At 39.6% G+C, this 288,358-nt stretch overlaps 1 protein-coding gene across 3 annotated transcripts; it reads right to left on the bottom strand.

Annotated features, from left to right (window-relative positions):
• Positions 1–54,195: 54,195 nt before the first annotated feature.
• On the bottom strand, positions 54,196–168,477 carry NRP1 (neuropilin 1). 3 transcript variants are annotated; one of them, XM_017820204.1, is made up of 18 exons: positions 168,388–168,477; positions 167,745–168,204; positions 164,350–164,524; positions 121,705–121,886; positions 116,895–117,122; positions 109,700–109,855; positions 106,784–106,950; positions 89,452–89,607; positions 86,643–86,787; positions 84,881–85,212; positions 80,258–80,402; positions 77,213–77,317; positions 72,712–72,771; positions 65,504–65,641; positions 61,426–61,697; positions 60,852–60,945; positions 59,201–59,260; positions 54,196–57,964 (listed from the first exon to the last, which is right to left on the bottom strand). In XM_017820204.1, the coding sequence occupies exons 2-18, from the start codon at positions 167,809–167,811 to the stop codon at positions 57,678–57,680; spliced, it is 2,769 nt and encodes a 922-aa protein (XP_017675693.1). In that variant the 5' UTR covers positions 167,812–168,204; positions 168,388–168,477; the 3' UTR covers positions 54,196–57,677. The 3 variants fall into 3 exon arrangements, with proteins under 3 accessions (XP_017675693.1, XP_017675692.1, XP_017675694.1); XM_017820203.1 differs by having other exon boundaries at positions 57,414–57,964; positions 61,426–61,700; XM_017820205.1 differs by having other exon boundaries at positions 57,414–57,964; positions 77,234–77,317.
• Between the last annotated feature and the right edge of the window lie 119,881 nt (positions 168,478–288,358).

Genomic DNA, 288,358 nt, shown 5'->3' with positions numbered 1-288,358 from the left:
CTCCCCACCGGTGTCGAAGGAATGCTCGACATTTTCAGGGCTGCGTCTTCTGCTCCCTGCCTGGTTCCACGGACCGGGACACGCGTGGGGACAGCGGTGGCACTGAGGGAGGAGGGTGGGGGGAATCGCCCACCCCTCTTGCTGGCAACTGTTTCCAAAAGCGATGGAGGTCACTAAGTGATTGATGGATGTGGGGTCAATAGGCGATGGATGAAGCTTGTGATGCTAACACGCGGTCCAAGCTAAAAAGTAGCTCTCCCAAAGTCCCTCGGAGCACGCTTTTGACATTTTAAAGTGCTTCTTAAAGTAGGTTCGTGGAGAATATATTGACTAAAAAAAAATTAAAATGTGCCATTCAACACTTTTTTGGAGGTGAAGTGTTGGGAAACACAAGCTATGCGCTCACAGCACTGTGCTATTATGTGTGGCCACTGAAGCTGGTGTCAGTTCTTGTTTTGGTATGGTTAACTAAACAAGCAGAGCTGCAACTTGTTAATAATTTTAATCACTTTTCCCCTGCTTGCTTTCTAGCTACATTTTGAAATTAAAAAAATGAATGATGTTTCTGCCTTACCCAAGCATGGCTTGTGATTCAACCCCATGTGCAGTGCAGTTGTTTAGGGTGCAGTCTGGTAACATAGCTGTGATAGCAGAAGCTTTTAAGGTGGTACAGCTATAATTGAAAAACTGTTTTAGTGGTGTTGGAAAATGAGACTGAAGTGATAGACTACTGTTCCAAGCAGCTTCATCAAAAGTAAACTCTGGACAAATGAAATGGTAGACAAATAACTTTGACAATCAGAGATAAGGAAACTAGAGACCATATGTTTCAGCTGGTAAATCAGTATATAATATTAATACTGCCAGGGAAAAAGAAAGCTGCCATAAAGCCAACACTTTTAAAATGGTAGGAATTAATACCATGCAAAATAAAAGCAAATGCTGGAGGGGTGTAGTGATCTGCCAAAAATATAAGAAATGTAAGTATTGGAAGAGAAAAATGACGTTTAGCTGACGTATTCTTCTCTGCTTCTTTATTGCAGTGAGAAAAACACATTTGCTGGTAATAATGCCAAGGTTGCAGGTTTGATCACTGTACAGGCCATTCAATTAAGAATTGGACTCAATGATTCTTGTGGGTCCCTTTCAACTCAGAATATTCTGTGAATTTGCCAGAATATGCAAATGGTAAGCTGTAGCAGTCCACTATAGTGTACTGCAAAGGAGCAATGGCAAAAATGTGCCTGAGATTGCTGGGGCTATGACGAGTAAATGAAACTGCTCAACACCCTGGAGCTTCAAGTACTACCCAACGCTCTGCTCAGACATCTGTGTGTCAAGTAACCGGTGGCTGGCTGTGCTATGCAATAGGAAATTGGCAGGAAAAAAATCTCCCAAATGGCTAAAAAAAAATCACTGAATTGTTTGGCTGTTTTCTGGACTCCTTTGGAGAGCACAGATGGGTATGGAAACCATTTGTTATTTTCCAACACTTCTGAAGTACTACAGATGTCAGAAAAAAAGTGCTGGAGGTATCTGAGCCAGCAGACACAATTGCAAATGATGTCAAAATGTTTAATGTAGCATCTCCACACTGCAGTGTACATGACACTGAGAGAGCGAGTTAACAGTTTTGCATGGAAGGGCTCAAGAAAAGACAGGTTTTCATGGATTGAGCGGATAGCTAGGAAGTTTTTGGGTCACTGTTAGCTTGTTTTGCAGATATAGATGTTATTATAACTTTTAAAGGAAGATACTTTGCAACTGGAGCCATGGTGATATCAAACAGAATGAGGAGTAGCATGGTTTGCAAATTAGCCCCCAAATGCAAATGCCTCCCATCATGGCACCCCTAGGCAACTTCATAATCTCACCAGCCACTAACACAAACTTTTTCCACCTTTACTTCTTCATACTGTACTCGATATCTCACCCACCTCTGCCCTGGGGAGTGTTAATTTTTATCTTCACTGCTTCACTTTCCCAACAAACTTTGTTCAATTTAGAGCAGAGTACTTTCTCTTTCAACCCCTCCTCTTTTCCTTCCCTGCCTCTTCAAAATGCTCCTACCCTACCTATTTTTTTCTTTCCAAACTAAAGAAAACCAAATTATAAACCTGAGGTGAAAAATCATAGTCTAAACAAAAAAGACAGATAAAGGGTGGGAGAGAAAACAGAAAGTCAGAGTAATTTTCCCAAGGACAGCAATGGAGCCAGGAAAAGAAGGCCGGTCTCCTGGGACCAGACCAGGCTGCAGCCACCTGGGTTGTGCTGGCTGCAGGAGCACCGAGTTTTTCTGGCCTGACCTTGGAGCAGAGCAGCAGCAGCTGCAGCCACTGTTTTATTCCAGCAGCAGCTGTGCAGTTACCAATGGGCACAGCGAGCACTGAGGCCTCCCTGGCCTGCACTGGGCTCTGCCTTCCAGACTAGAGGATGAAGGAAATGTTAGGCATGGACACAAGATTCATCCAGAAGGCATTATTAGAAGACAGGGTCACTTAGTACAGGAAGTGATGGTGCAAAATGGTTGTGGTAATTGCTTTTGATAGCAGCCTCTACTTGTCTCCTTTTCTCATGAGCAATGAGGACCACTTCTCTGAAGGCAGGCAGTGAGCAAACCCAGCAGCTTGTCAGCCATGTACAATGTGCCCAAGATATATAGCGGTATGTTTACACTGGATCCAGGATCTCCTGTGCCACACAAGGGCTGGAGTGAAGTGAGTCACAGAAATGTTCATCTGGGAGGTTGCAGTAGATTGTATCCTGTGGGCAAAGGTTTGCTCTGCATGATTGTCTACCTGCTAGAGTTGCCTTCTGTTCACAGGAGAAACGTTCAGCACTTAGCTGCAATAAACCTCATATATTAACACCTGGTTTATAATCAACACTTAGATCTCTCCTTAGTTCAATCCACAGTCCTGCGTCTGACATGAGCCTAAAAAGGTCAGAGTCCACCAAGCCCTTACTTCAGCTCACTAGTATTTAAAAAGCAACTTGTTCTCTTTTAGCTGTCAGGGCAGGAGAAAGGAGAGTTCAGCCAGAGCACATTCTGGTGGGACTGCATGGGCACAGAGCAGGCTGTTAGGGTAGAGAGGCTGAAGGGCAGCTTTTGTTAGAGCTGCACTCTGCCTTGTGGTACTTCTGTCTTCCTCTGATTCTTTTTCTGCACTTCACCTAAAAAGCTGCTCTCTCCTCTATTTATGCATATGTTTGAATAGGCTGAGCTGGTGCTGTTACAGTTCCTGCTGCCATTAGCATGCACATTCCTTCTTGTTTGTAACACGGATTTATATCTTCCAAAGGAGTTTTGTGCTACTCCTATGCCATTGTGAAGATCATTTGTTTTATACAGATAGTCTATTAGATATTTTGACTCTCAGTAAGCAAAGCAGGAGTCTTGTTTCATCCTTAGGCATGGAGCACAGGTTCCCTCTGTGTTCCAAAGTAAGGAAGTGAGCAGGAGTTAAGTGAAGAGAATAAAGTCTTCGAGATTTATGTTCAGACACTTATGATAATGGTAATGCAAGGCAGAGAACTTCTGCTCCAGCTCATTATGTTGCTTGAAATGATGCATGTTTTCTAGAGAACTAGATTTAAAAACTTCAGGCTGGAAGATATTTTAGTGTTTAATTACCCACAAAAAGATGCCTAGGGGAGATTAGAAATATCCCTAAGGATGGTAATTCTGAATGCACAATAACTTTCTGAGGTTCAGCAGTTAGTTAATTCTTACCATGTGCTGCTTTTACTCTGTGAGTCTCTGAGATCACGTGCCTACATATTCCATTCCCTCCTTCTCAGGGGATTCCCACTGCTTAGACAAGCAGCCCATCCTCATTCTGGGGCAAAATGAATTCCACTGTCCCCAAAGAAGTGGGCAAGGAGGGTTGTTAGAGGTTTCGTTGCAGAATTCTTCTGCTTTGGTTTTGCCCTGAGGGACATCCTGCAACATTTTAAGCTTAATGCAGTAGTTATTCGTGCATAAAGTTACTGAAATTTATACTTTTGTAGAGGAGAGGAAGGAAGGAATGAGAAAGGAGTATTTTGATATCATCTGCTGCAGAAAATGTAGGAGATGGGAACAGCCTCCTAGCAGGGAGAGTCTGTGTCATGAGAGCAGGACTAAGGAGAAATTTCATGTTCATTGGTATATAGAGGAAAGAGGAGTTATGTGGAAAACAGCATATTTTAAGCAAGACTAATAGGCAAGAAACAGGACAAATACAGTGTGAAGGAAATAAACAGTAATGATACCACTGTGAAAGGAGATTTGGGCAAATAGAATCACTGTGTATAAGGTGATTGGCTGTTCTACTAGAAAACAATGGCAAAAAAGGCAGGACAGAATATTTTTATAATATTGCTTCTGTCAAGTAGAAGAGTCCTATATTGATAGTTTTGAGACCCCCATATATCCTCCCCCTTACTACACACGTGAACTTATTTTTCATGATTGTGTTTCTTCAAATAATTTGTTTCATTCACTCTTTTTTAAATTTTATTTTATTTATTTCTTAGATTCGTATCTAAAATGCTTTGGCAGTAATGATGTTTGGATGAAATTGCCAGAGATTTACAGCCAAAATCTCTCACTGGCACACTCTCAATGATCCCTGCATGTTGTCATCTTTCTAGCACAAGTGTCATCAATTTTCGTAAGAGGTTATGTCTGGACGTTAATAGCAATTTTGTGTGAATATTGATTCATCCCACTGCCTTGTCATCTAATACAAAGCAATTCTGACTTTGTGTTGTCTATTCACCCAGCTTTTCTTCCCTTCTTTATGACTCTGACATCAGTTGCCGTTGTTTTGCCACATTAAACTGTGGAATTCAGAGGACTCATCAAGCAAGGAGTTCAGTTTCTCAGTCTGCAGTTGCAGACTCTTAAATGAAATTCATCATTAAGTAGGAAGTACTGTAGTTTGCTAGTATCCTTGGCAGTAGGATATTCTGGCCACAGCTGACATTAAAATAACAAACACAAAGTTCTGATTTTAGCTGGGTGTAATGAACCAGCAAGAAATGAAAGTGAAAAGATAGTCGTCGATGAACAACTATAATGGAGAGATTCACAAGCAATTTTGAGAAAAGCTCAAAAAGAGCAAGGTGGAACATTGCAAGGAGGTGAATTTATCAGTCTAGTTAATGTTTAAAAAGTATTTTAAAGTCACTATGATTCTAATGCACATGTAGGCCATCCTGGCCACTCAGGTAGTGGAAAGGCATTTGGCTTTCAGCCTCCTGCCTCACAACTTACTCAGCATCTGTGGTACTTTCTGTAACCACATACTTGAATACGTGGCATTGCCTTCCTGCTGTAGCTGAGGTTTAGCTAAAATTAAACTGACTTCAAACTTATAAATATGAATCTTAATTCTCTTTGCTTGGCTAGTACCTGTGTCACAAAAAAACTTGTACTGTATATGATCCATCCTCCCTCTTACCCTGTCCTTCCTTTTTTGTCCTCCCCACTTTCATCTATGATCCTCCAGATTTCCTCATCTGCTTTGAACAGTCCTCTTTTTCTGCTCTGCAGTGTGGACTCTGGGCTCTCCCTTTCACCAATGGCACCTACACCCTCGTGCTTACACGTTCTACCTGCACTGCTCTGTCCCCGATTCCCCTTCAAGAAGGATGAGCTTCAGGGGCTGTTGAGTCACGCAATGTCTCCTGAAGATGGATCTGCAGGTTCCAAGAAACTCTACCAAGCTACTTTCCAAATTGGAGTCTGCAAAGCTTTGGAAAATGTCAAATGCTAGTTTATATCAAGTACATGTGTCCAGTCTCATAAAGTGGCCTGATTTGCTAAGCTATCATAAGAAAGAATACCTCTAGTGGCTCTAAGACCTTTGCCCCAAAGATGGAAGGTTGCAGGAAATATTTTATCTTCATTTCTGTATCTTAGTTTTACACTGTTGGAAATGGCAAATCTGTTTTTGCTTTCCAAGGGGAAACATATAACTGCAGGAAGATGATTTTCTTAGATGCATTCAGCCTGATGTATAAATATAACAAAGCTATATAATAGATAAAAAGGTGTTATAAACAGAAATTTGGCCTTGACTAAATGCAATAATACTTACACATTGGTTTTGTAGGTTTATAAGGATGTTGCTGAAGTAATATTAATAATTTTCCTAGAACTGAGATTTGTAAAACACTGTAAAATGAAAAGAAGATGCTGTTCAATTTAAATATTTCTCTTAGGTGCCATAGCACTGAGATAACATGTAAATTCTAAATTAAAGTTAGTCTTTGCTGTGTCATTTTATTGTCTAAGCAGAGCTGACAGAATAAGTTTAAAAGCCATGATTAAAAGTAAATATTAAACTAGCTTTGAAACATATCCATTTTGATAGTTTAACATCTTTTGACAGCACAGCTCTTAAAAAAAAGGCAGCATTTTTGCCACCCCTCCCTCATTTTAATCTTTTCTTTATGAAAATATTGTAAAAGGCTACCACTTTATTTTAGATTCAATCACTTTCCTTTATTATTTTTTCAAATATCAAAGGAGAAATGTTTTACTGGTGTAAATATTTATTTATGCACTGTAAGACTACTCTGCAAGAAGTCCTCAGGAGCATATCTGCTGTACTCAGGCAGGCGGGTGGTAAATTTGGCAGAAGACCTAGGAACAGATCTTTGCCTCTACTGGGCCTGTAGCTATTGATAGTTTGACAAAGAACATCAGATGATGATCCTGCAAGCAGACAGCACCAAACTTTCTTTGAGATCTATCTCAACCAGAGGCAGATAATTGGTTTCTAGACTGATACTAGTCAGTGGACAAGAGTGATTCATGCTGCCTGAAGATAGGTGCCTGAAAAGTCTTGTGTCTCTCTCTGTGACTGTAATAACCAGTTTGTACTTGGCAGTTACCTGTTCATTGGCAAATTGAACTGTGGAGAACCCTCCCTACCTTTATGTCCCACAGTTCTGAACACTGGATCTCTTCTGAGTACTGGGAGGAGTGTGTGCATGCCCAGTGTAAGCGGTTGCAGGAGGTTGTGAACTCTCTCCTAAGTAGACTAGAGACTGTTGTCCTGAAGTTTTATAAACTTCTTACTCAGTTCTCTTTGGCAGTGCTCTCTGTTAAACATTTCCACTTAGTCACTGGCTATTCAGCACGAATGATTGATCAGAAACATTCCTCTAATATAAATCAGTCTTATCATGTTTAAACACAAATATAACTTCTACTAGCCAGGATGTTATGCATACTGGGAGTGGGAGGGACACAAACAGCTGGAAGCATTCCCTGGTTACTGAATCCGTATTGCCACAGTGCTGCTTTGCTCAGTCAGAGAATTGCTTTGCAGAAGGAATTAAGAGTTTTGAATTGTTTGACCTTAAGAGCACGTGATTTGCCTTTTGTTTTATGCTTTGATTTCAGTCCCCTGTTTGGGCTAAAAATAAAGAGACAGAAATGTTAAATATCCTGCCATTTTATTTATTGCACTAATTTCATAGCATTTTATAGTAGATAATGCCTTTCTACCAAATACTTGTTCCATATTTCAGAAGTTTCTTTCATGCTGCCGGGAGATCATTTTCTGACTTTGAAAGTACCATAAAAGTACAGTGAACTGACTCAAGCTGACTCATGGTTGGGGCAGATGATGTGTACAGCTCAGCTGATTCTGGATAGCATCACAGGTTATTTATACAATGTGTTTAAGGCTTTCAAGTGACCTGTTTATTCTTCCTTATTTAAAATTTAATTTTATACCTCGCAGATCTTGGATAATTCTGTAACTATTTAGTGTGATACACCTTGTCTTTTTTAGAGGATGTAAACTGAATATGAGTGGTGTAATGTTTGTGTGGAGGCTTTTTTATTTTTTGTTGGGAAAGGATGGGACTGAAGTAAAAATTAAGGTCGTCATTCTTGTTATGTGGACATTTTTGTTTCAGTCATACTTTCAACCTCGACTTCCAAGTTCAAACAGGAACTTGAGTCACTTATGGGAAAAGGTGCAGACTTGCTTGTGACACTTTACCTGCAATGGAAGGTTTGTCCTTTGCTCTGATTCAGTTGTTGAAGCAAAACCAAATGACACAGCACTGATAAATCCATATACTGAGCTGCTTGTATCACCTTACTCTCTTCTTCTTACTGGACTTACTACCTTAAGAGCACTGTGGTATTCCTGGAAAAACATTTTTTTCCTATAATACAGAAAAGTGAACTAATTTAAAAGATTTTTTTTTTTCACTAGATCATTTTTATAAGTTCACCTTTTCACAGAAAGTATTGAATCATCTAGTAAAAGAAATGCTCAGTTATGAGATCATTTATGTCCAAAAGGAAATCCCAGGATGGTTATATTAAATATCTTGCTATATGACAGATGAGATCTCATCCAACTACACAATATGCAATTAATTTCATGTAGGAGTCCACTTACTGACTTCTCACATGGTATTCCCGTATGGTATTTAGAGTTTAATATCTTTAAGCTTATATCCAGTGATAGAGTGTCCCCTCAATGGCACAGAGTACTTTCCTGGCGGAGGAAGGAATGGGAATTCCTGTGTCTTGCTCCTTAAATTTTAGATGTCACCCCCGTCATCTTCCTTTCTTTCCAGTACTGGTAAATAAAAGATGAAATTTGATATGATTACATTTCTTTAAGTGAGGGGAAAGAGGTGAATTAATTATCACATGAATGGAATCTGAATCTTGATCTGTTTATGTGTGTACTTATACACACATGCACATAGATACACATACATATGTGTTCATGTGTGTGATTTATAAAGCCTTCCAAGTTTTCTGCTCTCATCCTCTTCCAGGAAGCAATCAATTTCTCCTCTGTGCTAAAAACCTTCTTTTTTAGAACTGTATCAGTGAGGTAACTGTCTACATTACATGGTTTTAATACCGTTTTAGAACATTTAAACAATTCTAAATGTAGTAGCTATTTAATAATTCCTTAAAACTTTGTAGGCTAAACTCTATGGGATAAGTTCAGGACAAAAATAGTTCTGCTTTTAATTTCTTTAGCAGTGTTGTTACAATATTCTCTGAGAAGAGCAACAAGTTCCATATCAGCATTTAAGTTCCCATGTTTCATACACCACTGGTGTTCCTATTTGTTCTACAAATAAGTAAGATTTGTTGCACTGGATTTTGGATAGATAATTGCTCTAAATTGCTCTAACTGATGATACCAGATGACCCTTGGATGCCACTGCTACTCATGATTTTTCAAAGGAAAACATGAACCTTCGTGTGCATGTGAGGTCATGAGAAACTAGTGAAGCCTCTTCTGCTAGGTGTTTGTACCTGTACTGTTACGTTGCTGTTTAAATGAGCTATGGTAATATTTCAGTTTGATATCAAAATTTATTGTGCAGATAAATTGTTCTTCCCTTCTTCTGTGTGGTGTTTGGGCAGCAGTGTGCAGACTGCAGTACTTACGGTTGCTGCACCCTGTTTCTGACAGCATGAAGGATGCTGTGCTGCTGGCATAGCACAGCAGTCCTGTGCTTATGCCATTTTCCCCATATTAGCCCCCTGGTTTGAGTTATCTCAGTGAGGAGATGTCCCATGATAACTGCCAAAGCTTTTTGTTTCACAGCCCTTTTTCTGCTAGTGCCCCGTGTCCCCACTCCAGGTCAGCCTCCCCACAAACCCTTGTCCCAGGCTGCTGCCTTCAGCCTTGGTGCTGCTCTGAGCATTGTGCCTGTGCATGAGAGCTTTCCCAGCTGTTCAGCTGCTGCAGTACTTCTGGTTACTGATGCTGCTGACCAACTCTTGCATCTCCCTGACATGTCCTCTCATTCTCCCCCAGCCTTCGTCCCACCTCTGCCTTCAGACAAGGCTTTCAGAGCGCCTGACAGAAGCAGCCAGAACTAAAGCTCCATCTGAGCAGATCTGAGGGCAGAGAAGAAAGAAAGGCATCCCTTGAAAAGAAAAGAAAAAACCCAACCCATTAATAGTTCAAAATAAATTCTTCTGTTAAAAATATTCCTCAGGCAACCAAAAATATTCATGTCTCATCTCTTTCCGCATTTGCTGGAAATCCACTAATGGGTCCAAATACCATGGGACACACTTAAATGCAACTGTTTCTAGTGATGTGATGAAAGATCTCTCATGTTTCCATATTAAACTGGGCTAAAAAATGAGCAAATAACATAGAAATAAAATTTGGCCATACGAAGTTGAAATATTACATGTATACTACATTCTAATATACTACTGTCAGCTTGAAATTATTATTCAAACATGCAAATTGGGTAACACAAAAGAAAAGCCTAGCTACCTGTTCTCTGTGGTCTGCTTATTCTGTTGTTCCACCATCCTTTGAAAATTATGTCATTGAAAACACTTTTGCAGGCTGGCTGGCTATTTTCCTGGAAAATAACTTCTGAATAAATAATAGGACTTGGTGGAAACTCCATGGAAACTGAGGGGTTGTCAGCTCAGTTTCCAGCTGTTGTCCTCATCCACATCTCTATTGTAACCACTCGATCTATTAAAGTGTAAGTCCAGCTTTTTCCTCCCTGACAGACTTCCAAGTCTTTCCCTTCACATTTCTACTTTGCAGAAAATTTTGATTAGGTCCTTTACAAGTCCATGAACTTAAGGTATGACTATCAGAAATTACCAGTTTGGTTGTAATAGTTTGGTAAACCTGTTTAGTCTGAAGTCAGTTGGCCTCATAGACTGACTTAAATTGCAATACTGAAAAGGGAAATTAGTTAAAATCAAGTATGTTTTTGATTTTTGCACGATATCCTGTGCAGCTGTTTTTGCAAATGCTGGGCTCGTTTTCCTCTGAGCTCCTAAATGTAGAGTTCCCTGCAAGGTTTGGTATCTTAGCCAGAGTATATATGTAATATAATAGCAGTATAAAGAAAAAAAAGAAAATGTAGGGACTATAGTAAAATTACCTTTCACATGAAAAAATGGATTTTTTTCTAATACCTTAAATACACCATTTTGAGTTATATTTTAAGTTTCTGGTTTTCATAAAACAGAACTAGTTTCTTATTTTTTATGTTACTCACTTGTAAAGACAGTGAAAGAAAATAACACCCTGCAGGTCCTGGCAGAGGCTTTTGAAGATAGAAGCTGTACAATAGGTGTGGTGTGCTTTCCTCTGGGTAATAATTCTGCAAGGCAGGGCAGTGTGGGATCGTCTCATTTTAACACTGCTAAATGAGTGGTTACACTATGATTTCCCACTAAATATTGCCAAAATCTTTTTTAAACTGGATTTCATTAGAACAGGTCAGAATTTCTAACACACAAATAATTAAAAAAAAAAGAGGCAGCAACTTTTTAAAGAGAATTAAAAATACCTGCATTTAGTATACAGAGACACTAATCCTCCACTGGAGAGCAGGGAAAGGGCATGGCTGGCAGTGGGCTGTCCTCCTGTCTTTTGAGCAGGAAGAAATGGAAAATGATCCTCCCATAGTTTTCTGAAAAATGAAATAGTGCCAGCAGACCTGGAACTCTAGTATTCTTCTTCATTGCTGCACTAAATTGAGTCCAATTTAGTGGAGAGGTGTACATCAGGACTGACATAGTGTCAACAGAGTTTACTGCAACTTATTAAAAAGAAGACTTTCCCTTTGCAGTGCATTGGTATTAAAAAAAAAAAGAAAAACCAAAAACAAACCTCAAACCGGTTTTTTTTTCCAGCTTAGTCTGAAAACATTTTGGTGAGCCAGAAGTTGCTGGACCTGCCTGTCTCTCAGGTCAGAGCTGTACCTGAGCACAGGGCTGTAAAGCTCTACAGCCCCCTGTGTTTTCCAGCCCACATCCGCTGGGCTTCCTCAGAAACTTCAGCTTTGAAGCAGTGAAGGTCTGCCGAGTAAGAGTTATTCCAAATAGATCATTTTACATTCAACAATGCAGAATTTTTTTGACAAAACTTGGTTGCAGAAGTAATCCTACAAATAGATCTAGCTTAAATTCCTTTGCTTTTGCTATGCCGCCAAACATGGAGATAAAAAATACTGTCTTTTCATGTGACCTTGGACTAATTCAAGCTTAAATATTATTTGTAATAGTGCTTGTAAGCAGAGTTTTGCTTTTCAGTCTCTTCATAAAATTTGTGATGCAGGTATCAGCTTGCTGGAGCTTACCAGCATCCTTTCCCTGTCAGCAGTAGGAACAGGAACTGTGACCCTGTGCCACATGGCTCTGGAGCAAGACTTTGGGAGAAGTGACAGTGCCTCCTTGCTCTGGTTCTTCCCAAGAGTATCGATCACTGCTGGAGACATAAAATAGTTTAAGTAGCTGTGGTATAATCATTCTTACCTTTGTGGTGTACAAGGTCTACAAGCCTTCCTGAAGCCTCTTCTGCTATGGAGCAATAAAATATTTCCTCTTGATTTGCTTCCAAATATGTTTTCTGCTGCTTACCAGGACATCAGCTGATTTTGCAGCCTTTGCCTCTGTGAGGAGAGTTGACAAATTTCTCTCCTCTGAGTGTTTTTGTTTAATTTGTAGGTACTTAATTTTCTAAAGAGATTTCTGTCTCTCTGCTGAGTTTTTGTTACAATCTATGTAAGAAAATGATACAATCTAAATATGCAGAATTTGGCTGGCAAAAGGAGGAAGGAGGATTAATGTCTACAAGAATTCAAAGTGCCTTGACATCAAGGAAGGAGAAGAATTCTCTAGGAGTATCCAAGAGCTTATATTAGACTCAAGAATAACTAAACAGAGCAAAAATGTATTTTTGGACAAGTACAAGGAAAAAGATTCCCAGGTTTACTGCTCTGTGGAAGACACTTCAGAAATAAACCCCTTATGCCACATCATTTACAGAGTTTCCTGGAATTCTGCAGGTGGAAGCATGCAGTAGAAGGATGGAAAAGATAACCCCGGAGTCATGATTGAAGTTGTCTTGGAGGAAATAAATTTGTTATTTGGGTGATTTATGTGATGGCAATCTACAAACAGAAAACAAGACTGTTTTCTGAGGGCACCACCCATGTCCTGATAGAACTTAAGCCTAAAGCTCTGATCTGCAACTGTGTCTGTAGACATGAACCCTGGAGACATGGCATGATGGAATTCCAATGCCTGGAGGGCTCTGCAGAATGGCATTATCTGGCTGCAGAATAAGACCCATGTCAAGAGACCCAGCTCCAGCTTGTATCCAGTGAGTAAATGTGCAGATAGCACAGTCCTGGGTGTTCAGGTATTTTATGTGGAGCTCTGGGAGACTTAATTGCTGACGGAAAATACCCATCTGCTTCAACTCTCCCATTCAATGCCTTTTTCCTGTTCTAAAAAGTGGCAGAGATACTACTCTCCTGAAATACTGCTGAAAGAAAGAGTCCTGGCAGTTTTGAAGAGTGCTCACTGGCCCAGAATCAGGTACACAGGGTGCTGTTGCGTGTTCAGACATCCTTACATGGTACTAGAACGGACTTGTCTGCCTGACTAACCTGATCTGTGAGGAGAGGAGAAACTGCCCTTCCCCTTAATTTTTTAGAGTAACTTGTCTTAAAACGGTCGACTGTTGAAAGTGTTTGTGGCTTGGCCTCCTAGTCCCTTTCCAGGAAAATGAGAAGCCTTTGCAAACCGGATGATTACAGGACAACTCAAAACAAACCCCAAACCTATGCTTGCTGTCTTGTTATGGGACTAACATACAGAAGCTGTACAGAAAACTGCTTGGGGGCACATTATTTTAGTTTTGGACATTTACTTTCTCATGTATGGAAAGTCTAAGTTTTCTATTTTTAAAAACTGTAACCGGAATATCTCCACCCCATAACTTATTCAGGGAATATATTTGGAGTTATACGAAGTCTGCACTGTTGAGATGAAGATGTGAGATCAGTAATGATCTCAGTATTGCTTCTTGAGACAGTCTTACATGAATTTTAGTACAGGCAATCTTTCAGTGTTTTCACTGAAGGATCAGAAATGCACACTGTGTTGGAGATGCAACCATGCCATAAAGTTATCTGGTTTTAAGACATGAAATTGCACAGTATGAGGCTTTCTTAAGACCTGCATTCACAGCTGTCCTCCTTTGTTTCTCCTTAAACCCACCTTAGAAACTCTGCATGCAGAGGGACAGTTCTTTTTCCCTGTTCCCATACCTTCTCATCTCTTTCTCTTTTACTTCCTCTTCTATTTTTCTTCCACATCATCTCCCCCACCATCTGTTCAGTTCAGTGTATTCTATCAGCCTGAGTGGAAAAATATTTTAAAAATCCTGAAGGACGTTTACAGGAAATGAGGGTGCAGAAACAAAGAGGAAGCTCTTACTCATGAAATGGTGTGGCACTATCAGCAAGATGGGAAAAAATATGGTGAAGGGAGAAAGAATGTGCATGTTTAGAATCCAGCCTGCGCTGGAACCATTCCTCTTCTGCTTCTTCCTAGCATTTGCCTTGCTGAACTAAGGACTTTATTCCTGCGATTAATGAACAGGAGAATCATAAACCCCCATGAAGCTAACCTACACCAGAAAGGAAGTATATAATATGCTTATTTTTGAAGGACATCAAGAAGTAACCTTTGAACTGAAGTTTACTCCAGTAAACATGACAGGAACTGGAGTTTTGAGAGTGGATTGTGAGAGTAAATATTTCTGTTTAAAATATTTTTTGCATTCCAGAAATAACTGGTGATTTATATGAGCTGTAGATATGCAACCTATTCTAAATCACTATACTTTCCCTATAAATATGTAGTGTTTATCCTTCTTCTAAATCTTTAACAAATATTTTAAATAAGACTTATAACAAGTTTCCTGTTGGACGTGTACTATTTTTCTCTTCGAGATCACAATTATTTTATTCAGAATTAATTTGTTTTTCATTTCCAGCTACTCTGAGTATGTCTGTCTTTTGCTTACTGCTGTAACTAGTGTTAAATGAAAAATGATCTGAACTGGCTTCCAGTTGAAATTAGCTTGGTTACTGATACCTCTACAGCAATGGCCAAATACACAGAAAGGTTTTCAGTACATGCCTAGGAAGGCTCTGTGGTTAACTGGAGCTGAGCTCTGTGGTGTCATGGTTATGTTCCTTGTAATATCTGAAGTAGATAGGGAAGAGCTAGTTTATGCATATCTGCACATCAACCAAAATTACTGCAGAAGCTACAGCCAAGCCATACCTGGGTTTTCTTCAAGCCATTAAAGAGTTGCTTCTAAGATATCATAGTCACTGTTTCAAATGCTTCCTAAAATCAAGCTGTTGCAGATTACATCTATGGAATTGTTTTAATTTTTTATAATAAGAAACAAAGTATCTTTTTTTGTCAGTTGTGATCTCATTTTATAGTCCAGCTTTTCCATTGTCTAGACACTATTACTGATAGCTTGTATTAGTGGAACAAACTTTCTCTAATTTGGAATTCAGAGTGGACAACCTGTCAGTATTTCTCTTTTACCCTTTAAAAACAAATCACTTTTCAGATTGGTTTTTGAGTCTGAAAGATTCTCTTGAAAACTAACTTCAATTCTGTTCTGAATTCTCCTTTTTTCCTCCAAACAGTAACGATCACATGAAACGGCAACATGGAAGACCTATATACCTCTCACCAATCTTGGAAGACTTCATGTTTGTGCAGCCATAATATCACATTTAATGGTTCTGTGGATATGTTAGTGAAAGAGATTCATAATGTGAGAATAGAACTAAGATACTGTAATTCTTTACTCAGCATGGCTTTGTGCTCAAACAACGGACCTGATGGGGCACTGAAAGGACTTCTTTCACACACTTGTCCCCCATTGTGTTCTGCAGGGGCCTTCACAGCATTAGAAGTATTTGACACAATTCCTGCTTTGTAGCAGTCCCGCTTACACCACGTTGGGTCCAAAGTAGCTGAAATACTGAGTCTGTTACAGTGAAAGAGGCTCTTTATTCATGGAGTGTAAAGCCATAAGGGGATCCTTGAGATCATCTAGTTTATCTCCTACATAACACAAGCCTTGCATAAATGCCTGTTTGAATAAAGCATATATTTCAGAGAGCTTTTCACTCTTTGCATGAAAGCCTCAACTTATGGGGAATCCACCACAGCCAGCCTTCGCATGTTCTTTTAGTGTTTGCAATTTACAGCCTGAAGTCTGTTGCCAGCGTACAGCCTAGATCTCACTGCTCGTGTTTCCAATCTGCTCTTGTTTCCTCTGGACTGGGACCAACTCACATTTTTTATTTTTTTTTTGTACAGTAGATAGAACAAAATATGGAGTAGAATAATATGATATGTTTAGAGAAAATGTTAGTAAAAATATTAACATTTAATTTCTGTATAGTTTTATGAAAATACATGCTACTAAGCTTTTAATATAAATTTTCAAGATTTACCACACAATATTAGTGAGGAGAATTTAGGTGTGCATATACAGGTTACAAATACAGGTAAACCCCAAGGGCATTTTCAGATGGACTTGTAGGAATTTGAGATCTCAATGCCTTTGAAAAGAAATGTCTCTGTCATTTCACTCATTTCCCATCAGTCCAGTACAACTGGAACAGGTCAACATCCTGTGGAGGTACAAGTGGAGCTCTGAAAATGGTAGAGCTGGATCAGCCTTCAACTGGTCCCAGGCATAGGATTCTGGTACCTGAAGTTGATTCTCACTGTCTGTCCTTGTGTAGGAGACAGAGGTGTTCAAGCATTCCCAAGCTGTTGGGAAGTTTGCTATCACTCTTCATTAATTTGATGATGTTTTGTTCCCCTGTGATGCTGTTAAAAATCCATTTCAAGCAACAAATACAAAATTAGCAACTACAGTTCCAAGTAACATAAAAAATTATGACTATTTACAAAAGATGGGAGAATCGTTTATCTGTACTTGCATTAATTATACACAGCTGTTACAGCAAACTGTCAGCACACACAACTTTGTGGCAGTATTTTTGGAAGTGTATTTCCTGTAAGCCAGAATTGTGGATTTACATAGTGCTAAAATTTTTTCATCAGTTTGCTTATCATGGCATCCTTGAAACGGATATTACATAACTCAAATTGACTGGAATGTTTGGTAGGACAGGAATTTAATTTGAAACTGAAAATAAGATATCAGTAATTACTATTACATGTCCCTTAAAAAGCCTGTGAATTTATCTGTGCTTCCTCCCCTATTTTTTACTTAATGCTGAAGAACTTTCTAGGTTAATGATAATTGCAGGCATAAATTCTTTTCCCAAGGCATCTACTTTTCCATCTCAGACTGGCCCCTGCAACTATGTAGAAACATACCTTGTTAAGCAAGGCAAAGAGGAGAAATGGGAGAGATGTCCAAGACTGTTTTTTTAGGATGGCCATCCCAGAGGACTGGAATACCATAAGATTCAGCCAATTACTCAGTCTATTCTTGATACAAACAGGAGTAAATGAAAAACAAATAAAACTACTTATTTATGTAGTTGGAAAAAGGTAGCATGAAATGCAGAACATGTAAAAATACGTGAAAGGAAATGAAAGTTAAAAAAAAACCCCAACACTCATATCTGCCAAGGGGTCTGGTTAGCACTGAATGTCCTTTCTCCCTAGATGAGTCATCTCTCGACCTGGTGGGTGCTTTACACTGGTCTCGATTCTACAGCTTGAGGTTGCTTTCTCAGAAAAGTCACCTCCTATGGGGCCCCTAGGTATCTTCCTAGCCCACTTCAGAGTCAAGCCTCCTTCCACACCCCTATGTCAGCTAGTTTTTAGTAATGCAGGCAAAGAAGGATTTTCACCCTTCTGCCAGTAAACCGACATTTACAGCATCCTGCTTAGGTGGGTTTGGGATTGAACTTCCATTAGGTAATCATGGACATGATTCTCTTTTCCAAGGAAGGTGTGCCAGTTACTAGAAGTAGGCAGGAAATTGAAATTTCACATCTTTTCAGTTAAATCATAACCTCATGCATGCATAGAAGTTAGAGTCATAGTATCATAGAATCATTTAGGTTGGGAAATACCTCTAAGATCATCAAGTTCACCAACCATTAACCCAGCACTGCCAAGTCCACCACAACATCATGTCCCTAAGAGCCACACCTACACATTTTGTAAATACCTCCAGAGATGGTGACTCAACCACTTCCATAGGCAGCCTGTTCCAAGGCTTGACAATTCTTTTGGTGAAGATATTTTTCCTAATATCCAACTTGAACCTCCCCTGGTGCAACTTTTCCTACTGGTTGTTACTTGGCAGAAGAGATCAAACCCCATCTTGCTACAACCTCCTTTCAGGTAATTGGAGAGAGCGATAAGGTTTACCCTGAGGCTCCTCTTCTCCAGACTGAACAACCCCAGCTCCCTTAGCTGCTCCTCATATGACTTATACTCTAGACTCTTCATCACTTTATGCTGTTGTGATGAATCTGTGAAGTGGCACCAGGAACTGATTGCTTCAGTATTTTGGAAATAAAGTCTGAAGAGCTCTCCTGTAAGTGCTTTCCCTTGTTCCTTTCCCCCAGCCCCAAATTAAAACAGATGCATGGTAAGCATAGATACAATACAGCATAAGAAGTTGTAGTAGGAAAATTTCTGTTTCTCTGGACTTCTAGGTCTCTTGGGACAGACAAAAAATATTTATATCTATATAAACAGTGAAAGTGAGGACTTGATTTTACTTACAAAATGAAGCACAGGTCCTTTAACAGAATCCCTGCGATAGGTAATTATATCACTTGAATCTTGTCCCAGCAATTGTCTTTGCTGAGCCAAAGGGGGCTTTGCGTGCCACTCTCTTATTTCACATTGCACCAAAATGACAGTATTCCCTTGCTTCTTGACAAGCCACTAAATAAAATATCTGTTTACTTTTTGAAGCTGCCAAGTTAGACAGAGTTATAAATAGAAAAATAATTCTGATGGAGGAAGCAGGGTGAGGTTTTATGGGAAAGGTTATCTGCCCTGTGGGATTTTATAGCGCACTTAGGCTTGTGTTTTTGCTCGGTCCTTTAGTCACATTCCAGGCTGATGCTTTGAAACCAATTTTTGGCTTCTGAACCAGAAAAGCAGTAATACAGCGGTTGTTGTGTGCCATCTAGTGTTCCCCATATGAAACAGTCTTCCTGAGCAGGCTTGCCTGGGCTCCACGGGACGGATGTCCCACATCTTGCCCGTGTAGGACCATTGTAATCCTGCTTCCCGTGCACAGCGCTGGCGAGGCGGGCGGTCGGAAGCCTCGGTGTCTTTCGTGCTGCTGGCACCAGGGCTGGAAAAGGAAAGGAGGAAAGGGAACGGTGGGAGGGGAGAACACTAAAACAGCTCTTTCAGACTATAGATAGATGCCACAGTTTAAATATCACCTCCAGTTCACACTAGATTATAACAGTCACTAGATCACACCGCAGTCAGAATGCATTAGAATGTAGCACGTCAATGCTGTGACAGTCCCTGAAACAGAAATTTGGCTTAAAGCAAATGAACTGAATGTCCCTGTGCTGCAGCTGGATATAGTGTAAGTCTAATATAGACTCAGATCCTGTTTTGGTACTGTATCAGCCTCATGTCCAGAGTCCCTGCAGGACATACAAACCTCACCATGACAAGAGCAGTCTACACACTTCATCTCTATGAACTATTTTGGTTTGGTCTATTGCTCTTCCAGCACCTCTGTTTTTATTGATCCCAAAATAACCAAATACCTTGGGATGGGTGTCATAGTAAGAGACTAATTTTAAATGGTGTAAACAAAATATGGCTGGAGAGCTGAGAAACTTGCAAGGAATGCAGCAACATCAAGGTGGTTTGAACTTTGCCAAGGTTATAAAGAAAAGTCTGTGAAAATTCAGAAAATTGAACCCACACGGCCCAAGGCTCTGACAACTAAGCCTTGGAGCTTGTCATGTAGCTCTGGCATTGTTTATTTGAGTTTTATGGATGACCACAGGGCAAACATCTGAAACCATACATTGTTCTGTGCATTAATGAGGAAGCGAGGTGTTGAGAAAGGGAACATTAAATGGAATTGAAAACATTTGAGTTAGAGAAGTAAAAATACTACTGGGTGTGGGGAGGGAAGGAAGCAGACCTGAGCAGCAAGTCTAAGTTCAAGCTGGATTTTGACTGGCCATAGTTTTATCAGACCCCTTTGTTTCAGTTTAGGTAAATTTAAGTTATTTTGGAGAGATAATTTCCAAAGGGAGGTCAGTGTAAGCAAATGCAGATAAACCATGTAAAAAGAAAGACTGAACTGGTAACTCATTTTCTGGGTATTCTATGGTTGTAGGAAAAGTTCAGAAGGAAAATGCTTATTAGTAGAATGTTTATTATTAAAATGCTTATTGTTATGAGAAGAAAATTGGTTCAAGAAGAGCAATTGATAGAATCACTAGGAAGAGTTGAACTGCCTGACATTAAGAGTGTATGGTAATCTTAGTTTTGGGATCCTTCAGAAATCTATGTCAGTCCACTGTGTGAATGTAATGGATCCACTTGATAAAAGCAGTAACTGAAAATACTTGTGGTGATGACCACATATGAGACCGTTTCAGATTTAGAAACTGTCCTCACAGGCAGTACAAAGCTCAAAACAGGCAATTTTACACCTCCACAGTGATGAAATCTTTTAATTCAATTGCTTCTGGCCCCTACAACCTCTGCTTATCCTCTTTTTAATATCATAATAAATACCTTCTTTCTCCCAGTACTTACCACTTGCAGTAGTTAACGTAAAAAGTTAAAGAGGCTTTGCAAAAACTGATTAAAAAAAAATAAAAATCAATGCATTTGAACTAGTCCAAGAGATAGCTCCCGTAGACAAAAGAATAAGTATGTGCCTCTTTTTACTAACCACTTGTGCATTCTTTGGATTTAAATCAAAATCCTATTGGAAATTTTTTCTCTTAAACATAGCTTCCCTAAACCATGGACTGTGTCTCTGACTTTTCCAATTAGTTTGTTACTGACCAGAACATCTAGTCAAAGATTTATGTGCAACCCAGGTCCCCTTTGCTGCTTCCAAGATGCATCGGGTGAGTCACTTCTCAGTATAGTTGATCATCATTAAGTCTGTGCAAAGGGAGGAGTTTTTCTTGTCACATCCTGTGGACTTTGATTGGAAAATGGAAGTTAAAGACAGCAGAGGATACCAGCAAACTCCACATCAAGATAGTGTGTGAAGGACACAAATATACATTGACAATGTCACCCAGAGGCTGTCTCCAATATCAAAGGGAATTTGTGAACTGTGTATGCAGCTTTATCCAAACTTTTACACAATGTATTCCTTTTAATTTTTGTCAGTGTGTGTGTGCATGGTATGTACAATGCAACTACCAGCTGATGGGGCAGGGCACTTCCTCCTATACAATGTTAATAATGGGGAAAAAATAAACATTGCACACAGCAGCATAAAATGATAAAGCAGCCAGTTTCCTAAATGAAAGATGAGATAAAGCTTGGGTCTGTTACTCAGGAAACACATCAGCATTTTCATCACACGCAGCCTGGAATGCTGGCTATAAACAATAGGCTGGAAATGTAAGGGGAAGAAAGGAGAGAATTACTTAGTCTAAACAATTTATCTAAGAAAAGTTTAATGAGCTACTTCTGTGTTCCAGTACAAACACAGGGATTTAGCTCAAATGAGCACGTTCTTTAAGGCAGTGCCTACAGGACAGTTAGCAGCCGTGGAAGGGGGAATGGCAAGACCGTTATGCAGAGGAGCTTTGTCATTACTCTGAAGAGAGGGACTGTTCCATCCTGGGACAGGATGGGAAGAGTAAATGTCTATGAGGTTATTTACTCTTTCCTCTGACCTTCCACATTGTTTGATGTCAATGATCCCTCATTTCCTACTTTATTGTGTCCATCTCTGAAGATGCTTCCACAGAAGAGAATGCAACATATTAAAATGTAGAACTTCCAAGGAAAAGAACACTACACTTCTCAGGATTAGTTATTGTGGCCAGTCACATTTGTGTGATGAGTAACTCTTCCTCTTGGACAAACATACATAGAAGAAACCATATGATAAAGATCTTCTGAGCTCTGTAAAGTGAAGTGAGACAAAGACTGCCCAGAGTCTCATTTATGTATTTTGCTCATGGTAGAGCTTAGCAGCCTCCACCTTGGAGCAGGACCCCATCATAGCAGCTCCAGTATGAAATGACAGGCCCTGCTTCACGGTCTGCAAAAGCTGTGCTGGGACATAGCAAAGGAATATACAACCATCTGGTGAGGAGAGTACCTCAGCCAAGCTGACAGCTGGTGGCCTTTGTCCATTATCAGGATTTCATTTGAAGAGATATAACAGGCCTGGAGCAGGCAGGTAGACTATGAAGTGATGGTGAGAAAGATGAATCGGGACTTGAAGGTGAATCTTTCAAGGATTCCACAGCTTCCTGGGTTTCCATTTTCCTTGAGATCGAGCTTTCACGGTGAGGACTAGGAGGCAGAAATCCACAGTAAACACAGTATATCACTATGGCAATCTTGTGGGCATAACAGAGACACACTCTGATGAAGCTCCCTGTTAAAAATGTGCATTTATAAGGCTCCTGACCAACTGATTCCATAGGAACCTGCCTCTTCCAGGAAGCAGAGAGTGAAGGGAGGCATTTATTCCCCAGTGTGAAGTGAGGGCACACACATGACCAAACTGAAGCCAGGTACAGTTCTTTGAAAGTTTTCAGAATATATAAGTGGAGTTGTCTTTATCTGAGTTGTCTTTCCTCCTAGGAAGGCTGGTCTCATTTGTCTTTATTCCAGCTGTCTTTCCTCCTTGGAAGGCTGGTCTCATTTCTGAATGCCTATCAGGGGAGCTGAAAAAAATCAGAACTATGACAATATTTGAATAGCTGGCAAAATTCCCATGCTTTCAAATGGCTTTTGAAACATAATGCTTTTGATGCACACATTGCTAGGTAACACTGAGGTTGAAACTTTAATTTCAAGGTAATTACTGGTTCCTTACCATCAGGATTTCACTGAAAAGGGCTAAGGGCCCCTGAGAACCAGAAATCACAGTAGAACAATGGAATAGCAAGTTTGGAAATTTCTAGATTTCTGTGTGTATTTATATACTTACTATACACCAACTATTTGTTTTAAGGAAATGGAATCTGGAGCTGAAACAATGGGTCTGAAGTCCTCATTAAATTGCCAGAAGGTCAATGGTGAATGCCAATTCACAGGCCCTAGCAAGGTAGTTTTAAAAATATCAGAAAACTGTGAGGAAGCTGAAGGAGTAAGGAGCTTTCCACCCAGCCTTTCACAGACCCCTGTAATGTTGCTTCTAACCCTTCAAGGTCAGCAGCCTCTTGCCTGCAGAAAAACCAAGTGTGTCTGTCCTCATCCCAGCTGGAGACTTTACAAAGACTCTTCTGGCTTCTCTGGGGAGCACACACAGGCTTCATGTACGCTTTTAAACTGACTTACTGGAGGATTCAAGTCTTTTCCTTAGGTATGTTTGGGGGAGACTGGAGAAAAAAAAAGTAGTTCTTTGGAGATGAAGTAATGGCAAACATCCTGGAGATGGAAAAGGGAGGCCAAGATTTAGACCTCAGCAACCTTGGCAGTGGAATAACCTCTACTATGTAGGATTTCAATAAAGGTCCTCTCAATGCATAATGCTATTTTATGATCTCTTTAAAGAGGAAAACAGTCTTGCCAGCACAAGAATTCTCATATCGACAATATTGGATGTTTCAACAGAAAAGCCTTGATGAAGTGAAGGCCAAGAGCATTAAGGATTTTGAGGCCTATTTTCCCCTGCTTTTAGAAGCAGCATGAGTAGGTAAAAAGAGACACTTTGTACCAAAGTTTTTCTGGCTGTAAATATCTTAGGAAATATTTTCTAGCTTGTAAGGAGAATTCATATTTTGGGACAAAAGCTTTGCCAGCAAAACAATCCAAGAAAGTATAGAATTATGTTCTAATTTGTAAGGTTTTGATTGTTCTGCCAGATGGCAGGACTTTTTACTGTGCCATAAGATAAGCTAAACAGCAAATTCAGGAATAGCAGAATATGGCTTACGAATCAAGTATTATGAAAGTTTATTGGATTAAAACTGCTTAAAAGTTTTTTAAAAAATGTGACTATCATCTCAAGAAATAACTAGTGAGGTGATTTAGATTTTAGTGCATGATGAATCTATAATTCTGACCAGATGACATTAAGATAGAAATACTTTTAGCATACGTGGCATGCAGAAATATTTCATCAAGATTCTTCTCCTTAAAGAACCCCCAAAGAACAGTTCTGCCTTCTCCTGCCTCTCCATCAGCCCTTCCCACACCCTCTTCCCACCATATACACTCCCATAGAAGAATTTGTAGCAAGATGTCACAACCACTCTATTACTCTGCTCCAGTGTGAGAATTTTCTATGAAAAAATAATTAAAGCCATATATTGCCAATGTGGTCTAATGGAGTTTGTGATTGTTCTCAGATGAGCTTAATGAGATAGTAAACAATACTTGTGCCTAAATACAAAGGGGGGGAAAGCAATAGAAAGATGTAGAAAAATTAAGATAAAACATTAGAGAAGAAACAAGGAAAATGTATAGCTTACAACCATTTCACTCCACAAAGAGTCAACACCATGAGCAAAGTCACTTTTCCTACCAGAGGATTAAGCTGAATACATTTTTGGGGATGATTCAGCTTCTAGGACTTTTACGTGGTATTAAGCCAGATTCTGATCCCCTACCATGATTATTTAGGCAGTAAAAAACCTTTTGAGTGTTTAGTCTTGGCAGGGGGAATTCAGACCGCTGAAATTAGGTGCATAGGCTTCTGCAATCACTGCTGAGACCAAATACCTCTGCAGATCTGTGTAGAGCATGTGAATGAAATGCTTTTTCCTTTGTTTAAACAGGGAGTATAGTATCTTATGTATGTTGATGTAAGGCTCCTGCATGTGGAACAAAGTGCTCTGAGACTAGCCAGCATCAAATATTACGTTTTTGGATGTATCTGATATGCCTGACACTTGGCTCCATTTGGAGCTGGTGTCTTGATTGTTTGGAATTAACTACATTGATTCTTCTGAGGGTAGGTGCTCACTTGCTGAGAAAGTGATGACATTTGCTTACCTTGAAGCTGCTCAAGACACTGCTCAGAGGCAGGGTGTTTGCTAAGAAACATCTACCACCCCCAGGCCAGTGCTTTTACCAGAAACATCCAGGACAGTCTGAGTGGGGCAGTGCTCTCCCTCTCTCCTATCTCTGCAGAGCCACTGTACAGCAGGAAGCACAAGACATGGGGAGGGGGAAGGAGCAAAAGAAAGGCGCCAGACCTGCCATCAGTCCTGACTGCATGTTGTGCTCAGCAACTCTTGGGAGGTAACACAAGTGGTCTCTGGCTCTGAACACTGTGTGGTCCAAAGAAATTGTTCTACCCCAGGTGTGTTTTGAGCAGAGGGAACTTCTGGGACAGGCAGTTCCAATATGCTGAGAAACACCAGCTCAAGGCTGCCCAAAGTCACACCATGGTGACCCCTTCTCATGGCTGAACCCTGTCATACAGGGTGAGGGCAGGTTTCCACAGACATTGGAGGCACTTGTTTGCCCCATGTGCTCCAAAGGAGAAATGGGGCTCATTTACATGAAACTCAGCAATGAAGAAAATATTTTGGGGCCAAATCCAGGAGTCCCTGAAGTTGATGTAGATGCTTCCTTTGGGGTCAAGAGGTTGCAAAATCGCCCTGTTCTCTTCCATGTGGAAGGAAGGCAAAAACTGAAGGTGTTGAAGAAACACTGCATTGTTTTCTTTTCAAAAAAGGAGAACACAACTGATAGTATTTCCTTTGTAATTGTGTTTCAAGTGGCTTTAAGATTGTATCTTTCTAGTCATCTAACCTCTTATTGCCATAGTGTCTGAATGTCTAATGTGAATTTATTGCAATGGTTGTATATTTGTAGTTGAGTTTATTATTTAACAGCTTGTTTTAAAGGCTATAGACTGTCATTAGATGAGATGTGTGTGAACAAAGCCAGCAGGATTTGTCTAGTAATGGTGTGTGGTACTGTAATGATTTGTTTTCTGTGTGCCAGCTTTAACAGAGAAAAGTTGGAATGATTTGGGAGAAATGACGAAGGAAATGACAATAAGTTAAAGCCAGTTTTCAACAGATTCAATTTACATTGACTGTTATAGAGATTTTTGTAATTTGTATTGTGAGGGGGAGTCTGTTTCTGTGGCAGACTCCTCCTACATCTTCACGATCTCTATTCCTTTCTGTCTGCCTAGTGGATACTTAATTGTATGTGAATATTTTAACAGGAAAACATAGTGTATGGCTAAACCAGGTCAAAGAAGATTTATGCAGGTCTCCCATATAATTTACAGGAAAAGCCTGTGAAAAGAAATCCTTTCTTGCTGCTAAGTGGATGAAATACATGTCTTTATTCAGAATATTTATGGATATGTTTACTTATTAATGAAATTTCTAAGAAGCAGCCATAAGACCTACTTCCATTCTCCAAACCACTTACTGGATCTGTTGCTTGCTTGGAGACTATGAGTTCCAGGAAAAGATGTGTGGGTGTTAACAGGGAGAAGTGTTTCTTCAGTATGTATAAGGCAGTGCTTTTTCCAAAAAACTCTTGGGCTTGAAAGGTGGATACCACAGCTCTCCATATACTCCTGTGCCTCTCTTTCTATAGTATGGGAGGTAGTGGTGTGTCAGACCCTGTGACATGGGACACATGTGGCACATGGAGCAGAGAGGACTGAGGCAACTCTGTTCAGCCAGCAGGGATCCTGGCAGGGTGGGGCTCCCCTTGATCAGTCCATCACGTCCACAGCCATCCACATGTGGCACATGTGGTGACAGGGATAGACAGGGAATATGAGATTGCCCTGAATGAACCATGAAAAAAATACCTACAATGTAATGTTTCTGCTTTGCTGTAGCAGAACAGGTGAGTGTGCTGTGAAACAGGGTGTTGTGAGTGCTGGCTCACAAGCTGCTCCATGTGTGTTGCAGTGCAGTCATACAGAGCCTGTTTTTTGTGAATTAATGCTGAAATTTTCACAATATTCTGGGGAATTTGCATAACTTCTGCCAAAGCACTCATGAGAGAGCTTTCTATGCTTTTCCTCCCAGAACAAATGGAAAATGTTCTTCTTTTCTGTGGTCTGGTTATACACAGGGGTAAACCTCTTTAGAGCTGGTGAGCATGGCAGTGAGCTTTCTTTCCACAGGAGCATAAACTACAGATGAGCTCCTTGGGGGCACTAGATAACTGAAACATATAAACAGTACACAGGCGTATGATGAGTGAAAACCAAACTTTCTAGCTCAAATGATTTCCACGGGAATAAGCATGGGGGCTAGGGCTTTAGTGGGAGAGAAAACATCATGGAAATATGGAGAGGGGAAAAAGCCAGAGAGGAAAACCAGATTACTGTGTAGGGAAAAAAAGCTGAAGGAAAACTTTCCAGGCAGAGAGTTTCTGAAAGGAGATTTGGAGCTGTGACAGAAGAATGTAATTCCTCTTTGACTCTTATTCTGTTCAGGAAGAAAGGCAGTTATAAATTATTTCTAAATGAGGAGGTTTGCGTCATACTTTATCTTCTCCTCAGAAAAGAAAAGGACTCCAGTTTGGCTTAAATAGTTCAAGTCAAATAGATAAAAAATATTTATCAAGACTTTGCTACTTGTGTCTTTACAGTGTGCCCTTGCCAGGGTTTATCAATGCCAAGAACATGTTATAATTCTAAAAGAAGGGAGGCAAGGGAGCCCTAATAAATAAGTTACGGGGAAATTTATGCTTCCAGCCACCTGCTACCCAGTCAACTGTGTTAATGCCTGGCAAAATCGAAGTCCCTGTGAGATTTCCTGTCTCCTGAATATTAGTTTCCCCTGTAGTAGGTTGCTACCTCTCTAATGGGTTTCAGGCCACCTGCAGACCTGTCCAGCTGGGTAAATTGCATTGCATTGTAATGAACCTGCTTAAGCAACCAGGAGAAAAGTTGCTACAAAATTATTTCCATAATGGGAAAACAAACCCCTTAATTAAAATATTATGCTCTTAAGTATTAAATATAACAGTTAGAAACCTGAAAACACTTAATAGTTACTTGCCTTTTTGTCCTATCTTAAATGGTAATGAGTGTAGCTGATGATACCTATTGCAGATCATATTAGCAGCACATACTAAGTTGTGTGATCTGTGTAGTGAGACATATGGGGACATTGCACGCATTATCTGGACATGCTCTTTGGATATTTTATTAAAATATATTTTCTAGACACTTTGTTATGCACCTGGAGCCTAATGTATTCATAGTTAATAAATTCTAATGGATATATAAATATACAAAGAAGGCAAGGTCAGCGAGAAGGTAGTTGTGCCCCATAAATGGCACACTGGAGTTTTTAATCTACGGGATGACAAATTTCACCCTCCTTTCATTTTCACCCTCTCCATACTAAAATTACTCTTAATGGGAAAAGTAGCAGAGAAATCCAATGGATATGTGTCTCATGGAAACACTGAGGAAGAATGGAAAGGATAATAACATAGTTTTTCACACTGCCTTGTGACTTGTCATAGAAAATACTGCCACAGAAAAATACAGATACAAAAGAAGGAAGCTTTTCCAGCATGGCAAAGGTGATAGACAGGGACAGACACCTCTAATCAGAACAGCTGAGAAGGTGATGTCCTTTCTGGAAGACCCCCACCTTGTATTTTTCTATCACAATTTTATTATTGCAGATCTCTGTTTTAATCTGCGTATTACAAAATGAAATGGTCCTCATCTTGTGTAGTAATAAACTCACCTGCTATTACCAGGTAGACACTGAGCACTGTGAGTGTGATCACTAAAGTTTCTGGGCTTCTCCCTGAGTGCCACACCCCATAGGCAGGGTCCCTGCAGAGTCTGTAAGGTGGTGTCCATTTGTCTGCAAATGCTTGCTGCAAACTGGTAAGTTTGATTTTCTAAACTGAAGAGGAGGAGAGTTTTTGAGGGGCTGGATCTGGGCATCACTTCATTTGCATCGTGATGTCTGAGTGGGGCTGGGATGCTCACCTGCTCCTCTGGCTCTCCTAGCAGCCAAGGTTATGGGGTAGCAGAGACGGCTTGTGAGTAGAAAGGGTGTTATATTTGCAAAGAGGAAGCAAAGAGGAAGCTACTTGGCCACTTTTTTCATAAGAAAGTGAGAAGAAAGGTGGAAGTATGAACTCTCCAGACCCTTACATATGGCAAAATCACTTTATGACCATGATAAATACCTGCCTCCTCTATGTGGTATGTCACTGCATCAGACCTTTGCTTTTGAATTTGGCTCTGGTTGAGTAAATATTGTGATTCTGTCTGGGCTCGCCACCCTTTTAGCTTCTCTTGAGCTTCTAAATGAACCTCTGTACTGAGGCATTGCTCCCTGAGCACAGACTCCTGAATGCCAGAATGAAATGGTCAGTAGTTAATGACAGCAATTACAAACAAAATCTGTGCCAATTCTGGCTTTGAAAGTTAAAATATAGGAGCTTTTACTACCATTTCTGAGCCTCTGCTCCTGTTGTGATCTTTCTCCAGTTACATGAAATGTGGTTAATTAACCTGCCATCACCCTCTTTCCTTGAATCCACAGTCACACCATCTACTTGGTATGCTGAAGTTTTTCAGTGCTGTATGTTCCTCCCTGTGCTGACATTTTATTTAATCTCTTTGTAGTCTACTAAGTTAATTCAGTTTCGCATGATTGTTTTTATTTCTTGTATGCTGGTATTCATAGTCTTACTGGTCCTACTGTTAATTTTGAAGCAGAAAAGCCACATTACTCTAAGGTGACCTGGATGGTCGTTCTTTCAGTTTGATTCTTAGTCCTAGTCTGGACTTGTCCACACTTTTGTGGAAGGTAAGGCTTCTCCATCTTTGCAGAACATACCTTACAATGTGAGCTCACTAACCAACGTTTTTTTCTCAGGTAGTTTTTTTTGTCTGTTGTCCTAGGTTTTCAGTGAAAAATGAAAACTATGAAAGGAGAAAATTTGCATTTAATAAAGAGGCTATGAAAAACTGAAGCTTGAAAATGTCCTCCAGTTTGAGGCAGCCTTAGGATAGTGAAATAAATAAGTAAAATTTAGATAAAATGGAGAAAGATAGCTACCACTGCAATGCAGTGAAATGGAATTAAGGAGTCTGAGTGATTCTTCCTTGTAAAGGTCAACATCATCGACTGAATTTTTGTGAACCTAATAAATTCTAAGATATGCTATAAATAGGAGCATCTCAAGGGCAATACTTAAGTCATTCAATTGAAAAATGGGACAAAATAAATAGTAAAATGATAATGAGAAATGGCAAATCAAGTTAAAATGGTACGTTTAGACCTGGCTTTCTGGATAATACAATTTTAAAATGTTACCAAATCAATTCTTATTTATAATGCATTTTGGAAAGAGATTAACTAACTTTGGATACAAATCAGGTTTCTATACAGGATTTCAGTGATGCCAGCACTGTATGTATTTGACTATTTCTAAAGGCTGTCACAACAGTGAAAATCTCTATTTACATATTTGTAATTTGATATGAATTTTAACCTCTATATTCATAAATTTGCAAGAAAAAGAACCGATGTATTACCATGCTACATTCACTGTAGAACTACAATATTTTATCTCAATTTTCACTGATAAAAGTTCAATTTAGTAAGGAGGATAATTAGTCACAGGCTTGCAATAAATCTTGTCAAATTATTTTTTTAGATAAAAAATTCAGGGAATTCAAATAGTTAATATCCTGTTGGCGATAAAATTACATGATCACAGCGGTCCATTTCAGTTTGAAATTATATTCATAACTTTATAGCAAATACTCCCCAATTTTATATTCATGTATAATTTTTATTTTTATTCAATGAATCAGACTTGAGGCTTGTCTTTTCTCATGAAAAAGAATGTCAGTAGTCAATGCTCAGCATCCTGAAATGTTCTCTTCCCAGTCCATCCTGATCATAAAAGCTTCTCTTGTCTGCTTCATCCTGGCTGTAAAAATGTCACTGTCCCAAGAGCACATCATGGTTCAGAGATCAAGTTTGTCTTTGCTCAAGTTGGGGCTTGATCAAGGTATATTATCAGGAGATGAGCAGGAGCTGGAGAAGGGGTTTGAGCTGGTGGCTGGTCTCTGCATCAGTGCAGAAGATGCCAGCTGCCTCCTGTCCTAGCTAGCTCTGCTTCGTGTTCTACCTCCACTGATCATGCTCCAGCTTCACCAGCTTCACCAGCCAGCCAGGTGCCCACTGCCCTCAGCAGAACACAGGCTTTGAGCCAGAGATGGAGAGTAAAAATTCAAAGAGACAGTGGCAGCCCTACGTCTGTAGATGAATATTTTACAAAGTTGTCCCTCATGATAGTTTATGTAATATTTAGCCACTTTCCTGAGCTAATGCTTACTGGTCAATTATGAAGAAGAACAGCACCCAGATCATCTCTGCAAGCTGAACTTTCACATTAAAGTGCATTAAAAAAAAAAGGGGAAACTGTCGACATACTTTCTTATATCTAGTACACTTTTTTGGTTTTGAGGTCCTTTTCATTCCCCTGTCCCTTGAACAGGTATACTATACTTCCAAATTAATGCATTTTGATTACAGCTTCAGCCTTTTTCACTAGCTTGTCTGCTGGGAGCACATGCAGCAGATCAAGGTAAGGCAACAACAGGAAAGCATCTAAGCACAGACGTACAATAACCAGAGGCACTCACACAGAGCAAGTGGTAAGGTCATGGAGAAGTCACAGGGAGGGCAGAACCTAAAGAAAAAGGGACCAAAACAGGATACATACACAGAAATAATGCTGATAGCATCTTTGTCTTGTGTTCAAGGCACTCTGCCCCCAACAAACAGGAGCAGTGTGATTTGATGAAAGAGTAGCAGGTAGCGCAGTGCTGTGGCCTTGGGTATCTGCAACTCCTGTCTAGCAGAAGTCAGGGTGCTGACGGATAGCTGCTTACCCAGGTCAAAAGGATTCAGGAACCCAGCAGATGTGCAAGATGTAGAAAAATGTCAGAGAGCACTGGGGGGAAACAGTTAATAGAGTTGTTAGTGCTGCAGGGGCAGAGGATCAGGTTGAGCACCTGGCAAGCAGCAAGCCAGATGAGAAGTCATCCCTGCAGCAAATCATACCAGTTAAACTGGCCCTTGTTCCTTGAGCTGGAAGCCTTCACTCAAGGAACTATCTTTGGGCTAATGTTATGAGTGAATTACACTTTCTTTCTGTGTATTGAAGGTCTTATGAGGTCAACCAATAATCATTTGGGATCTTAAGTTCTGTGAAATGAAGTGAAGGCTGACTAGGACAGCAAAAAATGTGAAATAAGTTGTTTTAGGTTAACCCTGCTAGACAGCTCAGCCCCACACAGCTTCCCCCTTCCCCCTCCCAGTAGCTGGAGGAGGATATCAGAAGGTCAACAGTGAGAAAACTCGTACATTGCTACACCAGTAGGACAGATCCCAGATATGTCCAGACCCCAATGGAGTTTGCCTGTTGTATATATCTTGTATAACACAAAAAAACCCTAAAAAGGGTCTTTTTTGCTCTCGTAAACCATTAGGAAAATTTGTGGATTTCTTTGAACATCTTTAGGGCAGTTTGCAATGAGATACTCCAAAGGAGAAAATAAATACTCAGACTAGCAGCTTTTAGCATATATCGAGGAATCTAACAGCCAGAGCTGTGGTCTATAATTATGGTATCCAAGATAGATGAACCTAAATAGTTTTTGTATAGATTGCAGAAAGATCAATATTGCTGCTTCTTTTTTAAGCCTCTCCTATGACATAGATAGATACACCGCTAGAAGAGTTGTATATTTGGCTGCTGCAGATGTGAGAGAATTTCTGACAGGTTCCCTGGAGATGCTGAAAGAAACAATTAGAGCTTTCATTATATTCTCCGGCATGAAGAAGTTTAAGATATTACCTATAAATATAGCACGCTGGTTTCTTTTATAAAAGTGGTCTAGTTTTTGGAGGAAAAATGTTCGCCAAATGTAAAGTCTTTAGATACCTAAACTTGGAACTAATAACTCGAAGAGATACTGATAATGGTAGGTGATTTCTTTTCTCTCTCACAAACTCCAGGAACAACAAAAGCGAAAGTCATCATGGCTACTATCAGGATCAGCTCTTGTCTCTGAGTCCTGCTATTACTTACATATTTTCTTGGATTCTGAATTTTATCAACAAACTAAAATGCAGTTTGAATCCCACTGTTCTTTTTCCTTCATAGGGGGAATACAGAAAACCAGAAAACAATGCCAGGAAACCCTTGAATTTATTTTTAGACCTATTCGTTAACGGTTTTCCCTCCTCCCCTCCAGGCAAACTCCTGTTGAAGTCGATGAGTAAAGATTGCAAAACTTGTCTGTTTCTTGTCCTGTGTTTTGCTTTTGTTTGAACTGAAGGCCTGGCAAAGTTCAACAGTTCAGTGAACCAAACAGCAACCCCCTCCCCAAAAGGGTAATGCACTGCCCACATGAAACTGCGATTGTGATTAAAACAGAAAAGTGGTAGCTGGAGAGAATCTAAATGCACATTTCTTCCTGTCACTGTGTGGTTTTTGCATTTACCAGACGACAGTTTCGTACGTGCTGTGAATCCATCCATGTGCCCCGCCACCGGAAGAGGCAGGACTCCTCTGTCTCCTCCTCTCCCTGCTGCCCGCTTTGCACAGGCATTAACGGATCTGGCAGAAAATTTACCCTGCCAAAAAAAGCACAAAGAACTGAAAGAGCAGTTGTGGTCTGGCTGACTGTTTGGTTGCACAAGTGTTAATACCAGCATCCTCAAAGCGGTGGTAACGTGCACCCAGGGATGCTGCGATGGTGAGATAACATTTTGTTGGTGGCTGCGTAGTCTTCAGGTGGCTTAATCATTTGTAAAAGCATATCCTGAAATATAGTCAGGTCGGGAGGCTCAGGAATTGATGTTGTGAATTACTGGGAGGTCTGTAGCCCCACAGGAATTCAGCAGTAGATTCCAATTAAACTATCAAAGAGCAAAGATTCAAGTGCCAAAATCAGGTGATGATATTTGCAACAGAGAATGAACAGTGAGGTGTTAATAAATATGGAAGAGAACTTTAGAGAACTAATAGGTATGGGTGAAGTAAAAATAATTAAAATTATATTTAATGAGAGAAGCAGGAAAGCAGGTTAGCACTGTTTGCTCTCTGAGGAAATGAGAAGGAAGATAAATGAGAATGAAAAGAGAAGATAAAAAAGCAAAAAAGTAGTTAATGGAGGAAAAATGAAAATCAGTAATTTGTTTTCTTTGTCTAATGGTATTATAAAAAGAAATAAGAAAAATATAATTGTGACATTAGGGGAATTTCATATTCCTTGATGATGCACCAGTCTCAGTTCCAGCAGTATTTGATCATCTGGGTAGCTATCAGTAGATAAATCCTTTGTCAAAATTAATCAGCTTTAAAAAAGCAAGATTTAAAAAGCTGTTCTGTAGAGGTTCTTCTGTAGATGAGGTAAAGTTTGCTTTTTCTGGCTGAATAGCACAATATTTCTGCCAATATGTTGTGGAAAAGCATCTGGCTTATTCTTGCTCACAGAAAAGGACATAACAGTGCATTGTATTGTATGGTGAAACTACTGACTTGAGCATCTGTTGCAGTTAGGGAGGAATTTATTGATATATTAATATCAATGCCATATGGCTTATAGAGAGTTCCTTGCTCTTAAAATTCCTGGTATTATATAAGGCTGGTCAAATATAAACAGCAGGTTCCTTCAATTGTGGAAGAGTTGCAATCTTTTGTGTGCATGGTGAGGATGAGTGCCCTGAGACAATGCTGATGGCACGGAGGGAGGCAGTGCCAGAACTGGGAACAGAAAGAAAAGCCCTTGATTTTGGGGCTGCAAGTGTTTTGCATTAACCAACTACCTTTCTTGGGGGAAAAATGACACAAGGATAATTGGGGGATTCAAACAGCAAAATTAGTGTACTCTGATAAATTAAAAATTATTAGCATGAGAAGCCAGTGGTAAAAACGTCGGGGAGGGGAAACACCAAGTGCTCAGCTGTTTGCATGGCATTTCTCAGAGGGGGATAAAGTCCTTTTTCGAACATCCACAAAGGTGGCCAAAAGGCTGAAGACACTTTTCCATAACTCATCTATGTGTTCCCAATAGTGCTTGAAACCTCATCTTTGAATACCATCTGAAGAAGGATTCTTATTCATCAGAGAAGACCATGACTTTTGAGCAGTGTCTGGCAATGCGTTTGGCCACAGACAGTGTAATACAGTTGTTGATGTACGCATGTAATTGCTCAGTATAAATCCTTAGATCGTGCATCTTGTTTTTTTGGCTGGTTCAGTAGCTGTCCTTATCTCCTGAGCACCAGAAGGCTCTGCAGCTCAGACTTCCAGCAACATGGGCTGCCAGTTCTGCCTGCCAGCCTTTCCAAGGACTTTTTTCTGTTTTATTTCACAAGTCTCTTCAGAGGTGGCCTTCTCTGCACTTTTGTGGCAGCTGGCCCTGGTGCAGAGGTCTCTCTCAGGCTATGTCTGATGCCTTTGGAACTTCTGGGCAAATGGCCTACATGTACCTGAAACGTGGTCAGCCACATTGGTCTGTTTGTCTGTTAAGAACCAAAGGGAGGAGAGTGGTTAACATGAAACTCATGAGACACTTTCCTTGAGCTTTGTGTATATATTTACCTGGTGGTTTCCTGTCAGTGAGTTATCTCGTATCTCTTCGGGAGGACAGAGGCCACTGTGACATACTCCTAGCCCTCTTAGTTTCAATGGCATTGTATAGAATTTATGCATTGCATGTTTTAAACACAATTAAAGATGCAGCTTAATGTCTGCCACAGAGTATTCTTATTAATATATAATTACTATTAATTAACATGGGTTGCGAAGAACCAGGAAGGATTTAATGGTGTTTAGGGAATTCTGAAGAAGCAGAGTGCTTGCAAAGAGAAATTTATTGTTGTCTTTCCTGCTAAAGGGATTTGTCAGGTGTTAACACATCTTGTCAGACAGAAATACAAGTCAAAAACAACTATATACACAGGCACATATTTATATTCTGTGGTTTAACCCCAGCCAGCAATTAAGCATCATGCAGCCACTTGCTCACACGCCTCCACCCCCGGTGGGGGAGGAGAACTGGAAAAAAATTAAACCTTGTGGGTTGAGATGAGAACAGTTTAATAATTGAAAAAATTTATTAAAAACATAATAATACTACTCCTACTAAAGACAAAGATCTAGTGGAGAGGGTTCAGCAGAGGGCCACAAAGATGATTAGGGCTCTGGAATATCACTCTTATGAGGAGAGACTGCAGGAGCTGGGTCTGTTTGATCTAGACAAGAGAAAACTGAGAGGGGATCTCATTAATGCATAGAAATATCTCAAAGGTGGGTGTCAAGAGGATGGTGCTGGACTCTTTTCAGTGGTGTCCAGTGACAGGATGAGGAGCAATGGCCATAAACTAAAACACGAGATGTTTCACCTCAATATTGAGGAAGAATTTCTTTACATTGAGAAGGGCAGAGCCCTGGAACAGGCTGCTCACAGAGGGCATGGAGTGTCCCTCTCTGCAGACATTCAAAACCCACCTGGACACATTCCTGTCTCATCTACTTCAGGTGACCCTCCCTTGGCAGGGGGGATTGGACTGGATGATTTCCAGAGGTCCCTTCCAACTCTAACGATTCTGTGATTCTGTAAGATTGATGAAAATAATAGTAACAATAATAATTGTAATGAAAAGGAGGGAGGGAGAGAGAGGAATAAAATTGAAGAGAGATACATGATGCACAGTGCAATTCCTCAACACTCACTGACAAATGCCCATCCCATCCCTGAGCTGCAATTTATGGCTCTTGGCCAACTCCCCCCAGTTTATATACTGATCATGATGTTCTAATACTTGGAACATCCCTGTAGCCAGTTGGGATCATCTCTCCTGGCTCTGCTCCTTCCAGCTTCTTGCACACCTACTCACTGGCAGAGTATAGGAAACTGTATAGAGCAAGAACTAAAATGTCAGTGTGTTATCAACATTATTCTCATACTGAATTCAAAACACAGCACTGTACCAGCTACTAAGGAGCTATTACTATCCCAACCCAAATCTGTACAATATGCATATGTACATGTATTTGTGAACCTTATCAGAGATCTTAGAAGAAAACTCTACAGTGTAATTTCCTGTTCAAAAGTAAGAGAAATGAGTTTTTCAGTCATATATGATATATATGAACACAAATACTTTGAATTAAAAAAAATAAAGCACTCTCAAACTACAATAAAATGTTTGATAATTTCAGACAAAATTTGCAGGAAATATTAAACCATAAGTTGGGCTGTGTACAATTGCATTATGATGTTGACACATTGATGGATTTCTTTCTATAATTTTAGCTGAGATCTTAAATTTGTACCTCCTCAATTTTAACCATACAGGAATATTTCCTATTTCTTATAGCTCACAACTGAATTTTCCTCCCTAGGTTAAATAACCTAACCTTTACTGTATTCAGGAAAAGGTAGTGAGAGAGAGCTGACAGCTTGTGGACAAGATTGTTGTGTCTGTGTACAGTTCTATGGCTGCTAAAAGTTCATGATGTGATAGTGATAAATCAATGGCTTCTTTTTCTTGATTTTTAACACATATGAGCTGTAACTAGTATGCTACTATTGCATATGGGGCATTTGTTACAAAGCTGAACCAGTTTGTCTTTGATAATCAATCTTTTGCTGTTATGGCTCTGGATATTTGAGAGGGTAGACTGTGCCACCTGAGATTTCAGCTCTTGTTTGAAGCTGTTGGTGCTGGTGTCTCTCAGAGACAGGATACCAGACTAGATAGAAACACAGGAACTGCCGGGTCAGATCAGCCTACAAGCTTTGCAAAATACCATAGGAATATTTTTAGCTAAGCCTCAGCACAACTCTCATGACTGTACCCATAATACTCTGTGACAAAAATTAGGCTTGATTGCAGTTTCTGTTTGTCATGATACAGTTTTTCATCTGCAATAGTAATTTTTTTTTCTAATGTGAAGAATGATGAACTCAGAATAATGTTCACTTCTAAATAGGCTTGTCAGAAAGAGAGAGAGAGGTTGTTTCCAGGTCTGAATCCTTATGAAGCACAAATTCTCTCATGCTCCATTCGGAACTGCTAAGCTCATCCCATGAGCCTTCTGCAGTTCTCTGCCTTTTTTATGTCTTTTTCCGTGTTCCCTCTGGTTCCCGTCGATAGCCAGCAGACACTAAACCATCTTCTTACTGAGTCTGGCTTCCATGCACAGCTCTTGCATGATCCTACTGATGTATTTATTGGCTCTTGGAGATTAAATGAGGCACAAGTAGCACATACAGCTTTTGGAGGTGAATTCCTCTATTTTTGCTGTGTCTGGAATAGGGCTGAAAGAGATGACCTCACACTGAATCAACTTATTAGTACTGGTATTTAAAACAGGACCTCTAATGCCATTGTACTGACTTGATTGGTTTAAAAACTTAAGAGGCTTGTTTTTAACTAAGATTTTATTGGTGCTTTTCTGAGTCTTCAGGTGCAAAGGCTTTGACTTTCATAGGGTTTCTTCTCTGCAAAAAGAGCTGCAAGTGCCCCTGTGCAGTGTCCTGAGTCCAGCAGCTCCTGGGAGTAATGCCAAATATCCAGGGCACGGTAAAACCATGACTTGAAAATACTACTAACTAGGCCAATCTAATTAATACCTTCTAAGCCCAAGAATTTACAAAATGAAGCATGTAATTAGAAATAATATGAATCCTTTGAAATCCCAGCCTTGAGAGGCATGGATGTTATGGGGTGTAACTAGAAAACAGGACTGGGATCGTTAACAATATTTCTAAAAGAAAAAGCAAGGCAATGAATGGAAAGGACCAGGCTCAGGGGTCTTTGATGGTGGGGTAGAAGTGCCTAATGGTCAGGACTCCTCGAGTCCTGTGACTGTGTTCAGTGAGTTGTGCAAATTGCGTGTGGGAGCCAGTATGAGACAGCAGTTTCCTTGTGTCTCGTGCCCCTCTTTTACTATTTAAGCGATGACCCTTCAGCTTGAAAAAAATTCATGTCCCAGCTCATAGTGATTCTGGGGGCTTTGAATTTATCACCAAGGAGGTGAAGTAGGTATTGCTGGCAGGAAGCTGTGGCATCGTTTATAGCTTCAGTGTGATTTAATGGAGATAGAGGTTCCTTCTTGGGCTGCAGTGGCTTAGGCTACGAGTGCTTGAGTGGCAGAGAGTTGGGTTGAGACTTTCCTTTTGAGGGATTGTTGGTAGGATAATTCAGAGTGGAAATCACTAGTATGACAGTATTTTCTTTTTGACATAGGCACTTGGGTTCAGTTTCCTTGACAAAGTGATAAACTATGCAGAGGAAGGTCCTGTCTTTGGCAATCTCTATTGCAGCATCCCCCATTTCTAGGATGCATGGAAAATATAAGAAGATCCAAACGACCATGGGCTTTTTCTCTTTTCTTAACCCTTGTCTTTTCCACACCAGATTGCCTCAGTTCAAAGACCTCCTACTTGCCTGGTTCAAAAGGAGAGCTTTGCTATTAACTTTTCCCGTGCAGTTGCTTGGCAACACAAGGTGAAGATCTAAACAAAAGGACAAAGAGAAATTATTTAATTCTCAAGACAGCCTGAACAGCTTTGGAGGTAGCTGCTGGTAGTAGTCTGTCGGCGGTTTGGCTTTTGCTACAAAATTTTCCTCACAAAGCAGCGTGACACCCCCAGTTATCACCGATATGCTGAAAAAATTCCTTGTTGCAGACACACATATGGCTACAGAAGAGAGTGTTTCCTGGCTTGGCTCTTGCTGTCTGGGGAGGAGGTGTAAATAGATCAACAGACAAACCCATACGACATATGTTTCCCCCTGCCCGGGGGCTATGACAGCAGAGTCCTCAGCTCCTCTGGGCAGAGGAGTACCCCAAGCATGTGTCTGCTGTGACCCCTCACGTCCCCACTCCTCTCATCTCTGGCCAGGAGAAAACATTGGGGGCTAATTCATTCACGTCTCTTTGCTGTCCCCAACACCGGGTGACATGTCTCATTATGTACCGCAGAGGCAATTGGCACTTCCACTCAGTGCTGGAATCAGATGCGAGTCCTCGCAAGGCACGTAATGTATGCACTACCCGTGCCAAAGTGGAGCCTATCTCTTGTAAAATGGCTTTGATACATCGATAAATGGAGCTAGCTGACAAAAATTCCTTAACAATGAAGTATCATTTCAAAGCCAATATTTTTTTAGAGTGCTGAAGGTACAAGGAGCCCTAATGACTAACAGAGGATCGTTATGTATGCAGGTGAAAAAGAAAGATGACAAGGATTTTAAATCAATCTATCACATTATGCAGTTACCTGCCAGCAATGAGTTTTTCACCCCTTTCATTTTCTGCTGCCAAATACCACAGATTCAGGCTGGTAAGCAGAGCATTTGGGGGCAGAATTTACATTAAAAATGAACCTTTTACATAAATTATGACCTCTTTTGTTTCCCTGCTGACTGATGCACTTTAGCTGTCACATGCCCATTGTAGAGGGACTATTCTTTCCCTGATGCGTGCATGTAATTCTCATTAACATCAAGGCGACTTACAAGTACTCGCTTGGGAAAGACAGAACCTGAAGTGCCTCTAAATGCTTCTGACAGGGGTGCCTATATTTCCAGGTCCTACAAGACACAATCCATGTACACCCAGCTGAGAGCCTTTCCCTCCCCAGTGACTCCCTCAGCCACATTGTGAGTCCCATTGCCCTAACTCAGATGTCCTCCCATACCCTGACACAATCCCCTTATGCCTCCCCGGAACTCTCTCAACAACTTGAATCCCTCAGTGTCTCTCCCGAGCTCCCACATCTCCAAACAGCCTGGGCCATCACACTTTGCTGTTAGCCCACCATCTCTGCTGTAGGTCCCTGCTGATGCCTGCTTGGTGCAGGCAGCAGCAGCGCCTCCAGCACCTGCAATGACACCTGCTACTTCCTCCAGGCACCACATGGCACAGGCGTGTTCTGCAATCTGCTGGCACCTTGCACGTGTCATGGAGCTTCCCCAGCTGGAGAGGAAAACGTGTGAATCATTCCTCCTGCCTCCAGCAGGCCTCCATGAGCAAATGGGTCTCCCTACCAAGCACAACCATTCCTGTCCTCTTATTTCACCTGCTGTTCTCCCCCAGCTCTGGCACATCTGGTGTAAGAAAATGAGAGCAGGCTGGGTGTGATGGCAAGCTGTGTGTGGATCACAGACTTTGGCCAGTCTGCATTGTGGTCCCGAAGTGCTGGGACTACAAAGTAGAGGTGCCATTGTGGGAGGTTACCTCTGAAAGGGAGGAGGCTATTTGCACTTCGAGAAGTGTTTTTTTTCTTCATGTGCAGCTGACATGATCCCTGTGTTAGGCACAGGCAGGGGATCTGTCCACCTGCAGCTTCTCTCATTCCTAAATCCTCTTGCAGTCTTAGCACTGCCACAGAAGGTGTGGGACCAGACTTGAGTCTGCTGCAGACATGGTGGGATTGGTAGGTAGGGAAGGAGAGGAAAAACTGCATAGTTATTCCAAGAACCAGGGAAAAATGACCTATGAAAGTCTGACAGGACTTGCATTTAGTGCTTGCAACTTGTCCTGTTTGGTGAAAGATCACTTCTTAGGTGCTCATTTGATTAGAGCTATCACCTTCTCTTTTTTGACATAGCCCCTCATCAGTTAAAAATGAAAAATAGCCCAACTAATATTCTAACTAATGTAGGCGAGCTTAGAGAATAAAAACACTTCTATATTGTTTGCCTCTAAGGGCAGTCAGCCCCTAGTCCAGCCTTTGAAGAGGCTGAAGATCAATCACAACAATAAAGTAACTCATAAAATAAGACGGTGTCTACAACATGATAGAGAGAAGGGAACTGCCTCTCTGAGGAAAAGAAAATTCCATGCCAGTGGTACTGGTCTTTCTTAAAAACAGAAGTCATGACAGAGAGAAGCATGGCAAAAGCACAGACATGGATCATGGCTTCACCTTTGGGAACATGTGGCTCTGTGCAGAGGGGAGCAGAGAGCAAACCACTCCTTGGACCACCTATCGGAGTGCTGAGGCCAGGGTGATTCCTAACAGTGTGGGATTTTTGGGCACTTGAGATTTAAATGAGTCTAGAAGGCGCTTTTTAATCTCCAGAATTTGCTCAGTATGAAGCCTTGTGGATCTATCCTAAATTAAAGCAACAAAACAAAACAGTCCTCTGGCTATCTTATAATTTTCTATGAAGATGGATCTGGGCATATGTAAGTTTGAGTTAAATGTTTGGCTGCTGCCTGTTAACTGGCTGAATTTAGTTTCATAATGTGTCAGAGCCAGTAAATTCAACAAGCCTAGCAATGCTCATTGTGATAGTCAATTATGCACTTATTTTCAGTAAGAAATGTCTTTTCCCCCCCTCCTCCCTCCACCCCAATATCTCCTTCTTTGGCACTAATGTTCTTTGTCAAAAAGTCTTCTTTTTAACGGCAAAAAGGGAAGGCAAACCGAGAGTGGCAAAAGGCTCTTTTCAGAGAGTGAAACTGGCAAGTGCCTGACAGGTCGTAATGGTTATTTTGGGCTGGTAAACATGTGCACTTCTTAGTACTTGCTTTCATGTGGGGAGGGGGTGTAGTCTCAGTATTTCACATGTGTCACCTCAGGGGAAACAGAGCCATCGCACTGGTACAGATCGGTGCCTGTGCTGAGACTAGTTTGTTTTTCAGTGCTTCTGAAATATAATGAATCTCATGCTCTGTGCCATATTGTCTCTAAAAGTTCAAATATCTTTCAACAGTTGTTTCCTAAGTCTGAAGGAAAGACTGAAAACATGAGTAGTAACAGTTAAATATGAGAGAGGAGCAAGGCTGTGCGAGTAGTGAGCAATGCATATGTTGACATTTCAGCTCTAATGAACTAAGAAGCCTTGAGTCAGTGGTGGCATGTAATTACGTGGCTGCTGGAACACACCAGCAATTCGTCTTTTACCGAGACAGACACCCAAAAACTGTGAGCTGAATTCCCATATTGCCATCTGGAGGTGTCCATCTCTACTCACAAAAAGAAAGAGAATGGCTGGCTTAAACCTCACTTTTGGATGACTAGAGAGGATGAAGATGAATCCCACTGCTGTGACTCAGTGTTTGACCTCTTTCTTTGGTGTTTTGCAGGATGGTATTAACTCATTCCTTGCAAGTTATCTGCTTCCAAGCCTCTTTCTTTGCTTCTTTCCACCCTTGTCCTCTCCTCTTCCTTATGATCTGCCTGAGCAATTCTTTGGCTATAGACAGCAAATAGAATCGTAGAATAGAATCACAGAATGTCCTGAGTTAGAAGAGACCTGCATTGTCAGGTTTCAAAATTTGTTGTGTGAAGTGGAAAAAAATAAGACTTCCATTTTGGGTTGTTTGTTTTCCTTTTGGTGAAGGACTGATATCCTGGTGACTATACTTATCTACATGATTCAAAGCCCTTTCCACCATAAGATCAACTGAACTGCAACCTTTGGTTGTACTCATTTCCTCTCCACTTCTAGGAGGTTTACCACCTATGGACTACTAACATAGGAGTTTTAATAGCAGAAGTTTTTAAACTTTCTTGTTACAACCCTACCTACAAGAAATCTACTTCTCTGAAAGCCTTTTTGTTTAGCTAGTTTGGATCTTCAAAGATAAGTGAAATGAAGCTGTGCAATACTGCCCACCTTCAAGACATTCAGAATTTTGGCTTCACCCTCTCTGCCACTCTGAGTGGGAAAACTCTGTCCCCTTTGTAATTCATTATGAAGTCACTGCACCTTGTATAAACTTGTCCAGTACAATTCTGAAATGAAAACGTGTCTTTTTCTTGCAGTACAAATGATGCCTTTCCAAACTAATTTTAGTTGTCTGTGTGGAACTCCATGTGTGGCTACACCATCACAGTCAGTATGGGATCAGAGTGTGAACACAACTGCCTGCCTTAGACAATTTGAACATGTAAATTGTGTAACACTTTAGTCTTAAATAGTAGCTTTGATGTTATAGCCCTTTTATGCAAGAGGCTTTCTGTATTTGAGGGCTGCCTTTATATGTGCTCAGACGCAAGGGGAGAATCACTGCAGCAGTTCAATGGGAACAGGCAACGGTAATGTCTGGAGCAAGAAGGAAAGAGAACTATATCCAATTGAATCCAGACAGGTGGACTCGTGCCAAGCCAGAATTTAATTAAAACACTGGGATTAAATTCACTTTTCTAGTAGCACCCTCTTTAATTGTGCTGAAGGCAGTAATATGACTAAGCTGCATATCTTCTTATTAGCCCTTCAGTGCAAAGTCTTCAGAAAACAGACAGCTGAACCTGTACTTTGAACAGTCAGAAAGAATGAACAATTTGTTACAGCCAAATGCTCCATTTCATTGAAAAGATGACAGTGTTGGTGACAACTGTTTCTACTTCACAAGCTAAAGAAAACAGTAGAAACCGTTCCTTGTACAGAGATGAAGACGTATGTTAGGAAACTGCAGTCACACTCTTTGCTTAATGAACTATTTCTCTTCACTTATGTTTAATCATTCTGTCCATGTAAAAACTAGAGTCATATATAAAATATATAGTATTTTAACTACTTTTCAGTAACTCTTTCGATATACTTGAGCTTGTGTTCAAGTAGGTTTCAAAGCAAGCTTCAAAAATGTTTCCACAGTGCCAAATTCATGCTTCAGGGGATCATTTCATCCTTATTGGCTGACAAGATATGTTTTTATTAAGTCTGTAGGGGTAGTTTGTTTTAAAGGTCTAAAAATATCTATGATCTTTGGAATATTAGTTCTCAGAGTTAGACCTGCATTGCTCTTCAGTGTTTGGAAAAGAGTGAAGTCTTTACAATCAAATGATAATGATGTACTGGAAGGTGGAACTTGAGCTTCTAACAGCTGCACCAGAATTCAGTTACTCTAGAGACGAGAGGGAATTTAAAGAGACAAGTCCTGTCACTATCAATGGCCATCAAGCACATTTTACAGTCATATAGTTTTGGTGTGTCTGGAATATTGAGATAATGCCAGATCTTAGAGGTGTATTTTAAAGTATTTTTTGCTAATGCATATGATGGCCACCAGGTTTTTAGGTAAAAATCTTGAACAGATCCTTTGTGCATGTTAACCAACCACCTATGTTTTCATCCTTTCCAGTGAAATAAAGAGCATAAAAGTTTAAAAAAACCTGAAAAACTGCTGAATGACTGCGACATGCTTGCCAATAGCAAACAAGCCAGCAAGTTCTTGAAGCTTTGGCTTACACTGCATAATAATTTACAGCAGGAGTTGAGCATTGGAACTGGTTTGGGAGAGAGGAGAAGAGGAGACTTGTATTCTAATGTTTCTTTTGTATTGAGAGAAGTAAGCTCTCACAAACTGTAATTCAGAGCAGCTAAATTGGATGTTTAATGAGTTCTGTGAGTTATGTGCCTAAAGTGAACCAGTATCTGCTGCAGCTGTGCACCAAACAGCACATCTAGGGAACAGAAATTGTTTCAATTTCTTGAGGAATGAGGAGCTACTAACTTTAGAAAATTGTGTAGAAAGTGGTTTTGTATATTTTTTAGCACCCATAGTTGTTTGAAACTTGCTATCTGGGGGCTTCTTACATTCTAAATGTACATTATGAACTTATTGATCCTGATTTTCTTATAGTAGCATCAACTACTATACTGCATTGAATACAAAAGAGTTTCAGTGTTGGGAGCTATAACTAAGCTGTAATGATAAAAGCTAAAATTGAGATCTGTGCAAACAGTGATAATGATTATTTCGTATTTGAAAGCCTTTGTGAGATGCTAATGACTGGTATTCTCTGCTGCTGCAACTGGTTAACATTTACTTTGCATTTTTCAGGTTTTTCTACAGTCTTCTTTTACTATGGCACTTATTGTTTGTCTGCTAATAGTCCTCTAGGACACTGACACTGTTTTTCAGCTAACAAGAGTGAACAGCAGCCCTGTTTCTGTTCTGTTTTTCTTGAGTAAAAGGCCCAGTGAACTGGGTCTGGCAACTCCATTAACAGGAAGAGTAGGGACATTTTGGTTGCTCAACACTTTTTCTAGTTTCAACATAGCTTAGCAGATTTGGGGTTGTCTGATTACTCCTATTTAAAGGGCTTGGAAATGATGAACCATTTCCTATTCTCTATAATTTGCGCATTTTATTTGCACAATATGTTCCAGACATTTGATAACATATGCACCCAAGGGATCACAGATGTCTCTTGTATGCATTCATATTTTAATGCATGTTTTAGAACATACACTGACCTGAAGCAAGAATCATAAAAGAAAAAAGATGTATTTTTAGAATGATTGAAGAGAGACTCAGAAAATCTTTATCTTCATTCTTCACAGAGAGGATGAAGAAACTGAAAATGTGCTTGGAAGTGATGAAAATCAAAGCACCCGGAACATAGAGGTTTGCAAATATATTGAAGAGTAACATGAAGATAATACAAATAACTCTGTCTTTTTGATGTAGTAAGACACTCAAAAATCAGAACAAACTTCACCGAGATGGTGATTTACATGGCATATTCTGGGACCTGTCCCATTTGCCCACATAAACACAAAAAGAAGGAAGACATGTCATGAACCTTTTGTTAAAATGCATATTCAGGTAAGAAATATGATTTTTCCTAATAAAAGACAATCAGAAAAGACCTCAAGGTTCACTGCAAGCACAGTGGTGTCAATAACAATATTTGTACTAATGCTTACTAACACTTCTGATGATAGTTTCTTCCAGGTAATTTCAAGGTTCTGTCAGGTTTCATTAATATATTCACTAAGTCTCCTTCTGTATTAAAAGCAGATTGTGATTTTGGGTCATCCTTCATGCTGCCTGTCATGGACATAAGTGTGCTTGTTGCTGAGAAAAATACTTAACAAACCATCTAAAGTAATGGTTCGAAATGCATGCGAAGCTATGAAATACAGCTGTAAGTTTCAGAAGTTTGAAACTTCCTGGAGAGAACTGAGCTGCACTTCTGAAGTAGGAGGTTTTTATTCGCAGAGTCATGAGAGAATAAAACTGTAGGTAGATCAAATCTCTAAGAAAAAAACCCCAGCTTTATGTGATGTTACACACGTAGATCAGAACAAAATCAAAACACGAGAAGAAGAAGAAGTGAGAAAATGAATAGATGACTGTGAAGTAGGCAATGATCAGTCTGAACCGCAGCACTGTAGGAAACAGTATAATTAGCTTGTAGCAACCAATTTAAGAAGCAAATTTAATAAGCCTGTAGAAATCCAGGTTGAATTCTTAGTTCTAGGTTTTGAATAAAGACATGACTGGACACAAGTCTACCTAAGTATGAGGGTAGGATAAAACTTCTTCAAGGCCTATCATAATTCTGTAGGTAGCATCGAATGACACAGCGATGAAGGATCCAATGTTCTACCTACCTTCACACTATGAATTTGCCTGCACTACTGAAACTGAACCAGTAGGTTTTGAGAATCCTACTGTAATTTAAGTGGTTAAGTTTTGCTTCTGCTAGCTAGCTAGCAGGTGAACCAATGCTTTCAGATGTCAAAATGAGCTATGATAAAAATCAATCAAAGAAGTTCAGATCTCTGTCCTTGGTAAAATCAACCAAACCCACAACTAGTTTGTACATGATTAGAGATAATTAATTTCATTTTGCCCATCTAAAATGTAGTCCTTTAAATTCAAACAATTAATTTAAGATATTCTATAGACAAGAGAAATTGATACTGTAAAAGGAAAATTCAGGTAGGTGTTAGAAACAGTGAATTTAACTCACACTTTGGAGATGATTCCACCTTAGACAGTGATAGATAAGCTAAATTATACTCTTGAAGATTAATTGTCTAGATTTGTAGTAGCATCCCATGCTACTGATATATTGATCATAAAATCCAGCAACAGCTCTGGAAAATACAAGAGACAGAGCTGGTGATAAAGGTACTTGACAAAGACATTGGATCCAGAACCATCTGTGATTGCACAGCCACATTACAGCTCCTGTCTGGGAGGTTGGAATGTACATTTTCTGTGTCATTTAATGTTGTTTTGCACTATGTGAACACGATTTGTAATCCTGTGGGGACTATCACAATATAAACATTAAATACAAATTCTTTTAACTCAAAGAATATTGTATGCATAAAGTAGTAGAGCACAGTATTTGCTGAATATTAAAGACTTTCTCAAATCTGAGCTAGGAGGTGAGCTAGAAGAGCAACGTGAGAGCAGTCTGAAAATGTTTTTGCCTGCAGAGATGCTCTTTGCATTTCTAAGTGCGTTACTGTCACAAGGAATCCGCAAACTGGACTAAAACATTCAGACGTTTAATAATTGCACACACCTCCACCTTTAGGAAAACCCTCCATTCTACTACTAATGCTTCTTCACCTTCTATTGTAGAATCCAGGTTCCATCTCAGGAGATATGTATATATGTGTGCTTGCCATATTTAATGCACAGCCAGTGTGTCATTGGCTAAAATGTATATATTGTTAATCAGCAGCAGCTCCAAAGAAAGCTGCTAAAAAGGTTGAAAGCTGCATCACCACTGGTGTCTAATGAAGTGCTTTCAGCAAGTGTGTGCCAATATGAAACCACAAAGGTCAGACTTGTGCTGAGCTGTACATTATATTTGAAGCCCAGAAGAAGCGGCAGTCTGTATTAAAGTTCACAACCTGTGTGAAATGAGACTTGATTAAAATAATACAGGTTGTTAGCTTTGAGATGGTTCTTTATTTGAAAAGAACAAATCTCACCACACGTAACTGTGCAGTATAAAAAGCACTGAAATCTTCTCATGTGCATTTAAAGCAGTGCTTAGCATTGTAATGAAACGCATGGTTCAGTTATAATGTGGGGTCAGTAATGCAAGGAGCAAGAAGTATAGCGTTAAATTAAAGAAAATGAGAGATCTGACTGACTATCAGTTTAGCACTATTACTCATGATGAGAAGTAAAATGAAGTTCATGACCCCATCTACTACGCCTCTACCCTCTGCTCCTTCATGTCCTTCATCAGGAATCACTTCCTCAAGGAGATTCATAAATCCATAGTTTTTCTCCAATGAATTGGCACACACTTATTCTAACTCTTCTAACCACCATACTTCTATAAACAGAAAAAGAAAAGCTGCTACTCTGAGGCAAGTTACTACATCCTTGCAGTAACTTGTGAGATGTCTGGTATTTTTCTCTTAAACTAGATGGTGACATCCTTACAGTATTTCTCCATTCTGTCTATATAGTGCTGCACACATTTGCATACAGTACATGAAGAAACAAATAGTGCTCATATTAGGTTATAATGACTATTATAATGCATATAACCTATTTATTACCCAGAGAAATAAGCTGGTAACGGTTTATTTCAACCTAAGAGCAATGTGATCTTTTCCAGAAAGCAGCTACCATTTAACTTTTCATAAGCAAGAGTACTAACGGGATCTTTGGTAAGACACTTACACTATAGAGAAATCCATCTTTTGCAATAATGGCTATTAAGAGCCATAAACTAATTGTAGATAATGGCCCACCATTCAGCAGCAGTAATTCAGCCACTTTATCAAGATATATGGTTTTAAGTTGACCACTTTAAGACCTCAGTATGCATGAAGAAAAGGGAATAGATTGTGAAAAGACTTGTTAAAAGTAGCAAAGATGATCCTTAGTCGCCTACAGATGATGGCACTGAAATAAGAGTCTAGATTTCAAGTGAACTTTCAATGACCTTCTATTGCAAACAAGATAGTGGTGCAAAACAACCAGCAAACCAGGAGAGACTAGGGTAGCAGAGCAGCACCAGCTGAGTGAATGGGAGGTCTGGTCCCACACTGGGCTTTTCTAAGCTGGTAAATGGGAACTGGAGTGCTCTGCACCATGCAAGACAGAGCTTAGGGAAACATGGCTTAATTGGCAGGTGTCGTCTTAAGAAGAAGAAAGGCCTAAGATATGCAAAAGGGAGATAATATGGTCAACAGCAATAAAAATACATTTGAAATATATGCAATGGGTACAAGGTGGTATCACTTCCTGCAGGTAACCGTTTGGAGAACGTGAAAAGGAGTTGGTGTTGAGGGTCAGAGATCTTTCACATGGAAGGTGGTGGCACCCAGCATCTCCTTGCCTCAGTTTCAGAGCTGCATGATAACAGTAGGGCGTGAATTAGTCAACATGAGCCATAGGTGGGACTGATCTGTAGTTCAGTTCATTCCTTGCTTTGCTGCCCATCCTCTGACGACTGATTAAAAGAGAAACTAGTAACTAGAACCTAGAGTAAGAAGGTTCTTTCTGATCTACTCTTAACATGAATTATTTTCCTGCTTTTCTTCCATTTTGTCAGCTGTGATTGGGGTAAACCAATACCTTCACAACCTGCCTACTTTGATAATCCTGTGCTCCCATCACTTTGCAGACTTATTAAGTCTTTCCAGATGTTACAGGGTAGTTTTTATAAGGCTCCAGTGACTGTCTCCTTACTGCTTCACAGACATCTCAGATATCACCTCCAACCAGTCTGGTGACTTTCCTTTACTTCACAAAAACATGTTTCAAAATAAAAAGAAATTTATTTTTCTTTACATGTTCAGTGGACTTTTTTCAGTCATGTAGATAGAAATTGGACAGCTATCTTTTTTGGTTGTTTTTTTTTTTTTTCTTTCTTTTTATTCCTGATAGAGCTGTGGGAAACACAGTCTGATCAGAAGGTTAAAAGGAGAGAAAGATAAAATACTGGAATCTAGTTAGTAGTCTCAAAAGGCAAAATGAGAGTGACCCACTGACCCACTCTGGTATGCTAACAGTTATGAAGCTAGTAAGTAAATATTTAGTAAGAAGATTGATATCAATATTTAATTAATGCAAAGATATCAGGCCTCAAGTAGAAAACATTGAGGCTCCCTGAAAGGTAGATTATCTATTAAAGATGTAGTATCTGTGTGTTTGACATGGAGTACACATCCCTGGCAAGGATGTGGAAGAGGAGATGTGGGACGAAGTGGGCTCTTCTCTCTTTTGACATATGGTATGCGGGGCACTGGCTGGGCTTATTTCATGCTGTGCATGCCTTAGTAATGCATAGAGAGATGTTATAAAAGTATTTGAGCAGTGAGGGAAGCATAAATTACACTACAGAAAAATATATTAACAGTAGAAAATCATAAAAAACACTAGTTTGGCCCAGGCAATTTACTTCTGAAACAAGTGGCATAAAACAACATTACAGAGGGAAGGGAATAAAGGTTTTCAAGATGAAAAGGATTGATGAAGAATGCCAGTCTATAGCTCTGAGATGCTACCTGTGCCTTCGTTTTTTCTATGACTGTGAATTTAGAACTGCATAGGAGCCGCCAGAGACATTTCTGTATTGCAGATAATTTTTGAGAATTGTGAATGGGGTTTTTGTTGCTTGTTTGTTTGTTTGGTTTTTATTTTTAATCAGGGAAAAATGAAGTAATTTAACAAGGGACTTTTCTGATAATTCTCTTTGCAGCTCATGCCACCTGAAGTACTTTTTTCCTCAGGCAAGTCCTTCATCCTCCAGACTCTCATCATTAAATCCCTTAGTCTTTGTTATAGCAGCACCTGACAAACCCTGCCAAACATTCTCCTTACCTTCTACCCTTGAGAGCAACACCTGACCTCTCTCTCGGGTATCAGCAGTGCTCCAGTGAGGTTACACTTCCTTTTTCAATAAGACCCACCTCACCCATTATGGAAACACAACTCTCTGTAATAAAACACAGTGCATGGTGCACAGCGATGCAGTACAATGACAGGGACATGAATCAAATGTCTGAGAGATGAATAAAAACAATGTTAAGTTTAAATAGAAGAATATGATTATTGAAGATGGAATTAGGTTTGGACACATGATAAGGCTCCATCCATCTGTGAAAAATGCCAGAAGACTTTTTAATGAGATTTTCAGTTATAAATGTTGAGACACCATCAGTCCTGAGGTGATAAGATTAGAGCTTGATTGTGTGTAGCTATGAGAATGAAAATGTATATAGAGAACTGACCTACTGTGGAAAAGCAATTAGGGAGTACAGGGGGACTAATCGGAAAATAAAACAGCTATTCAATCTATCCCATGGCAAAAAAAAATCAGATACACTCTGTTATAATTTAACAGACACTTGTAGATAACATTGTGGTTATGGGTGACTTGAGGCACAAAATGATATAAAAGAAGAAATTAACGCTCTAATAAATTAATGTTGCTTGAACCAATATGCTGTGAGGCATAATGTATTGCAAAGGACAGCACAATTAAGGAATGGGAAGGGAATTACTTCTGGGATCTAATGTCCAGATGCTATGATCTGAAAATCAAGCCCAACTTTGACATTTGACTTTGACAAATTGGTTTAGAAGAATTGAACTGGAAATGGACTAATTGTACATAAGAAAAGACTTATGAGGGTCAAAATTAGAGCCATAATAGTACACACCTGTAAGGTCTTCATATGCCTCATAAAAGGAAGGTTATGAGGATGGAGGACCTTCATCTCCACTGGGACTGGCAGCCTTGGTCCCAAGGGTAGGTTTGCACAGATCGGCGCTGCTGCCATTTCCATGGTGCCAGTAGGCCCTACCCACCACCAACCACAGGCCAGTGGTGCTGCCCCCACCCTCTCCTGTGCCCTGCCAAAAGTAAAGGAAATGGGACTGACCATGTGGATGCTGGATCAGGGATGCTACATTTGATTGGTGAAATAATAATGGGGTTTGCTTATCGCTACCTGCCAAAGACCCTTTTTACAGACCATGACCCTAATATCTGTGCCTCAGAGCTATGCACTCCTGGCACTGGTTGTCTGTAGCTGACCCATATGTTATTTCCACCTGCTCTTCTTTTTCTTTCAAGTTTACAAGTTATCTTCTAAAATATAATTCAGATCCCATTGCACTATTTTTGTCTTTCCTTTATGCAGCCTGTTTAGTGTGGAAAACTGAAGATTTAGTGCTAAGTGCTTGTTAGCTTCCAGGCAAATCAATTTCCCCTAAATGAAAGAAAGAGAATTTTCTTAACTTTAAATACTTGTCTCTCTTTCCTGAACTTCATCCTCAATGGATTCACTTTATAGATTTTTTTTTTCCCACTAATTAATTCCATTGCCATTTATTTTCCCTCAAAGAGCCCTGTGGCTGGTTATCACAGAAGCAAACAGAGTGCAATGAAGTACATTTCTAAGGAATTTAGGTTTAGTGATTCTATGGACAACAACCTTCACAACTGCCTTTTGAGAGCAATCCCTACTCCAATCAGAAAGCAAAGTTTTGCTCAGGTGCTTGCTGTAGTTCCATGTCATGTTTTAAACAGGTACCCACAATGCTGCTCTCTTGTCAGGAGACGAGATTCAATATGTTCTTTTCAAGTGTTAATGATGATCAAATATATGGTAATAAGTACAATACTCCCAGGAGTAGTAAAGTAGCTGAGGTAAAATATTTGTACTCAACCTAATGACATCCAGACAGTATGTGCTTATTCATGTGTGCAATGTAAAGAAAAGAAAATCTTTAATGTGCAGAATACTGAGAAACAAGAAACAAGAAACAAATTACGTAAGTATTGCATAAAACAGGAAATGTGCAATCTATAGCTTCTGATCTGGATGCAAACATCTTGAAGATCTCCCTACACACAATCATTTGTTCCTCAGATGAGTTTAGCACCCAGCTGAATGACAAATCAGGCCCAATGGGCTGCCCTGGATGCATTTGCTCCCATCAGCAACTTGTGCTCTGCACTGGAAGATTTAGCCATGGTTGGGTAAATCCCAGTGACTCCAGTGGAAATTTGAAGGGACCTTATCTGTACAAACCTTACCACCAGAGCAGAGACTTAGTGGAACAACACATCAAAACAGACATTACTTGGGAGTAAATCTCACCCCCACCCAAGAACAAGCCACAGGGAGGGTGTAACACCTGCATAGGGTGTTACATTGGGCATCCCATGGTGTAAGAGCAGGGGTGGTAGATTTGTCCTCTTAAATTCCTGTTTGGCTAAAAGTTAGGCGTGTCGTCGGAGTGTACTCCAGCAAGGAAAGAGAAACAGGCAGGCAGAGGTGAATCTCTCTATCCTAAACCACAAATGAACCCACCAAAGTGTCTCTTTGTCGGAGCTGCCTACCAACAAACGTAATTGGGATTAAAACATTGTGCTCGTTGCAAGATGCTAAATAAAACCAGCCATTTAATAATACCAATCCATTTTAGTATAATAAAATACATCAGCTGTGGGATATTTTATGAAAATGTTTAATTCAACTGTTTCTTTGGAATGTAGTAGTCATAGTTTGGAAATTTAAGTTACAGTTCAGTTCTATGTGTTTTTTTTATGCTACTCAGTGTCTGAGAATACAAATGTCATTTAAAGTTAAGGCTTCGCTGTTCATTTTGAAACAACAATTTACAAGTGTCATATTGTCATAGAAAATAAAAATTTCTGTAAAAAAAATTTGCACAAAGTTTTATGATGGTACAAAACATGAAGCAATAATATACCAGTAAAATGAAATCATTTTACTACTGAAGATTTTTATAGTTTTTCAATAAAGAAAAAAATATGTTATTTTACACTTTAAAAATTATGAAACAATCTAAAACAATATAAACTGAACATTTCGTAACACTGCCTTTACAAATTAATAACTTTATAAACATATAATTTTTTAAAATATATTTATCAGTGCAAGATACTTTTCAATGTAAAGTTGCAGTATCATTTTTCCTTTATTGAAGGGCAACTTTCATTCTATTACCTTCAGAGAAATCAAATCTTCAGTGCTAGATCCTCATTATCATAGTAAGGTCTGAAGAACACAAAGGAGATATATTTCTTTTTATGTTCACTGTTATCAGTACGTTAAAAGAAGGAAAAAACCCACCAACTACCAGCTTTTCTGTTCAAATAGATTAAGACCTAGAGCTGGTCCAGAATCCATTGAAATCAGTGGGAATATTTCAAAAGGTTTTGGGTTTGGGCTCCCCAATGGGATTTTCTCTTCAAGGCAATATAAGGGTATAACTCTTAGTCAAGTTAGTTGACTAGAAGTTTTTTCAGCTAAGGAGAGCAGGCCCTTAACTCCTGACTCACACAGTGGTGGTGTGCTGAAAATAGTTTTGAAAAATCCTTTTTTCTTTGGGTTAATTAACTAGCTGCTGCAATACCATTATGGACAAATTACAGTGTTAGAAACCAATGAAAATTCTACCTTTTGTGAGTTTGTCACTTGGGACATCTCATAGACTAATTCTTAGACAAAACTTTCAGGCCCTAGGTGCACTGTCTCACCTGCTGGAGGACCCAAGATTGAGAGGTTGGGGAGGTAACTCTTTCATGAATATAAGGTTTGATGACCTGAAGTGGGTATTTGGATTTTCCTGATAGTCATTGCCTTTAGGACTCCTCTGAAGTAGCAACTGTCCACTTTTTTTTTCTAATGGATTTTCTTTTAAAATATTTTCAACTTCAAACCTCAATTTTTACCTCCTGTCTCCCTCTCTTTTCTTAAGTTTCTGGGTTACTGGTGGATTTTCTACATATTTCTCTTTTTTATAGCTCATATTGGTGAAATTATATGCCTCAAAACATTTAGTTGATAAATAATAAGGGTGGATTCTGTTGCTCCATGTAATTCAAGGCTGAATTAGCCCTTCTTTAATCCTAATCCTGGACAGGATATTTCATTGTTCTTCTACAAAAGCAATTTTGGAAAAGACTAACTCAGAAAGTCCCAATCACTTCCCTGACTCTACTCGGGAAATTCAATGACGAAAAACACGTATCCAGCACTTTGGCAGGATGTTCCTTTACTCATGTTTGCACTGGTTTTATCTGCTGGTTGGTAGATACCCAGGGGAAGGTGGAAGCTGCCTCCCCAGTTATGGCTGTGCTGTGTGCAGGTCACTGCAGAAAACCCAGGGGCTCCCCTTACACCTGTAGGAGGGGAGAGATCCCCCTGCTCCCTTGTCACCTCCTATGGACCCCTGTGGGAAACATGCTCTTGATTCTTTTTACCCTGTTGGACCAGCTGCATAGGCTGCTGAATATTATTTGTCCAATAATATTTGCCCTAAAATATTTAAAAAATTGCCACATAATTGTCAAACACATTTTTTTCTGACAGCTTATAGTACTCAGTTCACTGAATTGGTCACTGTCTGCACTTCTGGTCAAACAGAAACCACCTGGTATGAAATGCCAATTGGATATAACATGATGGTAAGAACATACCTTACATACACTGTGGGATTTCATTCTGCCCTCAGTACCCACAGTAAGCCCAATTAGCATTGATTAGCATGAAAATACACGTACACTGAGAGAACAGAACTCTGAGTTCAGGTAGGGGCAGGAGGAGGAAAGTTTCTCATTTTAAAGGCAATCTTCTCAGTAAGGGAAGCATTTTCCCCAGTGTAATTAACAGGCAAGCTGTTCAGGATAAAAGACATGTTTCATGACATCAGGAAAAAAGATACTGTCACTTTATGCTGTTAAGAAGAAACCCAAAGTTCGACTTTGGAGGATAAAGTTAAGAATTTTCCCTTATTTTTTAACAAAAACTCTAGTAAAATCCTTTGCCATTACCAGCAAGTTAAAGCTGAAGTTTTCTTTCCTTGGCAATGGCAAATGCTTATGCAACCTACTCAGAGAGACAAAGAGAGAGAGAAAGAGAAGAGAAAGGGAGAGAAATTTTACATTTGAAAATACATTCTATATGAAAGAACAATAAAAGGGGATATTGCAGCTTTATACAAAAGGGTCAAGAGACATGAAGTTGAAATACAGAAAGCAGAACAATCGAGCCAGGTTGTCAAATCTGATTAGCCCTTGCCTTGTTGAGGCTATTTTCTTACTCTAAAATATACTTTTCTTTTAGTCAGTGAGCCATCAGAATATGATTAAAGACAAGGGCATAACTGCAGAGAAGCTGTAGTTAATGTTAACACAATGAGAAGCAGTACAAACAAAAAGGCACTTGAGAGGACATACACTAGCCAGTGCCAAGGACTTTTTTTGTTTCATTTTTAGGCAGTACACTTGGTTACCAGTTGTGTCTGATGATGGCACATACTCTTTTATGGAGTTCACAAGCACAAAATTTAGTACAACACTGAAAAACATCAATAAAATTTGACTGTATTGCTTCGTAAACAGAGCTGACACACTATATCGGTACTGATGCAGCAGTACTTTCAAAAACATCCTAACCCTTCTTTGCCTATGCACAACACGAGCAATTATACACAAATACAGGTGCAGAAGTCCACTAAATTGCTGTTACTCCAATATTTTCTGGGCACTGAGCTACAGACAGCATGTCCATCCAAAGGACCCCACTGAATACATTTTGTGACAGCATCTTGGATTTTGCACAGTAAAAACAAAATTATCCATTAACGGAAAACAAAAGAGAGGGAGAGAAAGAAAGACAAAATGAACTATAAGTCAATCATACTTGGTCTCAACACCAGCATTCGATTATTTCAAATAAAACCAACAGAAAAAGCAGACTGTACATGATTCAGGTTGTTAACACATATTGTTGTCCATGTTCATCGGTTACACACTCACTGAAGCTCCTGAGAAAAGCTTGGCTCAGTGTCATCAATGCACTTTTCAGCCTGTACAGTAAAAGATCAACAGTTCCCCAGCACGACCGAGCTATGTCCTTCTATCCCGATTCAGATTCTCTGAAACTTCTCCAGTCGCTTTATACCTTCATGCTTCCGAGTATGAATTCTGTGTGTTTAGTTTATCTTTTTTCAGTTTTACACCATCAACCAGTTCAAAATTATAATTCTCCAGTGCAGACAAGTTCCTCTCTGACATCCCATTGTGCCAACAGGCACAGTACAGAACAACTCCACAGATGGCTCCTAAAAGCACCCCGAGTGCACTCATGGCTATGATAGTAATAAGGATTGGATCTAGGGTCTTCAGGACATTGCCTGGTTTCCTGGAAATGTCATCATAGTCCTCGCCCGTACGGTATGGAGGTGTAAACCCTGAAATGGAGTGAAGAATTGCAAAATTTTCAGAACCAATCCTAGTTAAAACTTTGGAAATTTTGAGAAAGAACATCACTTTTTTTTTTACATAATAAGTTTCTACATAATTTTAAAACCTAGCTTCTTGGAGGTAGTAAAAAATAGCTGAAAACTATAATGTGACCCAAATAGTTGTTGATTTTTTCCAAACTGTTCTCCAGTCTTTGAATCTGCTGCCTATTAGTAGAGGTCTGATTCTGCCTTGGATTAAATGGGAGTCTTAGGAGCAAATAACCCGGCCTTTTGATCATATTTTACCAGGTTGCAGTATTTAGCTCAAAAATGTTAATCAAATCCTATTCAGCTTAGTGTGAAAGTTTATAGTCTAAGACAGTGGTTGGGAATGTCCTTTGCATCCTTTCCACTTCAATGACTTTAGGATTGGATCTTGAAGTAGAAATAGTGGCAGCATGACACAGAAGAGCACTCTGCCCCCTTGTGTAAAATATTCACTGGGTATCATAATGTTTTCCCTCAACCCTTTCAGTTTATGAAAATGATCCAATAGCAGCTGTTGCAAGAAAAGCCCAAAAGTCTTTTTGGACAAACCCTCTTTCACTGAAACCAATTACAGCAATCCCATTGACTGTAACAGAAAAAAATTAAGCTCATTGCCTGAAAAATGCAAATATATTTTATTATTGGGACAATATGACAATTATGATTCATTTAATGATTCATTTAATGATCCATTTACAGCTATCATCATCGAAAATGATAATGCTTTGCTAGACTGGTCATAAAATGACATTTTCAGCCAGGTCTGTGAAACAATTAACCTGAAGAGTTTTGAGCCCAATTACCAAGGCATGGTGTGAGTCATAAATTGTAAGATATAATGACAGTACTTTCTACATCAGTGGACAAGCCTTCTAGATAACCAAATACTGAGGAGCTAAAAAGTGCATGCATATATATGTATATAATGTAACAAATTGTGTATATAAAATGTGAAGTTTTGAAATAGGTAAAAATAATAAAAAGTCCATAAGATTATATGACATAGAAGAATAAAACTATTACTTCCTTTAAATAAATGTAAGCCTTCTTAGTGTCTGATCCAAATAAATCAAAACACCTTAATACAATATGCTTTTAGAGAGCAAGTCTATAAATAAATGAATAGAATGTACGAATTCACACTAAAATACACGTTAAAATTAATTCCCTTTAAAAAAATAACACAATTTTTACCTGTTTGATTAATATCTGGCTCTTCTTCTTCATCTATTTCATTCTCCACATCAGTTGATTCTAATGAAGCAAAAGAATTGACATTGATTATTAGGGTTACAAACACTGATTGACTACCATGCTGGCAATAATGGTATAGCAGATTTTCCTGTGTCAGAGCATCATTATGGCGGCTTGACAGAACTGTTCATTATAATGAGCTCTGAAAATTAATGGAGGAAAAAAGAAAGATTAAAAAACTCCTCTCCGCCCAGTCTTGGCACAGTTTTAGTTATCAGCAGGGGTTTTCCATGCCTGGAAAAGAGAAATCAGTGTGATGAATTAGCATCTCATTCACTGTATTTACAATTTTGGAGTCCAATTCCATAACACTTCATCAGCATATGCATAGTTAATCACAAGAATAGTTTCACTGACTGCAGCGAGACCACTTGTGTTTGGGTTTCAGGCTGAGCTTTTGGATTTAGCTCCCTCAGGCCAGAAATCTTTGCTCAACATTTTGTCTGAAAAACCAAAACATGTGAAGGTAGGAGAGGAGTCAATTTTCTTTCTCATATTGGAGCCAGGTAAGTACAGTCACTGCGGTCCCAGCACCTTCCTTGGCACTGAGGACACTGCAGGAGGACCAAGCAGTGTGTCCTGCCTCTCTTTCCTGCTAACTGTCACTCTGGTGGCATTTGATGAACCCCAGTGTTTGGACTGTGTGACAAAAAGAGATTGTACAGTTTTCTTATCCTGCAGTGAAATTACCAGATAGCTGAAGGCTGTCATGTTATCCTTAAATGTATTTTAGCTACAAAAGGTGAGGAGCACCCTCTATTACTGCTCTCAGTCATGTTGCCAACTCACACGGCATAAGTTTATCTTCCTAAATCTAATAATTTCTATTCCCTCTTTTACATAAAAGTAATTGCTTCATCTCCGCTGTGAAGGACAGCATTCAGTGCTTGTGTTTATCTGGGGCTACTGCTGCCAAATTACGTGCAGTATGCAATGTGCATATGATCAGCAGTGACTGGAATAACCCAAGACTGGCCAGAAATAAAAGGACTCAAAGAGCATCTCAGGAATAGCCTGGCTCAGATGTGGGAAAGGCCATGTCCTAATATTACTTTGTGTCCTGCATGTCTGGGAGCTGACGACTACAGCAAATGAGCCACAGCAAACTCAGAATGACAGGACAGCAGAGGACAGAGCAGGGGCCATTTCACTCTGTCTGCTTATCCTGTAAGGGCTTCATATGCTCCTTTAAAAAAGAATTTAAGTAGGCTTGGTAGTAAGTGACCTACAAAGGGTGAAGAAATTAAATTGGATTTTGAACATTAGTTAAAACAGGGAAGAGCATTAGGAAAAGCAGAGAAATTTAAAGAGGGTATCAATATGAAATACAGGGAGAGATGTGAGAATGTGAACATGCTGTGACCCATGTCAGTAGGATGCCGGTTCTGATCCAAAACACTGCCATTCCGAGGTGACAGCAGTGACACTTACTATGAATAAAGCTATGGGCTGAATCAGAATGTTTTCAATGGAAAACTTCCCATATAGCTAATAATTATCTATCTCTTTCTCAGAGAAAAAAGCAGCTATCAAAACAAAATAAATAATGTTTTGGATGAGAATTCTCTATGTTCTTGTTTTTTACACTTACTTCGGCAATCCTCTTGTGCTACGTGATTGTCAATTTTAATATCATCCACAGCAATTCCTCCAGTTCCTTTTCCAATTTCTCCCTCAATAACCACCTGGCAAAACAAGATAACATTAACATTGTTTTCATGTTAGCACACATTTGCAGCTTTCAGGATTTCTTAATTAGTTGTTAACACACATCTTTACCTGCCATGATGTCACATCTACATGTACTTTGTTTGCGGCCTGAAAACCTGCATTGCCTGCCTTTATGAACTTATACACGCAAATGTAAATTTATATACTGTCATAACTTCATTACAGACTTCTACATCAGCAAAACTGTGGCAAAGAGGCAGCTTTGTGACTGATGATAAACGATTTCCAAAGTATTTATTTGGCCTTTGATAACAAATTGCTTGCATCGCTGTGATCTGAGATACCATGAAATATTTCACTATTATTAGTCACAGCAAGCCACCTCATCTGTAGGTGTAATACTGTCTACACAAATCCTTCAGTGACATCTTTTGCTATGGTGTATAAAACATGACCTCAGCTCTGGCAGTTCAGCGGGGAGCAGCCAAGCTCACCTGGTAGTGTTTCACAGATTTGTGAAGAAGAACACGTCCTTCCTTCCAGTAGTTTGCCTGGTGCCCACTCAGGGTCCACAGCACCTGGTCATATTCATCTGGCTTTTGGTACCGCAGTTTGATCTTCAGGGTGCCCACGTGTGCGCCGGACATGTGGTACCAGAAAGTCATGCAGTGGGCAGAGTTCTGCGAGGAAATCACGGGGCTCAGCAGTCGGGCGACTTTGCCTTTCTGGCTTTCATCAGCTTGTGAGTAAATGAAATTGCCATCTCCTACTGTGACAGAAGGACTGTGTTAGGAATAGCCACCAGTTTTAATTTTCTTTGTTAACACAAGAATTCCCGACCACCCCTGACCATTTTGCTTTCTTTCCGTGCTGACGGGTCAAGCATCACAAATGAGAGTCAGAGTGGGTTGTTTTGGGAGCTCTAGGAAAGCTCATATGCTGTAAGGAGAGTGCCACCAAGATGTTCAGAGAGCTGGAGCACCTGACCTATGAGGACAGGCTGAGAGAGTAGGGGTTGTTCAGCCTGGAGAAGAGAAGGCTCTGGGGATACTTCAGTGCTGCCTTTCAGTAAGTAAAGAGGACTTATAATAAAGATGAGGACAAACTTCTTAATAGGGCCTTTAGTGAAAGGACACAAGGTAATGGACACAAAAGAGGGTAGATTCAGACTAGACACAAGGAAGAAAATTGGTGGGTGGTCAAACACTGGCATGGGCTGTCCAGAGAGGAGTAAATGCACCATTCCTGGAAATGCTCAAGATGAGGTTGGAAGGGGCTCCGATCTAGTTGAAGATGTCCCAGTTCATTGCAGGGGGTTGGGACTACATGCCCTTTAAAGGTCTTGTCCAGGACCCAAACCATTGTTATTCCATGATTTCCTCTCCCTGTCTCCTGTGCTGTTCACTGGGATGCTTTGTGCTGACAGTGAGCTGTAAGAACACGCTCACTACATGACACACGCAAGGCATTTGCTTTTGCTCAGGGAAGGAGGTAAAAGCCTGTTTGGTGTGACAGCATATGCTCCATTACTCAGCGTGCACCTCCTGAAGGCAGCCAACACAAGGCTGGCTAAATAAAAGTCCCTGGGGCCTACTGTATGGTAATTGTGCAGAGAGCTCTTAAAAAACCTCTGTTTAAAGTAATCTGTACTCGAGAAGGCAGGATTAGAATGGGGAAAACACTGAAGGATGAAATGGCTTTGAATAGCCATGGGCAGAGATCAGGAACTGAGATCTAAATAGTGTTCCTAAACAGAGTTGCAGATGGTGTCTGACTTACGCCCTTGATTTTTCTAACAATATACTGGGCACTATGTACTTGTGAGCCGTTTCTTGAAAGAGGAAGATTATGACTGGTACATTCTGAAGAGCATAATGGATTTATACATGTTGAAATCTGAACACCTAATACCCTTAACTTGGAAAATTACTTTCTTAATCATGCTGGGAGAGAAGCATGTGGGAGTGTGATTAGTTTGGTAACAGAAAATTGCTTAGCAGATACTGACTATAGAGAAGTGGTTCTGATTTACACCAGCCAGACATCCATTCCAGTCAGCTTTTGAACAGATTCTTTGCTGGGAATTACAGTGGAAAAACATGAAGTTCATCCTGGTATGTTTAAGAATAGACCGCATGTGCAATGCACTCACACAAAAGGATGGAGATAACATTTATTGACATTGGTATAAAGATATTTTGAGAGTAGGTAGGACAAAAGTAATAATAAGAAATACTATTGCTCAAATGCTGAAATAAGTGTACATTTTTCTGTTTATACCAATGCTTAAACAAAAGGAAATTAAAAAGAGGCAAAAGATGTTTTGGAAGGGTGGTCTTTAATCAGCATTGGTGTTTGTTTATACATGATATTCTTGAATTTCATGTGAAATAGTATATAATTGATACTTGCTGGATAGCAATGGTATAGTCCAATGAAGATGGGAAGATGAGCATTGTTACTCTGGGAAGTATAAGGACAGGGTAGTAAAAGGTGAACCAGAAACAAAGAGGAATGGGATAAACCCAGTGGGTGGAAGAAGTGGGCCTAATAAATGAGAATGGAAAATATTTCTTGTAACATGAGACAAGGATGTTTTGTTTGGATTTTTCTATGGGCAGTTAGAGTATCCTGCCCAATATGCATGTTGAAGTATCTGGTCTTTGAAAGAATTTTACAGGGAAAGATGATATTAAATTGTCAAAAAAAATTATGCCTTCTTTTTTTCCTGTCTTAGTGCAGTAACATCTTGTCCAGCTTCTTAAGCAGGAGTGGTTATATCTATATGCTTTTTCCAACTTTACTTCTGTGGAGAGAGCAGTACAACATGTGCAAATCTCATCAAAGAATGGTAATAGGGAAATCCAGAGGGAAGAAAAAAGGAAAATAATCACAGCATTAGGATGACTGTCTCAGTTGGAAGACCTAACACCGGCCAGATTTAATCACAACATGTATAATTTGAAGTGACATACAGTGTATCCTGCTGTCTTAAAGCAATTGCTGTTGAAGATGACTTCTGTGGATTTTCTTTAGCTTTGTGCATGTGGCTGAGAGAAATATGTGTCTGGGAGTTGCTCACTGTGGTTCTCCCAACACAGACGGTGGCCTTGCTACGTAGTGGTGACACTGAGGGTTTGTTTGGGACATCAGTGCCATCCAGACTGCTCATGGTCTGCATTCATATCCACCCCACTCATTCTGTACCTGCTGGCAGGTGAATGGCAAACCTGGCAGGTGAAGGTGTTCTTTAAGGAAAATTTTGGAAAATATTGAAAGTTAGTGCAGTAGGAGAAAAAAGGGTGGCCTGTAAGACTTACTAAAGCTACAGCTTATGGGACAAATAAGTTTTTTGTGCTAGCAAGGCCCAGGGGAAACAACAAAATCTCATTTGAAGAATATAATTTCTTCATCTCTTGACTGAAGACAGGTTCAGTCTCTCAGTAATCTTTGGTGGCAAAGTGCAGATAGCTCTCATTTTCAGAATATTATTGCAGAGCTAGGTCAGGAACTCTTTCTTCATTGTCTTAATTAGAGCTTTACTTATGCATGCCTTTTAGATTTTGTCAGTCTCTGGCTAACATAGCTTTTAACCTCTTTTCAATGTCAGATCCTACTGAGCCATTTCACTTTACATCAATTTTTCCACCATTACAGCCTTCACTTCAGCTAACTGCATTTAGTTAATTTGATACCATTTATTTGTACAATGCCATTTATAGTCGAAGTATTGCAAGTTTTTTTTTTTTTCCCTGAAACTACTGTACTTGTCTTAAGATTCAATTGAAAGTGTCTCAGGATTTAAAAAGTCCAATTTTGTCTAATTTCCTTGTCATTCTCATTAGGCAAAGGGTAGCAGAAGTGGGAAGGGGGATTCATCTCAACACATTTGATTAATCTGCACGTATGCAAGCGAGAACACTAAAGTGAGAGGCTGTGCAGGTCACACAGTGCCCTCCCTTCTCCACTACCCCGCAGCATATTTATTGCCTAATTATGCAGAGCCATGAGTTAGATACTACAAAACAAACCAATCAATTTCCCAGGGTGATATTTCTGGAAAAACTGAGTGTGAGCAAAGGATGGCTATAATCTTCAACTCCTGCTGGAAAGGAGAAGAGCATGGTAATACATCAATCTGGGAAGTTTCACTTAGAACACCTTGCTGTAGTGGGTAGTCCCTCTAAATACAAACAGGAATAAAGTGAGGTTTGTGCATGACTGTATCGGTTGGTCAGTGATATTTGCAAAATATTTGTTCATTCAAATATTTTTCTACACCAGATGATGGTTATCCAAAGGCAAGTCAAGGGAATATCTTCAGTTCCTAACAATAAATAATCTTTATTCCCCAACAAAAAGTATAATTATAGTCAGCTGTAACTACCTATAATAGATTAGGTTTCCTAGAGAACCATCTTTTTGACTTTACATACTTCAACTTTAGCTATAAGATACCTTATAATATACTTTAGTTATAATTCTCTCTCCTGTCATTTTTGAAGACATGCTGGTATTAAACAGAACAATCTCTTCCAATGTAAAATGGCTAAATCATGAACTCATGATTACCTGTGTGGTCTTGAATTGGCCCGGTTTTGCTGGTCAGGATTGCCCACCTTAAATCCACCTGGTTGTCGTGCTCCCAGTGGCACAAAGTCTTTTGGGATCCCCAGCCAAAGGCACAGTTGAAATTGTATAGTGGTAGTTCTGCAATGAAAGAGGGAAAAGGGGGAACAACATATGATGATTAATTTTCTACTTCAAAACAAATGTATACAATTGACCATTAATGGAACCATTCCTCCTTAAACTGTGAGAAGCCATAGCAAGAGCATCCCTCCTGGGAAACAGATGAAAACCTACTATTTTTTGTAAATGATGTGATTGTTTCCTGTCTCTTTATGACCCATATTTTGGGATTTTTTTGATTGATTCTTGTGATTTGCCCACATTAGCTGATAACCACATTGTAACATATATGACTCACAAAGAAAGATCTGGCTTACTTATCAGATATACTTTCTGGTATTTCTTTGCCCTGTAATGGTGCAACGTTTTGCAACAACTTGCAATGAGATTTGGACAAAAATTAGAAAAGACAGAAACATTAGTGGAATGTCCTTGGCAAGGAAAGAATTTCGGGTGAAATCTGCAGTACGTGGCTTCAATAAGGAACTCATTCAGCATCTTTGAGACGGTTAAGTAGGCCCACAAGATGGCAGCATTGAAATGGACAAATTGAAAGGGAAAAGGGACAAATGTGGCTGATTGCCAAATGAACTCAAAATAAGCTTCAAAACAAGCTCTGCATAAAACAAGGGAAGTCTGGCATTATGGTCAGGATGAGATCATATCTTGTCTTTAGCTCCTTTTCAATTCTGCCCAAAGGTTTAATACATAGTAGCTTATTTTCTTCAATAGAACTTGGAATTTAAATGGAAAGATTATATGAAGATAGCACATAAATCCCTTGCATTTCTCATTTTCAGAAGCAGTTTGAAATCTTTTGAGCTTTTGCTTCCTAACACATTGGTGTGAACTTTTATCTCACCTTGAGCAATGACAATTCCCAGCAGAGCAATACCCTTCCCACAGCAATGTGACCAAATCCTGGAGTCTTTTCTCAGTCATGACTCACGCCTTATTAAAGGAATAATTTAGGTTTACTTTAATGTGATGCTTTGTGCAAGTATAAACTAAGAACAAAGGACTCTGTGCTCCCATCAATATCAGCTCTGGGTGAAGAATTGTGTGTCTTGCCCATTATTAATAAAAAAAGTCATGAAAGATAATGCAACCCCTAGAATGAGTTCGTTTATTGTGGGAAAATAAGGAGAAATATGAGAAGTGTGTTGAGACCTGTGGTTGGCCTGACCTTTGAGGTGGAGCTCTTCCAGTCTGAAGAAGCAAAGACCTCCTCCATGTAGTGAGATGCCAGGGAAGACTGGGAAGGCTTTTGAACTCACAACCCAGATTTTAATGGAAATTAAACTAGAATAATCATTTTATCAAGACAGAGGAAACCTCAGGTGAGTCGGTTGAGACAGAATGGATATAAAAAGGGTTCATCTATCATTCTCTCCTTGCCTGCTGTGTCCTGGTTTGGCAGGTCCTTGCTCCCAGACATAGTTTTAACTCAACTCACTGGATTTCTGCATTGCAGCCACTGTGCCCTCTCTCCTCTGGCCCCTAGAAAACTTCATTCTGCCAGTAGAGAGGTCTGAGCCATGGCAGTTCCTGCCCCTCTCCTCTGCCTGTCAGTGCCTTTGCTGTGCTGGGGCTCTCTCTGCACCAAGTTCTCGTTCCTCACTCCTTCCTTTCATCCTCCCCATCCCTCCTGCCTCCCCCCTCTCTCCCGCTGGCCTCCAGAGGGGTCTACTCCACATTGTCACGAATGCAGCATCCTAGTTGGGAACAAATGAATTAAACAGATAATGTCTGGCACAGGAATTCAATGTGGAGAAAAGATGTTTCCTGGAGCACCCTAGCCCTTTCTAGGAAAGAGGCAGATTGTGGTGAATAATCTCTCTTTGGGCTCAAAACGTTGAAAAAGCAGAGCTCAGCCTAAGCACATGAGTGCAGAAAGGCAATCCATTATGTCTCTTTCTTCAGTATATGGGTTTTTTTTCTAGACAATGGGGCTAAGATCAAAGACATTTGCCCAAAAGGGGACATCTGAAAATCAAGGGGAGTTTTTAAAGAAATAGAATGACATTGCAATGAATTAAACGGTTTTAAGATCATGAAAAATAGCCTTTCATTGTCAAGGAGGCCTAGGGAGAGCTATATTGCATGGCTTTGACATCAGAGCCATGAGAGAGAACTTTAGAAAAGGTTTTAGAAAACGTAAAACAAAATTAATCTTATTAATCCCAGAGGATTATATTATGCAAAGCTAGTGATAGCCTGTGTGGTATTCAAACCACAGCAAAGGAGAACAGTAGTAGATAGATCGCATTCATCTGAAGATATCATACAGCCTAAATGAACACATAGCACAAACAGATTGAAAGGACTAGTATTGTTCAACTCTGAATAAAAATAAATAGCAGAATACACAGGAGAAGTATGTAACTGAGTGAAGAATTCAGACAAAAAAGAATACAATATTCTGTTTTTTCCATTTCATAGCCCAAGAACTGTGAGATACTCATTGAAGTTCAATGTGGATCAAAGGGAAAAAATTCTCACATGATGTGAGCTGTACTTGCTCCCTCAAATGCTGCTAAGGCTGAACACAATTCAAAGAGAACTGGACACTGAAATGAATAAGGAAAATATCCAGAATTTAACTCTTAATTTTAAGTGCAGGAAGTGACCAAAGCCTTTCGCTTTATGCTCTGAGGACAGCTCTGAACACTGAGATTAGAAGGAGAGTTTCAAAATAGAGCTAAATTTCACAGCCCCATCTAATAAATAGTTTCTTACACTTTCATTTGAAATATATAGTCCAGGAAATTGGCAAAGAGCCTAAGTCTGATATGCTTTGGCCATGCCTGTGTTCCTTGGCTTCAGACTCAGAGACAGCATGGTGTAGCATAAAAATGAACTTGTTTTCCATGCAGAAGTTTCCACTGAAACTGAGAAGAATTTGACTGGTAACCTGCTCTCAGTTAGCTATTCCTTGCTAGGTTCCATTTGTTTTCTGAAAAGTGATTGTGTTAATATATTCCTTAGACAATCACAGCAATGGAATTGAAGGTCAAAGACAAGCCATTTCAGAGTGCTCTTATTTTATGGGCTCCTTAAACATGCCATCTCTTATTGCCTACTCTTATGTCTCTTCCAATCCTTCTCCCAGGGACTCATAAAAAGAAAGACAGACCTGCTAGCCAATTAATAAAGGACACTTGTAGCATGAGGATAGGTTCATTAAGGTTCAGTATGGACAATGGATTTGCCCCAGCAAAAGATAGACTAGTTCAACACTTCTATTAAAGGTCTCAGGGGGCTGATACAGTAGCTCACAGCAAGCTACAGGCAATCTGTGCTCTTTGTCCTTGAACTACAGCTTGGCAGCTCTGGTGGAAGGAAGGAAACTAGGGACAAGTAGCATTTGTTGTGCTCCCTCTGCAGCGCTGACCCATTCCCCTGCTAGGATAATTCTCCTGCCAATAGGTGATTGATCTCTTGGTTTGTGTGTATTGAGAGGATGAAGAAAACCAGCTATTATGTAATCAAATAGCAGCTCAGATGAGAATCTAAGAGGGAGGTGTGATGAAATCCCATATGCCTTTTTCAAGATGTAGGGTACGTGATACTGAATTAAAACAGATTTATCCTCTCAAAAAATAACCAACAGCTGTACTTTTTGACCACATCTTGCTCACAGCTGGGACCATTACTGCACATGAACAAGAAAGTAATTTGAAAATCTAGTTGAGTGAGTTTCTTGCAAGTCCATCAATCTTTTGTGGCCCACAGACTTTGATATATTTTTATAAATACTCTAACAAAAGGCAAGAAGGAGCAAGATGGCATTAAAAATGCTATGAAAATTCTCTTATAAGATGCTCTCGCCAAAGGGTAAATCAACATTAAAATAGGAAATTACAAACATAATTTGGACCACTTCAAAGTAGTATATGTGGTTTGATTCATATTTGCATGTCACCTTTTTATACCACTTATGCTGGCAGCACAGAATTACCTTAAATGATAGTAAATGATAACTGCTTTAATACCCCTGTACTGATGCAAAATTGCCCCATCATAAATTAGAATCAGACCTGTTTTACCTTTAAATTATTTCTTAGCATAGATTTTAATTCAAGATTTCTTAGTTATACTAGGTACTTTACTTCTTGGAACAGTCTGCTTTACAAGAGACTTGACTTATACACTGAGAGCACATACTGTAAATGAACAGCTTGCTTTGTATGTAAATAGCTAGGAGACAGGCATTTCAAATAGTCCTTTAGAATTGAAAAAGATGTGTTCAAAAAGACTACATGTTAGCAAGTCTTAAGGCTGAGGCCTGAGAGGTATTTACCTTGACAGACAGATTTGTTAAAGGCATCTTTAAGTTTGAGGAGGAAAGTAGATCCTCTCTTAAAAATAAAAAATAATCCAAATCTTTAAACATTTTTAGCAGTTTGAAATCAAAATAACTTTTTATTTTCTTTCAATTCAGTCTCCTTGAAATGAACTGTAAAAGTCGCCTCGATGGAAAGCTTGTTTGTACATGGAGGCTTTCCAGCTATTTGCTCTTAACAGTTTCCATAGTGTATGAAAGCTGGTTGGAATGGGATAATCTCAGGCTTTGACACACGCAAGCATGTTAGTTTGGGATAACAAGATTAGGGGTATTTGCAGGCTTGAATGCAGGCAGTAGGAGAGCGATATATGGTGTTGGCACCTATTGCAAAGTACCTGTGCCATGGCAGGTGCTGCTACCAAGGGGGCTGGTTAGTCTCTGTCCCTACTCACTGTGGCACGAGCTGCTATGGCCAGCACTGGCACCGTGTAGTTCGTGCAGGGTTACCCACTGGAGCCTGCAAACTGCATCTGATCTGGAATAGCTCTTTGGCTTGGAGTTCATAATTTACCTCATGGTGCATTAGCATCTTAAGGTAAACCACGCCTTAGAGGGAATTAAGGCCAAAACTGAAGGTTCAGTCCTTGGTATGTTAAATTGATACCTTGTTCAGCTTGAGAATAGCTGAATGAGTGCACTTATCCTCAGGCAGCTGAGGGCCAGGGGCCCCCTGAGCAGCCCTGTAACTTCAAGGGCAGTTTAAACTACATTATTTGTAGCTGACACAGCAGACTCTCTCCCAGCTGCGTGGCCCCTCACTCCAATGTGCTCCGTCGTGCCAGTCAGGTCCAGCCATGCCCCTTCAGCAGAGGGAAATGTTTACACCACCCTCAAGCCAGGAGGGGTTTCCCCATGTTGAGGGAAATTTCTGTCTGCCCCTTTTTGGGAGTTTTTTGGCTGCTTTTCAGTGAGGGATTATGAGGCAGCTGGAAACCTTTATGTCTTAAACTGGAGATTCTGGAAACCTTATTCTTATTTATTAGCGTCTGACTGATCTCTATCTATGATCTTTGTAATGTGCTGCCATGTGGGAGCCTGGAGTTTGGGATGTGAACTCGTCCCTTATTCCCGGGAAGGAAATGGTTCCTAGCAGCACAATGCAGGGAAGTAACATTGGCATACTTTGAACAGAGCCCCAGAAACTCCTTTAAAAGAGAAAAATCTTGGCACATCACGGAGTAAGCAAAGGTGGTGCAGGAGGGAAGTAAGGAGAGAAATGAGTTTATCTTAATCTCTGGCAGTAACAGCCAATCTGTTATGGGGAGTCCCGCCTAAGGCAGGGGGATTAAACACAACTTGCAAACTCAGCTGGCACTAGAGAGGAGAGAGCGAAACTGTATTGCACAGAGGCACTTTCTAAATTTACAGTTTGCTTAAATGCTAGAAGATACTTAAAAAAATCCCCTGTAAATAAATTCTTAATTTCATCAAAATAGAAACCTAAAAGATAATTTCAGACATAAAAAACAGAGTGCTTTACTCTAAATCCGTTGCACAGAATCTTTTCTTCCTTAGCATCCCGCATCCCTTTCCAAACTGTGGGATCAGCAGCAGCCCTCCAGCCCTTCAGCAAGGCTGACTGTGGAAGAGCAGGGTGGAGAGGTGTCCCATGAGGCTGGGCTAGTTTGCTGTTGTGCTTCTCATTGCACCACAATCCCCCTCTGCTCATAAAGCAGGGTAGAGCTAGAAATAGTGTATGCTGACTAAGCCAGCTGGATGACACTGGAGACAAATTTTGAGGAGAGTAAAAGCATTGGCCTCTGCAATATCTGAATGCAGAGGCTGAGAGTGGGAACAACACCTTAGCTAAGTCAGCTCTCTCTCTTAATCAGGTCGACACCATCACTGTCCTCTAGGAAACTTTTGCATTATTAGTCCCTTTTTTTCACTTGAAGCAAGAGAGGATTGTTGTCACATGGTCGAGGAAACAATGATAAACATTTACCCACCCTGTTAATAAATCATTTGCAAGACTGTGCCTGACTGTGCTTTAATGGAGGAAATGGGAGTAACTGAAATGTGACCTCTACTGCTTCACAGTTATTGTTGCAAAGGATTTTTAACTGGTGCTCATAGTTTTTCGAGTTTGGCTTTTCTGCCCAAATCTATCCTCTCCCCCAGTTCCAGTAAATTGTACAGAATATTAAAAAAAAATGGTATGCAAGCTGTGGAAGCAGCAAACTAAGGAATTTAAAAGCTGCCAGTTATTGTATTAAGTAAAAAGGACTCGCCGCAAGTGACAACTTGGTTTTCCCTTTTCAAGTTCATGGTAGCAGTTTATTTTGAGAAAACTTGCTAGAAAACAATATTGTAAAACTGCCAGCTCCCTGGTGGAGAAAACTGGCAAACTTTACTTGTCTTAGTTTTGTAAAACCATGGATATAAATAGTGAGTGGGCCTGTGTGGCTCTGTTTTTGTTTTCCCAGAGTTTGCAAACCCACTTTGTGTCACTGACATGCCACATTTAAAGAGTGCACTGTGTGATTAAGTTAGTTTAATTTTGTCAGCATTTGGCATTTGCTGATGCAGAAGGAAATCTTGTTCTCTGCTGTGTCTACATGTGGATGAAAGGAATAAAATATTTACTGTACAGAGCTAAGAGACCAGATGCTTCTTTACTTCAGAGACTTTTAAGGAATGGGAAGTCAGGAAGTGCTGCAATTCATTATTTTGTCTCTGGCATGAAATTTGGGTATGGAATTTATTGCGGTTTTAATAAGAAAAAAGAATTCTTTTTTACCTGGTTGTAATGTATTGTCAATTACTGTTGGCTTTTCTGTATTCAGCACTGTAGTCCCACCTGGAAAAGAAATTATGCGTATCATGATACATGGGACACAACAAAGGACACAGCAATCATTAGGAATATCCTATATATAAACCTGAAATATTGCCATCTTTATTAGACATGTAGGTAACTGAGTATGTGAGCTTAGGCATGAAAATACGACATCAAAGGTCTGGTTTCTTTTATCAAAAAGGAACACAAGGACTCTTCATTAAATAAACCTCTATATCTTCGGAGTTGTTGGAAACACCAACTAAGTAATCCTCACCATGTCCCTGTGGCTGTCCTGGGTTTATAGACACAGATTTGCTCCAAATGACACAGGGAGTCAGTGACTGATGTTTATGGTGCCTCCTAGGAGTCATTACTGTGTGCATTTACTCATTACATGTTGTTTCTCATATCAGGGATGTGAGGTCCTTCAGCCCCTGCCATACTGGTTCCTCCCCAGTTGTTTCATATGTTGTTTCATAGCTGTGTGGTGAGACCAGCTCACAAGAGAAGTACATGGGAATTGCCTGACTTTAGGATCTAACCTAAGGCAGGTCTCAAAGTGAAGGAGGAATTAAAGACCTCCCCTTTGTCCTTTTCTTCAAGCAGATAAACAAGAGGTGAGTGGGGTCATGGACCTCTCCTAAGCTCACTAATTGTTATTTTTAAAATACTTGACTTTTTAAAGCAAGCCTCAAATTATTGATAAAGGAAACAAAAAGGAAATTAGCACAATTATAAATGCACAGTGGGGTGCTGATTACCAGTCAGTGGTTCCTCTTTTCTCCAGCAAGCAAGTGCTTAAAGCATTATAGAAAGGATGACTATGAGGAGTTCCAATGAGAATGAATGCCCAAGCTGTATCAGCCTTATGTTTGTGAGAATAATCTGATGGGAAATGCTATAAGCCACGCAAATAGAGTAGCTCTGTATGGGGTCCAAATAGAGCAGGAAGGAATCTGGCCTCCAGCACAATTACAGTTAATTGCAAGGGAGGCTTCATTGTGATACTCACATATGTGCAAGTGCTGTCACGAAAGCAACTCTAACAGTCATACCCACGAGAACGCGGGTGCCACACTCGCATTGGGAAAGGATAAAAGACGGTAAGGCACTGATGAAATCCCCTCTGCACTGCCCTGATATCCTTAACTGGCCACAAGACTTACATACTTGCCTTCAATGATTTTGGCAGAAGAAAGGCAAGTTTACAATTAATTTATTGGTAAAATCAGTTCTGTGCATTTTAGTGTTTTAAGTAACTTCAAAGGTACAATGAAGTGTTTCTCCAGTGTCCAGAACAACTGGGCACTGCTGCCTGGGGTTTCTAGGTGTTGTAATAATAAATTATACCAAATACCAAATGGTATTTGGTACATGGTATTTGTCCTCAGACAACTGCAAGAGAAGTGTAGGGAACAGAACAAAGGTCTTTATGTAACCTTTGTCGACCTCACCAAGGCTTTCGATACTGTGAGCAGAAAAGGTCTGTGGCAGATTTTGGAACGTTTAGGTTGTCCCCCTAAATTCCTTAAAATGATCATCTCACTCCATGAGGATCAGCACGGCCAAGTCAGATATGGCAATGCACTTTCTGAGCCCTTTCTAATAAAGAATGGTGTGAAACAAGGCTGCGTTCTTGCTCCAACCCTATTTACACTCTTTTTCAGCATAATGCTCCAAAGGGCCATGGCAGACCTTGATGATCAGGACGGTATCTACATTCGATACCGTACTGATGGAAGCCTTTTCAACCTAAGGCGACTGAAGGCTCACACCAAGACCTTAAACCATCTTGTCCAGGAGCTGCTTTATGCTGATGACGCCGCCCTTGTTGCCCACACAGAAGCTGCCCTGCAGCGTTTAACATCCTGCTTTGCAGACGCTGCTGAGCTCTTTGGGCTGGAAGTCAGCTTAAAGAAGATGGAAGTCCTCTACCAACCTGCACCTCAGGAAGTCCCCCATCATCCCCATATCACCATTGGCCAGTCAGAGCTTAAATCAGTCCAGCAGTTTACCTACCTAGGTAGCCTCATCTCCTCAGCTGGTAAGATTGACGGGGAGATAGACAACAGGTTAGCAAAGGCATATAGTGCTTTTGGAAAACTCCATAAAAGAGTATGGCGTAATAAACACTTGAAGAAAAGCACCAAGATCAGTGTTTACAAAGCCATAGTGTTGTCCACTCTCTTATATGGTTCCAAATCATGGGTCATCTACCGCCACCACCTACGTCTCCTAGAACGCTTCCATCAACGCTGCCTCCGTACAATCCTAAACATTCACTGGTCAGATTATGTGACCAATACATCTGTTTTAGAACAAGCAGCTGTCACTAGCATTGAGGCCATGTTGCTGAGAATTCAGCTGTGCTGGGCAGGGTACGTCTCAAGGATGAAGGACCATCGCCTCCCTAAGATCCTGCTCTATGGTGAACTTGCCTCTGGATGCCGCAAGAGAGGAGCCCCGAAGAAAAGATACAAGGACTCCCTGAAACAACATCTCAGCCTTGGCCATATTGATCATCATAACTGGTCTACTCTGGCCTCAAATTGGGAGGCCTGGAGACACACTATCTACAATGCTGCTGTTTCCTTTGAGAACACATGCAGGATCACTCTCAAGGAGAAAAGACAACGCAGAAAGAATCGTATCCTGCTGAATACACCACCTAAGGAGTCTTTCTGCTGTGCCTTTTGCAATCAGATACGTCTATCTCATATTGGCCTCATAAGTCACCAGCGTGCCTGTAACAAACGTGGATAGAGCCTTCCTAAATCTTCGTTCGCGAAGCCCAGCCATGAATAATAAATTACACTAAAGTGTCTGCACCTTTGTAGAAGGGCAATGTAGTAATTTTCAATATTAGTACTGAAACAGGTTCAGTTCCCCAAAAGAACTGGTGCTCAGAAAGGCCAGTGGCTGTTCCTTTGTCTTAGAGATTATAAACTGCTCCATAAGCTCAACCTGCAAAAACTGCCATAAGGTTTTTCTTCTGCTCAGTGAGCTTTCCTTAAGAGACATGTTGGATGCATTCCTGAGCTCCCTGAAGTGCAGAGACTATGAGTGAACATGGAAGGTGCTTGAATAGATCTCTTTTTTTTCCCATCATACAGCCCCCATCTATGTAAAATATGTCTCTAGCTATTGGGCTTTCCCAGACCGTGTAAGGCTTTGCAGGAAAGCTCCAGTGTTTCCTGACCTGGGTCTTTCTTTTCTAAAAGATTAATAAATTACCATGTTTAAACACTGAAAGATTTCTGAGTTACCTTAAACACAATACAGAGTATTTTGTCAGACTCCCCACATGGCTGTTTTCAAAGGGAATAAGATTCATCTGGGGCATGGATTTGAAAAGCAGTGACAGTGACCATGCACTGTCTTTTCCACTCAAGACTTCTTTTTTCAATTTATGATTTGCAACATGCAATTACAGGAGACATTGGCAAAACTCAGAAAGGGTTTGATGCTGAAACTGCACTCTCATTAGTATCTGCTGCCTGATGTTCTACTTGGCTCCGTCCGAAAAGCCAATCTCTTACCTAAGCTTTCCCAATGTCCTCTGGGACAGCTATTGCCAGATTTTAATACTATTTTATATCATTGATATAAGAAGCAATAAACATTTATTAGATAAGCCCATCAGGGAGCAGTGATGAAATAACTCGTGTTGCTGCATCTAAAAATAAACTCAATTAATGTAGATGTACAGATCTCATCAAACAGACCCAGAGATTTGCGGAACAAGTGACCCCCAAGAAGAGATCAAACGCATAGAGGTGCAGTGTCAGCTCTCTAGAAGGACTAGTGGTTCTGTGCAAAACTGTGAGGATATGAAACCTAGCAAGCTTCCTCTGTTCCAGATGCAGACTATGTTATGCCTCCCCCCCTATTTTTCTGCTAGTGATGGCAGCTTGGAGAACATTAGCCCCTCTGTGGCTGTAATGCATTGTTGGTGGAAAAGCTCATGGAAATATTTCTGGCAGTGTGAGTATGTGTAAGTATGCTTTGATGAAACAAATGTGTTTTGTTTCTGTCTGGGAAAGGTTTGGGGATGAGATTCGACTCCTATACTAAATGTTAGGTAGGGAGCAGATATGTAAATCTAAACAATATTTGGAGTTCTTCAATCTCAGGCAATAAACCCCAAAAGGTTTGTCCAGCTTTTCTGTTAATAAGAGAGAGTTTAATTAGGGCATTTCATTAGACACAATTCCTGATACAAAAATTGCCCTCTCTTCCATCTAGTCACTGTTATTTGCTTCAAAAATTACATAGCTGAGAAAACAATCAAAAGAATTGTCATATGTAAAAGGCAGATGCCCATGTTTTGGCAGCACTAACAATATGAACTGCATACCAATATCCATTAATGTTGAGTGATTAAATCAGTGCAAACATTTAGCTGTTGATGGATATGAGCTACAATGAAGCTGCAATGGAATGAGGATGGTTTCTGCACCTGTCAGTTGGTAGTCATCACCTGTGCCACTGTGACAGTTTGCCTGGTCATCATCACACTCATCCACGGGCTTGCCTTCAGAAACGGTTGGGACAGCGGTAGGAGCTGAAACAAAATCCAGTCATTCAGTTAGAACATGTGCTGGAGAACCAGCATGCATTTGGCAGTAACCTCTTGATGAACACCATATGCTGTCTTAGTGTGTTCTATCTGAGGATTGAAGCAACTCTGCCTTGCAGGTTAGTTAGCATTTCTTTGGAACGGGGAGCATCTGTGCTGACTCCTGCACTAAGGTACTCTGATGTATCTGAGATCAAGGGCTGAGCAGAGTTGGGCAGCAAAGCCCCGGACTCTCTATTCACTGGCTAATGAGTGTTTATTGCTCCTACGAAGGAACAGTGAAAGGCTGGCAAGGCAGAATGAGAGTCTTGGGGGATTGTGTGGAGGGTAGAAACCCCATAATTTTATTGCTGGCCAAAGTGCCTGTCAGTGGGCCTGTAGAGAAGAGCAGGAGGGGCTCATGCTCAAGCTGGTAATTCTCCAACACCCACCACATTGCTGAAGAAACCTCTCTGCAGAACATATGTAAGAGAGGAAATGTCTGAGCAGAGTCCTGGTAACAGTGGCAGGAAGGCAGTGTGATTTAGAATCACTTTGTGCTCAATGAGGAGACCTGGAAGGAGTTTCTTTTGTTTTTTGTTGAAGTTATAAATAAATAAGACATCAGTGATGTCAGTCATCCCTCCCGGCCACCTGCCTGCTTCTCGCTGGTGATGACTTTCCGGTAGCTGCTGCCTAACTGACAGAAGTCTGAATTCTGTTAGTGCAGTTAAAGCTTCAGGTTTGTGTAAAATGCCAGAAAACACATCTATAGCCCAGTATCTGCAAAGCATACCACATCTGGAAAATCAGAATACAGATATTTGGTGTTGTGTTTAAGTTTATGTTTTATGCCGCACATATAGTTCCCTGGCTCAAGATAAGCACTCTTGGAATGTGATCTAGGCTTTTGTCTGTTCTCATCTATTGTTATTTTCATTAGCAATCTTTTTCACTCATTATAAGCTATGCAATAATGCATGTCCTTTGCAGATTCATCTTTTCCCTTCTACTGCCCCCAGTTCCTGCTGTCCACACAAGATCACATACACTGACTTTTTGGCCTGAAAATGTCAGGAGAGGTGCTAGTTTTTGAAGCAGCTATATCCTGGGATGAAACATGCCTCTTTAAGACTCAGACCTATGCTTTACAGGTTTAATCTACCCCCAGTTAAAGAAAAAGTTCTGTACTTATTATGAATTATGCAGAGCGTTTGTTCCTCACATTGCTATAAAAAACCCTCTGGGGTGGGTCCCTCTACCTTTCTACATCCAGTTAAGTTTCTTGCCTTGATCTTTGTGTCCCTGTATAGCCTCAAGCTTGCCCACATCTCTGCCATCATTCCATATATGCCCCTCCGGGATGCTTCAAGCACACAAAACTTGCCCTTGGTCATTAGTGCTGGAGAGCTAATTTCTACTGCTTTCTGTGCTAACCTCCATGCTTCTTTTCTCATCTCTTTTCTTGCTCAGTAAATCTCAAGTGACTTCTCTTCATTCAACTCCCTCCTTAAGATACAGTTATACAACAAAGTTTTCTTATTATGCTTCTCCCATGGGTAAGTATGAACTGACCTCACTTGTGAGGTCACAGGGGTGACCTACAGGTGAGCATACATCCAAAGTACACCACAGAAGAAAGACAAATGCAAAAAAGTGTCCCAGGGAAAAAAAAAATTGTACTTGCTTTTGCAGTTTGCCTAAAAGCACTCTTGTCCATATCACTGAGCAATGTGTTCTTGTAGGGTGGTCCATAGACTCACTTCTTGATGTCTAGGTGGCTACAGGAGCCCTGTGGCTGAAGGACTTTGCCCACAGGTTGTTAGTTTACATAAGGCAGGTGCTGGGTTTTCTTTTTTCCTGAGCAAGTAGCACAATAGTCTGCAGGAACTAAGTATTCCCACAGGAAATGAGGACTTCCTGCAGGAACTAAGAAGTATTTCCAACCTCTCCACTTTCCGGGCCAAGTAAAAGCATACTTATTCAATCTGACCTTCACTAAAAAAAACAACACAGAACTCCTCAGTTCTCACAGCAAATGCCTCCCACACTTCCCCCTTGGGGGAGAAATGGTGAGAAAGGAATGGAGGCAGAGCAGTTGCTTCCATTCATCTTGGGAGCCTGTTCCGCTACTTCTATACGAGGTGTCACATGAAACCCCAAATAACATGGTTTGCTATTCAGTGTGTTGTTAAGCTGAGTGGCTTATAAACCTCACCACTATACCATCACTCACCAGAGTGATTGTGAAATTCGCATAGTGTTGCCTGTAGTTATCTATGAAAGCAAATAATCATTGTTTATGTAACAAGAATCAAAGCTGACTTCATGTCACAGTCCAAGGATAAATGTCTAAACTTTGCTTTTCCTGGTCTTTCATCTCCTATATACTCTTGCAAAACTGAAGCTTGGAAAGGGACAAAGAGGTCCCCTTTTACCCCCAAAAAGGAACAGCACAGACACTGTCCAGCCAAGTGATCTTTGCCCACCATAGATTCTGGTGTGACTTTCAGGTTTTTTGAAGGATAGAGGGACATAATTGCTATATTTAGTGCAGAGCTCCCTGTGCACAATCAGAAAACATCTCTTACAGGGTTGTATTGTGGTAACATAAAATTAAAGTTCCTGTCTTTATTCTCTCCTAATAGTTCTATGATTCTCAAAAGTATAATCATAAAGCTGCTTAAGGGAACGGAAAACCATGTGGAGAATATAATCGTGATTCAACAAAGGAATGGGAAAAAAAGAATAATACTCGTGCCTTGGGCATATTCAAATGTCTGCAGAGAAGGAACTGATTAGGCCAAGAAACAGCATTAATGGCAGTCATGGAAGCGAGAGTCCAACGTGCTGCCTGTGCAGACACAGCAGTCTTCTGCAGTAGACCAAGTAGAGAATGTATTTATGAAAATAATAAAGTGCATTCATCTCTATCAGAGCAATTACCTTCGAGTTCACAGCCCAGCAGCTCCATTCGCAGCCCCAGTCCCCCGTGTGTGGCTCTCTCAGGGTAGACACGGATGAATCTTGTCGATACAGGTTCAAAAGTCCTCAGTTCAGGCGTGTCATAGTTGGTGTTGCCTTCAAAAGTCTGCAAAGCATGACAAATACTACTTGTTAAAAAAAAAAAGGCAAAAGCTATTTCCAACACTCATCCTTTTTCCTTCATTCTCCAGTCTTTGAATTAGATGAGCAGTAGACCAGATTCTAACTGATTAATAAGTGGCAGGCATTCCTGTCCTGAATGAGCATGGAAAATACACTGTTAAAGCTTCTCAAAAAAGTAATGCATTTCATTTTTCATAAACTCAGTAGCAACCAATCCATGAGGGTCATAACAAGAGCTGAGTGTTTAATGAGACATGTTTTTAAATGATGCTCTGATCTGCTGTTTAACTGGGTGACATTTCCATCACTTCTCAGGGAAAAAAAATGGCTGAGGTGAAGATCCTGTCACCTTTTAAGTGGTTACAATAATAATCCAACTATTCAAGAGAAAATTTCAATCTGATTTCCCCCAGTGACAGAGTTTCACAAGTTGTAGTTATTTCAAAAGGCATAAATTAAACTTCAGGAGCAGTAGCTGCAAGAGTTCTTCCAGTGAGCCTGCTATTGAAGAAGAATAAAAAGAAAGAAAGAAGAAAGCTGCTTCCTGACAAAACTGCGATATAATCCAACGGGCAAGGCAGGTCAGCAAATGTACATTTCAGACAAAAATTTCTTCTCTGAGTTACAATCTGGGTTCTTCAGACATACTGCAACTCTCAGTGGCATTTGATTGATACCTTCAGCTTCTCTTGTCAGTGATCTTTTGCATATAGAACATGTTATAATTTTTACCTATAGCAACACCTCAGGTGCCTCCAGGAAGATGATCAATCCCTAGAATGAATTAACTGAAAGAAACAGTCCTTGGCATGAACACTTTATAACCAAAGATAGGAAAAAGTAGTTATTTTTACTCTATTTTATGGTAAAAAATGCCTTCAGAATATCAGGTACAGAAGACTCTAAAGTACAAAATATGAAAATGTATATAACTTTGAAGTAAAAGTAAAGCGTTCCCATCCTTTTCTATGAATTAGGAAAATGGTAACACACTAAAAACCATCTTCTTTGAACTGCAGTTCAAATTTGGGATTAGAAGCACTACTATAAGGAACTTCTAACTCATAGCTGTGAAACCTGAAGCCTTCTTCAGGAACAAACTATCAGATGCTCTTCATTTGGGATGAGAACAAAACCCAGCCTGCAATGAACTCCTTCTACTGATCTGGAACAGAGAAAACAGATGCCATGGAAAAAAGCTGGCTGTATTTCCCAAGGCACAAAATCAGCATACATAAACCTGACTGTGACTTGTATGTTCAGTGAAGTCCTAAAAGCCTTGCTTGCTTTTACCTCGGCATTGTGATCCAATGGTCCACAATCCCTTCTGGCCATTGGTTATAGAGTGCACATGGCAAAAGCCAATGGTGATGGTAGACTATGACCAACTAAAATAACTTCAACATAATGCTGCTTCTCCTGCTTCCTAGGGCAATTGCACCTCCAAGGTGCCTTCAAGGGGCACCGGTTGACCCAGTATATTGCCAGTGCTTGGAAGACAGTTGTCAAGAATCCATGTGTAGAGGGCCTGTCAGATCTAATTGACGTGGAATTGCACATTATTATATTTGAATAACAATATAGTGCAAATGATCAGAAAAGCTACCTACCACATGAGAAAGAATGAATGCCATTTTATGTATACAAAGTAGACAGACACATGTATCTGAGGAATCCTTGCTCCCTTTTTAATAGTAGTCTTAATAGCAACATATAATAATGAAAACTGATTTATAAAAGACATCACTACTGGAGTACTGACACATAGACATTAGAATTCAATAGGCATCTAGAATTATATTGAATCATTGTCCTTTGTAGTGCAGAGCTGCCTGTGATTCAATTTTTGACTGTTCATTTAAAACACACCGATATTCTTCGTGGGAGAGGAGAGAGGAGTATATAGCAAAACTTCATTTTGTGAGTGTCTTTTATACAGGCTATGACACAAATTGCTTTCCTTCCCTACAAAAATAAGTTATAATAAATAATAGTTAAACAAAAGAGAAGCTAAACTGGTGAGAGGACAAAAATTCTGCCTAACATATTTTAAAATCAAAATAAACATGGCAGAAAAATTTTAAAAGGATGTTCCAAATGACAGGATGTTCTGAAGTGTCTTGTACCAGAAATGATGAGAGGAAGTGTAAAAAACCGAAAAAACTCCAAAACCAAAAAAATAAACCAAAACCAACCAACCCTGTCCCCAGAAAAAGTGGAAGGAGGAGAGAAGTATGACATGAAAATGGAGTTCTGCATGGTAGTTTGGGGATTTGTGTTTTTCATTCCTTTGAGTGCTTGAGCTAGGCTACAGGGGAAACATTTTGCACACTCAAAAATTGCTGAAATTGGGTCAACCAAAGAGGAAGGAGTTATGGTAGTCCTTGTGAAAGGAGCTACAGGCATGAATGACAAGATCGTGCTGAGAAACAAGGTGATGTTTCACCCGTTGGACATATTCTATTGTTATGTTTAGCCTGTCACTGCTCTTTTTTTCCTAAAATGCAGTTGTTTGTTTATTGGAAGTCATGACTTTAACCAAGTGAAATGACGTGTTTCATTTCATATAACAGGGCTGTTTCTAATCCATGTTCCTGCTGTGACTCATTATATCACGCTGTCCCATCCAGCTCTACTCACATTTAAAAATACTACATTCCAGTATTAACATTTAAAATCCATCAGACTCACAAATCATGGGATTTATCTGATTCTCTTTAAAGAAAACTTGTGCTTTGGAAGAAAGTTTATTAAATATCTTGAATTTTGAGGAATGATTATAATTATGCCACGAGAGATTCGAATTCCAGCCCTTTCCATTCCATTAATCTTGAAAGTTAATTTATGGTAGTGATGAAAGCTGAGGATGGGCTCAGTGCATTAGTTAGCACACTAGTTTTCTTGTCAAACTCTAACTTCTGACAATGATGGCAAGTGCCTGTATTAGAAAACAGAAAGCCATGCAGCAGACGGCGCGCTGCTTTGAAAGCATATGGCATTATTTTTTTCCCTCGTTGAGCCACAGTGTAGAAGTACGTGTCAAAACAACATCTATTTTAGAACGAAAATGGTTAGATCCCATTGTTGATTTACACTCCCTTCACACTTTATGATGAAGTCAAAACTCATGGTAACAAGAGAAAGGAGATGACTGCAAAGGCTGAATCCGTTTAGTTTTAATCCCCCAAACAAATGATAAAAAGTGAGAAAATGCAGACATATTCAGTGCGATTAAAACAGGAGAGAATGAAGTCCAATATTTACCAAATGTGCCTGGAAAAGCTACATCCATGGGCCCACTCAGCTTTTTCTTTAAGGAAACACAGGTTTGTCCAAAGGATGAGTCTGTATAGCAAAACAGCTTTTACATCTAATTTTCAAACTAACATAGATGAGATATGAAGAAACTCTCAGGATTTCCATCTGCCAAGCACCACAATGATTTGCCTTTTGAGGGTACATTTTGGTATGCAATTGCCTGGTCATCCCAGTACTACAGCACCAGCATGCCTACTCATTTCTTCAAGGAACTGCGTAGAAAGACTAAAAACCAAGTTGCGCCTTTTGAGGCAAAAATGCACTTTGTGAGCAATGATAACAAAATGGGATGGAAAATTAAAATGAGATTTGGTATAAACAAGCTCAACACAGTGCAATTTAGATCCTGAAACACATACATGCAAAGACAAACCAAAACAGGTACATTCCCAGAAGCTTTTCTGGGCCACACTCATTTTCCTTGGCATGTAACCCAGCAATTCATTTGGTCCTCCTCTGTAAATGTCTTTCAGTTTCTGCTTGAGCCTATGAACCAGCTGCCCTTTATTCCCAAGCAACTGCCAAGATGCTTTACTTGTGACAATATAATAGTACTTTTCACTTGGGAGGGGATAACTTGTCAAAAACTTCTTCACTTTCTTTTGGAGGGACTTGGATCAGATCATTACAAAGAGCCTATGAAACTCTCAGAGCAATCTATAGGCAGCCCAGAAATACAACAGGTACTCCATTGAGTTAAATAACCCCACTCTTACTCTACAGCTCTGACAAAAATAGATAAAAAGAAAAGTAAATCGGTGTCTCAAATAAATTCGTTCACTTTCAATTTTAGTGTGGAGTTTAGTTTTTTAGAGTATACTTTTAAATCCCATTGCATGGGATTTTGCAGTAACCTGGGGGCCACGGAAGCACCAAGTTGTCAGGAATCAAACCTGAACTACCTGTTGAATAAGCAAAACCTTTGCTGCCAGAGAGGGGCAAATGTCCCAAGGCCAGCTCTTGCCCTCAGGCATGGGATGGCTCTCACAGCACCCCTTCAGGATTGCTGCCCTTGGAGTTCCCCTGCTTGGCTTTGTCCCAGCTGTGTGCCTTTTCTAAGGTCAGAGACAGATGCATAGAAATGTAATGTAAACTTTTTTTTTCTAATGTAACTTTTCTTTAGTGCAGAGTTTTTCTCCTTACCTTTATCTTTTTCTTGCTGGAATCCATAATCATTTTCCAATCTGATCCATTGTTACTGTAGCCAATTTTGAATTTTTTCATGAACACTTTGTTTTCTCGGTGCTTGCCTCCCTGGACAATTATACCCCTCACTATTTTTTCTTCACCAAGATCTATTTGAAGCCATTCATTTGTGTATGGGTGAGTAGTTGGTGGCAGCGCCCAACCTGAACGGCTTGTTATGAGCCGAGCATTTTCTGGGATCCAGTTTCTATCCACTTGAGTAGATGCAGTAATCTGAGAGTCAGGAATGAGCCCAGACACCATACCCAGCATCCCAGAGCAAGGATAATCTACAGAGAAAAAAAAGCCCCAAATAAATTAAATAGTTAATCTGAACAAGCAATAAAACAGAAACAGGACACATCAGTCAAATCAACTATCATAAGTAATTACTTATTTATTTCTTATATCCAAAAGAATCTATTTGGATTTGTGTATAATTTTCATTTGTTCAAACTTGCACATCCTAGTTTTGGCAGGAAGTACCAAAATACTACAAGTATTTTTGGCTTAGTGGGAACCAAAAGGATCAGAAAATCCTATTCTATTCTTGTTTTCTATTCTTCTTGCTAAGGCAAAGAGTGCAGGGTCATCTGAATTTGTGAATCTTTCCCTAGAGAAAACTTCCAAAATCAGCCAAAATCTGGGTGCAGATTGCTTTATTTTGGTGGCATTGGAAATGGAAATCTTCATAGATTCTGTAAAATACAATTTTATTGATGTGTGTGAGATTTTCTTATTGTATTTCCTTGGTCTCTCAGACTTTTTCAGATGAAACAGAAGCTAAATAGTTGCTTCTTTTATGATCCTAGATAAAAGTAAATTAGAAGTATCTGCTAACAAGGAATGAAGATTTCCAATATAGAATGTAACAGCAGTCCTGCTGACATCTAATCTGAAAAGACTTCGTAGAATGACCTGGAATTCTCTAACAAAGTAATTAGTAATCTTATTTTCCTGCTGTAGGAAAACCAGTCCTAAGAAACATTTTCAAGACTAAAGAAACCCTAAAAGGAAAAAAAAAGCCCTAGAAGTATTAAAAATCACTCAAATGAACTATGTTAATTGCTAAAAAATGCACTAGAAAAATTAGCTTTGTAAAATATAATAACTCATTAACATTTTCTTTCATCTATAATTTGTATTTTTACTTTACCTTTAAAAGTACCTCCATTTTGTAGGAAGTATAGGAAATGTAAAACTATAAAAAAAAGATTTCTAAAAAAAAATTTGATAGGAAACTGTGTGATATAAAGGAGTTACTTTCCAATACTTATCATTATTGACTATAAATACCATTGCTTGCATAGGTTCCAGATCTGAGTGTTTGTACCTCGTAATGCTTCTGTATCTAGTTATGTATGTTTGTTCCTTGGGAAAGCTGCTGAGAATGACCTATGAATAGCAAGCATGAGAGAGAGGGACTGGGGCATTAGGAAGGAAAACTAAGATGGGAATTTGCAAAATATCCATGTATCTCAGGTATTTGCATGGACCTGTAAAGTAATTGCAAGGAAAGTAATTAAACCTAAAAGATAATGTCAGAACAACAGTCAGATAACACTAAATGTTTGGGTTGTGGTGTTTTCTTTTTTTTTTTTTAAATTTCTAGATTAAGACCATACTGCAGATTGTGAAAATGCATGTCACTTATAAAAATAAAACTCACGGCATAAGCACAATAAATTCCCTTGATTTTATAATTCCTCCCAAGACCTACCTGTTATTTTGCAGCCATAGACTTCAAATCTCAGTGAAACTCCATTTTCCCAAGACACAGGTCTAATTCGCACAAACCGGGTTAAAACTGGTTTGGCAAAAGGTCTGTAAACAACATCAGTGGGATTGCTATTCCCTTGAAACACCTTTGTGTGGAAACAAAAAGTATATATATGTTAAGCTTTCTCTTAAATGTTGTTTACAATTCTGTGTTTTACACATAGTTATGATATAAAGTCTAACCAGGGTTATTTTGTGGGGGCTGAGACAAAAGACTTGCATGGGAAACTCTCCTTAATCTCCTAAAACAACTTTTGCAGACAGATTAGCTTTCCTTGGGGTGGAAAAATGAAGATGGAAGGTGTTCAGTGATACTAAAAAAGATGTTCCCAATGCCCAGATCTATATGCAGGAACGACATACGCTGGTCTTTGTCACCCAAGGACTTCTGTGTCCTGGAAGAATCCCTCAATGCCCCATTAGGGCAGTTTTATCTCTAGTACACTCATAGAACAATGCAAAAGCTACAGAACCTCAGGCTCAAACTACAGGTTTGGATTTCAATTAGACTACAAAAAAATCCTATATGGAGTTAGGATAAAAACATATTATTTTGCTGTCCTTGGGCTTAAAAGTTTTGCAGAGGATATAATGCAAACCTTGCTTTGTTAACCTCTTGTTTTCAAATCCTTTTCAACAAGTACTCGGAATTTTTTTTCTCCTTGCATACTGAGATAGAAGTCTATTTAAAATCTACATAACAGGCTTTAAGACTTTCCCTGCATCCCCTGAGGCTGGCAGTCAAATTAAATGAACAATGAAACTTCCACAAGAAGGGACAGGATTGGGCTGTGCTTTCATGTTGAGGATCCTGCAGACTTGCTCCTTCCTAGCAGAGCTGAAACCTTGCAATGTTCTAATCCAAAGAAGGTGATTCAGCTTCCTGCTTCTTCCTCACATAGGGAAGACTGATTTCCTGTTGTTTTCCATGGATACAAACCCCTCTCCCGTTTCTTACACACACTGTCTACTTTCCTGTTTGTTACTTACTGTAACTGCACTAATTTGGATCGGTGACCAACAGCACACAGCTGTCAACTCATCAGGCTCAGTTACATCTCAAGTAATTTAACGTCTAGTAAGAGATTTTAAATGGAGCTACATTTCTTTTCAGCAACTTTTTTCTCTGTGAGGACCTCCTGTAGTTTTCTCGAAGTTTGCATCTGACAATGAGTTTTTTCTCAAAAGTACACAGCTTCCTATAAGGTGTTAGTAAAATACGAAGGTGAGGGTGCCTTGAAGAGATCTGTAGCTGTGAACTTTTAATGGGAATTAAAACATTAGAGAGAGAATGGTGCATGGTTTTTTCTTGTCTCTATCAACAGCAAAATATTGCCGTTTTAGAAACGTAATTTTTTTATAAAGCCTTTGGACAAGTGACACAGGTTTAGGAAGTGTTCTCATTAATTAAGGACAGCATGTGCAAGAGAAAATCATGTAAAATACACTCTTGGAGAGTTTACAAATTGAAGTTGGTAATGAAAATCAGGCATGGTCTGATTTTGAAAGAAGCAGTTGTTCAGATTACAGAATCCAGAGCCAGGAAACCATGTGTCTCATACCAGCCACAGTGCTGGCTCCTCTTGTGACTTTGGGCAAGTCAGTTATTTGAGCTTTACATATCATTATACAGTGCCCACATTGTGGCATTTGACCTGAAGTTCCTGTAAAACCAGGATAATACCTATCAAAGAGAAGCTTTCAGTATTTATTTTTTTATTGTTTTACAAAATGCTTCAAAGAAGAAAGGTGTATGTGTTAAATACTACTACCATTTTGATTAGATAAAATTGGACTTGGCAGAGCATTTACAGATGAGTCAGGGACAAACCAGTAACCAAATATTTAAAGCTAGATAGCATTACACTGATAGAGTCTGATATTGTACAGCTCTTCTCTGTCTTCATAGAAGGGTCACAAAAAAGCTGTTCTGAAGGGAGGTACCACCAAACCTTTCCAGTTGCATCAGCCCCTGGCAGCCTCTGGGGATGCTGCTTCCAGGCACATCCTGAGCGAGGTGGGAAGGGAGGCACAGCCTCACTGGGGTTATTCATGTGAGAGCTGGAGTAGAACTGACTTCTCAGTAATAAGCTTTATGCTCACGGTAGCGGATAATGAAGATTTTCTTATAAGTGTCTAAAGCTGTTTCATTGGGAGGTCACAGAGAGCAAATGTGCCGATAAATGGAAAGGTGATAAAAATCTATAAGGATGGAAAGATGTGCCTAATCATCTGCCTGCATGACCCCCATCACTGAGATACTTGGAAGTCTAATAAACCACTAATCACTTGCTAGCACTCCTGCAAGACAGCATGGCCACGCACAGGGAGCTGAGGTGCTGACACGTTGCATATCCAGAACTTCACTGTAGATAACAGAGCAACACATTTTTTGAAAGGTTCTGCATAGTGTTTTTCTCAAGGTCACACAGAAGATCTCTGGCAAGCTGGGAAAGAGCAGAACACTCCAGCAAGAAGAAACAAATCACTCAAATTATGGTGAGTTCAACAGATAAGGCAGCACCCTGTACCACTTTCAGCTGCTCTAGGGTTTGCATAGACAATTTCTGTGGCCCATCACTGTTGAGACAATAGCTGGCTTTGGATTTGGCAAATTGTTAACCCTGATCAACCTGACTAAATCTCTGATACCTTACTCCTCTTTTTTAAACAGCTGATAGTAACTAAACAGTTCAACAGACTATTTCTTCGCTGAAGAGCGATAAAAAAACCAGAAAAAAAATACTTACAACAGGTTTATTTCCCTCCTTCAGTGTAATCCAGTCCTCTCCATTGGAGCTGACATCCACACGATATGTTTTCAGATAATATTCTTTCTTTGTTTCTTTTGAGATGGCTCCTTGGGTCCCAATTCCAGAAACAAAGCGGAGAAGGCCTAGATCTACCTGGGGTAGAGAATAATTCGGGATGTAAAGACAATCAGTTCAGAGGACAACAATACTGCAGAAATGGCACCCCCTCCACCCCACCATGTTTTACAAAGATAATAAGGATTTTGTATGAAGGAAATTGCAAAATATTGTTGGTAATAACATAGACATAATCGCCTGTTTTGTAAACAGTGCCATCACAGAAGATGGGAAAATTTGCCTAATTAGCCAGAAGGGTTATTCACATGCCAGAGAATTCTCTTTTCTCTGTGAGGGAGCAACCAGAGACCCCATCAGTGCAAGTGGGAACCAACAGACTGCAGAGAAGTTACTAGAGAAATTCCCCAAGGACCAGTCTGGTGAAAAACCTTACTTAATATTTTCATTAACTACCTTGCATAGATGCTAATGAAATTTGCTAAGGACACAAGTCTGCAAGGCCTTGTCGATACAGAGGAGACTCATGCAGTGAGAACAGAGTGACCCTAAGGATTGCAGTATTAGAAATCAGATGAAATTTAATAGTACAATGTCAAAGATGTGCACTTAGGGAATGATAACAAGAATTCTGCTAAAACTCAGGAAATTGTTGCTTGCAAATAGAAGAGAAGAAAAGAATCCCATGATGTATTAGTTAGTCACAAGATAATTACAAATCACTGTGTGATTTAGTTAGGAAGAAGGCAAATTAGTTGCTTTTACTGTATGATGTATTTGAAGAAAACAGAAAGAAGCATTAGCAAAAGTGCAATAATTCTGTTCCAACTGTCAAATGTAGTGGACTTCTATCATTAGAAAATAATGTAATTTTGAACTTGGAGAAATGAATGCCGTGGTGTGCACACAAATGCTCATTAGAGGTCTTCACTCTTTTTCCCTCACTATGTCTCTTTCTCCTTTACAAATGGACAAGTGATTTAAGTTAATCTTGCTCTTCCTCCCTGTTATTTGCCATCTAGATCTTTTCCTCATCTAGTTCATCATGTGGCATCAAAGAAATATCAGTATATTTGGGAGCATGATGTGGGGTATAGGAACACAACTACTAAAGTCAGTTCTGCTGGTAAGAGAAATCTTTGTCTCAGTGCACAAGTCCAGTTGCCAAATGGCTGACACTAGACACAAAACTTTCTCATAGTCAGGTTGGTGACCACAGCTTTGAAATGCCTGCCATTTCTGTACAACCCTTTTTTTAGCTGTAACAACAAACCAATTAAAATCAAATTCTTCACCCTATTTCTCTACAGCTAGAACCTTCTCTTTGTTTCCTAAAGCAAGCCATTTAATTTCATGATAAAATGACACTATTTGCAAAATATTAATCAGAGTAATTTATCCCCCTAAACTTCACTTGTCCAGAGTTCAGTAGGATAATAATAGGTTGAATTAACCCTTATTAAGTGAATTGTCCCATGAATGTCTCAGGCTTTTTCATTATTTCCAAAGTACACAGGAGACAGAATATATGTGTCCTGTGTCCAACAGGCATCCTTTTTCCTGGATGTATGTCATATATCCAAAGGCGCTGGAGTAGTTAAATCAACATGCTCTGCATTCTCTCCCAGAAGGCTGAAGGAAGTGGCACTGAGGACAGAGGGTCTGCTCTCTCAATGCCCATGTCATATACAAGGCATTTTGGAGTCCTCCAACACAAGAATAGCAGCCTTGTGTGTGACAGATAGAACTGGCTTTCAGGGCAAAACCCCTGCCCCAGATTTTAAGGCTGGTAAAGTCTATATGTAACATTTTAGCCCTTGTCTTTTGGGGTGAAATACTGCAACATCTTGTTTTTGTGCGATTAAAAAAAAAATCAGTCTTAAAAAAAAAAAACAACCCAGCCTTACAAAAACAATCAAGTGATTTAAAGCAACTGGAGAGTCTCAGATGTTAGACTGTTGCAATCTGAAAGTTAATGGGGGAATCTGGGCATCATTGCGCTGAGCAATCTCAGCTTAACTTCAAATGCTCTCCAAACTGTACTCTGCTGATTGTAAAGTGTGCTGCACTGAGTTATGTCCAATACCTCATTCACTTCCAGGCTGAAGTGCACTTGAAAATCTGGAAGTCTGAGGGAGTGCAGAGCTAAGTTATTTAAATGATCTGCTTCTCTCACAATTTGAAACAGCTCTTCAGTTTTGAAATGATTAGGGTCCCAAGCCTGTACCATTCCAACTGATTTGAAATTATTCTAGTAGGGGCTTTTTAATATACAGCAAGTACTTCATTGTGAATAAAGTCAAGCAATGGCCTATTACAAGAGTTCTAGGTATTTGAAGCTGAGTTAAAATTTAACATTGACGGCTTAGGGAAAGGTTTGATTACTTGATGCCTGAGCTAACAACTGGTACCAGTCACAGACCCTTCAGGTGTCTCAGGCTTGTCCCATTAGAAAACTTCAGGCCCCCAGATTTTGCTTGGTCCCAAATTTTGGGATTCAATACACCTTCTTAACTCCTGGGCACTGAATATCCTGCAGCATCAATCTCACTGCCCAGGGCTCAGTCCTAAACACACAAGGGATATAGACATCTATCTTCACGTTCAAAAGATGGCAGGATTCTCTCACCGGAGGGGAGAGAGAGACTCTGAGAGGACCTTTAATTTATTGCCTACAAGCAAGGAAGGAAAGGCATCATCATTAGCACTCCTGCCTCCAGTAACTGACATAAGACAGAAACTACAGTAAGACAGTACTGGAGGACGGATGTCTCTCTTCTTGTTAGGGAGAACTCCTCTCCACATAGATGTGGTCTCTCTGGATCAGCAAATCTTTATGTGCTTCTTGAAAACTGGAACTGTGTTAGTAGCAGTCCTCTCCTGGAGTGCCTGGAGTCTGACAGCTGTAGTGTTCAGCACAGCTTTAAACCCCTTGCAAAAGGAAGCCGTAACCCCAGACCTGACACATGCCAGGGGCTGTTTGTTCGCAAACTGATAGAGAAAAAAAGAATAATATTTCTCCATCAGTGTTATTTTGTGAGAAAGGAGCAGTGCAAACAAGAAAGCTGAGGCTAAGCAGCAAATAAGCAGAAGGGTCTCTTGGAGTTTTCAGTTCTGTGTCAGTGAAAAGGTCCAGGAGAGAGGTAGGGCTTAAGGCATTTTCCTCCCTTTGATGGTTCTCTGCAGTGGCCTCCAGAGAGGCACCACTCTTCTCCAGGTGCATGCAAACAGAATTGCAACACTGAGCACCCCTCTGTTGTGCCTAAGTATATTTGCAAATCAAGCTCTAAATGTATTACTCTTCTTCTCTAAGTAAGGTGATAGAAATGAATTATGTAGAAGACTACCTTGGAGACTGCATGACACATTTTATTGGGCTGTTAAGCTCACCCTCATTAATCACTTGGTGATGTATTTTGTTTTTTGTTTCAATGTCTTTTAAAACTTTGCTTTCTATAAAATGTAAACATTGTCCATAAAACACATATTCTAAATGTCACAGGAACTGCTCAGAGTAGAAATTCAACCATATCAACTGCTATTAACCCTTGGAACCCGAAGGTAGCAAAGTGTGGCTGTGATAAGACACAGCTCTTCTCCATGTTTTCCAGACGAATCAATGCAGGGGGTAGTAGCTCTGGAATGGCTGTGTCACCAAACACATAGAACTTAGTTTGCATTTTGGAGGCTTATGTTTATAGAGATCAACTCTCTGTGTAAGTTCCAGTCAAAGGGGAACCTCCAAAGAAGGTCCAACTTTTAACATGACCAGAGGCTACTTGTTTTTCTCAGATCCAGGCTCCTCCAACTATAGTAATAGATAGTAATACAAATCTTTAATAACTAGCTTTTTGTTTTGGCCTTCTTGTCCTTTTTGTTTCAAGAACTTGTGTTTCACATTAAAATGACTGTGGAGAGAGGTGGTGATGAAATTCAGTACTTTTGAAGATGAACATCAAATGCATTTCCCTGCAATTATTTGACATTTAAGTTTCTGCACATATGATAAACAAACATCTGGTATTTATTTTAGAGAACACAAGTGATTTTGTACGTTACCACAAGCTGTATGGCTGTGATCTGAGATAGGCAGATGTCTCCAAACCTGAAATACTGACATTTCATTACCATGACCAGAGTTTCATCTTTGACTAACTGCAGTACATTGCTAGTTCTTTTTTCAAATTTTCATCACTTTCATTCTGATTAAAAAGCATATTTCTCTTGGAAAATGATGCCTTAGGGTCTTATCCAAAAACATAGCCTTTGATAATTGCTTGTGTTGCAGTGTGACTGTCTTTATTCATAAGTACAACTGTGGGAGCAGAACTGTCTATAGGAATGGGCCTCTAACTTAAAAGAAAAGAGGAGTATCCCAAGTGTGCAATTTTTTTTTCCAGGAGAGAAATGTTCATGTAGAAAAAAGCCTGTCTTGTTCCTATTTCTGAAATTAATTTCTTTCCTGCAAGAGCATTTTGCAAGGCACTAGCTACATATGAATTACTTCCTCTCTATTTATTCTGCAATATCTTTTAGCATCCAGGAGATATATTTTTATTGCTGTCTTACTGTCTCCAAAAAATGTTAGTAGGTGACACATTTTTAAGACATAGATATGCAAGGGATGGCATATGCATTTTACTAGAGACCAGTTAAAGAGAAGGAAAAAAATAACATTTAGCTCTGTACAATGTATCATGTAGCAAATCTTAGCAAACTGCTGGATAAAGAACAACACATGACATACACGGCTTGAAATTAATATTGCTGCTTCCTGTCATCACACATAACCATGTCGGAGTATGGAAGACCTTATTTTCAGAATGAAAATCTGCCTTGTTAAATAAAATACAGTCATTGAGGGAACTGCAGCAAGGGAGCAGTTTTGCCAGCTTTTAACACGCCTACTGTAGGTCTGTTCAACAGGCTGAGAAAATAAAGGACCGAGTGCTGGAGTTTGATTAACAACAGGAAGCTTTTTGTTGTGGGCATCTCTTGTGGCTTGAAAAGCTGTACAATCCATCACTTGACACAACATACCAAAGTAAATATTTTTAGAGAACCGTGTCATTTCCCTAGATAGCACACAGTGCTCTGAGTCAGATTAACTATTGTGATGCTTCACTGTTCTTCTGTCAAATATTTAATTAAGCAAGAGTTGATTTTTTTTTAAGTATTGCTTTTGATTTGACCAATCATGCTTCCTCAAGATGTATATACAACTAAGACTTAATTCCTTTACTTATTAGATTACAATGCTAAGTAAAAATGGCACAGGCTCTAGTAGAAATTCTGAAAATAGTTTAATTAATTTAGTTGGAAAATTACTTCCAAAAGTCTTCATCCTTGAAATAAGTAGTTACTACAAGAGCACAACTCTTTGATTATTTACAGGGTGTAAATATTCATCCTGGGTTTAAGCGAAAATAGTTAAGCCTGTAAACTATCTCAGATCTTTGTGCAAAATTCTCAGTGATACTTGTGGCAGCTCCCTAAAGAAAGTGGGGAGAAAATATTGCTGTTATTAAAATCTCTCCTGAGTCACTGAAGTCTTTCTCATTGACCTTGACAGCAACATTCTGAGAACCCCAAAAGGGAAAGCAGCTAATCACACGCTTAACTTCTAGTCTGTGCTTAACAACTATCCCCAGTCAGCATGTTTTACTGAAGTGATGCTTATGTGACTTGGCAAAAATGGGGAAGCATGAAAGAAGAGATGAGCAAACATTCATGCCAAAGCAACAGGAATTCTTGGCAGCAAAAGGGAAATGAACTTTCTCTAGCATTTGAAATATATATTCCTCACAATCTTGACCTTCTGCTTAAGTCCTTTTCTGCATCAGAAAAAAACATAAGTGTAAAGATTCTCTCAACTGAAAACAAGGATTAAAGTCTAAGGATGCTATCATGTCGAGCTACTGATGCTGGGATTGCAGTATTGAGTACAATAATTTTTTTTAGAAGCAGATCAACCAGTTTCTATGAGAGAGAATTTAAGATAATGATGAAAAAGTGTGACTGATGAACATAAGATAAACTCAGTCATCATTATGGAGCTGGTTCAAGAAAGAAAAGATGCAGAAAGCATAAGAAAACTGAAATCCAGAAACAAAAAGGAAAAAAGAAAATACAAGAAAATAATGAAAGAAAAAGCCTCTGTGCCTCTGACAGAGAAAAGATAATGCTTGTGTGGGCTGTGTTGCATCTGGATTCATGGCACATTCTCCCACTCTTATGTTAATTTTTTTTGCATAAATCAGAAGCAACTAATTAAAAAAGAAATATTTAATTCTGACATGTTCTTTGAACTGGTGTTCCATCTGGTTCTGTTTGAATAGTAAAATCTGCTGTAGTCGTAAAAATTGGCAAGCAGCACTCTGGTAAAGAGAAACAAAAGAGACTCAGTACAGCAGGTTAATACACTAGCATTTTAACTGGAGACATTTCCAGAATTCAGCAAGCCAAATTGCTCCAGCATGGAAACTATAAAGATCAAATGTGAAAGAGAAATGCTGCAAGTGGGCCGGGAGCAGCACTGACACTGGTACACGAGCTCTGTGTAATACTTGTAGTGTGTGTCTTTGAAGAAGCTTGGTTTACAAGCAAAGGCAATCCAATGCTCCCCTGAAATGGGCTCTCTCTGTTGTGTGAAATGCATCCAGTGCACATGCAGTGATAGGGAATGATCCTTATGTTATTCATTTGCAAGCTCCACCTTTTGCATTCATGTGGTGCTCTGATACAACACAACTGTTATTCAGAAGACTCAGAAAATACCTTTTTCTTAATTTATTTTTCTTACTTGAAAACTACTTAAAACCTGAACACCAAGCTACAATAAACTCTGATAACAAAGGGAGGAAAATGTAATCGTATTGGGTTTTCTATAGGCTCTGGGATCTAAGCAATCAGCATCCTATGCCATTCAAACCCTCTCTGTAGCAGTGAAGAAAGGCTGATTAACTCCCAGTGCTGCAGAAAAAGATTGTTTTACATCTTTCAGGAACATATCTTGCTGTGAAATATTACTTCTTTAAAATGAAAACCTTTGCTTCGGCACTACATTAACTTGCAAATGGATAACCTAAGACATGTACAATGACTTGGTCAAAAAAAAAGGGGGAATTTGAATGGCCCCTTTCTCCAGCTAAGATACTTAGGAACCCTTGCTGAGCAATAAATGAGTCAGGAACGTAATACTTTTAATTAACGTTTTCTGAATACTTATTTGTAATTTACATTTAATTTTAAACTTGAGCTTAATCCTGTGATCTGGAATGAAGACAACTATTTAGTGCAGTTTGAATGTGACCTTCCCCGGTTTGTGTTAGAAACTATAGAAAAGGGAAACTCTATAGCAATACTTGCAGAACTACTCTTTTCTGAGAAAAGGGCATAATTGTAGGACTTTCTTTCCCCTAAGTGTATTGAGCAACTAATGGACAAATGGGAAACAAGTAATCCAAAGCTTCTCTATCAGATGTCTTCACATATGAATAACTAGGGTTTGGGTAGAAAACACTGAATTTTGCCTATTAAGTCCTTTTGTAGAATTTTTTTTTTTTTGCCAGCTGTTGTCCTGTTAAAATCAGAGGTGAAGGCAGAAAATTATTACTGATTTATAATTTTGGTATTTTGAATATAAGTACAATATTACAAGTGTAAACACACAGTAATAACTTCTGCTTCTTCCTGTTTCACAGCATACCTATGCTAATGGCTAGGAAGCTGTTAAGCAAGGGATGATACACTATGCAAAATTAAACCTCTGCTGTCTCACACAGTACACCTTGATGGTGTAGATAGATCTGACAGTGCAATCCCTGTGTTCAGAGCCAGCTCCACTGAAATAACTGGAAATTACTACACTCAGATATTTTTGAAAGTTCAGACTTTAGGTTTTCTATAAAAAATCACAGCAAAATCAGGAAAAAGTGCCAGTGTCTATGATATAATACTTTTTAAGCCTAATTTCACTGGCAATTGGAGTAGGCGTATAACCTGTGTCACATAGAAATGTATGTATTTTCTTGTGATCAGCTTTCTCATCTTGGAAAATCATCACAGTCTCTTTAAATCAGTCATTCATCCACAGCAGTCTGCATTCATTTATTCTCTGTTAAATGGAACTGTCAGTTTTGTTGCACCAAAATTCGATTTTCTATTTCATACATATTGTATATGATGATTTTAACTTACTACTGGGTCACCAAGCAAGCCACTGCTTTTTCAAAATATGAGTTTTTGCTACCTTCTCGAAAAACATCAGGTAGCTGCAGTTAGATGATGTGGTGAGGGTACTGTAAATGTATGGTGAAAAATGAGTGACAGGCTGCACATGCAAAGATTATTCCACTTTTTCTGGTATGTCCCTCATAGCTCTGAGGAAACGCACACAGGTAGATGAAATACTTCTGAAGTTGTGATTTGGAAGTGCTGCTGCTGAGAGTGGTACTCTTGTCCCGTGCTGGTGGAGGAAGGGGGACAGTAGAAGGGATGGCACAGGCCAGTGACTACCAAGACAACTTCCCTCAGGCGCTGAAACAAACCAGGGAGATTGTCTGTCCCCAGCTCTGCCCTTCCCTTAGCAAAACACTCAAACTCAAGCCGCAGGGATTTCATTTTCAGGGTTTCTTTGGCCAGCTAATGATGCCTGGTTTGTGTACCCTCACTAGCCTATCTAGAAGTTACTCTATCTCCAGCTATGTAAAGAACAAAGCGATTGATTTTTAAGTGCTGTGGCTTTTTAAAATAAACACAAGGGTGTATTTTCTTAGTTAAGCATATCATGAAAGGGGGGGAGCACTCCTGTGGACAGGTAATTTTTAAGGCCTGATAAGAGCATTTAAAAATTATTCTGTGCTATGTTAACCCTTCAGCCAATAGCTTGAAGTTGGTAGGATTTGCAATAGAAGAATCTGCTCCTGGGTCTGTTAAAGCTGAAAGACACTTTAGTCTTTAGTACAATAATCTATAACCTAAATTTGACCAGTTAAAATACACCCTGGTTTTATATGTGATAGAGCAAATTGATCCTTTCATCAGCTTCAGGGGATCAACACCAGAAATGAGTTTGGTCTGAAGCGTTCAACACAAAAGCCTGCAATGAAGAGAAAGACCAGACTATACAGTTACAGCTGGTTGGTGGAAGTTATGTGTAAACAATGCTTCTCTGATGAGAAGCCAATTATTCCTGAAAACAGAGGAACCAAACCTCAGCTTAATGTTTGGTCAACTGTATTTTCTCTGCTAGTAAGTTTGTTTGTCAGTCAGCTTTGGAATTTTTTCCAATGCCTTTTTAAAGACTTTTTTTTAATATCCTAAGTGAAAACATTAGAGGTAAAGCCAAAATGAAATGAAGTGTTTCCTTTTTGAAATATACTTTTTTTTTTTTTGAAAGAAGACGAATTGCTTTCTGAAGGGCAGGTATTTACCAGTTGGAAGAAATCTCATTTATCCTTCCACTTTACCTATTTTGCTACTGCTGTGAAAATGTCACCTAATGGGTAGAACAGAATTAAACTGGGACAGAAAGGCAGGATGACAGAAGACAGGGGAGGCAAATAATAGCTCAGCAACAGAAAATCTGGAGCATGGATGCTGGGATGGGGAAAGGCCCATAGGACTCATGAACTCTACAGCTTCATACTACGGTGCAGGTGTGGAAAGAGTGAATAAAAATGCATAATTGTCTCTGCAAAGCACTCAGCAGTTCACCTATCATCTCCAGCCCAGGGTCGGCCCCGTGAGAACAGAGACCTTTAGCTCAGTAATAACTCTGCTTATTATAACACACCTCAGCTGTGTGTTCCTACCCAAGGCAGTGCTTCTCGCCACTGGCCTTAGCCACTTAACTTCTAGCCTTGAGCTTTACCTCACCCTCAGTTTGACACCTGCCTAGTCTTGTAGATTAATTATTTCTGCTAGGCTCAGAAAAATCTCCTTCTGAGACACCTTCCTTGACATCTGCAGAAGGTTCTGGCTGCGGTGGAGCAGATGTGTTGCAGTGCCTGGTAGCTGGGTGGGCAAGGCTGCCTCAGACCCCACGGGGTCTGCAAGCCATCTGGGAGAGAGCTCCCATACCAAGTAGAATGGCACGAACAACTGATTCTTTTGGCACGATGGCAGCTTGAAAACCAACAAAGTATAACAAATATTCTGAGTCAAGCCAAATGTGAACCCAATGAATGGAAAAAATAAAAACAAAAACAAAAGAGGGAGAAGAATAATTTTGTACAGAATTTTTTAAGTGGCTCTAATTTCTGTGAAAGTAAGTAAAAGTACAAGCTGTGATTTAAAAAGCAAACCAAAACAAAACAAGCCTGTGGCGGTTAATTTAAAACTAGTTTTAGTTTCAATTTAAAGATTTTAATTTCTTTATCTCCTGGAACCAACTAGTGAAAGTGAGGTAAATCTACAAAATTATTTTAGTAGTTGCTGAATCACTGTTTTTTCTGGACACATTTTTAATTCACTATCTCAGCTCTAAAGGACCATCTGTCTTGCAGCCATTGAGGGGATGTAGGGCTAGACTGGGAAGTGGATGCATAGGTAATTACAGAGCTATATACAAACTACCCAGATCTCTGCATAATGGATCCTCTGAAAGAACCGAAACTATTATAATGATTAGGCTGGTAGTGGAAGCTCGGAGGGGCTCTACTTCTGCTGCTCCTCCATATGTTGCATGCAGGATTGCTTGAAGCCACACAGGACTCTGCTCTGTATTAGGGCTGATGCTGAAACATGTCAGAGGGAGGTAGAGAGGATTTTACTCTAAACTGCATTTTGCACCTGCACTTCTGGAGCAATAAGGCTGCCAATGGTTTTGCACAGTTCTCTGAGCATCTCTTCAGCCTCCCCAGAGTGCTAAATCTATGGCTGGGAACTTTCTGGTACTAAAATAGCTCTTAAAGCACTTTGAATAATCAAAAAACCTTCATACTTTGTAGGGCCCTTTTATTTCTCCTTCTCCCTCTTGTCTAATTTCAGTACTTGCCTTTGTGAAACTCTACCATTTATTCCCATGTCACAGTAAATAAAGGTACGAATGTATCCTGCTGGGTCAATTAACCTCGGTTCTGTGCTGTGTCACAGTCTGTACTGGCTGTGATTTCCAGAAAGGAATATTCTTTTGTCATTCTTTGCCCATGTGCAAAGCATGTTAAGGCCGTTAAGATAACTGTAACACTTTTCCACACAAAGCCAACTCTGCTTTTTGTGATTTCTGGAGTGCAGTTATGAACTGTAAAATGACATGAACCAAATACTTATATTCTAATGACTTGTATTCTAAAGTGGTAGAGAAGACAAAGGACTGACAGTTTTTGTGCTTTCATGTCAGTGTGCTCCCTAATGATGGGCAAGCCCCACCACAAAGCCTCTGAACTCCAGCTCTCAGGCAGTCCTTCAAAGGCCAGGAGAATTGGGAGACTGAGATTTCCCAGTTTTCATGTTATTCTGTGCAGTAATATGATGCACTTCACTATCAAACTCCAAAAGAAACAGAAATGATAATAAAAATAACAGGCATTGTTGACTTCCACTTCCTTAGCTTTCATGTGAAATATTTAGATAAGCTAGCTTGGTAAAGTCAGCCTAAACGGCGGTCTGATGTAGGAATAAACCTGTTAATTAAACAAACATGCTGTGCAGCAGCATATATAAATGCTGCCTATATTTTTAAGTGAATATCTGATAAGGAAATAAGCTATGACACCGATAAAACGTCAAGACACCAAATGATGAACTGTGATTATTTTCAGAGGTGATATGGGAATAAACCTGTATTAATCTATATATCTGTATATATCAGTGATGTTTGCTCCTGGGTTTCGCTTACAAAGGAGCAAATGATGAAGAATGTAGGTTAAAATGTAAAGGAATGAAGACAAATGTGGAAGGAAAATTCCACCCCAGAGCTCCCTCTCAATTCTGGTGAAGTAGTGTATACATAGAAATGTTTTAAATCCATGGGAGTATATTTTCCTTCCACAGGAGGGAAAGTTAGTGTTAAGTAAACAACTGATATTTCAATCAGTCAAGGCAAGGGGGATCTCCCAGGTTGTTTTTTGAGACCTACTCTTACCTCTCTGGCCTTTCTTCAGACCCCTAAATGCTGCAAGATGCAGAGGGAGAATTTTGCACTAGGGCTTGCTGCTCTAAAGGACTAGAATTACTCTGCAGGAGTTGAAGGTGCCAAAGGGATGGGTGATGAAGTGAAGACTGGCAGACAGAGGCCAGAGGGAGGCAGACAAAACCTGCTGCTCGTGCCAACCTCTGAGTCTGGATGTTTGCATATGATACCAGGTCTGTGCCCCGCTGCAAACTCCAACAGTATAAATTTGGGCTGGATTAGCCGTTTATGTCAAATTAGCCAGAACACACAACAAGGAGTTCACCTTAGTGTACGGCCTTATGTCAGCTGCAGAATGACAGATAGTACCAAATTCAGAGCATAATGTCTATTTATGTTAACCCCCTGTTAACCTTTTCGAACAAATTTGAACCGGCAGAGTGTGTTTATACCAGAGTAGCACTTTTTGTTTTATGGCTGCAAAGTTTTGATCTGATACTGGGATTCTTAAAACTGGATTTATGGTTTTGTCCAACCCCAGACATAATATGAACTGAAGATCTCGTGTTATTAACAAACATGCTTTGCTCTCTGGGCAAGCTGGAAGTCTTGCTCACTGTTACAGGATAAGAGAAAAATTGTGCCACCCAGAAACTATCATCCAGCCTCGTGGGAGTGTAGAGATTTGTGTTATATGCATTAGAAGAAACGTTATGATAGAAAACATACAGATTCTGCAGTAAAAGTACCCAGAAGGTGTTACTCCTTGTGAGTTTGAAAACCCACACCATTATGAGGATTGATGGTAGCAGAGGTTCCCAGTGACCCTGGTAATAGGCAATAAGTCTCCTCTCAAAACCACACACACATGGGTTTCAAGTATCTTTAGCTGAAGACACCTCTCTTGGAGCTCCCCTGACTCCTGTGCTGCCCTGGGGGCTTGCTGGCCACAACCCATCAGGGCATCCCTGAGGGGCAAGGGTTTGCAATGCACAATGGCTTGGAGCTCCTGCTCAAAGGATTCAGAAATAAGACGCAAAGTTCCCTAAATATAGAGGTTTTGCATGTTATTCAGATGAGTGTAAACGTAACTGCTGTTCTTAAATGCGAACATTAAATCTACTCTGTAAAAACACAATTACTGCTGCCATGGCAGACATCAGTTGTCCCTTTTGAAGGAATGCCTTGAAAATGCAATCATAAAATCCCTGCACGTTATGGATTTCATTAACATTGTACTCCCCTAGGATTCCCAATTGCACAATAACAGGAGTTCTTTAAATTTTAAATACCACAGACAGGAACAATTTCACTAAAACCAGATGTCAAACCCTCGCATGGGCCTTCTTACTGGTTCTAAACACTGAAACTGGCTAGTAATTGATACCTATTAACATGTTTGTTGTTCAGATTACATAAATGGAAACACTATACTATTTTTCCTGTGAAAGGATACGTTAATGAGGGACAATGACTTACATTGCAATGGCAGTTCCCTGCTCTTGATTAAATTAAAGGGCTGTTTTAATTTTTTATTTTAGATTACGCTGTTTCAAACTGAAGGGCAGTCAAGTGTGCGAAACATAAGTGCAATAAACAAGTAGGCTGAGCTTAAGGTTGAGATGTTAATAACATCCCATATGACAATAAACTGCCTTCATGCTTATTTTTGGTAGCCTTTGCCTCATGCATATTGTTATTCCATTCATATTGGAAAATCCACAGACTTTATTAATGTGTTTTTAAAGAAGAAATTCAATCTGGAGTGACTCTGTTTCTGATTAAGGAATGACTCCAAATTTCGAGTTAGACCAGTAATTTTAAAAAGTGTGTTTGAGGGCAAAAATAAAATGGAGAAAGTACTGTGCAGACTTATAGTATGACTGTGCTATGAAAATTTTAAATCTAAGCTTTGACATTTATATTCAAACAATTGAGAAATAAATGGAAAGGCAATTTTCGTTTAGCGGAGCCCTGTAAGCAGGTGGCACTCAGATGGACTCGGTAGTTTGTACCTGTCAGCCACAAAGGAGCAATCCAGTTTTTCCACCAAAGAATAGGTTTCAGGTCCACAGATGGAATTCATGGAAATTCATTACTAACAACAAGCCAACACTATTTTCCTAATTATTTTCAGTGAAATGGTCCAAAAGACTTCAACACCTCAAAGGAGACAATCATATCACATGCCCTCTAGACGTCCTCTAAAGATACCAATCTCTTTTGGCTGATACTTAACTGAAGTTTTCTGTTTCTTTTGTCTTAACAAGAACAGTAACCTTCAAGGGAGAGGTAAAAGGAAGGGAAAGGAGAATTATATTATTTCCCTTATACAAAAAAAGATACACTGAAGAAATTAGTTTTTGGAGCTGTTTTTTCAAGCTGTTTTGCCCATGTATGACTGTACATAGCTCATATATATGCCATAGTTGCATATGCAACTATTATCAATTTAAAGGTAGACATCACTGTTTAACCAGCTGCAGTGTGTGTGCAGGTATGGAAACCTGCAATCGTGAAAAAATTAATGATTAACTGATATACACAATCTCTGTCTTTCAGACAAGGACATACAGGCAGAAATTTTCACTTCAAAAGTTCTAAGTTCAGCATTGCTGTATCCTTCACCTTTTTTTCTTTCCGTTGAATATTTTCTAGAGTTCTTGCTCTGTGCAGCAAAAATTCATTTATGCTGTACTGCACAAAAGCAAATAGTTCACATAAATGACTAGTTTACAATAGCACACACAACAAAGCAGAACAAAGTGACCTCAGTCCTTCATATACATGTGCCTTCCTCCTTTTATAAAATGTTACAATATTTTTTCTATGGGTAATTTCAGAGTATTTTATCAGTTACATGTCCTTGGTTGTTTTTCTGTAAGCTCTTATGGAGACGAACATCTGTTCCCGAGGATATTTGTATAGAGGAAACAGGGGATCTCAATATTTTACCCAGACACAAACTTGTAATATGCACTTACTGCCAGTGGCATCAAGACTTCATAGAAGATGGCAGTTCACAGGCACAGGAACCCTGCTACTGAGGTTCCTGATGGTCTGAAGCCCTTAGCACCCATCTCAAGATTGTCAATTAACAGGAAAGCGTTTAGAACACAAGTGGAAGTTCAAATTATCAATGTTAGTATAGAATGAAACCACAATAAATAAGCATCAGAGCCAAAGATAAGTTAAATTGTTGTACTTTGTGAAAAGCCAAGGGATGGTGTACTCAACCTCTGAACTCAGCTTGGTTGCTTCTGCTACAGAAGTTGAGTGGTAGAAACTACTAACAGTAGTCCCTTCACATGGGCCTTGGGCAGTTGAAGGAGATGCCCAAGGGCAGATTGCATGCAAATGATCACCAACTTCTTGGCTGATGTGGTAGCTGGAGGCAGCATAAAGCTGCTAAAAATTCTGCTCAGTGGTTGTTTCAGGCCCTGGGCACTCTGGTTTATGGCAGGAGGCAAAGGAGGCTGAGAAATTCATGGGCAGGAGGCCTGACGAACCCTGAGCTGTTTAAAGCATAAACCCTGGAGTATCCTGCATTCTGTTGTGTCTGTTATTAAACAAGTCAATGGTTAAAAAAAGTCCTTTGAAACTTTTTCTCAGAAAGATCTAGTTCTAAGTGAAAGGATTAAACTATATATATAGGTATGTAGTTATCATAGCTTAATAAAGTTAATAAGCACACAGAACACATGAATGAGATTTGACTAGCTCTCTTGTTTTGATTATCCAGTCATAAATGTGCAAGTGACAGCAGAAAAGAAGGAAACAAAGAAAAAGTGGCAGTCCTTGGACCAGATGAAACACATGGAATTTGATTCTAACGCATTCCACCCTTTTTCCATGTGCATTCCATGGATTGCAAGTGGCAATGATTAATAACAAGCCTTGCACTTAGATAAGGTTGAGAAGATTTTGATGTTTATTCCTCAATAATGAAAAAGGATAAACAGATTTCTTTTTTTGCCACTCTGAAGTCTGATTAGGTCCATTGTACAGGATCACCATGTTGCCAGGAGCTCAGGATGCACAGGGGCCCCCAAGCAGGACACCTGAGAGTCCCGTTGTGTGCCAAGGATCAGAAATGAAAGATTTCCCCTTCTTTCTTCCCTTTACTAACTACTACTCAACATGTTTTTAAGCTTTCTGGCAGACAGCAAACCTCACAGGAAACACCAGTGTGAACATTCGTATGGAAGGCTAATAAGGCATTGTTTTTATATGTCAGTTAGTAATTTCCTACAGAAAACAACAGAAGCAGGAGGAATGTTTAAAATCTATGAACAAGTTTTAAATATTAGTAATATAGATCTAATATAGTCAAGCATTTCTCTTAGCTTTTGCCAACAGAAATAGAATGTAGGTTTCAGCTAAGCAGTGTAAGGCAATGTACAATTGAGGCAAATCAGTGGCTTTTTTCATATAATGATGCTAATACTTGCCCATTAGTATAGGTTTTTTGTATTCAGTAATTCATACAAATAATCTTAAACTGTTCAGGAATCATGTGCCATTAAGCTATGGACCTGATAAAACATACTAGAAAACAAGCCCAAACAGACTGACTGAACTCAAGGAGCCTCTTCATGGCAATAAATGTTTGCAGGATTTCTCCTGTACTAACAGAGCAAAGCCAAGGCAGCTTATCTTGCTAATGAATGTTGTGTTTAAGGATGTGGAAGAATAGCCACTAGGCAGAGACCACTGAACTCATTCTGTGTGTACCATGTTCTAGAAGAGACACAGGTCTTCTGAGGTGAAATCTGAGTGCATGAAAACACTATGTTGTATTAATGCTTAACTGTAATCAGCTAGAGACATAGCACATGCTCAGCTTACTGGGACATTCCACTTTAAGTGCATGTTAAACTAATATTGACTTTTCCACTAAACCAAAATCTCTGTTATTTGTGCCCAGAAGACTGAAAAAACAATAGATGTGGGAAACAAAAGAATTAATCTTCCTGACCTTTTCTTTTTCTATACCTTTGGGAGTAAGTCTTTTTCTGTGTGTCTAATAGGGAATACGAGATATTCACTTGCAATGACTCTTAAATTATGTAGAAGTACTTTACTGTGTTATTTTTTTCCTTTCTTTTTCATCCTCCACATTCAATAAACTCCACAGAGTATTATTAATAATATCTTTAAAATGTTATTTTTTTTTACCTGTATCCATTCTCTGATAGAATCTTCCCCTGGGGTCCATCCATTCTCAGGGTAATTTAGCCGGGACCTTTCCGAAGACCAGATAGCGCTGTACTGGGAGGAGACAGTGATTTGATCAGAGTGAATTTCTCCTGACTCCATACCTAGTGGTTCCATGCACTGGAAATCTGAAGAAAAATAAATTACCATCATTATTATGGTCAGCTTTTTCATTTAGACTTTGAATAATGAGAACATTTTCCTGCTTTGAATATGAATATCTAAAGAATTTATTTTTATGTGACTTTGAATACTTTAGCAACTTTAAGTGAGGCAATATTGGGTTTATAGTGTCATTCTTAATACTGTCATTTGAGTTGCCATGGCAATTCCTGCAGTAATAATGCTATACAAATATTTTTAGCCCAGCATTTTAGCCATTTCAATATAGGACAATAGAATTCTCTATTCTAGGCTAGCACAAACCCTTCTGTGGATTCATAACATAAAACAATGTATGTTCATCTCAAAATTATGCATAAACTCAGGAAAGACAAACTAGATGACTGTATGAAATAATTTGATTTTAAAACTCTTTACTTCCATAGAAAAAGTACAAAATGCTTAAAAAATATTGTTAAAATTTTATCCATCCTCTTTGGATCCTAGACACTGGAGTGAAACACAGCAACAAATTTTGAATCCAGGCCAGAAAATTATTGACCTAAGGGAATTACCACCTCTTCTGTAACGTGGTGTACTTTAAACGAGTTGATCATCTTCATTCAATCTTTTTTTGTTGACACAAAAATTACGTAGATAATTTAGAATTAATTGACATCCTAATCACTATAGTGAGTTCAAAGGCTAGTAGGGCACGGAGATTCAATTCTTCTCTTGGTCTTCAGAAAAGGCTCCAACCTCTACTAAAGCAAGAGAGGCCAATGGCTTTAGACAGATCCTCACACCCAGGTGCTCATGTTCCACTCGTGTCAGAAGTGGGGTAGGAGAAACAAACATGTGCCTACGCTTCTGTTCAGAGACTTCATATTATAGAAATATAATTAATTCCTTCATTAGAAATTTAAGATAAAATACCAGTGTGCGAAATGGAGGCCCTGACAGCTGGATATGCACTCCTTTTTATCACACCTTCTCTGGAGCTGATGTTTGTCTAACAGAGGGGTGGGTGCTGAGTTGAAGGTTTCAACATCTATGAGTTGGAAAAATGAGATTTAAAAAACCAAATGTCCTATTTTTAAGTGAAAATTAAAATATTTTGCAAAAAGTGTTTAAATCTTTTACCAGGGATCCAAAAATTCACATTCAGAAATGTTATAAAGGGTATTTTATAGGAGTTGTAGTTAGACTGACCCATAACTCAATTATCAAACTTGTTGTCAGCTGCGTTTTCCATGGCGTATGACCCTTTCCCCCAAATCTGTGCTGTTTCAGTGTTTTAGGAGCCTTGGGTGAAGTACTGGAGCAGAACTACATTAGGGTAAGTCTCAAAGTAAATTAACCTCTGCTTGAAATCTGAAGGAGAGCCATAAGCCACTGTAAAGAATGCAAAACACGATAGGTGGGAGTCATATTAAAATATCTAAAAAGTGTCTAGGTTGATCTAGACATGTTGGCTTTCCCTGTAGTCTACTGAGAGGGACAAGTACCTCCTAGGGACATCTCACATGTCTGAGATAAGCAGAATGATCTGTCCTCTGGAGGTGACCCTCTCTGTACTGACAACACAAAGAGAAAGGGTGGCTGAAATTGAGAGGATTCACTCTGTCTTAAGTCTACAGCATATGAAATGTTTCCTCTTATCATCCAAAAGGGTTTTCACACACACTGACTTCTGTTCTATTGTCCTGTGCTTAAGAGCTGAAGGCATCCCAGTGTAGCAGATATTATTAATTCTGACTTCAGTGTGATGATGCATCTACATCCCAGAGAGGGTGACTGTGGAGGAGATGGACAGGGGGACCCAAGTGGCCTGTGTTAGCTAATGAAGGGATAGGAGCAGCACCTACATAGGGAGCAACCAAACTAGCTGAAAGTACAGCCTGAGACAGATGGAGAAGGATGCTTCCCATCCACAGAGGCTGGGTGTGTCCCATTCCCTCTTCCTAGCTACGCGTGTATAAGAAAGCTGATAAAGAGGCAAGGAGTGGAGGAGAGGTGGTGAGTTACAGGGATTACTTCAGTTTGCTCATTTTTCTTTTGTTCCTTTTTTGACTAGACAAGTAGATTAAATATGGGTGAATCTGCTTGAAACTCAGTAAGACACAGAAAGAAGAGAGAGTTTGATTTAAAGTGTGTGATTTATCATTGAGGAGAGCAAGAAGATCTGCAAGGATGTGGTGTAACACAGCCTGTTTTTTCATGTGTCTTCCTCACTTTGTTTCATTCTCTGTCCGAAGGGTAAGCGTGAAAATTAGGCAACTGGGGAAAAAATATGAGTTAGGGAACAAAGCTTAGACAGCTTATGAAATGGTTTAACAAGAGCACATATATTAAATGGGTTTTTTTTATTCAAGAAATCGATCCTCAAAGCTTATTCCATGTAATAAAAGGCAGCTTTGGATAGTGCATTCATTGTCCATATTTCATTGTTTTAATGCAAGTGTTCAATTGCTCTGCATTCCTGCGTTCCCGTGGTCAGCACAGTTTTTCACAATAATTATCCCCACTTCCTGGCAATACTGTGGAATAAAACCGTAAGGAGAATTCTGCTTCTTGCACTGCTTTTCAAAGGGCAGCTGTTCTTTTTAAAAATAATAAAAAAAAAAAGATAGAAAAAAAGGAAAACAGAGCCAATCCTTCCCCACCATCTTATTTATTTAAGGTTTCTTTAAAGCTTCAGGCAACACCTGGTGTGCAAGAAGACATAACTGAGAGTAGTTTCCAAGAAGCTCTGTGGGATAGATAAATACTGACCTTCTGATACACTGCTCTGCGACACGCTGTAGTTTGCTGAGAATCCCTCCTTTGCTATTGCACTGTCAGTGTAAAATACCATTGAAAGAATCCCTGTTGAAGACCGGACACGTCCTGGGTTGTTCTGCCCACAATAACGCCCGATGTGTGGGCCAACTGCAAAGAGACAGGATACAATAGTAAACTACCAGTCCTACTATAACAATAGATGCCACTACAATATCCTCCCAAAGAGAGCCTCTCAGCAGGAAACAGTGAACCTCTGCAACAGTTCAAAATGACAATGTCATCAATAACTAAGCGGTGAACAGTAAATTGTTCATCCTACCCTAGCAATCTTACTTCTAAAATGCTCCAGACAGCACTCCATGAACCTCTGAAAATGTAAAGAACCAGGATTTAAAAACCTGTCCTTTAAAGTGTGCAGAGAGGCCAGCGATGCACAAAATTGCATGTACAAAACACCACAAGTATTTTCCAAAGTGTGATTGAAGCACCTATTTATGACAAGAACAACTGAATGGCCCGATTTGCCCACCCAGTATACAAGATACTCTGAGGAGTTCAAATAGTGCCTGCGAGGTTTTATGCTCAATACTGCAGATAATCTATTAATTTTATAGTAAACTTTGAAAAACATTTTTGCACTCATATTGAGGCTACGGTCAATGACTCTTTATCCCCTCTATTTAGGCTTTCAGCACACCCTCATAGGTCTTTTGCCCATATGTTCAATATTAAAGAACAGTGTAAAAGGAATTTAAGAGTAAAATCTTAATCCCTTTAAAAGAGCAAGGATTTCTTAAGTATATCTCCATGTCACAGAATACACACACACACACACATACATATACATGATCTCTTTAAGTGTTAATAATGTATAAACCCAATTCTGATATTTTTAGGGTTTCCTGTGCAGTGAGATAATCTTTTTCCTTAATTAAACTACTCAATTCACAACCAACATATGCGGCCTTCTAGCACTTGAGCATTCCGTACAGATAGGTCCCTAGGCTGTTGAATGGTGGTACATCTGTGCTTACAAACAATAAAAAAAGATAATGCTAAACCTCACCCATGGAGTTCAATCATGAAAATAATCATGAGCCATCATTCTAATGCTTACACCACTGGCTTTCCAGGCTTAAATTAACACCTTGTCATGTCTCTAGGAAGTCCATTACACTTTCAGTTTAAAATATAAAATGTTTATATATCCTAATTATTCACAGTTCAAAGAATATCTACAGCTAACATAATTTTCTACTCATTTATTGGCATTTTACAACAAGTAAAACAGTTCCAGCTTGGAATAACTTTATTATGTAAGCTACACATTTCCGTAAGGCCCTAGAGTTGCCAGAAAGAGGAAGCTCAGATGTTATAGCTCTTGCTGCCAACATGTGCTTTTCTATCTGTATTCTGGCCACAGTTAGTCTTCAGTTGCCTTGGCAATCCCATGGCATTTAAAATACCTGCCAATTCAGTCTTTTCCCACCAAGGTTGTTTAATGCAGCACTGATAGAATGAAACACCCTATAGAGGATATGAGTTGAATTCTTCCTCAACCTAGAAATCAGTAAAGCTTCATAGTTTTATTATTTGGAGAGAGAAATTAGTTTTAGACTGTTACCATTAGTGGCTTTTAGAAAACATAAAATAATGTTTGCATTCCAATTGCTGGAGGTTTTTGTTTTTGTATTTGTTTTTGCTTTCTTTTGCATTTTCTATGTGCAAACAACTCTGATCCTGCTTCTTCCCATGATGGCTTTCAACATTATAGCTGCTGCTGTTGCTCTCAACTGCAAGAAAATAAGGAGGATAAGGCTACCACGTTATGTTATGGTACTCTGAGCCTCCCTCCTCCCATTTCCTGTAGGGAAGCCTCTTTGAAATGACAAACAGAAGAGAACTTTGTTTAAAGCAGACAGGCTTTAAGATTCCCCATGACTCACTGGTTTATAATTTTTAAGACATATTTAGTGATTCTGCATTGAGTCTTCAACAGATTGGCCCTGCTATGACAGTGCTATTCCCTTTGCTATCTAAGTAGATGCAAGAGCCAACAATTTTCAGAATATTACATAAAGAAGTATTGAATTTTTTGCACAACATGTAAACCTTAGCCTGCTGAGCTAATACGATATCGATCTGAGTACAACTGGATGAAATAGAGATTCTCGTTCTTCTTCCATAAATAGCTAACACAAAGTTCTCCTTTTTTTTCTCCAATTCAAGTCTTGAAAACCTTTGAATTACAATAAATTATCAAATATTTTAGGTGTCACCACATCAAATAAATGCTGTGCAGGGTACACTACCTGAGCAGTCATTCAGGGGGTGATACTGCTGTCTGATTAGGTAGACTATGCCACTGCTTTTTTTTACCATCTTCTTGACAATTCCTTAGGAACCAAGATGGGATTTCATAATAGACCATATACAGTTCCAAATGGGAATTTTAGGGCAGCAGGTGCTGAAAAGTCCTTAGGCCTAGAAAGCTCTTTGCAACTTCTACCTGTAGACCATCATGTTGCTATGTCAGAATTCCCCAGGAAGTCCTACTCCAAATACAAATCACTTGGAAATGTCCTCACTCAAGGATACTTCTACACTACCTGCAGAACAAAGGCATTTCAGGGATCCAGCTACTTCATTTGACTGCCCATGCTGTAGCTGTTTCTGGGACCCTGGCTCCTCTTTCCACTGGCATGGTACAATATAGGGGAAAACTGAGTAACTTTCAGGTTAAAAGATGGAAGGACAACTAAAACATCTGTTTTACAAGCACTTCCCAAAATGCAGAGTCTAATTGTAGAACTTGAATAAATCCTTGATTAATCTTAATATGTCTGAAGGTTTACAGATCTGAGTGTGGAATACACAGAATGTGGCTAGTGGTTTAAGACTAAACAGAAATCTCATCCTTACCAATTCTACTTTTCTCCTGTTTGCCTTTCTGGACAAAATATATCTGTATCAGGAAATTCTGAGGCTTACTGAAATGCACATTTGTTCCTCTAGTTCAAATGACAGCTTTTTGTGTTGTGGACAGTATTTTCACAGCAGTATGAGTACTATTAACAAAATATTTGCACACAAAAGAGAAAACAACTGAAAAATTAATCCCATCCTCACAGTCCAAGTAGTCAACTACACTGAGCTTGTGTATGCTCTTATATCTTAATAGCTTCTCAAAAGAGTGTAGAAAGGAACCACAACAGAAGAGAAACACACTTAGATTAATAGCAATCTTCATTTGCACGGATGTTAACGACTGCAGTAAAGCATTTTGCTTCACTCTGTCATTCACTAGAAGCTCTTGTGGTATTGACCGAAGCAGCAATGCTTAGGTTGTGGTTCTCAAACCTATGTAAACTTCTCTAAATTACTTTTGAGCCCTAGTAGACAGTCTGTAGAGCTCCAAAGAGAACTCCATGATGAATATGTGTAGTTCATCACTTAAGCTAGTCCTTGTTTTAAGTGGGCTATTTTTCTTCAGTCATCAATTGACTGTTCTCAGCAGAGCCTGTCTGAGGTATATCTGTGCCTTGGGCAAAGACATTTTTGGTGTCTAGTTTATTAATGCAAAATCATATATTTCTATTCTGAGATCTCTTCTGCTCTAAATCCACCTATTATCTCCTTCAAACCATGGTCCCGTTTCTGCAATATTTGCAATGTGCCCTTGGCATGTAGCTACACAGAAACAAAATGTCAGTTCTGAAGCATTCCTGAATGCCTACCATTCCCCTCTTGAACCAGCAAAACACTTACACCACTGTTTAACTTCAGTCTCGTAAGTGTCCTTGGTGAATTCTTTTTGAAGTCAATCTGACTGCTCACATGCTTCAAAGATAAGCACATATTTTGCAGAATCAAGACGCAAATACTCAGCACTTGCCAGCTTCAATCCACTAAAAGGACAACCAGGTAGGCTGAGGATTCTGTGATTGTGACAGAGCATTTCAGGATTAACGTCTTTTTGAATGACTGTTACAGTTGCTGTCAAATTGTCTAACAGAAAATTGTTTTCCATCAGTAAAACGGCAATTACATAGAAGCAAAATCTAAATGGAAGCATACTGACTTTGACATATCCTTTTAAACATCACTGTGAAAATTTGTTTAAGAGAACATTTTTCTTCTTTATTTTTTTCCTTTTTTTTTCACAATTGTATAAACCAGCAAATTCATTTCCTGCTGATCTCTAGTGACTGTAGCTGATCAGATTCTACAATGAAAACATTTTCCACTTATGCTGGGATTCCTCTGCTTTAACTCAGGTATCTTAAGTTTACATCTGACTTAGTGATTCATAGCTCCCAATACAGTCCATGAGACAAGAACCTCCAGAGGTCCATTAACTGTGTCCTAAAGTAGATGTTTGAGACAGATCAGAGTGGGATGCTGTTCCTGTCATTAAACAGAGCAGGCAAGGGAACACCCTTTGAACCTGCAGTCAGTGGCCAGGGACTGCTCCTGGGACCAGACTGTGATGCACCTTGCCCCTGTGGAGCTCTTCCCTCTCAAACTGGATGGCCGTGTCCAACATGCCTGTTGGGAATAACCCCTGGCTTTCCCTGTCCTCCCAGTCATGCTTAGGAATTTCCTAGGAAAGTGCAAACTGATGTGTGCTCAAACGGTGCAAGGGAGTATGCCAGCAATTAAGAAGTGCACACAACCATGCCTTGTGCCTTTTTCAGTTGTGTAGATGCAGCTTCAGAATATTTTTGATGGACTGAAGGGAAATGGACAAATAGCTGAAAGACTTACCTTGTGTAAAGACTCCCTTCACCAAAGACAACCATTCTGTCTAATTTTCCATAGTATAGAAATTTACTACTTCCATGTGGATGCAAATTAGATTTATTATGCCTTCCTTTCTCCTTTCCCTTCCCCTCCCCCAAGATTATCCAGATGCTCTGTTTTTGATATCTAGAAACCTAATTTCTATCTTCAGTTTATGGCCAGGCTGTACCAGTGGTTTCCTGTGTCAGCTTTGCTCTTCAGTTCAAATAGTTCTTCTCCCTCCCAGGAATTTGTCCTGTGATGCATTTATAGAGAAGCAATCACGTTCTCTCTTCCTTTGTAATGTTAAGTTAAACAGGGGAGACTGACTATTTGCTAAGGATTGTCCTACAGTGAAATGACGCAGCAAACACTTCCTTGCAACTGCAGCAACCTCCAACAGTTTGGATCAAAGAAAATGCTTTTTTCACAACCCCCGAATTCAGTTGAATATTTACAAACACGTAAACACCCTTTCTGGACGTCAGGATCATTCTGGGTTTAGACAGTTTGTGAGGGAATTGGAAGGCTGATAATGGCTGTTTTTAATTGCTCTTCAGTGCTGCTCAGCACTTTCTTGAACCAGGAAATTACCACTTTGAAACTCTCTACAATAATGCATTTCTTTTTGGTTATATTACACATAAATTGATTGATTGGATCATCTTTTCATATGTCAGTTTAAATGCAAGTTCTGCAGGAATTCAGTTTGAACAGATTTGGCCTATATACAAATAAACTCATTATTAAATGTTCCAGATATCATTATTGTAGTGTTACAATATTGTCTTCCTAACTGAGACATTAAATACTAAATAGTCTTTTAGCTATATTATGGGTCTTTCTTCACTATTTATTGGAGTGGATTGAAAAGAGCCATGATAAACCCATTAACCATAAAACAAAGAGGAAAAAATCCCAAATATACATTAAAAATATATAACTATTTACTGCAGTATCAATGAAAGCTTTAAGCAAAATTATATTGGGAATTTATCTAGGAAAACAAGCAAGTTTAAATGTATTCTTATAATATATTCCTTAAGTTACATGTTTTCATTTAGATGAAATATTAATGTAGGATTAGCAGTTTGTAAAAACTGCCACTGCTGTTCATGAAAGAAAAAAATCTATTAATAAAAATTATCATACCAGTGGAAAACTGAAATAGTTGTAATTAGTGCCCAACACAAACAACATAAATCTTCAATCTCTGAATTTTGCTACAAATTACAAAATTAAGAAGAGAAAGGACAGCTCCAAGATGTTTCTCTTCATCAGCTTATGCCATATGTAGAACCAGTGAAAAAGGCACCACAAATAATCAGTTTTACATAGCTGCTTGCACAGTTCATATAGGCATTTGGGCACCCCAAAAGTTGGTCATTCAGCTTGAACAGCCCCTTTTAGGCTGGAGCTGCAGCCTATAGCGCTGGGTCCTTGGAGAACTGGTACACAGCTTCCTAACCTACAGGAGACTTGAATCTTGAGGACCCAGTGCTGTACATGAAAAACATAGAGAATCATGCAGCTACTTTGTTCGTCAGTCTCAGTGTGAAACAGGGTTATGAGACTGGGCAGAGGGTGAAATGAGGGCTCTGGCTCTATAGGCTTAGCTGATATCTAGCTATGCACTTAGTGACTGTGCATAAGGTCAAGTGTGGTCAACAACTAAGTGGAAAATTACTGAGATGGCAGAGACGTTCCAGAAGGGTACCCAGCACACCCACCCTGACACATGTGCCCAGCTAATCAGAGATTATAAATTAACAAATTAAGATAAAACCTTTGGATTTGCTTATACTGCTGGAAGAGAGAGCATTGTAATGGAGGAACCCTGCAGTGCCCAGTCGCCGAAGCAACCTGAATGAATAACTCAGTGACTGCTTACTGACCTGGTTAATCATTTCGTCACCATGATTTCAATTGTATGGACACCACGCTTTCTCTGGCAAAGAAATTCTCTGCTTTGACAGCTGGTCTGTAACGCAGTTCCTCCACAAGTCAGAGGATCAGTACCTGAAGTCCAATTTCTGCAATTTGTTGGAAATGTCTGGACTATACTCATGTGTTAGCTGTGAAAATTTGGGGACCCATTCTAAGGCTTATATTTACTTTGTTTTAGTGTAGGAGGTTCATCACATATACTGACTGAACACAGAGATTTCCACCAAGCCAACTGTTCAAGCTTGAGCATATTTCATTAAAAAAAAAAATCATTCACACTGTGATATGTTTTACTGAATGAATTTACAGAACATTTTCCCAATTTCTCTTTAATTCAACTCCCTTCACATAAATCAAGCAAGGACCTTTCTAGTATGACATCTAAAAAAATGGGACTATGCCTTGCAGCCCACCACATAGTAATGGTTATGCATATCACAATCCATTTTTCTCTTACCATCGGGGAATCCATCCCAGATTTCCAATCGGTCATAGCGACAGAATGCTCCCCCTGGAGTATTTGAGTCAGGTTCTAGCTCAAAGCTTTCAAATTCCAGTATAATCTCTGACATCTTTGGTGCAAAGATAATATAAGTGCATTCAAGGCTGTTGGGATATTTTTCAGGGAATCCAGGGGACTTTATCACTCCACTTGAGGAAGTAAAGTTTCTGGAACATTCAGGTCCTGTAGGAGAAGGAGAAAAATCAACTGGGTTAACACTATGTTACTAAGCAAAGTAGTTAGCTGGGAAACAAATTAGGTTGTATTGTCTCTCCAGCAGCAAAGGTGGCTTTTCAATGAAACACCTCATTTTAATCGCTGCATTAATCATTCATCCAGCTTGTTCCTATTATTGATAGTCAGGTTTTAAAGCCCAATTCGTATATACTGTCTGATCTTCAATTTTCAATTTGTATGGAACAATATGAAAACTTGTACCAGCTCTAGAAAAAATTATGACAAATACAAAGTCATGTGGGAACAATGAAAGTGTAAGCTGCAGAAATCTCGACAGAGCCCTAGAGAAATAATTATAGCCCCTTCAAGCTCAAATCTTTAAATCTTATGGCTGACAGGCTTTTATTGGTGAAATAGAATTTTTCACAAAAGCGGGTGGGTGAATTCAGTAGAGGGAGTAGTGGTTTCAGATTCCTGGAGCACTGACTCAGTACCTCTGCCAGATGTGACCTATGCCTCCCTGACAAACTAAATGTGAAAGGTAATTCGTACATGTACAGAGGGTGAGTGACTCATTCTGAGTGGTGTTGACACAGGTGCACCAGTAAAATGTTGCTGCTAGTGCTGGCATGATAAACTGTGTGATTACAGGCAGTCTTGCTAGAAGTCACCTAATGTCAATGTTGACACACCAGCTTTCCCTGATATCCCCAGCATGGCATAATGGGATGCTCCAAACAGTGCTCTTGGTGGAGCAGGAAAGTGGCAGTAAAGACGTAAGGGTATAAAAGGCCAGGTCACTGGATTTGTCTTTGTGAATATCACATTTCTCCTTTATTTAGGTCCCTCAGGAATCCTCTCTGTGGATCCCACACCTGCAGGTGTGCTCAGAAGTCAGCTGCAGGCACTGCCCACGCATCTTCCTACAAGGTCAGCACAGGTACCCCGCTCTGCCTTCTGACACTCCAAATTTAATGGAGAGTGATTTACAGGACTTGGAGCATTGGTGAATAGCAGCTGACCTGGGGAGTCTGAGTAGGATAACTCAGATGAAGGTCTTCAGACATGGAGTAGAGGAAGGACACGGAGAGCATAGTTTGCTTGCAACAGAAAGGTCTGTGCTAGAGGATGACGTGTGTGAGGTTTTAATTTGGATGAGGATGCCTAGAAATTGTAGTCAGGAGCCTTAGAGGATTTCCAATGCTTAACACAGATCATTGAAGGAAAACAGTCTGGCTTGTTGCATATATGAATACTCTTATTTCACTGTAGAAAATGTTTTCCTTGTGAATGTGCCAAAAATATTACCCCCCACAGATTTGGCCACCTCCCAGCTAAATTCAGCATGCAAGAGAGGGGGTTGAATGAATTTAGTCAGTTCAGGTATTTTTGTCCTTCAGTATATACTGATGGGAAATGCTTGAGCTATCACATCAATATTCAGAACACTTCATGGCATATTTTGGAAGATGTGGATATTGATGCCCATGTAACCTGACCCATTCCAATTTGGGAAATTACATTTTGCCTATAATTAAATCACCCTCTTACACATTAGTCGGATATTTCTCTTCTCTCCCTGTCATTCCCTTGTCTCCTTGTCATGTATGGGAGGGTTATATTCTGGTGTTGCTCCGCACTCCCACCAGTAGCTGCTGTTCCAGGATAAAATAACTTTGCTATGCCATTCATAGTATAAAGTGCTCTATACTCCTCTTGGAATCCAATAAAAGATGCAATATAAAATGTAAGCCAGGATCATTATTGCTTTATTAAATACAGCCAGATCCTGGCTCTGAGAGTGCACAATCGTCAGGCTCCTTACAGTCACATGTGGTATCTCAGTACCAGCTTGCTTTATTTTAAACATGTTTGAGTCAATCTGGTGCAAGAAACAGAAACTGTTTTCACAAGAGCTCACTAAAATGCCCTCCACAGATTTTGACCCTTTATTGACACTGTGAAGCAGGAATTAAATCAGCACTAAGGCTACGAGAAACTCTGTGGGGCAATCTGCATGGAAAACTGGCAGAAGAGGTTCCAGCAGAGGCCTGACAAAATTGATACTTCTGAAGTGGAGAAACTACATGTGTGCAAGAGGTATGAGCTGAAGGAAAGAAAGAGAGGAGGCAACTGAGAGAGCAAAGAAAGAGATGACACTGGGGCTAATTTCATCTGCTATCTGTGGGTGTCACCAAGCCAGAAAATCATTTGCCTTCTTGGTTGACACTTTCTTTTCTTTCAGTTTACACCATAAATTTAGTTGACTAAAGTTAGGAATGTTAAATGTGAACCATGTGGATTCTTTTCTAGTGAATAAGTCACTCATCCATCCTACAACAGGCTGTCTGCTGAAGCCAAAATTATGCTATTTCACATGGGCTAAACGTTGGGCCAAATGGCTTTCATCTTTTAATCCTGCATTCAACTTCTTCAGTGTCTTTCTGGCAAAGGAGCTGAATGAGAAGTAAAGGCAGCTCCTGTTCTCAAAGCCCATACTTCCTTTATCATGGTTATTATGTGTGATGGTCTCTCCTTACAATTTCCATGGTGTGCCACATTTTAAGCATCCAGCTTAGAACACAGGTAGCATAATGCAGTTTTTCCTTTTCAAAGACTAGAACTACTCTCATATGAATAATGGGGAAAAATATACTGTGTGCAGGAATGAAGCTCAGCCTTCAGCTCAGCACCACAGGACCCTTGGCTTGGGATCATGCTTCTCATACCTGGGAAATGATGAGACAAGTTGTGAATATGCTAAACAAACACACTTGTCTAGTGTGAGCAGCTGAGCTTCACCTGCGCAACAGGGTGAACTGGTCAGCTTTACTTGGTACAGATATTAAAATGCAAAATTGGAATAGCATATATGCATTTATTCAGAACTTAAAAAGGGCTGTGTTCCCACAGCAACGATAACCTGTATCCTTTGTGTACACACGGCATTTTCTAACACTGCGTGGTGATAACTTTCCTGCCTTAATATACAGTTTGAGTTGAATGAACTTGAGCTAAAGTTGCTCTGGGAGCCGTAATTTCGAGTTTCCTGACTTCCGTGTGTGTAAAATCACATTCATAATGCCATCTTAACATTGTAAATGTGTATCTTTGAGAGATGTAAATGACCATACAAGGAAATAAACAGTGTTCCTGTCAGAGCTCTGAGTTGCCACTACACTATTAGGAAATAAATAAAACCTTTTTTTCTTTAAAATGCTCAGTTACTAAAATAGATTGTTTCACAGGTCATTCTTTCACTTCATTTTGTGTTTCAGCCTTCTTCTTTATGAAAGATGGTAGTGCATATATAAGCACTGCGAAACATCAGAACACAGCTTCAAGAGTTTACCTCCTAAGGACACCAAAACAAATAGAGATATTTTTTCAGGAAAGCTTGGTGTCATTTGGATGCTGAATTCTTTCAAAAAATGTGACCCTGAAGGTCAGCAAAAGAATTTCTGGGAGTCAAGAGTGGATTTGCAGACAGGGAAGATGGTGAACAAGAGGTCTGTGGCCCCAATTAGCATTGTACAGAGAAGCAATAGCAATAGAAAAGAGACTTCACTACTGAGCTTCTCCTCATTAAGAGTACAGCTGCCATCAAGTGTGTGTGCTGAACACAGCTGAAAATCTGGCTCTGGTTTAGGTGCATAAAAGGGATTTGAACTGGTTCTGGAAACGGGGCATAGACCAGGAGTGATGTGCACTGGAAATTTTGAGTTCTGAGCTGCTTTTGTGAATATTACCCTAAACATTGATATTAAAGTCAATTTTTTTTTCTATAAAATTAATCTTATTGTCTTAATATATATTAAGAGTTTTGGTCCTGTGTTCTCAAGGAATGGAATACTTGAATTAGTAATCCAACTCTTAATCCAGCTATAGGGAAGATGCATGCTAAAAAAATGACCTTACAGACCTTCTAGCTATCGACTCAGAAAGTGATATAAAAGAGGGAGTGTCTATATATCTAGTTAATCTTTCACTGTTTCTCTGCGCTTTCTCTGTGGCCCATACAGCTAATTGTGGTCACTAGCACAGAATTCCTGGCACAAGCATCTAGCAGGTCATGCCTGTGAGCAGTGTGAGCTTCATCTCTCCTTTACCTCCCAAACATGATTTGTGAAAGCAACAGCAACATCATCTGGTGCCCATGTGTACTCTGGTCCTTTCCAAACCCAGAGCCATCTCTTGGGAATGCAGAGCAAAACACTAACCAAAATAAGTCAGGGACTCAGAAGGTTACAGTGCTGTTAAGGCAGTAACATTGTAAACCATAGAGTAATTATTATTTAAAAAAAAAAAAGAAAAAGGCTAATGGTTTTAAGATGGATGAAACAAACAGCTGATGAAAACTATCATATTTCACACAGAGGAGTCAACCCTCAGATGCAGCTGACCCATTGGATTCATAATGATTTACACCCGTTGAATACATGCCCCACCTTGGAATGACTAGGGGAGTAGAGATTTTCTCTTTCAAGCATTTTCATGCATTCCCCCCATTCCAAAGAATTATAGTGAACTTTCTGATGCAACTAAAAATCACAGGTTATGAACTATGTAACAACGAATTTTTTCTCACCTCTTTTGAAAACTTCATAGCGGATAGAAAATCCTGCTCCATGTGTCTCATAGTCGGAAACAAATTTAATAAAAAGATATGGTCCCGAAGACACTAAAGGAGGGGGAGCAATCTTTCCACAGTACTTTCCCCATAAGCGTCCTTCAGCATTATCTCCATCAATCACTTCAACATAATCATACCTGGTAGATAAATGGAAGGAAGAAACTTTTAACTTCCAGGAAAGAAGGAGACCTAATTAATTTAGAAACCATAACACAACATAGATAATCAAGAAAAATGCTAGCTTGCTTGGAAAATGCATTATGCTGAAAGATGTAAGCAAAATGAAATAATTAAAATGGACTACATTATGTCTGTAGACATCATCTGGCAACATGGAACTATTAGGAAGAATGGTGTCCATTATGCTTGCAGACAATGTCAGCTAAAGTAACCAATTAACAAGAAAAAAAAAAAAAGGAAATCTCATGAGCACAATTCTGTATTATTAAATTGTGTTCCTTTGTCTGTGTAGTGTTGTTATCAATACATAATGCATAGCATTCTTTTCAAACTGTGAAGTTCTGTTATGAATTCAAAAATGTCTTTTTGGCTGGAGCTCTTTATGAACAATACTTTGATTTCCATATGCTGTCCTCCAAACATATGTCCACAGAATAATAAATAAATCCCTAAACATTAGATTTTGTTCAAAACTCTGCCATGTTGCAGATCAGTGGTAGAAAAATCTGTTATTTTCCTTGTTATCTGGACAAATAGTTTGTAGCAAATCACAAAATCCACAAGTCAGTTACACCACTTGGCTTTTCTCAGACAAAAATTGTTTCAATGCAAATCACCTTTGCTTAGGTATTTGAATCAAAAGTGCACGTTCTAATATTCATGCTTGTACAGCATGTGATTACTAGACAGACTGGGCTGAATCCTCCCTGGTTGCTTCCTTCACTCCTAAGGACTGTATAAGGAAAAGCATAAAATAATACGATAATGATTGGTAGTAAAAATTAGCCTCTGAGCAATACATTAGGGTTCCTCTGTCACCAGAGATGTCAATACGTGGAGTCTGGTCTGACAGATTTGGTTTCCAAGGGCTGAGGAGAGCGAGCCCAGCAGGTTGGTGGTGCTGAACCAGCCAAGGGAATACAAACAAGAATGAAAGTCACAGGAGGCAGAAGCTGCAGGTGCAGAGACAGGTCTGTTCTTAAGTTTTATCAGCAGATGATTTCACTTGACCCCAGACAGGAAGGAGGAGCAGACTCAATCTGTAGAATCAGTTTAATCTTCTCCTAGAAGGTGATGGCATTTGGATCCTAGGTTGTGCTCTGGGTCTCTTTCAGACAGCGGTAAAAGGCTTTTCCCTGCCCCTGCGTCTCTGTGTCTCAGCCACACTGCCCTTTCAGTTAACAAGTTGCTGTTAGCCAGACAATCTCATTTACTTTTCATTATCTTACTGCGACTGACGTTAAAATGTTGCCATTAATTTGTTTAGACCTTTATATTCTACTGTTAAGCTCACTGAAATGTTCCAAGCATATTAATATACAAGGAAGAGCTAAAAATGACAGGACAATAAAGTGTGTCTGACATTCTTAAAGAGATCAAAGGAAAAAAAATGTCTTCATGATGACCAATGTCATTTTTAACAACTCTGCTCCAAACCATCCAGGGCACATTACTTATGTTTACACGAAGTCCCATGAGACAGCTGCAAAGATGATATCACTAGTTAAAGTGGACGGCTTAAGGCTCCTTAAATTAAAAATGACATTACCTCATCAGTTAAAATTGTGTGCCAGCTTTGGTGTATATCAAGTAGAAAATAAAGCTGACACTGATGGAACTGTAAGCATTAACATATGTGAAATATTGTGTTAACTGCATTTCCTCTTATGTATTTGATTTTTCTAGTAGCAATTGCTCAGCTCACTGGCTTCACTGCCCCAGTGCAGAATGGTGGAAATACAAAGCTTTTCTGAGATAATTTCACAGATACTTTAAGTAGCCTACAGTTTTAAAAATTAGAATTCTTTCTATAATGTCTCTATGATATATGTAAAACAAGATTTGAAAGTTAGGACAGAGTTGTAAAGAGATCTCAGAATTGTTGGGTTTTGGTTTTTTGGTTTTTTTTCCCCTTCTCAGAAATATCTTTAAGAATGCCTCTAGGTTCCCTGCAAAGCCTATTGGAAGTACTGAGGGATACACACTAGTAATTTTTAGAGTTTAGGAAAAAAATGTATGTTGAGAATTTTAAACAAGACAAACTTTCTCCAAACAATAAACTCCTTGTTAAAGAGAAAGAGTAACTGCATAAACCCATAGCATCTGAGTGACAGTCTTTGCTCTTCTCCCCATGACGACATTATTGCACCAGTTTCCTAGGCGCCATTCTTTGCTCAAGCCTCAACAGTAGATAAATTTTCAAATAGTATGAAAAGATGCTAAGCAAATTTTACATTCTTTTTTCCTTCATGTATAAAGAAGACAAAAAATTCCAAAGGCTTGAATTCAGTGTTTTTATTCTTCTACACTTTAAAAAAAACAATCTTAGATAGTCTTACTAAGTCTTCCATATACAGCCAAAAAATAACTAACCTGTAAGTACCGATTTTGCTATTATATGAAGTAAATTAGGCAAAAAACCCCATTCAAATTAAATTCTATCACTCTCCTAGGTTTCCTCCTTTATAGCAATAGCCTGCCCACACTTTCCATTGTCCCTTATAGTGACAGAATTGTAATTTATGGTGCTCTTTCTGGCTGCTGTGCATTTGTAAATGACACAATTTGGTTACTAAAAGGCTGTCTTCTAATGGATTTTGCAAGTTATAGGTCATGCGACCCTGTGGAAGATTGAGGATTTTTTCAATTTTTTTCTTTTGCTTTGAAAAATTACTGACAGACAGAAATTTAGCTGTGAGACAATAGGTAAGAAGTACAATTTGAAAAGAGGAAGCTTTAAAGATGAACCCTACGGCCTTTATGTTATAAGGAGCATGTTTTTCACTTGGCAGCTAGCACATGCATTTTGATTCTTCCACACTGGTGGCAACATATGATATCTGGGTTGCAGCAAATGAGTATCTATATTATTTTTTTCTTAGGGAAATTAAATTACCCTGGATATTTTTCCAAGTTTATACTTGGAAACCAATGTCCCACTGTCATTTTTGCACTTTTTAAAAATCCTGCCGAAGACCATAGCATATCACAAACAACTGGTCTGGTAAAAAGGAGAAAGTACAGTCACAACTTGGAAATGGAGTTGCTGCCAAGGAAGCTCAGAAAGCAGCTTGCATCTCCCTCTGGACTTGGTAGCAGTTCTTCTTCATAAGTTTGTCGGAAGATGCTGTGCCAGGGATGCAGTTGGCTCATTGGCACCTTTGTGAGAAGACTTTATGCGTCACCTCTGTAGCGCCCAGACAGACTCGGCAAACAGCCCAGAAAACGGAGTTTGCAAATTTGGATTTCCCATTTGGCAATTCTTCACTCAGTTACTGCTGTCAATGGCGTGGCAAATATTTCTTGTAATTTTATAGTCCTTTGGGGCTTATGGCACAGAGATGTAAATATAAACATGGCGCTAACCATGAAGTGTAGTTTCAGGTGAAAGAGTAGAGCATAAGTTTGTGTATGAAAACAGGAGATGCCTGCCCAGAAGAGGGGACAATTAGCGGACACATTCATGAAGCCCCTATGCCACAGTACCAAAACTATTCCCTTTTTGCTTGTCTGGGTCATTCCAGATATTCCACTTCTGTTTGCAGCCTCTGTGGTGTGCAAGGCCATTGCGTGGCTCTCAGATGGGAGACTGTAGTGCAACAGCTTACACACACTTCCTGCTCCTCTCAGCTGGTGCCTGAACATACTGTTACTAGTTGGTCCTAATTTTGTGGTTCAGCAAAACAATATCTGGGACAGATTCCCAGTGTAAAAATGAGGGAATTTAGAATTCCTCTACAAATTCTTTAGGGAATGATGAAAAACTCGTTCTTTTTGGGACAGTGCAAGTTATGCTTTTGAGGAAAAGGCCAAGCAATACCTATAAAGTGAGCACTGAGTAATGAAAAATATAAACAGTTGCTGAGTATAGATTTTGGTGAATCTTCAGTTCCAGTTTCTAGTAGGTGATAACAGTGCTCATGTCAGGGCTCAGTTTTCAACATGCTGACGACCCCTGAAATGGACCATAGCATGTTGTACTGAAGAAAGTGAAGTGAAAATGCTGGAAAGCCTCACCTGCTGCTGAAGCCAGCCACCCTGTCAACCTATGCTCTGCTTCTGCACATTTTCCTATTACTAGGGCAGCGATATCTTACGCCTTTTGCCTAAAAAAATTCCTTCCTAAGAAATAGGAAGAACTCATCTGAAATCTAAATATCTGCCATTTAACTTTACGAAGCAATCAGTGAAGCATATACAACTATAATTTACATCTGAGTATGCCACATTTTTCTGCATCCTACTATGATCTATAGGGTCGTTATGAGTACTTTGGCTATTCACCTGTTAGAATAAAAAAGGTTTCCATGTCTCTGTTTCTTTTATCACTCTGATTCCATACCCACCAAGCTGCTAAATTTCTCCCTGACACAAATTATCCATCCTGGTTAATTCTGGGACTATCTTTGGATCTGAGAATTTTCTTCTTAGTATGTATCTTTCTTTTGCTTTTATTTTATAAGGATTTTTTTTTATTCCTCTCAGGGCTCCATTTTAGCTGAACAGAAGGCATTGCAAAAGGAAATCTAAATAAAGAATTTCAAGTTGTTCTGCACTGTGGCTTTGTGCCCCATTAGTTACTGAGGGCTAGAGGTGTGGGATTTACTGCAGTGCTTGTGGCATAAGGCAATCTGTATCCCAGAGCTAAAAGCTTAAGAGCTACAGGCACTTGAGGGACACTAACCTTAATCCCAGTTTATTAACAACAAGAAAAAGAAGTACATGCTGTTAAAAATAAAAAATTAAGCACAACCCCGGATAGGGTGATTTTGTGCCTGGAACCTCAGCATCTGCTGGGTTTCTCTCCATCTGAGCCTCCTCTATAGAGCCTGACTGCTCTCCAGGGCCTCTAGGAAGGTGACCCATCTAATTGGCATTGAGAAACTGCCCCATTCTGTGCAGCTACATTCTACAGCCCTCCCTGTAGGGACTGTCAGTGCAGGTACCTGCACCAAGGGGATATAACCGCTCACACATGGGCCTCAAAACACACCTTGATGGAGGTGAAAGCAGCATGTGGCCCTTGGAGAATCCTGAGTAACTGCTGTGTCCGCAACAGGTCTAAGCAGGGCACAGGTACTCTCTGATCACCAGGTGACATGGGAACTGAAGGGTTTTTTTCCTTTCCTAGCCCCTTTCCAGTGTGCCATGGGGTCCTGCATGGTGCATTCCTGCCTGGCTGCTTGCTGCCGTCACTCAGTTCAGTCTTCCCAATGGAGATTCTTTTTTCCATCCTGCCAAGTCAATTGTTGGTGTGGGCATTTTTTTAACAGGATGAGTGAAGTGACCTTTCTTTCTTTCTCTCTTTCTTGCTTTTCTTTCTTTCTTGCTTGCTTTTCTTTTTCTTCCTTTCTTTCTTTCTTTCATCTCTCTTTCTCTCTCTACTCCCACCTGCCCCCTCCCCTTTTCTCCCTTTCTCCCTTTTTTCCTCAAATCCACGTATGGACACACATACAGTTGAATCAGGATCAGCCAGGCATTGCAAATTCTGTGAGAAAGGGGAGCTGGGAGCCAGTGCCCATGGCAGGAGACTTTTAAACTGGTTTTGCTTGTACTGGATTCATGGTGGGGATGAAACCTCCTGAGGGAGAGAATATATCATCTAAATCCTATGGTTCTCTAAATTGCTCTAAATTTAAATACACAATTTGCAGTCAATTAATGATTTGTCATTTACTGTCAGTTTGGGGGGCCTTTGTTTCCATTGGTCTTTTGTGAGCTGGTGTTTTTATGGTCTTCACCCAGGGCCAAAATTCACTGAAGTTACTCATACAAAGGTCCTGTCAACCTAAAAGATTTCTGGGAATAAGGCCATTGGGATTTGGCCACTGTTCAGTAATTTACTAATGCCATTAACTGACAGTGGGTCTCCATTAAGAATGAACTACTGAGGGTCTATTTTATTACAAGACAATGCTGCAGTGAAAAAGAGAAAAGATGTAACAAAGACATTGATGAAGGTCTACAGTTACCCACTGTAACAGTTTGATTCCAGCTAATGTTAGCAACAGTTTTGTTATTACATTGGTTTCTGGAATCATTGGATGCACAGGGATTTGCCCTTTCGTTTTGAAATTAAGCTTTTAATTCTCTGCTGAACAAAGGAGTTTGAAATGCAACATACCTTAACCACTAAAATTTCAAAGCCCAGAAGAAGAAATAAAAGAAATAAAAATAATAATTCCTATTTTAAAATATGATTATTCTTCATCTTATCACAAGCTCCTGGTTGTTTGGCTCATGCCTTTTGAATACCTGAAACTGGCAGAACTGAAGATCTGAACTAAATGAGCAAGATTGTATCTGCCCTTTTATCTATACAGCTCCACTGAGAACAGTAGACAGATATTCAGTTGCTGTAAATGAGATTAGCCCCTTTATGTCAATGGATCTAAGTCAGTTTGCACTGATATATGGCTAAAGAGGGTGCAAGTGGTGACAGAATATTTTACCTTGTATTTACTTAGTTCTATTCTATTTATACCAAATAAAACCTGGAAAATACTTCAACAGAAATGAGAACACCAGGATTCACTTTTGGAATGTATGAAACAATGTCATGCAGAAAATGAAGAACAATCAGAGCTTATGGATCAGGTTTTGTCATTTTAGTATTGCAATGTCCTAGGGGAAGAAAAAGCAAAATTCATCTGCTAAGGTCTTCAGCACTTCTATCTGCAAAAAGCGTTTTATCAATGAAAAGATTTGATCTTGAAGTTAGGGCAAATTCCACTGATTTCACTGCTTGCCACATACTGTAATAAATTATAATATAATGATCCCAGTATATAAAAAAGAAAATCTCTTCTGGGAAGAAACATTCAATTTTAAACCTCTTCAGTGAGGAACTTCAGTTCATAACTTTCTGGCATAGAAAAATGCTATCTTTTCACGGAAAAGGTTTCTGTCTGTCAAATAAGACAAATTTACAAATGCTTGACTTCCACTTTAAGTGGGGGAAAAAGAAACACTTAGCAGTTTAAAGACTTCAGAGACCAAGGAGCTTTCTAGTGTCAAACTGGTGAAGTTTAGTATTTATAGGAAATTCACATGCCTCTAATTACTCTAAACTCAGTTCCCAAGTAAAATATGCCATCTGGAAGATATTAGAGTCATTTACAACTTGTTCACTTCCCTATTTCACTGCAAAATCTTACCTCTTGCCAACTTTCCAGTGTTCTTCACAAAATGAAATGCAGTCTAATTTTTACTGGTTGTTTGGTAGTTACTTTATCTACATTGAGACAGCTTAGCTGTCTCATTGGAAAAAATTACCTTTTTAAAAAACTAATTTTCTTATTACTCACTGTACCTCAGTTTCTTCCACGTGGACATTTCAAGTGTGAGGGTTATGCTTTGGCTTAATTTGGTATTTAGCCACTCATTTGACAAGGGTAGATTTGGAAAGATATTCTGGGCGATAAGAGAGGAAAAAAGATGACACAAGCAGCCGTCCTGCATAAGAGTAGGTTCTTGCAAGCCAAAAAAAAAATGTCCAAAAACTAGACTATATGGCTTTGTTTTTGTTTCTATGACCTCCCAAGAGATGCCCATCAATCAGAAAACTTCTTGTTAGTTGAGCAACTTCATCCAAGTATGCCAATCTGTTTATAAGCGAAGCTTTGCAACATTCCTCTGAGGTAAAGTTGTCATTCTCATTTTACATATGTGGAGACAGAAGAGAGAGACTGAGTGCCATCAGCATTTAAAGAAATTTTTCGAACAGCAAAGAACAAAGCCTCGATAGCCAGACACTGTGTTTTAAATATAAGAGCTCCTCCTGAAATAATGGAAAGATTCCTAGCGGCTTCTGTGGGTTTCAAATAAAGCTTCTTAACAGAGGCTTGAAACTTGGAAGTTTTCCTGAGCCATAGAATGACTGAAAGAAGGGGCTGCGAAGTCTCACACAGAATCACAAATAGGTTTGTGTGATTTCTGTAGGAGAACTAGACTAAATTACTCGCATACAGAGACTCATGCATATATACACATTCTCACTGCTGTATACCTCTATATCCATTAAATATTTTTTTCAAGTGTCTAACTAGTTTAATGATTTGTGGTTGGATTAGTGCTGTTAGCATCCACTAAAAAGCCTGCCTAATTGGTAAGTTATAGAAGTGTCAGTTTTGCTTCCTCGAAGGCCTAAAGAACAGAAAAAGAGTTGTACCAAATGAAGTTCAGAATCGGTTGTGATTTCTTTTTCTTTCCATGAAAGTAGAAAAGGAATGCTTTAAAGTGATGGCAACCTTCTAGTACTCCATTTGGGAGTTTTGAACTGCTGATTAATTTATAATTACCCTGTTGGGATCTATGTAGTATATTAATCATAACCTTAGGAACTTGACTTTTAAAAGTATTGGGTAGATGTTAGCTTTCCACAAAAACTGTGAAAGTTCAGAACATAAAATAAGTTCCACACTTCTAAAACTCAGATATTTGTCCCTTGTGGGCTGTCTACAACCCCTCTGACCAATACCTATAATTAATGAAACCAAAAGAGGCTAAAGGAAAAAGGAAATTGCAGACATACATATCAGCTCTAGAACAGAAGTTATGGCAGTTTTCTTCCATAGCAACCATGTACTGAAGCTCTGTAAATGCAGTAAAATGATGGGCATTTTTATTTATTTCCAGTTAGAAACTATATTAAGAGAATATTAAGGACGCAGTGTTAGGCACTTGGAACTCAGTATTTCTCAGTGTTGTTCTCCTTGTTGTGCCTTCTCCATCACATGGCCTTTGGGCAGACCTTTGGCCAAGTGAAAAATCCACTGTGGGATTAATGTCTTCACATACCTAGTCTGTACTGATATAAGTGACTGCTATGAGTCCTCCTTGCCTGAAAATGTGACATATGTAAATGAGTGGATTGATTTTTTGCTGAGAACGTATCTCAAACCCGTATATAGCCACATGACTAGGTATATGTACAAACAAGTGCAGTTACTGGAAAAAATACAGCTTTGGTTTTGAAACTTTTGACTTGTCAGTGTTTCATTCTGTACATGTATTAGGGATTTTCCTGTGGATTTTTAGTGGGGGAAGGAGAGGCAGACTCTCTTAAGCTATCACCAAGGAAAAAAGAGTTTAAATTACATAAGGGAGATCAAAACTTTCAAGGCTTTTTTCTATTGAAAACAGAGTCCTAAAGTGTGTGAAATATGTGGCATTATGAAATATGTGGCATTATTAGGTAAATATTCTCATAATGCTGAGAAGACCTTTGGCAGACCATTTTTAGCACTTAAAAGATGAAAACCATCTCTCCTTACTTCTTTCATATATTACAAACTTGCAAAAACAAGGTGCCTGGCCACAGCATCTAAGACTGCTCTCTGGCACAGGAGGCACACAAAGCTGAACAAGAAACATTTGTAGTTCAGAGATCAACCCACTTACCACGTCTGCATGTCTCCTGTTATCTCAGCACAAAATCATTTGGTTGTGTACATTGCCACTTAAACAACCCTTAAGCAGCATGAGTAATCCTTATATTTGGCAACTTTAAAGGAGCCCTGGCTTTGTGAAATCTAAATGGTATTTCCTAAGAGCAGTGCAAGGAACATTTACTCAAGGATGGTGCTTTCAAATTCCAGCCTTCTTATATTAGTAAGTGTGGCTGAAAAGCTGCCTGAAAAAGTCCCATGGTTTCCTTTCTTTTGGAACTGGGACATGTGCATGCACGTATGTTTGCGTTTCTGTGTGTATATTTTTTATATTCTCTGTGAAGAAAAAGACCTGAATAATTTCAGATGTTTCTTTCCAAAGTTCATTCTCAAGCAGAGAAAAAGCCTGGGAAACTTTCAGCCTGGAAGATGTGCATTTCAAAACTGAGAAAGCATATGAGAACTGGGAGGCAGAGTGGAAACCTTTATGCAAATTTAACTATAGTAATTGCTACTAACTCTTATCTATTAATTTGTTGTTTAATTTTAGTAGAGACATTATAAATAGAACTCCTATTGATAACTTACGCATCTTCTTATAGGTGTAAGTTGGGTTTTACACACATAAGTGTGTCAATCCAACACATGAGTACACAGCAGTCCCTGAGATCTGCTCTTGAAATCCACACTAGGAAATTCAATATTACCCTCAGCATCATTTTCTTATAAAGTACATGATTACTTAACAGTTATTGCAAACAGATCACTATTGCCCTTAAACTCAGTTTCATACAGAGCTACAGTACATTGCTTTTGTAATAGAGCTCACAGGTGAAGTGCACCAGTTTGAAATATCAGTACATAAAATTTGTCCCACTGAGCAACTTTATTGTCATTTTATTGTGTGTATCCTTGAACTAAAAAGTACATATAACTTAAATGAATGTATTTATATTATGATAAAATATACTATAGATGTTTAAAGCTGCTAAGCCTGAGTTTAGCTCATTTGTATCCTATATCACAGAGAATGTCACAGTTTTTATGGGGTTTTTGACCTTATGATTTATAAGGGTCTTGAGAAATAACTATGTGTTTAGAAAGGAGGAAAACAGTGGCCAATAAACATTCCCAGTAGCCTAAAAACAGGAACAGCTTGTTAGCTGAGGTCAGCCATGTGACCCAGCGCCCAGCGAAACTGCATTGTTACAGCTTGAACACTGGGCAAACCAGCCATGCAAAAAACCCACCCCAGTGATCCACCTCTCATAAAAACGTCTTTCTTAGAAAGAGAGGCATGTGATAATGACTTACAGGAAGGAAAATGTGCACAGCAGATCAGCATCATCTCTGGTACAAATTTACAGAGTTTAATGGCATTGCATCTGAGGTGCATTGCCCTATGCTAATTTAAAATGGAAAATTAAGTGGAAAACCTACCAGAACTCACAAGTGTCTACTAAAAAATTTTGCATTGTTTTTTTTGGTACTTAGTACTTACTTGTGAAGGCAAGCAGGGTAATGGATGTCCACACAACACAAACATATACACAGCTCATGGTTTCAGTAATTGGGACCATACTGCATACATGCGTGCCAGCTCAAATCCCCAGCGGGAGTTGCACAAATGTCAAGGAAGTATTCATTAAATGGGACAGAGTTTGTCTCTTTCCACTTCCTTTTCCTCCCTCATCAGTGCAACTTCTTGAGACATACCCTCTCTTAAATCTGCTGAGCATTTGGACCTATACTCAGTGGAGGCTAAATCTTGTTTGGAGCTGCGTGGCTGTGAGATGACCCCGTCTTTGAAATCAGGGCAGTGCAAAATCCAGGTCAGGAATAACACACTCACACAGAAATTGCTGCTTTTGAGGTCAGCAGCAATGTTCTCCTAGAACCACTCTCCCATCCTTGTATAGGCTGCTTCAACAGCTGTGGTCTAAAAAAAGGCAGTCTTCGGGAAACAGCTGTTACGGGGTCCAAGAAAGTATGGGATAATGATGTTGATTTGTCGTTTGCATTTCATGGGTCAGACTTCTATCCCTGCTTTTATCCCTGCTTTCTACTTAGGGAAATGGACAGTGCGAAATGGAGCTATAATACTCTATTACCTGATAGATCAAGGGTACCTGTAAGTAACTCAATGAATTGCAAACATAAATGGTGTTGCAACTCTTCCCTTTTGTAACCCATAAGAGAGTAGTGTTCTAAGTCTTCTTTAATCAGTTACAATAAATAAGCCTTGAAAGGCAATAAACCATTATACAGCTGATGAAAGCACTTACTCTGCAATTAAATGGATAAAATCCTGAATTGATGGCTTTTGTTTAGTTTACACTTTCAGTAGGTATTAGAAATGCTTTTACTTTTGTTTGTCTAGTTGCTGGCGATAAGTGTACAAGAGCAATCTGTATAAGACTCTGTGGTATTAAGCATTGATTCTTTCCTCTCCTTCACTCATGGCAAGCAGCACACTAACTCAGACAGACAAGCTGTGAAATGTATTTGGGCCGGATTCTGTTGTACGTGCAGAGAATCTGAGTGAGATAACGCCATGCTTTCCTTTATGGTTTAATAATGCAAAAGACAGGCTTTCACACACTAGGGAGAACAAGGTTTGTTTGCCTTATGCATTCTTAAAGGTATAAATTGCCCAAAACAGTAGTAGGAAGTCTGGGAAGGAAATGAGATAACGCCCCATCCCTTTCCTCACTTAGAGCCTCCTGAGCTGGCTCACAGAGATGTCTGACTTGTACAGAAGAACTCAGAGACTCCTTTTGGCAGCACAGCCTCCATCCTTCTGTTGCTAACCCTCCTGGTGCTGTGTTCAAGCTGTTGTGCAGCTCCCAGGGTGCTGCCCTGCAAGGGCTCATGGTGCATTTCTGGAGCTGTCCTGCACCAGCAGTACTGCCACACACTGTCACCTTGCCATGTGGTAATGAAAGGCAAACCTGCAGGTTAGCTCTCTCAGTGCTAAAATACCCAAATAAGCAAAAAACTACCCAGTTTTAAGCCAGGTGCTACATGCATTGTGTTCAGTCACTATTCTGAATAAAGCTGCTGGTACCTGTCAGGGGAAGGGTCTGTAGTTGGAAGTATTTCAAACTTTGTGACACAAGTACTTGTTTTTCTCAAACTGAAACATTATTTTCATACTTTTAAAATACAAAAATTCCTGTTTGAACAGCTCATGGATTCCCTGCTGTTGAGCCTAGGTATCAGTGTGTAGTCCACCTTTAAAATTTTATAATGTAACATAACCTCATTTTGTTAGACTGTAAACATTTCCAAGATACAGGATCCTGTTTTTTATTACAGGGGAGAAATGGTAATAACCCCCCCTCTTTCCTGAAACATGCAGAAAAACCCTTTAACAAATTAAACATACACATTGCTCATTAGCTTTAACCTGAATTTAGTCTCATGGGTGCTGTAAAACCAGTCCCTATTTCTCTCTCTCCGAACAAAGGGATGTTAAGAGACTAACAGGCCATTGGAGAGGCACAATCCTGTCTGACTCACTGTACTAACACGTTGTGATGAACAGATTCCTGAAACAGCTCCACTGAATTGAACTGTCTCATATTTGGCATATGACATCCCATATTTCAGCTTTTCCTCAATTACTGAACATTTCTTCTCAAAGAGTTACCACAAAGTGCCCTCTGTCCTTGCATGATTGCTGCATGCCTAATATAGGAACCACTCCAGCTAGACAACTTTGAGAAATATTTCAAACCTTAGTCCCTTCCCCCCGTAAAAATTTCACCTGGGAATTCACAAAAATCAGAACTAGCGAGGGATAATAGAGGAACTGATGAAGGATTGCCTCTTTTTTCCCCACAGGGATAAGGATCATGGAAACATGTCTCATGCCAGCAACAAAAGGATATATCAGCTGGAAAGAACCTGAGTAAGGTTTCTATGCAGCACTGTGCTCTGGGAAAATCACAGTATTGCTTGTTAATGGTGCTGCTCAGAGCAGCGATAAACTCCACCAAAAATCGCTATTCTTGCATTTGGAGATGTGATTACAACACAGGGACACATGTCTGAACTATTTTTATGAACTGGCTGAGGTACTAATAATGTCATAGAATCTGCTCAGTACTGAATATTCCCACTAGGAACAATAAATCCTATGCCACCATAGCTTTGCCACTAGCTGGGTAAGAATTTGGCACCACTATGGATGCTGCAGTCACGTTTGTGACTGCAGTGCAGATGCAAATGTCCAACCTGAGGCAGGTTGGAAGCTGTGAGTTATTCTGCTTTCATGAGAGTCACTGGCAGTGAAGGCAGGAGCATTGGAAAGGAATTGGGCTGCCCAGGGGTTGCCCATTCAGTCAGCTGTATACTTTCTGTTTTGTTACAGCTCTGTACTGTTCACAGAGTAGTTAACAGGGCCATAAAGCTGTGAGATTAGAGAGAGTTGAGATTTCGTGCTGCAAACATGGGCCTAGATGGCCCTCAGTAGGATGGGTCTTAGGTCATTTAGGGATATAGGAGTTGACAGGAAAAAGTGGGCAGAGACTGGACAGGAGGCTGAAAGCACAGGCTCTGTTCCTCTGCCATCACTATTCAGTGAAGCCAAGTGTCAGCTAACTTTTCTGTGCCTCAGCTTTCCAGACTGTCAAATCAGATATTGATATTGCCCTGAAAGAGTTTGAAGGGAGTGGATGAACTGAAATGGCTACAGTACTAGTGACACCGTCATTAATTTTGTGATTCAATACCTGTTTTGTAAATAGATATATTTGGTTGACAGTTCTGAATTCTTGCTTCTAACTCTTTTTAGCTTTGATTTCAAATTTTCACCTTTGAAGAGGGACAATGAGAAAGAAGGACAAAGAGACCTAAAATGCTATGTATTTTTTGTGAGCCTCCATTTCAAAACGTTCATAGTGAAATACAGCATTTGGCTACTCTTGTCGCTATATCAAGTCTTGTTTTACTAAGCACATTATAACAAGCAATAACATTTCTTTATAACCCAGATATACTCACTGATGTAGCGTTGCCTAGATGTGTAGGGATTTATACAATTACTACTCAAAAGTATTAATAAGCCTTCTGCATAAATCCCCAGGTGCGGAAGAGGCAACCATGTATCCCTAAGCTCCTTAAGATAGGTACTTACAAGGAGCCTGAAAACTAAAGGATTTGGGGCACAGCCTATATTTAAGCAGAAAATGATTGTTTAACATCTGGGGGACTCAGAATTACTTTGAATTACCCTGAGTGACCTGTTGCTTTGGAGAAGTGGTAACCTGAGGGGCACACACTGGTGTGTGGTGGCAGGGTGCCCCACAGGTTATCCACACTTGTTTCACTTTTGACTAAACACATTGGGCAAGTGAATTCAAAGAAGAAATTCTTTGAAGAGGAGTATTTCCTGTACCTGAGCTCAGGTGTGAGAGGTTGGCCATCTTTCCCCCAGGCTTTCTACATAAGTGATGATGGTGATTATACTTAAGTCAGTACAATCGAACAGAAACAAGGAGAATGCACTACCTCCTTCATAATCCTGAAAGGATTTTCTATTTGAGTCTCAGTTTACCACGCTTTTTCACTCTTTAACAATCAGCATACAATCCAGTAATTGTGCTATGGAGTCTTTTCACATAAAGTTATTGCAAAAAAAATCTCGTTGCATAAAAGTCTTAGCTAAATTGTACACAGGATAGATTGCATACACACCATGAAGTTGCCAAAACACTGTGATTTGATTAATGAGGCTGTTAATTTTCAGACTTGTCTCCCATACAGATCTCGAGTCTCTTCAGTCACATCAAGACTTGTGAGGTTAACGATATTCCCTGCCAGCCTTAGCATGAGTCTGTCACGTTATAAATTACTCTCCCTCCGTTTGCCATGTAGGAATTGTCTTAGATACCTGGGGCAACATGAGAGGAAGCAAGCACATTAGCAAACACTTCACTATGGCGAGGCATTCTGAATGTGAAATGCCTTTCATTCAGTATGACCAGTGCCCTTTACACCCAGAACTTAAGTTTGCCCCTCTCCAACATGCATTTTGTCTCCTGATGCTTTTAATCCTTAGGGATGTGAGTCCTGCTCACTTCAATTTTGCAGTTTCCTGACCATCTGCATTTACCCAACATATCTGTGAGAAGAAAATCAGGGAATTGCTATAAGGTAAGTGAAAATGGTTTCATATGAATTGAATCCTAAAATTAGCCCATTCTGTTTTCCTTATCTGCAATATCTGTGTTATTCTGTAAAAGAATCCCAAAGCATTGACAAAAGTAAGAAACACAGAATGCTGCTGAGACCTTCTTTTCCCTTATTTCAGCCCACCCTTCATACACACAGACACACACACAAATCCATGATTAGGAGGCATGGTGAAAACTGCTTTTAAGTGTGATCGTTAATCATGTGTATATTGATGACCTTGTATTTGTATTTCTTTCATTTTAAGCACATAAGTCTTGAATGATTGGTGCTCTATTAAATCAGTACTATCCCCTATTCATATGATTTAGAAACATGAATTAATCAGTAAGCTAGAGAAGTTTAATATTCAGCCAGTCTCATATTCAGGCCATATGCTTCACTGTACAAAACTTGAGATAAAAACGACAGAAGGAAGAATTTATATGTACACGATGTATTTTAAGAATTAGACTGCACAGCCCTGCTTTTGCTGACGTCAGTGAGACTACTCATGCACAAGGATTTAGCAGCATAGAAGTTGCACACAGAGCTTGGGAAAAAGATTTGAATGTTCCACAGTATGACATCAGGTTGGAACTATATCTATCTTTCTGCAATAAAGCCAATACAAATAACAAGGAAAAAAACCCTCTTCTTCTATGATTGTATCAATTTCAATTGTTGGAAACTCAAAAAAACACCCCCTTTTATCATATGTATGTGAATTAGGAATGCACAATTCTTAAAGCCGAATCACTTAACAGAATTAGAGATAAGCTTTTTTATATTCCTCAAGTACTTATCAGCTTCACCTCAGGCAAGTTTCTGGTTTTTTTGGTCAAATTTTTTTTATTTCAGTCAATGCTGGTTAAGAATCTGTTACAAATCCTCCAACTTCTACATGATTCAAATACCTTTGAATATTATATTGTTTTACAAAAACACGTTTTCAAATGATGTCCAAAGTGATGCTGGAGAGTAGAAATACAATTTCTACAGTCAATTTGCACTAACCTGTAAAAATCAGCACAAAGGGACAGAAGAAAATAGCCTACGTGATATGTTTTGTTATTGTCAAAAGCAAGAGGGCATCTCACCTAATAATTTAAATGAGATCCTGTCGCCTGACATTTTTAAAGCCTTTTGATCTCTTTCTTCTGGTTCCCTGGGTTGTGGCTCTGTAGGGTGCAGTAGACAGAAAGCTATGGATTAAATACTGTGTTGCCTATGCCTTGTTTTACTTTGCCAAAATCCCACTTGGTGGACAAAATGAATGTCTGCTTTTATGAAGCAGCACTCCACTGGAAATAGTGGAGAACAACCTTTACTAAAGGTTTTTAGGCACAGGTCAATCTATAAAACTGCCAAATTCAAATTTTCTGTTATTATCAAGGCAATAATTCTTTGGCCCTTTGTTAGGATGATTTGCCGATTTTGTTGGCACAAATTAGGGACTGAGATTTAACCTCCTGTAATCTGATTTTGAAAATTAATTTAACACTCATTGCATCCCAAAAATAACGTAGAGGTAATGCATTTGTTTTGCAATTTGCTGCCCTTGGATATCATGCTAGGAAATGACAAATTTTGTCTTTCCAGAGCAAAGACAGAAAGAAAGATACCTTATTTTCACTGGTTCAGTGCAAGCAGATAAGCCCGAACAATTTGAAGATAAAAACCTTAGCAGAATATTCAGAACTTGAGCCATGCATCTAGCTTATGCATTTTCTCACTGGATGTAATGTTAACACCTTCATTAACTTTGTTAATGCTTGAAAACTTAGAAGTTTTAAACTGTAATAAGAAATTTGTGAAAATAAATAAGAAATGGGCATGAGAAATCATAGAGATTGGAGCAGACCTTTTTGCTGTTGTAACCCAATTAGCTTCTAAAGAATTATATGAACCATTACTATGGGCCCTTAAATTTCCAGTGGGTCAGATTTAGTGCAGGAGATTGTAAACTGCTTTGTGGCGAACAGCTCAAAGTATTTGCATTCAATTTACATTTAGAATATATAACACAAGCTGAGAAGAGGCTGGAAAAGTCCTTTCAGAGAGCTCTATTTTATCTGTACATAGGCATTAGCTCCCAGCGTGTCTGTGAGATCCGTCGGCTCCTTTGGTTTGGCAGAGGCCTCTGGGGGAGCCGGGTGCCACTCCCCCTTCACGGGGAAATGCTTATTAATTATTCTCCCAACCAGCGCTGATAGAAAAGTGTCACTTCCAGCCTTGACTGTCTCCCCTGACAGCCTGCTACTTTGCTTAAGTGATCTCACAGTTACAACATTTTTCATAATATTGAACCTAAATTTTCCTTGCTGCAGATTAATCCTACTCCTTCTCTTATCAAGTATAACAGCTTCACGGCTCGCAGACAGTATTTCTAACACAAAACAGGGATCTAAGCGAGGGCTCTTTCTTGGAGTATGTGATGTCAAACTGACCTTTGACTCTCACACTTTAAATTCATCTCTTGGCATCCTGTGCCGAAGAAAACAGACACCACTTGTTTCCTAAAGATTTTACAACTGGCCTGGGCTAATTAATCAGTCTCCAGCACACACAGCTCTGTGCTTACCTGGCTGGAGGAAGTGCAGATCCCAGGAGCAAGGTTTCTCATATCTCCTTTTCACCAGGTACTTCATTAATTACTGAACAGACAAAGGAAAATCTCTTCATGGCTGCTTCTTCCTTTCTGCTACTGTGCAGCAATCCCATTACCCACTTGGCTGCTGTTTCATTATATGCAAAAGTAGATTTTGGTTCCACGGCCTATTTCGATTCCTGGTGTAGTTTGGCCAAAGCCAGTGAAATTCCAGTAGGAACTATTTGGCCCACTGTCTTTAAGTATTTAACCATCTGCACAAAAACCACAAAAGAGACGCCCAAACCAAAACCACTCATTTACATAATAAGGATGTGAACCTACTACAGCCATGTGAAACTATCATTTTTCAGATGTGCTTGTGAATCTTTTCCCAGGCTTTTGCAAAGGGAGGGGTAATCCGAGGGCTGGGATATATGAAGTGAAGAGAAATGTGTGGGTGGGAAAAAACAAGTTTTAATTTTTTTTTCCTTTTATTCTTTAAGAAGTATGCAGCAATTACTTCTGTATTTTATAGAAATGGTAAAAATACCCAGAGGTTATAAAAGGATTCTTTTCCTTAATGTTTATACAAATATAAACATACATCTAAAATAAATACAGAAGTAAATGGAAAACACCCACCTCTACAATTACAGAATCAGTTTCCCATGGGTAAATTTCATCGTATCCCCATCTGTTAGAACTTGGATTGTGCCATGAACAATTATGGCTTATATCCCGTAATTATTTTGTATCGTATGAAATGTAATTGTGGATATTCCATGTCTTCCTTGCAAATCCTTAATTTTCCTTTGTAAAGCTACCTATATATTTGGCCTAGTTCTGTGTTGTGGAAATGAATTCCCAAGGTTAATTAGGTATAACAGAGTAAGCTGCAGTCCTGATCCCACTGTCTCTGCATAAGTCAAATTCTCACAGAGAACTTTTTCCAGTCTGAGAAGAGAATAAAAAGGAAAAATGCACCCATGAGACTCTGTCACGTGTCTGAGATCAGGAGCCCCAAGGGAGCCATGCAGCAGCTGTCCTGGGCACAGGACTATGACAGACACCTTACTCAACAGGGAATCCAAAAATCTACACTCTGCAATCACACTCTCCTCTCTGGCATTTTGCAAAACTCTTCACACTTTGGTAGCAGAGGGCATGGCAGCACTCAGGTGCTGCTGTCAGGAGGAGGAAAGATGTTACTGACTGGAGAATCTCAGCTCTTACAGAGCAATTTGAAATCTGCAATTGGAAAATATGTTCAAGTCCCTCTCACAGAGCTTTCCTGGCGCATGCTGTCCTGTCCCGCTGCTCCAGCTCCACCAAAGTTGAAAACTGACACGGCTCTGTTAGTTTAAGTGGAGGCAATTTAACCTGCTGAGGTCTAGCCCAAGGCAAGTCCTCCTAGTACACCTATAAACATGTAACAGTAGGTATATTTAATAGCTGCTTTTATACCTTACAGCAGAAATGTGGTTTCAAGTGTTCTTCTCCGGTGAAGAATATGGAATTCATAAACTGTGTTGGTTTGACAAAATTCACATTAAGATCAGAAATCACAAACCTCGCTCTACATCCTATGAGCAACCGGACATCCTGCTTCTAAAGCTTGTATATCAGACTCCTAAGAGCAAAGGAAATCTATACTCCTGGGTAGTATTCCTAAAAGAAATAGTGCTTGTGATATTACCAGCTGATGAAAACAACAATTTTGTGTTTTGGACTTGAAAACATGGATTTTGTTATTTTCCTAAGAGCACTATTTCATGACTTTGAAGTAATGCCTGTTTAAAGCTGTGCCAATTTTCACATACTATATAGCTGCTTTGTCCTCTTGGTCTAAAACCAGGCTTATTATGGCAGATATGAAAACATCATGAATGTATTTTCATGATGGTTCAACACAAAGCCTCAGATCCTCAAATCCAGAAGGTCAATATAACATAGAAGATAGACAGCCTCTGTTTGAATTACATGGCACTCCTGCCAGAAAAGAGGTGATGGATTTCTTACACATCATTTCTTACTGGATATTAGATATCCTCTAATAGACTCACAATAAACTACAGCAGATGTTTGAAAAGCACATAATTTGCAATTGATTATACACATATATCACAAATCAGACATTGCATAAATAATAGTTGCCCTGTATCATATTGCTTTTGTGAAAAAGAGATTCAACTATTCAAACAACTGGTCGAATTTTTATAATTGTTGTAGATGATCTTCTACAGTTTTGACTATAACAGTTTCCTAGTAGGTTGTACAGTGCTGTATTTTGGATTTAAGATAAAAATAATATTGATGACAGTAATGTTTTGATTGTTGCTGAGCAGTTCTTACACTAAGTCAAGGGCTTTTCAGCTTCCCACATCACCCGACAAGCGAGTAGGTTGGGAGGAGACTGGAACAGCTAACCCCAACAGACCAGAGGGATATTCCACACCACATGGTGTCATGCTCAATATATAAACTAGGGGCAAATTTGGCCAGGGTCTGCACTTGGCTGGGCATTGGTGGTGACCAGTTGAATTGGGCATCATTTGTTTTGTATGTAATTGTTATTACTATTGTTGTTATTATCCCTTCTGCTTCTGTCCCATTAAACTGTCTTTAGCTCAACCCACTAGCCTATAAATTTTACTTTTTTTTCCACATTCTCTACCTCATCCCACTGGGTGGGAGAAAGACTGAGCAAACAGCTGTGTGGTTTTTAGCTACCTGCCGGGTTAAACGAAGACCTACAGTAAATATAACTTTGAGGTGCTAATAGCTCCCAGCTACAGTGACTACAAAGGTTGATCTTTGGCTTTCTTGTGTGCAAGCATGCTTTGCACCTGCAAAATGAAACAACCAGAATGAGAGTAGCTGCATTTGCATTACTTGAATTTCACCTGCAATTCATTACTTAGCATGAGATCTATGCAGTTATATGGAAAAGAGAAGGTACTGTTTTGCTGTCAGGTAAGAAGGAAAGTCAGTATAGGATTTGGCCTCCATGCCTGAATCAGCTGGAGCAGAGGAGGAGGCTTGGAGATGGGAACCCAACACCAAGAGCAGAGTGTAAGGCTGGAAGGGTTGGAAATGAGTTTCCTCCCACTTCTTGAAAGCTGGAAATGGAAAGAAGGGTTTATTCTGAAGATTTTGAAAAGAAAAACAGATGCATCATGATCACTTCAGTATTATTCAGCCTCTCTGACATAATCTTTGTCTCCCTGGTTTGTTCCTGTCGGCTTTCGGCTTTCGTGAACTGAGCAGTGTTGAAAATATGCAGACATTTCCACACAAAAGAACACAAATATATCATTTGAATGTGAAAGAGGTGCTAAACAGTCATTTAAATAGTGTGTAAAGGCAAGAGACATGAGGTCTAAGATATATGAGAACAAGACACAAACCCATCTCTACCATGTTTAAAAGCACACTTGTATAACTACTTCATGCTGAGATTACATTCAGCATTCTTCTCTAGGCCTGGAGGTGTTGAGACAGACAGAACATAGCTGACCTTTGTAGTGAGATTTTTGTAAAATAAATAAACTGGATGGATGAGTATAAAAGTTACAAACCTCTTTAGAATGCCATATGTGAAAATCTTGTAAACAGTCCATAAATATCACCTGCTGGGTAAGACTTGTGGAAGCTGCTGCAGAATTCTCTGCAAACATCTTCTCCCCCAAACATTGAACCATCTGGTAATGGCAATGTATTCTATAGCTTTCCTGTTGTCATGTGCCTATAATTATAAAACGTGTCATTACCAGTTTTGGTCTGGAAGCAACACCATCCCACGGCCTGGGATCTAAGCACTGACAGTGACCAAAATGCTGGGGAAGGCTGAAGCACCCATAGTGACACCAGTACAGTATTTGTCTTGCTCCCTCTGGAGTCAACATTTGAAAAATTTTACCAAGCATTGTGATTGACGAACTGAGCTCATAGTTTTTCTTCCAGACTCCAACTTCCTGAGGAGGAAGTTACAATTTGATCTGATTATCACTGAAGCAAATGGGATTTTTCCACTAGCAACCCAGAGCTGGACCAAGCTGAACTGCGCAGCACTAGTTTTAAAACTAGTAACTTGGTTTTGTCTCTACTATAACTGATTTTCTGAAATAACAAAACCATTGACTGCTTTAAGGGTTAATTTTTTATTGAGTTAATTTTTGAAGTAAATTTACTTTTCAGTCACAGATCCACAAAAAATGGTCTAAGAGCTTATTCCTTTTTATACATAAAACTTATAAACTATAAAAATGACGCCTTTTTAGTTTAAAAAAATTGGGTTTAAATATGCACTCATTGGCTGACTTTTATCCTGGGAGTGAATTTTTATAGCTGTAATTTAAATCCTTGAAAGCAAGGGCTTATAACAGAATCTCCAACATGATTTAAACTACCGTGCAGCAGTCCTGGCTGGCACTGCTCTAGTTAGCACTCCTTTTAATCTACTGTTTGAATATGATGCTGAAGAAATACTTTAGATTTTAGTGGACAGAATAGTTATGGATCCTAAATGACTTGCCATGAGAAATGGAATTAAGAACAGTACATATGGTTTAATAGCTTTATCATTATGAACAGGCACAAAGGCTGACATTTGAAAGTCATTATCCTCTTGCACAAGCTGGTACAATTATACTTTTAATCAAGAATTTCTACTTGTTTTGTAACTTCCTGTCCTTCCAAGTTCCTGTGATATACAGTTCCCATTTTGGCCTCATCCTGTTTTGCCCTGCTTCTCGTATGTTAAGGAGTCTCGCTCTACTGTAGACTAGCATTTTTCAAATGCAGCAGCATACAATAAACAGGAAAGATTCCCTTAGAGACATTGTTGTTTTTAGCTGATCAAAAGGCTATTCTGACATCCGCTTCTTGCTCAATAAAAATATTATTTAAGGAAAAAGAGAAACAAGCCTAGATTAGCATTGTGTCCTTAGCCTGGCTAAAGCCTCAGCAAAAGAAATTACTAGCATCATTGTTGCTTAACCTATTGCTGCTTCAGTCCACCCTATTTTAGTTACATAAGGTAGAGACAACAAATCAGATTGTAAGAGAAAATGCAGGTCCTCTATTTTTCCTGAATTTTAAACTGCAGAACCACTGTACAGTTCAGTAACAAATTTACTACAATTTAGTAAAATATCATACACTTAAGGACACTGCCCTGACAATCTGCCAGGAGTCCATGAACTGCATCCAGTTCGCATGTTTCAAGTCTGTGGGAGTTTTGCAGCAAGAGGAACTTCAGGATTTGGGCTTCATAAACTGGTCTAAGACAGTCGTGGCTTTGACCCTGAATAAGCAAGTTTTAAGCTCAGACCCAAATGGATGCACGTGAGCAGCCTTTGGAACAGAAGCATTTCCTAGTGCTTTGTTGTCCATGTGGTGTGGTCTGTACTGATTACAAATCTTAGCGTGCAGAGCTCCATCTTAATAGAAACAGCTCGTGTGTTGAAACAGGAATATTTTGGGCCTTAATTCAGGCACATTACTAAGCATGTGCCTAATTGTAAGCACCTGCTGCCTACGTAATATTAAGCAGGATTCAAGCATATGTTAAACAGGACTTAGTGTGTGCTGAGAGAAGAATGAGGAAGCTCAAGCGAACAAGTGGCATTTGCTGAATTAGGCAGTGTGTGTTGTGTGCACTTGGACTCTGGTATTTTCCTTTCCATTCTCTTCCACTTCAGGGATGTTGCTCATATCACCGTGTCCTATCAAGTATCTTTGCTACAGAAGATCTCTAACTGCTGGCCAGTGGGCTCTTGTGGTGCATGTGCTCTGTAGGAGTGACTGAATGCTACAGACCAGTGAGCACAGGTCTGTCAGCCTGCCCTACCAACACACAAAAAGGCTTTGAGCCAAGCCACAGAAGCCGCAGGTAACACTGCCTAAGCAAACACAATTTGATACTACTAAGTACATCAACATGTAATATATTTTAACCCAACAGTTTTAGTTCTTGAAGAAAATGTTTACTTTTATATGAGCAGAACACATAGGCCTTGTGCTCATTTTCTGTTTTAATTTTCACTTGTAAACCAATTATACAGCTTGTTGTACATTAAGCCTGTGACATGACAAAAAAATTACAAACAGTTGCAAGATTTTTTTACCTTACTGACATGGGCAATCCTGTACCAACCATGGCAATCAGCTCTGTGTCTGCCATGACAGGAATGAGCTCCAGCAGCTATCTAAGTCTGCCAGCTTTCCTGCCCACTTTGGGCAGACATTTCTGAGGATTTTGCATGGAATTTATTTCACCTTACAATAGTTGTCTAAAACCCTGGGAGATACTTTGAGCTAGTTTTCCCTTGGTAGTCTGGAGAGAGAGATAAAGGCACCTGGAAAGAATGATTTATCCTGGTGATCAGTCTTAAGGTGGGGTTTATTTTTCCTCTATAAGCCGCAGGAGAAGCCCACATATCCAGTTTAGAGGAGACATCAAGTTTTTGGAAGGATGAATTAGGTGAAATTATGTGCTCTTTTGGTGCTTTCTCACTAATTTTTTCATAATAATTTTTAAATGACACTTGCTTATCACTCCTGCTCATGCCTTGGACTACCAGCTACACAGCAGCTCTGCAGCAAATACCCTGTGTTTATTTCCTACCCACATGCCAACAATGCTTTCTGCTACATGTTCCCTCTACAAGTAAATTAATACTGGTCTGCACTCCTTTTGCCAGGAAGAAGCCTCTCTGGTAGATAACTCTTTCTCAGCTGTTCAACACGGCATTATTAACAGCAGTTTTGAATTGCCAGATGAAGAGAAAAAGTTGCAAAGGAATGACAGGCAGGATATTTTCAGACATTAGCAGCACTTTTCTGAAATTTAAATTAGAAATGCAGCTATAAGGGTGGATGAGAAATGTATAATGCTGGGGAAAGAGGAAATTTTGCTTATGAGTTTGGCTTATGGCTTTACTTTTCATGTATGCATCATACAGTTACTAGACACCTGTGCTTGGGACTAGAAACTTGGCTGACTGTTGCATCCACGTGGTGTAAAATGGCATAGTAGGACTTTGATATAATGATATGACCTAATCTTGCAGGAAGGACAACTGGTCCTGACACTCCAGGTCTGGGTGAGCTAGCAATTTTTGTGGATGAACATGCAGCAAGTTCGGAGAGTTCAAAAGCAAGGGTATCTGCTCTCGCGGACAGAGCCAACAAAGACAGGCGCTTGGCAAATACAACCAATTCCTGCCTCTCTTATCTTCGACATGCTGCCACAGCTTTCCAAACACCTTTCAAAGGAAACGCGTTGCAGTCAGGCCAAAGTAGCAGTGTGTGCTTCCCTGGTTTTGGCTCACCAGGGTGCTGAAGTGGTTGTGCACGTAAGCACGGAGGATGTCGGGCATTCCCAGAGGAGCACGTACTTTGCACGCATCAAAGGAAGCTGAAACCCAGGAGCTGGCCCACAGAGCATGTGTTCCTGCTGTTTGTAGCCTGCAAAGAGGCAGTGAAGCACTCCCGGACAATTGAGGTACAGATGTGAGAGCTCTGGTTCATGAGAGAGGACTCCAGAATCAGTCTAGCAGCTACAGAAATGTTTACTGTCTGATTTATTGCAAATTGGCTGTTGTTTGGCTGTTGCGTGTGATCAAAATGGGTCATCCTTGCCAAAGGAGGCAAATGCAATTCTGTCAAACAGCATCTAAGTGCTTCCTTTGCTAAGTGGAAACAATTGCTTCTCCTCACTTTGTGGACTCCTCTTGATATTTCCTTAGGTGGCACTGACACAGTTCACAGATCAAGCATACCAGGGTGACTAATATTAAAGAAATAATTGGAACAAAATGTAGAAATGTTCCCCCCCGCCCCCGGAAAATTTAAACTTCCACTACAAAGAAATATGCAATAATGTTACCATCTGTGTCACTTTATTCAGGCCCTGTCCACATTACAACTAGAAGAGTGTTCCCATGCTGAAACACTGCATCATTATTAGCAATTACCAGTGTAGCTCCGTTATTAGCAATGGGATGTCTACAGCCAGTTTGCATCGGCTGTGCTGCTCTTATTTACTTTGGAGAAACAAAGGGCATAAAATGTCTCTGCTGGATGCTGACATGGTGTGTACAAAGACAGATGTCTGTTGTAATCTCGGGGGTGGACAGGGAGGAGGTGTCAGAGGGAACTGCTCAGCCACTGAAAGTTACTTTCATCAGTGTTTCCTTTGGCAAAGGCTGCTCAGAAAAGGTGGGAGGGAGGCGAAGAGGAGGGGGAAGGAGGGAGGCAAAAAAAGTCGAAGATGAAAAGTATTTTTCTTACTGTGGTCGGCTCAGAAGCTTTTTTGACAGATAATTGCTAATTATTTGAGAGAGACTGGCATTTTTCTGCAGGTAACTGTCTCTCATGCCTTAAAACCCTGTAGAGCTAGTCTGGAATAGCCTTTAACACCTACTTTAAAAAATCCTAAAGACCAGCAGACAGCAAATGGTCTATTTAACACCTGGGAAAAGTAGATACACTGCAAGGAAATATTAATCTCTTTTCAAAAACAGATGATTCAAGAGCATATTTTTAGAGTGCCTTTTAACTTAGACACCAATTCAGTTTTCTGGTTACTGGGTCAGGGTACTTAATGGTTCCATCAAACATGGGACGATGCATGAGTGAAGTCCTCGGCTCAATGACTAGGGTATGAGATCTGCTCTAATGTCTGAGTGCACAGTTGTGACTGCTTCTCTTCAGAATTTGCCAAGAATGCACATTAAAAGAGGCTGCAGGGTAAAAAACTACAGCTGCCTGACAGACAGGCAGCAGCCTCATTTTACACAACTCTTGTCTGTACTCTGCTGAAATAAAAACAACAGGGTGATTCATAACTTCTAAATTATCCATGCAAGAAAAGTGGATTTCCCCCTGCTATAATGAGAGTATAGGAGCCTCCTTCCTCAGCACCATGCTGGGGAAACGGTCCCCATCGCTGCAGTCGGACCAGACCATATGCACCAGAACAGGCCTTAAGAACTCACTCGTTAAGAGTTTTTTCATTGACTGTGCTTAATGTAGTCCTTAACAGAAAGCCTATTTTTGATATTTTTCTGTAGACCTCAGTCTTGGGCCCAGATACTTTGGGAGGGTTTGCCATGCTGGCTGCAGCCACAACCGCATGCTCTGTGCTCTGCCGTGGATGGATGCACAGTGGTGACTCCTCAGGAAGGGTGGAAACTGTGAAACAGCTGCAGCCTTGGTGAGTTTTGGGCAAAATTTGCCTCCACCTGGACCAAAGCTGGCTATTTTGGTCCTAAGCACTGCCTGCCCTGAGCCTTAATGCTGAGGTGGCTCATCTGCACGCTCTTTCTTTGAAAGTCTTTTCTGGGCTTAGCTGAGGGGGCAGACAATGACCCAGTGGGGCTCTGCAACCACCATGTAGGGACATGCTTGTGGCCCTAACCCTCAGCCCTCCTCCTGGGTGGGGTCAACCCTACATGGTACTTCCATGTATTTTAAAAAGGAAAAACAGAAGAGAAAACTTCTTTTCAATAAAAACATAAAATCTAAAATGTTAAAATTAATAAGCATAGCTGGTGACAAACCAGTATTTACTTGAGCAGAAAGCCTGGGACAGGCCATGAAATAAAGGTTCTGAAACATCACAACTAGATCTTCTTTGGTTTACATGGATTGCTTCATTTTAGCTTCTGTACTATATAAAATGCAATTTCTTTGATTAGTAAGTTAGACAAGGTGATCTCCTTCCAACGCAAATGTTCCTATGATAGAGTGAAACAAACTTAGTACAACTCAGTAAAATTTTATTTTCATAGAAAAAATTAAAAATCAAATTGAAAAGATGCTTCATAATTTTATCATCAAAAATTGAATGAAATTCATGCCAAAAATTGAACTGAATGCCTCCACTTTGCTTTCTGGGGGAAGAGAACTGGACAGTTGGAATTTAAAGCATTCTGTGATAGTTGGCCTCAGAGTCAGACAATGGACTTTGCCTGATTTATATAGTACATGTTTACAACAAAACTTCCTAATATCATTTAAACTAGCTTTTCCCACAAAAAAGATTTTTTTTCTACAAAAGTCTTTGACTGGTAGCAATTGTTGCAACTGTGTTGCATTTTTCAGTGCAGTTTCCTCACAGTCAAAACTCGCCAGTCATCTAAATAACACTTTCGCCGATGCCGAGATGGAACTCATCTGGAAAATTCTTGTAGTACTTTCCTGGCAAAAGCTATATAAGATTATACTTTACTAAAAAGCATTTTCCCTCCAGGTTCTTTTGTGTCAATACAGCAAAAAAGGTGTTCCTTGGGATACAATAAATAAGCATGTGCATGTGCATACGTGCAGATGTGTGAGATTTCTCCAGCACAGAAACATACAGTTGAGGTTAAAGCAGTGACAGTTACATTATAAACCCATTTTCACATTTGGAGCTTTCTGAGCTGTATTATTTTGTCACAGGTTTACATTTAGCTCATAGGGATGTTTTTTTAAGGTTTCACAAAGTCTACTAATCCATTTTTGAGTTGCCAGAGGATAAAGAAATGCTTTTCCCGCCTCTTAGATTCTTACAGCCCTGTTATGGCATTGATTTTTGCACAGAACTCTCTGCAGAGTTTAATAGCAATCAGCAGCCTGATGTGCCTTAATGACTTCCTCTGTGCGTTCAAAAAATGGCTAAACTTGACAAGTTGAAACTTTCCAAGGGGCCAGTACTCACTGAGTAATAGGTCCCACGTCAGTTTGGGATTATTATTGTAAAGTAATAACAGAAAAAAGATGTTAAAATTTCCTTCAGTTTATAAAAACATTTCAAAAATTAGTTTTGTCCTCACAACAGTCCCTGAGTTTAGAGTTAAGCGTTCACTTCTCAGCTTGTGCACATCAGACTAGACCCGCTGCAACTATTGTAACTGCAGCAGGGAAGGATCCAAACCATAAAGAAAATACAAAGTGGTCAGTCACAACTCCATTGACTTCACTAGAAACACGCAGACAAAAGAATGGTATAGTTAGGTGCAGGACGGGTCCATTAATGTCAGTGTTAGCTACTTTGCCTCGTATTTTTTTTTATAATATACTGAATGAGAACAGTCCCCTGAAAACATAAGCCTGCTCAACACACAAAAGAATAAGCAAGTTTTTCTGTGTCAGTCCAGCTCGTTTATCTCCAGCAAGACTGCCAGAAGACAGCCATGGAACAGTGTAAGGACTCTGGAGAAGCCAGTGTGATCTTTGTCCCAGCCATGCCAGCAATTTGCACATGAGGGTCTTCCTGAGACATGCCCTTGTGTTTAATGGCATTTAATCAAATTACGTCTCATTGGTGTAAGTTAGCTTTGAAGCCAAGCAAATGTGTAGCCTCCATAACAGTAGGACTCCTAATGCTATTTTATGTGTTCTCAGAGAAAAGGATGAGGTTCTCAGGATGTGTTCTTGTTTTTTTCTGGGATGAATTTTGCCTTCTGGAAGTTTTGATCATACAGTGAGGGGTGAAGAAACATAGCCATGCAGTGAAATCAATATAAATTAATACTTCAATTTCCTTTGATTCCATTACTCTTATGTAAGTCTATCCCTTGAGTGAGAATTTCAAGGCTATGAGAATTTCTGAGAACAGAAACAGCATCAGGAAGGTGGGACTTTAGCAAGAAACTAACACAATCTCTCATTATTTTTAGCGTGAGTATCATGAAACTTGGTTGCAGATTTTAAAGCCTCAGCCGCTGATATCATGGTATTGCCAAACCCCTCATTTAGGGCAGCGGAACTTTCTGGCTATTGTTATCACAGCAGAAATCCCCCAAAATATACTAGGTAAAAAATGAAACAGAAATCCATAGTAATTTTTTAGACATGGGGATTTTTAGAAAGTTTCACAATTTTTCAAGGCTTGACTTATGATGTCCAAATCTTTGAGTTGGCAATATTGAGAAAAAAAACTCCTGTATCTTACTCAGGAGAGTGTGAATTTTCACATCAGCTACAGAGAGGAAATAGGTAAGGAGCAGACATCAGGTGGAACAAACAAATCATAAACCAGCCTGAAATGTTCTGAAAGGAGGTTAAGAAACAAGGTAGATGACCTAGCACAGTACCTCACGCATTACATGTACTCCAACAACAGAAAATTGTTGTGTTTTCGTTTGGTTGCTTTTGGTTTTGTTTGGTTGGGATTATTTATTTATTCTATTTATTTATTTATTTATTTATTTCATTGTTATTCTAGCAGTACAAACACGTTTGAAAACTCATGGGCCTGTTTGCTCCTCTACATGAACTGTGTGCATTGGAGGGAAAGTAACATCCAAACTGAGAAAAATCCTGTGAGAGACACTGGCACTAGAAAAGTGCTCTTCAAAAAAGGGTTTTGTGAACCCTAGTATATTTTTTTTCAGTCCAAGCAATACTGAGGCAAAATTTTGTCATTGACTTGAAGGAAGCCAGAATTTCACCCTATGTGCAAGGATGGGGAATGCTCTCCCCACAGCAGACAGTACAGGTCCATATCTTTGTGTCATCTGCTTCCACCCAGTAACAGCTTTATAGAAGTAAGTTAAGAATGAATAACTTAACAGCTGCCCAAGGCGGCTCTAAAGTGCTGCTTTCCCTCGCTGCACATGAGAAGACAGCCATTAGTGTTGCTGCTGCTAGGTTCACTGCTCCTTGGGGGACTCTGCATTTGCAGAATGGCCTGGTTTTGTACTGACAATATGCACACATCTGAAATTGCTTGCATTTGGATGCTATTTGGTGCACAGTTTTGAGTTAGTGTCGTGTCTGTTATAGATTCTTCTCATCATGGATAATGTCTCTCTTGTGAGCGTGAGTCCTATTCTTTATTTTTGTTTGGATAACGCTACTCTCTGAAAGTAAAAAGATTGCCACATGCATTCTTATATAGCAGTATTTTGTTAAAAAAAAATTAACAGCTAGAAGATGAACAATGCAAAACAATGGCAAATAACTATTATACTGCACTACATTTCCACCCAGCAGTCTCCAAGGATTTTGCAAACACTAATAACCACATCCTCACATATTTGAAAACCAGAGAAATATTATCCTCTTTAAGGAAATCAAGACACAAAGATGATGATTTACTGTCCCAAGATCAAGCAGTAGGAGAGAGTTAGCACTGTAAAGAGCCACAGTACCATAGCACCCAATCCTGTGTACTTCTTTAAAGCTGTTAGTGGAAAGAAGGACAGAATTACTTCATTCCACCGACTTTTAAGAAACTCCTACCCATTCTGCCTAAGTATTAAAGTCCAGTCTTGCTGAACAGCAAAACTTTAACTGAACTTCACTCTGAATTATCATGTGTTCAGCTACAATACTGGCCTTTCTTCTGAGAATTTCTAGGGAACTGTAGAAATGTAGAGTTACCTCCTCATTCAGCTGATGTAAATTACTGGGGCTCCACTAATTTCAATAGAATGATCTTTAGACAAATTAAGAATATGGCCCATGAAAAAACACCTTCCTTTCTTCACGTATTTAAATAAAAATTATCTGGTATCATTCAGATGAGAAAGAACTGAAGCTGGGATGCAGAATGGAAGGATATATTTCATTTTCTATGCTGAGCATATGGGGCCATGCAAAAGTTACCTAGTAATCAGTTACCTAGTAATCAGTTACCTATTTTCAGAGCCCTCAGAGTTTGATTTCAGAGCATCAGCTGATCTGCGGTTACATCTATGAGTGAGTTTTTACTTTGTAATTTCAAGGGTGGGGGGAGGAATAACTAAGAACCTTGCATGTCATATGGAAGATCACAGAGCGAGAATGTGCATACAGATAATTTCCATGGAGTAAGCGAGGTGCTTGAAGGTCACACCACAGTAATTTATGTGGCTGCCTGGTAATTCAAGTTCAAAAAAAAGCATAAGTTACAGCACGCAGAGGAACTGCTTTGGTTAGACACTTCGGCTAAGGTTTTGTACAAAGAATAAAAGCTGGGAGAAAATTGATGTGTCACTAAATCCCCCAATATGCACATCTATATATACATCTATATTGCACTTTGCAACTTGCAATCAGTAAGGCAATCGAATTAATCTAGCTATTACAGTATCCAAAACCCTCTACTAGCATTTTTGAGTAGTTATGTCACATAGAAGTAGGTCTTATACATAAGTTTTTACAGCCACTGTAACTATTCCGGTTTAGAAACCATTATAGATAGAGCAGTATACAGTCATTTCCACAAACTGCTGATACTAGCAAGGCTTATTGTGCAAAAACACTGACATAAGACATCTTTATACTAGAATATATGTGTTCCCCAGTGTATGCTGAATTGTTTTAACTATACACAAACAAAACCTTAATTCAAATCATTAAATTGGTTCAAAAATCAGTGCATGAAGACTAGGTTTAGATGACAAAGATTCAAGTCTCAAGGAGTACACAGGTACAATAATTAAAAAGTGTAAAAATGTCCAAAGTATAAACGTAATAGACAGTAGAAGGAGCCTAATTACCTGGGAAACATGGCACTGGCTCTTGGAAGTAAGTTTTAAGTTTAGTTTGGGAGAGAGCTATTTGTGTGGGAAAGAATGAAGAGCATTGGTTTTTTGAATAATGACATACTATAATGAGAAGAATGAGAAGCAATTTGGACACTATTAGCTACACTGTTCAACAGTAATAAGGAGCTTCAAAATTATGTCAGAGAAATGAGATAAAGATGACTATTATACTGTTGGAAGGCCATTATGTGGTATAGCCGTGGAGGATAAATGAAAATGGAAACCAGCAAGGAACATTATGATATGCTTATGGTATTTTGTGTTGAGCTGTTAGCAGGTGCAACTCTACTGGCATCAGTGAGCTGTGTTCACTTGCTTCACAGCTCAATGTGGTCCTGTATCTATTTTATATACCTACAGTATATAGCCTATGTGCTATCAAAACACATTGGAAAGATCTGAAATGCATCGGAATGTTAGACTATGTGGAGTGGTTAAAACGTGTACCTGATTTAACTGCTTGCCATCTGAAACACAAGGAGATGAACCTAAACTGTCTGCTTTAAATGCATGCAAAGAAGTTTTGGATTTAAGCCCGGATATGAATATACAAATAGATAAAGTTTATAGAACTGTGACACAAAGTCTCAGGGGTTTTCTGGGAATGTCAAAAAACACTCAGCAATCAGAACATATGCCTGCCATGCTAATACATCTTATGCCTCTGTCTCCAAAACAGATTATGGACATGGCTGTGACACAGAATAAAAAAAGAGTTTTTATTTAAGAGCTACCTTTGCATATTTTTCTAGACTTAGCTAAAGCTACTCAAATGAAGCGACAGCCTAGGATTTCCTCTAAGAAGGGTTTTTAGCATGAGGGATGTAAGCCTCTCATTTTGCATCTGGCAAAGTGGTGTGATCGCTATGGAAATAGGCAGCATAGCCTACAGTTCTGCATGGTGATCAAGCTAAAGCTTTTCTAAATTGCTGATCTGCTTCCCTTGTTACAGATGAATACATCAGAAGAAAGTCAGTATGAGTTGTCTGGCTTAATGATAGATTGGCACAAGATCCTACAATAAGGCAAACTTTGATTCTCACTCATGCACTTAGCAACTTGTCCCAGACCTTCACTATTAAGAGCTAAGAGCTGCAGAAGAACTGATAACCTATTTATGGTGATTTATGAATTGAGGAGACAAAAAAGTATGAAACTGAATCTTCCACTGTATTGTAAATTACTCTGCAAGCATCTGAAAACCACTGTTCTAAAAAGCAATTATTAATTTGTGTAGTGCCAGAAATGTATGTCCTAGCTATTAGTCCTGCACAAAGTGAGTCTGTTGTTTTAATTGACTTCAGCGTGACTGTTTATGTGAATGAGCAAAACTTTGGCTGTGAGGGAGCATTTCTCAAAGCTTGAGGCAGAATAATCACTCGGGTGTGAACAGACCTCTCTAGTTATCTCTAGGTTACCAACTTCCAATTTAATAAGGAGTGTTCAAAGGTAAAAAAAAAAAAGAAAAAGAACTACCTGTATCTTCTTTTCAAAGATGAAAAGAAGCAGGATATGGCTCCAGCAAAGGGCTGAGCTGCAAGGTCAGTGCGTGCCCCTACCTGCTGTGGGGTGCTCCAATCCCTGTCCCACCCCACAGCTCTGATGGCTGTGTCTTCACATGGGGGCACAGAGCAGCCCACAGCACAAGTGTGCAAAGGAACCCAAGCTGCTGGGAGTGTAAGGAAGAGATTAACCCAGGCTCTCGTTCAGTGTGAGGCTCAGCCCATCTGTGTTTAGGGGAGACATGGGACATGTGGCCACTGCAACTCCACGTCAGCATGGAAGGCAGCAGACAAACGCCCAGTTTCTCCTGTACAACAGCTGGTTATTGTGCTTCTGGGATATGTATAGTTTCTTCTGGAGGAAATCATCACATTAAATGGGAGTCTCTTCCACATATGGAGATATTTTCTCAATGGTCCTTTTGAGCCATCTAAATTCTTCATTTTATAGCATTACGTAAAATGCTTGTAATGATATTAACATGCAAGATGAGTCTAAATATGCACAATCCGTTCCTGTTTAAATATATTACTATAAAGCTCACACGGTTCTTAACCAGCTCTGTGGATCACAGAGTTTCACAGTACCTGATGTGTAAAAAACAATCAGAAATTTGATTTTTGAGGTTACGTTTTTAAAAACCTTTGATATTGCCCATGAAAATCAATTTCCTCCATGGAAGTTTAGGACTTAGGAAGGGGGTTATTCTCACATTTTTGTGAATTCCTACAGAAAAGCAAATGACCTATGCTCCCAGAAAGTTGGCAGGTGACTTATTAAACTTCTCTCGAATCTCCTTCAGGAAGTTCATTAAAAGTCTATTTGGAAATGGCCAGGTGCTTGCTTCCCACAGTGCAAGAGGGAAATCTGTCACCCTGTTTAAAAAATTGTTTGGTTACTCAGGATAAAGAAATAATCATTATACCAAGCTGTGTGGTTTTATGATGGAAAACTGTGGCTTGGTGAGAAAAGTGCCAAGGTCAATGCGATGAAAGACCCACAGTGAACTCAGACATGGTTTCAGAAGTCAGTGGTGGACAGAAGCCAGGAGAACAAAGTCTTTCCTGTGGTTCACTTGAAAACAATTTTTAAGATTCTGGATAAAAATAGCTCTCTAGCTTGAGAGAGTTTTTAGCTTGAAAATATATCATTAGAGAAGATTTTTTTACGTTTTGTGAGGATTGCTAAGGCTGACAAAATTACCTTGTTTGACACTGAATCCTGACCTAAATACTATGGCCAAGTCAACTAACAGGAAAATAGCAGGGCTAAGCCTTTTTCATTCTTTATTCTGCCAAACCACTGCCTCTTGCAAACAGGATTGATTACAAACACCCAATTAAGAGGCATTTGGAACATGATCTGAACACTAATCCTGTCTCTTTTTCTCTTTATACCTAATTATCAGCCTTAAGATGGATATTAGCACTTTAATTAGTAGATTTACTTTAGGAACTTCTACATAAACTAAGAAATCTATAACACAGACCCAAATACACGTATATAGGCACAGTCCTAAAAAGGTGCATGTAACACATATACCTCTATCTAAGTAGTCCTGTGTGATATATAAGCATAGACATATACATGTGAGTGCATGTATATCCAATTTTCAAATATAATTTCATTCTTTGGAAATACTACTAAAGAAAATAATTGAATTTTGTTTTGCATCAGCTGTATAAAAATATATCATAATTATCAAATTATGATCCAATGTTATAGCTTGCAATAAGCTATAATTAAGAAACTAATTTTCAGAGACACATAGGGTTTTTTCAATTAGATTAGTGCAGGAAAGGAGGGTGAAGAGCAGTGTGGGTTGACTGAAAACATGTTGTGAGTTTCATGGGGCTAATGCCAGTGTCTCTGGGTTTCAATTTAGAAAGGATTCAGACCTCTGTTCTGAGTTTATCTCTGTCCACAGAAAGGATGAAGGATTAGGCTTAAGGGAATCCATGTTTGACCCTCAAATTTTTCCTGTCTGAAGGGCATCTGGTTGTAGTGCCTCTAGACAGAATTCTCCTCACAGTTCACTTAACTGTCCAGATTAATAGAAACACCTGCATGTGACTGGTTTTACAGTTTTAGTGTGCTACTGTAAAGAGACCCAAGTCAAGGCTCCACTGTGCCAGGGAATGTACCCATACAGATAGAGTGCAACATCGGGCTCTGCATCCAACACCTCAGCCCTAAACACAGGCCAGCACAAACTCTCTAGCTATGACCAGGTGGTTTGGTCATGGATTTCCTAATACCTTTTCCTGAGGAAACTCAAGCTCAAACCACTACTCTAAAAGAAGGAATTGTTAAACAGTTTGACAATAGAGACTTTTACAAGAGTTAACTGCTTGGATAAACAACAAAGGAATCTTTTTATTATACTGTATAATCAGAAAAACAATATAATTTTCAACTTGTTTCAACTCTTATTTAGTCTCTAAAGCACAATAAAATAACAACATTCTCTTTAGATACTTGCATCTGATACTCGTATGCAAATACATGCTGAATTTTATAGCAAAGAGAACATTGTATATATTTTCATAATCCAGAATCTTTAAGTTAAGGAGAAGATTTTGGAGCAGAACAAGTGTTTTCTGCTTCCCTGATCCTGCTCGGACTCTGGGTTAATTCCTTTCCTTGGCACAGCTTACTGCAGCCTTACAGAGGGTACCAAACAGCAGTGGTCACCAGCAGGACTGTCTGGGTCTAGCAGCATGCTCCCTGAGAAAGCATTTTGTGTGCTTTACATAAAGCACAGAAATTCCCTCAAAGTGTGCCCAGACACATGAGATACCACATGGCCCCTAAATCCACTGCAACAACTCATCCCAGACGACACCAAAATCACTTGGTTCTTGGTTTAGGGACAGAATAAAGGATGGTCCCCTTCATCCCCTTAGTACTTCCAAATAACCTCTCAGTAACCCCAAACAGCTTTTGAGGGACAGATTTTTGAGGGAGGCAAAGGGGTGGAGATGTTGACCCTTTGGCCCAGGTACGACCTTCCCAGGGTGTCAGTGCCCATGTCCCCCTCATGGCTTCGACAGAGATGCCTCTGCCCACCTGTGCCTGGGCAGCAGTGTCTGCAGTGGGGTGGCTCCACAGGTGTGGGCTGGGTGGTTTAGTTAATCCAGATCAGAGCAAGCAGGGGCATTCCCACCTCTCTTAGGTACCTCATCCTGCTGAAATACACTAAAAGCCCCATGCTGATGCTTAGGGGAGCAGGGCCAGGCCACTAAAGCTGTATTTCTGTTGGGAAGCTCAGAGGCCTTGGCTCCTTCAGACCTCTCTAGTCAACCATGGGCAAATCTCTGCCTCCCACAGACCTAAACAACTCTGCTCCTATGACAGCCCAGCCCTTACCCTGCCTTGTCACCTGCAGGCACCTCTCTGCCTGCCGAACTCAACAGCAGCAGAGAAAGAGGGAATTAGGAAGCACTGACTGATATTAGCCATCCAAACAACTAATCCAGACACAAACCGTCCTACAGGGCCTGTGCTGCACCCTTCTCCACAGCCTTCAAGAATTATGGGAGACAGCTCTGTGGAAGTGGAGGGCAAAGTTCCCACTGCTTCCAAGGGCACTAGGCCCAGACCCCCCATTATGCCCGAGATGTCCTTGGTGCTGTTTGTGGGAGCAGTTTAGGACTGGGCAGGCTCCAGATGCAACTCTGGGCAGTCAGGAAGCAGCTATTGCATGCCACTGATGGCAGAAACCTTTGGACAGGCAAGTCCCAGCAGTGTCCTTTATGGGTGGCTCTCCAGACGGGCAACAAGGATACGTGCACTCTTACTCCCATCAGCTCAACCCAAAGGGCTTGAACCACCCCTGCACAAAAGGAACGAACGAGAGGCACAAAGTCCGCACAAAGCTGTGTGGAAGAATAAGAACCAGGATTTAGACAAAAGCAAATGAAAGCTTAAACTTTGCAGGAACTAAAGAACGGCTGAGCCGTGACTTGGCTCGCTCCTGTTTATTTTACCAGCTTCAGTTTGTTATACCTACAGATTTGCAGCATAAATCCATTGACATTATTTAGAAATAAAATGGATGGATGAATTTCTGACATCATTAAGGTCTGTGGGAGTTCCATGGGGCTACAGTTTCACCCTGTAGGATACCTATGCTTTCTTTCTTACTTAAGGATCTGGAGGAGCCATTTTCTTCTATATAAACAAACAGGTATTTTTTGCTCTGTATTCTGTAGCTGACTGCAATTTCTATACAGCTCTAATCTCATCGCTCTAACTAATCCCTGGTAAAGGCAATATAAAGAATAATTATCTATGACATCTTTCCTTCTACAACGTGAAGGTTTCCAAAATGGGTAATTTTTCCATTCTGAGCGATTTGACAGCATTGTGTATATAATCCATAAGTGTTAAGTGAGAATAATATTTATTCTCTATGTCTGTAAATGATGGCCAATAAAACAATAGTGCCATGTGGCATATCTACGAAAACCTTGTAAAGCAGTACAGTCAAGTCTGGCAACAAAGTCAATAATTTGTCAGTAAGGAAACCACTATTGGGCTTTCTCTACCAAACCCGCCACCTTTCTTAAGCCCTTTTCTTCTGAAGCTTCACATTCATTTTCTTAATGTTTTTAACGTAGTGTCTGTGAAATTTTTATTGCTCCCCAGATAATGACATCTGATCTGAATGTAACCACACACCTCTTTGCTCAGCAACATTTGTCACAAACCATTATAAATTATCATGCTGATAGTGTGCATTGCTGGGAAACCGGAAAAGTTCCATAAATTCAAAGTACTGTATCAGTGACATTCTTGTTTATTATCTAGGTATAAAGTTTTACTAGATTCAAGATGGCTACATTTACACAGAAGGATATTTCAGCAACACAAGACTTGTACAGCTTGCACTAAGTGCTGAAAAGCATTTACCACATGCAACAAACACTGGAGCGTTTTAACTAATATGTGGCCATATGTTTTGTCTCTTCTATTCATTTTAACCATGTTCCTGACTTCAAAAATGCAGGGTTATTATTCGGGCTCACTTGAGAAAAGGCAAAATGGCAAAACAAAACTAGTTTTCTCTTAAAGTACAACTATAATTTCTGTGTCTTGGCCTCCACAAGAGGAGGCATAACACTCATTAGAGTTAAAAGTTAAAAAGAGACTGCATATTTTTTCATTATATATGTCCTTGATAACAATCTGTGGTTGACATATTTGTATACTTCCTGTCAAAACCCAGTATTTCCATTAAGTTGGTACAGTAGTTCTGTCTAAAAGATTTTCTATTAGATGAACCTAGCTTGTGTGAACATATTTTTAATTATTTGCATGTCTTTATTCTTCAAAACTGTGAAAGTTCAGTCCTTTGGAATGCCTCCAAAGAAACAGGAATTTTCACCATGTTAACTTGAAATTTAAAGCAACTCAAATGGTTCTGATTGTCAGAAAAACATACATATATGAATTTTATTAGCAGTCATTTGAGAAATGCTTATTCATTAAAGCATGGCATAATAAGTAGGTAAATCAAGGGCATATTTTTAAATTAATTCCAAACCTTAATATACAAAGAGACTAACTGGGAACAGCTTCAGTGCAGCTAATGTTTAAATGTGCTGCTTTTGACTCTCCTCAGAGAATCAGCCTTTCACCAGTTTTACATTTCAATATATCTAGCCCTCTGTATAGAGTAATATTTTTAAAAGTTAGATAAGGCCCCTTGATTTTCTTGTGGACACTATGGAACAAGAAGATAACCTTTCCAAAGTCACATTGTTTGCCTTCCTGGGCTCAGGGGGTCCCTGTTAAAGTTGTTTTCAACTCTAACTAAGGTCCAAGATGCAATGAACAGCATTATAAAGAGGATTTTGGGAGGTAGGCCAGCAAGCTAATCTTCTCTAGTCTACTCTAATTGTATGGGACATTTTTTGTTCCCAGACACGAATTCCTTCATCTCTCATTTTCTATCTGCATTTCATATTTAAGTGTTTATTAATTTCCAGTGCTAAACTTTTCAATAAACTAGAGTGTAACCTAAATTACACATCTCTAGATTGCAGACTGAGTTTCTAATAAACTAAGCATATTAGAAAAACAAAGTGTACTTAGCCTCAAAACCAAAAAATCTTGTGATAATTTTATTGCTTTAATCTCCTGGTTTATCCTATATTTGGTACAAGGAATGTGAATTTTGTAAGTAGATGCTGAAATTTCAGACCACAGAGATTGCTGACAAATTCCTGGTGCTGAAATAATTTTCTGTTATTCGGGTCCTAAGCTTTTTCTTTGCACAAATACAATCCCTCTTAAGTTGAAAAGAACAATTTTCAATGTGTGTGAAGTAGCAGCTGAGTAGTTTAGCATAGCCTAGAAAATCAGCATTTCAGCATAGTCAAAATAATGGTAAAGTCATCACCATCACATACTGCAAAGACAATGCAGACAACCCTGTGTACAGACTTCCTTCCACCCACTACCATCTCATTACTGCACTGGGCTCCGTTTCAGAGGAAGAAATAATGCAGGGGGGAGAGTGGACAATGAACATTGAGAAGGAAGCAACAGAGGGAGGGAGTCAATCCTTTCCCTGGACCCAGTTCAGCTCAGTCTAACACTGTTTAACACAACACTATGCCACAAAGATTACTTGTTCTTCAAATAATTGTATGCTGTACACCATTTTACTGCTGCCAAAGCCCATGTTGGTTTTACAGAGTTGGAAAAACATGCATTCTAGAAAAGGATTTGACACTTCATTTAATTTTCCAGTTTTTATCTAAGAGACAAAGAGTGACAAACATTTTAAAGAATTAACAGCGTCCCACAGAATGAAAGTAAAACCTGTATCAAGAAGACACAGGGAAGTGAATCACTACCCGAGTACAAGACATTAAAAATTAAAGAATGGGAAGTCAGCATGTGAACATATGGTGTGAATAGGAGCTGCAGCTCCAATGCCACAGTAAAACCTCATTTTAACGAAGAGTCAGTTTAGTTTTATGAGCACAGGGTTTTCCTGCATTATCACTCAACTATGGTAGTGAAATGTGGCTGTATAAATAGTTATTAAAAAAAAAAAAAAGTAACCAAGCACCACACTGCATCATTAAAGAACTTCATTTTAAGAGAAAACAGTAATTGTGATCTAAGTAATCAATTTATTAAATAATAGGAACAAAGATGTGCATGGTAAAAATTAAGTGCTTGAGTACAGTTGCTCTCTAAATCCAACACTCTAATCTCATGGTCTGTTACAACCACTCCTGATGAGCTAAACATCATTTTATGGGACCAAATCCTGCAAAATCCTGAATACATCCAAGAAATGGCAAAAACCACTGGCTATTGAGTTTAATCTTTCTGACATGCAGAGAAAATCTTGACTAGTAGCATTAATGAATAGCAACTCTTCTGCAGTTATCAGAAGAGAATGAAAAAAATACGACAAGGAATATTTAAATAATGAATCACTAAAATATTTTCTTCATGAAATAAGCAGGCTGAATTTAGAGGGCATGTTGAAGAGGGGAATGATCTGACCATGTGTTGCCTTGGGCAAGCTACGTAGTTTACAGATTTGGGGGAAAGTGGAGAACAGCTTCTGGGCGGTTCTGATTCCCCTTCTCACTTTTGGAACAGACGGTCAGAGGGAATGAGAGGACAAGGGAGCAAAGGCAGCCTCAGCTCTCCCCTTATTCTCAGGGTGCTACTGGAGAGCAGGAGGAGGGGAAAGAAGAGCTACTGGCCAAAAATCAGCAGCAAAGGCAGAAAGGGGGAAATATGACTATCAGTCCTACAGTCCACTGCCCTTTAAAGCATGAGAGCAAATGCCAGACTAACCCTACATTAAGAGGATTTGGCAATTTATAAATGGTCTGCCTCTGCCATGGGCCGTTCGTAGCTCTGCGGCACAAAAGGAAAAGGAACTACTTTTCCAAACTCCAAAGACTTACTCACAAAAGCAAGTAGGCCAACAAACGGTGCCTCACCCCGACCGCACCCCCATACCGCCCATCACCACCGATCGCCACCAGCTCACAGCCCATCGGGCAGGCGCAGCTCAAACGCACTGGGAAAGCTGTAAAGATCTTTTCAACACCCCACACCTCCCCCTCTCCCCGAAGGACGCTTCTCGGAACGCCAGCGGCCGCAGCCCGGCCCCAGGACTGGGATCCCCGCGGGCGCGGGCGGGCGGCGCGGCCCCGGGCGGCCGGCAGGTGGAGCCCTGGCGCTCCGCACTCACTTGCAGTCGCGGTCCTCCAGGTCGAAGTGCGGGTTGAAGTTGATCATGATGCGCTGGTACGGCTCCGGCGCCTGGATCAGCCACTCGCACTTCTGGCTCGGGTGGTAGGACTGCGGGTAGCCGGGAGACGTGAGGTACCCGGGGCTTAGAATTTTGATCGTGTCGCCGCACTTATCTGCGAGGGGGAAGCAAACAGATGGGCTTGGTCTCAGTGCCCCCAGCAAGCACCCACACCCCAAGCAGACCGGCTGGCTGCCGTGGGAATGCTGCGGGGCCCGCAGCCTTCTACAGGCAAAATTATGCTGCATCCTTATGCCTTTAAAGGCATCTCTGCTATGTTGTACCGAAAGGAAGAGGCCTCCTTCTCCAACCCCATCCTTAAGGCAGTATGTAGTAGAAGATACCCCATTTCTAAACAGTAAGGATACTGTTTTAAAAAGCCCTCCTCTCCAACAGTACCCTTTACAGTGTTAAAACCCTGCACCCTTCACAATAGCGTTAATGTTGGCTCAGAAGAGTACATAGGACACAATTAACTCTAAAAAGTATAATCTTCTTAAGTATGAAGTTTTAAGAAAAGCTGGGAGGAGGTGTAAAGGGATGCGGTTTGACCCCCTGCCCAGCTGTGCGATAAGACTGGTCTGTGTCACTGACCACTGGGATTGTCTTGGTAGATCCAAGCTCATCCGCAGCAGGCCCTGCCTTTGTTTTATGAGTCCATAAATCTAGACAGGTTTAAACTATCTGTGCTCTTCAAACCCAGGGTAGCAGAGAACAAAGTAGCTCTAGTGAAGCAGAAATCATCCACTATTTATTCTTTCAAGGAAGTTTGTTCATGCTTGGAGAGTGCATCAAAGTAACGGAGCAGAACAACATCCCTTCCTGTCTCTTCCATTCCTTCCTCCCCTCCCAAAAAACAAAGATTTATTTCTAATAGGAAAATAGTTGCAAAAGTTTCAAGAATCACCAAGTGTGACTGAAGTGTGGTGTGCTGCATCTTGCTCCTCTGGTCAGCATTGTAAAGGTTTCATTTTAAGGTTTACAGAAAAAATAAAAAGGGGCAAGAAATCCAACCTACACAGTCACTCACTCCACTGTCTAGTGCAGGTTTGTGTTATCACTTTTTTAATACTATGGATTTCTTTCAACAGACCTTCAGGTAAGAAGAATATTCTCCACACATTGATTTTAATTTGGAGCAATAAAACATGACAGTAAACTATGGACAAGAAGAATGTCCCCACTAAAAGGCAAGACTATATATCATTACATCCCAATAGTGGTATATACAGGCTGCAGCGCTCTATCTAATACATTCCTTGTGAAAGCAAAATGGCAATCCTTGCTCTCAGCATGAATTTATAAAGGTACAGGATTTTATCGTAGGAAAAACAGGTCAAATGGAAATGAATGAGAAAGCGCACATCAAAAATGCATAAAGCAATACTCTTTATAGAAATTATTTGCCATAAATTAGAAGAGAAGGGGATGATACATACTCAGCTATATGGTCAAAACCCAGATACTGCTAAGCACGTTGCTGGGAAAGGCTATCTTATTATATTTCCGCTGTGCCTTTGCAAAACAGGCTGTTTTCCTCTGACCAGAACAAAAGGAACTGCAGCTCAAAGCTCAAAAGCTGTCACTGGTGATCTTGCTAATCCGCTGTCTGGGGCTCTCAGGGAATCTTGCCTTTTCCTCCCTGTGTAAGCACACTCGGAAAGTGATCCTGTCTCATTAAGCCCACTCCAGCCCTGCAAACAACATGGCAGAGTCTGGCATCTGTTAAATGCCTGAAATAAAGCAGTGCTGCTTCTAGTCACTTGACAGAGTCACTTCAGAGGACGCTGAGGTGGACTCACTACCACCAGGGCTCCTTAATCTGCGATTTCTGGGAAAGTGACAGTGTAATAAGATAATGCGGTCTGCTAGACTCTCTGGCTCTGTGCAATCTCTCTCACACTTGATTAAGAAGAACAGTTTCTAATGACTTTGGACCATTAGTTCCAAATAAGGTTAACGAATTAATTTAGTGGACACTAATACTGCATGTAGGTGAAGGTGGCATAAGTAGGTCTGGTAGGTTATAGGGGAGGTTAATAGCCTTGGTGACTCCAACCGGACCACCACAATAACCACTCATAGTGGAGGCTTCTGCCCAGCAACCGGCTCTACTCCCCTTCTTTTAATAGAGATAAATGATCAACAAAAGCATGGAGTGGCCCTCTCCCACTCCTCAGAGGTACAGGACTAGCAGCAATATGGGTTTATACGTGAGGCAGCTGCCCACACCCCTCACCTGGGCTGGGGGGATAAGCAAAGTGCACCTCTCAGAGCATCCCCACTTCAGGCTTGGTGCACGCCTCTAGCACCTCTGCTCCTGTGCCACAGCACTGGCTGATTAAATTAAGCAGCCTCTTCAAAACATATTGGGAAAGAGATTAACTTCCATCGTTAAAACATGCGATTTTAATACTCTTTCTTGTTTGACACTCCACTTGTGGTCCCTTATTAAAACAATATACCAGTATAAGTGGAGGGTGCTCTCTTCTTTTAATTACTTAGATTGAAAACCAAGTCAGGCAAAAGTAAATATTTGATAATTAGTTAATAATAATTGCTCAGGATTTGCCGGGAAAGGAAGACTCGCACGAGCTGTTTCATGTGCAAGACCTAAACGTCAAGCAATCCCACAATTAGACCATCCTTAAAACCGCATCATGCAGTGAAATATTCGCAGTGCCCTAGCATTGTTCGGGGAAGGAGGAGCATGCTGCTTTTAATTAGTTGTGTTTTCAAGGGCTGCTTGACAGTAAGCTAGCTACATCACTCATTTGTTATGGGATTTCTTCTCTTGGAAAGGAGTCGTGAGCCTTCACAGAGGAGCTCAGCTCCTCTCTTGGCACAGTGCAAGTTGCACGTAAGATGCAGACTTGGGAAAGGGGTACTCTATAGAGCTCTCCATGTGAAGACTACTCGCAGGTACACACACAGCTAGTAAGAGGCACGATCTAAAACTTTACGCTTCGAAAATGGAAAGGGCGGGGGGAGGGGAGAGAAAGCCCTCCCTTTAAAGTGTTCATTATCTTTCAGATATCGAGAGACATTTAATTGCCTATGGGACGGAACATTATTAAGATAATTGGCTGTCCTGATCCAACGAGAATGAGCAGTCTGCTTCATACAACAGCCCGAAACAACAGAAAATAAAATCGGAAGGCAATGCCAGGGTGGGCGATTCTCGGGTGAGGACTCTGCCGCATCCCTCCTCCGGCAGAAAGTTCCCCCCAACCAGGCTCACGTTGGTGCCGGTCCCGCGGCCCCCCGGCTCCCACCGCCCACTCCCGCGCCCACAGCCGCCCAAGCTGAGACCCGACGTCCCACGTTACACTCACCGCTCCGCAGAGCCCTGGCGAGGGTGAAGGTGAGGGCTGCACAGTGCAGGAGAAGTCCCCAATCCATTTTCCCTTCAGGGGAAAGGAGGAAAAAAATAAAAATGCCCTCCACGCACAACTCTTCCTTAAATCCTGCAACCGGAGTGAGGAGCAGAAAGCACGGTCCGCAAAGGCAGTCCCGGGGGCAGAGGGAGGCTGGCTTCTCTCTGTGCCTCAAGCCGCCCGCATCCTGTCATTTAGCTCCGGCTCCCTCTCCCTTTCCCCACACTTGTTCTTTCTCCAGGCGCCGCTGCCTCTGCCATTCCCAGCGAGACTAGAAAGCCAAATGAAAACGAGGGGAAAAAAATAACAAAAACAAAACCCAACAAACACACAAACAAGACAGACAAAAATCCTGGCTGCTGCCGGCACCTCGGGAGCGCTCTGCCGGGCGGGCTCCGGGAGACGCGGCGGGGGTGCTCTGCGGAGGGGAAATAAGGAAGGGAAAGCGGCCGTGAGCGGGGAGCAGCCGGGCGCTGGAGTTTGGCAAACTGCGTCCCCGCCGCCTGCCCTGCTCTCCCGCGGGGCCGGAGCCCCGGGGCGGCGGTGCCCGCGGTACGAGCGGTGCCCGCGGTACCAGCGGTGCCCGGCGCCCCGCACTCACCTGCCCCGGCGGGGGACGAGCGAGCGCTGCCGCCGCAGGGACTCCCGGCCGGCCTGGGAAGGGGGAAGCGCCCGGGCGGCTCCTGCTCGCAGCCTGAGGAAGAGGAGCTCAACTCAGCGGCAATAAGAGAGGCCGAGGAACCGCCGTCTCCCAAGCCCCAGTCCCCTCCCCCTCCCCGCCCTCCTCCTTCTCCTCCTCCTCCTCAGCCCCCCAAGACATCGGCAGCGCAGAAGAACGAACAAACAAACACGGCGAGCCCCAGACCTGACACTCAGCCGAGGCGTGGTCTGGCGAGCGGGAACGCGAGGGGAGAGGGGGGATCGAGAGGCGGCGTCCCCCGGCACGGCAGGTAGAGCCGATCCGGGCGGAGGCACCACCTGCGCCCGCCGCCCCGCGGGCTCCTGCGCGGCCCCGCGCAGCCCTGCCCTGCCCTGCCCTGCCCTGCCGTGTCCTGCCGTGTCCTGCCGTGCCCCGGCCCCACGCACACACACACGCACCCCCGCCCACGTCCCGGCTCGCTCTCCGCACGGTGCCCCGCGGGAGCCCTGTCCCGTCCCTTCCCGGGCCGCCCCCTCCGCCACATTTCCCCCCCTCCCAACACTCTCTTTTTATTTCGTGCGGGAGTGCAGCCAAGCGTCCGTCTCCGCGCGTGTCCCTCGGAATCCCTGCTGTTCCCCAGTGGGACACCACCGTTACCTGTGATGCTAGGGGAGGCTGGCTGCGCTGGTGTGGGGTGAGCTGCCCTCACCCTTCGTGAGAGGATCTCCAAGTGTTAGGCTCATCCGGCCACTGCACTCGTCCTCTTTGCATTTCTGCATCTCGGCGGGAGGCCTCCCTGCATCCCGTCTCTTTCGACCCTTTTCCCACCTCCCTTCTCACCCACCCTGGCTGTCATTCCTGTCTTTCTGAGCTTCTGTTGTGGCTTTGCCCCTCCAGTCTATCTGTCTCTCATGAAGCCTCTTGAGGGGCTGCAGAGCTGCTGGGGTCCCCCAGGGCCAGCTCTGCTCCGCATGGGGGCTATGCAGGATGAAATCCCCATTGGGGAGTGTTTGTCTCCTTCTGAGCATCCTCCCCCTCCTTGCTCCCACTGGCAACAGAGGACAGATACTAAGCAGGGACATAGTGGGCTCTGAATCCTGCTGCTTTGGCTGCACGGTCTGGTGCTCACCAGCTATGGGCCCTGTTCCTTCCTTGCCCTATTGCCCTGCCTTACAGGCGGTCCCTGCACCTGGGGAGTGATCACCTAGCCAAACCCGACTGGTTCTTTTATGTGGAGTACTTTGAGCTCCCTCTGCATTGAGGCAATCCAGCCGCTGGGGTAGGGGTTAGAGGAAGAGCTTCAAGGCTGAGAACTGAAACAGTGTTAAATGGTCCCCAAAGATAGGTCTGTGCTAAGAAAATGACCTGCGGCCAGCGGTGGATGTCAGCCACTCTCATTTCCCAGAGCAGTTTCAAAACAATTTGTTACTGGTGCACAGTTGAGGCAAACTCTGTTAATGCTTCATCAGAAAAAGGCCTGATAGAGGACCTACTCCACGAGGAGTCTTTGTGAGGGATGTAGTGGGAAAAGAATTGGGCTTTGCTGGGGCAGGGTCATCCTCCAAGTGTAGCCGCAGCAATAAATCCCTGTCCACTCTGAAGATGTAACCATGTTTGAAATAGTTTTCAAACATAGTTGTAAGTCTGCAGCCACACAGATTAACTACAAATGTGTTACATCTGTGTGCAGAAATCACACACAGATCCAGTCTCCTCCATCTCTTTGTCTCTAGCCCTGAGTCTGAGACTTCCACTCTCACTCTCCCTCTCTGCCCTTTTGAAGCCCCGACTTTAAGGTCAGCTGAAGTCTGGAGATTAAGTCCGTAGGAAATCTGTCTGCTGGTTTCATGCTGCATACTCTCTCACTACTACTTTCTGAGTTTTTGCCAGATATTCCCCTTCTCTTCTGTGATTGCAGTTCTGTAATATTGTGCAGTAAAGTGCAGTTTGATCCTGTTATACTCTCTGTACACTTCATTCTTTCTTTCTCAGCTTCTGTCCCTGCCCTTGCCCCTGCTCCTGCCCATGCCTGTGTCTGCAGGCAGGCTAGAAACCAGGCAGGCTGGAACTAGTCAGATTGAGTTATTGGGTTCAGTCTCATTTCCCCATCTTTAGGCAGTCTCTGGATCATCATTTGCAATACTTATGCATTTCCTTGATTGATTGGAATGTATATTTTATGGGTAGCACATTAAGCCCCCTTTATTTTTTTTCTTTTAGAGAAGTTCCCAGAACAAGGGGGAAGGGGAGAGTTAGCAGTGCTTTCTGATTATTAAAACTCTCATTCTGTTGGACAGTCCTTGAGATAAATTGGTTCTGAAGCGTATCTTAGTTTGCGACTGTCTGAGCAAAAATACAGGTTTTAAAATAAAGTAAATGTATTTTTGAAAACCAGAATTATCTGCTGATGGTAGCTCAGTAAGGGGTTGCAGAATTATATACATACATGTTTGTTTTAAAACCTCAGCCTCAGAAGCCAAAATTAATTCTGTAAGTGACAAATAGACAAATAGTAAGCAGATACCCAGAGAGCATGTATATCAAAAATTACACTTAATGCATGACAGTGATGTCTCTCTTGCTTTGAGATTAGCATAGTCTGTCAGGTAATTGCTACTAATCTGCAGAAAGGAAATAATAATTCCCAGTTGTACATTTTAAAAATGCTCCAAACCAACCAACCAACCAACCAATCAACTGTGGTGTTTTACCCATTTTTTTCTTATCTGATTAACAGGTTGCTTTTTGCAGATGGAGACACAGTGTGTTGGTAGCTAGTGTATTTCAAAGAAATTCTATTCCCTGAAAGAAAAATAAAACACTTAAATGCAAACAGAACATGTACATTAGGGAAGATGGTACAATGTGATAAATTTTAAGATAATGATGAAGGTTGCTTTTATCACCTGAGCCTACCCTGTAACCATTAATCCATGTATCAAGGTTTATTTCAACGTGCTCATGTCTCAAATGTCTGTGCTTCCTCTTCTTGCAGAGAGATGGATATACACCAGGCTGCAAAGACAGCTGAACAGGAATGGCCTCTCTTGAGGCTAACATGGCCCACGGAAGAGGATTTCTGTCCTTCCTCAACACTCTGTAGGTATTTTAGATTTCACACGGAAGACTTTTTTTTTTCTGTTGAATTCTCAAGGCCTAACAAATATAGAAGAGTCTGGTACAATAATATCCTTTCCTACCATAACATGAATGGCACTAGTCTATTTTTTCCACCCATCTTTTTCTTTCTGGTTCATGGATACAGGCACAGGCTTCTTCCATGTATGAATTGCCCTGAAGTGATGAGTGAAGGCATTCTATCCTTGGTTTACATATATTTACCTGAAAATGCTTAATCTTTAATCATTTTGAATATAAACTGGCATCAAATGAAACATTCAGAAGTCTCTTTTTATAATCCACTTCTCACATTTTAGTCACGGTATTTTAGGTCCTGATCCTGCAACTGCTTACACATTTGTTCAGCTCTCCATTTTCCCATCAGTAATGGGATTTTATGGCAAGGATGAGTTAGTGTTACAAAGACTGAATCTGAATCCAGTGTATGTAAAATTTAATGGAGTGGCTAGCTTTGGGGTTTGGGTTCAGGCCCATCTTTGCTTCGTAATTTGACTTGGTGTTTATAATGCTTTTTTGAAGATTGTCTGCACTTCTGTTATAAACCTGTTTCTCAAGAACTTTATAATTCAGCTATAAAAAAATATTTGCCTTGGGCTAAATCATGTAATATAAAACTTAAAATTCCAAAGGAAAAAACACTTTTCCCATTTTAACAATAGCAGAACAGAGCAACTTTGATGTTTACTCCTTTATGTACTCACATAACACGGTAACACATTTAATTAAAAACTAAGTTTGGCAAATGATTAATCAATGGCTTAAGACACTTTTATTTGGTATTATTTTGAAAAAGAAACACAACAAATTAAACCCATCCATAATATTAAAAGCCTGAAAATGCAGACTTCCTACCAGTGTTTAGTGTAGAATAGAAATATATTTACTTTATGACTAGTACCTACTAATATCTTCATATGCAGTCTGATGCTTGTTTATAATCTTCTCTCTAATGTTTTCCTTTTCTTTCACTTATCTTCCCCAATAATCTCTCCAAAATTAGGCTTCTATGTCATCTCCTCTCCTGTTGTTTTGGCCACATGAATCACTGCTTGGCTTCCTGTTGCTTACTGTACTGAACCAAAGCTATTTACCCTTATCTTTAAGATCAGACATACATTTTCCCTTGTCTATATCTCTCCTCTCTCAACCCTTTTATCTCCTACATCTTTTATCCTCCTACTCAGTCTCTCACACTCAATGCTTTTTTACCCTGTCCTCTCACGTTACACCTCTTTTCCACACACAGTCACACGCATCTAAATGATCTTCCTTCTTTTACTGCACATCTTACCCTGCTCCAAGGGGCCACTGCAAATACATTTATTTTTATAAACTCTGACATCTGATTTATACATTATTTAAATTTACATATGGCCATGTGTTGCAATATACATTTATATCGTATACTCCATAGGTTAGAGATCAGATTCATTTGCATTTACATCATCTCCACACTGACTACATTGTTAGGGTTAGAGTGACTTTACAAATATCTTACCAGACTCCTTGGAATCACAACTATGCCATCTCACAAATGCCTTATCAATGTTCATCATCCTGTCTAAACATATTCCACTCCAAAAAATTAGCACAGCCCAAGGCTTTATTAACTGATTATCTGATCATCAAAAGTCAAACGTTTTTATCTGTATCAAAGGCAAATTATTGCACATATCATTCTATCCCCATTTCCAGTGTGACAACAAGCTCATCAGGTCTCTCCAAGGTCTAATTCTCCAATGCAAATGTAGCTTGCATTGCTACATTGCCAAAATCTAAGCACGGTCACCATGTTTTTCCAGATTGCCCCACTCCTTTTTTCTTTCTTTCTTTCTTTCTTTAGTAATATTTGTATATTCTCAGTGTAATCTGCTTGTTATCAGAAATAGGAAGTAGGGGACATATACAACATATGATTTACAGTAGTGTCCTTAATAGTAATATCTGATCAACTCAAGGGGTTCTGAAGTAGCTGTTTCTGTGATGAAGGAAGTAATACATAGCAAATCCACCATATGGACTAAGAATCTGATTATATTTCATTGATGATGGACAAAATCCCACTGACTTCAAAGGAGAAAAGCAGGCCCTGTATGATGATAATGGACTCTTAGGTTATAAACTTGTTTTTATCAACTTCAGTTGTTTCCATTTGTTTGCATAATGGGTGTATCAATGTCTGTCTTCACACTAAGATAACTGCTGCTAAAAACAAAAATAGCAGTTCCTTTCAAAGTAAGGTTTTGCCATGCTGAAGGTCTATAATCATTAAGAAATAGGTAAAAACAGTGTTAGATGTATCTTTGTATTTCTCGTCTTGCTCTATTTTTGGCTGGAAAATTAGTGTCCTGCTCATGTAATCTATTCATCTGTAAAGGCCCATATGATTATATGATATTATTGAAAATTATATGCACTACTTTATATGTGCTCCATCTGATAGAATAATACTAGGAAGGGTGCGATGTTATTAGGGAAATGGAAGCTGTCACAGCAGCACTGCATGGTTGTCATGCACCCCCTTTAGCTACAATGCAGCAATCAGGGTAAACAAGCAGTCGAACTGCATTCATTACAGATCAGATTCCCTTTCTCTGCCGTCTCTCATCTTCTTCAAGAGATGTTCTCTGTCATAATTTTCTTTGTCACTTATTACAGCTGATGTTAAATGGCTTTTCAGCTAAATGCTTGTTTGGGTTATTTATTAACTAGAGAATATTTACATTGGCATACTTTGATGTTATACATGCAATGGAGAACCCATTTGTAGACTATAGTGGATTAACTAGAAATTCAGGGAATTGTATTCGAAGGGATTAACTCTTAGGCAGTGGATTACCTCCAGTCGGTTAGCTTCATTGGAGGAGATGGAAGCAACCCCTAACACACAGATCTTTATTCAGGTGATTACATGTAATGCTAGGAGTATTATTCAAAAAAATGAAGTATAATTAGTTTATACATCTGCTGTTGTTGGTCTTGCAGCTTAAGAATACGGACTGAGATCTGGAGGGAGCTCTTAGGGTCTACATGGGTAAATTTTGTTTCATATTGGGGCTTGAAATTGGAAAGCTACGAGATTCATTTTCAGAATGTTGATTTCTTTCAGTATTTCCTCCTTATTGCTATGTTAGTAGAAAAATTGCTCTAATATGTCATGTTTCATAACATTACTTTGAAACAATCCCACCACAGAGAAATATTTTGTTTTGTTACTTTAACAGAAAGATGCAATTAAAACAAAAAGGGCATTTTGGCTATGGAATATGGGTGGTAAATTTTTTAGAAACTGAATTTGCAGGGGGCAGTAGAGGGATGTCAGAGGAACCCAATGAAGGTGTTAAAAAATTGGACTGCTAACGTCCCTAGTAGCTAACTAGAAAAAGATATTAAAAGAGAGAATGAAAAAGGAATAGGAAATTATGTTCTAAAAGAACTCACCTTTCTTGGAAATTTGTTGTGGTTTTCATTTTTTCTCTATCTTGTCTTTTCTACTTTATCTTTACCTTTATTGGTACCACTTTGTTGCCAATAAAATCAACTGAAGAACTCCTGTTTTGAGCTTTACCTACTTTGCAGGAGAAAAAAAAGGTTTTAAAAGAAACTTCTATGTAATAACCAAAGCAGTTTTCAACACATCTCACAATCTTCTCAATCTTATTTCATGAAAAGGGTAACAGAATCATTGTGTCAGATTTTTTGTCATCTTCCAGGTATAGTTTAACATTTCTTAGAGACCTTTCTGAAATCTATTTTTCATTGTGGGTTCATGACTTTATATAATTCAGACAGGTTGTCATGAGGAGAAACACAGTTGTCCGGGTTGTCATAGCAGCTAAAACTTTCCTTTTTGTGAAATTGTCACCAGGCCTTTGGCTTCTTGTAACCAAATCACCAGAAACATTATTAGTTTAATGAAGAAGCTCTCCAAAAGGCTGTTTCCAAATCTGTAAGTTATCTGTCCAACAAGTATGTCACTGCTGCGTGCAGTATTTTATTCGCAAAGGCCATCTGGACAGCCTTGACAAAGGATTCATATCATTTGCCAGAGAACATCTTGTTTGCTGTGAAAAAAAATTAAATTCAATGTTTTTCCAAATCTTTCCAGAGACATTGTTTTTTTTGTTCTCAACTGCTCTGTTGGCTTTGTTGTGTTGAAGCTTCTTTGTCATCATTGCAGAATTTATAAATATGACATAATCTCCTTTTTCATCCCTGTAGTTAAAGTCTTACACACACCTTTGTTCTTTAAGATTATTCCAGACTCTGATTAGTAACAGTCCTTGATTTATTCTGGTGAGATTTGTGTTTCAATGCAAACTCCCTGACATTTATATGTTGTGCTGTTTTTGAGATTTCCTTCATGGCTTGTTCATCATGCAAGAGCCTATCATAAAACCTTCAATTATTTTATTCTCCTTTGAGGAAAATTCTTCCATCACAAAGATCTTAACGAGTAACAAACAGACAAAAACCAGGTGCCACATATAGACTGGAAAAAAGGTCAAAGCCCACTTTAACAGCTTGGCGATTGCATGTAGTGAATCCAAAAGGTGCTTGGGTTTTATTGACTGGAATGAAGATGATTTCAGCTAGGCAGAAAATAACATGCTGTGACCAATGGCCAAGAACTCCACTTCAAATTAATCCTGCAAGATACCAGGCAGTATTATAAAAGAGTAAGTAACCTCAGCTGCCATACAACACGTAATAGGAGCTGATGTTTTTTTAGCTTGTTAGTAAAACACTGAGCATCTTGTTGGAGAGCTCTGCATCCTCCATGCAGAAAGTTCATATATTAACATAAATTCAAATGTTCTTTCACCCAATTATCCATAATTAGAAAAGGGCTTCCAGGCCTTTGTGATGCAGTACCTAGATGAAGCATTAGAAAATTAATGAAATTAACTTTTTGAAATGTGCAATATCACTCCCTGAATATAATTGAAATAACATTTTTGAGAACAACCAGAATTTACTGAGTTTATTGAAAATTCTCCTTTTACATTTTCTGCCTTGATTTTTGTCTTACAAGATAATTTTGTGGAATATGTATATCACCTAGTGTAATCAGTATAAATGTAATACATTTTGCATTCGTCAGTATATTCAGAATCTCTCCAAGATTCCATTCGAGTAAAGTATAGACACTCTATTCTGAAGAGTTTTAGGTGAATAAAAATTTAAAATCAAAGTGTATGAATGGTTCTTAATTATGTAAATGTGGTACCTGGAGAAAAAAAATGTGAAGTTTGTGATTAGGCAGGGTTAAAAAACAATTTCTGCTTTTAAATGTTATCTATTTTATGGCTAAAGAAGACCAGAGATACGCTGGTGCTCATCCTTCCAAAGGCCCACACTTTTGCAGATGAAATGAGAACATTTTATACAGTGACTGCTTTAAAAAAATAAAAGTGTAGCTTAAAAGTTTATTATCTCTAGACGTGGTGGCAAGACTGCGTGTAGATGGGAAAACCCAGCAGAAGGAGAGCAGCAGGTATTTAGAGGAGTCTGTGAGTATTTGTGTGTAATATCTCCCTTGGTGAAGAGGAGCATTAGGAAGTTAAGCTCACTGTTATCGTCTGCGGCCGCATTCTGGCAGCACGCTGCAGCGCTGCCAAGTGAAGCACACTCAGGTTCTTTAGCCAAGGTATTAACCTATTGACCTACTACCCCAGAATGAGAATGGTGCAGCCATAGTCAGCTCTCATTGAAGAACAAGGTATTACATTGAAAAGAAGCAATTCCTTGGCAATTCCTAATCGGAAGGTTTACCTGAGAAACACTTATTGAAGTAAGACAGTTTTTCTGAGAGACTCTGCTGTTTGCCTATGCCCCATGAAATATTGTCTTCATCAAACTCAACTTCATATGTATTACAACAGATTAGGATAATTTTGTTCGGTTGTTAACCTGTTTTCAAGTCCAAAGAAAAGTTTCTTTCTCTAAAGGGTAGATCAAGGAAAGAATGTTCTCTGAAACTTGCAGTCATTCCAATCTCTACACATATCAACTTGAAATAGATGCATATTTTAATGAATTAAGCAGGCCACAGTTAGACTGATACACTAATGAAGGTGCTGTGTGGACCTGAGCACTGCTGATAATTGCCATCATGATTTCAATGTGGTTTTGGTCACCGTGAGCTAGTGCATGCAGGCAGTGCCTGGGCCAAGGACCGTTCCCCATAGAAAGTCTGAGCAAAGCTGTCCTGCACAGATGAGACTGTGTTTGTTGCTGTCAGGCCAGAACACAGTCCCTGGCTCATTTGGTCAACTAGTATAGACACAGTTTTAGTAGCTGCACAGACAATTACTACATCTTCGCAAAAACTGGTGCTGTCTAGAAAATAGAAAACTATCACAGTGAGAATTACCCAAAATGAAGGGCTACTTTTTTGAGGAACATGTTTTTGGTGTGGAAAGGAAGCAATCAAAGTGAAGGGTGACCCTATGTACTACCACCTGTTGCTCAGCTGCCCAGTGTGGAGAGCAGTCCCTCTGCTGATACCTAAGGTTCAGACCCTGCATGGTTTCTGGGAGGGTCTTAAGCATGAGGACATACAAAGGATTCATCATCCCTCTCCCATCCAAATTCCTATTATTCATCTACTAGGTGATAACCCAGATTTCTGTGCTGGCAGGCCAGGGTGCAGAGGGCTTTTAGCTGCTCTGGTTGACCAGAAAGTGGTCTGAGCAGAAAGCGTTTCAGTATTCCACAGTGTGATCTGCTTGCTCTTTAGCAAAGGGGAGTGGGTCCAGTGTCTGTTAGTTCAACTGCCCTATTGGAGGGAGGAAGGTGTCTTTGAGAGGGACAGAGGGGTTGCACCCCATATTGCTGTGCCAATCTGCTTCCTCACCACAACCAGGAGTGGATCTCACATGTGCTGTAAGAGGGGCGTGCATGTTTCCACCACACTGTAGAAGCCCATCCGTGTGATGGTGAATTCTGGGAAAACACTGAAGGCAGTGGTAAATGACCCTTCTCATGCCATACCTCCTACCTTTCTCTTCCAGGTCTCAAGCCTGTCCAATGTGGTGCCCATCTTGCTGGATCACCCACAGATATTCCTTATGCCTTGTGTAAGACGTACCTAGATCCTTATAAGCTCACCTGGGCCAACTATGAATGAGTTAAACTCTGAAGAGTCAGGAAACCAGATAAAGGGAAGTCAAGGAATGTCTTTTAGACACCGCTGTTGGGATCCTCTCAGAGTAACTACTGTTTTTTGAACTTGTGTGATGCTACCAGTACGGCCTGTGGACGGTGCAGCACCCTGATGATTCTTTCAGGGCATCTGTCTGGCTTTCCACTCCTGGGCTTTCTGTTTTGTGTGCTGAAAGGAGAGTTGCCGTCTCTGTGAGGCCCAGGCTGGCTCCACAGTGTTCCTCAGACATCTGTTGACATGGTGTTAACAGCACTTGTCGTCAGGCCTGGGTCCATAGGCCATGCTGCTAATGAGGAAACTGCCTTACAGCCTCAAGAGTGGGATTTTAATAAGTGTGATGTGGAGAGTATACACATGCCCTGGAGTGTTGTGTGAATATTTTGGGTTGCATGTGAGAGTCCGAGGTCTTCTGGGTTAATGTTGGAGTATGGTGACAGATGGAGATAGCTAAACACAGTATGGCCTCATCCATACTGCCTCTTGGTGGAGGCTAACCCCAGGATGAACCCAAGCTCCATGTTGAAGAGATGTAAGGGGAGCAGACCAAACCACTATGAAAGAGAATGCAGAGCAGACACTGAGGGCCGAATGCTCAAGCTTCAGCACTCACCCTCTTCGATTTCACAGGATATGGATATGGACTGTCAGTCTTCCCTACAACTTCTGTCTTTCTTTGATAGAAAACGTGATTATTTTGATTTAATAAATCAAAACAGTATTATTTCTATCAGGCTAGAAACACAATTTAAAACAATTTAATTTAAAAAGCCTTACTAGATTCCCGTACTAGATCCACCTCTGAGTGCTGACACAAGAGGGTGTCTGAATTTCAAAGCTGGCATGATTTGACTCACATCCTGGTGAACCACGGTCACTATCGCTGCTGTATACCATGTTCTGATTGCTGTTTTGCAAAGACATTAATGAGTTTCCCAGATCAAAGCCGGCTCTTTCTCAGCATAGTTTAACATATATAAACAAAATCTGTTGCAGTAACTGTGAAATCATTTGCATTCATAATTATAGTGGTTTTTCTCATAAATTGCAATCATATCCAAGAAAACATATAAAAATAGAAATACATTACTTATGCTTTATTGTTCAAAATGGGTTTCTGTTTTATCAAGCTGCAATGTTAAAAAAATACATTTACTCAAAACAAGAAACCTGGAATATCATACTGTGGCAAGGTGGTGACAGATCAAAATCAAGAATAGTGCAGTTATCTCTTAAAAAGGAGCTAAAACCTTTGAAATCACTATCACTGTAGTGTTAAAAGCCCCCAAATAAAAACAACACCATGCCATATAGACATGAGATGACATTATTCTAACGGAGGGCCTCAACTGAACCAAAACATTTGAATTTTTTATAAGGTTTTACATTTTTGATGAAAATATCTTAGTAAGGAACTGTTAGTAGATTCAAAAATATGTCTGTCAGATAGATATTCAAGTCTGTAGTGTTGTGAAAGCTCTTGGAAGTGACAGTGGATGTGCAGTTGATCAAAAGTCTCAGCCGATTTAAAATGCTCAGTAAAATCCAATTAAGCAAAGCAGAGACTAAGGAATTGAACTGTCTACTTTTTCCATCCAAGCACCTGCATATCTTTAGGAGTTTGAGTTATTACTGGTATACATAGTCTATATAGGAAATAATGAAATATTTTCCCTTCCAAGAATTCTAAGAATTATAAATTCCAAGAATTATAAAGTCCATCCACTCAGAGTATTTGAGACAGAAGTATTGTATTCAGATAACAAGGCCTGAACTGGTCTTCCGGAAAAATAGAGGAAGGAATTCTATTCTTGGTCTATTATCATAAAAATCAGATTCTACCACTGTTACTCTCATAAAGTTGTAGCTTAGTCCTGAGTATCTTACACCATTTTGGCAGTTTCGCTACTGATGGAGAATCTGATGGGGATATGGATAACAAAATTTGTGTAATAGAAAATTTTTCAGTATTCTGCATTAAATACATAGTAGTATAACTTCTGATGGGGGTATTCTGCTTAAGCTGTCCTCTGTAATGGATGATTTGGCTGCAATAAGAAGTGACAGTCTTTTCCTATCTTAAGACTAAACATAAAGGCCTTCCGGAATTTGAAAGGAGTTTTTTAATGTCCTAAGAATTTCTCTCTGTAGGTCCTGGTTTTAGCTAGAACTAGAAAAAAAAGAAGTGCTGAAATGTAATAAATAAGGCTACTCTCTTGAGCTTTCCAAACCACTTTGCTGACCCAAGAGGCAGGTCAGAAAAATATTGAATCCTCTGAGTGCTTATCTGAACCACACTTTTGAGGGGCAATGGGTCACAGATGGAATCTTTAAAATAAGAATCCGAAGTTCAAACTCTTGGTGTCAGTTTAGTATAATTTCATGAGGAGTCCATAACTCCAGTGCAATATTAATGATGATGTTAAAAAGCTCATGAATACAGATGCAATTACTACAAGATTCTCAAACCAGTCCTTTGTGATAAGTGTGATGATAATCCAAAGCTAGAGAAAAGTGAAGGGTCATTTACTGTGCCAAGCTTAACACATTTGGGCTCTGTTGGAGTAGTTGGGGGAGCCAATTCTGAAGCTGAGAGCTGTTTGTTTTAAAAGCATTGCTACTGCCTCCTATTTGTTTAAATCTAGAGCTCTAATATTATACTGTCAGAAATTGCTTTGAGACTTCACTTGGCAGGAGATGTTTTCTGAAGAAGACAGGACCCAGGTCATTTAACACTAATTCCGTGTAGGAGCCAGTTTCAATAGGGAGGGAACCATTCCTTTGGTGGGGAGGGAGATGGAATTTTTGCCAGAGAAGCTACCTAGTATTTGCTCACAGGCTGCCACTGCTAGCCAGGCAAGCAGCTGGTTTCAGCACGCACTATTGTTTCCAGTTGGTTCTCATCTGTAGCCCCATATAGAGCACATCACAATAATTAAGTCTAGAATTTACAAAGGCATGGATTGGAGGTGGCACTGTCCGAAGCCAAGAAGAGGTGTGATAGATGCCTAAATGAAGCAGATATGAAAGGCTGTCTTGGGCCCTCAAAGCCACCTGCGATTTCAAATAGCAATAGGAATCCTAACACAGTCCAGGTGAAAATCCTCCCAAATGGGAAGTGGAAAAGAAGTAAGATCACACCTATTTTCCCTCGCACAATAGCACCTCCTCCATCTTGTCCAAATTAAGCTTCTGTCGGCTTGCCCTTATCTAAGTATTAATCTCTGCCAGGCACAGGCAAAGCAAAGATGCCACACCATCTGGGTTTGATGAAAATGAGGCAGAGAGCTGCGTGTCATCTGCATCTTGAAAGCACAACAGCCCAAATTGTGTTATTATCTCTCTCAGCATCACATAGAGGAGGCGCACTAAAATATAGCCTGGCGGAACCTGTGTGAAAGTGTTCTTTGGGCAGATGAGCAATTGATCAAAATCACTTTCTTTCATCTCCTGGGGCCCAAACCTGTTTTAGTTGAAGCCTAAAGCAGTTTTGCAGTTGAGTTCAGTGGGAACTGGAGTTGACATTTGGAGAGGAAAGAACAAAATCACTCAAGTGAGTGATAGCATAAAAGCTATGCTGTTTATCACAATCAAGGACCACGAGTATCAAAGCCCACTGACTGATCTAAGAAATTACGACAGACACCTGAGATTTTGGCCATTGATAAGGAGTAACCAACAATCAGTGAGACTGGAACAGTCTCTGTGCTATTCTTCTAACTGAAATTAACCTGAAAAAAAAGGCTGAAGGACAGATTAAGGTTCCAGACTGGTTTATTTATTCTCATCTTCCTTCTTAAAGACCCTTAGAAGGGAGATCATGGAGTAACATGATAGCAACAGAATTGCAAGCCCTGAGAGATGCTTGCTTAAGACAACCAATGGTTATATAGTTTCGCAAAGATGCTGTCTTTCGTTCTTATGAGGAATCAGAAATATCTGGTTCAATGCATTTGTGCTCAGCTCAGTTCCAAAATCCAGGCTGCAAAATTAAGTCACTCCTCAAACTTCTAAGCTGCTGCTTAAACTGGCTGACATATTGCCAGAGAAGAGGTCACATTTATCTCTTCCAGTCCCAGTTGTGTGACCAAAAGTGGATACACTGCCTGTCTTGGAGAACACTGAGGGTGAAGAGTTCATTTGTCCATCTCCTTTCCCACAGGTAATCAGTTGCAATGAAGTTGATTGGCTTGGCTTCCCCTGTAGGGTCACCTTTATTCTTCTGAATGGAGACCCAGCTTTCACTACCCTTTAGTGTCTGCACAGGTTAAAAGTCTTAAGTTTTTCACCTAGAGTGACACTCAAAAGGTGTACACAAGATGTGTGATGACATAAATATAATATGAGGGTGAAGGGAAGAAATAGCTGTTTGTAACAAGATTCCCTCGGTTCTTTCTTTTTTGATAACAACAGATCGCAAGGTGTGCAAATGTCCTGATGGAGCGGACACACATGTACCACAGATCATGCTTTACATCAGTCTGCACATATGCCCTTTGAATGAATAAAAGATTCGCTTCTAAGCAATCTGGGTTACAGGCTCACATGGATTGAAAGGAAATCTTTATGGTATTTTAATCCTAGCAATTTTCTGGAAATTTGTGAGGGGGAAAAAAAGACTCAGATTAAAAACTTAAGCTCTTATACTAGTTAAGAAAACCCAGCATTCTAACATGATTAACATTAATAAGTAGCGATTTTAAAAGCAGCAGAAGTGGCTAAGCCATGGTGGAACTGCATTTTAGGAATTTTAAGATAATAATTTGAGTATTAAGCTCTGAGAAATTGGTCTGTACCAGAAGGAAGCAGCAGGTTTGATAACTAATGCAGAACATGAAGCAAAGAAGACAAAATCCTCTTCAGAAATGGTGATTTAATGTAATAATGATGTGGAGACGTGAAAACTATGAGCCGAAGCACCTGTATCAGAAATGTCTATTTTAGAAAACAAGTAGTTTTCTGAGGATTCCTGAGAGATAAAGTATTAAAAGAATGAAAGAGAAAAGGACACTTTAACTCATGCTAGTATCTTTTTTTAATTTAAACAAAACTTTATGATAAGCATTACTTCCTTTGAGCCATAATGGTATTTAAAAAAGAGTGTGCACATTAGCTTTTATGGTGTCATCATGACCTGTAAGTATTCAAATGTGGCACATGAAGACAACATCCTAGCTTTGTAATTGTAGAAACTCAAATCATTTAATAGCTCATGGAGAGCAAAAAGTGTTATGGTTTATATAGGAGGGAGCAGGAGGTTCTTAGTGTTATCTTCTCGGCATTTCCATTCTTGGATTTTATATAAATATTTTCAAAACTTTTTTTTTTATTTTTAGATTCAGTAAGTTCCCAGGGTTACAAGAAATAAGACTGAGAAATTACATTTCTTTTTCACAAAAATATTCCATTTTTTTGTGCTGGTTCAAATTTCTTAATGTGATGTGTTTCTTATGATTTTAGGCTTAGCTGTGCAGGCTGTATTCAATATACTTACATTAAGATTTCGATGACACAAAAGTTCAGAGTTCATTTTGCCTAAAGCATTCCTTCTCTATTGAGATTTCACTGAAGAACAGTGAAATGTGACCAGAATAACCAAGTAATGACCAATCCTTAAGTTATAAGAAAGATAAAAAGGATTAAAGTGGCACTTTGAAATATTGTTCTGAATATGGAACATATTGAAGAAAACATTTTCAAAGAGGCAAAAGAGTTTATAAACTACTTATAGATTAGCAAAGTGCTGTTAAAAGAGGTGGTTGAAAGATGAGCTCAGTCCTGTCAGTAAAGGAAATCAACATAATAAAACAAGAAGTCTTTCACAATCTGAAAAACTGTGTTTGAGCCATAGATTCTACAGTTTGTATGAATTAATCAGATAATTCTGTAACATTGATGGAGAAATGCATCATACAAGTTAGAAGCCTTTTCTGACCAAAAAACATTTTAAGGAAGATAACAGATCCTTTTCCTCTCAGTGGAATAAAATAGATTATGTCTGGCTAGAATCAACAAATAGTGAACTAAAATATTTAATCCAGGGGTAAAATAAATTCCTCAACATTTTTATGCTTACATAGATTCTTTTTATATTTCTTTCTAGTAGTAGATATATAGAATGCCTTTTCTTGGAATATTTGGTAGTGTGAAGGGTACAGGATTGTTTCTAAAAGATTTAGATGTCTTAATAATGGGACTAGGCTAAATGTGCCCTTAATCTACTGGGATCTAAAGATGACAGTTTGGAGTGAGGCAGGTGTAGGGGCTATAAAGGGAATACCTGGAATCAATTGTTCTTGCAATTGCATGGTCAGCATGCTTGTAGATATAATTACTTCTATCTGTGCATATTTTTTCTCTTTTTGAAATTGCCCAGAGCACACAAATGTGAGAAATTGTTTGGGATGAACAAATCTGGCATTTCTGCCCATTCTCCCCAAGGCACCTTTTTTGTGGGTGGGCTGAAAGCACACCTAGCACATTGGCAATACTGCCTTCCACACCACATGGAGTTCACAGCTGTGGCTGGCGGGTTACTAGAAACAGTTCATATAAAACCTATTGAATAGGAGTCTGCTCAGAAATTAAAGACCTGAACTTTAGGCATGTGGAAAACACCATCTTTCCATCTCTTAACTACTGCTGAGGTTAAAGGTGAGGATTTGGGCTGAGAAACATGGCTTTAGGTTGGTGACCACTGTGTCCTACTTAGGGCAGAGAGGTAAGAGCTGTGAATTTGAGATGCTCTGACCTCCAATACCACCAGGACACAGCCATCTACATGGCGGTGTTCTGCAGGGGTTAGTGCTGGCATCACCCTGCTGCTCAACAGTATCAGGAGGAGGGGAACTAAGGGATCACTGTTGCCATTTCTAATGTAATCAAGGCATAATGATCATCAAGTTCTTCAGTCCAGCCTCAAAATACTGGGAGTCCCTGTCTTTTACAAACACAGACATAATGTGTTGGTTATGACAGGGCTGCCATGAGGTGTCTCTGACAGTAGCTACTGAGGTAACTTCTACTTTTTTCTCTGAGTATTCATTAACTTTCAAAAATCAGATTCCTATAACTGTATTTACTCACTGGCCAGGATCACCTTCTACATACAAGAAGTACATCTTGGGAGAAACATTCACAAAACAGTGAGAATAAGGTCTAAGTTCCTGTGAATTCTACTTAATCCTGGTAATGCCTGTTTTCTTTTCCGTAGCAATTCTAGTTCAGACAGTTTTAAGTTAATTTTGAAGATTTTACTCTCACAAAAAAATAAAAAATAAAATCAAGCATGCTCACATAAAGAAGGTCACAGTGGTATCCATGTTATCAAATTAAAAAATATAAGGTAACCTGCGCATATATTATTTTTTGCCACTACAATTTTGAATTGCAGTGATCAAACACATGCAATGAATTGTTCACAGATGAGCCACATAGCAGTAATTATTTGACAAATTGTTTTGAACAATGGATACATTGAAGGAAGTCTTTACCTGATCATAGACAATGCATAGGCATAAAATAAAAGGCAAAATTAGTTAAATAAATTATGCGTTGCAAATCACCATCTTAGCTCTCACAATATCCCACCCCTTTACTGTAGCTCCTGCTTTCACCATATGGAGAAATAAAATGCATTTCTAATTTGTTTTCTAATAAGTACTAATTAGTCCAGGCCTTTGAGATCCTTAAGGAAATAAAGTGTGTCCTTGTAGCCTTCCAAATAAAGCTCTAAAGCTGCAGCTGGTACAGTCCCACATTGCTCTTCCTTCCATACTCCAACAAAAAATTGAAATCATCCCTCATTTAGATTTTAATATGAGATGAAGTTAAAATCAAAATGACTAAAAGTAGCAGCAGTGATTTAGTCAATGGGCAATGTATGGAAGCTGTGCCTTTGTGGTGAATTAAAAGATGGTGATCTGAAGGAAAACACACAGAAAATGTTGAAGTGGAAAGAAGCAAATCATTTTAAGCTGCTTTTGTCAGATGATATTATTATCAGAAATAGTTTCCTGAGAATGCCTGTTTTGGTGTTGAAGCATCTGGTCCCTCTGCAGAGCTGCTCTGGAGCAGTCACATGTGGGGCATGGGGAGCATCTCCCAGGAGTCATGGCTGGAATGACCTGTGCATTCGTTGAGTCCATCTCCCTTGACCCACTGAAGAATTTCATCATGTATACTTCAGCATTTGTCCAACTAAATTTTACTATAAACCTGACTCTTTCTTTAAAATGTGGATGCTTTTGTAAGGAATAATAATGTACTTGGATACTTTGACTTTTCCTCTTCTTCCAGTACAGGGTAGCTTCCTGGGATATGTACTCTGGTGTATTTTTAGGGGCTTATGATGCCACACTGAAGATCTCTGCAAATGTATTCATGGTGTGTGAGAAGAAAAAAAGGAAATTCTTTATCACCTCTGCTAGTTCCTCTGACCCCTTCAGTCTACTTTTTGGGGTCTCCACCTTATGAGTTGAAGAGTGAAAAAATGTGAAAAAGTTGAAAGAAATACTTTGTCATTTTTGCCTACTTGACTCTGTATCATCTTCTACTGCCTGTTCTGATTCACATGATCTCCCCGTCCATTCCCTGCAAAAGTTTCTTCTGTCTCCCACTTCAAATGTTTCCTAAAAATCTCTCTTTGATGCAGGGAAAAATAACTGCTCATTAGTCCATTACACAGAAACTCTACAGAGAAAGGTGATTGTGCCTCGTAGAAGATTTTAATATTTTAATCTTTTTTCCAGCTTTAGTTTGGAAAAGAAACCAAAACAAAGCAAAACACAATGTCAAAACCAAACCACTTCTGCCAGCACTTCTAATTTTTGCAAGTCAGCAAGTTTTTAGGTGAAAATATTTCCCTGACACTTTTATGACCTTAGAAAGCGTGGCTGTATCTGAGGGTTCCTGGGCGAGCGCTCCCCATCTCATGAAGCAGTGTTGGACTTGCCCCTGTGGCAGATCAGTTATTTGCTGGTGTAGGGGCTGTCTGTGGGGCATGAGCTTTTCTCCTTTCCCCTCCCTGCTGGCAAACTGAGCTCTGCAGGCTACAGCAGGCTCTGCTTCACTCAGCTGAGCATTAAGCACGTGCTGAACATGAGTCACATGAGTCATCCTGCTGATATGAACTTGAGCTGATGAACAGCAAGTAGTGAAAAAAAAAACAACAAATACTTTTTTCATGCATGAAGCCCTTTGGTTGTGCAGAGATGCTGTTATCTGTATGAGTAATACCATATCCAGCAATGCTTGTCTGAATGCCTGAGGAAAAATGGGAAAAGGGCAGGGTACTGATACCACAGACTTGTAGTCCTTGGAAATTTTACAAGTAAGGTCATTGAAAAATATTTTTGTTAATTGGTCATCTCTTGTGAAGTCTAATAATACCTCTTGTGAGGTATAATAACATTTTCTGGAATGCCTAATTTCTTTGACTTTACTCACCAAACTGGACTAAACCAAATTTCTACTTTTACCATCTTAATACTGTAAGTGCTTCCACAGTTGCTGTTTTTTGGTGGCACAGATAAACTAAACAACTTTTCTGGGCACAACCCCAAGAGTGTTGGGGAGACTTCCATATGGGCATCCAGTGTCTGTCAGTCTGAATATCCCCAGATAGAAATCAACCCTAGTCCTTCTAATTAATAACCTGAAGTATTACCACCTTTTTATTTGTTAGGAGAGTATTTGCCACCATTTTTGAAAATGAGAGTGTTTGTATTTGCTAAGAGCCTCATTCCATGCTCCAAAAGAAGTTTAAGTGGATAAATATCTACTTCTACTGTAGAGATATTATTGATAGAATTTTGCAGGACACATGTAGAAACAAACGCCTGTAGGCACAGAGGGAACTTTGTAAAAAATACAGGAATCCCTAAGGAATTCAGACTGTACTTGAGTTAGGTGATGCCCAGGGAAAGAGAATTCAGAATTGCATTTATTGTAAAGGCTACTCGAGCTCCACTGTGTGTACCTACATCATTTGCTGTGTCTAGCCTGGGATGACGTGCTAAATTTCATTTTACAGTCACCCTTGTTTTCCTCTTCTCTTTCTGAGGATGATAATTTTTAGAAAGAACACTGGATGTCATATCCATTTTTGGTACATGGGATCTTAAAGGAGATAGACCGTGATGTGAATTCCTAAAAACTGATTGTGATCCAAGTTCATGTTCTTTGCTTGTTTGTTATTTTTACTGGTACCTATTTGGCTTCTAGCTTGTGTGTTACTTTCTCTGCTCATTTCCATAAATAAAATGTTCTTTCTCTGCCATGTTGCTGTTCCCCCTGATTATTTCCTGCTGTGGCCTTGGTGTAATAGTGTTTCTTCTTTTACTTAAAACAGCATGCAATTGCATTTTGAGTTAAGTTAATGGGGGATGAAAAGGATGTAGCCAAATCTCTGCAGGACTCTCTGAGTCTCACCCCAGCACCTCTACAAAACCTTTCTATGGGTTTGGCTCAATTTTTCTGCTGGTTTCTGATGGCTTTGTTTATTGCCTACCAATGTAGATTATTTTGTATGTCACTTGCTATTTAATGAAATACCCTACAGTAACTTGGATTTCTAGTATTAGCTTCCAGGGAACCAGTAAGAGTCCAGTTATTGTTACTACCATTGGGGCTGTATTGGTTCTTTGCCATCATTAAAAGAATAAAGTATTACATCTGCTACGCTTGCATTACAAAGCAGCTACATAAAGCTCAACGTGAGCTTTATTATCTGTTGGACTTCCCATAATGTCTAGCATACAATACAGTGCACCTATTTAGCAAAAAGGTTCCTTCTGCAATTGAACCTTCTCTTAGAAATAGAAAAGGATTTTCAGGCTGTGAATCTGCAGGTAGTAATTTTAATAGCCACTAATGTGAATTAATAATTCTAATAGCCTCATTTCTGATGCATTATCAGAATACTGGAGAGTGGGTTGCCATGGCTGCTATATTTTATCACTCACAGCTGTGTAAACTCTTTTAGGCCAGCCTTTTTCTTAATTCTTTTTTTTTTTTTTCTTGTCTAAAAAAACATTCGTGTGACTTCTCCCTGGGGTTGCTCTTAGAGCCCTCATTCAACATGGACTAACACAGCTCCAAGGAAAGTATTTTTTTCCCCTCTGGGAGACTGAGCCATATTATTAGCAGCTTAGAAAAAAATCGCTATCCAGGGAAATGTTCAAGGTAAAGCCAGTTGTCATCACGCTGGCATATTTATCATTAGGAATGCATGATCTGCCCAATACTCCTCCAGAAATTCAATTGTACAGTGAAATAACCAGTGAGACAGAAGAGTATGTTCTCCGTTTTCCATGATGCAGCAAGCTCCAAAAATATAGTACATTTCTTTATTTGCAAAACTGTTATATGTGGATGGATTTGTATGGATATAAATTTCAAATTTTGAATTCTTTGTCTAATAGCAAGACAAATATTTAAGTATATGAGTAACTTCATTCCTGCTTGGCAAAGCACTTGAGTATATGGGACTTAAGTTCTTGCTTGAAGTAAGCCCCTAACTGCTGTTTTTATCAGTTGCTCATCTGAGGTAAAAAAAGTAAAAGCTCAGGAGGCATAGCACTCAGCTCACAGGGGGTTTTATCTCTGATATTTTATTTATAAAAATAAAATTATTTCTATGTCATTTGTGGGCAACTCAGTGGTAGTGTTTATTTAGGGAGCATCCTAATCTTGTTGGTTACCATCACCAGTCCATTCATATTCATAAAGCCCTTGAAAGCTGTGCTGCAAACATTCATGTCAAGGACACCCTACCAGATTTGTATGATAGTTATACTTCTGTGTACTTCAACAGCCTAACCTGTCAATGGATGAAACTTAGAGTGGAGATTTGCATCTGGTAATGAGACAAACTTTCAATTCCTCATCTGAAGAACATACAGATCTCTGCAGTCAGCAAAACATCTCCAAATCTTCCAGCAACAGAGTTTATAGAGATAACGTTGGTATTTCCCAGGAGGGCAACAGTGGTCTTTCTCACAGAATTTCAGCACTGCTATTTCTGGCTCTTGATTTAAGAAAAGAAAGGGAGGGGCATTTTAAAAAATGTAATTCGCTCTTAAAAAAACCCCTTTGTTTCTGTTTTAGTGCTACAAATAGACACATGGAAAAGAAGGGACTTACCTACTCTCCTGTGCTTTCAGTATACCCAAACCTACTTTACCTTAAGATTTCCAATGAACAATTTTCAGGCAAATGTGTTCTACTGTGCTGCAATACCTGCTTATCTGAGGATGAGATGTTTGCTTAGAAACTTCTCTGTAGCATTACTATTTTGGGGCAGTGGGAGGAAGACCTTTCTCTACAGCTCAGGGCTCTGTGCAGCAGACTGCACTGCTATTCAGTGAATACTCCAGTTTGCTTCCCAGCCTCTCTGCTCTCATTTATAGGATATTCACCTTCACATTTGCTTTCAGAGTCATTGAGTCACCTCATTTTTGTCATGTACAGTTAATGTACATTTTGTGCCCTCAAGACCTGAAAGGATGACCATGGCAAAGCAGGGATTGAAAATGTTTGATGGATGACAGCCTTCCTCTTCACAGAAAGCATTTTGTCTATTTTATATTAAGACAGTTAGAGAAAACTACATCTCTTTGAGTGTCCCAGAGTATGTCCTTTGTTACAATGAATCACACCAGCTACCTAAGGCAGGTAGCACAGTACGAAAATGGATCCTCACAGGACATATGTAAGCAACTGTGTCTCCACTTATGGACTCCAAAAGATTACTTTATGTAGTATAGATATAATATACAAAATGCACATACACATGCATACAGTTAATTTGAAACATAAACTAATATAAGCATACTCTATTTTTTAACTGGGAAAATACTTTGGGATTTTATTTTCTTGACTCATTCTGCTTCTTAAAAAAGAGTTGATAACTGAATCCTTTTAGATTACAAAAAAGGATCTTTCTATAGCAATATAGATGCCCACACACTGTCCCTCAAGAAATAAGTATATAATCGGATTAGAAGATATTTCAGATTTGGACAACTCTAATTAAATTACTTCTAACTTTTACTGGCCTCTGCAGATCAATCTCTTCTTGACCTTCACAGTCCATCAATATAAGCAAAAGTAAAGCAAAAAAAATCTTCTATCTGAAAAAAAGCATGCCTTTTTCTTATTAAAAAAAAGCCTGTAGTTGGCTGGATTTGCTTGGCACTTGACCTCATCATGCATTAACATTAGCTTAAAAAAGCACACCTACTTTTTACATTAACTTTCTTCCATGGTACAATCGCTGTGTAAAGAAATTTCTCATGCAATCTGGTTTTCTTTTGCATACATCATTTACCATCTTTCGAGGTAAGGAATTTAAATGTATGCTGATGCCTTTATCATCTTGACAGTTTAAGGATAAAAGTTCTGTCCAATGTGATGAACAGAAGACTTTTCCTTTTAAATGTATAAGGTAGAAGACATTTTCCTTAAATCTCTTAGAATATTAAATGCCACATAATATTTTGCATAACATTTAGGAACTCTTTGACTTGAGAAGCCCAGAGTATATGTCTTTGAGGTCCTGTTCTGATCCTTTGCATCTACATAGTGTAATTGTAATCTGATCGTGCATTTCCTCACTTGCCATAGTAATGAATGAGGACATACTCTGCTGGAATTCTGTCCTTTTGATGTAGATGATGTGCCTCAACAGTAGGCAATTTAAGGGGTCTGGAGGTAGAACTGAATATTTGGTTCCTTAGCTCCTGCTGTGACTATATGTCCTTAAATTTTTCAATATTAGCATTTATATAGAAACAAAAAGAAATTAAAAGTTTTTAAAATTATCTTTCTTTTGTGAATTTATTTACAGTGATGTCAGTATGCATTAAATTGAAAGTTGCTGCTATAAAACAGCCAGAATCAAAAGAGTTTTTAGTCAACAATGTGCATCTACTATAACAAATTTAATCTTGAGGTAAGCACAAGCCATCTCAGTTAGAGATGTGACATTTTGCATGTTTCAAGACTGATTTTTTCCCACTAATTTTTGTGTAATTTAATGAGTGTATCTTGAAGAAAAATGCGGTCTAATGCCTTTATCCCATGTGTAGAAATGATTCATCATAAGCTTCACATTGTCAGTCCTCAGAATAGTGCATTGACCTTGGATGACCCTGGCTCAGGAGGATGAGCTATCTTCAAAAGTTGAGAAGTGCTCATCATGTCACATTTAGGAATGTGCAAAATACACTTCTGGACTGATAAAAAAATATTCAAGCTTCTATGAAGTTTTGAAACTTCACTGAAAATGAAAGCTACTTTTTCTGGTAAAAAACCGAAAAAGATATTTCTAAATATCTTTCTGTTTTTTACTGCTCTGAAAGATGATGCTTGACTGTAAGAATGAGACTTTTCACCAAAGTTCAAAGTCAGAACATTTATTATTTATTTTTTTCCACATTTATAACTTGTTGAAGAAAAAAAATCTTTAGTTGCTAGGAGAAATATTACTGTCTTTCCTTCACAAAATGAAAAATGGCAAATCAGGCAAACTCGAGGTTTGTCTTTTGCAACAGAGACTTCACAAAGACATACAACTTGGAAAAATAAAAGATAAATAAATCATTCTTTCACGTCTGTTACTTACATTTTTTTTTCTGCTTTTCTAAATGCTGCTCTACACTTACCTGTCTCCTCTTTTCTCCAGATATTTTTTCCTCCTTTCTACTCTCTTCTTTCTCATCAAGCAATTGAAAACATCTTTACTTCTTGCCCTGAGGGAATTCAACCATTTAACATAAAATTAGCCAGGGATTCTCCAGATGGAATACGTGAGACATTTCCTAAAATACCAGATGAACGCTTTCCCTGCATGGTGAGCTGAGAAAATAGTCAGTTCTTGACCAGTTCCAAAACTCATCCAGCTACAGTATGATGGATGTTCAGGAAGCCTCAGATGCCTTCCTAACCACTTACTCCATAAACCTCTCTTTCTTTTCCACTTAACTGATCACTATTGTTGTAAAATCTAACTACAAACACGTCTTTCTGCTGTCTGCACCACAAATAGTAAGGATCCTTCTGCTCTTTCTAATTTTAATTTAAACAAGGCTAACACAAAAGGAGTTTCTCAGCAATGACCATAATGACTGATGAATTAACCTCCATGGGCCAATTAGGTGCAGCCCAACTTTGCAGTCCATGTGGGCTGGGGTTCTCCTGCATGCTGTCTCTTGGGGAGCCCTGCTAACAAGCCACATAGCAGTCTGGGAATGTCACCAAATGTCTCTTCCTTTGTTTCAGAGACCCAATTTGTAAAGTATTCTCCATAAAATAATAGTAAACAGAGATGTGGGAGTAGTGGGAAAATCCGCTATAAAACTTCCATTAGTTAATGAAAGTGGCTGTCACAATCATGTGAAAAGTTCAAGGAGACAATCTTGTTAAACAGCCATTTTGCATAGAGAAATTTATATTACTATAGACCTTTTCAAATAACTTTGATGTTTTCCAGAACAATTTATGGATGCTGAGCTTTGGAAGAAGAAAGATCAATCCACCACAAAATAAAGTTGGCTAGCAATGGACATTTGGTCACAGCTCAGGCACTCCATGTTCATTTATAACACACTTCCATATAGCTCAGTAGGGATTTTTCTTTGCCGAAGAGCTCCAAAAGCTTCTCTGATTCCTTTTTCTACTGGAAGTTGTTCTAAAACATCCCTGCAATCACATTAAATGCTCAAGCATCAACACAGAGTTCCTAACACTGATGACAAATTACTCTTAAATGAATAGTGCCAAAGCTGATGGCCTCACCACAAGCGAACCAGAGTGTTTTCATTTGTATTGCCCTCTGAACCCTTCAAATCTGTCCTTGTCTTGAGGTGACCAGTCTTCTGAGGTTAACATTCATATTTAGGACTCTGAAATTCTTGATCTACACCAACACAAAAAATGCAAACTTCAAAGATGAAGGACAAACCCCAGAATTTTAATCTCTTTTCTCAGCCAGCCATCTCCCATGCATCTAAATTTAACAGCTACTGCTCAAAAGCATACAACCAAACCAGCCAAACACAATTAACAAAACGTTTGGCCAAACACCCAAACACAGGTCCCTTTAAAGTTATGACCCAGACAGTATTTACCTCGTAGTGGGAATATGTGGCTCTGAAGTACAGGGTAAGGGCAAACAGTTACTTTAGTGGCAGTCTTATGATAAACATACCTTAAAAACAGCCCATGTGTGGTACCTGTTATAGGCAGCTTCATTATGCTGTTACACATCTGTATCACTGAGTAGCCACATTGTCTGCCGTGTCTATGGTCCCCTCCTCTTCCTGCATTCCAGGCTTTCTGGTACCTGGTTTTCTTGAGGGTCTCTGCTGCAGCCTTACGATTGCTTTCTCCTACATATGTCCTTGTCCTAGAACCACCAGTAATTTGCTCTGCCCAAGCATGGTATTTCAAAGGATATACATACACAACATGTTTTAATTTATAGGTATTTATCTCATTATTGCTACATTAAGGGGTTTGAATTTGGTTCTGTTCAGGTTACAAACACCTATTCCACCACAGGGACATGTTCAGGTAAGTGTAGTGATGTGATTCAGTTGCCTAAACCATACACTGTCTGACCTGCATTGATGGGTTATTGCTGTGTGCCTGCTACTTGGACAGCATTTTGAATGTTTTAGTCTTGCCTCATCAGAGACCAACTTCTGATAATTATTTGCAAATAACCTTGCTGTAATATGCAAATGTTTTTGATAAATATTTTAATATTATAATGATACCCAGAAGATTCCTAGCCTGTATTATTAACAGTACAGTAGTGAATGAAATAATACATGCAAGGGTTTTGATGCTGTGGAACTGCAAAATATATAACCCTGTAAAAAAAAATTACTATTTATTGTTTCGAATTGTAACATCCATGTTGTGACATTTTCCTGAATTTGTTCAATCTTCCCTTAATTTTTCTGGAATTCTGTTGTTGAATAAGTCATTAGATATAGATATAAGATTTTTTCCATAATTTCTTCCATCCATTAGCTCTGTTGGAGTAGTTTCAAATGAGCATAAAGTCAGTGTGCTCTTTTCAATTACAGCAATGGCAAAATTGTATGTTTGATTATTCATTTGAAGACATCTGACTGAGTGCACAGAGCACCAAACATGTTTGGATAAAGTTTGGTTTTCAATTACGAAGTCTGATCTAACTGCCAAGATACCACATGACAAAGTACATAGAGTGAGTGTTTTTTTCAGACTGAAAAAGATAACTTTTGCATTGAGTGATTCTTCATAGTGATGGATATTTGCTGCTATTTTCCTGAAACAGGAGAACAATTGCTGGACATCTCTAGAGCTACTTGATTAGTTCTTTGAAAACAAAAGAAATCTTTCTACTAAATTAGTACATGCTTACACATACAGATTTGTAGTGTTTTGTTTATCAGTATATCTTCACAGTTAGGGAATTTCTGGCCTCTACCATTTCTTAGCATTTTCTTAAGACAAACATGAGGCCTTTAACTTTTATATACTTATTTTAAAATATTCCCAACACAATACTATGCAGACTGTTCTCTATCACAAACATAATGTTTTAAAGCTGCACATAAGAGTGTGTAGCCTTCTGAAATAGAACTTACTAAAGCCAACATTTCTTAATGTTTACTTTTTTTAAGCTTTGGTAAATTTTATTTGAAACAAGCTATCCATACCAATTTTTATGGTTTTCCTGTTTAAGGATCCTAAGTCCTTTCTTGGTTTTTCTAACATTACCAGTATCCAGTTTTGTTGCAACAGTGACTTGTTAATTTGTCCTTGGTTTGGAAATTATTTTGGTGATCACTAGTTTTGCCATTTCTTGTTTTTGTTTTAGTGTTATTAATTTTTATTCTCTTGTTAATGGAGAAAGTGTATGATATTCTTGTGGATTCTCATTAAGTTCTACAAAATTTGGGTCATACCAGATATCTCCATTCAAGTTGTTATTACCCACTTGTACAGCTGTTGCAATACCTGTTTTTGATGCTTATGCCTGTAAGCTGATATTTTATAAAATGTTTTCAAACTGTCATATTTCCTGGTAACACAGCATGTGATCAGATTTCTCCTCTAATTCTGCTTTTTATATTCAAGCACAACTTGAAAAGTAGGCTGAGCTTCACCTAATTTTGATTTAGCTCTTGCTTCCACTTACAGGTATTGGTTACTAATTTTTACTATGTTATGATCCTTTTTTTCTAGAAACCTCAGCATATTACTACTTCTCAGAATCCTTTTGTGTTACATTGCCTGCATTCATTTTCTATCACCTTCTGTTTTGCTTCCCATATTTCACCTTCTGGTCTTTCGTTCCAAATTATTTTTTAATCTTCTTTTCTTTAATCTTCAGCTTCTTTGTTCTAATTTGTTGGGGTTCTTTTATCCTTATTTTTTTTATTGTCTTCTTTGGTTTTATTTTCAGTGTCTTCTATCCAACCCTACCTTCTTCTGTACAGTGCAATACCCAAATGGATCATCTTTTGAACACATTGGATTCTTGTAACTGCATTTCTTATTTCATATTAGACATCAAGAATTCATCATGCATTTTATAATGGCCCATGGAAAACAACACCTGTCCATGTATTTGGACCCATTGTGAGATCCATGATTCAAGTAGAGAATTCATCTTCCAGTGTCTTAAAGGTGGAGAGGCAAAGCTTGTGATACTTTCAATCCATTGCTCAATTTTTTCTATTAAAGGTCCGCTTATTACCTCTTGACTAACTGATTCCTCATTGCATAGGATATTTGGATACTTCAAACTGTTAGTACCAAATGGTGAAGGTGAAAAGACAAATGTTTCAGGAAGGTATTTAGGCTGTGGGACTGAATTGCAGCTAGATCACACCAGCAAGATAGAGGGTGTTTCCATCCTCACGGTGTATTTTCAGTATCAGTTTCCTAGATTGCCTACATCCTCTCTCAATTGCTGCATGCAGAGTCAAGTCACTCCTCGAGAGGAGGTGATCAGATCAGTCACGCACAACCAGGTACCAAAGCACAGTTTTGTTTATGGTAGTAAGCCAGTAATACCACAGGACTAAGTACTATCATCCTGCTACCACAGCATTGAGACAGGAGTTCAGGATGGGATCTGAGCCATATGTTCTGCACACCTAATTCTGAAGTACAGCATAAAGACAACAAATTTCTTTTGTTGCTGTCATACAGATAAATCTTAAAGACACTCTACCTGTGCTATCGTTAGGGGCAACTACACGTTTGTTTTAATGACCATCAGTCTGTCTGTCTGCTGGGTTTCTGGTCCCCTTCTCTTCATGTAGTTCCAAGGTCTTTGCTCCCCAGCTTTGTGGTTACTTTCTGTTGCATACACCCTTACGCTAGAGCCACTGGTAATTTTCTATCTGACCATGGTGTTCCAAGCACATATGTATATGCATATGCAATATTTCCTTGACTTGTCATTGATATCTAATTCTGGTAATGTTATTATTACAGATTTGGATTCGGTTCTTTTCAGGTTGTAGCACCCAGAAGAGTAAGTGCAGAATATTTACACTAAAAATGAACAGTGTGGAACTGTGACAGATGGGCATTAATCTGTCATCAATTACATCGGACACAGAACAGAATAAAGTTGGGAAGCTGCAAGAAAACACGAACCCTATCTTTTTTTAAGGAAAAATGAACCGGACACAAACTGAAACCTCAAATCAGAATAAGTAGGTTGTAAATACTTGATTTTTTTTAGGGAAGGTATTGGACGCAGATTGAAATATAATGTGGAAGCCAGCTCTGAAGAAAAGGCTTTATCCTCACTCAGAGTCCTGTGACACAGGGACAAAAATCTAGGATCACAAATTCCTCATATAACTGTGAGACTGTTGGTAGCATTTTCAGAGAGCTTCTCTGTAAGTGCCTTTGAGGGGTGAGCTGATGGAGGCAGACAATTTTCATATGAAGAAGTATGGCCTGTTCACCAAAGAATGTGAAGGGACAGTTAGCAAATAGCATCTGTACCAGTGGTTATTGTAGTGCTGGGGTGTCTTTGGGGCAATAAGATCAAACCTAAATTAAGAAGCTAGACTGTAAGAGACTCTCTGTTCTTCTGGATTTGCCTCACAGGGTTAATGTTTGTAGTGTGTGAGTTATGTGCAACCACAGTTTACTTTATTTTGCTTTCCTTTTGCTGTCTGATTGATAGTATTGTATTTTTGCAGTGTTTGAAGTTTATGAATGTCATAATAGAATTGTCTCAAACTTTTAAAATCTACGTATCTGTTTTGAATCATGTCATATTTCTATCACTTACCTGGCATTTGTTACTCAGAGAAATGCAGGGTGAGATCTACCCAGCCTAGGATAGTTTGCTGTGAGGTCTGGGAGCTGACAGGTGAGTAATGTGTGTCCTGAGCTCAAAGGAGAGCTGAGCTTACAAGGTTATAAAAGAACAAAAGTCTATTTTGTCACATTTGTAAAACATAAAATTCATACTTGAAATTAGCTGGATAATTGCTTACCCTGTTTTATCCCATATATTTGTTTTTTCTCATATAAATTCAGGACTGTCCTTACGTTTAAATGATAATTGCTTGTAGGCCCACTGTAAAACTCTACCATTTTTATAGACAGAAGGAACTCCAGTGTAATTATCAGTTCACATAAAAACATAAACAGATGCCCCATAGCAACACATATTTTATTGCTGAGAATGTAGATTTTATAAAAATATCCGGACACATGCTGTGAGTAAGCAAGACTTGTGTGACTAGCATGCCAGATGCCCTCATGATATGGGCACTGCATCTGATTTTCAGTAATATTAAAGTTTCTACTGATTTAATGGGGAGATTGGGGGACTTGGAGAGTCTGGACTTCCAAAAACCCGATCTACTTCTTTTGTGGGTCAAAATGTGGTGTGAAAGAAAACTGTAAAAACTCTTCTGGGTGAGGCTTTTATTGTTGAGCCAGTGCCAGTAACCACTTTGGGTGCAGCATTTGGAGCGGTGCTGAGCTTCGGCTGGTCACGCAGCAGCGAGGCAGAGCTTATTACCTCAGGCATGGAACAAAGCTAATGTAATTATGTAGCTTTTAGGACTAGAGCTAATATTTCCAACAGAAATCAGAGCTGTCTTATACCAGATTGGCCAGTACTAGTTAAAGGATCCATTTGTAAAAGAGGATAAAGATTATCTTTTCTGGTGGACATAGGGCTAGATATCTCCCTTGTCTGTGCCAGCACCTGATACTAGGCAGTTGTTTGATATTGAGGACATCAGCAATCCTCACTACGTTAGACATGGGACAGAAATCTCTCTTTTTTGAAAAAAAAACGTTAGGGTTAGGTTGGAACAACATCATTATATGATTCTGAAAGGCAAGACTGGAGGCCTGTTGCTAGGCCTGAGTCAATATGAACTAACTTCTGCGATATTACTTGGGCAAGAAAAGTGCCTGATGACCTGTTAAAATCATCATCAGAGACAAAGATAAGGAACAAATTCCTGACGGGGAGAATACCTTTCTGAAAATATTAGCTCTGTTGTTTCTGTCAGAGTGCATCCTCATACAACGTGTTCCACTGAAAGAAAAAGATAGAGGAACAGCTCTCATGAGTAACACAGCAAGACAGAGTCATTAGCACAAGTACTACAGCTAATTTCAGAGTCATCAAACTGAATAAACTTTTTAAACTGTGCTAGAACTACAATCATATCCCCAGTAGTGTTCTATTTCTGGGGGATCCTTTTCAGTTTTTGTCTGAGATATTTTCTGCAGTGCTTCCACTGCACCAAGAAGAGTTTGCTGGGTCAAGCAACACATATGTTTTCCTGTCAAACAAACAGATGTGCCCATCTGCTCAACCTTTAAAGGCATACTCTGTCTGATCTTTACCTGAATAATACTTGAGGCCTTGGAAACATTTTGGAGATAAGGAGTTAAATAAGAAGTGGAGTCTTTTCACCAGGACCTCACAGTCAGACAGTCTGAACAAGCCTTCTGCTCCAGGTCACTCCTATTCTGCTCATGCCTACATGGATAGAGAGCATCTCCATCTGTCCTTGACAACTTGGAAGTAGCACAGTATTTTGCCCTACTTTCTAAGCTATGCTTTTTGGATAATTTTTAGCCACAGTAAATCTTTGCAGTGATTGGTGGGATCCTGATGTGTAGGATATTTTTTAGAGATTCCATGTACAGATAATGCCTATATCTCCAGTAATTTTATCTACCTAGTATGTGGCAGTGAAAATGCAGTAATGCAAAAGCCATTTACATTTATGTAACAGCCTTCAATCACAGAGCTGTAGAATTGTAGCACTACAAAGCAGTGTGAAGTTTTCATATGCTCTATCCCTACCCGAAGATCATGTTGACTACACTTGCCATTCCTGGCAGGTGTCTTATCCTTCCGGCAGTCCAGTGAAAAACATTATCCCTAAGAAATCTGTTGCATTTCCCTGTTTGTGTATCACTAGAACATTGTTTATGCACAGGTAGCTTCGGTCTCCTTTTCCCTTTCCCCTGAAGGTTGTTATTGTGTGGCAGCGCAGACTTCTCTGCTTTAGGCAGTACATCCCCCCTTCTGTCAATCTTTCCTGATAGCTCATATTTTCTGTACCTCTGATTGTCTTTTTTCCACTCCTCAGGGCTTTCCTAGTCCACACATAGTCCACAGATCTTTTAGGGAGTGTAGTAGCCCAAACCAGTAGAAATATTTCTTCTAAGTTTTTCATTGCTGAAGAGAAGTGACAGATTATTAGTGTATCCTATAGGCTACATTCCTGCTTACACGTTCATATCCTAGTAAAATATATACACTTTGTAGAGATGAATCTACATAACATAATATGGAATGTTCATGAAATCATGCTGCAGCCATGTGATGCATAACAGCATTGCTACTTTTCCTTTAAAGTTACGTTGTTAAACACCTTGCCCAGTTGTTATACAGTTAATCAATACCAGCAGCATCCCAAGAGTCTTGCTTCCTATTGCCTGAAGCTAGCCTTAAATAATAAGCCTGATCACTATTAATTCTGGGCAACTTTCAGTCATACAACTAGTTCTCCCAGTTGAGAGAACACTGAAGATGATTACCATGAAGGTGGCCAAAGGATTAACACTATTTAATTTGGAATGAATATCGACCTATGTGAAAACTGAGGAAAAACAAATGCCAAAATAACAAGCGGGGCAAATGATGCAGCATGTTGCATATGTTGTGCTGATATCTCTACTCTGTAACTGAAAATCAAGGATTTAACACATAGTGTCTGACTGAACCTTTCAAAGACCTCGATAGTAGTATTACTCCCATTGGATTTTTATGCAATTTGAGTCTCTAAGCCAACACAGAGGTCCCTGCCCTAACTGGAGGTTTGGTGGTTATTGATAAGATGTTAGGAGAGAACAGACATTAATTATCTGTGTTCATAATTTAAATTCGTTTTTTGCATTGCAGCATCCAGCCATTAAAATATAGATGCTGAATGATTGGAGTCTAGACCCCCACAGAACTCGTCAGCAGAATCCATGGTAGCTATTCCCTTTGGAATCAATTAAAAACATCTTCTACAAATCCGTTTCTTCTTATCCCCATTTAAAAGGAATACACAAACAGTGTATTAGGAAAAAAGGCTTTAACATCAATTACATAAAATTAGGTAAAGTTTCTCTAATAAATTGCTAAGCTTGACACCACATGAACATATTTAACTGAAACATTGACTTGATATATTCAAAATATTCACTGTGTACCATGAAAATAATTTTAATGGGTTTGCCAGTAAGATTTTCACTGCTTTAGGAATGAAAAAATAGACTTAATACTGAAATCATTTCTCCAGACCCACTCTTTATGCCGTATTTAGAGGTGGCTACAAACAAAATGTCTGATTCTGCAAGAGCTTGAGCATTTCAGCCTCTTAATTTCTGTGACTAATGGAACTCAAAGGTTATTTGTTTGCTTGGATGTTTATGGGCTGATGTCTGTACAGAGCAAGGTCATCAGGGATGTTCTGTGCCTCTTCTGCCTTAACTAGCTTGTGATTGTCTCTGGAGTACTAACAATCAGAGAAATAATGACAATACTTCACTAGTTTTTGCTTGAGAGACTAGAAATTATTCTTCCCTTGCAAGTGGTAATTTCTCCCATTAGCTGGAAGATGGGCACAAGGGCCCCTAATCTGGGGCAATTGAGGAATGAAACAGTGCCCTGGCAGCAATCAGGTCCTGCTCAGGTTCCTGTGCATCCGCTGAAGCAGCCTCAGCATAAACAGGGTGAGACATTGCCCCATTGGTTCTTTATCCTACACTATAGTCATTAAGGAACTGTGTTTGTTGCCAGTTGAAGTAGCCTCCCTTACTGGCTTAAATTTCAGGACAAGGGCTCCAAGTTCACGGTGACATCTCCCTAAAGCGTGTCTGATTTCTGTGGAAATGTCCTGACTTCATGGACTTGAAATTCAGGCCTTCAGGGAAGTCTGCTCTGAAAGGAACAAAGTTTATCTTTGTTAGTTAATTAGGTTATGGAGCATAGAATTGAATAGATTATTCCCATAAATAAAGAATTGATTTTAACAAGAAATGGATATTATGGCAAAAAAGATAAATGGAGAATTATATTGTAACAATATTGTATTCTGAAAGCGATGTTGAAGCTCCAGGGTATTAGTCTCATTAATACAATGCATCTAAATAATTGCTAACCTTACATACGCTTTTGGAAAAATTGAAACCAAATTGCGACAAAATGTTTTTCAAGAAACAAAATGTATCTAGGCCTGATAAATTCCATCCATTTATTAAATCAGGACTTATGATTAATATCAGGATTTAGTATACTTTAGGACTAGGAAAAAGCCCTTCAGTACAAAAACTCCAAAAAAGGTTTTTCTCTTAAAAGGAAAAAAACCCCAACCCCTTCAATACTCTTCTATTCAATGTTCTCTTGGAATAGATATCCTCCCCCCTTGCCACCCCTTTTCCTTTTCTCAAGGGTCTGCTGAAGACATTCTTTACTGTCTACACCCAGGATTAAGAAAATGACCTGGAAAGCAGTGACACAGAAGACTCTCTCACGGGGAAAAGTGAAAGAAGAATCTCTAAAGAGTTTTGAGACTTAAATATATATGCCACAACGTATCAGCCAGTTTTGTCAAGATCTGAACCATGAATCCCAGCTTTAGACATCTGGGAATACTTTCAGCAGTTCTGCCCACAGCACTGGGCAAATCACTGATGATCAGATATATCTGTTTCACAGCTTTGACACTTGTTCATGCTTGGATTTCTACTTGACTAGTAGGTCTCACTAGTCTTGTGGATGTGAGAAAGCAGAGGGTAGAGACTCATGGCAGGGTAATGAACTTACCAGTGTAAAGGAGAAACTGTTGCTTCTCTGAGCTGTGATAAAAGGCTTCTATATGTGGCAAAGTATTGAAACTGGTGTGACAAGACATTTCACAGAACCACTGCTCAGCAGAGTGGAGTGGGGAGTCAGGAGACCAAGGCCTTTGGTTAAATTTTATCAGTGATCCTGTGCAAATCACCTCACCTTCAAATGTTTCAGTCCTTAAACTATAACATAAAGAAAAGATACAAAATGTTTTCAAATCTGGTTTTGGATTGAGTGGTAAAAAGTATATGTATCTGTCGCGGTCCGAAGGGAGTAGGGGACAGGACACGAGGAACGGGTGCAAGCAGACTGGTTTATTCAGGTGTGTGCCCGATTCTTAAACGTCCCGCCAGGGGAAGGGGGCAGAACATCGAGTGGGCTATCAGACAGACAAATGGGGGAGCAAATCAGAACAGGGCACAGGCAAAAGGGGGAGGAGGAAGCCTGGGCATGTGCAGTTGTGCACTGTGTAGAAACCACATGATAACAGTAAAGTCCATATGAAAGTCCTGCTAATTGCTGTATGCTTTTAACTGTTCCCATCATGAATCTTGCTTCTCTACATGTATCAGGAAACAAGAAGACATATGAAGTGTTCAAATATTTATAAATAACATGCAAACCAGGAAATAGTGTTTGCAATTAAAATACAAATTTATCTTTTCTTTATACCCTTCCATGCTGTGGTGATCATTCAGATATTGAATATCACACACTATTCTCATACAATGAAATGTATAGCCACTGAGTTTTTTTGTCAAAATAATTTCCTTTTTCATGTTACTTTCCAGCATTTATATTTCTTATTATTTTCTTTTCCGGTGAATGTCAAGAAAAAAGGCACTCACATTCAGTTCTGTACACAGAGTCAAAAAAAATTGTATGTGCACAACAGGGGAAATACTGTAATTGTCTTGATTGCAGTTGTTGATGCAGATATTAAAAATCAAAAAATAGCATAGGTACACTGTACTTCCCATTGAGGTACCCCTCATGGAGAGAGTCACCTGTCTAAACAAAAATGTCCATTTGAGATACCATCTGAGATGTCCAGGACAGCTATAAGACCCAGCAGATACAAACCATGATCTGCAGATACTTATACCCTCTTGGAGCTACAACTGGAAACTGGGCAGTACACCTCCATATAAAGTCCTTTCACATGTAAGACTTAAAACAAAGGCATTTTTGACTTTGAAAATATTTCTAGAAAGGGCAATAAATACAGTCCACATGTAAAACACTTCACATGAGAAAGCTACCTCCAATCCCTCAGAGGTTCTTGTCATATATTTCTTCTGTAAGACAGAAACATACACCAATTAACTATCCCTGAAATATGGATCCAAATCAAGGTCTCACAAAATGTGTTGTTAACAACACATACTGGTGGTGTGTTTCCATTGCATCAATTGTTTTAATGATAAATAACGCTCACAAAATGGAATGGTTTGTTGACAGACAAAAGCACAATCTAACAACAGACTATTTAGACTTGCAAATGACAGAACACTTAATTATTCTAAAATAACATTTCCCTGTTAGACTACAATCATTAAATCCATCATCCTTCAGTTTATATGCATGAAACATTTATCATGTCTTCTACAAACAGGAGTCAGTCATCTAAATATAGATTTTTGGACCATCCATTTCATCATGGCATTTCATCGAAAGCCCAGGATTTCATTTATTTTCAGTTACAGAGATAAAGTGTTTGTAAACGATGTGATAAGACCATAAAGAAAAGTGAAGTGAAATTCAGCTCCATACAAAGATGATAAATACAATACCTACTTTGAACACTGGGATTATTGTGTGAGAAAAATGAGATATTGGAAGTCGGTAGCTATGTTTAAGATAAGAACTTTTTTCTCCTGTGAATTTTTCATTAAAGTCAGGGGCCAGTAAAGAATTATCTGAATGATACAATTTTTTAAAATGGCCATTCCAGACCTTAAACTAAAAAAAAAAAAAAAAACCAAACCCCAAATGGAGAACAACTGGAACTAAAAGGAAGCAATTTCTGTGGTGCTTTACCTGTCATGTTGTGGAATTACTAAAGGACTGTTTTTCTGTTTCTGAAAAGGCCTGGAAACATTTTTTTATTGATTAAAATCTGCTCTAGTGAGAGGATGTGTGATTTTCAAATGCTCATTCAAGATGATCAACTCAGAATCCCTTTTTCCAAACAATATCTGATCTGTGTGTTTCTGGGTGTTTCCAGCAGAAGCCTGAGCTTTCAGTTCAAAACCTTATTTGGGCAGTTTGCTGACACACATTTGGGACATTCATAAGAACATTTAATCTGTACCTCTTGGCACTTTGGCTTCACCTTTGTGTGAGTTCACTTTGGCAGGATTTATTTCTTCCATTGACCCCACCCCTTCCCTCTCTTTTTCTGTTTGGCAGAGTGGCAGCTTCTCTCCAAATCACTGCACTCAAGCCTATTTGAATGATTGTTTTTACTTTTGTAATGCAATATAAATCATAACTACCATAATGACAATGTGCTTGCATAATTCCTGTGGGACTTATTTTGCACAGATTGCACAGTGGAGAATATTTTTATTTTATTTGCCAAGGTAACAAAATTAGTTCTTTCTACACTTTGTCTTACTGTAACCATGTAGCAGATTAACTTTTTTCCTGTTTCTACCTGTGTTTTTTATTTCTTGTAAAAGACCTAAAGAAGAAAACTAAATAAATAATAGAGGTACAGAATGTTCTTGGCTTCTGTATATGCCTACAGGTGTCCTTTCACCATATTCATTTGGCTGGCAATGTGGGAAAGTGCTGGCAACCTCAGGGTTAGCTTGAAAAACAAAAAAAAAAAATAATTCAAAATATATCACAGAAAGGGAAGAAAACATTAGGTTTTTATATATAGTCTGTCCAGAGGTCTCTTTTATTATTTTATTTTTTTTTGAGGGGGAGGCATCTAGAAATTAAACACATACTTCTTTTATACCAAAAACTATATTAAGAGATTGTTAGGATTACAGAATGGTTGAGGTTGGATGGGACCTCTGGAGGTCATCTTGTTCAATTCTTTTAACAGAGACAAGAATTTAAAAGCGAAGAAAAACTAGTTGTCAAGTGGTCTGTATAACCTTAATTTGTCTTTCCACAGAGAATGCATTTAAACAGAGCTTTGATTACGTGTGTTAAATTTATTTTTTCCATTTGGCCCTCGTGTTATTTAAGGCACTAGATTCAGGGAGATCACAGAAGAGAAATTAGATGCCGATGGTTTTTTAACTGACTCAATTCACTTTGTGATGTCTCTAAGCCTTTGTTTTTAATACAAAACTCAAACCTTTATCACCAACGAAAATCATTATACGTCCTCCTGTGTGTTTATATCATGATCAGAAGGTGAGAGCTCATTAAGATACTTTGGCTTTTTGTCCTCATTTTCAGTGCTTACAGAAATGTACATTTGTACCTTGCTTGCTCACACTAGAGTCCTTGAAAAAACAATGTTAATTCAAGCATTTCCTCACTTCTGAATCCTTCAGAAGTTAATGACCCTTCTATATGTTTACTGCTCATCCTTTTTTCTATGGGTTCCTAAACTTGTTTGTAAAGCACCCTGTGAGCAACATCCAATCCACTCAGGGGGTTCAGCAAAGTTCAGGTCAAAGCAGTTGGCTGCTGTAGTCATACAGAATAATCAGAGTAGCTCTTAGCTGTCTTTGGGTTTGGCCTCTCTGAGACACCAAGCATTTGATATCTAATGGGCTCACTGTCCAATGAAGTCTTGAGAATAGACTTAAGCACACTGATCCATGATTCAGGTGTTTTCTGGTCATTGTTGCAAGTGCTACTGTCCTCATGGCTGTCACTAAAATCATCTACATAGTCCCTGACAAGAGCTGAACTCCAATGCTACTGATAGATGTGTCTATAAGGGTTATCATTCCTGATATATGCAATGTGTGTGAATGACAGGGAGAGCCCTTGGACTATATATTTTTATATATATATATATATATGTATATATGTGGATATTCTCCATAGAGAAGGCAAATATGCACTGTGCCCCAGATGTCATAGTTGTATGAAAAGACAGCATACTTACTGCAAATAGAGTATTTGGAGAATTTACATTTTAACAGAACACGAGCATGTGAGAATTTAGTTTTTTTAGAAGATTACAACTGGATCAGATTTCTACAGGAGTGACAGAAGATAAGTCTTGACATCAAAGCAATTTCCTTACAGAGTTTCAAACTTCAGCTGCAAAACTCAGACATGCTAGAGTATCTCAACATGATGGTTGCAAGAGTTCTTAACATGACTAAAAGGGTGTATTTTTACTAACTGTGTCTAAATCTGAGCCATTTTAGTCAAGACTTTCCAAACCCAATTCAGTTGGAGACAGACACCCATCATGGAAAATTTAAGCTGTAACAGCTAAATTTTGGCAAACTGTATAAGTTCTTATAAATGAACATTAGGCAACCTTAGCTAAAGGCTTTACTTCTCCTATTATGTATACACATACATGAATAACTAATACATTTACTCGTGCTACGCATGTACATACACATTATATATGCACATGTATAACAGGGAATTAGTGTAATAGTTTTTAATGCAGCTGGCAATCAGAAAGACACAGCTTTATGTGGAGCAGTGGCTTGTACTCTTTAGGTAGAATCCTGAGGTTATACGCTAACTTCCAAAGCTTTCAGATTTTTCATAAAGATTTAGAGTTCATGAAAAGTGTCAGCCCAATGCTTATTAAGAAGGAAGTCCTTTGTTTGGGTATGGCACAGGGCAGCACAGAGAGCAGCCCAAGCTTCCTATGTAGGTCTATCAGATGTCTCATCCCTGACCTGGAATGGGGAGGGGGGAGGTGAAAGGTTAGTCCATTCTTCATGCTCATTCAATACTTCACTTCTCTGTTAAGTGCCAAAAGAGTATCAATTACTGCCAGTTGTGTGTTGCTTTTTGTAATGTGGACTTATGTCCATTAAGAATTGGACTGAGTCCACAAAACCATCTCACTGAGCCTGTTGGAAAGTCATCATGATGGCAATGGCTCTTCCATCATTTCCACAATTGTTGGATTTGAAACAGGTACCTGGATTTAATGTACTTCATTACTTGAGTCATACAGCTTCCCAACTTTTCATTTGCGTTTGGAGAGGAGATGTCAGGGCAGGAACTCTCTCTACTAATACTGATAAAATAGAATGGTAATTACAGTCTTTCAGTACAGCCAGGATGCCTGGTAAATCTATGCTTTTCTAGTCAGGACCTTGTTGCAAGAAAGGTCATGAAACATTATTCAGATAAAATTGCTCTAGTCAGGCAGTGTATGCACATTCTTAATACTCCCTGCAACCACCTAATTTATGGGATACTGCAGTGAGAAACAGGCTGGGATGGTGCTAGTGTAACAGTATCTTAGCAGCAAATAAACACAGTGTGAGAAACTCTTCCTTTTAAAAACAATGTAAAGGAAAGACATTCAATCCCTCGGGCAATTTCTTTTCAAAGCATTTGAATTCTACAATGCCAGAGAGATTCTAAGTGCATTACATGGGGGATATGGACAAATGCCACCTATAAGTTAATGAGTTTTGCATATGCATTTCACAGACATAATTTCAAACGGTTTGCCCTTACTATCACTACTTTTTGGTCTGTGTGCACGTAATTTGTCCTAAAAAGGCAGAACTGCATTTATAAATGGTGGCTTTGTCTAAGCAAGAATGCTGTACTGATTTGATTCCAGCCATTTTCTAACTGGACAATGTTACAGTTTTGGAAAAAGCTATCATGGGTATCCTAATGCCCAAGATTCACATCTTTCCAAGCACAGGCTATCTGCAGCCATTCCCCATCCTCTCTGTGTTCTTCCCTGTGATCTGTATTTCAGACCTGCCCTTCTCAGCTCTCTCACATGCATATGTAGCAGCACTGGGATTTTAAAAGTTCTCCCTTCTAACTCTTTGCCTTGGGAGCAATAGGAGCAGGAGAAACAGTAGGTAATACAGAAAGGAGTGGCTGGTGCTAACAAAGAAAACTCTCTCTGCCAACACAAAGACTGCCAAACTCTCTCTGCCAACACCTCAGTGTGCTGCTGAAAATGAAGAGGCTATGCTGGGGAAGTATTGCTACGTGCTGGCCCTGTTTCTGTACTCTTTTATAGGCAGTGTCTGTAGGGCAATGTCAGAGCCAGGTCACTGTGCTAGGGAGCCCTGCATTTCAATCCTGATGATGCCGGCAGCTGCTATTGAGCCCCTTTCCAAGCACAAGCCCAGTTTGTTAAAGCACAGCACACCACGAGAGTTTAAAACTTAGACCCACTAATAAGCAAGGGCCTCACAATGTGGGACTCAAATCTGGATCCGAACTCCTCTGGATTTTCAAGTTATTCAGGTCTATGGTTTTGGCTCTGGCTCATCTGTCCTAAAAACAAAGTGAAGTTGACAAATGTCTCTCTTAGGCAGGTGCCCCAAAGGACTGAATATCATTACAAAAAAGACATTAAAATACAAAAGGCCTTAATTTGTGTAGGGTCTAGTTTCCAGTAATGTTATAAGAAGCCTGCCAGCATTTTGGTGAAAAGGGCCTGGAGCACAAATCTTATTAACCAAACTGAATGAGGAACAAAACAGCCTCACTTTGCACTCCCACTGAAGTCAGTGGCAGAAGTCCCACTGGCCGTGGCAGTGCATGATCCAGCCTTTTCAGTATGGAATATAAGCACTTTCCATTTATTACCTGGTCAATTAGTTACTAAGGGCTTTTCATTCAAGAAACAACCCCATTTAGTGCACTATTTATGAACCACGTTTGGGAGTTTAATATGATCTCAAACATATAAACCTGCTATTTTTCCTGAACATGAACCTCTATGAATAGCAGTAAAAAGTATAATGAATTTAAAGTGTAGTACAACCCAGGATCTGGTCATCTTCATAAAAGACTAGCCATGGTGCGAAAATTATAGAATACTTTCTATTTAGTTCTTGGTCTTTATAAGGACGTGGTGAAGCAAGTTTTACTCCTCTCTCAAAAGATAAATTACCTTGCACATAGTGCTTGCTAACTGCTGGATCCACTAAGATACTTTGGAGCCAAAATCTTTCTAGGCTCAGTGAACCTGTGTGTAATAACAACATCCATGGAGAAGGTGAGAGAGATGTATCTGCTGTGTTCTAAATTAGTGACCTAGCTGACTGTTAGAAACATGATAGAGCAACATTACTGTAGATTGCATTGCTGATCAATACATACCTGTTGGTATTTGCTGCAGGTAAGTACCAATTCACTGTTTTCATGAGAGTGCACCATGGGCTATGGACAAAGGCTCTTCACCTCATTTTTGCCCAAGCTTCTCATAGGTCATGACGATTAAAAAAAAAAATCAACATAATTTAAATAAAAAGTATGGTATTAATTAATTAATTAAAAGAACATCCTGTACTGGATTCTGAGTTACGTTCATTTAAAAAATGCAATTTATTCTATGCTGATGATTAATTTTTATTTATTTTGCTCATTTTTAGTTCAGTGATCTTGTAAAAGCTTTTCATTCTCTCCAGTCTTCTTCCACTGCCAACACAGCTCAGTATAACCCAGACTTCTTAGCAAACATTGCTACACATGCCAGTATTCTGTCTAATTTTAACTAAACATTCAATAATGCTAAGCTATTTTAGTACCTTGGGCCCACATTCTCTAAGGTATTTAAGCACAGAACTCCTGTGAGGATCTTGGCTTTGTTGCTTTCTAAAAATGCTAGAATTCCCATATGTGCTAACGGGGCAATGGTAAATGAACAACTAATTCTGCTGCTGTATTTACATAAACTTTTATAAATTACATTCTTTCAGTGTAGAACATGATTATTAATCATCCCATTCAGTTCTGTGTAATATGCAACTAAATAAGGAACACAGTGGACCCTCTGTAATTACTTACCCTAACTTCAGTTTTAAAGCCAAACACATCGTGACCTTATAGTGATTTGGGGTTTATTAAACAGACTCCTTTATTATATGAGAGAAAAGAGAAGAAAATGTTTACATAAGATTTTTTGACATTTATTAACCCCTTGAAATCTCTCTCATACAGTAGTCAATAAAATGTGCTGTGTGTACATATGGGTATAGTAATTAGCACGTATGTCAGAGTAACAAATGAACTCTTTCTGTCAACACAGAAAAGGCCGGGAGAAGGGCAAATCAAGATTATTCTCTAGTTATGTGGAATCTAAATAATTAAAAAATAATCTGCTGTCCTTAAATGCTACAAATTATTAAAAGCACAGAAATATTCAGGTTTATCTTCATGATTGTTTGTTCACTAAATTATTACCTCCCAAAATCTACAGACTGATGACCTATCTCTCCCCTTCTACTGCCTGCTCCCCAAATCTGTTGCATTGCCTAATTTTCTCTTGCTTAATTAACACTGGCACTAAATTTAGAATTGTCTGAGCCTGAAAGGACAATTTATGATCATGCATTCCTGTATTAGCACTAATGGAAATAGTGCTTGGGGAAGTATTAATCTAAATTTGTACATTAGTTTAGGTTCATATTTTTCTCCATCTTGCCTGGTATATTTGCAAGCAGATGATGTGCCCATACAGATAATACACTTCAGTTAACAGATTTTTAGCCACAGGAACTCTAAAACACTGGTTTACATACAGAAATATCATGCTTTGACTGGGTCACTCAGGGGTATTTACAGCACTACCTGACAGGGGAATGCAGAAAGTTGCACTGTCCTAGGGAAAAAAGCCAAGGCTTTTGGTTTTATGCTTTCTGGAGGAGCACAATACAATGTCATAAACAGCGTTAACAGTTAAAGCACGAAACCTGTACCTCCTCAGATATGAGGCTTGTTGAGATGGGAAGCAAGAGAATGCAACCCCTCTGTTTCACACTGCAAGCACCCTGCTGCAGGAGGTGAGAGACTCTGCTGCATTCCTCCCACACCACCTGCCTCAGCACTGCTCGTGTGGAGTCTGGCCCACAAAACCCATTTCTTGACAGTCTGGCCCTATGTCTTGAACTATCTTGAGAGAATCGAGTCTTCTGAGGTTCAGCATCTAATAAATTCTGCCCCCAGGCAAGGAAGTGAATGGCCATTTCATCTTTTCTGCAGCTGCCCAGCCAATGTATGCAGAGCAGCACAAGGAGGGAGAGACAAGCTCAAGAAGTTAATGATGATACATATGCTCTTAAAATGCTGGACTGAATGAGGAGCTGGGAGATGGCTGTAGGCATAAGAAAGAAGTGCCATGCAAAAAGTAGGGGAGATTTGGGTGGGTGAGTGTCCTGGAAAATAGGAGTCATACAAGTGCCTTGAAGAAAAGAAAGGGAGTGAGGGAGGGAGAAAATGTGAGGGAGAGATTAAATCCTCAAAACAGATTTAGAAGTAGTGATGTTACTGAGGAACCAGCAGGAGAAGTAGTGAGCAAAAAGTGAGGTAGACAGAGAAAGGCTGTGCACAATAGAGAGAGGAGCTGCTAAGGGAGGTGCAAATAGGTTTCAGGCAGGGAAATCCAGGGAGCACCACTGAGGATTGTGTCTTTCAGGGCACTTGTTTCCTGTGAGGAACAAATCACATAAGTCTATAGTTTCTTCTAATGCTGTTGGGTGGGTGGGGGAGGTTGTTTGTTTGTTTTTTGTTTTGGTTTGGTTTTTTTGTGGTTTTGGTTTGGGTTTTTGTTTGGGTTTTTTGTATGTTTGGGGGTTTTTTGGTTGTCGGATTTTTTTCCTCTGACACAAGATTGGTTTCATGAGATGTAACTGAGGATTTCAACACCTTTCCGTGAAAGGCATCCAAATGATTAAAAGAAAAAGTTTCAGAAAATGTAGAAAGTCCTCTGGTCTCCTTCTAGTGGTTCATATATTCTTCCAGGAAGCACATTTTGTCTTAGAATAAAATGTTTTGAGTCTTGTCAGAAAGATAGGTGAGCACCTAAGGTGTTAGCCTGATTAGTTATCAATGGACAACAGTTCTCATAGACAATATCCAACTATGTTGTGGTTGGAAATTCAACTAAAAAAAAAATTTAGAAGTGTCTCAGATATCTTCAAGCTAAATTCAATTTGTTCTTCCAAAGAGTGATGCTTTGAGATGTATGTGGAGATCATTAGCACAGCCTCTCACATAGAGGTTACTTGGACTGCAACAGCGAAGTAGGTAAAAATAATCTTCCTTGACACAAATTCTGAGAAGTAATAAAAATCCATTTCCCATTACAGTATGAAAGCCCACAAATAGTCTCCTATTGTTAGACTACTCTTTTTTTATGCATTTTTGATCATTGCTTATTATTCATGGAAAACATGCTCATGCTAAAAAAAACCATTATTGTCTGCTTCAATGGCCTGTGGTCAAATGTATTTAAAAACTCAATGCTAATAATATACAATATCCCCTCTTTTTTGCCCTGAAAGGTAACCTTAGGCAGTGTTCCCAAATATTTCAAGTAATTTTGGCTTAAGAAAAAGCAATATTCATTGAGTACTGTTGGCTAAACCTTTTAAAACCTCCAGTGTTTGAGTATGCCACTGTTTGTCTCACTGTTCCTGAGATAGTACAACTTTATACACCTTTGTTTGTTTTTCTTAGTTTGACAAAAGGTTTTTGGTATTTTTTAAGAATTTTGATTCTGCATCTCAATCATGCAGTAGCTGAATAGCCAGAAGTTTGAAAGATTCCAACTATTAGTCACCATGACTAATTTTTTTTAAAAAGAGCTTTATACCACATATGAGTGACTCCTTATCTGCAGTTTGCAGGGAGAAAAAAGTACATGGAAATAAACATAGTGATCTGTTAAATTATGGATAAAGAATGCACTACTTTATGGCTATTTATAAAAATAATGAGTAAAGCATCAAAGAAACTTTGTTTTTGAATTTTAATGAAGGAAACATTATTTCCTCCAGTTTCCTCCTATCACAATACACACAGAAAGAGAGAAAATTTCTGAGGACAAGGACAAATAAAGCAAACCTGCAAGTGCAACTTACAGGTTTTCAAGAACTTCTCCACAAATTGACCCAGGAGTTGCCAGAAATGTTTGGAAATTAACCATTGGACAGTAGGAATATATGTCATACAGAGAGGAAAAGGCTTGTCTGATAATATAATTATGAAATAAACACAAATAGTGAACTGCACATGAAGTATTAGCTAAATAAAAACACCAGGCCCAACTTTTGGCTGCTTTTCTTTCCTCAGCAAAAAGCACATACGAAGCTAGCTTAAACTATTCTTTAAAGACTTGTGGTTACTGACTTCTTCTCTTTTATTATCCTACTGGAAATGATTTCTGCTTAGGCAGGGGTCTCCACATGTCCATTTCAGTTTATTTTATAATGTTCTTGATAGCAGTTACTATACCACCTCTAAGTTTATGGGATTAGCAGGTCCTTGCTGACTAAAAGCGGATGGTAGAAGTCCAAACAAACAGTATTTGGAAGCATCATTGCCCAAATGGATACCACATTGTGCACTACTCCAACCACATCATTTGCACACTGCCTGCAGATACTGGCCAGAGATGCAGTAGCTCCAACAGGAGACATTTAGGACTGAAATAATGGTGGCTGAAAGGGGTGGATGATTTGGACAAGGAGCCAAACTTGACTATGTGCCTCTGTTCATTAAATGACTGAATTTCTCTCACACATTAGTCCAGGATACTTTGCATGATCAATGGAAGGAAAACCACCCTCCATTCTTCTATGTCTTCTTGCTACAGGTAGGAATCAGTGTCTTCTTCCCAACCTAAAATTTGGCCGTGGCTATGCATGTAATAAGCATCTCCATTCATTATTAGTGAAATTTCCTGTGTCTGGGAGAGCGCATGAAAACTCTTCAGAGCCTTTATTCAGTTTATATGCTGCCATAGGCTGCAAAAAGCACATCACTGCTGCCTCAGAACTGCTCAGCATTTCGTCCCTTGGCCCCAATCCTGAAGCTGCTGACAACTCCAGTCACTGCCGTCTCAGACGCTGTCTGCCTGTCCATAGCCCATGACATCTGTGGGCATCCTGTAGCTTTGCAGATGTTATCCAAGGAATGTCTGGCAAAAGACCATACAGAGTTTACTTAATGCTTAATGTGTATGCTGACTGGGTTGGGTAGTCACAACTGATCTTGTAGTATTGCTTTCTCTCCTTGACTGGATAGCCTACAAGCTAACCTTGGAAAATCAAGCACCACAGCCGCTTGCACATCTGACTTGAAGACTGGCCAATGCGAACACTCAGCAAAGCTCGGTCCCCAAAGCAATTATGGAAAGTGAAAGGATACAGCACACCTGAAGGGAGCCCATTAATAAAACTGAAACTTCTTTTTTTTTTTTTTTTTTTTGGCAGTGTTACTTCCAGTATCAATGCTTTTGGCGTCAAAGATATTCAAGAAGTGAGGTTTTTCCCTTACATCACAAGCAACCAGGTGGTTTCCCCAAGGCTAAGCATCAGTTGTGAAAGGGGCTGGAGGGGCTGGCAGTGAATACCAATCTGATGGGGATAAGGGGCAGATGATTTCAGCCAATGTGACTGCCAGAGAACTGAAAGCTTTGCTAAATCCATTGCTCATATGGCAAAATGCATTGCTAAAAGATACCAGCAACACTCAGAGTAGGAAGTTTATTTTCCCCAAAATTGCTTTTGTTTTCTTATTCCATTATTATAATATTTCTTCTGCTTCCTTTCAACATGATTGTTTTTCAAATTCTAAACAAAAGAGTAAGAAAAATTATTCTGCAGCAGTATATGAGTTGGCATAGAGTAACAGAAGGAGCCATTATGATCTGTCAGACAACTACTTATTTAGGGAGTTTTGAAACTACTGATAATTGACACAGTAGAATAGAACAGCTTCTCTGGAACTGATGGAGCCTATTGTTTAAGTACTTACCACATTTGCTGCAAGTCATTTAAAAAATGCTATTGACCCTGGTGAAACTATTACAGACATAAAGGAATGGTGAAAGTGTGAGGTGCCATGGTCCTATTTAATACCATTTTACTAAACTGACTGCAAAAATATAGATTTGAAGTCTGAGGTGGGGTGAGGTAGGGGGAATTGGTCACAAATCTAAACCCCAGTGGCAAACAACGTCAGTAAGAGGCAGCTGGAGACTGGAAGAAACAGATAATAATATGCAAGGCACTCGGCTGTGTCAGCCTGACAGTCTCTCTGTCTGCTCCACAGGACTCCTGTGAAGGTTGCCATGGGCTCAGATCCATGTGTCCCTGATACATATTCAATACCAGACCCCATCTCACTCTCCAGAACAGAATAAGTTGTGCAGACATACAAGACTGACACATGCACATAAGCAGCCACATCAGCTGCAGCAGGGAACTGGACGCTTAGTGATACCCAGGGACCTATGGGACTCAGTCCCTTAGGTACCTTGGAAGCACAGAAAACCTGAGAAGGCTTTTGTAAATCCAAATCTTAAAATACGGGCACCTTGTCAAACTGTGCTGAATAATCTGACCACTGTGGTTGCTGTTCATGGAGACAGATGTGGGCTTGCTTTAATGCAGCCCAGCATGGCTGGGAGCTGCATTAAGGAGCTCAGAGGTTACTAATTTCTCGTTCTATGGTTAGGACACCCTTCTGGGAGGTGCGAATTAGTAGTCTGGATAATATTCATCTAAGAAAGACACTGAAAAAAGTCTTCCACATCATGTGCTCCAGTCCCTGACAATTCAGACACAAAGGTTGTACCTTGTGGGAACTGCCTGTGCTTTGTATTAGAGAGGAGGACAGGAACAGTTCCCAATAAGAGCCCAGTGCTTTGCATCATTGGTGAGAGAAATGCAGGGAAGGACTCACTGGCATATTGTTTTCCAGGTTTCCTCAGACAGGATGAAGTTCACGAGCCCAGCAGGTCCTGGCAGCTGCTGATCTATGTGATTTATGCTCACATGCTCCCACAACCATTCAGTATGTTTGCAAGAGGAGCAGTGCTGTCTGGATGGGCCATTCTTACTATGAATGTGCTGCCCTCTTGATCTCCATACGTGCTGTGGACGTAGCCAGAATTTCTCTACTGCTCTGTTGCTGCTCTGATTTGATTGTTGGGCACAGGGTAATCTTGTTTCTAATATGATCGTGTGCACAGTCCTCAAATTCCATTTGAGCAAAATTTCTAGCTGAAAAAAAGTAATATGTGGGTTTGAACAGTTCCTGTATCTGCCAAAATGTAGATTAAGAAAGCTTAAAAACACTAACAAAATTTTTGAAGAATTGCAAATCGTTCCTTACAAAATCTTTGTAACTATTACAATTATTAAATATTTTAGAGAGAAAACTTAGCATACTGTGGCCATTTCAGATTCCAGTGCTAATATGAACATCTTCTTACCTGAAATATGAAAATGTTCATGGAGGTGCACATGCTTGTTGAAGGTGCTATCAGCTACCACTAAGGAAAACAGAGACTCATCTGTCTTTTCCAAGTTCATAGCATGACATTGAATGTAGCAATGAAGAAATTACGAGGTTTGAATTTACTTTTACTGTGCTTATATAGATCTGACTCACTTTGCTTTCAGTGGAATTACTCCAGATTTACACCAATATGAGAATACAAAACAAAATAAATGCCAGTCTCAAACTCTGAATGCCTTTGACTGTGTTTAAAGAACATTAAATAAAACTGACTGGCTCCAGCAATTATCTCCAAATCATGATGCCTCAGTTGCAGCACAAATATAGCAAAAGTTTAATTAGTCACACCAACAAAATCGCTAACTTCATTGCTTGCTGAAAGTGAAATATCTCTCCTCTGTGTGACAATGTTATGGGTAAAATTTGGATTCTTGACATATATGAAAGCAATATTTATGGAAGAGGCCATTTATCAGCTAAAGACAATAAAGACCATGACTAAATTCATAGGCTGAGACAGAGAAAACAATATTGTTTTTATTAGTATCTTTGCAGGACTGTACAGATATATTGTGCTGACACTCTATAGATATATTTACCTATGTGAAAGTAAACATACATCTAAATCTTAAAATTCAATGTAAAGCAAAGCAAATGGGTATTAAGAGGGTATCAAAGGGTATTAAGAACATGAAACTTGAAGACAAAGTGCATTTTTTGTCTGTCTTTTCCCATGAGGAAATCTGCAGAAAGAGATAAGTAAAACTGTTCTCCTGGGAAAGCAGGTCACAAGCCTATTTTTGGGCAAAAATCCGAGTGATTCACCTGAAATCTTGTGGAAAGAGGCTTGCCTGACAGGAATATCTATGCTATAGCAAGCATCAATCAATGACCATCAAGTACAACCAACCTTCTTCAAAGCAACTCCAGAATTCCCTTAGGAAGTCAATACATTCACCTTTGTTAAGGGATCACCAAATGTATAAAGTGGTGAGTTATAGGGGCACTGTATTATGTTATCCATCCTTATTACATTTCTATTACAAAGCTCATAAGCCATCAGTGCACATTCTTTTGGACCTGTTGTTTGCAGCCCAAGCTCTGGCTCACATCTGTTTTGTGGGTATCTTTCTGGAAAGTGGCCTTTCCCTGCAGGAGGAAAAAAACTGTGTTCTGAAGAGCCATTTACATGCAGCTCTTAGGGCATGGTCCTGCCTGCTCTCACTACAGGCTGTTATAATGAGCTTTGCTTTTCTGAGATGCCCCTTTCTCTTCTCAATATTCTTGTGGTTACCCAGGAATGTCAACATGTTCTCATGCTGAAATTGCAACAACAGTGTAAGAGCTGTTTCAAATAAAGGAGTGAGAATGAAACAGAAGGAAGAAAATAAGAAAGAAAGAAAGAAAAAAGGAAAGAGAAAAAAATAAAATTAAAAAGACAAGTTGTATCTATTTTCATGTGTTTGTTTGGTTTGGTTTGTTTATTTGTTTGTTGTGTTTTGCTGGAAAGAATGTTAAAGAAGAACTTTGTTTAGAATTGGTGAATAGTATTGAAAATCCGTAACTTCTGGTAACATGCCAGGTACATTTGAGTCCATTTTAAGCCATAAATAATTTGATCTGGAATGTATTTGTGAATGTTCCTTATGGAATCATCCTCAGAATAGCCAGAATTCTTTTGTAAATAAATTATTTTGTGAAAGAACATTGCATGAGTTTTATAGTAGCATAACTTTCTCTCCTTCTTGTCTTCTTTCTTTTGTCATTAAATACAACCATTACCTACTATATTCAGTTAAGTATTAATAACAAGTATTGGGGTTTATGTTTATTAGTAGAACAAGTATATGCAAATATATTTAGATGTATATGCAAATTAAACACAACCTTTAGGCTGTCAGAGTGGCAAATATTGTATTTTGCAGCACAAAAGGCTAAATTCCCTCTGGCCCAGAGGGAATTTTTATAGATGTGTGGTAAGGGGATACTAGCATTATCCTAAGTGGTGGCACTCTACAATGTCGCTCATGACTTAGCATTAATTAGGGAGGGACAAATTAGCTTGGAAAAATCACAAGTGTAGGTTGAAGTAGAAATTTTAACCTCCTGCTTCTATAACTGCCTTGGTAAGAATCGTTTTCTAATTCCACCTCCCACAAGTGACTTTTCCTCTGACCCAGACATTCCTTCAACCCAGACCCCTCTGTTGAAGGGCCTTACCCATAAAGGGAATCAGCTTTTGGCTGGCTGCTGATGCCCAATGTCATATGCACTGCGACCTAGGGCAAAAAAATATACAGGTTCAATATTATTATGCAGACTTCACAACATCTCTTATTGTCACACAGACAGTATGGTGGGACAAAGAGGAGAAGCTCAGTGAGGTTTGTGTGAAGGCAAGTGTGGCAAAGGGTGAAAGAGAAGCCTTGAAAGAGGGTAGGAAGCAACTGGAAGATTCTGCATGAGTCAGTCAAAATGCTTACTGAATTTAGAATTCCACCAATAGGCACAGTTGGTTTCAAGGTCAATGACAAAGTCAAAAATATGACAAAAAGACATAGACTAGTGCTCAAAGGCAGAGTAGAGAATTTTATGGGACAAAGAAAACCTTCCTTGAGAGACATGTATGACAGAAGACAATAGTTAGTAGAAGGACCAGAAGAATACTGGGACACTCTCAGGTAATCTTATGGTTCCTGCAAAACAAGACTGTTGAACATTTTGAAGTTTTCATCCCTAAAACTAATATGGATGATAATCATAATAATATGAAATGGAAAAAATTCTTCTTAGTAGGTGCTAATTAAAAAGCAGTATATTAATTGCTGCCTGCTAAATATTGCCAGAGATATACGGAAACTATTAATCAAAGAATCCATTATATCTGTTAGTTATGTTAATTCTGCAGTTTTATCACATGTGAGAGATCAGGCTGTAAATTATACAGAAAGCTATAAAATCTTGATTATTTAAGTAGGCTTAGGTGAATGGGAAAACTAGGAATGAATAAGGTTCCACTCTCTTTAAGCTAGCGATCATGTGACACTAGAAGTGGCTTGACTCTTACGTTTCAGCTCAGAGATTTAAGTTTTGTTAAGGCCACCTACTGTTAATTCATTTCCATACATGGATTAAGACCTTGCTTAAAGGTACTCCATTCATACCTGAAGACATAAAGAATAAACCTGTTGATGGTGTGATCTCTACTCAGGTAAAAACCCTAAAGGATCTCCTTTCTCTTGGAGAAATTTTGGGTATTCAAATTTCACAAGTGAGAGGAAAAAGAGTTCTCCCTCACCTCCTACATTTTTAAGTAATGTGGAAGTTTTAAAAAAGGCAACAAGAGGAAATGTTTTAAAAATTAATTAATTTTAAAAGAAAGGAGAAAGCTAGAATAAAGGGAAAAAAAAAAGAAAGTACAAATATATAGTGAAATCCTGAAATCAATCTCAAAATTAAAATGTGAAAAAGATGCCCAGGAAAGAAGGCTAGAAAGAACCATAATCCTTGACAAACCAAAATGACAAAAAACATGCCAAAAAATTTGGAGAAACTAATCTTTAGTGACAGAGAAGCTGCTTTTTATACAAACCTATCAGAAAAAAAAAAAACTAGCCTAGTTCCAAGATATGGCTAAGAAAGAATATTTGTGTCACATATAGTGATTGCAGACAGGCTGCCTGAATCATTCCCACATCGCAGTCATTCTTTAAAGGGATTGAGCCTGAGGAAATGTTTCAGACTGAGCTGTCAATGAAAGAGTTTTAAAATAAGTTAATACACTTAAGAGTGACAAATCACTAGAATTGTCTCTAGAATTCTAAAAAAAGGTAAATCTAAAAGTGTTGAACTGCTAATTGACACTTGTGATTATTGTTTATATCCGTCTTATTGTCAGAGAAAGGTAAATGGGAAACATGGCATTAAACTTTGAAGTAAAGCTCCACTCTGGGAAATATGAATCAGTAAATCTGATTTCCAAAAAATGTAGAAATTAAATAACTTGATAATGAATAAATTTAGTAATGCAGTGAGGAATATGACATATCTGAGAATAAGTTTTTTTGAAAGTCATAGTTTTATTATACTTGAATAAATGAACCTGTGGATACAGCTGATCCAAAGGATACAATGTTTGTGGATTTTCAAAAAGCATTTGACATCATCGCTTTTCAAGAAACTAAGCACTCCTGAGATAACAGAGGAATTTTTCTTATGGATTAATGAGTGATCAAAGAAGGTTAGAAACAAATGACATGTTTATACAATAGATAAATGGAGAGCAGTTAGGTACCCAAAAATTTGCAAAATCTTCTTAAGATCATGAGACATATAAGTTCAATTTAGTCTGGATCTGAAAATGAGGATGAATCTGTTGTCAGTCGCTGGTAAGCCTCTACATTGTATAGACATTTTTGGCATAGTCTGTTTTGAAGTCAACTCTGAAGAGTTACAAAAGGATCTCAAAGTCATGAACAACTAGAGAACAACTTATATCAATATAAAATTCAACGTCAGTGAAAGCAGGCAAGTGTGCACAAAAAAGTAAGTTTTGCTCCGGGTAAACTGTCATGGGTTATAAACACATTTTTATGAGATATAATAATTGTGGGTAGTTCTCTGAATGCATCAACCTAATACTCAATGACATTGGAAAAGGTAAATAGAAGATTGAGCAAAATAAAATTTGTGGAAAAAAGTCTTTCTCTTTAAGTTGACCAATTTACACATTTTTTTAAAAAAGCATTAAAACTATCAAGAACACTTTAGGTCACCTACTCCACAGGTGGAAAAGTATCCTGCTTATTTAAAGAAAAAAGGTTTAGCAGAACAGACACCGATAATCAGTCAATAATACCACGTAATGGTGGAAATGTACTCAATGAAATTAGACAGGTATATTCTTTGCTTTCAAAAAATTTCTGTCCATCCAGTCATTCCTTGGCTTGGAGATCCATGCTTTCTAATGTACATTGAGGTTCCTTATCTGTTTTCCAAAGTGGTTTTCCAAATTCTGGTTGAAGTTGGTAGGCACGTGAGAGTGTCTCCAGCTGTGCCTCCCGCCTCTAGAATGGGATGTCTGTAAATGCTCCTCGCGGTCTGGAAGCCAACACAAAGCAGAGCATTGGCCCTTGGGTAGTCAGGACTTTCACCCTCGTGTCTCCTTTCTGCTCATGCTTCACCTAGAAATATTTGTTCTAAAAACATCTAACAGCATAATTATAATTTTAATTCCCTTTGTTTTCCATAACAAGCTTTTGTATCATCAGGGCCCTGAAGGCACCCACGGGCCTTCACATCTTCTCCCCTGGCCCCACCTCAGGCCAGCCCAGGGCATCAGGTCCTGCCCCATCCATGGGGTGCTGTCTCCAGCCCCGCTACAGCTGTGTCCTGACTGGCCTCTTGCTCCAGGAAGGCCTCATGGCTGATATCAGGCCAGCCTTGGCCATCTCCATCCCCACAGAGGCTGTCCTGCTCACTGGCTGGGCTGGTGAGATGGGGCCCAGTTGCCAGCTCCTTCCCTGCCTACCCCTGAGGAGCCCCTGCAGTCCCCAGCCCCTCTCCAGGCAGGCCACGGCTCCCCAGCACCCGCATTTACTTTCTCAACACGTATGTGAAACAAAGAGAGTCAGGGAAAACTCGGTTAATGTTACTACCCTGAGAAAAAAATCACATTCTCCAGCCTAAGTCCAACCTGAAGTCCCAAGCAGTGGTGGCCTGTGAACATCTGAAACTGAACCTTAAGACAAATGAAGATGAAGACAAATAGGCAGAACAAAATGGGCATGAAAGCAGGTTATTTTTTGTAAGAGGGAGAGTCGAGTCCTCAGTTTTCTTATTCTGTTATGAAGCAACACTGTGCCTTGTTGAACAGTAGCTTTGTTTTTACACAAAAAATGGCTAACATTTGTCAGAAAAGACGTAGTGATTTCTATACAGAAGTGTATGGTTTTTTGCAGCATTTCAAACTTTTGAAGTATTATCTTAATAAATAAAAATTCACAAACATTTTGTCTCACTAGCAAATCCTGAATCAATCATTTCACCTAAACCATAATTAAAACGAGGGAAAGTAACTGGCACTACCACTCCAGTTTTATATTTGCATAATATAATTAAAGTTAAAAAGTTTCCCTACTACATGTCAGGACTGATGCTCTCTTTCTTTACAGGAAATACAGAGACTCTTAAACTTCCTTGCCTATTTCACTATAAAAGACGAAACCATAGAAAAACAATGACCAATCAAATAGTTGTTTAAAGTATGTGTCATGTTTTGTAAATAATTTTTCTGTTTTGTAAATAGAGAGATGATCTAAGAGACAATACACTGAATTCCAAAGTGGGAATCTCACCACAGGTAGCAGAAGAGTAAGATAGAAACACTGAGATAAGTAATTTCTGCTAATACCTGAATGGCACCCTGAAATTCAGAGGCGTGAATTCTAATTCCAGATTTGGTTTTTAAATATTATTTCTTTAAAATAAAAGACAACTTGGCAATGTGTCTTACAATGTATTGTGGCCTATTTAATAAATAAACACAGAAATCACTGATTGAAGATATTTAGTTAATTAGTGGAAAAGAGCTTTGACGAATGCCAGGAAATAATTTCACAGCCAAGGCGTAGTTCTATCTGTGTTTTGAATAATTCATAGAAAATACTCCTCTAAAATGCCAAATATTTTATTGCTGGATAAAGCTGACTGCCTTATTGTCTACTTTATAAGTCAGTTATAGATTGTGTCTACTTTTTAATTCCCACAAGAAAATGACATATTTTCATCCTGTTAAAGATTAACATTCACTTTGACCCTGTAGTTTGCGAAAATAAATTTAAAATGTTACAATTTTTGATAGCACTACAGGTCTAAATTTGCTGATTAATATCCATGAGGATATGCAACTCAGGCTGCAAGCTAGTTAAAATAAAAAAGTGGTCCTTGTGCTTTGGTTGCAGCTCAAAGAATAGCAGGTGGTCACTGTTTACCCTGCTAAAGCAAGGCATTCTGCTAGAGAAAGCTCGTTTGGGACCCAAGCTGAATGCCATGCCTGAGTGATTCTACTCCTAATAAAGCAGCCCAGAGCCTCATTCATGTTGTTTCATTTGAATGAGAATTAGCTACTGCTGATGGTGTGTCCAGGAGCTGCTATTTTAAAATGGTTCTCCAGTCTAATGCTTATTAGACTCTCTGTGTAAGAACTTGAGAGTAATCTGTTAATGGGTCCACACTTTCCACGTTTGACTTTGCCAGTGAAAGTCAAGCAAATGCAGCTAAGGAAGGAGCAGGGGGAGCAGGGAGGCAGCGTCCTCCCTCTGTGACAGCCACCTTTCCTGGTGGGCACCACGAAGGCAGGGGGGACCCATATATTTTCATTAAGTAAAGGAAATGTACCTGCTCAGTGTGATTCCAGTGAAACTAGACAGGAACCCATGCGCAGAGAGCACAGTGTCAATGCAATCACCATGCGTAATACCATGATCTCTACCAGATCTCGGGCAAAAGGTTGAAACAAGCTGAGATATTAATGCTCTTATTTTTGTAGGTAACAGAGTCCTCTACAAGCTCTTGAAAACACTGTCTTGGAAAAGCTGGTGGCTTTTGCCTGGTAACTCTTTGCAAAGCAGGAGAATTTCACCCTGCATCTCTGAGGCCTTGTTGTGTAACAACAGGGGCTAGGATGTCTCCTCTCATGTGCACTGAATGTCAGAGCAATTCACATGCTCTAATCACTGTGGCATGCTTCCCTAACCAGTCCACAGCAAAATGAAAACTATTGAGGTCTGATTTCAGCTTCTCACAGGCTACCAAAGCAAGCTAAAAATTCTGCATGCCTCATGAAGTCACCTTTTCAATTTGAATTATTCATTTTTTATTTTCTGTAATACTTTTTTTTCTTCTAGGGAGTGCCATTTAAAATATGGAATTAAAAATTATAAGAACCTCCTACAATATTTAGGTTTGCAGTTGGTCAACTAGTAATAATCTTTCAAGTTATTTACTGTGGGAGTATGGGAAAATGGTAAGAGCCCTTATTTGAGTTCATTCTAGGTACTTATGATATACAGATATATACTTATGATATATAGATATTGCATTCTACCGGTGCAAGGTTAAATAAACAGAAGGGGGGCTAAAAATTCAACTGTCTTAGCTGGTTTGATGTGATTTAGTTTATATCTTTAATCCAGAGTGGAAGAATTTTTTTTTAATGAACACATACATCTATGACCACAAGTGAAAACATCAAAGTACTTTGAAAGAGACTTGTATTTTGAGAACATTCCAGATTGTGTGAAAGCAACTAGTATTTGAAATCTTGTGAGAATTTCTGAGATTTGAAGCTTTACAATCAGATTTATGGCTAAAAGAAATGGATTGGCCTTTAATGTGTGGAAAATTTATCTAAAATTTTCTGAAACATTTGGAATTTTACTTTTAACTTGGTTATATAAAATAACTTTGGTTATTTCACTCCTCGAATGTTTTTCTTTTCAAATATTTTTTCAATACTAAATTAATTTAGTCAAAGAATTCTTAGAGTCTTTGACAGTTTCCTGCCATTTAAGAAACACATTACAATCTTAGCTAACATGTTTATCATTGCAAGAACAGCACAATCTAATCAATCAAATGCAAATATGGAAACTTGTTTGTGCTTTTTTTTTTTTTTTTAGTCTAGATCACATGGCTCTGCCCTGTAGCTCTTGAAATGCCTTTTTTTTGAACTCGTTGGCAAAGCAGTCTCTGATTAAAGATGAAAAATTCTATGTGAGGATTAGGTATTATTATTGAACCAAGGTCCAAAATAATGACTAGTACAAAGAAACTGGCTTATTATGCTATCAAACTTGAAATCCTTCCATTCACTTCCAATGAAATTCTTTATTGATATTAAAAGTTTGCCCAATAACTCAGACATTTTCTTGGGTTCATGTTTTAGAACTGCTGGAGCAACACACTCCATTTCTGCCTCTCTGATCTGCTGACTCATTCATTTCCTCTTACCAGTGAAGATAAGAGGAAGACTGCTGGGTTAGAGCTTTTACTGTTCTTGTCCTATGCATCTGGCACTCCTTCCTTTAGAGATTAGACTATTTCCAGCTGGGGAGCTTTTAAAATAGCAAATTAAAATCTCTTTTTACTTGATAAAGTATTTGATTACTGAAACAATAGGATGAGGTTTAGGCTCTAAAGTTATTGTAAAATGGTTTTTTTTTCTCCCCTGTAATATTTCTTTTTTTTCACCCTTGAAAGAAACGAAAATCTTTTGTTTCCAGAATATATACACTGCCAAATTCCTTGATCTTCTCTGCTACTCTCCTTCTGAAGATTTTTGCTTTTGCAATTAGAAATTGAGACACTTTCCCCTCTCACAGGTCTTTATGATAACTTAAACATACACCAGCAATAGAACTTTCAACAGTGTATATATTCACGGAGGGTTTGACCTTCTTCGCAGATTAGCAACCAACAAAAAAAAAAAATCATGGCTCTTAAAAAAATACCACCAACTGCAAGAACTATTGCAGGGCTCTTTAAAATGATCAGAAGTATTGGGGATCTTGTGCAGTATTTTTCAGAGGGATGACTCACAGCAGAAAGTGTTGGGTGGCCAGCTTTGCTGGCAGGTCTGTGACAGGAAGAAAAGAGCGAGGTGCCAAGAGTACAGGAGGTAAGGCATGACATGACAGGTGGCTGGGGATTCATTCAGTCGCTACAGTTGGGGAACCACAGGAGAAAGGGGATAGGAGTTGGGAAGCTTTCTGTTTCATTGCTTCACTACGGTGCAGGGCTTTCTGGCAGTCAGCAGTGCGAGTTAGCTGCTGTTTGGGGACTCAAGAACCTTCAGGCTGTTCCACTTGAGATCGGGTTTGGACACTGACTGGGCTGGTGATCACAAATTCAGTCATGACTCTATTGTCAGCATTGGATTCCTGTTTTGATGGCTTCTTCAAAAAAACAGATGAAACTCTCGTTTAGATCCTGAGGAAGATAATTACTCCTTCATGCACTCTATTGGTGGATTTGGGCTCAGAGGTGGCTCCAAGATATCTGGCTCTGTGACTTTTCCCTTGGAGATCACAGTGATTGGGATGATCCAGAGCAGTTCCAGAGTCCCAGAAAGCAGACGTTGCCCTCACTGGAGGATTGTCAAGCAAAAGCTACCTGACTGAAGCAAAAATGTGATAAAAAATCTAAGATCCCCACAACATTGGAAGCAAATAAATTTCTTTCTCAGAGTACATACCAAATCTCCCAGTTGCTTTAGGTTGCAGGTATCTAGGAGGAAAGTCCTACTTGGCTCTACTCCATGACTGACATGAGATACTTGTGAGAAAAATTGGACTGCTTTCAGATGGACATTGCTGCTGTGGAGTTAGTGCAATAGCTTCCCAGCAGAAATGCTACAATATTTCTGCTTTATTTTTTTCCTTGTCATGCTCTGTATAGTACAGAAGAGATTGGTGACATTTGGGTCATGACTTGGAGGCTGAAACCATGAGTTTCACAGCTATTAAATCCTGGCAGGAGGCACCAGGTCCTGTGCAAATGAAACAGTTACTTCAAGAGCCCAGGCCAGTAGCTTTGCTTAAAGCAGCAGTGATGTGGCTCGTGAAGCTCATATGGATAAGAAACTTACTGGCAAGGTCACAATGAGACAAAAATTACAGGTTTTATATCTGTATACTCTCACATATACAAATGTAATATACACATATATATGTAATTAAAGCTTGTCAGGGCACAATGTGAGGACTGACATTATTGAGTTGGCAGATGACTTTTCCTCTATTGATGGAACAAGTCAAAGGAGTTACGCATATCCATTTGGCTATTCACAGGATACTGTTAAAATGCCTATAAACCTCAGTGGTGTGCAATGGTCTGCTCTTATTCTTTACCCAGAGAAAGTCCTTGTGAGTCACATTAGACAGTTGGTTTCTTTCCTCTGAGAGCTACTATTTTGCAAGAGTTTATCCTGCTCTTTCTCTTGCCCAGCTTGAAAGAAAGCTTTTGAAGGTGCTGGTGCGAAGTCCTGGTTAGGTTTCCTTGAGTGAACAGACACGCATCAGCTTTTATCTTTTCTCTTCTCTGCTCAAGATGGCACAGTTAAATCTTTGTTCCTGGGTCTGGCTGGTATTGTCATATGGATATATAAAAGTTGATTGAGCCTTGTGTTGGGTGACATTTGCTTTACTGGAATCTTCACAATTATACATATCTCCCCTTAAGAGAGTGGATGGGAGGTCTGGGGCTTGCAGGAAGGGGAGATGGTTCCTCCTCATCAGGCCTATGAGCACATTTGGATACAATGTGATGAACACAGCGCAGGATGAACCTAACAAGGGAACTTGGAGATGGAAGCTTATTGCATGGTGCTGGGAGAAACCAGCCAGGCCTCAGAGATGGTGAAAATAACTTTCCCAGGACCCAAAGTGTACAGGGAAAAGTTTGTTTCTACTGCATACTAAAGGAGTTGCCTGGCAGCAAGGATGTAGTTGATTAGCGAAGGGGTTACGTACAAAAACGAATCCTATTAATTTGTTCTTGGTTACTTCATTTTCTCTATTTGAAAAGTTGCATTAGTCTTTGTTTTGAGTTTGTGGGGTTTGTTTGGTTTTCCCCCAAAGAAACAGTATTTGTTTTGTCTTTGGGGATTTCTTTTTAGAAAAATGGTCTAGACCCAGTCCCACTGTAGCCCGTTTGTCATCCTGTCTCATGACCAAACCAGACAAAAATAAAAAAAAGGGATTATTATGGGGAATGTACCTTTCTGTTGGATTGCAGGTGTTTGTTGGCCATTTGATTTTTTTGTTTACCAGTGAATAGTCTGATTTGATTCTCAGTTATTCCACGATTGCCACAGAAGCAGCTGGAACAGCCTTTTTGCCTTTTGATTTGGACAAGTGCAATCTTCATGCAGAGGTGCAAACCCGCACTACAATAATCTATGTAAACTCTGCTTCTTAAATCTGTGGGAATAATTTTGTTGGTGCAGAGAAAAGGATTCCAGCTATTCACTGGAGGAATGCTGAGATTACTATATTTTGGGTACCCTGTGATTTACATTCATTGCTTATTGATTTTTGGGTGGAGTTTAGTGTGTTGATTTGGATTTACAATATACTAACTGGCTTAATTTGTCCCTTGAAACTATTTTTTTCTTTGTGTTGTACTCCTGCAGCAGAAATCTGTGCAGACCCTCATTTTGTCTTCTGAGCTCTATAAAACAAGAGCTGGCTAGTGGAAGTTTGTGACTCATGAGGGGCTCTGGTTTCAGAACTTACTCATCTTCTCTGAGAAGGCCTCTAAGAAAGCCTGATTTTAATGTGTCCATTTAAAGCCTGTAATTTTGGGTGTGATTTTTCAGAAAGAATTTGTTCATTGAGGAACAATGTTCCACTACAGTTTTGTGTGTTGGAAAGATTAACTTGCTTGTGTTCAAACCTGTGGTTCCATCAAGTCTGAGTATTTCAAACCAAAAGCTTAGCTGAGAGTCAGCAAACAGCATATAAAAAATAAACCAGGCTCATTTGCTGAGTTTTTGAGATAAAAAGAGGCTCAAGGTTATCAGAGAAGATAGTGGAAATTAAGAGATACTTGTTGTTTGAATAATGTATTAGGAGTCCAGGACACAAATTACAAACAAATATCAGAAGGTAGGAACAACAAAAAAGGTGAAGAACACATACGAATATATATATATATATATATCGACATTATAGGCCTCAGAAGATAATACCATCTCATTTGATTTCTCAATTTCCCTTCTGAGATGGCAGTTGAAACATTGTTTGCTATATATCAATTTTCAATTATTTTTTCCATTTTTGTTAAATATATGTCATTCCACATACAAAAACATGAAAAAAGGGGAAACTTGAGAAGTAAATGGACATAAAACAATGTTCAGAGGTAAAACATAACATGAAAAATAAACTACTAGGTCTTGAAAGAAGGTATAATATTTAAATTAAAATAATAGTTAAAAAATATTTAAAAAACTACAATTTCTGCTTGAACAATAGATTCTTTAACAAGATTAACATTCTGGGTCAAGTTATGGCACCCACTATTCCGCTGTAAAAAAAGAGCTGTAAAAAGCATCCCTGGCAGGGCAGTTGTAGATTCTCTTGGCATACAGGTGCATCCTGACATCCAAGGGATTGCACTCGATGATGTGCTATAGTTACATTTGGAAAAGGAAGCGAGGCCAGCTGTGTAATTCTTCCTCAGGACAACTCAGTCCCAGACCAAACTGGAGTCCCTGGGGAAATGCTCATCTGTTCCCAGAATCATATTGTATCCCTGCTGTACCTAGTTTTCCCCAAACATATATATAGCAGGATTCTTCATTCTCCTCTCGCAATGAACTCATTTGTTGTTTGGCCAGATTCAAAAATCACGTCCTTTATAATGCATTGTTATGGATAATATTTAAGGAGCCAAAACCATTTAGATATTTGCTCATAACCAGTCTGCCTTTGCAAAGGAAAGGTTTAGTCTGAAAATATACAGTGAATTTCCACCTTCTCTTCCCTGCAGCAATGCAGCCATGGGCAAGATAGAGTCCCTAATAAAGAGCAGGTAATCAAGTCATCCTTGCATGCATTCTCAAGCACTCTGTTATAGGCTTAGCTTTTCAAGGCAGATCCGTGGTTTGTTGCAAAAGGAATTCTATATCCCACAAGAGGATGCAGAGAGGCCCTCAGAAAGAACAGGTAATCTGAAATGAAAGTCATACTGACCCTTTAACTAGCAGTGGCATCGCCACACAGCTGGCTATAAATGAAGACTGACAAATTGTCTTAGCAGGATACAGGCTTTCAATTTGCTGTGGTCTCACATCTTAGCAATTCCAGGCTACAAGGATGACACATGCAATTCACATCTGTTATGGATGGACCTGTCCAAGGCAGGTGTGGGTTCAGCTGGAGAAAGGGAAGAAATGGGGGCTTCTGATTTTACTGTTCACTGGCAATACAAGTCTTGCACATTCCTTCTCCTGCTCAGGGGAAAGACCAGGAAAGGGTTTGGGAAGCTGAGAGCATTGAGATGTTATAATTAGCATGAGTTCTTTTGCCAGACATTCAAATTCTAGAAAGTGAGCCCCTCCATGTCCACTTGGAAAAGTCTGCAAACCCTTTTCTGTTTTTCTCTTAGATTCAAGGGGGAAAGCAGGTCTGAAAGCTGCCAGTACTTCTTTATTGGAATCAGCTGTTCTAGCTGAATCTCAGCCCAGCCATATAAACAAAGAGAGAAGAAGAAAAAGAGTTTTGTGAAGGCAAAACCAAAAATAGCTTGTTTGAAATATTCTTCTTTCCTTTTCTCTCTCTGCCCCCCTCAATTGACTCAAGTTAATTAGGATCTATTTGCTCTCATAGACTTTAAAAAAAAACACAAACAAGCCAAAGAACAAAAACAAAAAGAAAAAAAAACACTGCCAACAAAAGTAGACATGTAAAAGAGTAAGAGATGTTTTGCAATATTGGGCTTTGGTTTACTGAGTTTTGTTTGCCAAGATAAGCCTCAAGAGAGACAGCACCTCATTTTCACAAATATCCCTGGAGACAGCAGGTGCTTTCTGAAATGTCCAAATTTGCATCTGGTGAGTTCAAATGGACAAATTAGTCAAAGCAGTAATTAGCCACTAAATCAAATATCTAAGATGTTTTCCACTTATATCCCAGACTAGCAAATGTCATGGAAATGGACAACTATCCAACTGCAATTCCATTTGAAAGCATTGGATGCGAACTAAAATCTGTTCAAATTGAAAGAAAAATTCCCATGAATTATGCTTTATCTGTTTCACAGTAATATGGGATGTTTTCCTGAGTGTTTATGGGATATTTGAAGGTGTCTAACCAGAAATCTCCAAGATTAAGGGGCCAAGATGGAGATTTCTGGAACAACTTATGAGACATTTGCATCCTTTTCTGGGAGGATGATAGCAATCTGCCCAAAGACGGTAATGTAAACAGACGCTTAATGAAGATGTCTTGCATTGATATTCTCTCTGGTCTGCTCAGGATACAGAAAATAAAGGTGGATTTGCTGGAAGAGATTGTACTGCAAACAAACAAGCTCCCTGAATGCTGAAAAAGCAATTCTTCAAACATGTTTAGAAGTGACACTGCTATTGTCCCTGCCTGCCACGGAGGACCTATGATCTCAGCAGTGGTATAGCACACAATTGCGTATGGGTGAAATGACCTCAAGAGGTTGTAGTCAAGGTGAGGCCACTTTATTTCCTGAAGGTAGGACTACTTTCTTCACCGCACAGTGTAAAATATATAATTTCTTTTTTAACTTGCACCCTCTAATTGAGTGCAGAGCATCCTTTTGGATTTCTATATGCACTTTATTGGGCTTTACCGTGTCAGCTGAATGAACTCTTTGCAAAGATTTGCCCTGTTTTGGTTAGACTGGTGCCACCAGATGTCTTGCAGGGTTGAAAAAGGGATGTTGCTAATTCAGGAACTGGGGACAGACCAGGCATCCCCACAAAATGTTGCAGTTTGGCCAAAGCATTTCCTGTGCCTCAGCCTCCAACTTATCTCCTCAGCAAACATGACCCAGCACTGTCAGATTACAAGTCCTTATCTGCAGGGACTGGTGATTAACTGTGTTTTTGCTCTCCTAAAAAAAGTTATTTTGGGCTTTGGCAGGGTCAGCATCACATGGGCATTCTCTCAAAGAGACAGCCTATGTTTGCTCTCTCCAGTGCTTATGGTAGTAAATGGGTATGCTGGTTCTCATCCTTTGGACTCCTGTAGGAACCCTGGTGGGTATTGTCGTGATAAACAGTTGGACTCTGGATTACTGAAAACTCTGTTTTGGAGTTTTACAGCCTGGGGAAGTCAGGGGAAGGTTGAGAGGAGAAGGAGTGCACGAAACATAGCTGGTTCTTGGCATGCCTGCTGAAAACAGAAGTATGGAGGGACTTGGGTGTCTGCCTAAGCCAGATAACAAGTCTAGCAGAAGGGAGGAGAGTTTTGTATGCAGGTTTGGGCAACAGCTTGTATGTGAGGAGGAGACCAGTGGAAAAGAAAATAAGAAGCCAAAGGAAGGCAAAGGAACATTTTCTCACATCCAATAGCAATAATCAAAGTGGTTCCAGCTGTTTGTGTGTCGGCAGGAAGGGGCATCTAATGGTGGTGCAGGATCAGGATCCTGAAAAGTCTCCTGGCCGGCAGAGTTCTGGTTCCTGAGGATACACACACACTGTTTTTCCCAGTCTTATCCAAGTCAGGTGCATAATCTGCAGCAAAATAAGAGTTGAGATGATGGCTTTGCAGTCTGTACCAGCTTCCTGTTTGAAAGCAGTGGTGATGGCACCTTCAGCACTGAAATGATGTTTAGTATCCACCTCAGAACTCCTCTAAGTCCTTGCCCAAGCACTTCTGGCATCTACCTGGGGTGGAATAGGTTTTGCAAACTCCATGTCTTAAGGCCTGCTAGGCCTTTGCTTTTCTCCTAAGTGGTTTGAAACTCCTAAGAGTTTGAAAGTCTTTATAAGGTGCCCTGAAGGGATAGATTAAATACAGTGATCAGGGAGGTAAAGGCATAGGTGGGATCCCAGAGTCCCCATCACTAGAATGTCTGTGGAGATGGAAAATGTGCCTCTATGCCAGAATATGAAGTAGGAAATGAGAGTCGCTGGGACATCAGAGTGTTAGAGAACAGAAGGTGACCAGATAGGCCCGTCCTGAAAGGGTGCAGAGGAGTGGGTAAATTATTATGGAAATCATTAGGTGAATTAGAAGGGGATCAGGTATAATAACAATTACTACATTTTGAAGTGGTAAATTTGTTCCTAATCCAACTGGGACTAAGTTTTTCCCACCTTTTGTTTTTATTTCATATCACTTCCTTTTAAATGGACTGTAAACAATTTCCTAGTCAGAGGCCTGAAAAAGCGTCACCATAACAGACATGGTTACCAGGACCATGGAGGATAATGCTTACTAGAATTTGTCAATAAACAGAGGGAGGGTTTCTTACTGGAAAGCTGCAGGTGATGAAAATCCTCTAGCAGAAGGAGGCCTGGCCAGAGAAATGAGGTTAACCTTTTAGGCTTTTACTGGTTTTTGCTAGGCAGTTTTTCCATATAACTAAGCTGATAATTTCAATGTTTAGGCCACTTCATCTTGCAAAACAACATATTGAACACAAAGTTAAATGCTTGGCAGCAATACTGTGGTACTTAGCCCACAGCACTGATTCCTCACCCTGTATCTCAGGACACTCTCCCTGCTTCTGTGGGTTCAGTGGTTGCTGTGGTCTTGCCACAAAGCAGATCAATGAATTAATCTAGTTTGGTCCAATTCAGAAGTCTAGGCTGGCGTTTTTTGTAGCTTTCCTGCCTCCCCCGAGTTATTTCCTTTGCTTAATTCAGTCTGTAGCACCACAAACACCGGTGGTAGCACTGGTCTAAGGGTTGGAGAAAGAATCCAGCCCCATGGAGTGTAATGGAGCCCCAGGGGAGAGCTAGTTACAGTGATTCAGCTGAGCTCTGTTAACTGAGTCATAAACAGCTCTGTGGTCAGATGTATTCCACCTCTACAGTTTACACTCCTTTCCTGATGTTTACCACTCTTTACTGGTTTAATTTTTTCAACACTGAGGGGCTTTAACTTCTGAGACCACACCTGGAGAAGGTTTTTCAGTGTTAAAGTGTCTTCAATGTAAAAGGAGCAGGTACAAAATTCTGCAGACTTTTGTTTCCAAGAAATGGGTACTATTATCCCTTCCCTTAGATTAAAGAGACCTTTAATACCGAAAACATTCTCTGCACACAGACACTAAACCAATCAGGGTGTAATGTTTAAAGGTGCTAATGGCCTGCCATTAAAGGTCAGTGATGTATACACTTGCAGACCCTAATTAAAGAGACTGTGTAGGATAAGAGAGAGTCTTTTGTCTGACAATTAAAGCTCAGAGGTTCCTTTGTATTGCAAAGTGGCACAAGGGGAGAGCTGATATTCAGATCTCACCTTTGAAGGTCACGAGTTTCCAGCAGTTTTTAGGTGAGGGGCTTTTACAAGGGAACAGGAAGTTCCTGTCGAGCTCTTCGATTTAGTGTGAAACTTTAGAAGAGATAAGAAACCTCAGGCAGTTGCATTTTGGGCAAATCAGTGACGTCTGTGGTTTTTGTGAGTGACACTGCCATTTGTTAGCCCTCTTCACAATTCTCTCCTCCCACAGAGGTGTGCTGGTGAATGCTTTATAATAAACTAATCATATCACAAAAATAGGTAACATAACCTGAACTTTTACTATTGCCCAAAAGAGCATCCTGATTTATGAAGTATGCTATTGTTTAGGAACAGCTACTATTGATCTACAAAGAAGTAGCGATATTAACACTACTTGAAGAAAAAAAAAAGCACAAACCATTTCAATCTGTCTTTAGATGCAGCACAGGTTTTAGATGTAGCTTTAAGGTTTCCAGCTACTGTAGGGCTGAGGGTAATTATCCTCGTTTTAAAAGGTGGAAGGAAGAGGGGCTAATTTCTAACTTTTGAAGGTTTAGCACAAAAAATGAGGTGCTTATGACTGTATACAAAACACATCCAAACTGATTAAGTCTTAGATCCTTACAAGGAAAGGCTTCCTCACATGATCCATGAAACTTCCCACTTTTGCTGGAAATGAGTGTGGAGCTGTGCAAAATGATTCTTTAGATAATATTTTGAGCTACTAATCAGAGAAAGGTGGATTAACATGGGAGATAAAATAATTTAATATTAGCACACATAAAAGAGGAAAAAAAGAAAAGCAAACCAGAAAGTATACAGTCCATGTGCTTTATCAGCAAATTGAGATTATGATAATCTGTTGTCACAAGAACACTTTTTAGCAAATCTGTTTGCTATCCTAATTTGATCAACTCAACATAAAGTGTAATATTCTGAGGGTATTCTTTTGAAGAGTTTTATGTTGTTCACTTGTCATAAAATTTCTTTTAAAAGCCTATCCAAAATTAAAACCACTATATTAAAGATGTCAAGCAATCCAGGTTCCAAGCCTCTTCTATCAGTTTGCAGAATAAGAATAGCAGAATAAAACAATAAAATATAAATGCAAACACCCAAATGAGAAAAAATGGTAAAAGTTTTGAAGGTAGAGCATGTCAGTAGATATCCTGAAGTGTGACATTCCACCTCTGATGTTGCTAAGATGCTCAGACCTTCTGAAGGAAAGTAAACTCAGGCCTGATTTTCATATTTTAAGTCTGTCACCACCAACAAACAATGATTTTTATGTATAAGTGGTTTTAAAAGCAAACCCACTCTGATGATGCTTAACTTAGAGCTGTCCTATAGTAGTATTTTGAACCTTCATGCTGATAGAAAGAGTGCTATTCAAAGAGCAATCTAGACTATAAAAGAATTGTCTGCTATTGAAATATACTAATCTCCTCTCCAATTTCTTCCCCTGCCCTGTTCCTAGTCCTATGGCCCTACTTTCTCTCCTTTTCCAGATGTGTCCCTGGGCTGCTTTCACTCACTGAGCCAATAGAAATCTAACTCTCTCCTAACCCTCTCCCTTCCCTTTCCTCACCCTCNCATAGACTTTAAAAAAAAACACAAACAAGCCAAAGAACAAAAACAAAAAGAAAAAAAAACACTGCCAACAAAAGTAGACATGTAAAAGAGTAAGAGATGTTTTGCAATATTGGGCTTTGGTTTACTGAGTTTTGTTTGCCAAGATAAGCCTCAAGAGAGACAGCACCTCATTTTCACAAATATCCCTGGAGACAGCAGGTGCTTTCTGAAATGTCCAAATTTGCATCTGGTGAGTTCAAATGGACAAATTAGTCAAAGCAGTAATTAGCCACTAAATCAAATATCTAAGATGTTTTCCACTTATATCCCAGACTAGCAAATGTCATGGAAATGGACAACTATCCAACTGCAATTCCATTTGAAAGCATTGGATGCGAACTAAAATCTGTTCAAATTGAAAGAAAAATTCCCATGAATTATGCTTTATCTGTTTCACAGTAATATGGGATGTTTTCCTGAGTGTTTATGGGATATTTGAAGGTGTCTAACCAGAAATCTCCAAGATTAAGGGGCCAAGATGGAGATTTCTGGAACAACTTATGAGACATTTGCATCCTTTTCTGGGAGGATGATAGCAATCTGCCCAAAGACGGTAATGTAAACAGACGCTTAATGAAGATGTCTTGCATTGATATTCTCTCTGGTCTGCTCAGGATACAGAAAATAAAGGTGGATTTGCTGGAAGAGATTGTACTGCAAACAAACAAGCTCCCTGAATGCTGAAAAAGCAATTCTTCAAACATGTTTAGAAGTGACACTGCTATTGTCCCTGCCTGCCACGGAGGACCTATGATCTCAGCAGTGGTATAGCACACAATTGCGTATGGGTGAAATGACCTCAAGAGGTTGTAGTCAAGGTGAGGCCACTTTATTTCCTGAAGGTAGGACTACTTTCTTCACCGCACAGTGTAAAATATATAATTTCTTTTTTAACTTGCACCCTCTAATTGAGTGCAGAGCATCCTTTTGGATTTCTATATGCACTTTATTGGGCTTTACCGTGTCAGCTGAATGAACTCTTTGCAAAGATTTGCCCTGTTTTGGTTAGACTGGTGCCACCAGATGTCTTGCAGGGTTGAAAAAGGGATGTTGCTAATTCAGGAACTGGGGACAGACCAGGCATCCCCACAAAATGTTGCAGTTTGGCCAAAGCATTTCCTGTGCCTCAGCCTCCAACTTATCTCCTCAGCAAACATGACCCAGCACTGTCAGATTACAAGTCCTTATCTGCAGGGACTGGTGATTAACTGTGTTTTTGCTCTCCTAAAAAAAGTTATTTTGGGCTTTGGCAGGGTCAGCATCACATGGGCATTCTCTCAAAGAGACAGCCTATGTTTGCTCTCTCCAGTGCTTATGGTAGTAAATGGGTATGCTGGTTCTCATCCTTTGGACTCCTGTAGGAACCCTGGTGGGTATTGTCGTGATAAACAGTTGGACTCTGGATTACTGAAAACTCTGTTTTGGAGTTTTACAGCCTGGGGAAGTCAGGGGAAGGTTGAGAGGAGAAGGAGTGCACGAAACATAGCTGGTTCTTGGCATGCCTGCTGAAAACAGAAGTATGGAGGGACTTGGGTGTCTGCCTAAGCCAGATAACAAGTCTAGCAGAAGGGAGGAGAGTTTTGTATGCAGGTTTGGGCAACAGCTTGTATGTGAGGAGGAGACCAGTGGAAAAGAAAATAAGAAGCCAAAGGAAGGCAAAGGAACATTTTCTCACATCCAATAGCAATAATCAAAGTGGTTCCAGCTGTTTGTGTGTCGGCAGGAAGGGGCATCTAATGGTGGTGCAGGATCAGGATCCTGAAAAGTCTCCTGGCCGGCAGAGTTCTGGTTCCTGAGGATACACACACACTGTTTTTCCCAGTCTTATCCAAGTCAGGTGCATAATCTGCAGCAAAATATGAGTTGAGATGATGGCTTTGCAGTCTGTACCAGCTTCCTGTTTGAAAGCAGTGGTGATGGCACCTTCAGCACTGAAATGATGTTTAGTATCCACCTCAGAACTCCTCTAAGTCCTTGCCCAAGCACTTCTGGCATCTACCTGGGGTGGAATAGGTTTTGCAAACTCCATGTCTTAAGGCCTGCTAGGCCTTTGCTTTTCTCCTAAGTGGTTTGAAACTCCTAAGAGTTTGAAAGTCTTTATAAGGTGCCCTGAAGGGATAGATTAAATACAGTGATCAGGGAGGTAAAGGCATAGGTGGGATCCCAGAGTCCCCATCACTAGAATGTCTGTGGAGATGGAAAATGTGCCTCTATGCCAGAATATGAAGTAGGAAATGAGAGTCGCTGGGACATCAGAGTGTTAGAGAACAGAAGGTGACCAGATAGGCCCGTCCTGAAAGGGTGCAGAGGAGTGGGTAAATTATTATGGAAATCATTAGGTGAATTAGAAGGGGATCAGGTATAATAACAATTACTACATTTTGAAGTGGTAAATTTGTTCCTAATCCAACTGGGACTAAGTTTTTCCCACCTTTTGTTTTTATTTCATATCACTTCCTTTTAAATGGACTGTAAACAATTTCCTAGTCAGAGGCCTGAAAAAGCGTCACCATAACAGACATGGTTACCAGGACCATGGAGGATAATGCTTACTAGAATTTGTCAATAAACAGAGGGAGGGTTTCTTACTGGAAAGCTGCAGGTGATGAAAATCCTCTAGCAGAAGGAGGCCTGGCCAGAGAAATGAGGTTAACCTTTTAGGCTTTTACTGGTTTTTGCTAGGCAGTTTTTCCATATAACTAAGCTGATAATTTCAATGTTTAGGCCACTTCATCTTGCAAAACAACATATTGAACACAAAGTTAAATGCTTGGCAGCAATACTGTGGTACTTAGCCCACAGCACTGATTCCTCACCCTGTATCTCAGGACACTCTCCCTGCTTCTGTGGGTTCAGTGGTTGCTGTGGTCTTGCCACAAAGCAGATCAATGAATTAATCTAGTTTGGTCCAATTCAGAAGTCTAGGCTGGCGTTTTTTGTAGCTTTCCTGCCTCCCCCGAGTTATTTCCTTTGCTTAATTCAGTCTGTAGCACCACAAACACCGGTGGTAGCACTGGTCTAAGGGTTGGAGAAAGAATCCAGCCCCATGGAGTGTAATGGAGCCCCAGGGGAGAGCTAGTTACAGTGATTCAGCTGAGCTCTGTTAACTGAGTCATAAACAGCTCTGTGGTCAGATGTATTCCACCTCTACAGTTTACACTCCTTTCCTGATGTTTACCACTCTTTACTGGTTTAATTTTTTCAACACTGAGGGGCTTTAACTTCTGAGACCACACCTGGAGAAGGTTTTTCAGTGTTAAAGTGTCTTCAATGTAAAAGGAGCAGGTACAAAATTCTGCAGACTTTTGTTTCCAAGAAATGGGTACTATTATCCCTTCCCTTAGATTAAAGAGACCTTTAATACCGAAAACATTCTCTGCACACAGACACTAAACCAATCAGGGTGTAATGTTTAAAGGTGCTAATGGCCTGCCATTAAAGGTCAGTGATGTATACACTTGCAGACCCTAATTAAAGAGACTGTGTAGGATAAGAGAGAGTCTTTTGTCTGACAATTAAAGCTCAGAGGTTCCTTTGTATTGCAAAGTGGCACAAGGGGAGAGCTGATATTCAGATCTCACCTTTGAAGGTCACGAGTTTCCAGCAGTTTTTAGGTGAGGGGCTTTTACAAGGGAACAGGAAGTTCCTGTCGAGCTCTTCGATTTAGTGTGAAACTTTAGAAGAGATAAGAAACCTCAGGCAGTTGCATTTTGGGCAAATCAGTGACGTCTGTGGTTTTTGTGAGTGACACTGCCATTTGTTAGCCCTCTTCACAATTCTCTCCTCCCACAGAGGTGTGCTGGTGAATGCTTTATAATAAACTAATCATATCACAAAAATAGGTAACATAACCTGAACTTTTACTATTGCCCAAAAGAGCATCCTGATTTATGAAGTATGCTATTGTTTAGGAACAGCTACTATTGATCTACAAAGAAGTAGCGATATTAACACTACTTGAAGAAAAAAAAAAGCACAAACCATTTCAATCTGTCTTTAGATGCAGCACAGGTTTTAGATGTAGCTTTAAGGTTTCCAGCTACTGTAGGGCTGAGGGTAATTATCCTCGTTTTAAAAGGTGGAAGGAAGAGGGGCTAATTTCTAACTTTTGAAGGTTTAGCACAAAAAATGAGGTGCTTATGACTGTATACAAAACACATCCAAACTGATTAAGTCTTAGATCCTTACAAGGAAAGGCTTCCTCACATGATCCATGAAACTTCCCACTTTTGCTGGAAATGAGTGTGGAGCTGTGCAAAATGATTCTTTAGATAATATTTTGAGCTACTAATCAGAGAAAGGTGGATTAACATGGGAGATAAAATAATTTAATATTAGCACACATAAAAGAGGAAAAAAAGAAAAGCAAACTGGAAAGTATACAGTCCATGTGCTTTATCAGCAAATTGAGATTATGATAATCTGTTGTCACAAGAACACTTTTTAGCAAATCTGTTTGCTATCCTAATTTGATCAACTCAACATAAAGTGTAATATTCTGAGGGTATTCTTTTGAAGAGTTTTATGTTGTTCACTTGTCATAAAATTTCTTTTAAAAGCCTATCCAAAATTAAAACCACTATATTAAAGATGTCAAGCAATCCAGGTTCCAAGCCTCTTCTATCAGTTTGCAGAATAAGAATAGGAGAATAAAACAATAAAATATAAATGCAAACACCCAAATGAGAAAAAATGGTAAAAGTTTTGAAGGTAGAGCATGTCAGTAGATATCCTGAAGTGTGACATTCCACCTCTGATGTTGCTAAGATGCTCAGACCTTCTGAAGGAAAGTAAACTCAGGCCTGATTTTCATATTTTAAGTCTGTCACCACCAACAAACAATGATTTTTATGTATAAGTGGTTTTAAAAGCAAACCCACTCTGATGATGCTTAACTTAGAGCTGTCCTATAGTAGTATTTTGAACCTTCATGCTGATAGAAAGAGTGCTATTCAAAGAGCAATCTAGACTATAAAAGAATTGTCTGCTATTGAAATATACTAATCTCCTCTCCAATTTCTTCCCCTGCCCTGTTCCTAGTCCTATGGCCCTACTTTCTGTCCTTTTCCAGATGTGTCCCTGGGCTGCTTTCACTCACTGAGCCAATAGAAATCTAACTCTCTCCTAACCCTCTCCCTTCCCTTTCCTCACCCTCCTTAAATTAGTCTTCTGCCCAAGCAGTGAGTTAAGGGCTGTCCAAATGTGTCCCATAGCTAGCCCTAAACAGGACACAGTGTTTCGCATCTGGCAAGGGTGGAGTAGAGGGGGAGTCTACTATTTTTGGTAGCAGTGAATCTTACCTCATACTACAGGACTATCTAGAAATTTAGTATTAAGAAATTCATGCCACTAACTTCTTGCAAGGTAATACAATATATATACATTTTGATTCTATGTTTCTCACCATTTTGAACTTCAGCGTCCCCTTTTCCTCCCTCTTCCCCACTTGGTGACCACTGGCTGAATAATCCCTTCCATGTGAACTTCACACAGGGTCACCCTGTCTTCTGGGGGACAGAGGCAAAGCAAAATGTGAAGCTGGACAAAGCAGAAATTTGACACTGCTCTTCTTCAAGGACTGATCTGATGGCAGCCTGTGCCATTCCCATGGCAAAAACCAGGCCTCAGCAGACTGACATACTATACCTGAGCTGCCAGACCAAAATTCAGTTAGCGGTTAAGTATATGATTTATAAATCAACATAAAAACCACATATCATGAGAGAAAATGAAATTGAACCGAACATTTCCTAAGCAGAAACTATGTGGAGTTAGAAAGCTGGGGAGCAGGGACAGCTGCAGCAAGGGGGAAGCAGTTCTCCTAGTGAAGATTTCTTTGGCATTAGCTCTTCTTTCTCCCTTCCCAGAGGTGGAGGAGCTAACAGCTACTTGAGAAGAATTGCTAAAAGGAGGGGGGTAGTGTTCTGCTTTGCCTGTGATGTTCCCATCTGTAGGAAATGATGGACCCTAATTATGCAGATTTCCTTAGTGAATCATCTCTCTCCACTTTCTCTTACAGGAAATAATAGAAGGTAACGGTGTTCATTAAGTATGTTGGGTTGCTATCCTTGGAGACCAAAATCTCCCCAGAACGGCTCGTGTGGTATATACAGTGCAAGCTCTGCACATTAGCATGTTTCAGCCCTCCACAATTCACTCTGGATAGCCACAGGAGAAAAGTGTAATTCAGCACATGGAAGTGCACACATATTATTCCAGGAAACCCCCATCTGCCCTTGGGAAAAAGAAAAACCACTGTAAAACTGCCCACATGACGTAGCCCATTGGCCTGAGTTGAAACTCCCTGAGCTCAAGGGACTCCAATCTGCATCATTTCCCCCCAGAACAGCTACCTCTGTGTGTCTGTGTGTGTGTGTGTTTGTGTAAGTTCAGGTGCCTTGTGATGGTTCCCCTCAGATTATGCCAGGTGGTTTCTTGTCCTAGGGTACTTCTGTCCAACTGGATAGAACTATGGGAGCACTTTTCCATTGAGGACAAACAGCTTTCAGCCTTGGCCCTGATTTGTCTTTTGCTCCACCCATCTGTCCTGGCACCTTGGGCCCCTGCTCTTTGCACTCCTACAGATCTGAGCAGGTAAAGGAGACTGAAATGGCCAGGAAGGGGAAGGAGAAATCTCAGCAATGTGAGGGATAACGGTGCAAGGGACTTAGCGGTGCAAACCCTGGGCATTGCTTAGGATCATGGTAAAGCTTGTTGCTAGTGGGCCTGAGGGGAGATGGACTGCCTCTCCTACCTTCTCACACATCTCCCTGGCTTCTTCTTTCAGGCCTATGAAACCATTTCTCGTACCATCCTGATTGCTAAGTAGTGCCAATTAGCAATGGCTCTTTTTTGATATTGACCAACATAGAGAATCAGAAGAGTCACTGCCAGGTTTGGGTGCAGAGGCATCAGATGAATTGTAGAGAGTCACTGGATGTCAATACCTGAATTGCTTGGTCTCTAAAAGTGGACCTCTGGAGCACACTGTTATATACCCTCCTGCTTTTCTGTCTTTTGACTCAAGAGAAGTGACAGTGGTGACATTTGGGATCAAATTCAAGGTTGAGGCTGTGGCATGTTGAGGGGAGGGCAGCGGTATGCTGAGAGTTCGGTCTTGCATGAAACACAAAGTTTCTATTCAGAATCATGGATTTAAAACCTTGGCATGTTTTTGATCTCATAAATATTGGCGCAGCTTACTTACAATATCTAGAGAGAACGTCTGGAATTCAGATTGTTTTATGTAGTGTTTAATATAGTTGAGGTAGATGTGAAGCACTACAGGACACCATAATTTTCCACATGGAGTATTGTTCCAGGATGCTTCTGAAATGCTCTGGCTCCATCAGCATCATACTATACTTGTTAAATAGAAAGCATTAAATAGAAACAGGTGATCACCCAGTGAGGGCAGGATCAGATGGTACTTTGCATTTTGACACAACATCCAAAAAAGTATATCCTGTTTGAGTGCTGCAAAGACTGTTAGAGTACAAGTGTTTGTTATTCAAGTGAGGCTGGTATTAATCCCCAAAGTCAGTGTTATCCATTCCAGGTTGCAGGACTGCGTAGTGAACAGATGTGCCAGTGCATATGCACAATCCTTATGTGAAAATACAAACCACTTGTATTTTGTTAGAGCAAGGCTCTGGTATTGGCATTCTCCCCTTGCCTTAGACAGACAGTATTTCTAGATTAAAAGACATCTGCAAACCGTTTTTGTGGTAGTAGGGCAGGAAACATTTTATAGGCATTACATGACCGTACAGTATGAATATTCAAGCTACATTTTATTAAAGTACATAACTCCTCTGACATAACTGGGTTATTTCTTACTCTAAATTTAGCATACAGCAACATTTATTTGCTTAATAAGGAGCAATATTTACTTTAAGGTTCCCATGATATTTACTTTGGGACCCAAATCAGTTTCTGATTACTTCAGTGGCAATTGGGTCAAATTCTTCCTTATTTTTGTGAAAAAGAGATAGGACGTCTCTCAACATTTTTCCTTTCCAACTTAGAGAACATATATCAGAAGCAGATGTCCAAAAAGTACTGCAGAAAGACTAAATGAGGAGGAGGTAACCTGGAGAGTAGATACTTTTATAATCACTATATAGAGTTCATAGCCGGTTTTCCATACTGAGCTTATTATGAGGGAGTTCCCAGAAGATAAAAACCAATTAACTCTTTATTTTGGCAGTGATCATTCTAGGTGTTCTTTAATGAGCATTATTCTTGCTAAATTATGAATGAGCTTTATAGTAAGACAAATGCCATTATCAGAGTTATTTATTCATGGGCTGTCATCCGTAACATCCCCATACTAGTTTTTCTCAAAGTTTAGTATTGATCATTTGCTTTAATCAGATGCATCAGGGGACACTCAAAGAATCGGTAACTGCAGCTTTGAATATCAGCATCTTTCTCTGGATCTTTGCCAGATCTAACTGAGCACTGAGGCCATGTCAAGCATTAGGTAGCAAGGGCAGTAAATGGGAGCATACTCTCCTTACATTAGGGCAAGTGTCCGTGTGTCCCCCAAACTTTAACTTGACTGATGATTGATCACTGTGCTGACACATGCCCATTACTCTGTTTTTCCGCTGGAGTCTGAGATCCCTCAGGGCTCCGCAGGGACTGTGCCCTGAAGAATTACTGGGAGTGCAGAAGGGTCTTGCTCACTCTAATGGTATTGACTGCTGTTTGCTCTGTCTCGCCAGGTAAAATCTTCTAAGATGCGAGTAAATATGCTCTGCACCATGGTAGCTAGGAGGTTTGAAACAGTCTAAAATCAGCATTACATTCTATGAGGCAATTTAAAATGATACAATGCCTATTACTGTTTATACTGCTTACAGAGCAGACAGGAGAAAAACATGGTGTCAGCATCTGGCTTGTCTCAGTGAGTGCTTGCTTCTGCATCGATCTACATGTGTCAGAGACTGCCTTATTTTCACTCTTTATTTCTTTACTTGAAGATTCAGCTTTACCAGATACTAAATCCAGGCACATGCAGTAAGAATCTGCCCTTTATCTTTCTTTTTTGATGTACATGGTGTCCCTGAAACACTCTGGTTAGCAGGCACCTTCACTTTAGGCATGAGAAAGTCAAAGTCTGGATCTGAGTTAGTCACCGTAGATGTTTTCCAAACTCAGTGAGGAGAAACGGGTATCTCTAGGTGTCAATTTTTCTAAGAAGGGCATGTAAGAGGCAGAAGACAGGCTTAGACAGTGAGATTATTTTTACACCACTAAACTGAGCCAGGCTATCACACAGCCCTGTGCACCGGTGCATGACCATCCATATGGTCAAATTGCGAGCACCGTCAGCAGCAGCCCAGCATTCTCCCAGACAGTGCCCACACACAGTTCAGGGCTCAGCATGGGCCTGACACATCCTCAATAAGCGTGTTAAATGCGGTCAGTCTGCTTTACAGGCTAAGGGAGTTTAATCATGTGGATGTAAAAAAGTTAGCCTAGAGTTGGAGAATGGGTCCAGTCCCACTGGCTTTTCTAATTTTCTAATACAGTGTGAATCTTTAGAAGTCTATAGCCAAAGATGAACTGAATCCTGTGCTAACTGTAGTTAGTGTTTTGAAGGACTCTACAGCATACCTGTGATATAGTGGGAGAATAAGTGACTTCCTCTCAGAGCAGCATAAAGCAACCCTAAAACTCTGCAACATGGCCTTAGGAAGCAGATTTACTATGTTGGAATCAGATCAATAAACTGATGGGAAGTTATCCTTTGAGGGTAATTCTGTTTTCATTTACCAGAGCACAGATCTAGAGCAATTTCACTGAGGTATAAGGAGTTACCCTGGTGTAAAAATCAGGCCTACTGACTCTGGGGTTTGATCCTTACATCAAAAAATGTCTTTGAGACTCAGGAAATCTTGTTGACAAATTTTAAATTCAGATCCATACTTGGATCTTATCTGTAAAATAGGACATTTCTGTTTTCCACATAGACCACTTGACTTGTCCAAAATATGAAAAAAACCCTGTGTTTGTTTCTATTTATATTTATTATCAGGATAATTAGCCCTGTATAAATAACCTATATATGGTACTTTTGTAAATATCTTCTACTGTTGCTATTAAAGGTTTCAACATATTTTAAAATCATGGTTTATCACAGCTCGTTATATTTCAGTACAGCTTGACCTCCTTATCTTCCTGCTGGAAAAGATAGTAAGAGACAGAGCGTACATATTCCTTTTAAAATGAGACGCACAATTCCCTCTTTCCCTCCCCACTAACACACTTTTTTGAATTCCAAAGTCCCATCATTTTGCGCAGATCCATCTGCTTCTATTTTGAGGCAACTATTCCTCTGGCTCTGGAGTGCTGGGTAGCACTCCTGTTAAAGTCTGTCACTGTCTCTGGTTAATCAGCTGGAGAAGCTGCTGCTGCTATCTCTGCAGCACTCGGTGCCCATGACAGCCTGGGGAACAAGAGGGTTGGAAGAGAACCTGTTTCTCCCACATGCTAGTAGAGAACAGATAATTCGGATGCCAGCATTTTTTTTTTCCCCACTCCAATATATTTTGTTCTGTAGCTGTCTTGATAGAGATGCACAGGACTTTAAGGTACAGCCATAAAAATGCATCATGTATTAATTTTAAATAATTTAAACTTAAAAATATCCAAGGTAAACCTAACAACAATAAAGTGGCAGAGGTATTTAGGAGACAGGCTGTGTAGTTAATCAGAATAGTAACTTTTCTGGTTAAATGAATGCATATTTTAAAAATACTTTTGTGTACATTTTGTGTGCATACATGTAGAAATTCTACCAAAAGTAAAGTTTTGACTTGGATAAAGCATTTGACTCTTCAGTTTTTCTAGTGAAAGAAAAACGTATTTGGGAAAGAAGACCAAACTTCACTGTGAGTCACAGGCGACAAGTCCAAGTGCAGAGGGCACAGGTTGGATGAGACTGCTGCTGCTGTCAGCTCTCTGCCAGGCTGCCCTGCATGGATGGCTGCTCCTTTTCAGAGTCAGCTGCCTGTCCACAGCACAGTGGAGCCCATGGTCAGGAGGAAGCTGTCTCCAGTTCCAGTTTGCTTAGCAGGGCTGTAGTGTCGAGCCCTGATTTACAAAGAGCAGCTGTCCATGCACTTGAGGTGCAGCAGGCTGCCAAAGGCAGTAACCCCAGCCAGAGTTTTGTTCTTAATTTTTTTCATTCATACAAACCCCCCTTAGATGGATTCCACCTGGGTTCAGGAGCAGATATATTTGACCTGAAATTGCACTCTCTGGTGCACATCCACAATTTTTAGTGTCTCCATCCTAAACATGTCACTTATAAAACAGGTTTACAGTTCTAAAGTAGGTACACACTGTGGAAAATGTCACCCACTTTCTTCAGCTTTGCTTTTTAAAATTTGACATGAACAGAGCCTTTTACCTCATCAAACTCAAAATGGAAGCCCTATATTTTCATAAAAAGGAATTTTCTCTTTTTCAGTGGTCATTTTTTATTGATTTGTTTGCTGGATATGCAGCAAACTTGTTCTGTTTATTTCATTTTCTGCTTCCTGGGCTTTGTCAGGGCTTAGAATACTTTTCTTGTATAGTGAAGATAGCGTTTGATGAATCAAATGTTTGACAATATTTTCTTGCTTGTCAGAAAAGGCATTCAGAGAGCTGTTTTTATAAGACTAAATCTGTACATTTTTCAGCAGTAGCTGAACTTTTCTTCGTAACCTACATATGATGGTTCTGCCTTCCTTCCTGCATTCTAATCTCTGGGCATATACAGTGGTGAAATGTCATGTATGCCATTTACACCTTTATTCTAAACGAGCGGCAGAAAACAGCCTTATCACCCTAGTGTCATTTTCCTTTGAGAGCTTGAAATGCAATGTGTTAATTGCCAGCTATTACTTATTTATGATTATTGCACCACATCTGCTTTTTTTGTGATTCTGAAATCATGTTCTGGACCATTAATATTATTATTGCTCCTACTGTTATTTATTGTTCTTATAAATGGTGTAAATTATACTTTTCAACTAAAATTAAGACTCTTTTCTAGTTTTGATATATTTAGGCAGTGCTGAATGAAATAATGCCAATAATAATTTTAAGACGCACACACCCCAAAGCACAGAAAGACTGCTGATGTGAAGTTGGGTCAGAGAATGGTTAGGGGAAAATTGTAAAGATATAAAGGGATTTGTGCAGGAATTTTTTACTTGCACTAGTGAGAGTTCCACCAATAAATCCCTTTGGACAAATGTGAGCCTACATCCTTCAATGCTAGTAGAACAGACTTTATCTTCAGCAATCATTTTATTTCCACAGTTTAATGTTCCCATTCTATAGGGCAGCTCTCTATGATTTTTCTAAAAGACTTTTTATCAGTCTTGATCAAGTGTGTTAGTTGATAAATGGTTGAGAGGCGCAGACTACAAGGAAGGATGCAGTGAGTCATGCTGTCTCCTAGAAACCAGACAGCAAATAGCTTTCAACAACTATTTCAACCTTCCCAAGTACTCTCCACTCCTGTACTCTCTCAAGATCTAATATAGACTTCCACACTACCTGTATGTTCACCTGCCCAGGAAAATTTGGGAAGCAACCGTAATGAAAAAAAGTTGGAGTCCTTCAGTACCCACCCAGAAGAATGAGACTTGTGGTAAAAGAAGGCAAGAGGATGGTGACAAAATAGGTGGGTGAGGGAACTATTTCCTCAACAGTTTAGCCCAGTCTAATTGTGGGCTTCCTCCAAAAGCAGCAGTTCAGCTTTTCCGCCATGCTCTGACCCCACAGTCCCTTCCCTCAGGACTAGCTGTCATATTGTCAACCATATGAATAAGCTGATTTGTCTGAAAAACAGAGGAAAAAAAGAGATTAGTTTTCTGGGTTGTGAGACTATGCAATTGCTACTGCCAGCAGAAGAGATGCTTCAAGAACATAAGGCAGGAAGCATGGAGAAGACTGCTTTAGGCTGCAGTACAGTCAAAGATTGTTCACTGAGAAACTACACTTTTAAATTTTTAATTTTACTAAGCAGACAATGTGAGCCTAGAGGGGGCCTGGGGTAACAACTGAGAGTAGCATTGCTGCAAGAGCAATTCCAGGACTTCCTGCTGCCCCCATGTGCTGCCCTGGTGCAGAGGTATTGCACATGATGTAGGATGGAATACAGAGCTTTGTGGACTGACTCTGGTCAGATCCATCACGTAGTGAACAGTCAGGGTCTGCTCGGTGACACTCAGTTATTGCCCTAAGACATGAACTGGGGAAGGTGCCCAGGCTGTGGGTGTGCAAAGACTCAATGGGCCTGAGTCTGGAACAGAGATTAAACCTCACTGAAACATCACTCCCAAAAGCACTTGTGTGTACTTCTCCGGATGCTTGTCCACCCAAAGTGAGACTTCCTCCTAGAACTCCACTGAGATCAACTGGGATTTTTATTGCCATTTAGCAGGTAGAAAAACGAAGAAAAAGAACGTAAATAATTTGCCTAAAAATGGAGTAAAGCTTGATAAGAATTAATGTTACTGCATTAAAGAGGCTGAGACCCTCATTTCTGTGGCCTTATGATCTGGCCATATCTCTCTAGATCCTGTAGCAATAGTTTCTATGGCAATGACCTACAAGAAAAAAGTTATATTTGCATATGCCTTTACTGATCTTGCATTTCCTTTAAATTCTATTCGAATAGATTAGCAATAAAGGATAAACATTAGAAGACCCCTGTGTGGAAATAATGAAGAGCACCAAATGCCTTCTCCTTTTCTGGCTGCAGCACTCCTGTGAGCCCCGACATCAGCTCCAAAGCTGCAGTGACTCTCAGGGTTCTCAGTCATCCATAGCATGGGCACACTGAACATCTTGAGGTTGTCTCCTCCCTCTTACTGAAGCAACTGTAAGGTACTCAATACCACTGACATCTGCCTGTGACTACTGGGTCCCTGAGCTGCTCAGATGTTAAGAGCCTTGCTCAGACAGAGTGTCTCCTGCAGCTGTTCCCATAGGGGACCTTCTCATAGGTGTCCACAGTGATATGGCCAAAATCTTGTGGCATGTTCTTCAAAGATGAAATCATGAAAATAAAGTTATTAAATGGGCAGATGATAGAGTCTGAATTGAACTTTCTTTGTATAAACTCATTTTATACCTGTATTAGATTACTGCTAGTTTACCCTGTCTGGTAGGAAAGTGTTTGACACTGTCATCACAAGAGATATTTTTCTATCTTTTGCCTAAGAACTTATTTTAAAAGTCTATGTGCTCTGCATTCCTATACAGCTTTATTTTTTTTTTTTGGGGGGGGGGGGGGGGAAGCAGGGGCAGGGGTAGAGGGAGGGGATGGTGGATGTGAAGGGAGTCTTCATTAGGTTCTTGACACTGCAGATGAGGTTACTAAGACACAGCAATCCGGCATCTGACCTCATGTTTCCAGGACGTGGGTAAGCCAGATCTTGAATGGTCTGGGAGGATGATCTATTCATCTTCCCCAAGGATGTTTTGTTTCTCACAGAACCAATCTCTTCTTTCTGTTTGCTCTTACTTTGAGGTTGTAATCCCCTGTTTGTGATACCAGCAGGATTCCCACAGCAACAGATTATGATGTCACAAGCAGAGATTTATGAAGCCATAGGACAGAGAAGCAGGAAGAAGGGCTCTGTTGTGATAGGGTCCTGTCTGCAAACTCTTTTTGTAGTAATTACACAAGTGGGAGGAAACTCATGTCCCAGAAGTTATATTTTAACCCTCTAAGTGGCTGGTTATCAAGGTGTGACTGAGCATGGATATTCAACAGCAGGTTTTCTGCTTTAGAGCCCATTCATAAATCCTGACTGAATACACTAAAATCCTTTGAGGCAATTTCACAAATGTCACAAACAAAATGAGGAGAATGCATTGGCATGGAAAACAATGATATCAAGCGTCTCTGTAAAATGAGAAAGAGACACTGGGAGCCACAGAAGACTGCTCAAGAGATAACCTGAGCAGTGACTGTACTGGAGGTAACACCATCCCTTTTACAGCCTCATGGCAAGAAGAGGAATACAGAGTTTCCACTTCTTCAGAAAAACCATTTCTTCTCCATGAATACTCCCTTGTCTCTGTCTCAGCTGGGTTGCCTCACTTTGGGCACTACCAGTGCCCATTGCAGATACATTCATGAGACAAGGACTCTATGACAGAGCTCTGCAGGATTTTCTCCACCAGCCAGTAAACTATAGAGCTTCAGATCTTGTAAGCAGTCAGCCACATACTGTAGTGTAGGGCTCAGTTGAGAAGTTCATCCTTTCTAGTCACCTGTCCCACCCTTGTTCTGAACAGAGATGATGGTAGATTCGTCTGTCCTGCTGGGTCTACCTAGCACCTGGCTCACAGAACAGAGAAGTGGCTTAAGAGCGTTGTGTACATGGAAGGGATCTGTTTGCCTATGAACATTTTGAGAACTGAGTGTATGGGATTTGCTCTTAGTGTGTGACCCTTGCCTGTTCTATGGAATCCTCCCTAACTTGTCCTTATCTGATCTTACCTCAAAGTGACCAGAATATTGCTTTGAATCTGACTTGCAGAGTGACCGTCATTTGATCTGGCATTTTACTGAGATGTAACCAAATGTGACTGTCGATGCAATTCTTCAGCACTTGTGCCCTTTTAGTAGTGTTTTATTCCAAGTTCTGGACCTCAGCTTTCCCTGTGGTTTAGCTTTGGGTTTAATTCAAACTAGAAGGAGCATGTTTTCTGGATCAAAATCAGGTGCTGTAAAGAATAGCTGAATTTCCACAAGGACATATGAAATACAAAATTGACTTTATCTTGCATATGAGATTTCCACCAGGCCAATATAACTGAAACCTCCTCTGATTTCAAAAATGTCAAAGAAAGTCTATTTTCCTTCCAGTTGTTTTCCAGACAAAATCAAATCCCTTATAAAAATCACACTGAAAACTGTAAGTTGATGTGGAGCCATCCTATGGTTGGAAACTCATTTCTGATTTTCCCATGGTCACAAACCATATGGGAACAAATAAAAAGATGTCTTGTAGTCATACAAGTTACACAAAGTGTGCATTTATGAAAGCAGTGGATTTTTTTCTGCAACAGATATAGGATGCATTTTTGCACTGACCCGAGTGAGTGCTGTCACTAAGAAGTCCCAATATCCATATGAATCTGCTGTTCATCACTATCCTGCCACTTCTCTTTCTGTAAGGCTGGCAAAACCATTCATGTGTACTCTCATATGAACTTAATCAGAGAAATCATAAAATAGTAGAATCACTTCGGTTAGATTTCTGTAAGGCCTTAGGTCGGTCCCACAAAACATTCTTATCTCCAAATTGGAGAGACATGGATATGAAGGGCGGCTGGTTTGGTAGATAAGGAATTGGCTGGATGGATGCAGTCAAAGAGTTGTGGTTAATGGCTCTATGTCCAGGTGGAGGCCAGCGACTGAGTGGTGTCCCCCAGGAGTCTGCCTTGGGACCAGTGCTCTTTAGTATCTTTATCAATGACACAGACAGTGAGATTGAGTGTCCCCTCAGCACATTTGCAGATGACATGAAGCTGAGCAGTGCAGTTGATACAACAGAAGGACATGTCAACCAGTGGAACCTGGAAAAGCTTGAGAAGTGGTCTGATGAGAACCTCATGATGTTCAACAAATCCAAGTGTGAGGTGCTGCACCTGGGTTAGAGCAATCCCAGACATGAGTGAAGTCTGGGAGAAAAACACATTGAGAGCAGCATTGCAGATGAGGACTTGTGGGTTCTCGTGGATGAAAAGGTGGACTGTATTAAGGAGGGTTCGAAACATACTGAATCTTGAAACCATAACACCATTAAAAGCTTAACAAAACCCAATATTTATTACCAAGAGGTGGCCAACAAAATGAACAAACCTAAAAGGGAGGAAGGAGGAGAGAAACAAGCCCCCAGCACAACCTCCCCAGTTACCCAGCTGTTGCCCATAAAGTTATCTTACCGACCTAGCATGCCTATAATTACCCATAGCAGAAGCTGGCATTCCTGCCAAAAGGCAATGTTGTCCTTGAAGTAAAGCTAGCTCCCTCCAAGAAAGCACTATCTGCTTTTATACAATTAACTGAGTGACCACAACCTCCTAGGTGTGGCCAGCACTGCCCAGCCAGAGGCCCTCAGTCCCACCTCCCGGTTATGTAAGTGCATCTCTTCTGCGCATGCGTGAGGACTTTGGAAATCCCCTAATGCATGCGCAGTATGCTTTGGGGGTCTTTCTTAATTGAGTCTGGGGGCGCTACTTCATCCTTCTCCTCCTCAATTTCTCCTTCAAGCGACCTTGGAGGACAATTAGCCAATCACAGAACACCAATTAAAACAGTTTATACAAGAAGCTCTCTTCAAGGACAACTTTCCCGTTTATCAGTGCTTGTTTTCCCATAACTTGGCAGGGAAGGAGCAAAACTTTCACAGGTGGCGGGGTCAAACACAGACCAAGAGTATCAGCATAATTAACCCCTGATACAGTGGACATGACCCAGCCATGTGCACTTTCAGCCCAGAAGGCCAACCCCATTCTGGGCTGCATCAAAGAGGCATGGACAGCAGGTCGAGGGAGGTGATTCTGCCCCTCTGCTCTTGTGAAACCCCACCTGAAGTACTGTGTCCAGCTCTGGAGTCCTTGGCACAGGAAAGACATGGACATATTGGAGTGGGTTCAGAGGAGACCCACAAAGAGTTTCAGAGGACTGGAGCACCTTTCCTGTGAAGATAGGCTGAGAGAGTTGGGATTGTTCAGCCTGGAGAAGAGAAGGCTTCAGGGAGACCTTATTGTGGCCTTTAAGCACTTAAAGCTGAGATAGTAAATTTTGTGTGGGCAGATAGTGATAGGACAAGGGGAAACTGTTTTAAACTAAAGAAGAGAGATTTGTATTAGAGATTAGGCAGAAATTCTTTATTCAGAGCATAGTGAGGCACTGGAACAGGTTGCTCAGAGAAGCTGTGGATGCCACATTCTTGGAAGTGCTCAAGGCCGAGTTGAATGGAGAGCTGGGCAATCTGACATAGTGAGTGACATCCCTGCCCATGGTGGGGCAGTTAGAACTAGGTGGTCATTTAATGTCCCTTCCAACCCAAGCCCTTCTATGATTCTATGTAAAGACCTCTAAGATTATTGATTCCAACCATTAACCCAGCACTGCCAAGTCCACCACCAAACCATGTCTCTAAGTGCTGCATCTACAGGAATGGTGACATAAAGACAGGAGCAGGCAGCCTACAGTGGTAGGTGCAAGATCACTTTTGTTGGGATGAGTTCTGACTGATACTGGCTTGAGGTGCATATGAAATGACAGCTATATTTGCACATCTGTGTGTTTGCCTACATTGATAAAATTGTAGAATATCCTGAGTTGGAAGGAACCTACAAGGAAAAAGACCTCCAAGATCTTCGAGTCCAACCTTTGACTGATTACCACCTTCTCAACTAGACCATAGCACTAGGTATTATTATGCCCAGTAGTTTCTTGAACACTTCCAGGGATGGTAATTACACCACCTCCCTGGGCGGGTCATTCCAATGCCTGACTACCCTTTCTATGAAGAAATTCTTCCTGATACCAAACCTGAACCTCCTTTGGTGCAGCTTAAGGCCATTGCCTCTTGTCCTGTCTCTAGTTCCCTGGGAGAAGAGGCTACTTTCAGGTAGTTGTAAAGAGGGATAATGTCTACTCTTGGCATCATCTCCAAGCTAAACAATCCCAGCTCCCTGAGCAGTGCCATATATAACTTACTCTCCAGACCCTTCATCAGCCTCATTGACCTTCTCTGGACACCTGCCAGCACCCCAATATCTTTCTTGAAGTGAGGAGCCCAAAACTGGGCACAGGACTCGAGGTGCAGCCTAACCAGTGCCAAGTACAGGGGAACAATCACTGCCCTGGTCCTGCTGGCCACACTATTGCTGCTACAGGCCTGGGTGCCATTGGCCTTCTTGGCTACCTGGGCACACTACTGGCTCATGTTCAGCAGCTGCCAACCAGCACCCTCAGGTCCTTTTCTACCAAGCTGCTTTCCAGCTGCTGATCCCCAAAGCTGGATGTGGCACCATTCACCAGTACTCCCTGGGCCTGGTCATGCAGCCCGTTTTTAATCCAGTGAAGAATGCACCAGTCCAAGCCACAAGCAGCCAGCTTCTCCAGAAGAATGCTGTGGGACACAGTATCAAAGGCTTTACTGAAGTCCAGGTAGACACATCCACAGCCTTCATCATTATCAGGAACATTGAAGTTCAGCTCCTGTCCCTGAACAGGACAACTCCAAGAATCACACCATGTGCCTGAGAGCATTGTCCAAATGCTCCTTAAACTCGGTCAGGCTGATGCTGTGATCAAATCCCTGAGGAACCTGTTCCAGTGCCCAACCACTCTCTGGGTGAAAAATGTTTTCCTAATATCTAAGCTAAACCACCCTGAAGCAGCTTCATGCCATTCCATAAGGTCCTGTCACTGGTCACAAGAGAGAAGAGGTCAGTGCTTGCCCCTCTGCTTTCTCTTGTGAGGGATGAGGTCTCCCTTCGGTCTCTTCTTAGGTTGAACAAACCAAGTGACCTCAGCCACTAGTCATGTGGCTTCCCCTTTAGAGCCTTCACCATCTTTGTAACACTCTTCTGGGTGCTTTCTAATAGCTTTATATCTTTCTTATATTTTAGAGCCCAAAACTGTACCGAGTGATTGAGGTGAGGCCACAGCAGTGCAGAGTGGGAGATTCTCCTCATATATTGCTTGTACAAGTCATATAACTATAAAATTAAAATTTACCCAGAATGTTTTACAGGTCTGTCCCAAAATAATAATCCCAGAACCATCTAAGTCTTGGTTTCAGCCTCAGATCTTTTCTCTATATCCATTCCAGTTTGGACACGATCTGAACAACTGTCATTCAGCCTCATGTCAGCCTTTGACCTTCACACACGTAGAATAAATCCAGGTAGCAGAGCAGAGGATTTGGTGACTGCTGCTAGACTTCCAAGAGAACTCTGATTATGATACTTGATTTACTGCTTCTTGTTGGAATCGGATATACATTCTGATTATGAACAAGCACTAAACAGCTGTGGCACTAAAAGAGATGGGCAGACACAGCAGGCAGAGCCAACACATGGTGCTTGATGTAATTCCCTGAGATTGCTATTGATATATAGTGTCATTTACTTTAAGAAGGTCATTCTAAACAAAACTATTTTAAAAACTGTACAGAATTAAGGAACAATCATAATGATATTTTTGGAGTTCCTCATTTCTTGGAAGACAAGTTGTCATGCTATTTTAAATTCATCACAAACACAGCCAGTAAGTAAATCCCCCCCCCCCTTAAAGAATATATTAATTTGTGCTCAAATTTCCAAAGTTTGTGAATTTTTACTTTGCTTATTTAAAACTTGTCCAACATTTATGAACTACTGCATTCTCAGTCCCAGGAAAAAACATACACAAGTGTTAAAAATGGTTAGTCTCTAAGTATTTTGAATGCCAAATGGGAAATGAATAATGAAACAAAGAAAGTGTGTTTCTTGAACATGACTTATATTAGGCTTACACCCACACTTTCCTTAAATAACTCTTATAGTGGAACTCTATCTGTTTACTTTGTATATCTTTCAGCCCACACTAGTGATTCTTAGGACCCATAAAGTCCTACCATTTGAAGATATGAAGCGACTTAACAAATATGATCAGATCATAATGAGTAGGTAGCTTTCATGATCTCCATTTCAGACACATGGGTTCTGAGGCACAGAAATTTAAGTGACATTCCCAAGGACACAGAGGAAGACAGTGAGAGAGATGAGAAGCCTGGAGTTCCTGACCTCTCTGTCCTGCTCACTAATCACAAAACTGCATGTCTTCTGCATACCTCAGAGATTTTTCCATTGCTGCTGAGGAATGGACTGTTCAGATTCATCTGTGTGCTTGGTTCTTTCATCAAAATTCCCTGTGCAGCAAGTATAACCTAACAAAGTTTTTGAGGGGAAAAGTGAAAGGCTGGAATTGAATTTCTGCCACTTTAGCCTTAGGAAATTCAAGAGCATGTTCCTGCTGGGTGGGTCTCTGACAGGTAATTGTCACAGCAGCAGGTCTCCTTCTCTTTTGCAACAGCCCAGGGCATGCACCTGGGAAAAGTAAAGATCTGTTATGTCTGAGGGTCCTGGGCACTAGTACTAATTTTCTTGATGGGCCCAGATACCAGCTAGACTGTGTTCACTCCAGTGATTACAGAAGTGCCAGAGCTGATGTATGTTTTGACAAGTCACCAAGGATATGGCCCCTTGGGGCTCAGTTCATAAAATGTACAAAGTCCTCTCCATCCCCTGTTCAACACAAGCAGTCAGATCATGTAATACTTTCAATAAAGTTAAAACCTGTTTAAAACTCCTTATCCTTTTTTTGTCTGTCTAAAAAGCTGATCCAGAACCTCATAACTTTAATGGTTCTCTTTAATTTCTTCATTACAATCACTGTATTAACTTGAAGCATCGTGAAAATGCTCTAGCTAATTTTGAACAAGGAGTCTTTGAAACAATCTAACTGGGTAACGATGCTCAGCAAGGGGTCTCTTAGTTTGCTTTTCCTCATATCTAACCCAAACCTCCTGTGACACAGCTTCATGCCATTCCCTCGGGTCCTTTCACTTGTTACTGGAGAGAAAAGATCAGTGCCTGCCCCACTGCTTTCCCTGATGAGGAATCTCCACTGACCTCCCATTAGTGGCTGGAGCTCACCAAATGAGGTTTTATCACATATTCTAGATTAATTTAATCTGAAAGGAATCCATCTCATGCCCTCTAAAACCATTTTGCAAGGTGAAGCAATCAGATCTGGAGATCTCCTTCAAAATCAACCTGAATCCAAATACTGATGTAAATGCACCTCCTGTTTTCTTAGGCTAAACAGGTCACAGGCATCTATGTGTGGATATGGACAAAAAAAGATCACCCTTGCCATGCTCTGAACAGGACAGATGAGACCCATCTGTGGTGTGGAAGTGGAGTGCTGTGATGTGACTATTATACTCTAAGGAGAGCTTAAGTCTCTCTGTCCTCTCACTTCATCTTGTTCTCCGTCTCTTCTAAAATGAAATCTATTCTCCATGCCAAACTGGGAGTAATTTTCCTGACCTGTGCCAATTTTAATATGTCTTTTTGGAACAGGGATAAACAGAACTGGACATACTACTCCAGATGAGGCTAGTGTTTGGAGCTTGTCATTTAGATTCTGCAAATGCTTGTAGACATCACTACATCAGGTATAGGCAGTTCCTATTTCAAGGCTATTGCAGCAATTGTAAAAGAGAGAAATTTAGCCATCAACTACAAATAAGGTGGGCAGGCACAGCAGACCCAGAATAAAAGAATTACGTGTTCTGTACCACGGCTCACCAGCCTGCTCTGAGCAGCACCCAGGTAGGATTGTGTATATAGTTAGAACTGATCCATAGTCAAGACTATATAAATGGCCAAGACATACTTTCTATGAGCTATAACTATTCATCTGAGAAAAGTTAGAGGGAAATCTACTGGGAAAAGTGTGTGTATCTGATGTTATATCCCCTGAAAGATATTACTAGGGCAGATTTTAGAACACTTTTCTCTCCTACTGCTCAGATCTCAACACTCCTGGAGTTCAAAGTGGGCCATTGACAGGCCACTTAGGACTCTGATGGGGTGATTAGGTTGATAAAAATGAATATTCTGGGGTTGCACATTTTCATCGAACTGTGTTGTCCAATTGACCCTCTATCCCTGTCCACATAACGCAGTACTTTGTATTTATACACCACAGGCAGAAAACTTAACTATCAGTAGGAGCAAATATGCCTAGTTGCAAGATAAAAGATGGAAAGGACAAAGAATAACGGAAAAACTTCTATTTTTGACAGCTATACATCTTAAATACATAAAAGGCTTAAAAGTTGGAAGGCAGCAGACTCCCAAACACTTCGCAGTTGCTGTCACTGGGCTCTTCATGTCAGAAATATGATTCTGACTGACATTTGTGGGAGTAGCACTCACAGGAAGAATTGTACTGAACAGTAGTTTGGATTTGGCATATCTATATTGAACCATACAGCACACTATAGATATTCTCAAACCAGCTTCTCATCTGTTTTCAGAATAATGTTGTATCTTTGATAATTAGCCATGCTGAGGGGCAGAGTTATTTTGTTAGGATCCTGTGCTATGTAAATGTGATTCTTCTGCCTCCAGGACCTAAACTGGGATGTCACTATCAGGGTGGTTTTGCTACAAGAACTAGTATTGCACTGGCAGGTATGTACTTGTCCTCAGCTGGTGATGCTGCAGAGAGTGAAAGGTTTTTCTGCACCACTTTCTCCATGTCTTATCTTCCCATTTCTTCTTTTAACATAAGGAGGACCTTCGGTATACAGATGGTTTTACCTAATTTTAAACTAACTCAAACACTTTGGGTTCAAAAGTTTAGCTTAAATGTTACTGGTTTCATGTTCTACCAGGATGAAACCAGGGTAGAAGACTCAGAAAGAGTAATTTTCAATAAAAAAAAGAAAAGAAGAAAAGAAAAAAGAAAGAAAAAAGGGATGAGAAAGGATACTGCAGATTTATGAAAAAACTTTGAGATGCTTCTACAACTCCCTGAAGAGATTCTACCTGAGATTCTACAACTACCTGAAAGGAGGTTGTAGTGAAGTGGGAGTCAATCTCTTCTCCCAGGTAATAAGTGACAGGACAAGAGGTTATGCCAGGGGAGATTTAGGTTGGATATTAGGAAACAATTATTCTTTGAAAGGGTGGTCAGGCACTGGTACAGAGTGCCCAGGGAAGTGGTGTAATCATCATCCCTAGAAGTATTCAAAAGGCATGTCGTTGTGGCACTTGGGGATATGGTTTATTGATGAACACCATGGTGCTAGGTTAATATTTGAACTTAATGATCTTGGAGGTCTTTTCCAACCTTAGTGATTCTATGATTCTATGATGAGTAGAATAAGGAAAAAAAAAAAAAGAAAGGAAAAAATGGAAAAATAATACAATAAATAAATTCCATATGGCCAAGGTCAGGGGCAACCTGGCTTTAAGGACAGTCTGCCACATGCTGGCTTTTTTTTTTAATCTTGAATTCTGTGTCAGTGTGGGTTGTTTCTTTTTAATTGACTAATCGAATCATTCTGGAAAAAAATAGGGGGTCTAGAAACCTTACAGCTCTCAGCAAATAGTTTTAGAGTGTCACAGAAATCTCTGTCATTCTTACTTTGATTTCTAGACGCCTCGTAGAAACTTTATTCCCACACTGATGATGGGGTGGGAGCCCAGGACTTATATGCTCTGTGTTGGACTCTGTCCAGCAGTATTTAAATTGCACTTACTCTTTGCCAGATCTGCTGAGAACCTGTGACGACATTTTTGGAAGGGCAAGATGTCTCTCAGAGTTCAGGGAACGGGTAGATTATCTGTCACTGTAAGTGTGTATGTGATCTAAATAATTGCCTGACTTCAGTTGCAATGTGGGCTGAGGTGCTGGTTCACTGCTGTGACCTCTGAACCAAGGGAGTCCATCTCAAGAGCTTAGGACATGCTCTGCTTCTCTCCACCATAGTTTCACAATAATTTTCTGCATTAAAGGGAAGCTCTTACAAATAAAAACTTTTAGATGCTTTGTCTGTACCATAAAATGAACAAAACTTCCATGACCTTCTGGGTCTTCTACAAAGACCCTTGAAGTAGGGTTAGCCTGAGGGGTGGGTTAGCTGGGTGCCTGCCTGGCATGCTTAAGACTGGAGCGCACAACTGAAATTCTAGGTTAATGTTTATCCCCAATCAATTAGCGTTTTGGAAAGGCATGAAATTCTGGCTTGCCCTGGGCACTGTTTGACTAAAGGCCAGCCGTGGCTGGAAGCCCCAGAAGGTTGCAGATCTTGGCTCTGTGGGGGGCCTGGCTATACAGTGGCAAACAAGCTTTCCTCCAAAGACCCTCAGTGCTCTGTTCAAAAGAATTTTTCATTTTCCACCTGTGGCCATGAAAAGAGGGCTGACAGATGGGCTGTTGTAATGGGCTATTGTGTAAATAGCATGCATTTAGCAGAAATGCTGAGGATGTGTATTTACAGGGGACTTACATGGATTTTCACTGTAGATGAGGAGGGCTCCAGAAGATCCACTGCAAGCCTGCTGCATTAATTCTCTCCACAGAGTAAAGTATTTTCTTTTTCTTTATTAACTTCTGTAGGAAACAAAATGCAGCAATTCAGAGAGGGAGAAAAGGAGACGCTTTGAAACAGAAGTTGGCCTGGATATTAATGGTTACTTTTTAATAATCTGGCCTCCCAAGCCTCAGACTTCCAATGGCATTTGTACTAATGTACAAATGTTTTGGGTGCTTCTACCTCATCCCTCTCCTCCTCACATGACAGTGCAGAATATTCAGGGATATAGTAAACTGGGAAAACGGAAGCAACATATTGGAAAGTGTGTATTGATAGGATAGAAGGAAAGATGAAGTAATGTGTAGAGGAGAGCTGTAAACTGGCTGCAGAGGATTCATGGGAACCTGAAGTTTGGAAGTGGAATCTGAGAAACAACATAGAAAGATGCAATAAAGCAAAGATGAGAGGAATGAAAATACTTTATTTCAACAAAGCAGTGAGGAGCTGGCAGGAAGATGATCCCAAATAAAAATGGAGAGGGTCTGGAGTGTCAGGAGAAGTACTGGAGGGGCCTGTATGAAGGACAGTGATGAAAAAGCAGGAGAGGTGATAAGCATTGGTCCCTGGATGACCCAACGAGCAGGTGGGAATGGCTGGCCATCATCTCCACTGCTGGCTTTGTCCGTGTGTCAGCTGGCAGGGCTGGGAGCTGGCAATATAACACTGACAGGGGGATAAGCAACACATGGTTTCACTGGCAAAGGATAGCTGTTCCCAAGGGACTTCAAAAGTTTTGATATATATAGAAGCAGGTCTGGCTCTCAGGCACAAGGCCAGCAAGTCAGTACACATGTCCATGTTAGTACTCTCTTTTAATGGGAACCCAGCCTCTGCAAAAACTCCCTCTCTGTCTGCCTAGAGCAGCTCCTGAGTGCCATCAAGCAAGTTCAGTGAAGCCACCAGAGATAACAGCATCCTCCACCTTTTCTCCAAATCCTGCAATAAGCCCATATTTGTTTCCAACTCAGGATTATGTACTCTGTCTGACAGTGCAGAACAATCGCAGCCATTCTGACAGCACCATGACAGTCCACAGGGATATTTTTGGAGGGTGGGAAAATTTGCTGGAATCTGTGCCAAATACCAGTGGGTTCAGCCAACAGGGAAATTTAGTACCACTCACCTCAGGTGCATCAACTTTTCCAAGCCTTCACTGCCAATGTTTAGCAGAGCAAAGGGTTCTCTCTGTGGGAAATATTTAGAGGATGTGTTAATGTCCTTCTCGTGCTGTTTCTGTGCTGACACCAGGAGCAGCCCTGTTCGCTGGGAAGATGGTAGAAGCCACGATTTATGTAGAGGATCCCCCTTTATGTCCCCAAACGTAGAAGTGGTGTGAACTGGTGGGGGAATGGACTGATTTTGATTGGATGAGGGATGAGTTGTCTCTTGGAATTGTCATCAAATTAGCACAGAATCAGGATATCCAGGTCCTGTAGAGGAAGTTTGGTCCGAGGAAAAGGTCAGCTTTGACTGATGTCTCAGGACTAGGTGTAAGGCTGTCTTTCTGGATACTTTCTGGATTTCAGTTCCATTTCCACTCCCCAAAAAAGGAAGAGTGTACCCACTACAGATAATTGTACTTCCATGCAATTTAGTGCACAATTTGTGCCTTCCAAACACAAAAAAAGAAGTACAGTCAGTTTTGTTGTTGATTTTTCTTTTCCGATTCCAGTCAATTGTTAATAATCATGTTGTCATTTTTTAAAGGGTTGACACCAAAACTTCATTCATTTCACTTAGAAAGAACCACCACCAACTTATTACAAAACCTGTCATTATCTCACAAAGTCATATTCTTGACATCTGTTAAGTAAAGGTTTATTTTACACTTCAAAAGTCAATCTGCACAGCTGACTAAACTTCTTCAGAGCTGTAAAGTCTGCTCCTGTCAAATATTTGGGAAAATAAAAGTTGGTTTAAGAAAATATTTGTTTTAGTTGGAAAATGAGTGACCTTTTTTTCCTGTATACGGGAAAACATGACTTTCTTTCTTTAAAAATTGAAGAAAGGGGTGGAAGAAAGAAGATGAAGTATTTCCTATGTACTGTATGTGATTTTATCAGAATCAGAAAATGACAGCTGAATCAGTTCCTTGTACATTTAATTTTAAGATCTGCATTCTTAATTTTTTAGCTATAATGTATTGTAATGTTGATGAGGGTCAAGTTGGGCTCCTGGATTATTTGCAGAGAAAGTTCTTGAAACTACTTGATTCAGGAAATCTGTGATTTGCAACCAAGACTAAGCTACATGACAATTTTGTCTTGGCTGTCAGACTTGGTAACACCATTAAACCAGGTGCAACAATCTAATGTCTATAATTATAGGCCTTGGCAACAATGCTTAGAAACACAAAGTGCTGAAAGAATCATAGAATGTGGTTGGGGTTGGCAGAGGCCTTAAAAATTATTTAGTTCTAATCCCCCTGCTGTGGGCGGGGACAACTTGCACTAGACCAGGTTGCCCAGAGCCTCATCCAAACTGCCCTTGAACACTTCCTGGGATGCGGAGTCCACAACCTCTCTGGACAGCCTGTTCCAGTACCTCATCACTCTCACAGTAAAGAATTTCTTCCTAATATCTAATCTAAATCTACCCTCCTTCAGCTTAAAACCATTTCTCCTTGTCTTATGTCTACATGCCATTGTGAATACTCCCTCTCTAGCCCTGTTGTAAGCCCCCTTTACATCCTGCAAGGCTGCTATGAGGTCTCCTCTAAACCATTAAGCTTTTCCAGCAGTAGATCCCACTGTATTTATTTCTCTTTATCCCTAGTTCTGGCCATGAATGTATGATATTTACTGGACAGTCTTGTAACTATTGAGAACAATGATAAATTGCTGTTGTAGACAGCTCAGAAATTTTTTTACCATCTCGGAACTAAACTCAGCAACAATATGTGCATGAGTCCTTTCTACTCCAGATTTTACCTTTTTGGCAGCCCTGGACACACTGTGTCATTATTAGAGAACAGAAAAATCATCTCTGAACTAAAGAAATAGACATTGTTTGGGAATGCTTTGTAGGCATAATTTATTAAATAGAAAATTCAATTTCAACAAAATCAAAAATGTTCATTGCAGTTTTATTCCCTTCTCCTTAGAGAAAAAGATAATTAATCCTGAGTTCTCTCGGATTGCAGGAGATCTGGAAACTGGAAATTCCAAGTATCTCTCATCTGTGGAGTCACTCTCTGCGGTCACTTGTTAAAAACCAGGAAAGAAATCAATTTACAAGTCAGTGGCCAGCAGTCAGAGCAGATACATTTCTGATGATCACTGAGATAACACAAGGATACAGAAAATTCAGTTAATACATGGTTATCTCTATTACAAAAAAATTTTGATTGCTTCTAGCCAGGTAGTCTTGGACCTTATGCCTTCAGGTCAGCTTTGGGTCAACGATATTGATAACCGAATTGGAGCTTAGTAAAGTACATTACATTTGGCACAAATAAGCACACCTCATCAGCGAAGTTAATCCCTGAAAAAAACATTTTCTTGGGATTATGTTGGTACTGTCAAAGGGAAAAGTACAGGGAAGCTGTGTGTCAGAAAAGAGAAGCCACACTTTATATATCTTGCTGGACTTGCAAGTTGAATTCTAAAGGGATGATTTGGAATTTCTGTGAAAGAAATAAGCAAGTTTTTTTATTTTCTTCAGTCAAGCCACAGCAGATTGGGCCATAACAAGGAGTGTTAGATGTGATTGGTCATTACAGGTACTCAGATCTACAAATTAGCTCCACAACTCTTTCAGTAATTGTCCATTAAACCAGAATTATCTATGATTTCAAGAGTAGGATTCATTTTGCCTTAACTGAGCCATTAAAAATGAGGTCTCTAATCTCAGGAGGTTGTTTAGCCTCTGTCATCACTGGAGCAAACCCAGTATGCATGCAAGGTGTTGTTTATATGATAACTGAAGTGACTTGCTCTCTCACAGAATCTATTTCTTCACGCCCATTACAGAGTGATCCCAGACAACTTGAATTAAACGTGTTGCATGTTAGCAATTTCAAGTTTGGGGAGATAAAGTCTCCTTGGTTCTCTTAAATTCCTACTCTATACAGGCTCGCAAATCAGTTCAAGACCTGTCCCTGGCCTAAATCTTGCCATAACCCACATGAATTCTCCTACAAGTATCAGTGTCTTCTAGAGCAAACATAGCAGCTGATCTGCTGCTAGGAATAATAAAGCCAGGAAACAGAAATAGAGCAAGCGACTTTTTTCATCAATAGATAGGACATCAATCCATGACAGAAGCTCAGCTTCTCCGTAGGTCTGGTGGCTTTGAGCCTTCATCTCCTGTCTCCAGAAATATGTCTTTACCACTAACCTGAGTGGGAAGGTATGGACACACTCATTCTCCCATCCCAAGGTCCTTCAGCTTTGTATGACCAACTCAAATATTCACTGAGAAGGAGAGAGAGCAAGTACCAAGTAACAGAAGCTGGGCTAGGGAACTCTCTGATTTATTATAATGTTTTACTATAACACATTCCTGTGAGCAAGTTAAACCCTGGGATTTAGAGTCATCTCGCTCTTTTCCATTTCGTTGTTTAAATGGGTCATATAAAAAAGACGAACTTTAGTATGAAGGAACAAGAACAACACTTCACAAGCCCTCTAAAGTTCTACTTAACGAATATGGTGCCTTAGGCAGTCAGGAAAACTCGATTTAAATTAATTAGACAGAGAAGGGAATTGAACTCAGAACCCATACTCTAGATGATTGCTCCAGCCCCTGGAAGTCCTAGAAAATATGGGTGAAGAATAATAACAGTTCCTTCTTGTCAGTGTAGTCGTGACGGTCAATAAAGATACAAGGAGTCAGTTATGTGCAGGAAAGATGTCTTCCTCTTCTTATTTTCTCATCTGCCTTTTTATACCCCTTGCTAGCAGCAAGCAGTATCCTTATTTTAGGTAAGCAAGCAACAGCGTTTTCATTGGCTAGGATCTATGGGCGACACATTTGGCAAAGCTCAAGGCCTTATTGCAGTTCCCACATCCTAGGCCTACCAACTTTACAGCCTGCCTTTGTTTTCTCCATTAGGGCTGCGTACTGACTTCCTTATTATCAAGGATACACCCGAAACTTTTCCCAGTCGATATCTCCATCCTGGGAGCTAATAGACCCGCTATTAACCCCATCACCTTCTCCAGATGCTTTCTTTAAAAGAACCCATTATAGAAACTAGTTTTTGGAGAGAAATCAGAACAACAATGAGAGCAATGTGTGCCCAGACCCTGGGGATCAAGGAGGAAGGATGCAGAACTCATGTTGTAATTTCTTACCACAAATTTAAAAACCTCCAGTTCAATGGACCATGTTCTTTTAGGTAGGCCTTCTTACAGGTTTATCCATCTCAATGCTTTGGATATATAGTAAACCCGGCTGCATAAATCAAAGACTAGATGCTACAGTGGTCTAAAGTGCAGTGCTCCTATTGACCTAATCTTAGGATTACTGAACACCAGAAAAACCAAGGTAGTAAATTTACATCAGTTGATTTTGAATTTGATCTTATGATCTAAGTTTTTGTGCCCTAGAGTCCACTACTGCTGGCTGTTCAAACCTATTCGGTGTGAACTTTGAGCGTTTTGACTGCATTTCATGTTATTACACTTCTGTCCACTGCAGCTCAGGTCTGCAATATTGATTATAATGTCTGTTGCCTTCGTGAAGTTTTGGGAGTATAGTGTTTTATAAGAAATGATGGGAATTTTCTGTATCTACTAGTATAGTATTAGCACTGGGACATATGCTTTGGATAAATCTAGGTGTTTTGGGTTTAATGCATCCTTTTATATACTGACCTATGTTATCATAATGTATTAATATATTTTTAAAATAAACACACTCACGTAGCCTGTAGATCAATGAGCTTTTCTTGCATGAGAAAATTGATTTTCTGGAAGCCTAAGGCTTAAATATGACTACCTGCTTAGTTTAATTTGTAGTGAAGTGTTGGCACTCTTATTCCATTCATTTCGCTTGTGTAGGGCAACCTCTTTGCAGTGATGGTTGCATTATAGTATATGACAAAAGTCTGAGATAGGTTTAATATAAGTTAAAATCAATTTAATACAAAATGACCCACAGAATTTCCACAGGGAACAAAACCTAGTCTTTCAGCAGCTGACTGAATAATTCCTTATGAAATGATACCATTTGGGATACTGCAACTTCCAAAAGAGCATAATATATTAAATGTCAATCAACACGAGTTTATAAAAATAGTTCTTGTCAAACCAACCAGATGTCTTTCTCTGATGGGATTACAAGCTGGGTTAATAAAGGTAAATAACATTGATACAATATACATAGACTTATGTCAGGGATTCATCTGAGTGCCCAGCAAACATTTCTTTAAGAAACTCTAATGACTAAAAATCAACACAGCATACATTGAGTTTATTAGAATGGGCTGTTAGGTCTCAAAATATAAACAGGGAATCTTAACTGAACGAATATGGTTTTATGATGCTTGGAATGGTGAGGAGAATTTGGGCTGTTATATCTTCTTTATATTTTGTATCTGTATGGTTATGACAACATTAATGTGCCCAGTTCTGAGGTTCAGCATTTTATGAAGTTGCCTACAAACTTGTGAGGGAAAGAAGCAATCTGGGAGAGAAGTACAGGAATGGTTAGAGGACAAGAAAACAAGGATTGTAAATTCAATGAGTTCAATCTGTTTAGTTTATCAAAGGAAAGGTTAAGAGATGACATAATCACAGTTTATAAGTATCTCCATGGAGAAAATACATTTGATAATTAGGGGTTCTTCAGTTCAACAGACAAAGACATAACAAAATGTGGTAGATGGATGCTGAGGCTGGAAAAATTCCAATTTAAAGGCATTAGTTTTATAAAGAAAATGATTAACCTCTGGAACAATTTAACAGGGATTATGGCAGAACTTCTGTCTCTGGAAGTCTGTAACTTCGAACAGGATGTCTTTTAGAAAGATGGGGGTAGATTAGCACAGTGCTTCCTCACAGTTTTATATCCTAAGAAATACTTTGGTGACTCAACTATTCAGTCTGCCTATGTTTAAATGGATATTTCCCATTTGTATCTTCACTATTTTGTGCTGGCTAAAAAGTGGTAGCATGGACCAAAACTCCTCTCTCAGATGAGAGTCTGTTTATATGCTGGTGTACTTTGTGGGCTGCCATAAAACTTAAACTACTTCTTTAAGTAGTTCAAAATGAAATACAGTCTCTGGCAGCAGCAGAATGTACACAGCTGTAGCGTGTGTGCCTGTCATGTCATACCCCTAGCAAACATTCAGATCCTGGCATGCATTTTCTTAACATAGTTTACAGTACATGCTCACACTCTGAGAGAGAAAAAAATTGCTCAGTCTACTGCAGCAGCTCTGACCAATGGGGATTTAATGCCCTTTTTAGAGAAGCTGTCTCAATAACACAACTCTACTGGCTTGGTGTAGCATTTAACATCTCTCAGAAGCAGCTCAATGGCCTGGTCACAAGGACCACAAAGTGCCCGAAGGTAATATCAAACTGTGTGCCATGTGATGACAGTATACAGTCTTTGTCTCAGAGACGAATGGGACTTAAGGGTCTATTTAATCACAGAAACACAGAATTCTGTATATATTTAATGACTAAGGCAACAGGGTTTGAGAGTGTCCTTGTTGATGCTTCTCCTCTGTGGTGGCAGAGCTGTAAGCAGCTCTGACACAGGGAAGGAAAGGAATGGGCCCTCATCCAGCCAACTGGCAGTGCTCATTCCCACCTCCCCCCAGTCCCACAGACTCACACCTGAATGTTCCAACCTGCTCTTTGTTAGCTATACCTCTGCCATTCCTAATGATGTCATGTGGTTAAAAGAGGAAATGTATGTTGCACTTTTTTGAGATTATTCCTGGCCTCTTGGCCATGTTCTAGTTTACATCATTGCTTTTTCCCTCTACACGCTTCCTTAAGTTTCATCTGGTTGCAGTATTTCTTCATATTTGTTTCCTAATAATACACAACTACCACAACATGTAGAAAAAGAATGTAGATGTTTCAAAAGAAAGGATTAGCCATTATATGAATTATAAGCGTAACTGTGGTTTCTCCAGGACATAAATCAATCCACATTCTTCAAGATATAAATCATACACTAAATGGCTGTGACTTAAAGGAGAGACTTCCCTCACCAGCATGTTGTTGCATAGTTGCCTATTATGGAAGTTTTACGTCTTCCTCTGAAGCATCTGGTACTGGTACCATTAGTTTGATCTGGAATGATAATTCCTGTGTGCCTTTGTGGAGCATTCCTGTGACACTTTAGCAGCTGCTTGATTCCGTCTCATACAGGGCAGCCAGATGTCCCACAGCTTTAAGGTTATCCCACTTTTCAGCATCCTATTCTGCTTCCTTTGCTTCCTTAAGGAACATTAGTTAACGTTATATTTGGACACACTATCTAATGCTTTTCACATTTGGAAATAAAGATACCCACAATGTGATTGTGGTGGATGAGGAAACCGGTCACAGTCGGCGAATCTTTAGAAACCTGGCACTCAGGAAAAAATACAGAGAAGTAGTATTGCTCTTCAACTAATTTCATATCCTGTTTTATGTCTTTCTTACTGCAAGCAGAGGTATGTGTTGTAAATCACAATCACAGCAACAGTGATCACTATAATTAATTTTGTATAATGTTTTCCATCTCAGTCCTTTGTGTTCAGTAGTTCATAAATTTTTTAACTTTCACTTGCTGATTTTGAAAAAGGCAAGAAAATGAAAAAAAACAAACAACAAAACCCTATATTTTTTTTATTACTTAACACTACTGGTCACTGTTTTCAAGTGCTTCTCATATAGTCATGGATAAACAGCTACCATTGAAATATATTTTTATTTTTTGAAGCTTGCACCTCATGCTAGAAATGCTGAGCAGATTTTTTTAGGAAATCTCTTTGAACAAGTGCGGTAAGTGAAGAAAAATTGCATGTATCATTCATGATATCTGTCTTGATGGACCTAGGATGGCTGAGATCACGTAGAAAGTCATCCAGAGAAATTGCCCAAAGATTTAACCAAGGTGTTTAAACTCTAGTACCCAATGCATGTGATATCAGATTATAAATTATTTAACTTTTTCTATGCACAAAAAAAGGTAGACAGACATAAGGTGGAGTTCAAAACAGAGAAGTTGTCTGCTTCTGAACTAATTTTCCCAAACTTCTTTACAGTCTGCTGTGGTGTAATCAGTCATTGAAATTCATTCTAATGTACGTATGGAAGTGATGTTGTATGAATTGTTTCCTAAAAATGCATATTTTTGCTGGCTAAAGGGAGATTGGAATGAAAAGCTGTGGTGTCTACATTAAGATGCCTAATGTATACAGACATATTCCATATTGAATTTGATCCACATTTCTTCTATCTTTTCCCTCATAAGATCCTTTGTTAACATTTCTGCTGAGTTTGGTTAGTTGCCTGCCCTTTTTTTATAAAAACTGGAATCTCTTATGATATACATGTGACAATGTTTAATCCAAGTAGGATACACATACCTGTTCTTCTCTTCCCTCTCCTTTGTCTCATTTATCATCTGAGCCACTACTCACAATGATTGCCAAGATTTAAATGTATTGAGTGTGGCAGTTAAAGTTGATATTTGAAATAGGGGTAAACTTTAGGTAGGCTAAGCGTGCTCATTCACCTCACCATTGGGGCAGTGGAAGAATAAGCTGCCATATTTCAGCTTATGCTCTTCCTGCCTTACTGTTTAAAAATGGTCCAGCAAAAAACAATTGCCGGTCACGTCCCTGATTCAGATCACTGTGTCACCTCAGTCCAGGTCATGGACAGCTATTCCAACTGTGCTGAGGGTTTGCAGCAGGTACAAGCTGGTTAAACCAGCAATGCCTCAGAGAAAAATGTCAAAAATTACCTGAAAAAGAAAACAGGCAGTAAGGTGAGAAAATATGCTGATGATACAAAGTTATTCAGACCTGTAGGACAAGGGCAGACTGCGAAGTATTTCAAAGACTGAGTGACTGGGCGATAAAATGATAGATGAAATGCAATGTAGATATATGTAAAGTGATGCACATAAGGAAAAGCAGTCCCAACTCTACTTATAAAATAGTCTCTGGGGTGTATTAGGATTTTAAAAGGTCCACAGAAAGGCAACAAGGATGTTCCCTTTTTTTCTTTTAAATGGTTTCTGCACAAAGAGCAGCTGCATAGGCTGGACCTCCTCAGCCTGGAAAAGAAACTAGGGAGGATTTGGTGGAGCTCAGTATAATTATGGGTGACATGAAGATTGTCAGGTCAGTTTCTTTGCCAAAAATGAGAACTGAGGCCATCACATTTAGGCATAAGGTCCAGGTTCAGAAAAAACTAAAGATGATGGTTCTCCATGTGACGAGTGAGAGACCTGTGGGACAGCTTGCAAGAGGACATTGTGCATAAAATTGGCATGCTGGAAGGAATATTCCTCAGGAGATTACTAAATAGGAAAATCTCATCAAGATGAGAAAATCCTTGAGTTGAAAGTAGTATCAGTCTGCATATGCAAAGCATTATATATTCTTGCTCTTCACTTGGATTTTTACCTGTGGATACTGATACCTGTGGAGACAAGATACTCAGCTAGATGGACTGTTGAGCTAAGCCAGAACAGCTGGTATTGCATTCATCCAACTATGGCCTTGTGAGTGGAAATTTTCCCTTTTGCAGTGTTTCACAGTAGTCACTGTGCTGGTTGTCATACACATATGGAGTCAAGCGATAGCCCTTATCCCAAAAATCTTAACTTAATGGCAAGACACAACCTGTAGGGGCAGATGGGAAGAAGCCTAACCAAGGAACCAGTTCAGCAGGTTTTTCCACAGTCTGCCTTTACCATGTATGAATGTGTGAATAGGAGCCAGAAGATAAATAGGTGTTAAGAGTGTATCTATAGCTGTGTTTGTTGAGGACTTTTAATGACTTTATGAATTCTAAGTTTTTTATTTCATTCTTAAACATCCTTATGAAGAATTTTGTGCTTCAAGAAATTTGTTGATAAGTTTGGGATGAGGTGAAAAAGTACTCTAGCTAAAGGCAAATATGTGCACTCTTAGGAAATATGCCACCTCCAGTTACCCAGTAAGACTGTCCCTGTATTATCCTCAGAAACACCCTATTCTCTCAGAAAAAAACTTTGGAAATTATTAAAAAACATCGATGCTAGACTAAAAGATTTCTAGGTAGATCAATGTATATGATATGGTGTATGCCAGATTATGTTCATCATAATTCTGTATGATGAACAAGAACTGCAAAAATGTATGTCTGTGCTAGTATCCCTGTATGACTATAGGAATGTCTGTGTGAGTTGATCTGTTTGCATATATTGAGGTATTATTTTTACACTGACAAAGAATGCACATGTGCAAGCAACTCATGTCTTCCTACATATGGCTAAGCTATACTGCTTTTTATTTTCTTTCCTTTTTCTAAAATTTAATTTACCTTCTGCTTCCTTCACATACTTTTTTTTTTTTTTAAGCAAAAAACTTTCCTGTTTTACAAGTCATGTAGGATTTTCTTTCAAGGACACAATGGGAAGAATAATCAGCCAAATAGTTCCATGCAATTTAAAACCCCCAATATCAAAATAAACGTGAAAGAAACTGAATGGGGAAGGAAAAACAGTACTGGAACTTCTGTCCTCTGATCAGCATTTTTGCTGTTCAAGACTTCCTGAGTGGTAAAATAGCTCAACCACCCATGCAGTCAAGTCAGAGGGCAGAAAATTTTTATATTACTCAGATTTCCTCAAGGGGATGACCACGCTGTGACCTCTTTGCATTCTGTAAAGCTCTGTGACTCAGAGACGTTATGATGCTTCTATTTTAAAGAGTTTCTCCAGTGAACGTTCAGGCTTTCCTCTGTGACACTTTTCAACTCAAGGTGGGTAAAAGCATCTTGCCAGATTTGGCAACCTAAGGTCATTCCTGGACTTCCAGTATCAACATTAGATTAGCTGCAGTTGTCTGTTTTACTGTCCAAACTGTGCTTTACTTATGCAACTTGACGCACTTAAGTAGACCCACTCATTTCAAGCTCTGATGTAAATGAGTGACTCTACTTACAGAGTCATCCCATCTGTCTTTTTTCTAGTACAAGCCTGGTAAGCCTTTTTTAATTAATCTGGAAAAAAAAAAAAATCCTTCAAGGCTTGTAAAACAGCAACATGTTCCTGTTAGGAAAGAAAAAAAAAAGAGTGAAAAAAAAGATAGCTGCTTAGCTAGATATAGACTCCAGATATATTAAAAAAAAAAAAAAAGAAAAAGAAGAAAACAAGCAATAAAAAAAAAAAAAAAAAGAAAAAGAAGAAAACAAGCAATAAAATAGGTGAGCAAATCATTGGAATTAAATTTATCCCCTTTTCCAACACTGAAGATTAAAGCCTCCTAGAATTAAAGTAATAAATAAACAAATGTATACGTGAATTTCAAGATGAGATTTCATTGTGACAAGTGCTGTAAGTTAAAATGAACAATTTTTCAGCATTGTTCTGATATGCTTCATTCTGTTGCCTTCTATTTTCATGGGTTTGTTACTTAACAAACATAGTTATACACATCAAAGAGAGCTTTTCGAAATATACAGCAGATTTTTCTTATAATCATATATATCCAAACTGTGAGTAGCAGAAGAAACCATTCTCATAGTTTAGGAAGCAGGACAATTAATACAGCTTTTTCAGCTTAATGCCATATATAAAAGTGATGATGAAGCAGTTTATGAGGAAATTGAAGTAGGTGTTGTACACAGTTTATGAATAAATTGAGAAATATTTGATCAATCAGCTCATTGTGGCTCTTTTCACCATTTTGCATGGCTGCTTTACTGCTGATGGCATTGTATCTTGGCACAAGGGGCTGGTGAGAAAAATAAGAAACACTTAATACATGTAGAAAAACAAATGAGAGAGAAGGAGTAAGAAGTAACCTGAGAGTCTCACATAACTTGCATGCCCCAAAAACTGTGGTGAGGTGGGAAACAGGTAGTCTTGTACTGTTTTTCCTTCACTCCAAAGAGGATAGAGGGAGCAGGGAGCCAGGGCGGGACCACGACTTTGATTCACAGATCTTGTAGAGGCTGCAAATGCATTTTCTGCCGACTTTCCTGCCAGCCTCTGTTCCTGGGCTTTGTGAACGAGCTGGAGCATACATGTAAAGGGGCAACAGTGTAAATGTCATTAAAGGAATGGCACAGGACCTAGGAAAGACCCACAACTTTGGAAGGGCCTTTGGAGGCCACATGGAATGCCAGGGGGTTGTAACATTACCCTATTCCCCATCATGTATCTGCCATAGGCTCATCATCCAGTCTCCTAGCACTGTCATTCATCTCTCTTGTTACAGCTGACTGAGTAGAGATAAATTTTCCCTCTTTCCATGGAAGGAATCTAGGTGATTGAGTAGTCCCTGACATAGCTAAAGGTCTTGTCAATCCTGCTCCCTGTGCCAGAATATTATTCAGTGTTGCCAAATCTATACATTAGTTTGTATCTATGCCATCAGTCATCCCATCAGACCATGGTTATCCCACTAGTTCAACTGCCTGAACAGACAAGGGTGGTAACCAGTTTCTGGTCTTTTTGTGGCTCTCACAGGTAATCTACAAGCATTGAAAGAGGTGAGGATCTGGTTCTAACACCATCTTTCTGTGGATCTCCAAAAGTGCGTAAGTCAGGTTAAGTTTCAAAATTGATCAATTATTCTGGTACTTAAACAGGCATTAGGGTGCAGGACTCTCACCGCTGCGACCCGGGTTCGATTCCCAGCCCCCCGGGCAGATGGAGCTCGTCAGCCCTGTAAGGCAATCCATCTAAGAGAAGGTCACTCTAAACAAACCTACGTTCTGAGGACCTCACTGCCACTGTCCAAGCTTGCTTGGCCCCGGCAGATGAACCTCAGGATTAAAGGGTGGGCTCAGTTCAGCGCACGCTGTGTCTCACCTAAAAAATCCACTGCGCAGGCTCGAAGGGTCAATGACCTTTCCCAAATCTTCGCTCGCGAAGACTGGCCATTATATTATTATTTATTAAACAGGCATGGGTTTTCAGGTTTAATAAGTACAGATATGCCTCAATTTATTGCCAATGAATGTGGCTAAAAATACCTGAAGACTCAAGAAAGGGAGGACAACAGTTTGCAAAGTGCTGTTAAGATTGGCATCCCATATAAAATGAAATCTGCAAGAAAAGAGTATGTTTTCCCCTCAGCTTTGATGGTGGAGCAGAGAAGGAAAATGCTACTCAACATTTACAGAGAGGAGAATCACAGATTCTGCTGAATTCTCTTTTATCTATGGCTGATTGAATTATCCATTGCAAATGGTGTTTGTTGCTAATTTGGCCGTTTTCAGTTCATGAATCATTCTGGAAACAATCCTGATTTCTGCAAACACATTTGCTATTTGTAAGTATTCACTGAACAGTTTTATGTGAACAGATTTCAGTCTATTTTATTGTCCTCAAATAGTTAGTGTCATCTATTCAGTATTTGAAGTGTTTGACTGGTCAACCAAATCACATACTATTGTCTGCACTTCCTGATTAGGTAACTGAAACTTATAAATACAAGTATAATGAATAGCAAATGATGAATAGCAAATAGGGTATAACAAATATTGGATCGTCTGAAATTTCATACAAGAAATACATAATTCATGTAACTTTTAGGACTTAAACATTTCCCTGAATACCTGGCAGCTTCCAGAAGATCCTGAAACTATGAGTAATATCTGTCATATGTATCAGCAATTATACTCTCCATTTTATTAGCATAACATTCAAAAATCAGGACTTCCAAGGATAAAGAAATGTTGAACATAATGTCAAGAGTGCATTTATCTGCATTTAGGAATGTGTAGATGTGATTCACTATTATTTTCCACCAATAATCTAAATATATTGTTGAAGCCAGAATGTATGAACCTAGCATATGACAATTCTCAACCAGTAACAGGACATGACTTCTTGGTATATACCAAAATCGACTAGAGGAAATGAGCAGGGTCAGGGAACATGTTTGAAATTATGATTTGATGAGACAGAAGAAAACAGTTCCAGATTGAAGGAGCTTCATGAAAGAAGATTTTCCAACATTGTTTCTAAATCCTTGCTTTCTTTTTGCATTCTTGTGCTTTGTTTTTAATGTTTTGTTTATTTTTAATTAAAATATTAAAAATGTCTGGATTGCTGATCATTTCTTCTGCATGTCTTTAGACATGAAGTTGTCACATATTTATGAACACACTTCGGTACAGCGAGATTTTATAACTGTGAGATTTTATTAATGTATTTGTTTTGAAGGAGAAAATGTAAAGAAAAACAAGTGATGATTAGTTAGTTATCTAACAATTCTTCATGGTTTAGATACAGAATTTCAATGTGCTTAATGGCTTGACCCAGTAGCCAAGAGGATGTTTTGGCTGGAAAGGGAAACTGCAATGGAGAAGTTGAGCAAGTTGAGCCTTCTCCCTTGAGATCCCCAGGAGGTGAGTTAAAGGGTCTCTCTCTGCTAAATATAACTGAATGTTGTATGTGTAATATAGATATAAGGAAAACTGCAGTCTGCTATTTCAATCCCTCATTCAAGGTTTGGGTTCTCATTTGCTTTTGGTCAGATCCAATCTTATGTGAGAGTAAAAATATTTTCTCTAATTATGTGAAAGGGAGGCATGAAGCCTAACTAAATATATAAACATTTAAGTCTTATACACAAGTATGAAGTACAATACTGCTGTCATGATCTGTTGATTAGTTTAAGACTATCAGTTAAAAGCATTTTATAAGATCAAAGTTGCACAGCTGTTAACTCTTTCAGCATCAACCACTTAGCCAAATGCCAGCAGCCTTGCATTCTGTTTTGAGGATGCAGAAAAGGAAAACTTCTTGGTTATGTTTCTTGATTTATCTTCATTTTAAAAGACAGTGTACCACAGGGTATTTCCTGGATCTCACTAGCTATAAATTGCCACTCTCCTGATAAGAAATCCCCAGCCTTTCTTTCTACCAATTTCCATGACAAAACACTGTTTCTTTCATTTTATTTGGCCATACCCTGACTGCTTCTCTCACTTTAATGGCTTCATATTTACATTTTCCGCTGTAATACATGCCCATAGCTTGCCATACCAGCCTTATATCCCTGCAGTTATAACCAGTCAGTCTCTCTGGCCACAGGTAGCAGCTTTTAGTCAAGACTTGCTGTGTGACCCACTGACTTGGGCAATGGCTTCTGTTCATAGGAATCTCACTAAATGTAGTTTAATTACTCCTTTCCTTGAGGCTGAAGGATGGGTGTTTAGCATGACCATTGCTTAAGCCACTTCAATAATTGTCTGGAGACCAAACAGTCACTCGAGAGCAGTCATTCATTTTTTCCAGTATAACAATATTAGTATTTCCTGGCCTTGCCATATGGGCTACATAGGAATGGGACACACAGCCAATTAACTGAGAAAAAGGTTTAACTTAAAGCAATAACGATAGTGCATTTAGTGCACTTTGGAGCCACAGTTATCATTACTGAATTATAAATATTAATAACAGTTAAACACATTGTCAATGGTGCAGCCATTAAACATCTGCTACCTCTGCTACATGGTGCTTTTTACTGGAGTGAAATCTCTACTTTGGGGCATATGCAAGTGCACTGATACTTGCAACTTAATGTAACCCAAACTTCTGGTGTCTCCATAATGGCATTTTAAGTTCAATATGGCTGATACAACACATATACTTTTCAGCAGTATCTGTTTTTCCAGACTGTTGGTAAGAATTGTTATTCTCAGTAAGTGTGGAAACAGAAGACAGGATCCATTGTTGCTTGCACTGCAGGCTCAGGGCTTCAGGCACAAGGGCTGCGCCAGCAGGTTTTGGGCACAGAACTCCCTCACAGGCGCTCCACAGGAAGGCAGCGATTATCTCCTCTTCATTGATACACTGTAGTACCATGTAGAAATTGTATCTGTGCCTCAATGTGGCCAAAAAATGAGTTCCTTTAATAAAAGCAATGATTATCTGATATTTAATCTAATAACATGCTGGGGGATGTACCTGTCTTCTCCCAAGATCTGATTTTCTTGATATCCACCAAGATGTCCTGAGCAAAAACTGTCAAACACAGATTATTCTGAGAGGAATCATTTATTTATAATCTTTTCCTCAGGAGTGAAGACTATAATTTTTTTTTTTAATCTCTGAACACATAAAAGAACATAAAATTGTGCATAATGCTCAGGAAGCTGAACAGCAGATTTTATTTTTATAAGGGTTTCCTTTGGGTTTTTTTTAGCACAGGTAAACGTACCTTGACAATATGCCAGAGAAATAAATAAAATAATTTCATCTGCCAGATCTTTTTCCCGGAATTACTTTGTTCCAAATCTAAGGCCCAGTGGGGAAGAAGCGATTAACTCCCAAGGTCATTTCAGTATCAAACTGTACTTCTGGTAAGAAAAAGCCCTCTTAGAAGGAACATTCTCAGAAGGGCACCTCATTATCAAAACAGGTGTAATCAGAATTTTGTAAAAGCAAAAAGAAAATAAACAGGAAAAGAAAGGTGGGAGGTATCTGCAGTCCTCCAAATTTCGTGGGAGGCAAAGAACAAACCAGGCTTCAGGCCATAAACAAGATATTATGTGAACATATATTGTGTTGAATTTGTTTCAAATCCAGAAAGAACAGTCTATTCTGTTGGTCAAATAAAAAGTTAAGAGGTAGCTTTGTCTAATAGGAAGAGATTATTTTATGGCAAGTTTTTAAATTCACAAGATGAAGTCCCAATATGAAAGGACTAAAGGCAAGGAAATGTTAGTTAGAGATGAAACACATTTTTAATACGCAATGGAAGCAGCTAGTGTAACAAATACCAACTACCAGTATCCAAAACCTTTATTTAAAAATAAGCAAGTGACCATGCAATATTCTTATACTAAGGATTTAAGGAAGTTTTACGGATTTGAATTTAAACTCAGGCTTGTTTTGGATTCAACTTTGAATCTCACTGTAACAATTCTGCTACAAGCACTACATCTTTAGTGAATCACCAAGGACTTTTGGAGATAAAGATATTTACACATCTCTAATATCTTAGTTCTTGATTTACATCAAAATCCTATGTGGTTAGTTCCCATGTGTATCAAACAAAAAAGAAGGCAGAATTCAATATGCAGTATTCATTCAGAGTGTAATTGAATCAATGGTATTAAATGTACAGATGAATTTATCCACTATAGGATTATGGATAAAAACATATTTAGTGGAAGCAATGAAATGGCAATTTAACATAATAAAGGGCAAGTAGCAATTTTTCATAAATAAAATAGGGACAAAAGCAGAATCCAGTAGAATAAGAAAGTGGAAATTGTTAAGTAAACTGTCTGGTTAAACCAGAACTAGACTACTTTTAAGTAACAACACTGTATTTTACTGACTTAGAACTCAGTTGAAGGTGTCACAGTGTATTTTCATGGCTAGGTTTCCTGAACGAAGATTTGGGAAGGCTCTATCCACATTTGCTGCAGGCACGCTGGTGGTTTATTAGGCCAATACGTGACAGACATATCCGATTGCAAAAGGCACAGCAGAAAGACTCCTTAGATGGTGTATTCTGCAATACGCGGTTCTTTCTGCGTTGCCTTTTTTCCTCGAGAGTGATCCTGCGTGTGTTCTCAAAGGAGACAGCTGCGTTGTAGATGGTGTGTCTCCAGGCCTCCCGATTTGAGGCCAGAGTAGACCAGTTATGTTGGTCAATATGGCCAAGGCCGAGATGTTGTTTCAGGGAGTCCTTGTATCTTCTCTTCAGGGCTCCTCTCATGCGGCAGCCAGTGGCAAGTTCATCATAGAGCAGGATCTTAGGGAGGCAGTGGTCCTTCATCCTTGAGACATGCCCTGCTCATTGCAGCTGTGTTCTCATCAACATGGCCTCTATACTTGTGACTGCTGCTTGCTCTAGAACAGAGGTCTAAAAAGACTGTTGTATGATTTGGAAATCCATTTTAGTGGTATTAAGTAATTTTACAGAAAATTGGTGGAGAAGGGTAAGTGTTCACCATACTTCACCAGAGGTAGATGCCATGTGAATATTACCTTAGACCTGGATTGTTTCCTAAATATGTTTGGTTGCTTCTTGCAGTGATTCCTGTTTAGAACTCAGGGGACTAAGACCACTTGCCCTGAATGAATCTTTCTTTTGCAGTGAATTTGTCATTAAAAAAATATAAAGAGAAAGATGAATGAAGGATTCTGTCTCCAATTTCCCAAACAGTTCTTAGTATCCAGGTAAATTGAACCACCAGCCACTATGATTTACAGTTCACATTAGACATTTCTTTGTACAGCATTTTGTAGGTGCCAACATCCGAAAGCCAAAAACGGCAATGTTTTTGGCAAGAAAATAAGAACATACCTTTGCATATATCAGGTTTGGTGAGCTTTTTGGCAGGATGGGATGGTGAACTGCTCCTGTGAGTATGCACCCAGGATGCTTGCCATATACTGCTTGCTGCCCTTGCTTTGTCTTGAACTAGAAATTCTTGCACTATGGGTATCAAGTGGAAAGTTAAAAAAAAGGAACCATACTTTCAGTGTGTTGATAAGAAGCATTACTCTGTGATACTTGCTAAAGGATTTAGTGCCACTAAATTCGATCTAAAACTAGCTTGGGGATAATCTGATAAAGTTAAATTCACTCAATTTATAAACATTTGCATGTTATTTATTCATATCGTTTACATGTGTTTGCCCTGATAACACAAGCCTATGTGAAACAGCTGTCAGCAGCCACCAGAATCTGCTTGTTCACTGCTTTTTGCTGGAAGCCAAAAACAACTGCCCAGGCCCCATGAATACATGCAGTTCATTTATTCCAATTAGAAACTAATTTCAGGCAAGTGCCACTAACCAAGAACAATGTGAGACAGAACAAGACAAATTATCTGCAGCAGTGCAGTAAAAGAAAAAAGAAATAACAAAGGAATATTGAGACATCCCATAGAAAGTGGCTTTTTTTTGGCCAAGTTACAGATAATGTGTCTTTCTGAAGCTGAGGTTTATATTATCTTTGCAGACACACCAGGCTCAGTTTGAATTGAGATAGAGTGTTGTTTCTGTGTTTGCAAAACTCAGATGGGAATCTTGCATGAAAATGCTTTCTTCTCTACTTGCACTCATAAATACTATGGGAACAGCCCTCTTCACAGCCTGCTGGCATGCCTACCTTCTGCACTTGGCCAGAAAATCTGAGTGCTAAAACACTTAAAAGTTTCAGAATTACCTAATGTTTCATTCCAGCTCAGTTTGGACCAAGATTCTGGGAGGGCTCTTCCTCACTGGGTGGCTGCTGCTTATCTCTAAGCTAAACCTGAGTACCTAGACACATCTGATCAATAGTTCGACCAACTGTGATTTCCTTTTTATCGATTCTTTTCAATGCTGATCATAACTTGGTTAATACACTGAAAAGAGCAAGGTCATCCAGCTTCTTATGCAGACATGTAAACAAAGTGAATGACAAAGCACAAATGTGATAGCTACCACCATTCTATCAACATGCAAACCTCCCTATTAGGTCAGTAGGAATTCTACATGAAACGAAAAACAATCTAGACCTCAAAAACCCACTAAAGGTAGATTTCCAAATCTTGATCATGTCCACTGAGAAGTGTACAAATCTTATTAGAAATAGTAATTAGCTTTGTGAAAAATAAACAAAATGTAACTAAATGTCTGTTAGTTTTAAGTGCAAAAATTTGAGACAAATAATATTAAAGCAGGCAAGGTAGCTACCACTAGACAATCAACAAAAGGAGATTAAACTGTACTCATGGGACCTTCAAATGGGTATCCTGCTTCACAAGCACAGTTTGACTTTCAAATAACAAGGACTAAGTAGATGCTACAGATCACTGCACTTGCCTGTCAGTGTTACCTGTGATGCTTAACAATTAGTTTGAGGGCTTAAATTTGCAGGAATGGATAATTATGTACAATAAAACTTAGGAATCCTAAGTTTTGACTTTGATGATATGAATGAAATGAATGAGTGAAAATAAAGTTTTTCCACATAGTCCGTCCTTCCTTCCTTCCTTCTTTCCTTCCCTCCCTCCCTCCTTTCTTCCTTCCTTCCTTCCCTCCTCCTTCCTTCCTTCCTCCCTTCCTCCCTTTTCTCTCCTTCTCTCCCTTTCTCTCCCTTTTTCTAATGATTTTTTTCCAAGGCAGTATGCCTTACAAGCTTTTAGGGTGAGACAACTGGAAAGCAAAGTTAAACACTTCTGTGTCCTTAAGCATGCAACATTATATCAGTATTATACAGCATTTAATAAAGTCACTTGGCTAGTTTTAAACGTATTTTATATCTTGGAAATGGGTACCTCACACACTCATTAGGGCCAAAACTGGATTGGTCCCTTTTGTTAAAATTATTTGTGTGATGTAATTTTTTTCTGTTATATAATTACTCATGCATAATGAACGATGTATATTTTCAAAACAATTATATAGCTCACTACTGACACAGAAATTACAGATGGCCTATATTAAATATGCTTTTTTTTAATTATGCACGAGGCTTATCCAAAAATCTTCAGCAGTGTCAGAATTAGACTCAAACAAAACTTTGTAGTTTTAGAATAGCCTCTCATTGCTAATGACACATTCTGTTTACTAGTTTAGACTTAGGATACTAAGGTAAGGATAAAAGGATTTTGTTATTTGCTTGGCTGCTGTAAAAGAATTGGAAAAAAACAAGAATAGAAAAGGATGTTACAAACTGCAGAACCATATTACCATGTTATTCCTAGGGTCAGGAATTAGCCTTTCCTCTCTTCACTTATACTTCCTCCAGCATCTTCTGTCCATCAAATCTTGGCTTTGTAACTTTAGACTTTGTTTTTTAATGCTACGGGCATCAAAAAGAACAGAATATACTTTGATTTTCAGTGCAAAGATTTTGGAGGGGGGAGTTCATGTTCCATGAAATTGCACCAATGCCTTCGTTAATTACCTCTTGTTTATACATCAAGGTCACATTGGAGAACCATCTCCTTTACTTGAAAAAGTGTAACATAGGCAGGATTGTTCAGATATTATTGGCTTCTAAGTTCAATTTCAGATGCATTCTTACATGACTGAGCACAGTACTCCAAGCCTCTGTTCTTGTCACTGTATGTTTATGAACACTTTGCAGTGAGATTTCTGTTAACCCTGAGGCTGTCAAACAGTATTTAAGATAAAACAGCACCTGATCATCACTGAACATTTGCCTATTTATAAAGAACAAAAGAGGAAAGAACAACAACAACAAAAATAAAATAATTAACGACTACTTCGTTCCCACACAAAAAAACCCTAGATGTCAACTGATCAGTTCTTTATGCCTGCATATGCTTTTAAAGTGATCTTTTTTTCAACAGCTATCCCCATCAGAACATGTTCTACAGTTGTAAATCAGCGCCAGTGAATTAAATTTTGCTCAGGGCATTGTGTACAATTGCAATATGGCTATTAATGCGGGGAAAATAAACAAGAAAAAAATACTTAACATGACATAAGGTCTGACTTATTAACTGATTCAGTATAAATGAATGTCAAGTAAGTAACGACAGCCCCAGGATCCATCCAACATAAAGTTGCTTGAAAAAACATTTCACCAATGGCTTAGAATATGTTACTCTTTCATTCTGTTGTCTGTGCCTCCAAGTGAGGGAAACACAGCTTCAGTTACAAAAAAAAAAACACAAAAAAAGAGAAACACACCATTTCAAGTAAAATATTGCATAAAAGAGAATTTCTTTTTCAGAGGGTCAGGCTAAAGACAGTGATTACCAGAAGAGAATGTCTTACCAAAGAAAAGCAAGAGTTCTTTCTAAAAAAGCAGTTGCTGAAGACAAGAAGCATGAAAAGCCCATTGCCATGGTGCTGGATGTGTTGTTGTTTCTTTTTGACCTCACCTTGTCCAGTCAAGATGACTAAAAGCCTTACTTTGTTATTTACTAGCTTTTAAGCATATAGTTTTTGACAGTCTTCATTATTCTTTAATAAGTTTCTTTTGTAGTGGAGCTCACACTTTAGAAACTCAGTTAAGGAATTGAATTGAATGTTTCATTTAGAGCAGGTTCATTTTAATTCATTTAAATATGTAAAGACATTCTGTTTTGTTTTGTGGGTTTTTTTAAATACCCGTGGGCTTGCAGGCAGAGAGGTGTATAGCCTTATCTCTGAGTAAAAAGTCAGTTCTCAGTTCCCTGCAAACTTTTCCTTGTTAAAATTAGGGCATCTCAATGCAAGAGCTTGTTAAAGTTTCATGTTATACGGGATGGGTTTGCCTTGGCAGACATATTTAACAGCAGGAAAATCTACTTCTGTTTCTCTTAATGCCAAGTTTTAAAGCCTGCTTACTTTGTGGGTGGTGTGATTCAAGAGGAAGCAGGGTAGCCACAGGCATGGGATCAGAGCTTCGTCCTTATGCACATGAGCAGGTGTGTGGGTGTGAGAGAAAAGAAGGTGTGGGGGTTCTATCACTCCTCCTTGCACCCAAATAACTGACCTCTGCATCCCGGGACGCTGTGCATGTTTGTGACCAAACACACTGGGCCAGTGTGCTTCCACTCCGTTTTGCCTGGGCTGGAAAGCTTGAAAAACTTGCAAACAGGTTCCTGGGTTTGAACCAGGAGGAGGCAGAGGAAGCCACGTGAGCAGGCAGAAGCCTTGTAGACCCGAGGAGGCTGTGCAGAGCTCAGAGCCCATTCCACTGTGCCACACCACGACTGCAGGAGGAGGCGGCGGGGCTCCCACACAGCAAGGCCAGCACTTGCAGAGGAACAGCTGCACAAAGGTCCAGAAGACACACAGTTTCCCAAAGGAGCAATATCACAGTCGACCCCACACAGTGCAGCAGGCCTTTTCCCATGCACACCTATTTGGAAAGAGCCGTCAAATTAAAATGAGCCCCTTTGTATGTGTTAAGGGTAATGGTTAGTGTAATAAAAGACAACAGCATTTACGACATGAGCTGTGTGGAACCACAGAGCAAGAGTTTGTGGGCTTCTCCCCAGCTGGTTTTCATAGAGGTGTAATGATCAAAAGAGGAGGCAAGTTAATGTATGAGCATTTTCAGGTTTGGTCAGCCATTGGCTCAACCAAGCAAATTCCATGGACACTGAAAGGAACCTCAGCACCTTAACCCAGCACAGCCAAAAATCAGCTTTTTTTTGGACCTGGATGTTGCAGTTTTAACTATGTAATACAGTGTGGGCTTGCTCCAGACATAAACTCAGGAACACTTTAAGGTTGCTGAAGGTCCTGCAAACATACCTGGATGAAATTTTAAATGCTTTACTGATTGGAATCCACTCAGGGGCAGCCCTGTGCTGCTGCTGCTGCTGGTGCTGTGCCAGTTGTGCCCTCAGCCTGGCCAGTCCAACAGCACATGGCATGCCTCTAGGCATGTTGCAGCATGGAAACTCTCAGAGATATTCCTTTAAACCATAATACCTTACTTTTACCTTGCCCTAAGACTACCAGAGACAAGCACTAGGTATCTTGTAGAGTGCCGGGTTTAACAGTTTAATGAATCCCATTTGGCAATTCTGACCACTGTCGAATTCGAAATCACAAAACTGCACATTGATATTTTTACCCATGGCACTCAGGAAGAGGACAGAGATTTTTTCCCAGCTTTGAAGACAGGCCAAGTGATCTGTGATGTGCAGTAGCCTATTTGCTGTAAGAAAAAGCTGTAAGATGCTCTTTACACCTTTGATAAAAGAAAAAGTCATTGTCAGAGTATAGCCTTCACTGTTAGGCTTAGATCACAATTTTCTGTTGTTTCCCAAAGCAGGATGAAACTGGAACATCTGAGAGTAAAAGCTATCTTCTAGTTGCCTTGCACACCTGTAACCACATAGCTATGCTTTTGCACTCAGTTTTCTCTAACTGGTTTTCTCAATAAACAGTC

The sequence above is a fragment of the Lepidothrix coronata genome, unplaced genomic scaffold (genome assembly GCF_001604755.1).
Source record: "Lepidothrix coronata isolate B3197 unplaced genomic scaffold, Lepidothrix_coronata-1.0 Scaffold80, whole genome shotgun sequence".
NCBI classification, from domain to species: Eukaryota; Metazoa; Chordata; class Aves; order Passeriformes; family Pipridae; genus Lepidothrix; species Lepidothrix coronata.
This window is presented reverse-complemented; position numbering and strand designations above follow the sequence as displayed.

What these genes read in the sequence shown, in the direction of transcription:
- NRP1 (XM_017820203.1), bottom strand. Translation starts at nt 167,811, where the DNA reads ATGGATTGGGGACTTCTCCTGCACTGTGCAGCCCTCACCTTCACCCTC. An exon ending in CTGGAGGACCGCGACTGCAA is followed by an intron (nt 121,887 to 164,349) that starts GTGAGTGCGGAG and finishes TTTATCTACCAG; the next exon opens with GTATGATTATGTTGAAGTGA. An exon ending in GCCAGATATTAATCAAACAG is followed by an intron (nt 57,965 to 59,200) that starts GTAAAAATTGTG and finishes ACTCCATTTCAG; the next exon opens with GGTTTACACCTCCATACCGT.